Source organism: Oncorhynchus tshawytscha, linkage group LG10 (genome assembly GCF_018296145.1).
Source record: "Oncorhynchus tshawytscha isolate Ot180627B linkage group LG10, Otsh_v2.0, whole genome shotgun sequence".
NCBI classification, from domain to species: Eukaryota; Metazoa; Chordata; class Actinopteri; order Salmoniformes; family Salmonidae; genus Oncorhynchus; species Oncorhynchus tshawytscha.
This window is the reverse complement of record NC_056438.1, coordinates 13852224-14117307: the sequence shown is the minus strand read 5'-3', so window position 1 is coordinate 14117307 and position 265084 is coordinate 13852224. Positions and strand designations below refer to the sequence as shown.

Sequence of the window (265084 nt, the reverse complement as noted above, 5' to 3'; positions counted from 1 at the left end):
CAAATATTGCTAGAAACTATTTCTTGAATTCTAAATATCAGACATTTGAAAGCTCTAGTTTTGACCTTCATAATACCCATGTTGGCAGTAACTTTACAAGCACTAATTATGGTCAATTTAGACTGAGAATAATATCTAGTTATGGTAAAGGGTAAAATAAGTATAGCCAGTTATAATTGTAACGGTTCAGCTGATTATCAAAAAAATAAGATCAGTCTATACATGGCTAAAATAAATGGAATATAACACACTGTTTACAGGAAACTCACTCTACATCCTTAGATGAAGTTGGGTGGAAAAAGGAATGGGGTGGTGAAATAATTTTCTGTCATGGACAAAGGAACTCAATGGGTGTGATGATATTAATTAACAAAGATTTCGATCTGAATGTGCAAATAGTCAGGAATGATTCGCAAGGAAGGTGGATCCTTTTGAATATGAAAGTGGACAAAAAATAGATTTGTCTCATTAATCAATATGGTCCAAATCAGGATGATCCACACTTCTTGAAAAACATTTATACCAATGTATTGAACTTACAGGCAACAAATGATCTAATCATTATGGTAGGACACTATAACACGGGTGTTAAGAACCTCAATGGACCGTAAAGGTAATTACTCTACAAACTATCATCACCGTGCCCTTAAGGAAATGACAAATGTTATGGACACATTAGAAATAGTGGATATTTGGAGACTAAAAATCGCGACCTAGTGAGATATACATGAAGAAGGCTTAATCAAGCTAGTCGTCTTGACTACTTTCTTGTCTCTTTCTCTCTTGTACCAAAGATTTAAAAAGTTTTAATAGGAGACAGAATGCGATCGGATCTAATTGGCATTCACATCTCTTATAGATTTTCCACATGGATGGGGATATTGGAAATTTAATCAAAGTTTACTGGAGGTTAACTTCTTTTTAACAAAGACAAAATGTATAACTGAATTTTCCAGTATAATATAGGTTCAGCAAATCCCCTTATTGTTTGGGATACCTTTAAATGTACCTTCAGGGGTCATTCAATTCAATATTCATCAATAATAAAAAAGCAGTTTCTGGCTAAAGAAACAAGACTAACAAGGGAAATCCATGAACTAATAGTACAGGTAGATAGCAATAAAAACAATACTACAGAGATACAACATAAGTTAGAGGAAAAACAAAAAGAACTTGAGGAACCTATTCAAGAACGATCTAATGTAATCTATTTAAAAAATACAGCAAACTGGATGGAATATGGAGAAAAATGCACAAAATTCTTCCTGAATCTCCAATACAGGAACACTAACAAAACATAATTTGCAGAAACTTGTTACTGAAGACGGAGTCATCTATGATTCTCCGAATTATATTTTAAAAGAGGAAGCTAATTGTTTTAGGCAGATGTTTTCTTTTCCGTCTCATCCTTTCCCACTGAATGAAGATTATAGTAAGGAATTCTTTCCAAATAATATCAAAAATGGAAAATTAACAAGGAAGAAAGATCAGTGCGAATGCCAAGTTACAGAGGAAGAACTTCTTGAGGCTATTAAATCCTTTCAGTCTGGAAAAACCCCAGGGCTTGATGGGATACCGATAGAGGTACAGTGCCTTGCGAAAGTATTCGGCCCCCTTGAACTTTGCGACCTTTTGCCACATTTCAGGCTTCAAACAAAGATATAAAACTGTATTTTTTGTGAAGAATCAACAACAAGTGGGACACAATCATGAAGTGGAACGACATTTATTGGATATTTCAAACTTTTTTAACAAATCAAAAACTGAAAAATTGGGCGTGCAAAATTATCCAGCCCCTTTTACTTTCAGTGCAGCAAACTCTCTCCAGAAGTTCAGTGAGGATCTCTGAATGATCCAATGTTGACCTAAATGACTAATGATGATAAATACAATCCACCTGTGTGTAATCAAGACTCCGTATAAATGCACCTGCACTGTGATAGTCTCAGAGGTCCGTTAAAAGCGCAGAGAGCATCATGAAGAACAAGGAACACACCAGGCAGGTCCGAGATACTGTTGTCAAGAAGTTTAAAGCCGGATTTGGATACAAAAAGATTTCCCAAGCTTTAAACATCCCAAGGAGCACTGTGCAAGCGATAATATTGAAATGGAAGGAGTATCAGACCACTGCAAATCTACCAAGACCTGGCCATCCCTCTAAACTTTCAGCTCATACAAGGAGAAGACTGATCAGAGATGCAGCCAAGAGGCCCATGATCACTCTGGATGAACTGCAGAGATCTACAGCTGAGGTGGGAGACTCTGTCCATAGGACAACAATCAGTGTCGTTTAAAGTTTGCCACAAGCCACCTGGGAGACACACCAAACATGTGGAAGAAGGTGCTCTGGTCAGATGAAACCAAAATGGAACTTTTTGGCAACAATGCCAAACGTTATGTCTGGCGTAAAAGCAATACAGCTCATCACCCTGAACACACCATCCCCACTGTCAAACATGGTGGTGGCAGCATCATGGTTTGGGCCTGCTTTTCTTCAGCAGGGACAGGGAAGATGGTTAAAATTGATGGGAAGATGGATGGAGCCAAATACAGGACCATTCTGGAAGAAAACCTGATGGAGTCTGCAAAAGACCTGAGACTGGGACGGAGATTTGTCTTCCAACAAGACAATGATCCAAAACATAAAGCAAAATCTACAATGGAATGGTTAAAAAATAAACATATCCAGGTGTTAGAATGGCCAAGTCAAAGTCCAGACCTGAATCCAATCGAGAATCTGTGGAAAGAACTGAAAACTGCTGTTCACAAATGCTCTCCATCCAACCTCACTGAGCTCGAGCTGTTTTGCAAGGAGGAATGGGAAAAAATGTCAGTCTCTCGATGTGCAAAACTGATAGAGACATACCCCAAGCGACTTAAAGCTGTAATCGCAGCAAAAGGTTGGCGCTACAAAGTATTAACTTAAGGGGGCTGAATAATTTTGCACGCCCAATTTTTCAGTTTTTGATTTGTTAAAAAAGTTTGAAATATCCTATAAATGTCGTTCCACTTCATGATTGTGTCCCACTTGTTGTTGATTCTTCACAAAAAAAATACAGTTTTATATCTTTATGTTTGAAGCCTGAAATGTGGCAAAAGGTCGCAAAGTTCAAGGGGGCCGAATACTTTCGCAAGGCACTGTATATCAAGTATTTTTTGATATACTAAAAGCTCCATTGTTAGATTGTTTTAACTACTCCTATAGAAATGGTAGTTTGTCAGGTACTCAGCAGGAAGGTTTGATTTCTCTATTATTAATACAAGACCCAGATGGCAAACATAACGAACCAGTCTATCTAAAAAACTGGAGGCCCCTTACATGTCAATGTTGTGATGCAAAAATACTAGTAAAATGCATAGCACTCAGAATTAAAAGGGTTTAACCAGGTATCGTTCATTCTGATCAGACAGGTTTTTTACATGGACGATACATTGGAGATTATATACGACAACTACTAGAAATAATAGAACATCATGAAACATATAAGAAGCCAGGAATGGTATTTACAGTGGATTTTGATAATGTAAGACTGGATTTTATTTATAAATGCATGGATTTTTTCAATTTCGGTAATTATCTTATAAAATGGGTCAAAATAATGTATAGCAACCCCGTGTAAAATAGTAAATAACGGCTACTGGTCAGAGAGTTTTGAATTGTCAAGAGGAGTTAAACAAGGGTGTCCACTGTCACCATATCTATTAGTTATGGCCATCGAAATGCTAGCTATTGAAATCAGATCCAATAACAACATTAGAGGATTAGAAAGCCAAGGCTTAAAAACAAAGGTGTCCATGTATGCCGATAACTCAAGTTTTATATTAAGTCCTCAAGCTGCAATGTCTCATTGAAGATCTAGATAACTTTTCTGTACTCTCTGGACTCAAATCTAATTATGATAAGTGTACAATATTACATATTGGATCCTTAAAAGAAATACAACTTCTACATTACCCTGCAGTTTACCTATAAAATGGGCTGATGGTGAAGTAGACATACTCTGTATTCATATCACAAAATATATAAATAAGCTCTCCACAATGAATTTCAATAGAAAACTTGTCAAAATAGACAAGATCCTGCAACTATGGAAAGGTAAAAAAACTCTATTTATGGAAAAATTGCCCTGATTAACTCCTTAGTTATCTCAGTTTACTCACTTATGGCGCTGCCTACTCCTGATGATTCGTTTTTTTCAAATCATATGAGGAAAAAATATTTAGCTTTATCTGGGACGCTAAATCACACATTAAAACTTGCCTATCTATATAATAAATATGAATTGGGTGGGTTGAGATGATTAAATATAGAAGCACTAAACCTCTCTCTAAAAGCTTCATGCAACGGCTCTCCTCTTCGTCTGATGATGAGGAATAGGAATCATCGGACCAACACGCAGCGTGGTAAGTGTTCATAGTAAATGTAATTAAATCAACTGAACACTGAATGACAAAAAACAAAGAGCGTGAACGACACAAAACAGTGCTGTAAGGTGGAGAAAAAAAATCCCACAAAACAAGGAAACAACTACCCACAAAAACAGGTGGGAACAGGCTAACTAAGTATGGTTCTCAATCAGAGACAACGATTGACAGCTGCCTCTGATTGGGAACCATACCAGGCCAAACACATAGAAATACAACACACAGAACAAAACATAGAAATGAAAAACATAGAATGCCGACCCCAACTCACGCCCTGACCAAACCAAAATAGAGACATAAAAAAGGAACTAAGGTCAGGACGTGACACTTCACTCATTCAAAAGTTTTATTTTACCCCGAAATGGATCTCAAGTAGATTACTAAGAAAAGCTCATCCATTGTTTAAAAATTGCCCTTTTGCCTTTGTACAGATTGCCATGTCTCATTTTCGATTACTTGAAAATGATACTTTTTTCAATTTCATCCCCCTGAAAAGATAGAACAAATATTACAAACAAATATTATGGCTGAACTCAAATGTGCTGGTTGATAAAATACCTGTATTTATCGGAAAGATGTGTGAAAAGGGTATTTTGTTCTTAAATGATATTGTACATTGGAATGGTATTTATGTCCTTCATGGAGTTATCAGAATTGTACGGAAAGGTGTCTGCTCAATCCAAGAGTACAACCAATTGATTACAGTATTACCCCAAAAATGGAGGAGGCAGGTGGCAGCGGGAGGAGCTAGGGAACTGGTCTGTCTGCCCAATATAAAGGATAAAAACTGGCAGAGGAATAAAAATAGCTTAAATAGGAAAGTATACCACTTTCATTTGAGGACCAGGATGTTGACAACTGTGCCATACAGATTTCAAAATTGGAAGAGATTTTTGATGTACCGATTCCATGGTACAGGGTGTATGAGTTGATATATAAAACAACGCAAGATTCAAGACTTCGTGCTTTTCAGCTAAAATTATATAGAATTCTTGCCACCAACAAAATGTTAAATATTTGGGGCATAAAATCATCGAAGCTCTGCAGATTTTGTTGTGAGGATACAGAATCAATAGACCATTTATTTTTGGTATTGCCCTCAGGTAGCCTGTTTCTGGTCTCAGGTTCAGGAATGGCTGAAATTGCATTGATCTAAAATTGACCCTAGAAATAGTACTGTTAGGAGATCTAGAGAGACCGGGTCAGTCAATTACTAATACTCTTAGTAAATGTATTTATCTTCAATTTGCAATCTGTGGATTCTATTCGATAGATTGAAATTGTACATTAAACATCACAGTATAGTTGAAAGATGTGTTGCATAGAAACCCGAAGTGGGTAGCCAGCAGAGATAGATGGGATGGGCTGAGGGAAGCTGAGGGTTGGTATGTGGAATTGGAGACAAGTGGGAGTGGAGTTGATGTGTGTGAGATAGAATGATGGTCAATGATAAAAGTAACAGGTTTTTTTTAAGTAAAAATGTAACATAATAAAAAGTACATTTGAATGACACTAAGTGGCAGTGTTTTTACAACTAATGCCGGTTGGCCTGAGGCTGATGCCGTGCAGGTGTTTGTACACATGCATACAGTGGGGAGAACAAGTATTTGAGACACTGACGATTTTGCAGGTTTTCCTACTTACAAAGCATGTAGAGGTCTGTCATTTTTATCATAGGTACACTTCAACTGTGAGAGACGGAATCTAAAACAAAAATCCAGAAAATCTCATTGTATGATTTTTAAGTAATTAATTTGCATTTTATTGCATGACATAAGTATTTGATACATCAGAAAAGCAGAACTTAATATTTGGTACAGAAACCTTTGTTTGCAATTACAGAGATCATACGATTCCTGTAGTTCTTGACCAGGTTTGCACACACTGCAGCAGAGATTTTGGCCCACTCCATACAGACCTTCTCCAGATCCTTCAGGTTTCGGGCTGTTGCTGGGCAATACGGACTTTCAGCTCCCTCCAAAGATTTTCTATTGGATTCAGGTCTGGAGACTGGCTAGGCCCCTCCAGGACCTTGAGATGCTTCTTACGGAGCCACTCCTTAGTTGCTCTGGCTGTGTGTTTTGGGTCGTTGTCATGCTGGAAGACCCAGCCACGACCCATCTTCAATGCTCTTACTGAGGGAAGGAGGTTGTTGGCCAAGATCTCACGATACATGGCCCCATCCATACTCCCCTCAATATGGTGCAGTCGTCCTGTCCCCTTTGCAGAAAAGCATCCCCAAAGAATGATGTTTCACCTCCATGCTTCACGGTTGGGATGGTGTTCTTGGGGTTGTACTCATCCTTCTTCTTCCTCCAAACACGGCGAGTGTTTAGACCAAAAAGCTCTATTTTTGTCTCATCAGACCACATGACCTTCTCCCATTCCTCCTCTGTATCTTCCAGATGATCATTGGCAAACTTCAGACGGGCCTGGACATGCGCTGGCTTGAGCAGGGGGAACTTGCGTGCACTGCAGGATACAAATCCATGACGGCGTAGTGTGTTACTAATGGTTCTCTTTGGGACTGTGGTCCCAGCTCTCTTCAGGTCATTGACCAGGTCCTGTCGTGTAGTTCTGGGCTGATCCCTCACCTTCCTCATGATCATTGATGCCCCACGAGGTGAGATCTTGCATGGAGCCACAGACCGAAGGTGATTGACTGTCATCTTGAACTTCTTACATTTTCTAATAATTATGCCAACAGTTGTTGCCTTCTCACCAAGCTGCTTGCCTATTGTCCTGTAGCCCATCCCAGCCTTCTGCAGGTCTACAATTTTCTCCCTGATGTCCTTACACAGCTCTCTGGTCTTGGCCATTGTGGAGAGGTTGGAGTCTGTTTGATTGAGTGTGTGGACAGGTGTCTTTTATACAGGTAACGAGTTCAAACAGGTGCAGTTAATACAGGTAATCAGTGGAGAACAGGAGGGCTTCTTAAAGAAAATCTAACAGGTCTGTGAGAGCCGGAATTCTTACTGGTTGGTAGGTGATCAAATACTTATGTCATGCAATAAAATGCAAATTAATTACTTAAAAATCATACAATGTGATTTTCTGGTCTCTCACAGTTGAAGTGTACCTATGCTAAAAATGACTGACATCTACATGCTTTGTAAGTAGGAAAACCTGCAAAATCGGCAGTGTATCAAATTCTTGTTCTCCCCACTGTATACACACACTCTCATTCAAATAAACACATACAAGAACACACACATACATGTAATAGTGCCAGACATGCACACAAACATATACAGTTGGCATTGCTGTTATGATTTTAGTTGTCCTTGATGTCCTTTGTTTTAAATGTATTATTACGTTTATTTATTTTTGCATTGTTTGCTGTTTTCTTCTGTCTTTTCCTTATTTCTGTTTAGTTCATCCTCTTGGTTGTTGATGCATTGGGGGGTTCTTGGGGGTGGGGAATGGAATTAATTTTATTTTGTATTTTTCTTCCTGGGGGGGACTGTGGGAGGGGCCTCGAATGGTTGAGGGACAGCTATTGGGGAACTGTGGGTGGATCTTGGAGGGTTCGGGTTCACGTTTTTTGGCCTGGTGGTAGATCGGGCATTGACCCTGGATGCTTCTGTGTGTCGCTCTGAATCTGTTGGATGACTGGTATGATGTAGTTGTTGAGCGGCTTCACTGCAAATATATTGTATATTTTGAATATTCAATAAATAAAAAATAATAGGAAGTCTCTCACTGTTGCCACTTGTTATAGACCCCCCTCAGCCCCCAGCTGTGCCCTGGACACCATATATGAATTGATTGCCCCCAATTTATCTTCAGAGTTCGTACTGTTAGGTGACCTAAACTGGGATATGCTTAACACCCCGGACTTCCTACAATCTAAGCTAGAATCCCTCAATCTCACACAAATGATCAAGGAACCTACCAGGTACAACCCTAAATCTGTAAACAAGGGCACCCTCAAAGATATCATCCTGACCAACCTGCCCTCTAAATACACCTCTGCTGTCTTCAACCAGGATCTCAGCGATCACTGCCTCATTGCCTGCGTCCGTAATGGGTCCATGGTCAAACCACCCCTCATCACTGTCAAATGCTCTATAAAACACTTCAGCGAGCAAACCTTTCTAATCAACCTGGCTCAGGTATCCTGGAAGGATATTGACCTCAACCCGTCAGTAGAGGATGCCTGGATATTCTTTAAAAGTGCTTTCCTCACCATCTTAAATAAGCATGCCCCATTAAAAACATTTATAACTAAGAACAGATATAGCCCTTGGTTCACTCCAGACTTGACTGCCATTGACCCGCACAAAATCATCCTGTGGCACACTGCATTAGCATCAAATAGCCCCCACGATATGCAACTTCTCAGGGAAGTTAGGAACCAAAATATACAGTCAGTAAGGAAAGAAAAGGCTAGCTTTTTCAAGCAGAAATTTGCATTCTGTAGCACAAATTCCACAAAGTTTTGGGACACTCTGAAGTCCATGGAGAATAAGACCACCTCCTCCCACACTGTCACCACCGAGAATTTCAATAAGCATTTTTCTACGACTGGCCATGCCTTCCACCTGGCTACCACTACCCCGGCCAACAGCTCTGCACCCCCCACAGCAACTTGCCCAAGCCCCCCCACTTCTCCTTCACCCAAATCCAGATAGCTGATGTTCTGAAAGAGCTGCAAAATCTGGAACCCTACAAATCAGCTGGGCTAGACAATTTGGACCCTCTCTTTCTAAAATTATCTGCCGCAATTGTTGCAAGCCCTATTACTAGCCTGTTCAACCTCTCTTTCGTATCGTCTGAGATCGCTAAAGATTGGAAAGCTGCTGCGGTCATCCCCATTTTCAAAGGGGGAGACACTCTAGACCCAAACTGTTACAGACCCATATCTATCCTGCCCTGCCTTTCTAAAGTCTTTGAAAGCCAAGTTATCAAACAGATCACCGACCATTTTGAATCCCACCGTACCTTCTCCGCTATGCAATCTGGTTTCCGACCTGGTCATGGGTGCACCTCAGCCACGCTCAAGGTCCTAAACGATATCATATCCGCCATCAATAAAAGACAGTATTGTGCAGCCATCTTCATCGACCTGGCTAAGGCTTTCGACTCTGTCAATCACTGCATTCTTATCGACAGACTCAATAGTCTAGGGCTGCCGTTTCTCTTTCCTTATTTGAGCTGTTCTTGCCATAATATGGACTTGGACTTTAACCAAATAGGGCTATCTTCTGTATAGCACCCTTACTTTGAAGTCACAACACAACTGATTGGCTCAAACACATTAAGAAGGAAAGTCATTTCACAAATGAACTTTTAACAAGGCACACCTGTCAATTGAAATGCATTCCAGGTGACTACTTCATGAAGCTGGTTGAGAGAATGCCAAGAGTGTGCAAAGCTGTCATCAAGGCAAAGGGTGGCTACTTTGTTTAACACTTGTTTGGTTACTAAATCCATATGTGTTATTTTATAGTTTTGATGTCTTCACTATTATTCTACAATGTAGAAAATAGTAAAAATAAAGAAAAACCGTTGAATGAGTAGTTTCCAAACTATTGACTGATGCTGTATATATCTGCTATGGGCTATGCAGAGCATTGGTCGGGTCCATTTGGGTCTACCAGCTGGAGTTAAATAGACCGAGAACCTAAAGAATCAAACCAACCCTGACCAGAGGGAAAAGTTCGAATTTTGGTCTTGGTCCGGGTCTCGGTATTTGGGTTCGGGTGGAGCCGTGAAGACCTCTAGTTTGTAGCCTATGATGTTACTTGGGCGACAATATAGGCTTATATAAGGCTAAAGTAACCTCTCCTTTAATTATTTTAAACACACTTGAAACTCAAGTCGATACCTGCAATAGCCTACATTCAGGAAGTTTCATTCAGGAACATTCAAAAACAACACACAAGAAAAAATTACAAGACCAAAGCGGATGTATAGTATTAGTTATGTCAATAGACAAATGTAGAGGATTAGTTTGGTGTTATAATATCAAGCCTTCCTTCTTTTGTTCCTCCATGTAACAGTTTCGGGGTCATTACCTATAATTATCTTCACACCGCTTCTCTCTCTCTCTCTCAATTCATTTCGAAGGACTTTATTGGCATGGGAAACATATGTTTACATTGCCAAAGCAAGTGAAATAGATAATAAATAAAAATGAAATAAACAATAAAAAATAAACAGTAAACATTACACTCAAATGTCGCCCCGGACGTTAAGAGACGCATCTGCCATCCTCAAGGCAGGTTGATGGGCGATACCTGCCAATAATGTCGGCTGTTGCCTACTGTGTGTGGATGACGACGGTAGCAGTGGCCGCTGTGCAGCCCGAATACTGGTTGCCGCATTGGGTGCATTTGCATTGGAAACAAATTCGCAGCAGCCTTATACACGACAATGCGCCTCGCTACATGATATTTAACGGTGAATAAAATAAAGAGCGCGTTTAATAACCAGTGTGGAGTTTCGAATCTTGCACGTCATTACTAATATGTCAACCCCGAGGGAGGGATGGTGAGAAGTGTTTTCACCTCGGATAATGAGAGGGCTATCAGGAGAAATTCACTGAATTGTTGGGGAATAAAATAAATACGGGAATTACCACACTGCTATAAGTGCCTGATAATCAGGTATTAACAGCCATCACTTCTTTTGGAGTTTGTAGGAAAAAATGAAATAATGTCTTGGTTAAAACATGTTTTAAACTACACTCATGTTGTCAGCGTGACTTGCCTAGTTAAATAAAAGTAAAATAAAATAATAAATAGGCCATAAGTGAAGAAATATTTACAATTTAGCATTAACACTGGAGTGATAGATGTGCAGATGATGATGTGCAAGAAGGGATACTGGGGTGCAAAAGAGCAAAAATAAATAACAATATGGGGATGAGGTAGTTGGGTGGGCTATTTACAGATGGGCTGTATACAGGTGCAGTGATCGGTAAGCTGCTCTGACAGCTGATGCTTAAAGTTAGAGAGGGAGATATAAGTCTCCAGCTTCAGTGATTTTTGCAATTCATTCCAGTCATTGGCAGCAGAGAACTGGAAGAAAAGGTGGCCAAATGAGGAGTTGGCTTTGGGGATGACCAGTGAAATATACCTGCTGGAGCACGCGCTATGGGTGGGTGTTGCTATGGTGACCAGTGAGCTGAGATAAGGCGGGGCTTTACCTAGCAAAGACTTATAGATGACCTGGAGCCAGTGGGTTTGGCGATGAATATGTAGCGAGGGCCAGCCAACGAGAGCATACAGGTCGCAGTGTTGGGTAGTATATGGGGCTTTGGTGACAAAACAGATGGCACTGTGATAGACTACATCCAATTTGCTGAGTAGAGTGTTGGAGGCTATTTTGTAAATTACATCGCCGAAGTCAATGATTGGTAGGATAGTCAGTTTTACGAGGGTATGTTTAGCAGCATAAGTGAAGGTGGCTTTGTTGCAAAATAGGAAGCCGATTCTAGATTTCATTTTGGATTGGAGATGCTTAATGTGAGTCTGGAAGGAGAGTTTACAGTCTAACCAGACACCTAGGTATTTATAGTTGTCCACATATTCTAAGTCAGAACCATCCAGAGTAGTGATGATAGATGGGCGTGCGGGTGTGGACAGCGAACGGTTGAAGATCATGCATTTCGTTTGACTTGCATTTAAGAGCAGTTGGAGGCCACTGAAGGAGTGTTCTATGGCATTGAAGCTCATCTGGAAGTTTGTTAGCATAGTGTCCAAAGAAGGGCCACAAGTATACAGAATGGTGTCGTCTGCGTAGAGGTGGATCAGAGAATCACCAGCAGCAAGAGCGACATCATTGATTTTAACAGAGAAAAGAGTCTGCCCAATAATTGAACTTTGTGGCACCCCCATAGAGACTGCCAGAGGTCCGAACAACAGGTCCTGCGATTTGACACACTGAACTCTGTCTGAGAAGTAGTTGGTGAACCAGGTGAGGCAGTCATTTGAGAAACCAAGGCTATTGAGTCTGCCTATAAGAATGCTGTGATTGACAGAGTCAAAAGCCTTAGTCAGGTCGATGAAGATGGCTGCACAGTACTGTCTTTTATCAATGGCAGTTATGATATATTTTAGGACCTTGAGAGTGGCTGAGGTGCACCCATGACCAGCTCGGATAGATAGATATGGGTCTGTAATAGTTTGGGTCTAGAGTGTCTCCCCCTTTGAAGAGGGGGATGACCGCAGCAGCTTTCCTATCTTTAGCGATCTCAGACGATACGAAAGAAAGGTTGAACAGGCTAGTAATAGGGGTTGCAACAATTGAGGCTGATAATTTTAGATAGACAGGGTCCAAATTGTCTAGCCCAGCTGATTTGTAGTGGTTCAGATTTTGCAGCTCTTTCAGAACATCAGCTATCTGGATTTGGGTGAAGGAGAAGTGGGGAGGCTTGGGCAAGTTGCTGCGGGGTGTGCAGAGCTGTTGGCCAGGGTAGTGGTAGCCAGGTGGAAGGCATGGCCAGCCGTAGATAAATGCTTATTGAAATTCTCGATTATCGAGAATTTATTTATCAGTTGTGACAGTGTTTCCTAGCCTCAGTGCAGTGGGCAGCTGGGAGGTGGTGCTCTTATTCTCCATGGACTTTACAGTGTCCCAGAACTTGTGAGTAAGACCTTTAGACAGGTCAACATTCACAAGGCCGCAGGGCCAGATGGATTACCAGGACATGTACTGTGAGCATGCGCGGACCAACTAGCAGGTGTCTTCGCTGACATTTTCAACCTCTCCCTGGCCGAGTCTGTAATACCAACATGTTTTAAGCAGTCCACCATAGTCCCTGTGCCCAAGAACACTAAGGTAACCTGCCTAAATGACTACCACTCACGTCTGTAGCCATGAAGTGCTTTGAAAGGCTGGTCATGGCTCACATCAACACCATCATCCCAGAAACCCTATCTACCATACCCCCCAAACAGATCCAAAGATGATGCAATCTCAATCGCACTCCACACTGCCCTTTCCCACGTGGACAAAAGGAATACCTATGTAAGAATGCTGTTCATTGACTACAGCTCAGCGTTCAACACCACAGTGCCCACGAAGCTCATCACTAAGCTAAGGACCCTGGGACTAAACACCTCCCTCTGCAACTGGATCCTGGACTTCCTGACGGGCCGCCCCCAGGTGGTAATGGTAGGCAACAACTCGTCTGCCACGCTGATCCTCAACACTGGGGCCCCTCAGGGGTGTGTACTTAGTCCCTTCCTGTACTCCCTGTTCACCCACGACTGCATGGCCAAACACGACTCCAACACCATCATTAAGTTTGCTGGCGACACACCAGTGGTAGGTCTGATCACCGACAGTGATGAGACAGCCTCTAGGGAGGAGTTTAGAGAACCTGAACATTGTGGTGCCAGGGCAACAACTTCTCCCTCAATGTGAGCAAGACAAAAGAGCTAATCGTGGACTACAGGAAAAGGCTGGCCGAACAGGCCCCCATTAACATTAACGGGCTGTAGTGGAGCAGGTCGAGAGATTCAACTTCTTTGGTGTTCATATCACCAACGAACTATCATGGTCCAAACACACCAAGACAGTCGTGAAGAGGGCATGACAAAACCTTTTCCCCCTTAGGAGATTTGGCATGGGTCCCCAGATTCTCAAAAAGTTCTACAGCTGCTCCATCGAGAGCATCCTGACCAGTTGCATCACCGCCTTGTATGGCAACTGCTCGGCATCTGCCCAGTACATCACTGGGGCCAAGCTTCCTGCAATCCAGGACCTATATAATAGGCGTGTCAGAGGAAAGCCCATAAAATTGTCAGAGGCTCTAGTCACACAACTCATAGACTGTATTCTCTATTACCGCATGGCAAGCGCAACCGGAGAGCCAAGTCTAAGACCAAAACTCCTTAACAACTTCTACCCCCAAGCCATAAGACTGCTGACCCCCCCCATTTGTTTTGTACACTGCTGCTACTCGCGGTTTATTATCTATTCATAGTCACTTCGCCCCTACCTACATGTACAAATTACCCCAACTAACCTGTACCCCCGCACACTGACTCGGTACCGGTACCCCCTGTATATAGCCTCATTATTGTTATGTTATTGTGTTACTATTTTTTACTTTAGTGTATTTGGTAAATATTTTCTTATCTCTTCTTGAACTGCACTGTTGGTTAAGGGCTTGTAAGTAAGCATTTCAGGGTAAGGTCTACACTTGTTGTATTCAGTGCATGTGACAAATAAAGTTTGATTTGAATTGATCACCCGACCTCAACCCAATTGAGATGGTTTGGGATTGAGTTGGATCGCAGAGTGAAGGAAAAGCAGCCAACAAGTGCTCACCATATGTGGGAACAATTTCAAGACTGTTGAAAAAGCATTCCAGGTGAAGCTGGTTGAGAGAATGCCAAGCGTGTTCAAAGCTGTTATCGAGGCAAAGGGTGGCTACTTTGAAGAAACTAAAATATAAAATATGTTTTGATTTGTTTAACACATTTTTTGGTTACTACATGATTCCATATGAATTATTTCATAACTTTGATGTCTTCACTATTTTTCTACAATGTAAAAAACAGTAAAAATAAAGAAAAAGCCCAGAATGAGTAGGTGTGTCCAAACTTTTTACTCGTACTGTATACATATTCATTTTACGCTAAAGGGGGATTTTAATTTACTTATAGAAAGCCCAGCCAACATATAAGGGCCAATTTGTTAACCAGAAGAGCAACTTGGGTCCAATCGGTTCTGGTCTAGACACGGACTCATTAGGGTACGAGTGGGGTCTAGGTCTGGTTGTCGCCGAGTCTATTCTGGTTTGGGTCTGATTATTCTCAGGTCTGTTCGGTTCCGGGTCCAACTTTTTGGACTCGAGAAGACCTCTACTACAAACCACTAAAATCATGACAGAAATCACTCAGAAATGTGATCCTATTTATTTCAGATTCGTCTTTGATTTCCCAACAACAACGGTCACAGACAGAATATAGGCCGTGTAGTCTATACTCATATCCCAAGGCACGTGTAGAAATGTGAACGAACCCCACATTTAAGTGATTAGTAAGCTCTAATAGTAAACAGACAGTACAATAGCACAGGTGCTGCCGCATCAGTCCATTAGTATTTAAGGAAAGCCCCGGACAATGGTGTGAGTGGCTGGGCTTTTGTCAAGCAGTAGGAATGGAAAACCTTGTTGCAACTTGCTGCTGCGGATTTAAACTTTCAAGGACTTGGAAACAGGATTTTAACATTGACAAAGAGTGGCAAAGTGGTGGCTGGTATATATATGTGAATGTGTGTAGGGAGAGAGAGGGGGGAAAGAGAGAGAGAGAGAGTGTGTGTGTGTGTGTGTGTGTGTGTGTATGAGAGAAGGAGAGAGAGTGTGTGTGTGTGTGTGTGTGTGTGTGTGTGTGTGTGTGTGTGTGTGTGTGTGTGTGTGTGTTGTGTGTGTGTGTGTGTGTTTGTATGTGTGTGTGTGTGTGTGTGTGTGTGTTGTGTGTGTGCTTGTATGTGTGTGTGTGTGTGTGCTTGTATGTGTGTGTGTGTGTGTGTGTGTGTGTGTGTGTGTGTGTGTGTGTGTGTGTGTGTGTGTGTGTGTGTGTGTGTGTGTGTGTGTGTGTGTGTGTGTGTGTGTGTGTGTATGAGAGAGAGAGAGAGAGAGAGAGAGAGACTGGGGCAGAGGTCCTGAGTAAGAGAGTTGTTTTTGTAGAAGAAAAAGGGAAAAAACAAGAAAAAAAATAGACTGCAAAACTGAATGTAAAATAAGAGAGAGAGAGAGAGAGTGAAGGGAGGAGAGAGGAGAAAGGGAGGGAGTGTTGGAAAAGATTCCAAAGGGGGTTGTCTTGGAAACGGAAACGGCAGAGTGGAGCCCCACAATCCCTGGTTTGATTGGTGTCTGGGCGTTACTGTCAGTCACCAACCGAGACCAACACCTGGCCTCACCAGAAAACACACACATGCTCACACACACACACTTTCTCTCACACACACGCAAACACATACATACACACACATGCACACACTCTCTAAGGCTTTTCTCCCCCACTCAGCACACCTGCACTCTAGGAGCCTAAACAGAACATACACAAACACCACACTCTTACATGACAAACACCTGCATCTAACACCTGCATCTAACACACTTTCTCCCTCTCACACACTTACACACACCTGTGATGCAAAACACCCTTCAATGCACCTGCCCCTCAAGCACACAGAGACCCAAACACAGCGAGACAGAGAGAGAGGGGGAGAGAGAGAGATTTGAAATGTGTTTATTATTTTGGAACTTCTGTGAGTGTAATGTTTACTGTTCACTTTTGTTTATTATCTACTTCACTTGCTTTGGCAATGTTGACATATGTTTCCCATGCCAATAAAGTCCTTAAATTGAAATTGAATTGAGAGACACAAGGGCAACCAGTGAAGAACAAACACAATTGTAAATACAACCCATGTTTAAGTTGATTTATTTTCCCTTTTGTACTTCATCTATTTGTAGATAATATGACATTTGTAATGTCTTTATTCTTTTGGAACTTTTGTGAGTGTAATGTTTATTGTTAACTTTTGTTTATTATCTAGTTCACTTGCTTTGGCAATGTTAACATATGTTTCCCATGCCAATAAAGCCCTTAAATTGAAATTGAATTGACAGAGAGATTTATAATGTGTGTCAATCAGGTGTCAACCAGGTCACTTTCACAGAATCGGTTTTATCTTGTCAGTCAGATGTCTCTCTAAGAAACTGTCCCACTCAGCACACCTGCACTCTATATCCCTATACAGAACACACACACACACACACACACACACACACAGAAACACACACTCTTATGTGACAAAGATTTGCATCTAACACACTTTCTCCCTCTCACACACTTACACACACCTGCTACCCAAAACACCCTTTAACACACCTGCCCCTCAAGCACACACTGAGACCCAAACACAGCGAGACAGAGCGAGAGAGGGAGAGAGAGAGAGATTTATAATGTCTGTCAGTCAGGTGTCAAACAGGTCACTCTCACAGAAACTGGCTCACCTTTTGGGAGGGTGGGGGGCTCATTTCTAACCTGAGAGCTGGCCTGGAAACTTCCCATGGGCCAAAGCTAGTGTCACACACACACACACACACACATCTGTGTGTCACCTGCATGCTAGACACCTCAGAGAGCAACTAAAGACGTTATCGTGACCTGACCACACCATTACCTGTTTCAAAGTAGCCAAATGAAAATCACTTTAAAAGTGCCTTGAACATATTAATAAAATGAAAGAATCAATTTATTATGTATACATTGTCTGTATATATTATACAAAGATTTCCACTTGTATGATATCAAGTGATTCCAACCAGCTGGGCACACACTGTTTGAATTAACTTTGTTTCCATGTTGAAATTAAGTTGAACTAACTTGGAATATATGTTGAATTGACTTCTGTGCCCTGTGGGAAATGATTTGTCCTTATCTGACCTTTGATGGAGCTTGGAGAGGAGCAAAGCCCTATCTATCTGCTAGACATCACTTGAATGATGACTGGTCTTTTTCCTTTCAAAAAGAATAGTATGAAAGGAAGAATGAAGTTAGGTACTGGGTTGATAGAGAGCCAGAATGCCCCTGGTCGGTTTGGGAAACATTGACCTACCGGTATTCTATTGGATCTCCAGCATTAGAAAAGCGTCTATTTGGCTGAACCAACAGACCTCATTCTCATGGAACCCCACGGGAATTCTTTGCACCATTGTAATCGTATCAATACCATGTAAAGAAGCCGCAAACGTCTTTATAGGCTAACAATCGTTTGAACGAGGTCAGACGTCTAGAAAATCAGCAGACACACTCTGACACAACACCCTGTGTCGATTCGTTTGGTAAAATTATTTTGCTGTTGTTGTGGACTTTGTTGTTGTGGTTACAAGTGCAACTGAAGTAGCCTTCTATTCAATAGCCTTAAAATTGTCTTGACATTATCATGAAAGAAATCCATCGATTAAATGTGTTAAAATATATTAATGTTTTATAATACGTTTACATGTTATGTGTTTTACTCTTAATAATGGAAGCACAGCAAGTAGACCAATTTTATACACCCCGATCCATGCGCACGCTGTGTGCCAAACTACCAATGCCATCGAATGATTTTTAAACGTTTCATTATAATAATTGGAGCTAAAAACACACTTTTAAATGGGTGTATCGGGATTATTCCGTCTTCTCATTGAAAAGCACACGGTCTTTCTCACACGCTTTCTTTTGCTCATCAACAAGTGCCCGCTCTTCCAGCACATGCAGCTCGCGCCGGACCCACCTATGGTGATGCAAATGAGCGCGCGCACGGCGGAAGCCCATCGCGCCCAGGGATTGGTCCCGACTCTTGGAATACAATTATCTCGGAAAAACCCGACGAGTGAAAGGGAAGAACTTTTTGTCATCGCGCAGGTCTCTTCAGTTTGAGAGAATCGAAGCGCTACAAGTGGTTGTCTGCAACTGCTGACTGAAGGACTGTTTGTTTGTTTTTAAAACAGCGCAAACATTTCGAGTTTACTTTTCTCTCCCATGATTGAGGTAATGACCACGTTACACACCAACTCGTAATTTAATCCCTGTGGTTCGAAGCGGGTGTGTCTTCTGTGTTTTTATTAGTTAATTAGGAACACTTGGTGCGTTCGGCTTCGCCTTTAACAGGCGACAGAGGCTGTGACTGTTTAGTTATCCATTTTTAAATTTGATTCATTTTGAACTGAGACACTTTCAAAGTTCCAAACAATGTATAGCATGATGGAACACGAGCTGAAGCCTTCTGGGCAACAACAACAACAGCAGCAGCAGCACCACCACCACCAAACGGCCCAGGGCATGTCCCCGGTTACTGGAAACATTGGCAACTCTCACCTGGGGTCCAAATCCGTGTGCCCTCCGGGCGGGGACCCAATGGACAAGGTCAAAAGGCCCATGAATGCCTTCATGGTGTGGTCCAGGGGCCAGCGCCGCAAGATGGCCCAGGAGAACCCCAAGATGCACAATTCTGAGATCAGCAAGCGGCTTGGCGCGGAGTGGAAGCTGCTGACCGACGCCGAGAAGCGGCCGTTCATCGACGAAGCCAAGCGCCTCAGGGCAGTGCACATGAAGGATTATCCCGACTACAAGTACAAGCCACGGCGCAAGACCAAGCCCCTGCTCAAAAAGGACAACCAGATGGCGAAGTACCCTCTCTCCGCCGGGAACCTGCTGGCTGCAGCGGCCGCGCAGGGCCAAGGTGGGAGCGCCAGAATGGAGAGCTACGGGTGGGGCCCGGCGGGAGGTTACGCTGGGATGCAGAACGAGGCCCTCGGCTACACTCAGCAGCTGCACCGCTATGACCTGTCCGCGCTCCAGTATCCCCAGGCCATGACTGCAGCACAGACGTATATGAATGGAGCCAACACCTACAGGTAGGATATGTTCTGTTCCATTCTTCCACATGTTCTTGTAAATGACTCGAGGGGTATGTAGCGTTACATGCGCCTAGACTACACGTAATTCCTGTTTGGGTAAAAAAAAAAAAAAAGATTTTAAATTAAAAGGTTGATGCTTGTACTTGTTTTTCTATTATGCCCGTCAGCTCCACTAAATTGAGCAGTTTTCATTAGATTATTTGGTCTATTCAGTATTGTAAGCTTGAAGAGATCCCCCTCGTAAACCTTGGTCTACTTCAACACTTGCTTGAAAGTTTGTATCCTGCTTTAAATGGCCTCTAAAGTATCATCTGAATGGAAGATTTGATATCAGTAATGATAACGAGTGCATGGTTATCTGTAATGATAACCAGGCACTCACTTTCTCGAAGTCAAACAGTGGAAGGCTATTGAAGATGAAGAATCAATGTCCTAATCATTAAAACCAATTGTTTAATACAATTGTTTAAATGGTATCGGTATAGGCTACATTAGGCCTAATTACAACAACACAATAATACGTTGTGGCTGATATTCTGAAAGCCAAGATCAATTATTAAACCCTTTAACATTTCCTTTTTACTGCTTTGTCAATTGCACTAGGCCTATTTCAATATTTGTAGTCTTTACCTATCCTATTTCGTTATGGTTTTAAAATCTATTCGACAATTAGAATAATGGTCTTTAATTGTTTATCCCATCTAATTAGTTGAGTTACAATAGTCAATATTCCCATGGGCAAACACTTCAACACACTCGCACAAGTGGATCTGATCATCTGTTAGTTGCCAAACTGGATCTGCTAGCCTGTCAAAGGATGATTCATTATTACCAGTGTCATGACTCTCGACAACTGTCACCCACTCAGCACAGAGCCAAAACTTTTGTTTTCTTTTTGCAAATTATATATTTTCTCGAAGATGGCTTTTTTTTTTGTTTCAGAAATGATAAATCTACTGCACATATTTTATGATATTATAATTTAGATTATTTTGCCAAAGAACCTGTGTAGGCCTAAAACTCGTAAGTTAGAACTGTAATTGTAATAATTAGTTACAATATGCTACCTTTTGGCTTAAGAACTTTACTCAATATTTAAAAGGTTATTCGTATGAGTTTAATATAGGTTGTTTACTTGTTTTCAGGCCGTTGGAATGAACATGTGAAGAGGCCCACTATGTGAAAGCTTTGTGTGGGCCTTCACCCTCAATCCTCTAGTCCGCTTCAATGCCGCCTTCCAGGCCTCTTCTAGAGAAATTATAACACAAAAGTATATTTTAAAATGTTCTCGCCTGAAGAACAGAATTCTGATTAGCTGTAGTGAACCTAAAGGAGAATATCTATCGTTCACTTTACAGTGCGGTAGTCATGTTGGTGGCCTAACCAGTCTGGGCCTGCCCTAGCTGTCCCCAGCCCCACGCCCAAGCCCCATGCCTTTTGTAAACATGGTGAATTCCATCACGTGTATAGGGCTCTCCCTTCGGGGGACTGGCAGTTCTTTCATGTTGGTCACATCAATCAAGTCTGTTAAGCATCATAATCATATTTATTCAGATGAGTTGGTCTTTCAATCAATATGCCCTTTTATTACAAAACAACTATTTAAAATGAAACTCACTGACCTGCAAATTACACCAGTTTGAGGCTATTTCAAAAGGGTGCAATGTTACAGAACCTTCCAGCCGATGAATGCTTTCTAAATAGTTTTTGTTGTTGCTTGAAAGCGCTTTGAGATTATTTTATGTAATGAATAGTGCTATTGAAGTTTATTTGAAAATTTCAGATGCATAGAATAGTGTAATGGGTTGTTCAATATATGCTACAATTCTACCTGAATTGTGACTTCAGTTGCATGACCCAAAAATGTCACACCATAGCATTTCACACTAGCATGTCACATTTTGACATTGCATGGCTTAACATTGATATTGTCCAGTCGCTAACTGTACCCATCTCGCCTCCCCAGCCCCATGTCCTACAGCAGCAGCACCCAGCAGCCCAGCCCAGTCATGTCCATGGTGAAGGCAGAGCCAGTATCACACTCCCCGACTGGTGGACCTAACCACCACCGCGGGCCTCTCCAAGGGGACCTGAGAGATATGATCAGTATGTACATCCCCGGTGGGGACGCCAGTGACCCGGCCGCCCAGAGAGGAGGCTACAGTGTCCAGCAACACTATCTCAGTGGGACCGTTCCCCTCAGTCATATCTAGGGACCAGTGGGGGTAGTGACTGGGACTGATGTTGGGTGTGCCCGGACACAAGTTAAAACGCACCCCCGGAACTGAACACCACAGCCTTAGACACACTCATTATGGTTCCGTGTTGCATTAAAAACAGCAGTGACTTTATAGGAAAGGTTATTTTTCTACCTCTGCAATTTTAAATAGAATCCCTTCGTCCACCCCATCCCGTCCCAAGACTGGGTGGTTTGTTCATTCTCCCATCCACTGTTTGGATGGAGACCTGTCCCTTCTCTTTGAACTATGAAGGACTGCTGTATTGTACATACGATCTTTACTTCTCTCCATGATGACAATGTTTGTTTGTGTACATATTATATTTTTTTTCTCTTTGACAAAACTGACCTTGACATCCACAATCTTGGTTCAGAAACTCCAAGGCTCTATGTATGTTTCAAGACTCCATAATGTTCACAACATTCCATTGTATTCTCCTACTGGCACGGTAGCGTTTGCCCCTTGGGTTGATGGGTAATCATCACGACCTAAACCAACCGGGATGGAGACACGACTTCTCTCAAATGGCACCCTATTACCCATCATGCATAAATTAGGATCTGAGCACTGTGGGCCCTGGTCAGAAGTAGTGCACTATAAAGGGAATAGGATGCCATTTGGGATGCAAGCACAAAACCCACAATGGAGGGGCCCCACCACAGGAACACAACACACTGGGAACTGGGTTAGCCAATCAAGGTCCTCCAAAGGCCAGTGACATACAAATCACATGACCTGCCACAAGGCTTGAAAAGATTCTGATTCCAGAACTGGGGGTGTGTGTGGCCCAATGGGGCCTCTCTCAGAACGGATCATCTCAAATCAACTAGATGCCTACTAGTGACGTGAACTAGATGGAGAAATGCACATAACTTGAATGAAGTGACTTATTTTTTTATATGTATGTATGGCCTCTTTGTTATGTGCTCTTGTTTTTAAAGCCAATCCGATCCCATAGGATGACATGGTATAGTCTGTTGTCCAATCTCATGAGTTCACTGAATACAATAGAAAACAGTACATGAAATTATTTTAACTCCTGTTTAGTAGCTGCAACTGTCCAAACCACATACCAATGCATTTTAGTTTAGTTTGAGTATAAAATGTTTAACATAACAGCATGGTTTAAAGTTAACATTACGCCTTGTTCCTGCAATGAGTTTTAATGAACCATATTATTGTTTGTTAGTCAACTATTTTGACCCTTTTTTTTGTAAATGTTTGGAGTTACGCTGCTGGCAAAGTCCTAAGTTGCTATACTGCTTACTGTTCAAATACGCACTGTATTCTGCATTTAAACTTTGTTCATAGAACACTCTTAACTGTTATACAAATTCTGCATTCCATTCCGTTTACTTCAGCTCAAAGTTTTAGCTAGATGTTTTTTACCAAATACATGTTAATAATGTTCTCTAGTTTGGCAACTGTGTATGGATTTCTACTCATTAGACTTGTTCAACCAAGCACTGTTATGACACACTGCCTGGGCAACTAACAGTGGAGAATACACTTAATTTTATTTTACAATAAACTTCTGTTATCCAACTTCTCATGTTTTGTATTTGAGCTGTCAGTTGTCTGCTTGAGGTATTTTCAGATACCGTGTAACATTTTCCTATAAACTCCTTTTGTAGAATAATCTCAAGTTGCTTGAACAAGACTTAGGGGGTGATGGTTAACATTCCTTCATTTGACAGCCCCTGCTAACCCACATTTCTGATAATTTAGTCGACCAGTGCTGCTTAAAGTTTTTTTTATATATAGTAAAAATGTCTGTTTGATAGAACTTGTCATGTTTTGACAGTCTCCTAGTATTGTGCAATACAAACATGAACTTGGTTGCATTGAAATTGAAATTAGTACCTAATAACTTTTATAAGTCGAGGTAGGGTTCATTTAAATAATTAAACACTGTTTACATTGCAATCCAAGTGTGTTAAACTGAACTTTATTCTGTTTTAGTTTTTTATTTAGGTCAATCCTGTGTGTGTATAGTGAGGAAAAAGGCTTGCAACTTGATGTGTATAGATATTTTTAAGGCCCTGATACTAAGGTTTTACATTTTTTTTAAACTCATGTTCACATGTGGCAAGGATGACAAGTATTAATAAAAATTACAACTCTGGTCTACAAATATTTCTTGTTGCAGGCTTTCAGCAGTGTCTTGGAACATTCTGCCATTACTTATTTTCTAAGCTATATTACATTGTTCACTGCACTCTTGTAGGCCTATTCCGTTTTTTTCCAATTGAGTCTTTTCACAACGATAACGCACCATAGGCTATTCTATATGGGAAATGTCTGACACAGAATAGATTTAAATTGTGCCAGTTGGCATAATACACAGACTACACACGTCAGATTGAGAGGTCGATTCAAAGAAGGTTTTGATATGGGAATCTTTAGAAGCCGGATTTATATTTCGATTGAGATGTCCTATTTTGTCGGGCAAAGTTCAGAAATAAATGGCATAATACAGGCTTAAATAAATTCAAGTGCGGGATACTAACTTAATCCAATAGTTAAAGCAAGCCAATGGACCTACGTTTTTATGCTTTTGTTATAAAGGTGACTGCTAATGTTTTACAACACAGTTTTCATTTGCTCCTATTCAGCTATGGCAGCTCAGCTGTTTGAGTTCTACCTCATCTGTCCGCGGAAATCATTACACAAAATAACAATCGCAGGCCTGACATCACGCGCTCAATCAAAACGAGCTGGGTTTACGTTTAAACAGTGGCACCACAGGTGGACACAGTTATGCTTGGGGATGCTTAAAATACAACTTTCGAGGGAGTCAGACAAAAAGTTTTGGGAGATGGTAGAAGAACAGAGGCGTCCGGGGTGCAGGAGAGGCGCGAGGAGAAGGGGGAGTGGTGTAGAGTGATTTAGGGTCGATCATTTACTTCTTCTTTTAAACCCCCCTCGCTCCCCTCTCCTGAGATAAAGCGGGTGGCTGGCCCGCTCGTAATTGTCCGTTTCGGAGGCACATTGTCAGTAGCTTTTGAGCTCGCAGGTGCACATAGTAAAGCCGCGGAGTCTTCGCAGACTCCCCCAGAGAGCTTTGTTCCCTTTCTCTCGCTCCCCCGCGGAGCAGAAAATTAGCGTTGCATTCGGGGGGCTTCGTCGCCCCCTTTTCTCCGGCTCAGGCTTAACCCTTTCACCGCCTGTCGCAATTCTCATGGAAATTGAAGAGCCTGCGCAGGCTAATCGCAGAGTAGAGGGGAGGGGAGGATGGGAGAGAAGCTAGGGGAAGAGATGAGTGGAGTGCGTTGAAGGGGGGAGAGTAGGCCCTACACCCTCTTTCGCTCTGTCTCTCTCTCAATTCAATTTAAGGGGCTATATTGGCATGGGAAACATTTGTTTACATTGCCAAAGCAACTGAAATAGATCAAATTTACAGTAAACATTACACTCACAAAAGTTTCAAAATAATAGGCATTTCAAATGTCATATGTCTATATACAGTGTTGTAATGATGTGCAAATAGTTCAAGTACAAAAGGTAAAATAAATCAACATAAATATAGGCTGTATTTACTATGGTGTTTGTTCTTCACTGGTTGCCCTTTTCTTGTGGCAACAGATCACAAATATTGCAGCTGTGATTGCACACTGTGGTATTTCACCCAATGGATATGGGAGTTTATCAAAATTGGATTTGTTTTCGAATTCTTTGTGGGTCTGTGAAATATGTGTCTCTAATATGGTCATATATTTGGCAGGAGGTTAGGAAGGGCAGCTCAGTTTCCGCCTAATTTTGTGGGCAGCGGGCACATAGCCTGTCTTCTCTTCAGAGCCAGGTCTGCCTTAGGTGGCCTTTCTCAATAGCAAGGATATGCTCATTGATCTGTACATAGTCAAAGATTTCCTTAATTTTGGGTCAGTCACAGTCGTCAGGTATTCTGCCACTGTGTACTCTCTGTTTTGGGCCAAATAGCATTCTAGTTTGCTCTGTTTTTTTGTAAATTATTTCCTATGTGTCAAGTAATTATCTTTCTGTTTTCTCATGATTTGGTTGGGTCTAATTGTGTTGCTGTCCTGGGGCTCTGTGGGGTTTGTTTGTGTTTGTGAACAGAGCCCCAGGACCAGCTTGTTTAGGGGGCTCTTCTCCAGGTTAATTTCTCTGTAGGTGATGGCTTTGTTTTGGAAGGTTTGGGAATCGCCTCCTTTTAGTTGGTTGGAGAATTTAAGGTCTCTTTTCTGGATTTTGATAATTAGCGAGTTTTCATTATTTGGTGTTTTACATCTCTCTCTCTCTCTCTCTCTCTCCCTCTCTTTCCCTCTCTTTCCCTCTATGACAATCTGAAATTCAGGAACCAGCTCTACCAACATGGCCTGTCGTTTCCCTGGCAATTTAGGGCTGTGAAACTGGACATGAAGCACGTAAATTGGCCGCCACTACACTAGCCCTGGCCCATAACCACATGCACACCTCGGAATATTAATTTGCTCCAAGCATTTGGATAGTTGAAAAACATGGTTTATTCCAAAATTAGAAAGATAAAGAGAAACGTTAATAAATTGTGTGTGGAGAGAACATTTTGTTGCTCCAATTCTTTGACATGAGTGGTGGAACTGTATAGCCTAGGACTTTTTAAATGGTCAAATATGGGCCTATACGTTTGACAACATTACTTTAGTGATCTATAGCCTGTAATTGGACAACGTCCTTATAAAGGGCCCCTGTATGGCAGAAGTTAGATAAGTGCCAGCTTGTGCACCCTGTGCATTCAGATGGGGGTTGGTTCTGGTGAGGTTGTTGTAAGGGTCGTGTAGGGGTGGTATGTATTTAGGAAGGAGGATTTCTGGTAGAATCCATCCAATCTCTTAGCAAAGGGCAGTGAGGCTTCAACAAGTGGTTGCCATGGATTTGGTGAGCAGGGGCTAAACAAGTGCGTGGGAGATGCTGGTGGTGTGACTTTTAAAGAGTTACAAGAAGTTGTAGTCATCAGAAGCAAACAACAGTCTCCTCTATGACTCAGGTGGTCGGTACACATACCCTCAGTTATTTTTTTATCTGCAAGTTGACATTTTCCTTAAGCAAGTTGTTGTCTGACACATGTCCTTCTCATATAATAATTTAGCCCCAAATAGATGGTTTGTAAGATGTTTAGTATTATGTAAGATGTTCAGTAGATGTTCATGTTCAGTAACTGTCAACAACATTTCAACTAACTTTCCTCTTATCCTGGGATCCTAACCCTAAACGCTTGCTGTTAGGTAATTTATCCTTTTAGTTATCCTAATGAACGCAACTGGCCTCATTGAGTCCCTCTAGATGTGTCAATGAGCAGCACTCAAAGTAGGAGATTGAGGGGTTATCTAAAGAGAAAGAGAAACCCTATTTCTATTTCGTAAGCACTGCTATAGGAAACCTCACCACATCAAAAGTTGTCATGGAAACTTCTCGTGCGTATTATTTACCTGCATTCCTTGGGGAGCCAAGAAACCACTCCTCTCTCGCACGCAGAGCAGACCAGAGCGCACCCTTTCTGCAACCGCGCCCGCTCCGCGCGCACACACATAGTTTACCTAGGACTAGGCAAGGATTTGAGCGTCACAGAAAAGTAAATTAAAATTATCACATCCAATAGTAATAGCACAATTTCTTACGTCTTGTTTTATGTGTCTTTTTATGTGGCCTTTAATTGACCAGAAACACTATTTGAGGTTTATGCAGAAGCTTATTTGGACAATAAAAATGGCTATATGTTGGGCAACAGTATCCCAACTAGACACAACCCTTCACACATATTATGAACATAAAATTTGCCCATTTTAAATAAGATATATATTTTTAATAGATATGGGCATAACAACTGTGCTATAGAGGCCTATCAATGGTCATGGAGAGGTTAACTACAGAAATACAGGTTTAAAACCCTTAAGCCCACAGCCCATCAACGTCTGACTGTGTGACTACCAACCAACCACTCCCTTCTCCACAGGTCGTTGAAATACCTGCTCTTTGCGTTGTTTGCTCGCAGGTGAGCAAGTGGGTGGGTGTCTGCTTCTGGCGCAGCGGCTGCCACGAAGGAGAGCGCGAACGGCTGCAATGTCAGTGAACGCCGGATCCGCCGCATTTTTCACCCACCCTCACACGCTCGCAGCTGAACACCCCGACTCACAGAGTAGCTCGGGGAGGGAGAGAGGAGGGAGGCTACCGGGAAACCCTGATCAGTGATTAACTCGTAATAATATGCAGTTTTGTGACGTACATCCGTATAACTTCTATGGGTTTTTGTCTGCCCTGTCAGGTCTATAATTAGTGGAGGAGATTTTGTAGCAATGAGGACTGACTGAGTGACGTGATATCCAATAGATTTGACCATAGAAATGGGTGACATATTCATCCAAAAGTCTTGTTTTGTCAGGGCATGGGGGTCATGTGCTCAAACAAAAAAAGGGCACACACATTTAGTTTCTTCCGCAACCGCTGTCACAGACTTGTTGAGTAATTACTAACAGAGGGGAAATCAGCACAATCTGATGAGTAAAGTATTTTGCTAAACTATTTTGAACTGGAATAAATGCTGCACTTGTTAACAACGACCAGCACAATTCCAGTCATAATAGAATATTGTAAGAAATACTGTAGCCAATATCCAACCCAACTCCATTTGTTGCAACTATCATGTATCCCGGTGGTTGTCAAACCGTTTGACCTGGAAACCCCAAAAAGAAACCGTAGGCCTATAAAACTTGCGACCACCCGCGCACACCACCCGTGCACACACATGCGCACACTCGAACGTGCGCTCACAATTGCTGCATTTAGTCTGACATTACAGCCATAAAAGGTGACGCATTTTCAAAACGCAAGATAGGCTACAGAAATAAACTGCGTTCTACGCCTGCATTTGGAGCTGAAAGTAATCCATGTTAGCATCTGACATCAACTAGGGATATATCATGTCACTACTCTGGAGTCCAGAGCCAGCACGATCATTCTACCTACTTGTTGAAGTGGGGTTACAGGATCGGATGGAAACGCATGTTCAGTCTGCACCACGCCATCACTTTGTAGGGCAGGCCTACTCGCAGAGTGCTACTTGCCAGCCGGGTAGCCCTGTTCTTCCTCACAAATATCGTAATAAATTCGCCAGAATATGTTACATCTCCATCCCATAATATTAAAGACAGGGCGATGTTACAGCAGTGTGTCTTTAGACATCGCTAGTAGCCACCCAAACTAGGCCTATCTGAAATATGAACATTATCAATCAAATCGCCAGTTAGCCATATTGTTCTGGCGAAGATGAGTCAGTAGTAGATTTCTAAACGGTTTTTATATGGATAATACATTTAGGCCTACTCTGATTTTGCCTGGCAAAACTGGAAGAAATTAAACAAGTTATTTCTGGTCACTAATCTGGATATGACGAGTCAATCAAGACGAGCCAGTCTTTGGTTCTGAAGCATAGATGATCATTTAACGACGACTTGCAGGCAGGCAGTGGGTTGAGAACAATTCAAAAACAACACTCTAGGGGGGAATGATATCACCACCAAAAAGGGCACTTTGGAGACTGTAAGGGCAAAGGGGCACGTGCTCTGCACAGGTAGAGCCCTATCGGTGCACGTGCATGTCCAGGGGTTTGGGTAGAGCTATTCAGAGTCGGCAAGAAGATTAAGTGGAATTTCAGTCAAAGTTACACAGGTATCTTCACGTTTCCATGGTTACACAATACACACCATCTTGCAAAATGGAGTCTAAACAAAGGTCAGCCAATCACCAGTCATCATCATCATCAGTGGTTGTGAAAGTGAAATACTGGTCTGGATGAACCAGACCAACAAGTTAATATGTTAACACAGTGACAGATTTCTCTGTGGTAGGGAGGTATGTTTGTGTGTTCCCTTCCTCCCACATCTCTCAACAGTTGCTGTCAAAGACTCCACCCTTCCCTGCCAGCCAAAATCTCTGCTGATTTGTCATGTGTGCATGTGTGTGTGTGGAGGAGGCCTACATGCCAGGCTAGCATAGTAGTATTTAGTGCTGCTTGGTTTGCTGCATCTAGTTAATTCAAGGAACTCAGAAACGATAAGACAACACTGTCTGTGAGTCTGGCTCCAGTCTGCAGTCAAACATTACATGTCATCATCCCTCCTTGTTTCAGGTGTTTCAAACAGCTTCACACTCACAGCGAAGATGAATGAGATAGGTGATTTCTCGCCTACACATTTTTTTTGTTTCCCAGAACAGTGACGTTAACTTCTTTGCGGTAGGGGGCAGTATTGGGAATTTTGGATGAAAAGCGTGCCCAAATTAAGCTGCCTGCTACTCATCCATGAAAGCTAGAATATGCATATTATTAGTATATTTGGATAGAAAACACTCTGAAGTTTCTAAAACTGTTTGAATGATGTCTGTTAGTATAACAGATCTCATATGGCAGGCAAAAACCTGAGAAAAAAATCCAACCAGGAAGTGGGAAATCTGAGGTTTGTAGTTTTTGAACTCAGCCCCTATCGAATACAAAGTGGGATATTGGTCATTTTGCACTTCCTACGGCTTCCACTAGATGTCAACAGTCTTTAGAAACTTGTTTGATGCGTCTACTCTAAAGGAGGGGCTTGTAAGGGCTCTTTGAGTGAGTGGTCTGGCAGAGTGCCACAGGCTGAGTCTCGCGCGCTCACGTGAAAGGTAGCTACGTTCCACTTAATTTCTGAAGACAAAGGAATTGTCCAATTGGAACATTATTGAAGACTTATGTTAAAAACATCCCAAAGATTGATTCTATACATCGTTTGACGTGTTTCTACTAACTGTAACGGAGCTTTTTTGACTTTTCGTCTGAAACTAGTGAACATGCTTTATGAATGTGGATTACTGGACTGAACGCACTAACAAAAGGAGCTATTTTGGCATAAATGATGGACATTATCAAACAAAACAAACATTTATTGTGGAACTGGGATTCCTGGGAGTGCATTCTGATGAAGATCATCAAAGGTAAGTGAATATTTATAATGCAATCCTGACGAATGTTGTCTACACAACATGGCGGATATTTGTATGGGCTCTGAGCGCTCTACTCAGATTATAGCATGGTGTGCTTTTTCTGTAAAGTTTTTTTGAAATCTGACACAGACGTTGCATTAAGGAGAAGTGGATCTAAAATTCCATGCATAACACTTGTATATTTTATCAATGTTTATTACGAGTATCTCTGTAAAATTGATGTAGCTCTCTGCAAAATCACCGGATGTTTTGGAACTACTGAACATAACGCGCCAATGTAAACTCAGATTTTTAGATATAAATATGAACTTTACCGAACAAAACATCCATGTATTGTGTAACATGAAGTCCTATGAGTGTCATCTGATGAAGATCATCAAAGGTTAGTGATTCATTTTTTTTGTGACTCCTCTCTTTGCTTGGAAAATGGCTGAATGTTTTCTGTGACTAGTTGCTGACCTAACATAATGATATGTTGTGCTTTCGCCGAAAAGCGTTTTTGAAATCGGACTCTGTGGTTGGATTAACGAGAAGTTTATCTATAAAATGGTGTAAAATACTTCTATGTTTGAGGAATTTTAATTATGGGATTTCCGATGTTTTGAATTTGGCGCCCTGCAGTTTCACTGGCTGTTGAGAGGTGGGACGCTCATTTCCCGAGCGGTCCCAGAGAGGTTAAAGGTTATGAACCTTTGCTTCTACATTGATAAGTTTGCTCTTAAAGTTACTGGTCTCCCCCATGTCAAACACTTGGTATCAGGAGGCAGAATTATTAAGGGGACATCACCCTAACTCTCAAATACTATTATTTATTATTATTTTACCGACTTTTTCTCCCCAATTTCGATCTTGTCTCCTAGTCTCTGATGCTGAAAAACATCCCCACAGCATGATGCTGCCACCACTGTGCTTCACCGTAGGGATGGTGCCAGGTTTCCTCCTGATGTGACGCTTGGCATTCAAGCCAAAGAGTTCAATCTAGTTTTTTTCAGACCAGAGATTCTTGTTTCTCATGGCCTGAAAGTCCTTTAGGTGCCTGTTGGCAAACTCCAAGCGGGCTGTCATGTGCCTTTTATTGAGGAGTGGCTTCCATCTGGCCACTCTACCATAAAGGCCTGATTGGTGGAGTGCTGCATAGATGGTTGTCCTTCTGGAAGGTTCTCCCATCTCCACAGAGGAACTCTGGAGCTCTGTCAGAGTGACCATCAGGTTCTTGGTCACCTCCCTGACCAAGGCCCTTCTCCCCCAAAAGCCAGCTAGGAAGAGTCTTGGTGGTTCCAAACTTCTTTCATTTAAGAATGATGGAGGCCACTGGGTGGTTGGGGACCTTCAATGGTGCTGAATTTGTTTGGTACCCTTCCCCAGATCTGTGCCTTGACACAATCCTGTCTCGGAGCTCTACAGACAATTCCTTCAACCTCATGGCTTAGTTTTTGCTCTGACATGCACTGTCAACTCCAACAGTTGACAGTGCATGTCAGAGCAAAAACCAAGTGATTGAACCTCACTCAATCAATTGAATTTACCACATGTGGACTCCAATCAAGTTGTAGAAACATCTCAAAGATGATCAATGGAAACAGGATGCATCTGAGTTTAATTTCGAGTCTCATAGCAAAGGGTCTGAATATGTAAATAAGGTATTTCTGGGTTTTTCTCTTATTTTTTAAAAATAAATTGGCAAAAAAAATGTTTTTTGAAAACCTGTTTTTGCTTTGTCATTATGGGGTATTGTGTGTAGATTGAGGAGGGAAAAAAATAATTTAATACATTTTTGAATAAGACTAACGTAACAAAATATGGAAAAAGTCAAGGGGTCTGAATACTTTCCGAATGCACTGTATATTTGATGGGATGTATAGACTTTATGGACAGTATGTAGATATACTACATATTCTGTCTGTAGAATACGTGGATAGAATAGTATATTACAGCAATAGTTGAATAGCATGAACTTGAGTAGAATACAGTATATACACATGAAATGGGTAAAACAGTATGCAAACATTTTAAAGTGACCAGTGGTCCAATATTAAAGTGATCAGGGTTATATTATTAAAGTGACCAGAGTTCCATTATTAAAGTGACCAGTGTTCCATTATTAAAGTGACCAGTGTTCCATTATTAAAGTGACCAGGGTTCCATCATTAAAGTGACCAGTGTTCCATTATTAAAGTGACCAGTGTTCCATTATTAAAGTGACCAGTGTTCCATTATTAAAGTGACCAGTGTTCTATTATTAAAGTGACCAGTGTTCTATTATTAAAGTGACCAGTGTTCCATTATTAAAGTGACCAGTGTTCTATTATTAAAGTGACCAGTGTTCCATTATTAAAGTGACCAGTGTTCCATTATTAAAGTGACCAGGGTTCCATTATTGAAGTGACCAGTGTTCCATTATTAAAGTGACCAGTGTTCCATTATTAAAGTGACCAGGGTTCTATTATTAAAGTGACCAGTGTTCCATTATTAAAGGGACCAGTGTTCCATTATTAAAGTGACCAGTGTTCCATTATTAAAGTGACCAGTGTTCTATTATTAAAGTGTCCAGGGTTCCATGCTGATGACACTGTCATGTACTCTATCGCTTCAACTATTGGAGACAGATTTTAAGATATTACAAGGGTCTTTTATACAGCTGAAACTTGTTTTAAATGCAAAGGAAACACATTTTATGATTTTTAATAGGTTCAAAAAGTTGGTTGAAAATACACTTGAACTCACAAGCTTAGATGGTTCTCGAATGAATCAGGTCTCTGCATATAAATACTTAGGGATATGGTTGGATGATGAACTGTCTTTTAAAATGTATATTGATGAACTTTGTAAATGGCTAAAAATCAAGCTAGGCTTCCGCTATAGAAACAGGACATGTTTGTCCTCTCCAAATAGAAGACAAATTGTGCTGTTATAGATTATGGGGATATGTATATACATGCATTCTACAGTATCTGAATTTATCTTTGCGCACTTAGGTTTGTTAGGTGTTATGTCAAAATGTGGGTTGGACTTCGCTGTCCATGAGACGAGAACAACATGCTCTGTTTGTCTATAAAGCACTTCTGAATAAACTACCTTCTTACTTTTATTTAACTAGGCAAGTCAGTTAAGAACAAATTCTTATTTTCAATGACGGCCTAGGAACAGTTAACTGAATTGTTCAGTGGCAGAACGACAGATTTGTACCTTTTCAGCTTGGGGATTCGAACTTGCAACCTTTCGGTTACTACGCTCTAACCTACCAGGCTACGCTGCCGCCCCATAATAGAATTAGAATTCCTAAAGCCAGGTCTCAAAACCAGGTCTCAAGCATGGATTACACTTGAAGCCCATGTGATTTCCACAGAGTTGGGCATGGCTGCCTTTTCCTGTTACACTCCTTGCTTATGGAATAGCCTGCAGACTAAACTTAAACTTGAGACTCTTGTCCCCCTGTTGCTCATTTTAAATATTTATTGGAGGATTTTTATTTTTGTATTGCTTGTATCATTGGGTTTACTTGATAGCTACCTACACAAATAGCTAGCTAGAACAAAGTGTTAATAAGAAAAATTCATTTAAAAAGATTAAAAGCAATACAAATAAGTTCTCTAATGCAAGTTCTTGTGCTGTTAGGGGAATAACCTGTGTGTAGATGTAATCTGCTGCTGTATTTTTTTGTGTTATCTGTGATTGTTTTGTTTGTCTTGTGTAGTTTCTTAACCTGTTTGGGACAGGGGGGCAGCATGTTCACGTTTGGATGAAAAGCGTGCCCAGAGTAAACTGCCTGCTACTAAGTCCCAGTTGCTAATATATGCATATTATTAGTAGATTTGGACAGAAAACAATCTGAAGTTTCTAAAACTGTTTGAATGATGTCTGTGAGTATAAATAAAGGTATAATAATAATAATTCAAAGTGACCAGTCAGACGCAGTGGTGAAGTCAACACATCAGTCAGTGCTGCTGTGTACCGCATCACAACAGACATGCCAAACGGAAGATGGATAAAACATTTTTGATACAATTTCAAGTTTGCTTGATATGGTTTTACTGCGACACTGCTCACTGTATCCATGTTTGACATAGGTGTTTCAAAGAGCTGTCAGTCAAGGCGAGCTCATGAATATACCCTCCCCGCCCACTCAGCCAGCCTTTCAAACTTTTTCTCCAATTTTAAGCATTTCTATCCAAAACAAATATTATGGGTGATATTTTAGTCACTCAAAAGGCTATTTTACATAGAAATCAGATTGACGGTTCATGACCTATATGGATGGATATGTCGAAATATATAATCGTATGAATGTGATAAAATCTAGTAGCCAACCACTATGTAAAAAAATCACCTGTTGAGTGTGTGGTTTGAGATATTTGCTGACTAAAATACTATATTAACTACTGGTATACCATCTGTGATTTAACAAGCGTCACTAATGTTGTTTATTATTTGATAATAACCAACCAAACACCACAAGTTGGCAAACATCCTGATGTGGTGTTCTATTCTCAACTCTCTGTTAAGACCATGGGTGGTATGTACACACTGACAGACCGGTCAAAAAAAGTTTTGCTGAAGTTTCCCAGGTAGTGTAGGTCTGAGTCACACACACACACACACACACACACACACACACACACACACACACACACACACACACACACACACACACACACACACACACACACACACACACAATGACAGATGGGACACATTAGACAGGGGTATAATGCTGCTAATAGAGGAAATGTTTGTCAAGGGAGTGACAGGTAACCTTAAAGAGCTAGTAGAGACAAGCCCTGAGGTAGACAGGTCTGAGAGAGATAACCTTAAAGAGCTAGTAGAGACAAGCCCTAAGGTAGACAGGTCTGAGAGACAGGTAACCTTAAAGAGCTAGTAGAGACAAGCCCTGAGGTAGACCGATCTGAGAGAGATAACCTTAAAGAGCTAGTAAATCAAATCAAACCAAATAGTAGAGAAAAGCCCTGAGGTAGACAGATCTGCAAGATTGGTAACCTTAAAGAGCTAGTAAATCAAATCAAACCAAATATTAGAGACAAGCCCTGAGGTAGACAGGTCTGAGAGAGAGAGCTAGAGAAAGAGGGAGAAACCGAGAGAGATAGTTAACCTTAATGAGGTAGTAGAGACATGCTGGTCCTGTTCTAAAGTGGTTTAGGACGTATTTAACCGGTCGAGAGATTTTTGTCACTCTTGGTGAGCATAACTCAGCGAAAATACATATCACATGTGGCATTCCACAGGGATACATTTTGGGTCCGGTACTGTTCAGTTTATATATGTTACCTGTTGGCAGTGTTATCAGAAAGCACAGCATTGATTTTCACTGCTATGCAGACGATACACAACTTTACATTTCTGTGTCACCAGAGGATTTTAGCTCAACTGGTAAATTATTAGACAGTATTAGTGATTCCTCCAGCTAAATCAAGACAAGACCGAGGTACTCTTTGTTGGAGCCAAAGCACAGAGAGAGAATCTAGCCGCACTTTTTAATTCATGGGCAATAAATATTAAACACCAGATAAAAAAACCCTAGGTGTTATTTTAGATTCAGAACTACATTTTCAATCACACATTAGGAATGTGACCAAAATAGCTTTTTTCCACCTGAACATTGCCAAGGTGTGTCTGTTTCTCTCTCAGGCTGATACAGAGAGACTCATCCATGCTTTTATTACAAGCAGGCTTGACTAATGTAATGCTCTCCTGTCTGGTCTACCCAGAAAAGCCATTGGTCAACTGAATAACATACAGAATGCTGCAGCACGGGTACTGACCAAGACCACACGGAGAGCACACATTACACTGGCTTTAAGGTCTCTGCACTGGCTGCCTGTCAGTTTTAAAACTAATTTAAAGATTCTTCTATTGGTTTTTAAATCAATCCACGATTGTTCACCCCAAGGCATGTCAGACATGCTTTTAAGTTATGTACCCAGTAGGTCCCTCAGGTCCTCTGGCACTGACCTTTTAACTATCCCAAAGCCTAGGACCAAGAGGCATGGAGAGGCAGCCTTTATTTATTATGCCCCCAGCCTCTGGAATAGCCTGCCAGAGAATCTGAGGGGGGAACTGTGGACATATTTAAAAGAGCTCTTAAAACACATTGTTTTATCTTTGCTTTTCCACTGGGTGCTTTTTAGTTGTTCAGTTTGTCATTCTTTAGTTTTTAATCTTATGTTCGTTGTGTAGTAAATAGTTCAGCTTTTATTTTCAGAAATTGTTTAATGTAAAGCACACTGTGTTGCATTCAATGTCTGAAATGTGCTGCATAAATAAAGCTTGATTTGATGCCCTGAGGTAGACCGGTCTGTCTGTGAGTGAGTGAGTGAGACAGAGAGAGAGAGAGAGAGAGAGAGAGAGCATTGATGAGCATTGATGAGCTAGTGGAGACACGTCCTGAGGTAGACAGGTCTGAGAGAGAGAAACCTACCAAAAGTAGTGTTGAAAATGACCAAAAAACAATTAACAAATTCATTCACTTTTAGACAACTTCCTGAACATAATGTTCCACTGTAATAGTGAAGGTGTAAACTTGGCAGTAGAAAACCTAAACAGTATATTTGACCTCTCAGCTTCCCTTTCAAATCTAAAAATGTCAAACAGAAAACCAAAGAAAATTAACAACAATGACAAATGGTCTGATGAAGAATGCAAAAACCTAAGAAAGAAATTGAGAAACCTATCTAATCAAAACATTGAGACCCGGAAAACCTGAGCCTACAACTTCACTATGGTGAATCACTAAAACAATACAGAAATACATTACGGAAAAAGAAGGAACAGAACGTCAGAAGTCAGATCAATGTAATTGAAAAATCCATAGAATCTAACCACAACTGGGAAAATTGGAAAACTCGAAACAAACAACAACACGAAGAGTTATCTATCCAAAACAGAGATGTATGGGTAAACCACTTCTCCAATCTTTTTGGCCCTATAACAAAGAACAAACAGCAAAAACATATACATGATCAAATACAAACCTTAGAATAAACTATTAAAGACTACTAGAACCCACTGGATTCTCCAATTACATTGAATGAACTACAGGACAAAAAACAAAGCCTCCAACCCAGAAAGGCCTGTGGTGTTGATGGTATCCTCAATGAAATTATCAAATATACAGACCACAAATTCCAATTGCCTATACTTAAACTCTTTAACATCATCATTCTAGACCTCACAACCATAAAGAGCAATGGGTTCTATAACTGATTCAAGTATTTTTTGCCAGATCCTAATTGGTATGTCGAATTTTATGTTCCTTTTGATGGCATAGAAGGCCCTCTTGCCTTGTCTCTCAGCTCGATCACAGCTTTGTGGAAGTTACCTGTGGCGCTGATGTTTAGGCCAAGGTATCTATAGTTTTTTGTGTGCTCTAGGGCAATGGTGTCTAGACAGAATTTGTATTTGTGGTCCTGGCAACTGGACCATTTTTGGAACACCATTATTATTTTTGTCTTATTGAGATTTACTGTCAAGGCCCAGGTCTGACAGAATCTGTGCAGAAGATCTAGGTGCTGCTATACGCCCTCCTTGGTTGGGGACAGAAGCACCAGATCATCAGCAAACAGTACACATTTGACTCCAGATTCTAGTAGGGTGAGACAAGGTGCTGCAGACTGTTCTAGTGCCCTCGCCAATTCGTTGATATATATGTTGAAGAGGGTGGGGCTTAAGCTGCATCCCTGTCTCACCCCACAACCCTGAGGAAAAATTTGACCCCAATAACTACCGTGGGATACGCGTCGACAGCAACCTTGGGGAAATCCTCTGCATTATCATTAATAGCAGACTCATATGTTTCCTCGGTGAAAACAATGTACTGAGCAAATGTCAAATTGTCTTTTTACCAAATTATCGTACGGCAGACCACGTATTCACCCTGCACACCCTAATTGACAAACAAACAAACAAACCAAAACAAAGGCAAAGTCTTCTCATGCTTTGTTGATGTCAAAAAAGCTTGACTCAATTTGGCCTGAGGGTCTGCTATACAAATTGATATAAAGTGGTGTCGGTTGAAAAACATCTGATATTATATAATCCATGTACACAAACAAGTGTGCGGTTAAAAATGGAACAAACACCAAATTGACTCGGCATGCAGAATTCTGCAAAAATATATTCTGTGTTGTCAGCTCTACTCTCGCTCCTCTCTGGCACTCGTTGTCGCCAGTTTACTCATCATTACACACACCTGCCACCATTGTTACGCGCACCTGCGCTTCATGAGACTCACCTGGACTCCATCACGTTCCTGATTTCCTCCCCTATATCTGTAACTCCCTTGGGTTCTTTCCCCAGGCGTTATTGATTCTGTTCCTGTGTTATATGTCTGTACTCTACTCGTGTTGCTTGTTTTGTTCCATTTATTATTAAATTCACTCCCTGTATTTGCTTCCCGACTTCTAGCGTGCTTGTTACAGAATAATACCTCACCAAAGGGAAGTAACAGGGATTTTTTTTATTGCTTTATTACTGGTGACGTCGGGTCCAAGGGTGGCTGCCGAACCAACCCGAGGTTGCTTCAGCTGGCTCATCAGGCTCCCATGCCTCAGCTGGCTCATCAGGCTCCCATGCCTCAGCTGGCTCATCAGGCTCCCATGCCTCAGCTGGCTCATCAGGCTTCCATGCCTCAGCTGGCTCATCAGGCTTCCATGCCTCAGCTGGCTCATCAGGCTTCCATGCCTCAGCTGGCTCATCAGGCTTCCATGCCTCAGCTGGCTCATCAGGCTTCCATGCCTCAGCTGGCTCATCAGGCTTCCATGCCTCAGCTGGCTCGAGAGGTTCTTGACAGGTTCTTAAGCCTTGGTTGGCTCGTCGATATCCCATACCTCAGCTGGCTCGTCGGGATCCCATACCTCAGCTGGCTCGTCGATATCCAATACCTCAGCTGGCTCGTCGGGATCCCATACCTCAGCAGGCTCGTCGGGATTCCATATCTCAGCCGGCTCGTCGGGATCCCATAGCTCAGCCAGCTTGCCAGGCTCTCATGCCTCAGCTGGTTCGACTAGCTCCCACGCCTCAGCTGGTTTCTACAGGTTCCCGCAGCTCAGCTGGCTCTACAGGTTCCTGCGCCTTAGCAGAAGCGATTGGTCTGGTCCTCGGGACCATCCCTCTGGTCGGCGCCCTGCAGCTGGTACTGTCACGTCTACTCCCACTACTCCTCTCTGGCGATCGTCATACCTGCCACCATCATTTCGCGCACCTGCGCTTCGGGAGACTCACCTGGACTCCATCACCTTTACTGTTGTTTTATTTCTTTACCTACCTATTGTTCACCTAATACCTTTTTTGCACTATTGGTTAGAGCCTGTAAGTAAGCATTTCACTGTAAGGTCTACACCTGTTGTATTCGGCGGACGTGACAAATACATTTTTGATTTGATCACCTTCCTGATTTCCTCCCCTATAGCTGTCACTCTCTTTGGTTGTTTTAGATCGTCTGTGAGTGTAATGTTTACTGTTAACTTTTGTTTCACGTTTGTTTATCTACTTCACTTGCTTTGGCACTTTTAACATATGGTTCCCATGCCAAGAAAGCCCTTTAATTGAATTAAGAGGGGGGAGAGAGAGGAGAATGGTTCGTGGAGATAAGCTATTTTTTTTGTTTTAGTGTGTTCATACTGAAACACGGATGGTGCAAACCTACATTTTTATGATTATAGAATAAACAAGGGAGAGGAAAATTTTGCTACACTTGATCTTAATCCTGTGACTGAACAGACTAAACCATTGGAAGAGATGAATGGGCTTGACTCTTATCAGCTAGCTAAGGCATTCACCAAAACTCCCCCGCTGAGGTGGGGCAATGGTGTGTTCTGCCAGAGATAGTGTCATCCACAGATGGCCAGATAGGGGTAGATGGGAAATGCAGGCCTAGCGATCAGCAGGTAGATAAAGATAGTCTGACACAGTGTGTGTATGTGAACCATAGACGTCTCAAGCACAGTGGAATGAAACTGTCCTCTTCTGAATCTGTCAGACCCCTCAAGAGGAATCCATCTAACAGTTGGTACGGCCTAACGAAGTTGAAGCTCGGCATCTCCGCCATTCAGCTGCACAATCAGATATGCCTGCTGTGGCTCTCTCTTTCAATGAAAAGTTCCTTTTATTTTCTCATTTTCTCCAAACTCTTGTTCTTAAATGCCTGTCGATCTCCCTCCTGCTTCTGCTACTCTTTGGCATGCTACAACCAGCGTTTCTCTCTCTTTCCAAGACACCCATTTCTCTACTCTATTTCCCCTCATGTGGCTTGGCTCCTCCTTTCTCTCGCTCTCTTTCATTCTGTAATAGAAAGACAGGAATAAAGCAGGTAAGTGAGTGATACACAAAGCATGAGGGAAATGATGAGAAAAGGGATGAAGAGAGAAAGAAGTACTTTGCTGAGAGCGCAAGGGAGATAAGGAGAGAGAGGGAGTGTAAACATATGTTTCCCATGCCAATAAAGTGCTTTGAATTGAGAGATTCAGTATGAGTAATCACAACTGTTTTGGTGTGGAGTAGCTTACTGTAGAAATAGTGTATTTCACAGATAATCCTCCGTAACAACCACTCTCAAGTTGAATTCACGGTTGGAAAACGTTGATCTCAAAAAAGTGGTTTTTAAGAAACCTCTGTTGTCTTAAATTTGATCAGAATTGTGGGACTTTTTGGTTGCCGGGGTTCTTGATGATGTCAGTGTGATGGAGGACAGAGAGTCACGGGGCTGTTGGAACCACACACAGACACATGGGGTCAGTTGGAGGGTGGGTAATTTGCTGTCAGGGACTGGAAAAAAGAGAGGGAGGAAGAGAGAGGGGGGAGGTCAATTCAATGGGAGGGTAAAGTGAAAAGGCGATTGATGGACAGACAGATTCAAATGTTATGGTAAAGAGGGCGTGAGAAAAAGAGGATGGATGACATCACAAGAGAAATGGAGAAACGTAATAATAAAGTTTGTGGGAAAAAAATTGTGAGAGTATAAGTAGAGACAAATTCATCTATATAACATATTTATTACTCACCGATTAAAAGCTAAAAAGTAGTGAGTCTAGGCATCAACAGAGAACAAGATCCTCACGTCTCTACTTTGAGAGAACTAAGATTATGTATGTAATAATGGGTGAAAGTTTGTCTCCATCTACTGGTGACACTAGATCCTTTTTAAAGATGTTTAACCTTTAACTAGGCAAGTCAGTTAAGAACAAATTATTATTTACAATGACGGCCCACCCCTGCCAAACCCGGACGACGCTGGGCCAATTGTGTGCCGCCTTATGGGACTCCCAATCATGACCGGATGTGATGCAGCCTGGATTTGAGATAAATATCCTTCTAGATAAAAGAGCCACAACGACAGACACGCTGGAGCAGTCCCAACAAAAACAAAACATATTTGATTAAATGTTCACATTTAAAATCAACTTTCTTACCATCTTCAGAAGCATAGCACTGGCATGCAACCCGCAAGAGGCACCATAACACCATTAAAAGTTCAAACTCAACAGGTAAACTGAAACTATACAGAGAAGTTGGACTTCAACATCACACTACAACGCGCCCACATTTCTGCTCCCAGTTTTATTCTGAATGAAATTTGAATGATTTAACTACTGATCCTACGGACGAAGAAACAAACAGAAAACACGTAAAAGGTGCGACTGCATCTTGGACTAACAAACCGTTTGGCTCAGTACAGTTCTTCTGATTGCCTGCTGACGTCCCCCCCCGAAGGAACTGGCCTAAGATGAGCGTCCAGGGACAACTTCAGCCAAGACCTCTTTGCTCGCACTCAAGCCACAATGCGCAAACTACCTAACCTTTCTAAAGAATATCTAACACTTTTCTCAAACATACTGACAGAATTTCAGTGTACCTCTCCATTGCTTGACCCCTTGATTACAGCTATTAGCCAACTTCCTGGTTGTGTTCTAGAATGTTCTCATTCTAGAGTCTGTTCCGAGAACAACCCATGTAATATAACTGGAACAATGGAATACATTGTTGAGGAGGTATAAAGAAACAGATTGCATTGAGTGTGTCGGCACCTCCAACTAGTAGAATCAGTGTTTAAGATGGATTAACAAGAGGGTCAAGCCTTCCTTCCCTGAGCTAAAACACTGATACAAAACCTAGGAGATTTCTCTGTGAACTATTCTAACTTCTAACTGGGCAAAAGCTTGGTTTGGGTAGTGGGAATAGAAGTTGATTTGGTCCACGGCTAGGCTATAGTAGGGGCCTGCAGAGTCTTCGCATTGGGTAAATGTCACCCCATATATAGTGCACTAGTAGAGTCCAAAGTAGTGCACTATATTGGGAATGGGGTGTTACTTTCGACAAGAGCCAATAGTCCTGTCAAAAGTAGTGAACTACATAGTTATAGGGTGCCATATTAGATCCATACACACTTGTATATAATCTCTCGGTCATTGTCTGCATCTTGAATGGCACCCTAGTCTTTATATAGTGCGCTACTTCAAAACTAGGTTCCCATTATAGACTGCCTTAGTGTCCAGTCTACTCCGTCTTCTTCTTCAGTGTGGAGCTGCTGCTCCAGTAGTACAGGACCTGGGCAGCGATGAGGCCGTTACAGGAAGAGGATATGACATAGGTCAGGGCCATCAGGGAGTCACCCGTTTCCTGTTTACAGAGAGAAACCAGGAAGAAGAGTTTAAGTTGGATTAGGACAGGATCACACAGACGGAGTCCCAAACGGCACCCCTTTCCCTTTAGAGTGCACTCCTCTTGACCATGCCCCATATACATATTTGAGACACATATACACACTCTGACATACAGTGGACACATTTTATAGAGGTTGTTTTACTTGGCCCCTCACCTTGATAGAACCCAGATTGGAAATAACCCAGGTCATTTGACCACCAATGTAAAGCCTACGGCCAGAAACATTGGTGTCTTCTTTGACCCTGACCTAAACCTCGAGCTGAGTGTAAAGAAGATGACTTTTCCCTTTAGTGTGCACTGATTTTGACCAGGGACAATAGAGCTGTGGTCAAAAGGAGCGCACTATAGGGAACAGGGCTCCATTTAGGACGCATAAACACTCTCTCTCTCTCTCTCACACACACACACACACACACACACACACACACACACACACACACACACACACACACACACACACACACACACACACACACACACACAGTAAGCCGTTCAGGATAAGTACATCTTCAGAATGACTCAAATGTAAATGTAATGTAAAGCCTATTCAAATACCTGTATTGAGGTGAATATACGAGCCAGGGAGCCAGCGAACAGCATAAACACAGTGATGGCAGACAGCTGTCCGGTGTGTCCGTTCCCATAGTTAGTCACTACCTGGATCAGCTGTAATGACAGGGAGAAATGCACATTATCACATAGTAACACAATAACATTATGTTAAATGGTGATAATACCCGAGACACAGGTGTTTGGAGGATATATTGGCACGGTGCTCTTTGGCCCGAGACAAAGTCCCATACATCCTCCGAATGTTATACAACGGATTACCAACATATTCACTGTTACCAACAGTTTTAAACAATCAGCATTCAGGATTAGACACACCCGTTATATAAATGATGAGAACTTATAACAAGTTATTTTTTATAGATATTTTTGCCGTAATTTTTACAATTTAACAATTTAAAATACAAAGAAACCCTAGTAGCCTGGGTACCAGTCTGTTAACCTAGCATTCCTCTAGCCTGGGTACCAGTCTGTTAACCTAGCATTCCTCTAGCCTGGGTACCAGTCTGTTAAACTAATATTACACTCCTGTGCCAGAGAGCAAACAACTGGTACCCAGGCTAGAGGAATGCTAGCTAAAGACTGGTACCCAGGCTAGAGGAATGCTAGGTTAACAGACTGGTACCCAGGCTAGAGGAATACTAGCGGAACAAACTGGTACCCAGGCTAGAGGAATATTAGCAGAACAGACTGGTACCCAGGCTAGAGGAATGTTGGCTCAAGACTGGTACCCAGGCTAGAGGAATGTTAGGTTAACAGACTGGTACCCAGGCTAGAGGAATGCTAGGTTAACAGACTGGTACCCAGGCTAGAGGAATGCTAGGTTAACAGACTGGTACCCAGGCTAGAGGAATGCTAGGTTAACAGACTGGTACCCAGGCTAGAGGAATGCTAGGTTAACAGACTGGTACCCAGGCTAGAGGAATGTTAGGTTAACAGACTGGTACCCAGGCTAGAGGAATGTTAGAGGAACAGACTGGTACCCAGGCTATTTAGAGAACACAGAGAACACATGAAAAGGTTAAATACAAGTATTATCCAACATGGTCCTTGAACAGTGTTATAACGATGTTATTGTGTTTTAACGATGTTATTATGTTATAACACGTAAATTAGCTAAATAAGTTATAAAGCCTAATATACCCCACCTCCTCAGGCCCTATTGCTTACTTAACACTCCACGTACCCTGCCGATGATGATAGCTGGCATGTTGGAGGCCTGCATGGCCATGACCACAGACATGGGGGTGAAGGGGGAGAGCAGCAGAGCCACCAGGCCAAAATACACCCCCAGGAACAGGACACCTAGGGGTGAGGACAATAACAACAGCCACTGATTATGATGCCAGATAGTCTTATGCCAACTTCACATCCTGCATCGTAAATCTCAAGAAGCAGTGTTACTAGTGAGCATCAGTCCTCACGTCAGGGAGGTGTGTGTGTGTCTTACCTTTGACTGTGTTGCCTCCATAGTGCATGATGAGGAACCCGATGGCTACAGTCTGTAACATGAGGAACAGGGCCTCACCCCAGGCACTGAAGGAGAAAACACTAAATATGTTAACTGGTGGGTCTCTGCATGTCTGTCTGGCCGTCTGTGCACGTGTCTGTCTATGCATGTCTATGTCCATGTCTCTTGTCTGTACAACTACCACAGTACCTGAAGGGGAAGCTGTTAGCGATGCTGTAGGTCATGGTTCCTGTGATAGCCAGCAGCTCTAGCAGGACAGAGTTGAAGCTCAGACCCTCGGCACTCTTAGCCCCCATCAGCTTCAGGATCTGGGGCAGCTTCACTGTAGGAGGGGGGAGAGAAGGAGGGGGGTGGAGGGAGATATGGGTTATGTATTATCTATATCTGTCCTTAATGACTTTATTGTGAATATCTCTCCATCTATATGAGAGAGTAGCAGTTATGCTTTGTACGTGCAAAGAGAGAGAGACTGACAGACAGCGAGAATGATAGTGGGAGAGAGAGAGAGAAAAGGACAGCGAGAGACACACAGAGAGAGACACACAGAGAGAGAGAGAGAGAGAGAGAGAGAGAGAGAGAGAATCTTAGTCTTACCCATCACAGACCCCAGGATGATTCCGATGCCCAGACCTTTGCTCAGCACAATCTTCAGACATGGTACTACAGACAGAAAACAACAATCATTAAACTGGTATTACAAGAGAGATACGACACTCTCATATCTGTCGTTATTGAGAAACTGAGATGGATTGGGACAGTGGCGCTAACCAGCCATGTGATGCCCTGTGGATAGATAGCCCCACCACTGAACGCTGTCACAACAAAACGAAATACCCACTAACTAGCCCCTGTTCTATCTTTAACTATTTTAGCGGGTTAGATAGCTCCTTATGTACATTCCATCCAATATCATTTCTTGATATCCAGTACCTCTCATCGTAAAAGACACTAGTAACACATTGTGAAATGTCGAGAAAAAACAAATGTGTTTGCAAGTTAGGTAGTTAGCGTTAGCTCATTCAGTGAACGTTGAAGCCCTAGCTAGACAACTGTGCAAAACTGCTACTTATACCATCCAGAAAGTTAAAATGTATGAAAAACTCGTCGTAACACGATTCTGGCATGAAATAGGTCAGCAGGAGACCCTTCAGTGGGTCAAACACAGAGATCTTGGGAAGTTCCATCATAGGGGTCGCCATTATGGAAATATGACGTGACGTAGATGTGTGCGCATAATAACTGTTCCCCCCCACGCTAGACGGAAACATTAACAGAGAATACGGTTCCGGATCTTTGATCATGATGGTATCTAAAATGAACAAACAAGCAGTCTGTCATAGTTTTCTGTTTATTGTGTTCCAATTGTAATATCATTACAAAAAGGTGCAGTGAAAAAGGAAAATGCTTGGTGTAATTCAATATAATCTCTCTCACGAGAGAAACAGTGATTTTCCACAACAAAACAAGTCTGACATATTCTGGCTGGTGATGTAAAATGAGTTACAAAAACATTGCATAGCAAATCAATCTTAAACACATTGCAGCTTTATCTAACACCAGATGCCGATGCAGATGGCATCTTTGGCCGTGGCACAATCCTGATCTTCGTTTCGCCGTCGAGACAGCCGAACACAGGAACCACCTTCTCCTTAAACGTGTCAGTGAACGTATAGATATGGGACCTATTCTCTATATCATAGAAGGAAACCTGTCCCTCCTCAAAGTCCAGGTAGACCCCTACTAGGTGTGGCAGGGCTGAGACAGGTAGCTTGGTCAGGTGGTCATCACAACAGGCCCACAGGTTGTTCTGGGCACTCCTCCACAGGGTCCAGTAGCCCTTTGCTGGGGTCATGGGGAACCGACCTTTCCGGGGTGCAGTTAACGATGTCAATCCCAGTCTCCAGCTGCCTGTGGGGGATACCTCTACTCCCCAGTAGTGCCTTCCTGTGTTGATGGCCTTGTAGTAGAGGAGAGTAGTTCAATACAAGTTTTTCACAATGGATGAGTTGATAGTTGCTAGGGCTGATCAAATGATTTATCAACCCCCAAAATATTACTAATAAATCTGAGTGTTGTCTACAAAATAAAGTATGATGTATACTACACAAGAAAAAACACACATATATGGAATCAAAACAGAATCTTCTTTAATTCAACTCACTTCTCTGTCCAGCGACGAAAAATGTCCCTTAACTTGGTTCTTTTTGATTTCTGATTCCCTAATTGAATTGATTAATCAAATTCATCCCCCTACCTGGCATCCCAGAACGCAGGGCCAGGAGTCGAAGTGGAGGGGATGGTTTATGGTGTCCCGCCTCTGGGGGGCCTCCCACACTTCAAGGTTGTCTTCTGAGAAGGCCAGCCAGGGGTGGCTGGTGAGGGGTTCCAGACGCACTTGGGCTGCAGAGGTGGAGAAAGGTGGAGGTAAAGGGAAAGAGAAATGGAGGTGGAGGTGGAGAGAGATGGAGAGAGAAAGGGAGGTGGTGGTGGAGAGAGAGATGGAGAGAGAAAGGGAGGTGGTGGTGGAGAGAGATGGAGAGAGTTGGAGAGGGATGGAGAGAGTTGGAGAGGGATGGAGAGAGAAAGGGAGGTGGTGGTGGAGAGAGAGATGGAGAGAGAAAGGGAGGTGGTGGTGGAGAGAGATGGAGAGAGTTGGAGAGGGATGGAGAGAGTTGGAGAGGGATGGAGAGAGAAAGGGAGGTGGTGGAGAGAGATGGAGAGAGAAAGGGAGGTGGTGGTGGAGAGAGAGATGGAGAGAGGGAAGGAGAGAGGTAGAGAGGGGGATGGAGAGGTGGAGAGAGAGATGGAGAGAGTTGGAGAGGGATGGAGAGAGGTGGATAGAGGGAAGGAGAGAGGTAGAGAGAGGGATGGAGAGGGGGAGAGAGGGATGGAGAGAGTTGGAGAGGGATGGAGAGAGGTGGATAGAGGGAAGGAGAGAGGTAGAGAGAGGGATGGAGAGGTAGAGAGAGGGATGGAGAGAGTTGGAGAGGGATGGAGAGACGTGGAGAGAGGTGGATAGAGAGGTGGAGATCAAGGAAAGCATGAGAGGTTTTCAGTGACAGCCTTGTTTGTTTCCTCTCAAAATCCTTCAACATGATACTCAATGTTTCATTCATTAAGTGATTCTTAATTTATTGAAAAATGAAAATATTTATGTCAGCATGATTTCAATGTAATTTCATGTGTTACTGTGATAAATGTTAGTTATTATTTCTTCCTACTTGAAGCACTGTGAATCCATTGCCATACAGAATTAGGGATGTACTTTTGGCTTCCTATTTGCAATGAGAAGAAGAGATTAGAGCAATAATAACTGGGTGAGGAAGAGAGAGGGGGGGGTGGTGAGAGAGCGAGAGAAAGAGAGGGAGGGAGAGCGAGAGAAAACAGGATGGGGAATTCAACAGTGAGCTCTCACCAGTTCTCCATGCTCTCTGTTTGGTTGACAACCACAGCTTTGATACGTCCTCCTGACACGACAAACAGGGAGATGAATTGCCAGAGTGTTTATATTGCATGGCTACAGCAGCCTAGAAAGTCTACTAGGGTAGAATTACTCAAAACATACCTTTCTCTCTCACACACACACACACACACACACACACACACACACACACACACACACACACACACACACACACACACACACACACACACACACACACACACACACACACACACACACACACACACACACACACACACACACACACACACACACACACACTATTCTCTCACCTCAGTGTCATTTGACAGTAGAGACCAGGCAACGAACTCCAGCAATGGCAGAACGCCAGCTAGCCTAGACTCCTTGACCCCCCGCGGTCCCAACAGACGCTTCAGGTCCTCGTCTGACAGCCCACACACCTGGGAACACATTTGGGACGCATTTACACACTCTCACATACAGTGAACACGCTGTATACAAAGTAGCACATTTCTCGCCCAGGCTCTCTCAAAGACACACACACACACACACACACACACACACACACACACACACACACACACACACACACACACACACACACACACACCTCTGATACATTCTTCAGTTCTGTTGCCCATTCCAATATTCTCTGATTCTCTTTCTCCAAACTTTTGTCTTTCCCTCCTCCGCCTGGATCCCTCTTTCCTCTCACCATCTGAACCTCTGTTGTTGGTGTGGATGTCTTTTGGAGCTGAGAGAACAAAGGAACACTTGTATAATTTAAATAAGAAGGTGATTTTATCGTAAATTACCCTGGGAATGGAGCCACCATTTGTGTTCATATGACATCTGTGAGGTCAGGAAATGTAATGACAACCAAACACACTAAATCTATCACGAAAATTGATCACAGAAAACACACACAGTGCATTATAAAAGTATTCAACCCCTTATTCTGAAATTGATTTTTTTTAAAAATTCCCCTCATTAATCAACACAAAATAACACATAATGACAAAGCAAATTAAATTTGTTCAAATGTATATAAAAAACGAACAGAAATATCAAATTTTGGGGTATTGTGTGTAGATTGATGAGATTTTTTTTTAAATTTAATCAATTTTAGAATTAGGCTGAAACATAACAGAATGTGGAAAAAGGGAAGGGGTCTGAATACTTTCCAAATGTACTGTGTGACACTTCTTCTATTGTATTTTGTTATCCAGGTCACCATGTTACCTGGTCAAGCTCCTTGGCCCACAATAGAATGAGACTCCTGCTGCTCTCCAAGCTAGGTGATGCTGTGGAACCTTCTCCTCCCGTCACCCCTCTTTTCCTGGCAAGCTGCAAGCAAGGAAGTGATGTTCTATTCTTGGAAGTGATGCAGATGTGAGGTCACATATTGATCACTGAATTTAAATTTTAGGTTTGACAAACTGTGTGAGTGATTGCAAACTTTTCCATAGAGCTATGTGTTTATGTCAATGTGAGATTTATGTGAAAGTTTGAGTTACGTGTACAGATCATTTAATTGAACTTAATTTGATCCCCCTTATAGAGGAGAACTTTTCTGCAATGCAGGACATTTTAAAGTTGTACTGTATTTGAGGTTTAGAAAGCCTTCTGAAGTTGGTATATTCCACTGCAAAGGGTAATACTTGATTCGTCCTTACAAAAAATATATCAACCCCTCAAAGATGACCATTTCATTTTTTTTCGATTGCTAAACGACAGTGGACACAACTGGAGTCACATGTGCAAAACTCTAACTACAGTCTGCACAGCAGCAGTTCATGTGGACCAAACTCTAGTTTGTTTTTCATTGCTTGAACACAGTTTTCAAAACTCTACACACTTATCCCATGACTTTAACCACAACCTGCACAACACTGTGGATTTACAGCACTTTGTTCAAATGCTAACACACTGCTGTCAAAACTGTGAACCACACATTCAAAACGGAATAGATTTCAGCCTTGTGCCTTTCAAACACTGCTGATTGCAATTTCAGCTGAAAGGCTAAGCAGGTGTCTTGTTTTAGACTTGTTAGTGAACACACACACATATTACAGTATATATAGGTAGAGCTCAGAAAGACTCATTTTGGAAATGGAACAAGGAAGATGGGTTCGTGGAGGGAGAAGAGTGGCAGGGAGAGGGCGGATGCGTGGAGGAAGACAAAGAAGACAAAGAGCTGTTATTTCAGATGAAATAAGGGCTACACTTATAGACCATGTCGTGAACCATGGTCTCTCATTGAGAGAGGCAGGGTTGAGGGTGCAACCCAATCTGCAAAGATCCACAGTGGCATCTGTAATGCGAATTTTCCATCATGCAAACGGGTGAGAGTTACATCCTTACAGTAAATGAAAACATTACAGGAATCTATTTTGTATTGCAATTATAGAATATTTACACAGATATATATTACAGTAAGTTTGACTGTGAAATATACAGTGCCTTGCGAAAGTATTCGGCCCCCTTGAACTTTGCGACCTTTTGCCACATTTCAGGCTTCAAACATAAAGATATAAAACTGTATTTTTTGTGAAGAATCAACAACAAGTGGGACACAATCATGAAGTGGAACGACATTTATTGGATATTTCAAACTTTTTTAACAAATCAAAAACTGAAAAATTGGGCGTGCAAAATTATTCAGCCCCTTTACTTTCAGTGCAGCAAACTCTCTCCAGAAGTTCAGTGAGGATCTCTGAATGATCCAATGTTGACCTAAATGACTAATGATGATAAATACAATCCACCTGTGTGTAATCAAGTCTCCGTATAAATGCACCTGCACTGTGATAGTCTCAGAGGTCCGTTAAAAGCGCAGAGAGCATCATGAAGAACAAGGAACACACCAGGCAGGTCCGAGATACTGTTGTGAAGAAGTTTAAAGCCGGATTTGGATACAAAAAGATTTCCCAAGCTTTAAACATCCCAAGGAGCACTGTGCAAGCGATAATATTGAAATGGAAGGAGTATCAGACCACTGCAAATCTACCAAGACCTGGCCGTCCCTCTAAACTTTCAGCTCATACAAGGAGAAGACTGATCAGAGATGCAGCCAAGAGGCCCATGATCACTCTGGATGGACTGCAGTGATCTACAGCTGAGGTGGGAGACTCTGTCCATAGGACAACAATCAGTTATATTGCACAAATCTGGCCTTTATGGAAGAGTGGCAAGAAGAAAGCCATTTCTTAAAGATATCCATAAAAAGTGTCGTTTAAAGTTTGCCACAAGCCACCTGGGAGACACACCAAACATGTGGAAGAAGGTGCTCTGGTCAGATGAAACCAAAATTGAACTTTTTGGCAACAATGCAAAACGTTATGTTTGGCGTAAAAGCAACACAGCTCATCACCCTGAACACATCATCCCCACTGTCAAACATGGTGGTGGCAGCATCATGGTTTGGGCCTGCTTTTCTTCAGCAGGGACAGGGAAGATGGTTAAAATTGATGGGAAGATGGATAGAGCCAAATACAGGACCATTCTGGAAGAAAACCTGATGGAGTCTGCAAAAGACCTGAGAATGGGACGGAGATTTGTCTTCCAACAAGACAATGATCCAAAACATAAAGCAAAACCTACAATGGAATGGTTCAAAAATAAACATATCCAGGTGTTAGAATGGCCAAGTCAAAGTCCAGACCTGAATCCAATCGAGAATCTGTGGAAAGAACTGAAAACTGCTGTTCACAAATGCTCTCCATCCAACCTCACTGAGCTCGAGCTGTTTTGCAAGGAGGAATGGGAAAACATTTCAGTCTCTCGATGTGCAAGACTGATAGAGACATACCCCCCGACTTTGCAGCTGTAATTGCAGCAAAAGGTGGCGCTACAAAGTATTAACTTAAGGGGGCTGAATAATTTTGCACGCCCAATTTTTCAGTTTTTGATTTGTTAAAAAAGTTTGAAATATCCAATAAATGTCGTTCCACTTCATGATTGTGTCCCACTTGTTGTTGATTCGTCACAAAAAAATACAGTTTTATATCTTTATGTTTGAAGCCTGAAATGTGGCAAAAGGTTGCAAAGTTCAAGGGGGCCGAATACTTTCGCAAGGCACTGTATTTTTACAACAGGACCCAAAGGCTGCCCCCAACAGGGGGAAGAGGAAAAATATTTTCAGATGCGCAGGAAAATGCTATTGTTGACATGGTTGTTGTCAACAATGCAATAAAATTACGGGAGATTCAAGATAGAGTGCTGGCTGATAATGATATATTTGAACATTTTAATTCTGTCAACACAACAACTATTGCTCGAGTCCTAAAGAAACACCAAGTTACAATGAAACAGTTATACACTGTACCGTTCGAGAGAAACAGTGAACGGGTAAAAGAGCAAAGATACCAATATGTCCAGGTAAGACGTCTGAGGTTACGTACACAGCTATACAAAATATTTACAGTAAAAAAAAACACAAGCATTTCTACAGTAAAACTGTGCACTTACTGTTTTTCAGAGAGTAATGGAGGTGGAAGCACTGGAAAGACCACATTCATTTGTATTTATCGATGAAGCTGGAGGAAGGAATGTTATAGGTCAAAGGTCCACTGTGGAGGTTCCAGGCCAAAGGGGGGGAAATATCACCATGTGTGCTGCAATGGCCAATGATGGTTTGCTTCTCAACACACCACTCATTGGCCCATACAACACAGAAGGGCTTATAGCTTTCCTAACAGCTCTATGCTCAGCTAGTGCCAGCAGAACAGGGGGAGCCAGTAAGAAACCCCCAAGTTTTTGTCATAGTTTGCGATAACGTTGCTTTTCACCACTCTGCAGCTGTCACAGATTGGTTTGCAGCACATCACAGATTTATGGTTTTGTACCTGCCTGCATATTCACCCTTCCTCAACTCAATAGAGGAGTTTTTCTCTGCCTGGAGGTGGAAAGTGTTTGGTCACCACCCACATGACCAAATGTCTCTTTTGGAAGCCATGCGTGCCGGATGTGAGGACACAAGTCCAGAGGACTGCCAGGGATGGATAAGGCACTCCAGAAGGTTCTTCCCCAGGTGCATGGCAAGAGAAAACATTAGATGTGATGTTGAAGAAAACCTGTGGCCTGATGCTAGAGAGAGGCAGGATTAGCCCCTCATTTATTTGTTCGAATTACAGTATGTACTTTTAGTTTCTACCTTTTTTTTCTCATTACTGTAATTCCGTAAATTACTACAGACTATTGAAGCAAACTGCTAATTTTCATTTACCTTAAAGAATTGTTATGTTCTAAAAATTTTAATAAATCATGTGAAAGAATGTCACTCTTTTCTTTGAAGAAAATATTACTTTGTATGAAGTCACTGAAATTGTTCAAACTGTAAAGATAAAAAGTTTGTATTTTCTGTATTGGTGTTTGATGCTAATGTTTTTACTCTCAGTGTGTTCTGAGTGACAGTGTGTGTTATCTCAGTGAGGGTTGTGCATAGTGTTTGGCTGCACTGAGCGTGTTTTGAGCCATGTGTTAAGAGTTGTGTTGCTTGGAATGAGTTTTGCAGGTGATGTGAACTGTTTAGCTCAGGTGACTGTTGGTAGTGCAGACTGTAGTTAGAGTTTTGCACATGTGACTCCAGTTGTGCCCACTGTCGTTTAGCAATCAAAAAAAACTGTAATAATAATTCACATAATAATTCACATTTTCAGTTGCTGCAGGATTATTTTCCTGATGTAGAAAACTGGCTGAAATTAAGATCCTACATCTGTACAGGTGGAGATTGTCGTACCTTACTGACGTCCTTCACCTCCTTGGCTAGCTCCTCGATGAGCTGTAGACACTCCTGGAACGTGTGCATATGTTCTAGGCCAGGCTGTGAGCAAAACAACCCAGGTAGGTTCATATAACACATAACCCAGGAAGGTTAATATAACACACCACCCAGGTAGGTTCATATAACACACAACCCAGGTAGGTTAATATAACACACCACCCAGGTAGGTTAATATAAGACACCACCCAGGTAGGTTAATATAACACACCACCCAGGTAGGTTAATATAACACACCACCCAGGTAGGTTCATATAACACACCACCCAGGTAGGTTCATATAACACACCACCCAGGTAGGTTCATATAACACACCACCCAGGTAGGTTAATATAAGACACCACCCAGGTAGGTTAATATAAGACACCACCCAGGTAGGTTAATATAACACACCACCCAGGTAGGTTCCTATAACCCACCACCCAGGTAGGTTAATATAACACACCACCCAGGTAGGTTCATATAACACACCACCCAGGTAGGTTAATATAACACACCACCCAGGTAGGTTAATATAACATACCACCCAGGTAGGTTAATATAACACACCACCCAGGTAGGTTAGTAACACACAACACACAATATTATCCTCTCCCTGATATGTTTTTTTGTCCATAGAACCCACTTTGGTGTTGCTGAGACGAGGCTTGTTCCATGGTTCTGAATGGTGTGCATCCCATTTCTCAAAGTCCCTCCCCTGTAGAAGTGGTACAGGCAAGACCCAAATTACAGATGGATCCAAAATAGTGGAAAGTACCAAAAATAACATTTATGGGTGTGCCCAGCCCAGTCATAATCTATTTAATATGATGATGCTATAGGATTGCCCAACATCCCAGATTCTAAACCTATATGTAGAAAATATGGTATGGCTAGTTGTTTACTGGTTGGAAACCGAACCCACCTTGCTGTTGCTGAGTTGTGGTTTATTCCAGGGTGCTGAGTGGGTAGCCTCCACAGTCTCCAGGCTCTTGTCCTGTATCACCATCAGTGGGAGTACAGACAGGGTTAGAAAAGACAGAATACACCCACACACTAGTAGGCTGATTATACTGTCAAATCCTAGTGTTTACTACAAAGCCGGTCTTGTCAGAGTGGGCTCTAGTCAAAAGTAGTGCACTATATAGTGAATAGTGTGTCATGTGAGACAGCAATAGATGACATCATCATCATCAGGTGAGGGTCCTTCTCCTTCACCTTAGGAGACCGGCTGCTGTGGTTATTAGGCTGCTGCATTACGGTCTATGGAGAGGAGGGAGGGAGAGAGAAAGAGAGAAATAGAGACCGAGAGAGAGAAAGAGAGAGAGAGAGAGAGAGAGAGAGAGAAATGAGGAAGTAAGGGTGAGAGAGGGATAAAGACAAAGAGAGGGGGAGAGAGAGAGAGATGTACTATTTCACAAGAACAATAACAATTGAGCCATGCAGTAAAGTTGTCTGCCAGTGTTTATAGGATCAAGGGTCTGTTCCACAGACTGCTTTACAGTGATTACACGTTACTGGAATTCTACAATTGTTTCCTTGTAACTCATAAGAAATCTATTGAACCAACATCAGCCTCATGCAATGTGATCAATCATTTCACAGAACTCTTAGATTCAAAACCTTTTCAGGTATAATACTGCAACTGTAGGTGCACTTGCTTTGTTTTGATTGAGGTGGGGTTTTAATGTCATAGTTTTCAGTCATTTTGATTCAATGTTTCAAATGTATGAAATAGTACTTAACCAAAGTATATTCTGGAAGTTTGTGACAGTTATTTATAAGACAATTAACTATTGAGTAGCTACAAGTTTTGGTTTGAGGTTTGACACTTTTGTCAGCTTTCTTTTTGTACTGTTTAAGACATCTATATTAGCATCTCATAATATACAGCATCTATAATGATGAAATATCTGAAAATACCCCGAATTTACCTCCTAAACACAAAAAAGTGACTTACCTGTTTATCTCTCACCCGCCTCTGTTGTGTTCATGGTACTACTGTTGGTCATACACACAGTAGATACATTTGGTCTTGGATGTGGACTTTGACCGAATAAATCATATAATCATGTAATAATGTCTATACACACCATCATATACAGTACCAGTCAAAAGGACACACCTACTCATCCAGGGTTTTTCTTTATTTGTACTATTTTCTACATCGTAGAATAATAAAGAAGACATCAAAACTAGGAAATAACACATATGGAATCATGTAGTAACCACCAAAAAAGTGTTAAACCTGTTACGGCTAGGGGTTCCGCTGGCAGAACGTTTCGACAACATCCGGTGAAATTGCAGAGTGCGAAATTCAAATTTAATTATAAAAAATATAATACATCAAATTAAAGATTAACTTCTTGTTAATCCAGCCACTGTGTCCGATTTTTAAAAGGCTTTACAGCGAAAGCAAACCATGCGATTATCTGAGGACAGCACCCCATCATACATCATACAAACACATGACAATCATATTTCAACCCGCCAGGCACGACACAAAACTCAGAAATAACGATATAATTCATGCCTTACCTTTGAAGATCTTCTTCTGTTGGCACTCCAAAATGTCCCATAAACATCACAAAGGGTCCTTTTGTTCATAAGATTCCGTCGTTACATCCCCAAAATGTCAATTTATTTGGCGCGTTTGATTCAGAAAAACACCGGTTCCAACTCGGCCAACATGACTACAAATCATCTAAAAAAAGTTACCTGTAAACGTGGTCCAAACATTTCAAACAACTTTCAAATTCCAACTTTAGGTATTTTAAAACGTAAATATCGATCAAATGTAAGACGGAATATATTATGTTCAATAGCGGATAAAATGAAAGTGGAGCGAGCTCCAGGGCGCAAACCCCAAACAAAACAGTACACTTGGCTCGACTCCCAGAAAGGAAAGGGCTACTTCTTCATTACTCAAAAGAAAAACATCAACCAATTTCTAAAGACTGTTGACATCTAGTGGAAGCCAGAGGAACTGCAACCAGATGCCTCAGAAATCTAGATTCCCATAGAAACCCAATTGAAAACAGTCACCTCAAAAACCTGGATGGTTTGTCCTCGGGGTTTCACCTTCCAAATAAGTTCTGTTATATTCACAGACATAATTGTAACAGTTTTAGAAACTTTAGAGTGTTTTCTATCCAAATCTATCAATTATATGCATATCCTAGTTTCTGGGCCTAAGTAGCAGGCAGTTTACTTTGGGCATGCTTTTCATCCGGACATGAAAATGCCACCCCTATCCCAAACAGGTTTTAAACAAATCAAAATATATTTTATATTTCAGATTCTTCAACGTAGCTACCCTTTGCCTTGATGACAGCTTTGCACACCCTTGGCATTCTCTCATGAGGTAGTCACCTGGAATGCATTTTAATTAACAGGTGTGCCTTGTTAAAAGTTAATTTGTGGAATTTCTTTCCTTCTTAATGCGTTTGAGCCAATCAGTTGTGTTGTGACAATGTAGGGGGGTATGCAGAAGATTGCTCTTTTTGGTAAAAGACCATGTCCATATCATGGCAAGAACAGCTCAAATGAGCAAAGAGATACGACAGTCTATCATTACTTTAAGACATGAAGGTCAGTTAATTGGGACAATTTCAAGAACTTTGAAAGTTTCTTCAAGTGCAGTCGCAAAAACAATCAAGCGCTTTGATGAAACTGGCTCTCATGAGGACTGCCACAGGAAAGAAAGACCCAGAGTTACCTCTGATGCAGAGGATAAGTTCATTAGAGTTACGAGCCTCAGTAATTGCAGCCCAAATAAATGCTTCACAGAGTTCAAGTAACAGACACATCTCAACATCAACTTTTCAGAGGTGACTGTGTGAATCAGGCCTTCCTGGTCGAATTGCTGCAAAGAAATCACTACTAAAGGACACCAATAACAAGAAGAGGCTTGCTTGGGCCAAAAAACACGAGCAATGGACATTAGACCATTGGAAATCTGTCCTTCGGTCTGATGAGTCCAAATTTGCGATTTTTGGTTCCAACCGCCGTGTCTTTGTGAGACGCAGAGTAGGTGAACGGATGATCTCCGAATGTGTGGTTCCCACCATGAAGCATGGGAAAGGAGGTGTGATGGTGTGGGGGTGCTTTGCTTGGGACACTGTCTGTGATTTATTTAGAATTCAAGGCACACTTAACCAGCATGGCTACCACAGCATTCTGAGGAAATAAGCCATCCCATCTGGTTACTCTTAGTGGGACTATCATTTTCTCCCCAACAAGACAATGACCCAACACACTCCAGACTGTGTAAGGGCTATTTTCCCAGAAAGAGAGTGATGGAGGGGTGCATCAGATGACCTGGTCTCCATAATCACCCGACCTCAACCGGATTGAGATGGTTTGGGCTGAGTTGGACTGCAGAGTGAAGGAAAAGCAGCCAACTAGTGCTCAGCATATGTGGGAACTCCTTCAAAAGCATTCGTTGAGAGGATGCCAAGAGTGTGCAAAGATGTCATCAAGTGTGGCAACTTTGAAGAATCTCAAATATAAAATATACTGTATTTTGATTTGTTTAACACTTTTTTGGTTACTACATTATTCCATATGTGTTCTTTCATAGTTTTGATGTCTTCACTATTATTCTACAATGTTCAAGGACTGGAGACATTACAAAAATACTGGTAGACTTTTTTCTTGTTATTTTATTAACGAAAGCATAAAGATGTTGAAGAAACACTGTACTGCTGTTTTAGTTAGAAATGTAACATCAAATACATTGTAAATTGAGGGATTTTCATACCTATAGTAGCCAGGCTATAAAGAGTATGTTGTCCTGCTAATAGTTCTACACCTGCTACTGTACTACAGTACACTTGTGAAAAACAAGTTTTTGAAAACCTGTTTTCAAAATGCCTCCAGCTGTCCATCACTACTGTAAATAAAAACACAGCATCTTGTTTACATTCTTTATTGTAACCACAATGTCACAAATAATTTGTATCTACCTTCCAATTACTTTTAGAGTTTGGGATTTACAAATGTGTGCTTTTCATGTCATTTTTCGGATTTAAGTATAACTTTTGAGTGTCGCCTTTAGTGAGAGGTCTAATGCTTAAATATTTAACAATATCTGCCCTTCGACTTCATATCTAAGGGGCATTTTTTCACGGCATTATTAGTTACATTGTTTTAGGTTGAACGTGCAGACAGGCACTAAGAACAGCGGGAGCGTTTCCTTTGTCAGTCCCATTATTAGTTACATTGTTTTAGGTTGAACGTGCAGACAGGCACTAAGAACAGCGGGAGCGTTTCCTTTGTCAGTCCCATTATTAGTTACATTGTTTTAGGTTGAACGTGCAGACAGGCACTAAGAACAGCGGGAGCGTTTCCTTTGTCAGTCCCATTATTAGTTACATTGTTTTAGGTTGAACGTGCAGACAGGCACTAAGAACAGCGGGAGCGTTTCCCTAGTCAGCGCCATTATCAGTGCAATGTCCCTTAAAGTGTTTCCTTGTACTACCCAGTGGGGCGAGGTGGGGGTCCCCGCGCCCATCGCTATCTCAGTGGATAACGCTGGAGAACTGCAATCCCATTGTGTGCCACTCGGGATCCATAACCAATATGACCAATATATATTGTCCTGCTAATAGCCCATCCTAGAAACTTTGTTTGCAGATTTCACAGCCTGCTACGCTTGTGAAAAACAGGGTTAATAATATTTCTGTGAGAATATCATTTTTTTTAATGTAGTTCTAAATTAATAAATTAATAATTGTAATAATAATTGCTTTAAAAAATATATATATATATATATTTTGGAGATTATTTAGTTTTCAACTAACATAAAGTGAGCGAGAAAAAGGCCATTCTTGAACATGGGGTGAGACATTCTTACTAATTTGTAAATAAAGCCAGTTTGTCATTTTGCATGATTTATTTATGTTTTTAGAGGGAGGGAAACCAAAAGCCCACCATCACCTCACGGGTCTTCCGGTCGCGGCTGGCACAGGTATCGAATTAGCATCTGCAGTGTCTTAGACCGCCACTCGGAAACCCCATCCACAAAATGTTTAATGCTGATCAATTGCCTTGCACAAAGTATCAAAATACAGGGAGGTGTTGGCAAGAGTCTATTGCTACTTATTTATTTTGATTCAAAGCCATGATTGAGTGAGTCACTCAGCTTTATGGAGGTGTCGAGGCTATATGACTGAGTCACTCAGCTTTATGGAGGTGTCGAGGCTATATGACTGAGTCACTCAGCTTTATGGAGGTGTCGAGGCTATATGACTGAGTCACTCAGCTTTATGGAGGTGTCGAGGCTATATGACTGAGTCACTCAGCTTTATGGAGGTGTAGAGGCTATATGACTGAGTCACTCAGCCTTATGGAGGTGTCGAGGCTATATGACTGAGTCACTCAGCTTTATGGAGGTGTCGAGGCTATATGACTGAGTCACTCAGCTTTATGGAGGTGTCGAGGCTATATGACTGAGTCACTCAGCTTTATGGAGGTGTCGAGGCTATATGACTGAGTCACTCAGCTTTATGGAGGTGTCGAGGCTATATGACTGAGTCACTCAGCTTTATGGAGGTGTCGAGGCTATATGACTGAGTCACTCAGCTTTATGGAGGTGTCGAGGCTATATGACTGAGTCACTCAGCTTTATGGAGGTGTCGAGGCTATATGACTGAGTCACTCAGCTTTATGGAGGTGTCGAGGCTATATGACTGAGTCACTCAGCTTTATGGAGGTGTCGAGGCTATATGACTGAGTCACTCAGCTTTATGGAGGTTTCGAGGCTATATGACTGAGTCACTTAGCTTTATGGAAGTGTCGAGGCTATATGACTGAGTCACTCAGCTTTATGAAGGTGTCGAGGCTATATGACTGAGTCACTCAGCTTTATGGAAGTGTCGAGGCTATATGAGTGAGTCACTCAGCTTTATGGAGGTGTTGAGGCTATACGACTGAGTCACTCAGCTTTATGGAGGTGTCGAGGCTATATGACTGAGTCACTCAGCTTTATGGAGGTGTCGAGGCTATATGAGTGAGTCACTCAGCTTTATGGAGGTGTCAAGGCTATATGACTGAGTCACTCAGCTTTATGGAGGCTATATGAGTGAGTCACTCAGCTTTATGGAGGTGTCGAGGCTATATGACTGAGTCACTCAGCTTTATGGAGGCTATATGACTTAGTCACTCAGCTTTATGGAGGTGTCGAGGCTATATGACTGAGTCACTCAGCTTTATGGAGGCTATATGAGTGAGTCACTCAGCTTTATGGAGGTTTCGAGGCTATATGACTGAGTCACTCAGCTTTATGGAGGTGTCGAGGCTATATGACTGAGTCACTCAGCTTTATGGAGGTGTCGAGGCTGTATGACAGAGTCACTCAGCTTTATGGAGGTGTCGAGGCTATATGACTGAGTCACTCAGCTTGTTATAGGTGTTGAGGCTATATGACTAAATCACTCAACTTTATAGAGGTGTCGAGGCTATATGACTGAGTCACTCAGCTTTATGGAGGTGTCGAGGCTATATGACTGAGTCACTCCGCTTTATGGAGGTGTCGAGGCTATATGACTGAGTCACTCAGCTTTATGGAGGTGTCGAGGCTATATGACTGAGTCACTCAACTTTATGGAGGTGTCGAGGCTATATGACTGAGTCACTCCGCTTTATAGAGGTGTCGAGGCTATATGACTGAGTCACTCAGCTTTATGGAGGTGTCGAGGCTATATGACTGAGTCACTCAGCTTTATGGAGGTGTCGAGGCTATATGACTGAGTCACTCAGCTTTATGTAGGTGTCGAGGCTATATGACTGAGTCACTCAGCTTTATGGAGGTGTCGAGGCTATATGACTGAGTCACTCAGCTTTATGGAGGTGCCGAGGCTATATGACTGAGTCACTCAGCTTTATGGAGGTGTCGAGGCTATATGACTGAGTCACTCAGCTTTATGTAGGTGTCGAGGCTATATGACTGAGTCACTCAGCTTTATGTAGGTGTCGAGGGTATATGAATGCGCCATCAACTTGATTATTTAGCAGACACCACTTGCTTATTTTCACTAAACACATATATATTAAGAATATCATGGACTATAATTGAACATTTTCGTTTCTCTTAGAATAAAAACCTTAGTGTAACAACAGTTTTAGTAAGTAATACTGATGAGTAGAAATAAAAAAATATGTGTATTTTTCAGGGTGTGCGCGAGCAGGACAGATGAATAGCAATTCTTATACTATTGTTCTAAATTCAATCACCTTCTCCATCCCCATCATTCAGTTAATTGAAATTCGATTTTGAAGTCTTGCACAATTATCAGTTTCTTTTATGTCGCCCATTCACTGTCAGTTAGACACATTAGCAGCTTAGGCGTAATCAGTGATCTAACTCCCCCTTGTGGTGGTCTGGAGCAATGAAGCAGTGACGCAGGGTACCGTCCTAAACCACAAATGACCTCTAAGTCCCGCAGCATAATTGAGCAACCACTGTAGTCAACTGGGTGGGACTTCCGACTTACTTGGCGATACCTTCTCGTGACCCTGTTGGAGTCATGTTCAAACATGTAGAAGAAAACTGACTACTTCAAAATGGAGATTGCCTCAAAATGGGGCTGCGCGTGCGCTCACAGACGCTTTAATGGGAACTATATAGGGATGCTTTCTTTATTATTCTTTATGGGATAATGCCATAAAGATGGGCTACATAAAACCACAAGGTCAGGAGTAGCTTAGAAAAAAAAAGAGGGAACAAATAAAATATCTGAGGGAATGGGTAAAAAAAACTGAGGGAATGAATAAAAAAATTGGAAGAAAGGATAAAAACAGAGGGAACTAAGACATTTTTTGGGGGGAATTAATACAAAAACAAAAGGAACGGATTAGCCTGGCTGTTTTTTTCCTTCCACCATGACCCTAAAGGGGCTCTGTAATTTGTTTTGTTTTTGGTCACTCCTAGTATGCACTTGCTGAATGAAGAAAGGCAATTGGAGGGATTGGGCTTGTATACATGCCGTTCGTGTGTGTGTGTGTGTGTGTGTGTGTGTGTGTGTGTGTGTGTGTGTGTTTGTAAAAAAAAAAAAAGAATATTTTATGCTTGCAGCAACATAATTTAATTCAATCAATAACATCTTAGGCACTTTAGGCATTTAATAATTTCACTTTTCCTTGGATCTTTTCTGACATCTCATATTTCACACATGATCAAATTACAACAACAAAAGCATGAACACGTTAATAAAAGCAGGTAATATAATGACAATATTCACAAATTCTACAAATAATATCGGGACAAATATTTAACATTGACGTTACGGACTGTTATGAATTTGTGTGGATTTTAAAATGCATTTTAAAGTAAACTTGTCAGCCTTTTACTGGATTTACAGAGTGGTCCTCTGTAGATCAGTTGGTAGAGCATGGCTCTTACAATGCCAGGATAGTGGGTTTGATTCCTGGGGCCACCCATTTGCAAAAAAAAAAAAGTTGTATAATTGTATGCACGCATCTGCTAAATGACATGTATTATTATTGAGTATCATGCCACTGTTAGGGTCTAGCTTGTGTTTGTGTGTGACCTCTGTACATTCATCTGCCAGTAAACATGGAACTCTTGAGTTCTCTCTCTCCAGCTACATGGGAGTCACATTGTTGCTTGCGTTCTTCTCATTGTTGCCGAAGTTGTCGTATTTGACGTTGCTGTCCTTAAGATGCATGTTGTACTGGGTGCCTAGTAGAAATTCAATTGATAGAATTATGAGCGAGGGAGAAGGAAAAGGAGAAATGAGACAGGGAGAAGGAAAAGGAGAGATGAGACAGGGAGAAGGAAAAGGAGAAATGAGACAGGGAGAAGGAAAAGGAGAGATGAGACAGGGAGAAGGAAAAGGAGAAATGAGACAGGGAGAAGGAAAAGGAGAGATGAGACAGGGAGAAGGAAAAGGAGAAATGAGACAGGGAGAAGGAAAAGGAGAGATGAGACAGGGAGAAGGAAAAGGAGAGATGAGACAGGGAGAAGGAAAAGGAGAAATGAGACAGGGAGAAGGAAAAGGAGAGATGAGACAGGGAGAAGGAAAAGGAGAGATGAGACAGGGAGAAGGAAAAGGAGAAATGAGACAGGGAGAAGGAAAAGGAGAAATGAGACAGGGAGAAGGAAAAGGAGAGATGAGACAGGGAGAAGGAAAAGGAGAAATGAGACAGGGAGAAGGAAAAGGAGAGATGAGACAGGGAGAAGGAAAAGGAGAGATGAGAGAGAGAGAAGGAAAAGGAGAGATGAGAGAGAGAGAAGGAAAAGGAGAGATGAGACAGGGAGAAGGAAAAGGAGAGATGAGAGAGAGAAGGAAAAGGAGAGATGAGACAGGGAGAAGGAAAAGGAGAGATGAGAGAGAGAGGGGAAGAAGAGGTGCAACGTTTATTCATTTGTTGTTTTTATGACATTAGTTCGGTCCAGGAGTTTCTCCTAGTCAGGTCACTAAGGTGATCTGGGGATTAGTTTGGAAAGCTAGAGGGCGACCTAATTGTCATGCAATCTAGTGAAAGAATACCTTTTCAAGAGTGTAAACTGAAGCACGTCTTTTTAAAAGTAGCATTGATTTCACAATTTCCCTCCTGATCATCGATTCATTGAATTAAGAAAGTGTATATTTGACCCACAAAACAAAACTTAAAGAGGCTCTCCATAAATGTTGTATATTTGACCCACAGAACAAAACTTAAAGAGGCTCTCCATAAATGTTGTATATTTGACCCACAGAACAAAACTTAAAGAGGCTCTCCATAAATGTTGTATATTTGACCCACAGAACAAAACTTAAAGAGGCTCTCCATAAATGTTGTATATTTTTTATCCAGTAGTTCTGAAAGCACAAAGCGTTATCATGTAATTGCTCTCGAACCCCTGCAGCTGTTCAAAGACATGCACATGCTTGGGCTCACAATGCTGTGCTGATCAGCTTTAATATTGCAGATAGATTGTGGCTTCCATCAATGTATGTCTGTTAGCTGCATGTGTGACGTAACTCCACCAGTCCTATTTATGATATCATTTACAAAGATTATACTTTTTATTTATTTTTTAAGCATAATATTTGTTGTAATATTTGCTCTGTCATTTCTGGTGGATTAAAGTGAAATTGCAACCAATTTTCTGTCTTGTTTTTAAAAAAGTGATATTTTGGGGATTATTTCATTTTCAAATAACCAAAAGCAAGAGGTTGTAATCTGAATAAAGGGAAAAAGGCCATTCTTGAACATGGGGTGAGACATTCTTACTAATCTGCTAGAGAACCAGTTCAGATTTAAGTATAACCTTTGTATCAATGCACCTGTACACAGCCCATCTGTAAATATCTATCTAGTGTTAATGCTAAATTGTAATTATTTCACCACTATGGCCTATTTATTGCCTTACCTCCCTAATCTTACTACATTTACACACACTGTATATATATTTTTCTATTGTGTTATTGACTGTATGTTTGTTTATGTCATGTCTAACTCCTTGTTGTTTTTGTCGCACTGCTTTGCTTTTTCTTGGCCAGGTCGCAGTTGCAAATGAGAGCTTCTTCTCAACTGGCCTACCTGGTTAAATGAAGGTGAAAATAAATAAATAATAAATCAATAAATAAATGACTGAAGCCTTTAGTGAGACGTCTAATGGTTTAATATTTAATCATTTCTGCCCTCTGAATTCACGGTCATTATCTAAATTGGCCAGTTCAATTTCGTCTGTCTTGCCGTTCCAAATAAAATACAATATTTTATTGCTGATATCATTTTTTTTTAAACAAGATGCTAGGTGTAGGCAAGACCAGAAGAAAAAAGGTAATCTGGGATGTAACTAAGGAGTTAGTCAGGGTAAACTGGGATATGACTAAAGAGTTTACCAGGGGAAACTGGGACATGACTAAAGAGTTCAACGGGGTGATTTTTCCACAAATAGGGGGTATTTACCTTTCCACGGTAGCAAGATTTTATCTATTTTTGCTAACTTTCTATAAAAATGTATTGTAGCGATATCCTTTATTTCTTTAGGGATATGAATACCGAGTACGTCCACTTTACCATCAGACCATTTTGTTGGTAAAGTACACGGTAATGTAAAAGTTGTATTTTTTGTGTGATCCAATACGCATTACAAACTGGGATGGTTCGAGCCCCTGAATGCTGATTGGCTGACAGCTGTGGTATATCAGACCGTATACCATTGGTATGACGTAACATTTATTTTTACTGCTCGAATTACTTTGGTAACCAGTTTATAATAGCAATAAGGCACCTTGGGGGTTTGTGGTATATGGCCAACAAACCACGGCTAAGGGCTCTGCCCAGGCACTCGTGCCGAAGAACAGCCCTTTGCTATGGTATATTGGCCATATACCACACCTTCTCTGGCCTTATTGCTTAAATATAGTTATCATAATTTGGTTGTAGTTTATTATTTTGGTTGTTATTTACTATTTTACAACTAGGGTTACTAGACATAACTTTAATCAATTGTATTAAAGATTCTCCAAAATTGAAATATTCCAGGCATTTATATATAAATTCCAGTCGTACTTTATCAAAAGCCTTTTCAAAGTCAGCTATGAATACAATGCCTGGTTTCCCAGATGTTTCATAGTGTTTGTTTCCAGTGTCTTATATTATCTCCAATGTATCGTCCATGTAAAAAAAACTGTCTGATTATGCTGAATAATATCCAACAATAGCTTTTTCATTCTATTCCGGCTATGCATTTTGCTAGATTTAAAAAAATGGACTAAGTCTTTATTTACCACTTGGGTCCTGTTTCAGTAATGATGAAATCAGACCTTGTTGAGTATCTGAGTAAGTTCCTCCTCTGTAATTATGGCTTCACATGAGTCTTTCTGCACAGCTGTTCATTTCACATTATTATTAGGGGGAAAAATCCTTACAATTAGCTTTGGTTGTTGGAGGTGGAGGAGACTGATGCTGATGCTTGCTTCCTCTTTCAAAATATTGTCTAGTGAATCAAACCCTCCCCTAACACAGACAATGTTGGGCCAATTGTGCGCCGCCTCATGGGTGTCCCGGTCACACTGTGACACAGCCTGGGCTCGAACCCGGGTCTGTAATGACGCCTCAAGTGTGCCAGTTGGGAGTTTGCAGTAAATTATTTTCGATAGTATTTCTATGTTGAAGATTTAAAAAATATTTGGTGCATTTTCTCCCATATTCCATCCAGTTTGCTTTATTTGTATAATATATTACACTTGATCTTTCTTGAATAAGTTCCTCTATGTATTTGTGTTTTTCCTCTAATGTATGCTGTGCCTCTATGGTACAGTTTTTATTGCTATCTAACTGTACTGTCAGTCCCTCTACTTCCTTTGTTAATATGAATTATTTGGACCTAAATTGCTTTTGTTTTAAAGATGAGTATTGAATTGAATGGCCTTGAAAAGGAACATTTAAAAGTGTCCCATACAATAAGGGGACCTGCTGTACCTATGTTATGTCGGAAAAAGTCCGTTCTAAATTCTTCTGTCCTGGTTAAAAACAAATTATCATCCAATAGGCTTAGATTACTTTTTCAATATCCTCACCCACGTGGAAATTATGTAATGGTAATGTATATGCCAATAGTCATTTTCTGCTTGGTTTCCAGAGAAATGCAGCCGATTGAAAGAGAAATTAACCAACTACAGAGGTCTATTCTCTAATTTAAAATGTTTTGTCAAACTTACGATGCATGGTTTGATCGATGTATTCAATGTATTTTCACTGTTATAAAAATGACTAATGGTTAGCGCATGGACACAGGCAATCCCACTCGCTTCAGAGTGCCCTTGTGTATCTCCTCCACTAAATGATGCCAGGTTAGAATGTAAGGACTCTGTGCCTTTTTCCGCTGGGAGAGGACAGCAGGTGGTTTATTATCATGTATGAGCCACGTCGAGTCTGAAACGGGAGGTTTAAAAAAAAGAACTAGGTTGTTTTCATGCCTCTTTAAGTTTAGGCATAGGGGTGAAAATGAATAAAGGTTTAAATTTAGGAACAAGGGTTAGGTTAAGGTTAGTATGGTCCCGTGTGGCTCAGTTCGTAGCTTGCAACGCCAGAGATGTGGGTTCGATTCCCACGGAGGACCAGTACGAGAAAAGTAATCAAATGTTTCTCTGTAAGTTTCTCTGGATAAGAGCGTCTACTAAATGACAAAACTTGTATGTATCATTTCAGTGGGTTTAAAGTTATATAATTATAACACATCAACACAAGTTTCACTTGCCTCTGCAATAAATCAGCTGAATAGGTGGGACAGGTGTTTTTCTCCTGCTTTTCTCTTTCGCTGGCTTCCCATGTTCTGTGTCAAAATAATCGACTTGAAATAATTTACTCAGTCAAAATGGCCACCAGTTCACCCATTATAGCATCCTAGGCCTGAACAGGGAATATCTGTTCTATTTATTCTATTTTATGTTCACCTAATCCTCCCCATCTAAATCCTTGGTCTGGTTTTACTGGGATAATATGAGCTAAGAAGTATAATATTACTATAATAGTAGCTAAGCAGGTTAAAAATGAATGCAAGTGAAAGTAAAAATATATATACTTTTTAAGCAAGATAGAGACAGGCACTTACTTGAATCTGTGCTGTCACAATAATACTTATTTTCTTTGTTCCTGTAAACACAAGACGGTTTAGAGTTACCGTCCATTCACAGTGAAAAAATATACTGTACTAACAAGGCTTTTTCTGTATTATATACTGATGAATAAAATCAACTGTCAGGATTAAGATCAATTCGATCTTTGGTTATTTCATGTTGACTGTGTAGATAGGACTCAGGGCTGAGATAATCAGACCGATATTGTGTTTTAGTGGTTGTTGAACAGTACTTACTTTCTACAGCATTTGTAGCATAACACACAGATCAGTGCTATGATGATGATTCCCAGAGGCACCAGGACTGCGATGAATATGATCGTGTTCTTATCTGGGGGACAATGAAGAAGAAGACAGTTGCAACAACGCTATATGTCTCAACAAGTATTAACATAATAGAGTACAGTACAGTATAGTAGAGTATAGTAGAATACAGTATAGTATAGTACAGTACAGTAGAGCACAGTATAGTACAGTATAGCAGAGTGCAGTATAGTACAGTATAGTGCAGTATAGTAGAGTATAGTAGAATACAGCACAGTATAGTATAGTATAGTATAGTACAGTATAGTAGAGTATAGTACAGTACAGTATAGTAGAGTACAGTATAGTGCAGTATAGTAGAGTACAGTACAGTAGAGTACAGTATAGTACAGTATAGTATAGTACAGCATAGTATAGTATAGTACAGTATAGTAGAGTACAGTACAGTATCGTATAGTATAGTGCAGTATAGTATAGTATAGTATAGGAGAGTACAGTATAGTACAGTATAGTATAGCACAGTATAGTATAGTATAGTATAGTATAGTACAGTATAGTACAGTACAGTATAGTACAGTATAGTAGAGTACAGTATAGTACAGTATAGTAGAGTACAGTATAGTACAGTATAGTGCAGTATAGTAGAGTATAGTAGAATACAGTACAGTATAGTATAGTATAGTAGAGTACAGTATAGTACAGTATAGTAGGGTACAGTATAGCACAGTATAGTACAGTATAGTAGAGTACAGTATAGTAGAGTACAGTAGAGTACACTAGAGTACAGTATAGTAGAGTACAGTACAGTAGAGTACAGTATAGTAGAGTACAGTATAGTACAGTACAGTATAGTACAGTACAGTATAGTATAGTATAGTATAGTACAGTATAGTATGGTATAGTATAGTACAGTATAGTAGAGTACAGTACAGTACAGTACATTATCGTATAGTATAGTGCAGTATAGTATAGTATAGGGGAGTACAGTATAGTACAGTATAGTATAGCACAGTATGGTATAGTATAGTACAGTACAGTATAGTAGAGTACGGTATAGTACAGTATAGTAGAGTACAGTATAGTACAGTATAGTAGAGTACAGTATAGTACAGTATAGTAGAGTACAGTAGAGTACAGTATAGTACAGTATAGTAGAGTACAGTACAGTAGAGTACAGTATAGTGTAGTATAGTAGAGTACAGTATAGTACAGTACAGTACAGTATAGTACAGTATAGTATAGTATAGTAGAGTACAGTACAGTATAGTATAGTGCAGTATAGTATAGGAGAGTACAGTATAGTACAGTACAGTATAGTACAGTATAGTAGAGTGCAGTAGAGTACAGTAGAGTACAGTATAGTACAGTATAGTAGAGTCCAGTACAGTAGAGTACAGTATAGTCGAGTACAGTATAGTACAGTGCAGTACAGTACAGTATAGTATAGTACAGTATAGTATGGTATAGTACAGTATAGTAGAGTACAGTACAGTATAGTATAGTGCAGTATAGTATAGGAGAGTACAGTATAGTATAGTACAGGGGAGTACAGTATAGTACAGTATAGTATAGTACAGTATAGTAGAGTACAGTATAGTAGAGTACAGTATAGTACAGTATAGTAGAGCAAAGTACAGTAGAGTACAGTATAGTATAGTATAGTACAGTACAGTGGAGTACAGTATAGTACATTATAGTACAGTATAGTATAGTACAGTATAGTAGAGTACAGTATAGTACAGTATAGTATAGCACAGTATAGTACAGTATAGTATAGTACAGTATTGTATGGTATAGGAGAGTACAGTATAATACAGTATAGTATAGTACAGTATAGTATAGTATGGGAGAGTACAGTATAGTGCAGTATAGTATAGTACAGTATAGTACAGTATGGTGGAGTACAGTATAATATAGTACAGTACAGTATAGTACAGTATAGCATAGTACAGTATAGTACAGTATAGTAGAGTACAGTATAGTACAGTATAGTACAGTACAGTATAGTACAGTATAGTATAGTACAGTAGAGCACAGTACAGTATAGTATAGTACAGTATAGTATATTATAGTATCGTACAGTATAGTAGAATACATTATAGTACAGTATAGTATAGTACAGTATAGTGGAGTACAGTATAGTATAGTACAGTATAGTAGAATACAGTATAGTACAGTGTAGTATAGTACAGTATAGTATATGCTAGCATAGTGCAGCATAGTATAGTACAGTATAGTACAGTATAGTAGAATACAGTATAGTACAGTATAGTATAGTACAGTATAGTAGAGTACAGTGTAGTACAGTATAGTACAGTATAGTATAGTATAGTACAGTATGGCACAGTATAGTAGAATACAGTATAGTACAGTATAGTATAGTACAGTATAGTACAGTATAGTATAGTGCAGTATAGTGGAATACAGTATAGTACAGTATAGTATAGTACCGCATAGTATAGTATAGTACAGTATAGTATAGTAGAGTACAGTATAAGAGACTACAGTATAGTAGAGTACAGCATAGTACAGTATAGTAGAGTACAGTATAGTACAGTATAGGAGAGTACAGTATAGGAGGGTACAGTATAGTACAGTATAGTACAGTACAGTATAGGAGAGTACAGTATCGTAGAGTACAGTATAGTACAGTATAGTATAGTAGAGTACAGTATAAGAGACTACAGTATAGTAGAGTACAGCATAGTACAGTATAGTAGAGTACAGTATAGTACAGTATAGGAGAGTACAGTATAGGAGAGTACAGTATAGTGCAGTATAGTACAGTACAGTATAGGAGAGTACAGTACCGTAGAGTACAGTATAGTACAGTATACTATAGTACAGTATAGGGGAGTACAGTATAGTAGAGTATAGTATAGTACAGTATAGTAGAGTACAGTATAGTATAGTACAGTATAGGAGAGTACAGTATAGTACTGTATAGGAGATCACAGTATAGTAGAGTACTGCACAAGCATTTCGCTACACTCGCATTAACATCTGCTAACCATGTGTATGTGACAAATAAAATTGGATTTGATTTGATTTGATTTACTGTATAGTAGAGTACATTATAGTACTGTATAGTAGAGTGTTGTATAGTACAGTATAGTCAGTGGTGGAAAAAGTACCCATTGTCATACTTGCGTAAAAGTATAGATACCTTAATAGAAAGTATCAAAAGAAAACGTAATTGCTGAAATATATTTAAGTATCAAAGTAAAAATAAAAGTATAAATCATTTCAAATTCCTTATATTAAGCAAAACAGATGGCACCATTTTCTTGTTTTTAAAATGTATGGATGGCCAGGGACACACTCGAACACTCAGACATTATCCTCCAGATCAGAGGCAGTAGGGATGACCAGGGATGTTCTCTTGATAAGTGTGTGAATTGGACGATTTTCCTGTCATGCTAAGAATTCAAAATGTAACGAGTACTTTTAGGTGTCAGGGAAAATGTATGGAGTAGAAAGTATATTATTTTCTTTGGAAATATGGTAAAGTAAAAGTATAAATAGTAAAGTACAGATACCCCAAAAAACGACTTAAGTAGTACTTTAAAGTATTTTTTACTTAAATACTTTACACCACTGAGTATAGTACAGTATAATACAGTACAGTAAAGTACAGTAGAATATAGTATTAGCTCCAGTCAGTCACGTACCCAGGCCTCCGCTGGTATCCGTCTTCTCAATCTCACACAGGTTGCCCTCGAAACCCTCTGGACACTGACAGCTGAATAAATATACTGTAATCTCAGAGCATATACCGTTGTTCAGACAGGGGTCACTCAGACACGGGGTCTCTGAGAAGGGGGAGGGGAGATATAGAGGAGGGGACAAAGAGAGAGAGGGAGAGGGGGAGAGAGGGAGGGGATGGGGAGGGGAACAGAGAGAGGGAGAGAGAGAGAGACCGAGAGCGAGAGGGGGGAGAGAGAGAACATGGAGGGGTAAGTCTGCTATCGAAGGGATTGCAGTTCATTTTGCACACTCACGTTGTTCTTATTGTAACTACTTGGGCACGAACGCATGATCAGTAGCAACACACTTACTTTTGTAGCAGTCACGTGTGAAGTTGAAGATAGTACAGACGTGTGTGTCATAACAGCCTTTAGGTTGGCACACGGCGCCCGAGGGCGTACTCTCACAGGACAGGGCACAGTCCTCTGTCACAAACCTCTCTTTAAGCTGGGGAGGAAGGGAATGGAGGGATGGAGGCATGGAGGAATGGAGGGAAAGAGGTCAATATGGGGGGAGAGAGAGAGAGAAAAGGAGGGGAAAAGAGACAGTTATACATCATACAATCCTGTCTCAACACCAGTTCTTAAATTCACTTTAGTCATCAGATTTTGTGTCTCATCTCAACAACTGACTGCACTACAGTATTGATCTCTTATTGTATATTATAAACCGGGTGGTTTGAGGCCTGAATACTGACTGGCTGAAAGCCGAGGTATATCAGACTGTAGACCATGGCTATGACAAAACATAACTTTTAACTTTTCTAATGACGTTGGTAACCGGTTTATAATAGCAATAAGGCACCAAGGGGGGTTTGTGGTATGTGGCCATTATACCACGGCTAATGGCTGTATGCAGGCAATCCGCATTACACCATGCCTAAGAACAGCCCTTAGCTGTGGTATAATGGCCATATACCACACTTCCTCAGGCCTTATTGCTTAATGACCCCACCAGGAAGTACTGGTCCAGGTAGGTGTAACCACACTCGCTGTATCCTTCTGTACTAAGTTTTACTGCATGTTTACTATATTCTACTCTATTTGAATATATTAACTCACAGGGTAGTATCTATCCAGGTAGGTGCAGCCACACTCGCTGTAGGGAACACAGATGCCTCCGCTCATGGTGAATCCTGGGGAACACTGGCACCCCTCAACACAGGCAGTGAAGTCACACTCGGAGGGCGCGGCCAGATCAGCGCAGGAGGAAGGGCAAGGGGTCATACACTCAGAGTAGGCACTGTTGGCTACACAGCTCAGGACTGGAATGGGGAGAGAGAGGGGAGAGAAAGGGGAGAGAGAAGGAAGGGAGAGAGAGGGGAGAGAGAGGGAAGGTGAGAGAGGGGAGAGAGAGGGAGGTGAGAGAGAGGGGAGAGAGAGGGAAGGGGAGAGAGAGGGGAGAGAGAGGGAAGGTGAGAGGGAGGGGAGAGAGAGGGAAGGTGAGAGAGAGGGAGAGAGAGGGAAGGTGAGAGAGAGGGGAGAGATAGGGAAGGGAGAGAGAGGGGAGAGAGAGGGAAGGTGAGAGAGAGGGGGAGAGAGAGGGGAGAGAGAGGGAAGGGAGAGAGAGGGGAGAGAGAGGGAAGGTGAGAGAGGGGAGAGAGAGGGAAGGTGAGAGGGAAGGTGAGAGAGGGGAGAGAGAGGGAGGTGAGAGAGAGGGGAGAGAGAGGGAAGGGGAGAGAGAGGGGAGAGAGAGGGAAGGTGAGAGGGAGGGGAGAGAGAGGGAAGGTGAGAGAGAGGGGAGAGAGAGGGAAGGTGAGAGAGAGGGGAGAGATAGGGAAGGTGAGAGAGAGGGGAGAGAGAGGGAAGGTGAGAGGGAGGGGAGAGAGAGGGAAGGTGAGAGAGAGGGAAGGTGAGAGAGAGGGGAGAGAGAGGGAAGGTGAGAGAGAGGGGGAGAGAGAGGGAAGGGGAGAGAGAGGGGAGAGAGAGGGAAGGGGAGAGAGAGCGGAGAGAGAGGGAAGGTGAGAGAGAGGGAAGGTGAGAGGGAAGGTGAGAGAGAGGGGAGAGAGAGGGAAGGGAGAGAGAGGTGAGAGAGCAGGAGGGGGAAGGGAACAAGTGAGTGTGTGTCTGCATGTTTGCGTGTAAATGTGTGCATTTGTGTGTCTGTCTGTCTGTCTGTATATCTTACCACAGCCCAGCTGTTGTCTCCAGTTGCCCAGTTTGACTCCAGCCTCTTGGCAGGCCAGGGCGTACACCTCATAACTGTCACAACGCAGCGAGTCGGTTTCCTGATCCGCACACAGGTCAAACAAACAGTCCCTGGAAGAACACGCACGAGACGTTGAGTCCACAATATACTTCAGATACATCTATACACTCTTGATAAACAGGGTCAAACTTGTGACTTGTGTGTACCTGAAACCGAGCCCCCCCAACACACACACACAAACAACTTCTCTCTCCCTCTCTCTGTCTCTCTGTCTCTCTGTCTCTCTATCTCTCTGTCTCTCTGTCTCTCTGTCTCTCTGTCTCTCTGTCTCTCTATCTCTCTGTCTCTCTGTCTCTGTCTCTCTGTCTCTGTCTCTCTGTCTCTCTCTGTCTCTCTCTCCCTCTCTCTGTCTCTCCCTCTCTCTGTCTCTCCCTCTCTGTCTCTCCATCTCTCTGTCTCTCTGTGTCTCTGTCTCTCTGTCTCTACTCACTCCTGGAAGCTGTAGGGGAGTAGTGATGCATGGCAGGCAGCGAAGTGTCCTGTAGGGTCTGATACGGCTCCACACTGTTTAATACCCTTGAACTCAGCCAGCTGAGCGTCAGTACAACCTGCTGTCTCAAAGCCTGTCTCTGGGTCGGTCTCCACATCACGCCTAGGGAGGGTGAAGAGGTGGAGGAGAGGTTGAGGTATGAACTGATATTTCAGTTTAAACATTTTTATAAAATTGCAAACATTGCCAAAACCCTGTTTTTGCTTTGTCACTATGGGGTATTGTGTTTAGATTGATGAGGGGAAAAAATATTTAATCAATTTTAGAATAAGGCTGTAACTTAACAAAAAGTAGAAAAAGTTAAGGGGTCTGAATACTTTCCGAATGCACTGTATGTACACTCAATCATCTAAACACACTGTTGGCTGTGTTTATAAATACAGTAGATTATGAATGTATGAATTAATTAACCAACAAATAAGCTAATGATGGAAATGTGATTCCATTATGTTTATATATAATCCAGTGATCCCCTCTCACCTGTGCAGGTGCACCATCTTGGGGAGTTCTGATGTCACTAGCTCCGCCCCCTGCCTATCAGTCACCCTCCAGCTACTTCCAAACTCTTCAAGGTTCCGCGTCACGGTTCCATCTGGTTTCATGTACTCATTCCTGGAGACCCCATCATAGTTCCCACACAGACCCCTCACCCTGTCTCTGTACGTACTGGGTAGGATCACCTCTGTTAAAGAGGGAGGGAGGGAGGGAGGGAGGGAGGGAGGGAGGGAGGGAGGGAGGGGGAGGGAGGGAGGGAGGGAGGGAGGGAGGGGAGGGAGGGAGGGAGGGAGGAAGTGGAGGGAATGAATGAGTGAGGGAGGGAGGGAGGGAATGAATGAGTGAGGAGTGAGGGAGTGAGTGAGTGAGTGAGTGAGTGAGTGAGTGAGGGAGGGAGGGAGGGAGGGAGGGAGGGAGGGAGTGAGTGGGTGAGTGAGTGAGTGAGTGAGTGAGTGGGTGAGTGAGTGAGTGAGTGAGTGAGTGAGTGAGTGAGTGAGTGAGGGAGTGAGTGGGGGTGAGTGAGTGAGTGAGTGAGTGGGTGAGTGAGTGAGTGAGTGAGTGAGTGAGGGAGGGAGTGAGTGGGTGAGTGAGTGAGGGAGTCAGAGTGAGTGAGTGAGTGAGTGGGTGAGTGAGTGAGTGAGTGAGTGAGTGAGTGAGTGAGTGAGTGAGTGAGGGAGTGAGTGAGTGAGTGAGTGAGTGAGTGGGTGAGGGAGTGAGTGAGTGAGTGAGTGAGGGAGTGAGTGAGTGAGGGAGGGAGGAGTGACTGACTAACTGGTGCCATCCCTTTCTCGTCTCTCACCTCCGTGCTGCTTGCCGTCGAAGCGTACGGTCATGCCGAAGTCGGCGACCAGCTGGACGTTCTTCGAGTTTATCGTGATGGTCAGGCCGCCTCTAGGACTGAGAGGAAGAGCCACACGCTCACCGTTCACCTACAGAGAGAACGGACGTGATTAGATTAGAAGTGTTTTATATTGGTGTTGTGGCTCTACAGATGATCCGAACCATTTTAAACCTTCATATGCATCAGATATGATCCACTAGTGGGTCTCAAACCCCCATTTGGAAAACATCATGTCTCTATGTAATCACAACCCAGCACATGCAAATGAAAATCTCCACTCACAACACTGTGAGATTCATCTCCTCTTCCATTCACTCTAAATACAGTATGTTGTTCCATTCACTCTAAATACAGTATGTTCTTCCATTCACTCTAAATACAGTATGTTCTTCCATTCACTCTAAATACAGTATGTTCTTCCATTCACTCTAAATACAGTATGTTCTTCCATTCACTCTAAATACAGTATGTTCTTCCATTCACTCTAAATACAGTATGTTCTTCCATTCACTCTAAATACAGTATGTTGTTCCAAAATACAGTATGTTGTTGTTCCCATTCACTCTAAATACAGTATGTTGTTCCATTCAATAAATACAGTATGTTGTATGTTCCATTCACTCTAAATACAGTATGTTCTTCCATTCACTCTAAATACAGTATGTTCTTCCATTCACTCTAAATACAGTATGTTCTTCCATTCACTCTAAATACAGTATGTTGTTCCATTCACTCTAAATACAGTATGTTGTTCCATTCACTCTAAATACAGTATGTTGTTCCATTCACTCTAAATACAGTATGTTCTTCCATTCACTCTAAATACAGTATGTTGTTCCATTCACTCTAAATACAGTATGTTGTTCCATTCTAAATACAGTATGTTCTTCCATCCAAAATACAGTATGTTGTTCCATTCACTCTAAATACAGTATGTTGTTCCATTCACTCTAAATACAGTATGTTGTTCCATTCACTCTAAATACAGTATGTTCTTCCATCCACTCTAAATACAGTATGTTGTTCCATTCACTCTAAATACAGTATGTTGTTCCATCCACTCTAAATACAGTATGTTCTTCCATTCACTCTAAATACAGTATGTTCTTCCATTCACTCTAAATACAGTATGTTCTTCCATTCACTCTAAATACAGTATGTTGTTCCATCCACTCTAAATACAGTATGTTGTTCCATTCACTCTAAATACAGTATGTTGTTCCATTCACTCTAAATACAGTATGTTGTTCCATTCACTCTAAATACAGTATGTTGTTCCATTCATACAGTATGTTGTTCCATTCTCTAAATACAGTATGTTGTTCCATCCACTCTAAATACAGTATGTTGTTCCATCCACTCTAAATACAGTATGTTGTTCCATTCACTCTAAATACAGTATGTTGTTCCATTCACTCTAAATACAGTATGTTGTTCCATTCACTCTAAATACAGTATGTTGTTCCATTCAAATACAGTATGTTGTTCCATTCACTCTAAATACAGTATGTTGTTCCATTCACTCTAAATACAGTATGTTGTTCCATCCACTCTAAATACAGTATGTTGTTCCATTCACTCTAAATACAGTATGTTGTTCCATCCACTCTAAATACAGTATGTTGTTCCATCCACTCTAAATACAGTATGTTGTTCCATTCACTCTAAATACAGTATGTTGTTCCATCCACTCTAAATACAGTATGTTGTTCCATTCACTCTAAATACAGTATGTTGTTCCATCCACTCTAAATACAGTATGTTGTTCCATTCACTCTAAATACAGTATGTTGTTCCATTCACTCTAAATACAGTATGTTGTTCCATTCACTCTAAATACAGTATGTTGTTCCATTCACTCTAAATACAGTATGTTGTTCCATTCACTCTAAATACAGTATGTTGTTCCATTCACTCTAAATACAGTATGTTGTTCCATTCACTCTAAATACAGTATGTTGTTCCATTCACTAAATACAGTATGTTGTTCCATCCACTCTAAATACAGTATGTTGTTCCATTCACTCTAAATACAGTATGTTGTTCCATTCACTCTAAATACAGTATGTTGTTCCATTCACTCTAAATACAGTATGTTGTTCCATTCACTCTAAATACAGTATGTTGTTCCATCTAAATACAGTATGTTGTTCCATAAAATACAGTATGTTGTTCCATTCTAAATACAGTATGTTGTTCCATTCACTCTAAATACAGTATGTTGTTCCATTCACTCTAAATACAGTATGTTGTTCCATTCACTCTAAATACAGTATGTTGTTCCATTCACTCTAAATACAGTATGTTGTTCCATTCATCTAAATACAGTATGTTGTTCCATCCACTCTAAATACAGTATGTTGTTCCATTCACTCTAAATACAGTATGTTGTTCCATTCACTCTAAATACAGTATGTTGTTCCATTCACTCTAAATACAGTATGTTGTTCCATTCACTCTAAATACAGTATGTTGTTCCATTCCATATGTTGTTCCATTCTCTAAATACAGTATGTTGTTCCATTCACTCTAAATACAGTATGTTGTTCCATTCACTCTAAATACAGTATGTTGTTCCATTCACTCTAAATACAGTATGTTGTTCCATTCACTCTAAATACAGTATGTTGTTCCATTCACTCTAAATACAGTATGTTGTTCCATTCACTCTAAATACAGTATGTTGTTCCATTCACTCTAAATACAGTATGTTGTTCCATTCACTCTAAATACAGTATGTTGTTCCATTCACTCTAAATACAGTATGTTGTTCCATTCACTCTAAATACAGTATGTTGTTCCATTCACTCTAAATACAGTATGTTGTTCCATTCACTCTAAATACAGTATGTTGTTCCATTCACTCTAAATACAGTATGTTGTTCCATTCAAATACTCTAAATACAGTATGTTGTTCCATTCACTCTAAATACAGTATGTTGTTCCATTCACTCTAAATACAGTATGTTGTTCCATCTAAATACAGTATGTTGTTCTAAAATACAGTATGTTGTTCCATTCACTCTAAATACAGTATGTTGTTCCATTCACTCTAAATACAGTATGTTGTTCCATCCACTCTAAATACAGTATGTTGTTCCATTCACTCTAAATACAGTATGTTGTTCCATCCACTCTAAATACAGTATGTTGTTCCATTCACTCTAAATACAGTATGTTGTTCCATTCAAATACTCTAAATACAGTATGTTGTTCCATTCCACTCTAAATACAGTATGTTCTTCCATTCACTCTAAATACAGTATGTTCCCATTCACTCTAAATACAGTATGTTCTTCCATTCACTCTAAATACAGTATGTTCTTCCATTCACTCTAAATACAGTATGTTCTTCCATTCACTCTAAATACAGTATGTTCTTCCATTCACTCTAAATACAGTATGTTCTTCCATTCACTCTAAATACAGTATGTTGTTCCATCCACTCTAAATACAGTATGTTCTTCCATCCACTCTAAATACAGTATGTTGTTCCATCCACTCTAAATACAGTATGTTCTTCCATTCACTCTAAATACAGTATGTTGTTCCATCCACTCTAAATACAGTATGTTGTTCCATCCACTCTAAATACAGTATGTTGTTCCATTCACTCTAAATACAGTATGTTGTTCCATTCACTCTAAATACAGTATGTTGTTCCATTCAAATACTCTAAATACAGTATGTTGTTCCATTCACTCTAAATACAGTATGTTGTTCCATTCACTCTAAATACAGTATGTTGTTCCATTCACTCTAAATACAGTATGTTGTTCCATTAACTCTAAATACAGTATGTTGTTCCATTCACTCTAAATACAGTATGTTGTTCCATTCACTCTAAATACAGTATGTTGTTCCATTCAAATACAGTATGTTGTAAATACAGTATGTTGTTCCATTCACTCTAAATACAGTATGTTGTTCCATTCACTCTAAATACAGTATGTTGTTCCATTCACTCTAAATACAGTATGTTGTTCCATTCACTCTAAATACAGTATGTTGTTCCATCCACTCTAAATACAGTATGTTGTTCCATTCACTCTAAATACAGTATGTTGTTCCATTCACTCTAAATACAGTATGTTGTTCCATTCACTCTAAATACAGTATGTTGTTCCATTCACTCTAAATACAGTATGTTGTTCCATTCAAATACAGTATGTTGTAAATACAGTATGTTGTTCCATTCACTCTAAATACAGTATGTTGTTCCATTCACTCTAAATACAGTATGTTGTTCCATTCACTCTAAATACAGTATGTTGTTCCATTCACTCTAAATACAGTATGTTGTTCCATTCACTCTAAATACAGTATGTTGTTCCATCCACTCTAAATACAGTATGTTGTTCCATTCACTCTAAATACAGTATGTTGTTCCATTCACTCTAAATACAGTATGTTGTTCCATCCACTCTAAATACAGTATGTTGTTCCATTCACTCTAAATACAGTATGTTGTTCCATTCACTCTAAATACAGTATGTTCTTCCATTCACTCTAAATACAGTATGTTCTTCCATTCACTCTAAATACAGTATGTTCTTCCATTCACTCTAAATACAGTATGTTCTTCCATTCACTCTAAATACAGTATGTTCTTCCATTCACTCTAAATACAGTATGTTCTTCCATTCACTCTAAATACAGTATGTTCTTCCATCCAAATACAGTCCAGTATGTTCTTCCATCCACTCTAAATACAGTATGTTGTTCATCCACTCTAAATACAGTATGTTCTTCCATTCACTCTAAATACAGTATGTTGTTCCATCCACTCTAAATACAGTATGTTGTTCCATCCACTCTAAATACAGTATGTTGTTCCATTCACTCTAAATACAGTATGTTGTTCCATCCACTCTAAATACAGTATGTTGTTCCATCCACTCTAAATACAGTATGTTCTTCCATTCACTCTAAATACAGTATGTTGTTCCATCCACTCTAAATACAGTATGTTGTTCCATTCACTCTAAATACAGTATGTTGTTCCATTCACTCTAAATACAGTATGTTGTTCCATTCACTCTAAATACAGTATGTTGTTCCATTCACTCTAAATACAGTATGTTGTTCCATTCACTCTAAATACAGTATGTTGTTCCATTAACTCTAAATACAGTATGTTGTTCCATTCACTCTAAATACAGTATGTTGTTCCATTCACTCTAAATACAGTATGTTGTTCCATTCACTCTAAATACAGTATGTTGTTCCATTCACTCTAAATACAGTATGTTGTTCCATTCACTCTAAATACAGTATGTTGTTCCATTCACTCTAAATACAGTATGTTGTTCCATTCACTCTAAATACAGTATGTTCTTCCATTCACTCTAAATACAGTATGTTGTTCCATCCAACTCACCAGTACTACTTTCTTCTGCAGGAAGCGGATGCTGACTCCGTAGACATTGACATACACCTCATCCAGGTAGGAGACCTTCCTGCTGCCACCACGACGGACGTTCTTCCCCCGCACCTGCAGCTCGACCAGTGAGCTGGGGAGGTCGTGACCCTGGGTCAGCGTGTAGGTGTAGGGGCCCTGGAAGTGGTGGGTGAGCCCATCGAACGTACGGTAGTGGGGGTCACCGTGGATATTGCACCTGTTGAACTCTGGAGAGGGGGTGGGAGGGAAAAGGGGAAGAGAAAGCTGTATGAGCAGGTAGAAACATTACAATCATACAGCAAAATAATATAGGCTGTTATAAGGCCAAGGTTTGTGTGAGTATTGAGTATTAGTATCTGTAATAGTATCTACTAGTACTACTAGTGGAATTAGAGGTAATATTGCCAATATTGGGAGTAGAATTGAGAGACTTACTCTCAGGTTTGCAGTAGAGTTCTCCATATTTGTCCAGAATGCAGACAGAATTGTCAGGACATTTAACGTCTGAGCAGGTTATGGAGCCTCCCAGGTTACAGGTACACTGGCCATCACAGTGGTCAGTCAACCACGAGTCACCCACCTGGAACACACACGTCAGGATTATGACTGACTGTTGATTCTAGGAGTGTGTCAGTAACAAAAACAATGATGATAAGATCTTTTGGCACTGTCCCCCCCCGCATTTTCCCCCAAAATGAATAAATTCTATCTTAAACTTTTAGTAGGCTTACTTGATGACGTATCAGCTATAGGTGAGGTAAGGTATAGGTAATATCAGACAGAGGTAATATCAGACAGAGGTAATATCAGACAGAGGTAATATCAGACAGAGGTAATATCAGACAGAGGTAATATCAGACAGAGGTAATATCAGACAGACGTAATATCAGACAGAGGTAATATCAGACAGAGGTAATATCAGACAGAGGTAATATCAGACAGACGTAATATCAGACAGAGGTAATATCAGACAGACGTAATATCAGACAGAGGTAATATCAGACAGAGTAATATCAGACAGACGTAATATCAGACAGACGTAATATCAGACAGAGGTAATATCAGACAGAGGTAATATCAGACAGAGGTAATATCAGACAGAGGTAATATCAGACAGAGGTAATATCAGACAGAGGTAATATCAGACAGAAATATCAGACAGACGTAATATCAGACAGACGTAATATCAGACAGAGGTAATATCAGACAGAGGTAACATCAGACAGAGGTAACATCAGACAGAGGTAATATCAGACAGAGGTAATATCAGACAGAGGTAATATCAGACAGACGTAATATCAGACAGAGGTAATATCAGACAGACGTAATATCAGACAGACGTAATATCAGACAGACATAATATCAGACAGAGGTAACATCAGACAGAGGTAACATCAGACAGAGGTAACATCAGACAGAGGTAATATCAGACAGAGGTAATATCAGACAGAGGTAATATCAGACAGACGTAATATCAGACAGAGGTAATATCAGACAGAGGTAATATCAGACAGAGGTAATATCAGACAGAGGTAATATCAGACAGAGGTAATATCAGACAGAGGTAACATCAGACAGAGGTAATATCAGACAGAGGTAATATCATCTGATGAGAGGAAGCCTGTGTGTGTGAGTGTGTGTGTGTGTGTGTTTGTGAGAGTGTGTGTGTGTGTGTACCAATCAGACTCACATCATGGTACTCTCCCACTCTGTCCACACAGCCACACTTGGCCAGAGGAACACACTGCACATCACTGAGGACAAACCCTGCGTCACACTGGCACCCCTCGACGCAGGTGGTAGAGGGCAGGTGGCAGAGCGTGGGGAACAGGTCAGAGCAGGTGGGGGGCAGGGGGCGTGCAGTCAGAGTAGTGGCTATTGGGGGCACGGCAGGGCTGGGAGAGTGAGAGGAGGGGGGAGAGAGAGGTTAGAAGACAACCAGAACACAACACATGACGTTGGTTCAATATATTCTTGTTACATAATATAGTGTATGGGATGATTTCACTCATTTTCTATCACTCTCTTCACCCTCTCTTTCTTACTTTCTTCATCCCTCTCATTTCCCTCCCCCTCTCTCTCCACCTCTCCTCCCTCTTCCCCTCTCTCTCAACCTCCCCTCTGTCCTCTCCTCCCTCTTCCCCTCTTCACTTACGACAGAATGTATTGTTCCTCCAGCTGATGGTGACCCCGGCTGACTGACAGGCTTGGGCATATGCTTCCACGTTATCACACAGTGTGGCCTGCATGCCGTCGTATTCACACATGTCATACACACAGTTGTCCAGGAAAGCCTCTGGGGACAGTAAAGAGTGGCAGGGCTTGAACTTGTCTCCGAGGACAACAGAAGAACACAGGGCTTCGTACTGGTTCTCTTCTTCTGTCGTGCAGTTGGGGTGGATGCTGGGACGCTCATCTGGCGAGCATCTGGAGGGATGAAGAGAGAGAGACAAATGGGTTAGATAGATGAAAGGAGAGAGGTATGTATTTAAGCAATAAGGCACAAGGGGGTGTGGTATATGGCCAATATACCATGGCTAAGGGCTGTTGTTAGGCACAATGCTGTCAGCCAATCAGCATTCAGGGCTCAAACCACACAGCCACACTGATTGGCTGACAGCCGTGGTATATCAGACCGTATAACATGGGGATGACAAAACATTTATTTTTACTGCAGTTTATAGCAGCAATAAGGCACCTCAGAGGTTTGTGGTACACGGCCAATATACCACTGCTAAGGGCTGTATCCAGAGACTCCACGTTGTGTCGTCCTTAACAACAGCCCTTAGCCGTGGTATATAGGCCAATATACCACGGGTAAGGGCTGTATCCAGAGACTCCACGTTGTGTCGTGCTTAACAACAGCCCTTAGCCGTGGTATATTGGCCAATATACCACGGCTAAGGGCTGTATCCAGAGACTCCACATTGTGTTGGAGCCCCCCCATCCACATCGATGGAACAGTAGTGGAGAGGGTAGCAAGTTTTAAGTTCCTCGGCATACACATCACAGACAAACTGAATTGGTCCACTCACACAGACAGCATCGTGAGGAAGGCGCAGCAGCGCCTCTTCAACCTCAGGAGGCTGAAGAAATTCGGCTTGTCACCAAAAGCACTCACAAACTTCTACAGATGCACAATCGAGAGCATCCTGGCGGGCTGTATCACCGCCTGGTATGGCAACTGCACCGCCCTCAACCGTAAGGCTCTCCAGAGGGTAGTGAGGTCTGCACAACGCATCACCGGGGCAAACTACCTGCCCTCCAGGACACCTACACCACCCGATGCTACAGGAAGGCCATAAAGATCATCAAGGACATCAACCACCCGAGCCACTGCCTGTTCACCCCGCTGTCATCCAGAAGGCGAGGTCAGTACAGGTGCATCAAAGCTGGGACCGAGAGACTGAAAAACAGCTTCTATCTCAAGGCCATCAGACTGTTAAACAGCCACCACTAACATTGAGTGGCTACTGCCAACACACTGTCAATGACACTGACTCTACTCCAGCCACTTTAATCATGGGAATTGATGGGAAATGATGTAAATATATCACTAGCCACTTTAAACAATGCTACCTTATATAATGTTACTTACCCTACATTATTCATCTCATATGCATACGTAGATACTGTACTCTATATCATCGACTGCATCCTTATGTAATACATGTATCACTAGCCACTTTAACTATGCCACTTGGTTTACATACTTATCTCATATGTATATACTGTACTCGATATCATCTACTGTATCTTGCCTATGCTGCTCTGTACCATCACTCATTCATATATCCTTATGTACATATTCTTTATCCCCTTACACTGTGTATAAGACAGTAGTTTTTTTGGAATTGTTAGTTAGATTACTTGTTCGTTATTACTGCATTGTCGGAACTAGAAGCACAAGCATTTCGCTACACTCGCAATAACATCTGCTAACCATGTGTATGTGACAAATAAAATTTGATTTGATTTGATTTGGTGTTGTGCTTAACAACAGCCCTTAGCCGTGGTATATTGGCCAATATACCACGGCTAAGGGCTGTATCCAGAGACTCCACGTTGTGTCGTGCTTAACAACAGCCCTTAGCCGTGGTATATTGGCCAAGTACATTTAAAAAAAAACATTGCAATACATTCACAACACATTAAGTGTGTGTCCTCAGGCCACTACTCCACTACCACACATCTACAACCGAAAATCCATGTGCTTGTGTGTGTATAGTGTGTATGTTATCGTGTGTGTGTGTGCATGTGTTTTTGTCTATGTTTGTGTTGCTTCACAGTTCCCGCTGTTCCAATAGGTGTATATTTATCTGTTTTTTAAATTAAATTTTACTGCTTGCATCAGTTACTTGATGTGGAATAGAGTTCCATGTATGTGGTAGAGAAAGGAAGGAGAGGATATCTACAGAGATGGATATCTGCATATCAGCAATGTGTGGGAAAGTGAGTTTGTTCTTGTATATGAATCATTTTCCTTCAGGTGTAGCACATGAATAAGGTCAGAGGTTAAAGGTCTAAGGTAAGAGGTCCAAGGTGCCTGACCCTGGGTCTGAGTCTCCCTCTGACTTCCAGCTGTTGCCCAGTTCCATCACGTCCTTGGCCGGCTTTCCATCTGGTTTCAGGTTGTCATCAGACATGTTCATGTTGAAGTTACCACACATACCACACACCTGGTGAGATGTAGAGAGAGAGCGTGTGAGAGATAATGGAGAAGATTACCAGGACAGATTACCAGGACAGATTACCAGGACAGATTACCGGGACAGATTACCAGACAGATTACCAGGACAGATTACCAGGACAGATTACCAGGACAGATTCCGGGATAGATTGCTAGGACAGATTACCAGGACATGTACTCAGAGCATACGCTGACCAGCTGGCAAGTGTTTTCACCTACATTTTCAACCTCTTCCTGACCCAGACTGTAATACCTACATGTTTCAAGCAGACCACCATAGTCCCTGTGCCCAAGAACACCAAGGTAACCTGTCTAAATGACTAGCACTCACATCTGTAGCACTCATACCCCTGGTGTCCATGTCACTCCAGCTTCTACCCCCATTTGACTGCTGAACAGTTCATCACATGGCTGCCCAGACTATTAGCATTGACCCCTTTATTTTAATCTTATTTTTTTATCTTGCTCAGGCTCCATGTACAGTCATTGGACCACACACACTCACACATACTACACTGACACTCCAACACACACACACACACACACACACACACACACACACACACACACACACACACACACACACACACACACACACACACACACACACACACACACACACACACACACACACATACACACACACACACACACACGCGCATTCCTTCACACTCTTTACATATGCTGCTGCTACTCTCTGTTTATTATCTATACATAGTCACTTCACCCCTATCTACATGTACATATTACCTCGACTAAAACATACCCCTGCACATTGACTCTGTACCGCTACCCATAGCCTCGTTATTGTTATTTTATTGTGTTACTATTTTACTTTAGTTTATTTAGCACATTACTCACTTTTTAAAAACTCTGCGTTGTTGGTTAAAGGCTCGTAAGTAAGCATTTCACAGTATCATTTTGATCTGAAGATGTGCATATTTTGAGACAGCAAAGTACATGTTTGTGTGAAAGAAGCTTCTTATTTGACCATGATATTATATGTATCATCATCATACAGTAACATTATAATGTTTGGGTCCAGTTGGATGTACCTTGTTGAAGTACTCTCCAGGGACGATGATCTCCAGGTGATGGACTCCATCAAACTTCACCTTCAGGCCAAAGTTAGTGTCTAGTAGAATGTAGACACCACTACTCAAGACCCTGGCCCCGGCCACATCGATGGACAGAGGAGTACGCACCCTGTGCCCGTTCAACTGGAGAGAAGAGAGGGGGAGGGAGAAAGATAGAGAGGGGGAGGGAGACATAGAGGGGTGGGGGAGTGAAGGGAGAAGGAGGTTATTAGTGGTGATTAATAATACATTATAAGGATCTGGGTGATTGTTTATCAAACTAGACCATCACAGCTTCCATGGGCGGTTCAAGGGAGGGGCTTGCCGGTGCTGATGTCCTCACTAGAATAGGCAACCTCCATCAGCACCCCTAGAAACAATATTTTAGTACAGGCAAACCCCCTTGCCTCCCCTTTCTCCCTTGTCTCCAGTCTTCACTGTCTACCCCGTCTCCTGTCTCCCCTGCCTCCCTTGTTTCCCATCTCCACTGTCTCCTGTCTCCCCTGTCTCCTCTGTCTCCCCTAACTCCTCTGTCTCCCCTGTCTCCTCTGTCTCCCCTGTCTCCTCTCTCTCCCCTGTCTCCTCTGTCCCCCTTGTCTCCCGTCTCCCCTGTCTCCCCTGTCTCCCCTGTCTCCCCTGTCTCCTCTGCCTCCCCTGCCAGCTTCATAGAGAGGATAGTGATTGTTGACGATGAATAATGACCAATACTTACCATAACGGTGACTCTACTATCTGACTGAAACAATTTGACAAAGCAGAGAACTGCTGTACTTTCTGGGGAAATCTGATTCACAGCTAACAGTAATATATACTCCCCAAGGACTCCCTCAGTAATATATACTCCCCAAGGAGACCTATATCCATCCTGCCCTGCCTATCTAAGGTCTTCGAAAGCCAAGTCAACAAACAGGTCACTGACCATCTCGAATCCCACCGTACCTTCTCCGCTGTGCAATCTGGTTTCCGAGCCGGTCACGGGTGCACCTCAGCCACACTCAAGGTACTAAACGATATCATAACCGCCATCGATAAAAGACAGTACTGTGCAGCCGTCTTCATTGACCTTGCCAAGGCTTTGGACTCTGTCAATCACCATATTCTTATCGGCAGACTCAGTAGCCTCGGTTTTTCGGATGACTGCCTTGCCTGGTTCACCAATTACTTTGCAGACAGATTTCAGTGTGTCAAATCGGAGAGCATGCTGTCCGGTCCTCTGGCAGTCTCTATGGGGGTGCCACAGGGTTCAATTCTCGGGCCGACTCTTTTCTCTGTATATATCAATGATGTTGCTCTTGCTGCGGGCGATTCCCTGATCCACCTCTACGCAGACGACACCATTCTATATACTTTCGGCCCGTCATTGGACACTGTGCTATCTAACCTCCAAACAAGCTTCAATGCCATACAACACTCCTTCCGTGGCCTCCAACTGCTCTTAAACGCTAGTAAAACCAAATGCATGCTTTTCAACCGATCGCTGCCTGCACCCGCATGCCCGACTAGCATCACCACCCTGGATGGTTCCGACCTTGAATATGTGGACATCTATAAGTACCTAGGTGTCTGGCTAGACTGAAAACTCTCCTTCCAGACTCATATCAAACATCTCCAATCGAAAATCAAATCAAGAGTCGGCTTTCTATTCCGCAACAAAGCCTCCTTCACTCACGCCGCCAAGCTTACCCTAGTAAAACTGACTATCCTACCGATCCTCGACTTCGGCGATGTCATCTACAAAATGGCTTCCAACACTCTACTCAGCAAACTGGATGCAGTCTATCACAGTGCCATCCGTTTTGTCACTAAAGCACCTTATACCACCCACCACTGCGACCTGTATGCTCTAGTTGGCTGGCCCTCGTTACATATTCGTCGCCAGACCCACTGGCTCCAGGTCATCTACAAGTCCATGCTAGGTAAGTCCATGCTGCCTCATCTATCCATGCAGTTCACTCACTGGTCACGATGGCAACATCCATCCGTAGCACGCGCTCCAGCAGGTGTATCTCACTGATCATCCCTAAAGCCAACACCTCATTTGGCCGCCTTTCATTCCAGTACTCTGCTGCCTGTGACTGGAACGAATTGCAAAAATCGCTGAAGTTGGAGACTTTTATCTCCCTCACCAACTTCAAACATCAGCTATCTGAGCAGCTAACCGATCGCTGCTGCTGTACATAGTCTATTGGTAAATAGCCCACCCATTTTCACCTACCTCATCCCCATACTGTTTTTATTTATTTACTTTTCTGCTCTTTTGCACACCAATATCTCTACCTGTACATGACCATCTGATCATTTATCACTCCAGTGTTAATCTGCAAAATTGTAATTATTCGCCTACCTCCTCATGCCTTTTGCACACATTGTATATAGACTCCCCCCTTTGTTTTCTACTGTGTTATTGACTTGTTAATTGTTTATTCCATGTGTAACTCTGTGTTGTCTGCTCACACTGCTATGCTTTATCTTGGCCAGGTCGCAGTTGCAAATGAGAACTTGTTCTCAACTAGCCTACCTGGTTAAATAAAGGTGAAATAAAAATAAATAAAAATAAAAAGGACTCCCTCAGTAATATATACTCCCCAAGGACTCCCTCAGTACTATATACTCCCCAAGGACTCCCTCAGTAATATATACTCCCCAAGGACTCCCTCAGTAATATATACTCCCCAAGGACTCCCTCAGTAATATATACTCCCCAAGGACTCCCTCAGTAATATATCCTCCCCAAGGACTCCCTCAGTAATATATACTCCCCAAGGACTCCCTCAGTAATATATACTCCCCAAGGACTCCCTCAGTACTATATACTCCCCAAGGACTCCCTCAGTACTATATCCTCCCCAAGGACTCACTCTGTAATATATACTCCTCCCCAAGGACTCCCTCAGTAATATATACTCCCCAAGGACTCCCTCAGTAATATATACTCCCCAAGGACTCCCTCAGTACTATATACTCCCCAAGGACTCCCTCTGTAATATATACTCCCCAAGGACTCCCTCAGTAATATATCCTCCCCAAGGACCCCCTCAGTAATATATACTCCCCAAGGACTCCCTCAGTAATATATCCTCCCCAAGGACTCCCTCAGTAATATATACTCCCCAAGGACTCCCTCGGTAATATATACTCCTCCCCATGGACTCCCTCTGTAATATATACTCCCCAAGGACTCCCTCAGTAATATATCCTCCCCAAGGACTCCCTCAGTAATATATACTCCCCAAGGACTCCCTCGGTAATATATACTCCTCCCCAAGGACTCCCTCGGTAATATATACTCCCCAAGGACTCCCTCAGTACTATATACTCCCCAAGGACTCTCTCCCTCCATCTCACCAGAACTCTGCGGCTCTTCTGTAGCGTGACGTTGGCGTTGGGAAGGTAGACTGTAACAGAGTGCACGTAAGACGCCTCTGGTTGGCCGCGCTCCTCATTCTTCGCCACGATGGTGAACGGAGTTACCTTGGTGGAGTTACACACCTGACAGCGAGAGAGGGAGGGAAGGAAAGAGACAGATGGGGGGATGAATGGGGGGAGAGAGAGAGAGAGAGAGACGGGGATGGAGGGAGGGATGGAGGGAGATGTTAAAGGGAGGGAGGAGAGGATGACATTACTCACCTCTACCAGGGTGTAGGTACAGGTACCCATAAAGGTGTGCATGACAGCGTCGAAGGTGTAGTAGTGAGGATCTCCAGACACATGACACACAGCCAAACCTATAGAAAGGACAGAGATAGTGAATTCACAGCCAAACCTATAGAAAGGACAGAGATAGTGAATTCACAGCCAAACCTATAGAAAGGACAGAGATAGTGAATTCACAGCCAAACCTATAGAAAGGATAGAGATAGTGAATTCACAGCCAAACCTATGGAAAGGACAGAGATAGTGAATTCACAAAGTGTTGCTGAGTTTGATGGGCTAAAAACTATCAATTATATTTTTTTGTCCCAGTAACATTTGTGAAATATAGAACAAAGACAACTGAGCCTGATAATAGTGACATGATATTTGAAGGATGTTAAAGGTCTACAGTGGGTGTAGTATTTACCTGTTGAGAAACATCCCAGCTCTCCCTCCAACACCTTACACTCCTGGGCGGGGCTACACTGCCACGGCTCACAGGTCATGTTGTTGCCACGGTTACACCTACAACGCTCCGAACAGTCCAGCTCAGTGAACCAACTGTCTCCCACCTAGGACATGCACAGACATACACATCGCCTCAACAATATGAGCTAGCCTTAAACATAGTCTACCAAATGTAGAGTGCAAAAAACTAAGCTGTGCTTTTGAAACAGAGGCTCAAACTTAAACTATTTCAAACGGTTTATGAGATGACTTGAACTCTAGTTTATGTTATTCCAACGAGTTCCAGGCATCGTATTGACTTCTGTGTAAGCAACGATAAAACAGTGACTCTCTTGCTTACCGGTCTATAGTTGTTATCCTCGTCGGTGCAGCCACACTGGCTGGGTGGGACACACTTGTCTCCGCTGAGGAGCAGTCCGAGGTCACACACACACCCCTCTACACAGGGCTGGTTACAGGTGGAGTTGAAAGTAGGGTTCTGACAGCTGGTGGGACAGGCGCTACCACAGGGCTCGTAGTGGCTGCCTGGGAGACACTTCAGAGCTGGGGGAGAGATGGAGGACATGTTGGTTCATCTCAATAAAGGGGGAGGGGGGTACGGTAACATAGAGTTAGAGCATGTTACAGATACAGTAACATAGAGTTAGGGTATGTTACAGATACAGTAACATACAGATACGGTAACATACAGATACAGTAGCATAGAGTTAGAGCATGTTACAGATACAGTAACATACAGATATGGTAACATACAGATACAGTAACATACAGATACGGTAACATACAGATACAGTAACATAGAGTTAGAGCATGTTACAGATACAGTAACATACAGATATGGTAACATACAGATACAGTAACATACAGATACGGTAACATACAGATACAGTAGCATAGAGTTAGAGCATGTTACAGATACAGTAACATACAGATACGGTAACATACAGATACAGTAACATACAGATACAGTAACATAGAGTTAGAGTATGTTACAGATACAGTAACATACAGATACGGTAACATACAGATACAGTAACATAGAGTTAGAGTATGTTACAGATACAGTAACATACAGATACGGTAACATACAGATACGGTAACATACAGATACAGTAACATACAGATACAGTATGTTACAGATACGGTAACATACAGATACAGTAACATAGAGTTAGAGTATGTTACAGATACAGTAACATACAGATACGGTAACATACAGATACGGTAACATACAGATACGGTAACATAGAGTTAGAGTATGTTACAGATACGGTAACATACAGATACAGTAACATAGAGTTAGAGTATGTTACAGATACGGTAACATACAGATACAGTAACATAGAGTTAGAGCATGTTACAGATACAGTAACATAGAGTTAGAGTATGTTACAGATACAGTAACATACAGATACGGTAACATACAGATACAGTAACATAGAGTTAGAGTATGTTACAGATACAGTAACATACAGATACGGTAACATACAGATACGGTAACATACAGATACGGTAACATACAGATACGGTAACATACAGATACGGTAACATACAGATACAGTAACATACAGATACAGTAACATACAGATACGGTAACATACAGATACAGTAACATAGAGTTAGAGTATGTTACAGATACAGTAACATACAGATACGGTAACATACAGATACGGTAACATACAGATACGGTAACATAGAGTTAGAGTATGTTACAGATACGGTAACATACAGATACAGTAACATAGAGATAGAGTAACATACAGATACGGTAACATACAGATACAGTAACATAGAGTTAGAGCATACAGATACAGTAACATACAGATACGAACATACAGATACAGTAACATACAGATACGGTAACATACAGATACGGTAACATACAGATACGGTAACATACAGATACGGTAACATACAGATACAGTAACATACAGATACGGTAACATACAGATACAGTAACATACAGATACGGTAACATACAGATACAGTAACATAGAGTTAGAGTATGTTACAGATACGGTAACATACAGATACAGTAACATAGAGTTAGAGTATGTTACAGATACGGTAACATACAGATACAGTAACATAGAGTTAGAGTATGTTACAGATACAGTAACATACAGATACAGTAACATAGAGTTAGAGTATGTTACAGATACAGTAACATACAGATACGGTAACATACAGATACAGTAACATAGAGTTAGAGTATGTTACAGATACGGTAACATACAGATACAGTAACATAGAGTTAGAGTATGTTACAGATACAGTAACATACAGATACAGTAACATACAGATACGGTAACATACAGATACGGTAACATACAGATACAGTAACATAGAGATAGAGTAACATACAGATACGGTAACATACAGATACAGTAACATAGAGTTAGAGCATGTTACAGATACAGTAACATACAGATACGGTAACATACAGATACGTAACATACAGATACAGTAACATACAGATACGGTAACATACAGATACAGTAACATACAGATACGGTAACATACAGATACAGTAACATAGAGTACAGTAACATACAGATACAGTAACATACAGATACAGTAACATACAGATACAGTAACATACAGATACGGTAACATACAGATACAATAACATAGAGGTAGAGTATGTTACAGATACGGTAACATACAGATACAGTAACATAGAGTTAGAGTATGTTACAGATACAGTAACATACAGATACGGTAACATACAGATACAGTAACATACAGATACGGTAACATACAGATACAGTAACATACAGATACAGTAACATAGAGTTAGGGTATGTTACAGATACAGTAACATAGAGTTAGAGCATGTTACAGATACAGTAACATAGAGTTAGGGTATGTTACAGATACAGTAACATACAGATACGGTAACATACAGATACAGTAACATAGAGTTAGAGTATGTTACAGATACGGTAACATACAGATACAGTAACATAGAGTTAGAGTATGTTACAGATACAGTAACATACAGATACGGTAACATACAGATACAGTAACATAGAGTTAGAGTATGTTACAGATACGGTAACATACAGATACAGTAACATAGAGTTAGAGCATGTTACAGATACAGTAACATACAGATACAGTAACATAGAGTTAGAGTATGTTACAGATACGGTAACATACAGATACAGTAACATAGAGTTAGAGTATGTTACAGATACAGTAACATACAGATACGGTAACATACAGATACAGTAACATAGAGTTAGAGTATGTTACAGATACGGTAACATACAGATACAGTAACATAGAGTTAGAGTATGTTACAGATACAGTAACATACAGATACAGTAACATAGAGTTAGAGTATGTTACAGATACGGTAACATACAGATACAGTAACATAGAGTTAGAGTATGTTACAGATACAGTAACATACAGATACAGTAACATAGAGTTAGAGTATGTTACAGATACAGTAACATACAGATATGGTAACATACAGATACAGTAACATACAGATACGGTAACATACAGGTACAGTATGTTACAGTATATTGACAGGTTTCTTAGTAGATGCACGGCCTAGTGTTTTACATAGAGAACACGCAGGTGTGTGTGTGTGTGTGTGTGTGTGTGACTTACGACAGGTGTGTGTGTGACTTACGACAGGTGTGTATGTGTGTGACTTACGACAGAAGGTGTTGTTCCTCCATGCGATAGGTACTCCAGCCAAGGCACACAGGTCAGCGTAACTCTCTATAGCCTGGCACAGAGCCACCGTCTCTCCTCCTGTAGCACACTGGTCATACACACAGTTCTCCTGGTAGATGTTGGGGGGAACCACCGCGTGGCACGGCTTGAAGATACCTGGGACAACCATGGAGAATGATTGGTGATAAACGGTTTTAGTGAAGGGGGAGACTGAAATATACATTCCAAGTTGTGTGTAGTATATTTTATGTAACCCTTTTGGTGAAAAAAAATATGTTTGAGCATAGGATTTAGTTTAGACAGTGTGTTCATTCAGTGCATTTGGAGTATAAAGACCCCTTGACTTTTCCCACATTTTGTTACGTTACAGCCTTATTCTAAAATATATTAAATAAATACATTTCCTCATTGATCTACACAGAAAACTCCATTATGACAAAGCGAAAATAGGTTTTAAGAATTGTTGTCCATTTATTTAAAAAACTAACAGAAATACCTTATTTAAATAAGTATTCAGACCCTTTGCTATGAGACTCAAAATTGAGCTCAGGTTCATCCTTTTTCCATTGATCATGTTAGAGATGTTTCTACAACTTGATTGGAGTTCAACTGTGGTAAATTCCATTGACTGGACATGATTTGGAAAGGCACACCTGTCTATGTAAGGTCCCACAAAGTCAGAGCAAAAACCAGGCCATGAGGAATTGTCTGTAGAGCCCCGTCACAGGATTGTGTCGAGGCACAGATCTGGGGAAGGGTACCAAAAAATGTCTGCAGCATTGAAGGTCCCCAAGAACACAGTGGCCTCCTCATCTTTAAATGGAAGAAGTTTGGAACCACCAAGACTCTTCCTAGAGCTGGCCGCCCAGCCAAACTGAGCAATTGGGGGAGAAGGGCCTTGGTCAGGGAGGTGAGTAAGAACCCGATGGTCACTCTGACAGAACTCTAGAGTTCCTCTGTGGAGATAGGAGAACTTTCCAGAGGGACTTTTTCTGCAGTACTCCACCAATCAGGCCTTTATGGTAGAGTGGCCAGACGGAAGCCACTCCTCAGTAAAAGGCACATGACAGCACGCTTGGAGTTTGCCAAAAGGCACCGAAAGGACTCTCAGACCATGAGAAACAAGATTCTCTGGTCTGATGAAACCAAGATTGAACTCTTTGGCCTGATTGCCAAGCATCACATCTGGAGGAAACCTAGCACCATCCCTACGGTGAAGCATGGTGGAGGCAGCATCATGCTGTGGGGATGTTTTTCAGTGACAGGGACTAGAAGACTAGTCAGGATCGAGGGAAAGATGAACGGAGCAAAGTACAGAGAGATCCTTGATGAAAACCTGCTCCAGAGAGCTCAGGACCTCAGACTGGGGCGAAGGTTCACCTTCCAACAGAACAACGACCCTAAGCACACAGCCAAGACAATGCAGGACATGCTTCGGGACAAGTCTCTGAATGTCCTTGAGTGGCCCAGCCAGAGCCTGGACTTGAACCCGATCAAACATCTCTGGAGACACCTGAAAATAGCTGTGCAGCGACGCTCCCCATCCAACCTGACAGAGCTTGAGAGGATGCAGAGAAGAATGGGAGAAACTCCCCAAATACAGGTGTGTCAAGCTTATAGTGTCATACCCAAGAAGACTCAAGGCTGTAATCGCTGCTAATGGTGCTTGAACAAATTGCTGAGTAGGGGGTCTGAATACTTTTGTAAATGTAACATTTCCGTTTTTTATTTGTAATACATTTGTAAAAATGTCTAAAAACCTGTTTTTTCTTTATCATTATGGGTTATTGTGTGTAGATTGATGAGAGGGAAAAAACTATTTAATCCATTTTAGAATAAGGCTGTAACGCAACAAAATGTGAAAAAGTTCAAGGGGTCTGAATACTTTCCGAATGCACTGTGTGTGTGTGTGTGTGTGAGTGTGTGTGTGTATGTGTGTGTATGTGTATGTGTATGTGTGTGTGTGTGTGTGTGTGTGTGTGTGTGTGTCTCACCGATAGGGTCACTGATCATCCCACAGCTGGTAGGTTTCACAGCCTCTGCCTCCACCTTGGGATCACACTCCTCCTCTCCTCCACCGTGGGTGCAGCTGACAGGGACAGAGGGATGGAGGGATTAAAGAAAGGGACAAACGTCAAAGACGTCACTGTCGAGGAGTGAAATTAAATCTCCATGGAGACAGACCTGTAGTAGGTCACGTTTGATACAAAACACTGGAATCCAGTCTGGCTCTGGTATTCAAGGTCAGACTATAGGTACTTCCAGAAAAATACAAGATGAATAAAACCATTCAATTCATGAATGCAAAAGAAATGGAAACAGGAGACTCACTCGGGGCGGTCGTCGGGTACCTGCCAGCTCTCTCCCAGTTCGTTGGTGTTGACGGCTGGTTTACCATCTGGCTTGATGTTGTCATCACCAGGTTGGTCATTGAAGTTTCCTATTAGATAGACAATCACCAAATAATTACAGAATCCCTATCTAGTCAATTAGGATGTTTTGTATCATTATTTTCTCATCCCAAGGGCGTGTATGGTGTACTACTGCAGGTTTCCCTGTCTGTCAATATTGATTATCTGTTGATGAACCCTTCTTACCACAAAGTCCACAGAGCAGTTGGTTGTAGAAGGAGGGCAGAGTGACGTCAGCGTGGTGGTTACCATCGAACCTCACCCGCAGGCCAAAGGTCGTCTCCAACACAACGAACTTCCCGCTCAGGTAGACCTTCACCCCATTGGTCAGAGTCACGGGAGGGGTCACCAGGGTACCGTTGACCTGGGAGAGGGGCAGAGAGCAACCAGTTTGATTAAACGTCTTGACGCTAAAAGCTGACGATACAGTGCAGCGTTGAATATTATTTTTGATATATTTCGGTTTTCTTTACTGGTGAAAGGCATAACCACCTTCCATCTTCTACACGGCAAAGCCTTTTTCTGACACTTTGGCAGCATAATTCATATATAAATAAATAATATAAATAAACTAAAATGTGGGAAATGTAACATTTGTGATGAAGTCAAACTGTAGCGCTAATCTACCCATAATCCTCCTCACCTGTATTTTGCGTCCCTTTCCCAAGATGACAGTCATCCCGGAGACCTTGACCATGACGGCTCGGACGTACGACACCTTCTTGTTGCTGCCTCGGTGCTCGTTCTGCGTGTCGACGGTGAAGTATGGCAAGCCGGAGGACTCATTGCACGGCTTGGTGAGAGTGTAGGAACAGGAACCCATGAAGTTATGCACCTTTTTATCGAAAGAGGTGTAGTGAGGGTCGCCCTGTACAGTGCAGATACCTGTTTCTGTGGGTAGAGGGAGGAGAGATGGAGGGTAGAGTTTAGTTATAGTTTATCATATTGAATTAATTTATGGTTGTGATGTTGTTAAATGTGTTGTAATTCATGTGTGTTGTAATTAATGCGTGTTGTAATTCATGTGTGTTGTAATTCATGCGTGTTGTAATTCATGTGTGCTGTAATTCATGCGTGTTGTAATTCATGCGTGTTGTAATTCATGCGTGTTGTAATTCATGCGTGTTGTAATTCATGCGTGTAGTAATTCATGCGTGTTGTAATTCATGCGTGTTGTAATTCATGCGTGTTGTAATTCATGCGTGTTGTAATTCATGCGTGTTGTAATTCATGTGTGTTGTAATTCATGCGTGTTGTAATTCATGTGTGCTGTAATTCATGCGTGTTGTAATTCATGCGTGTTGTAATTCATGTAATTCATGCGTGTGTAATTCATGTAAATTCATGCGTGTTGTAATTCATGCGTGTTGTAATTCATGCGTGTTGTAATTCATGTGTGTTGTAATTCATGTGTTGTAATTCATGCGTGTTGCTAATTCATGCGTGTTGTAATTCATGCGTGTTGTAATTCATGCGTGTTGTAATTCATGCGTGTTGTAATTCATGCGTGTTGTAATTCATGCGTGTTGTAATTCATGCGTGTTGTAATTCATGCGTGTTGTAATTCATGCGTGTTGTAATTCATGCGTGTTGTAATTCATGTGTGTTGTAAATCATGTGTGTTGTAATTCATGCGTGTTGTAATTCATGCGTGTTGTAATTCATATAACTGTATAGTACCCAGTGGGTAACATCCTAACTCCCCATCCTGCAGGCCGCAGCTCTCTGCCGGGGTACAGGTGGTGTTGTGACACTGTAGCACCCCTCCACCCAGACACACACACTTCTCCTTACAGCCCTCCAGGTACCAGGCGTCCCCCACCTGAAACACACACATCATGGTGAGTCTACAGTTCAGTACTACTGTCTTTTATTTTCATTCAGATGATTTAACATGAGTGTTCAATGCAACGTAGTTCAATTTCTACTTGTATCAGGGACTGATGAAGTTATTATGAAAGCTTGATGCTCAATACGAAACATAAAACCAAGTTAAGTATATATTCATTGTTTTATCCTTTATTTAACCAGAGGTCACATTGAGATTTGACATTATTAAACCGTATTAAACATTCACTAAGGTGAAACACAGGAGTGTTACTCACAGGATGGTAGTCTCCAGAGGAGTTGACACAGCCACAGTCTTTAACAGGAACACACTTGTCGTCACTGAGGATAAAGCCACGGTTACACTCACACCCCTCCACACACACCCCGGAGCAACCAGGGGGGCCGCTGACACCCAGACATGTCTCTGGACAGGAGCTCACACACATGGAGTAAGAACTGTTGGGAGGACAGGCCAGAGCTATAGAGGTAGAGGAGAGAGAGCAGGAACAGGTCAGTACAGGAAGGTCTTCTGAATCATAAAGTACCTAACAGCTCCAAACATGATCAGGAGTGACTGTAATATTGGGATTGATTGACAAACATATTTGCACTGCAACTGTGTAACTTTGGCCTGTGTGCCAGCCTGATAAATAAAATCCTGCTTCTCCTATGGAAAAGCTGCAGCAGACTCCGAAGGTAGTTGGACGGTGTGACCTGCCAAGTCATTTCCAATCAGTGCAGCGAAGGGGAGGAGACGATGACATGATCGTTTTTAAAGACGCACTAGTTTTTTAAACTTTTGCTGTTGAAAAGAAATATCCCAAGTATAAATACAGTGATGCACACACACTTAAAGGGGCATTCTGCAGTTGCTACATACCTTTCTTTGATAAATGAATGATATTTACCCATTGATTCTTGAAGAATATAACTTAGAAATAAATGCACCATGAGCTTAGTCGTACCCCATCAGAACCCCAAATATAAACGTGTTTTACTCCAATGTTTGTAAACAAAGAAAATGTAAATAAACAACACTATATAGCCTCAAACCATGGTTAAAACTATAATTCAAGTCTTGTATCCACAACACATTTCTCCAACCCCATCCTTCAGCTATTTACCGAACCAGGCGCGGGGAAGCCGCTTCGTTATTGTTTCAACCGCTGATTGCTGCTTTAAGGGTAAAACAAGATATTCTGAGCAAAAAGTGTTTTTTTGAGACACACCTGCAAACTTCTAGAGTTGGCCATTCTGCTGGGTCTACTCTGATGTCATCCCCCCCCCCGGTTGAGGAGTGTTAGAGAACAAAAGAGGAAAGCCCCCACTTGTGATGTCATGACTTACCTGGATCACCTATTGAGATGTGCCTTTTGTTAAGTAAATCAGGTGTTAAATGAGGTGAAAAGAGACTGGAGTGCATCTTTAAGCAACTGAGACAGAGCCTCTGAGTGCATTGGATCTCAGTCTATGGTGTCTGTGGTGTCTACAGTGTGAGACAGAAATCAGCAGAAGTCTGGCTGTCTCCAGGGGTGGACCTTGACCTCTGAACCTCCCCGATTCACTCCCATTGTGACTAAATGTCTGTGATGTCTACATATGAGACTCACGGCAGAAATCTGGCTCCCTCCAGGGGTGGACCTTGATCCCTGCGCTCAGGCAGGCGTCGGTATACACCTGAAGCTGGTCACACAGCATCTGCTGTTGGCCCACGAAGCGACACATGTCATACACACAGCTCTGGAAGAACGGACTAGGGTCCACCGACGCTATGCACTCCCTGTTGGGGGCGGAGGGGGGGGGGATAAAATGCAGAGAAAGTAATGGAATGAGTGAAATGTGTGAGGAAGACAGGGGGATTTGAGAAAGAAAGAAAGACAGAAAGAAAGGAAAGAGAGTGGAGGGAGGGAGCATCAAAGAGAAAAGTCAAAACACCGATATATATAAGCTTCACTCCAAAATTCTGTATATCCATTTTCAGAGTGACTTATAGTAAGTGCCTTCATCTTAAGATAGCTATGTGAGATAACCACATATCACAGTCAAATATACAGCATACGAGCATTACATTCCAGCTTAACAATGGATATGTAGCGTTTTGCAAAAAAACACATTTTCATATACATCTAAAATCTATTTATAAAAAATCTGAGAACAGTAATACTTTACACACACATGAAGGTACCCATAAGCAATCATTTCTGATGATTGTGAAAGATTTGTGAAAATGTTTTAAAAGAAATTGTGAATATAACGATTTGGAATGAAACTCATCAAGTATATTTTCACATATATAGCCCAAAACTTGAAATTAAATTAATTAAATCTGCACTATTTTCAAATAAGCATTCATTTGTGATGAAAAAATACAAATGTGAAAAGTTGGTGGATATAGCATTTTGGACATAAACGCTTCTTATACAACTTTAAATCACTTTCTCTATACATACTATATGGGGTGAGTACTGAGTTAATATTCTGTATGAATGATTTTTCATGTCAAATCATCAGTTAATCCCTTATGGGATTAATTGACACATAAACAAACATTAGAATAATTCAGAGTTGTTAGTGTTCTTGCTCACCTGAAGGGTCCTTTGGTGTCGGTTAATTTCCCACAGTTCTCAGGTTTGGAAACCTCTGCCTCTAGTGAGGGATCACAGTGTGGATCTGGGTCGGTGTCGGGTTTGCATCTGTGGAAAACACAATGTTAGTAAACAATTAAAAAAATGGAAAGACAATAACATTTTATAATATAATGCACAATACACTTATTACTACCCCTTAAAGTGTACACTAAGTTCCCAAACTGTTGCATATTACAAGTGTACACTAAGTTCCCAAACTATTTCTACTACATACATTAATGGGCAGAAATATTCCCAAAGAAAGTTCCCTCATAATTCCCACTCACGTGACATCCTCATCTTCCTCGGTCTTCCAGCTGTTTCCAAAGTCCTTGGAGGTGGTGACCTGGGATCCGTCCGGCTTGGTGAAGTCGTTGTTAGGGTTACCGTCGTAGTCGCCGCACAGACCACACATCTTGTCAGAGTAGGAGCTGTATAGACCAAGACACACGACACAGTAGATTAGATACACAGCACAGTGGATTAGTTCAAAGGTCAAGATACAAAGACATAAAACCAGTGGATTGCTAGAGAGATCATACTACAAAGATCATAATACCAAGATACACAACAACCAGCAGATTACTACAAAGATCAGAACAGAACAGAAATGGTTCTAAATTCTATATGAATAATATTAAATCATTAAGTCATGATGATAAATAATTTGCAATAGTATTGATACATTTATCACATAGATATGGCACAAAAGTAGTACACTATAAAAATAATAGGGTGTAATTTGTTTGAGATCGGCCTTGTGGAAAAAGGAAGACACTAGATTCTAATTCCTGTGCCCACTTCTTGTGTCTGTGCGTACCTGGGCACTGAGATCTGGGCGTAGTGGTTTCCGTCCCAGCGCACCTTGAGGCCGAACGGAGTCTGCAGCGTGACGTACTGACCCGCCAGCGATAGAGAGATGAGCGAAGAGGGGGAGTGAGGGAGGGACACTCGCTTTCCATTCACCTGTCGAGAGAGAGAGAGAGAGAGAGAGAGAGAGAGAGAGAGAGAGAGAGAGAGTCACAGACAGAGGATTTTGATGTTTGAGCTCTGTTAAGGATAAGACAGACATAATTCTAGGAAAGAAAACAAAGTAGAGGTGAAGATGAGGTCTCACTGAAAGACAGATTTAAAGGGTTACTGGTAAAAGAGACGACGATGATGATGATGATGATGATGATGACGATGACGGAGGGAGGGAGGGAGAGAATAGATAAAAAGAGACAATGAAAGAGAGAGAAAGAGAGATAAAAGGTGTATTACAAAGAGGGGAAGAAAAAGGCTTTGGGTGAATCATCATGGTGTAATATTGTTGATCCTTATCTTAAGGGAGAGATGGAGAACAAGAAAGAGATAACAGAGTGATACCACCACATCTGTGACGTGGAATGTGAAGGACATAAACATGTATGAGAAAGTGTTATTACCGTTAATAACATAGAATTATGACACTTACACAGTTTTACATGCATAGGATTACATGTAAATTATGGGCTGGGTTAAATACATAAAGAGCTGTATAAATTCATTGGGTTGACTGATTGATTGACTGATAGATTAATGGATGAATTGATTCATTCATGGATGGATGGATGTATTAACATGTACCAGAGTCTTCCTGCTCTTCATTAGTGTGACAGTGATTCCATCGACAGTGACGTAGAGCTTTTTCAGGTAGGACACTCCAGCCAGACCACGCTCCTCGTTCTTACCCTCCACAGAGAACCAGGGACCTAGAACACATACAGCAGAACACAAGTAGAACCACAGGGCTTAGAACACAGCAGGACCTAGAGTTAGAACTACAGAACCAAGAACCCAGAGCCCCGAGTTAGAACTACATAATCCAGAGCCCAGAGTTAGAACTACAGAACCTAGAACTCAGTTAGAACTACAGAACCCAGAACCCAGAGTTAGAACTACAGAACCTAGAATCCAGAGCCCAGAGTTAGAACTGCACAACCCAGAGCGCAGAGTTAGAACTACACAACACAGAGCGCTGTTAGAGCTACAGAACCCAGAGCCCAGAGTTAGAACTACAGAACCTAGAACCCAGAGCCCAGAGTTAGAACTACACAACCCAGAGAGCAGAGTTAGAACTACACAACCCAGAGTACTGTTAGAACTACAGAACCTAGAACCCAGAGTTAGAACTACAGAACCTAGAACCCAGAGCCCAGAGTTAGAACTACACAACCCAGAGTGCAGAATTAGAGCTACAGAACTCAGACCCCAGAGTTAGAACTACAGAATCTAGAACCCAGAGCCCAGAGTTATAACTACAGAACCTAGAACCCAGAGTTAGAACTACAGAACCTAGAAACCAGGGTTATAACTACAGAACCTAGAACCCAGAGTTAGAACTAAAGAACCTAGAAACCAGAGTTATAACTACAGAACCTAGAACCCAGAGTTAGAACTACATAACCGAGCACCCAGAGTTTGAACTATAGAACCTACAATCCAGAGTTAGAACTACAGAACCCAGAGATAGAACTACATAACCCAGAACCCAGAGTTAGAACTGTTACCTGTGTTGTTCTTGCAGGTCCTGGCCAGGGTGTAGGTGCAGGTCCCCATGAAGCTGTAGAACCTATCATCAAATGTATTGTAGTGGGGGTCTCCAGAGATCACACAGTCCTGGGAACCTGGGGTAGAGGGGACAGAGGGAGAAATCATGGACTATAAGCAGGAGATAGAATAACAGTAGCCTGTATTAAAGATGACAGATATTCCAGTCCTGAGAGCCTGGAGAACAGATATGAGATATGATATGTTATAATAGAAGTACAGTAAGTATACAAGCAGATTATCTTGTCATGGCCTGATGCAAAGAAAGATCAAGAAATGTTGGATACCTTTAGTACAGGCCCTATGTTCCTCCAGCAACCAAGATAATAACTTTAGTACAGGCCCTATGTTCCTCCAGCAACCAAGATAATAACTTTAGTACAGGCCCTATGTTCCTCCAGCAACCAAGATAATAACTTTAGTACAGGCCCTATGTTCCTCCAGCAACCAATATAATAACTTTAGTACAGGCCCTATGTTCCTCCAGCAACCAAGATAATAACTTTAGTACAGGCCCTATGTTCCTCCAGCAACCAAGATAATAACTTTTCCTCCAGTACAGGCCCTATGTTCCTCCAGCAACCAAGATAATAACTTTAGTACAGGCCCTATGTTCCTCCAGAAACCAAGATAATAACTTTAGTACAGGCCCTATGTTCCTCCAGAAACCAAGATAATAACTTTAGTACAGGCCCTATGTTCCTCCAGAAACCAAGATAATAACTTTAGTACAGGCCCTATGTTCCTCCAGGAACCAAGAGGATAAAGAAAGTAAATATACAAGAACATCATAAACATATTTATTTTGCAAGTATATTGTTTATGTCAGGGGACTTACTTGTAGGGTAGCAGTCCATCTCTCCTCCCTGGACCTTACACTCGTGCATTGGAGGGCAATCAGAGGGATTGCAGGTGACGAAGGGAGCGTTACAATAACATTTCAGCTTACAGTCCTCCAGGTACCACTCCTCACCAGGCTGGAGGGAGGGAGGGAAGGAGGAGAGATGGAGGGAGAGACAATAGTTCATCAGTGGTTGGTTGCAGGTTGGTTACATACACGTCACACACACAAAGTCCATCACCCGACACACAACACACTCACCTCATAGTACTGTCCGTTGGTGCCTTTGCAGCCACAGGAGTTCTCTTTGACACACTTCCCAGCGCTGAGGACGTAACCAGGGTCACACACACAGCCCTCTGAACAGGGAGCATCACACCCTGTGGAGGGTCTGGAGGCACAGCTGGGCTGGCAAGGGGCGGCACAGGGCACGTACTGACTGTTGGGGGGGCATGTCAGAGCTGGAGAGAAGGAGGGAAGAGGAGACATTAGGAGATAGGTCTACTTTAAAACATGACTGTCTCTTAATAATGACGTTGTTGATTATACGGAACAGTACTGTTAGAGTGTATTGTTTGGTCTTTGATGTGCTAATAACAGCAGGGTCTTTGGTGAGTGAATGAATCATTATTATTATATTAATCACTGCAATTTCCATCTTCATCATCAATATCCGTCTCTTCCTTGTTATTATTATGTATAACATGTATCTGTAGCAGGGTTGGGGTCCATTTCAATTCCAGTCAATTCAGGAAGTACTTTAAAATACCAATTCCAATTCTCTTTAATGCTTTTCAGTGAGGGAAAACTTGGAATGAGAATTTGGTTTACTTTCTGAAATGACTGGAATGAAATGGAATTGACCCCAACACTGATCTGTACTCACGGCAGAAGGTGCTGTTCCTCCAGGTTCCGATGGTGACTCCTCGGTCCTGACAGTCGTTGACGTACGACTCGATGGACTCACACAGGATGGGTTGAGCACCATCCAGCTCGCACAGGTCAAACAGACAGTCCTTGAAGAAACTCTGAAATAGACACACATAAACATATGCGTGTCTTCGACTTGCACCAAAGCTTGGAGGTTTGGTTACTTAAGTGACAAAGTTGTTTGAATTGAATATAATTAAGAGTGTTTAAACATTTATGCACTAAATATGTCTATATATTTACAAAATGTTTTTCTTGGGTGTGAGATTTTACACATTAAACAAACTTTTGTTGAATCTTAAAGACAAAATATGATATGACCCTATATACCGTACATTACAGTAATATCTCACATTAGGTAAGACACTATACACCACACATTACGGTAGTTACTCACATTGGGGTTGACCTTGGGGTGACAGACAGCGAACGGTCCGTTCTTGTCCAGTAGCATGCCGCAGTAGCCAGAGCTCTCATACCTGTCCAGTTGATCATCAGTACAGCCTGGGATGGTGGTGTTGGGCTTCTTGTTACAACTGGAGTCAGAGACAGGGTGAATCAGTCATATGTGTGTGTGTGTGTGTGTGTGTGTGTGTGTGTGTGTGTAACTGGTGGTATGACTCACTTGGGATCTGTGACCCAGCTGTGTCCAAAGTCATTGGGGTTGGTGGTCAGAGAACCGTCGGGTTTCCTGAAGTCATCATTGGAGTTTCCGTTGTAGTCTCCACACAGTCCACACAGCTTGTCCTTATAGCTAAATACAGAGGAGCAAATAGACCGATGAGTCAAGCATTTTTTCAAGAATATTAATGACAAAATTATAAAATAAAAATATTACAATGTGAGAACTTTCTACTTGGTTTTTATTGTACGTTGTGTTTATATGGTTATTTTAATGGTATATCATGTCGGGGTCACCAAAACTGTAGGAGAGAAACCAAGCTGCATAGACCCCATTTTCGGTCTCTCTCTCTCTGTATGTGTGTGTGTGTGTGTGTGTGTGTTCTCTTCAGTGTGTGTATGAAGCAGTTTTGACTCACTCCTTGATGACCTTGATGTCCATATAGTGGTTTCCGTCATATCGTACGGTCACACCAAAGTCCATGGCTACAGTGTAGTGTTTACCAGACTTCAAAACAGACACGCCTGTAGCTGGGGTCAGTGGGATGTTCACATTGATACCATCCAACTAGGAGGAGAAGAGGACACAGACGTGTTAGTGAGGGGCACTTCATTTTTTATGTTTTTTAGCTTCCTCTTTATAAGCTGTTCTGTGTTTTGTATGAATTTGATGCATTTAATGCTGCTCGGGAATTTCCCTTCGGTGGCAAAAAAATATTTATTGAATACAATGACAAACTGTTCTTGACAGTGTATGTTACTTTATATTGAATTTGTACATGCAGGGCTCTGCATTTTATCAGTATTTCTTTCTATTGTTACGTTATTAAACATTTTCCATCGTCTTCCTCATCTCTTTTTCTCTCTACCCCAACCCTATCCCTCCATCAATCCCTCTCTCTCTCACCTGCACGGTGCCTCCCTTCAAGATGGAGATCTTCACCCCACGCACGTACACATGCACAGCCTTCAGGTAGGAGATGGTTGGTTTGTTGAAGCGGTTCTCGTTGTCAGCATGCACCTCGTAGTGAGGCACTGACGTGTGGTTACAGGGCTCTGACATCAGGTAGCTGCAGTTCCCCATGAAGTTGTACTTCTTCTTGTCGAAGGTGGTGTAGTGAGGGTCACCAGACGCGATACAGGTAGAGGTGTCTGGGGGGAATAGTGATTATAAAGTTGGGAGTGAGATTAGTAATTGGCTGGTGGAAATAATACTGACTCATTGTTCACATAGTTGGGTTATTATTTTCACCAAATGATGCCTGACAAAATGTAAATAGTGTTTTCCAAGCTGAACATAATACATGTATACTGTATATAAGGCTGTCTGTTTGCATAGCTAAGAATCAAACTCTAGGAACGATCCACTTTACTGTAGGTTGGATGTTCCCGTGGGTTTCACGATGGAACTCCTTCCCAATATAATAGATTTGATAAGACGGTGATGATAACTGAGCTAATACAAGTTATGATAACTGAGCTAATACAAGTTATGATAACTTTGGCGGCAGGTAGCCTAGTGGTTAGATCGTTGGGCCAGTAACTGAAAGGTTGCTCAATTTAATCCGCGAGCTGACAAGGTAAAAGTCTGTCGTTCTGTCCGTGAACAAGGCAGTTAACCCGCCGTCATTGCAAATAAGAAATTGTTCTTAAAAACCTCTTAAGTGTTGGACACTTTTTTTCAATTTTCGCCTAAAATGACATAGCCACATCTAACTGCCTGTAGCTCAGGCACTGATACAAGGATATGCATATTCTTGGTACCATTTGAAAGGAAACACTTTGAAGTGTGTGGAAATGTGAAAGGATTGTAGAAGGATATAACACATTAGATCAGGTAAAAGATAATACAAAGAAAAACCCACCGCTTTTTTGTATTTTTTTGTACCATCATGTTTGAAATGCAAGAGAAAAGCCATAATGTATTATTCCAGCCCAGCTTCATTTTAGATTTTGCCCACTAGGTGGCAGCAGTGTATGTGCAAAGTTCCAGACCGATCCAATGAATCATTGCATTTCTGTTCAAAATGTTGTATCAAGACTGCCCAAATGTGCCTAATTTGTTGATGAACTTTTCATGTTCAAAACTGTGCACTCTACTCAAACAATAGCATGGTATTCTTTCACTGTAATAGCTACTGTAAATTGGTCAGTGCAGTTAGATTAACAAGAATTTAAGCTTTCTGCCAATGTCAGATATGTCTATGTCCTGGGAAATGTTCTTGTTACTTACAACCTCATGCTAATCGAATTAGCCTACGTTAGCTCAACCCACCAATCCTGAAGAAGTTTTAACTGACTTGCCAAGTTAAATAAAGGTAAAATAAAAACTCAGCTAATTCAAGTTCTTATAACTTAGCTATTACAAGTTATGATAACTGAACTAATACAAGTTGTGATAACTGAGCTAATACAAGTTATGATAACTTTGCCTAACAATGTATTATAACTCAGCTAACAGTACCTTTAGGATAGCAGGCTCCGTTGCGACACTCCTCTGTGGGAGAGCAGGAGTTGTCCACACAGTCCAAGATGTAGTTTCCAGCACAACGACACAGCTTGGAGCAGCCGTCACCAAAGATGATCTCTCCTGGCTAAAAGGACAGAGACAGGTAGAGAGGAATTATTAACATGTTTTTTTTTACAATATATATTGTAATTTATTTGTGCATTCTGTAAACGTATGCGTGTGTTCCTTGTGTTGCTGGTCATTTTGAAAGTATATTTGTGATGTGCTGAGAGGAGCACTATCAATATCCATGTAAGTGGACATTCTGGACAGTAAAAGTACTGTATTGTATAATATTGTATCATATTGTGTATCACATCATATATATCGTGTATCATATATCGATTGGTATGCCGTATTGTAAATCATTCACAATATTGTACATCACATTATATTGTGTCATATTCAATCACACTGTACATTCTTAACCACAGACTAACAATCCCAGATGGTCTCGTACCTCATAGTAGTCACCTCCCTCCAGACAGCCACATGTTTCTATGGGGACACAGCGTCTGCCTTTGAACACAAAGCCTGGCTTACAGAAACACGCGCTGATACAGGAGCCAGTGCAGTTGGTGGAGGGTTCCTTACAGCTGGGGATGCAGGCAGGGCCACACTCTATATACTCAGCATTGGGAGGGCACGTCACTATTGGGGGAGAGAGAGAGAGGAGGATGGGGGGAGGCAAAGAAGAGAGGGTAAGAGGGTGAGGCAGAAGGGAGACAAGGGGTTAATATCAGGAATTATTGGTTTACCAATTAATTGATTTGCGCCGCAAATACATAAAGCGGTTTCTGATTCTGATCGTAAAAATGAGAACAGGTGATTGTCTGTTAATTTCACCTGGTGGTTTTGTGGTAGTAGGTTTGGGAGTAGTTGGTTTAGGTGTAGTTGGTATGGGAGTAGTTGGTTTGACTGTAGTTGGGGCTGAGGGATAGAGGGAGACAGCATGAGACATAAGAGAGAAAGACATTATAGCCAAGTCTCAGATCTGTTTGTGCTGTCTGGTCAACTCATATGGTCACAGCCTGGTCACCTACCCTACCATCCAAGACGTCAGACGTCAAAACACCATTTTGAGTGTGTGTGGGTGTTTGTACGGACTGTTTATGTCAGGGGACTTACTTGTAGGGTAGCAGTCCATCTCTCCTCCCTGGACCTTACACTCGTGCATTGGAGGGCAATCAGAGGGATTGCAGGTGACGAAGGGAGCGTTACAATAACATTTCAGCTTACAGTCCTCCAGGTACCACTCCTCACCAGGCTGGAGGGAGGGAGGGAAGGAGGAGAGATGGAGGGAGAGACAATAGTTCATCAGTGGTTGGTTGCAGGTTGGTTACATACACGTCACACACACAAAGTCCATCACCCGACACACAACACACTCACCTCATAGTACTGTCCGTTGGTGCCTTTGCAGCCACAGGAGTTCTCTTTGACACACTTCCCAGCGCTGAGGACGTAACCAGGGTCACACACACAGCCCTCTGAACAGGGAGCATCACACCCTGTGGAGGGTCTGGAGGCACAGCTGGGCTGGCAAGGGGCGGCACAGGGCACGTACTGACTGTTGGGGGGGCATGTCAGAGCTGGAGAGAAGGAGGGAAGAGGAGACATTAGGAGATAGGTCTACTTTAAAACATGACTGTCTCTTAATAATGACGTTGTTGATTATACGGAACAGTACTGTTAGAGTGTATTGTTTGGTCTTTGATGTGCTAATAACAGCAGGGTCTTTGGTGAGTGAATGAATCATTATTATTATATTAATCACTGCAATTTCCATCTTCATCATCAATATCCGTCTCTTCCTTGTTATTATTATGTATAACATGTATCTGTAGCAGGGTTGGGGTCCATTTCAATTCCAGTCAATTCAGGAAGTACTTTAAAATACCAATTCCAATTCTCTTTAATGCTTTTCAGTGAGGAAAACTTGGAATGAGAATTTGGTTTACTTTCTGAAATGACTGGAATTGACCCCAACACTGATCTGTACTCACGGCAGAAGGTGCTGTTCCTCCAGGTTCCGATGGTGACTCCTCGGTCCTGACAGTCGTTGACGTACGACTCGATGGACTCACACAGGATGGGTTGAGCACCATCCAGCTCGCACAGGTCAAACAGACAGTCCTTGAAGAAACTCTGAAATAGACACACATAAACATATGCGTGTCTTCGACTTGCAACAAAGCTTGGAGGTTTGGTTACTTAAGTGACAAAGTTGTTTGAATTGAATATAATTAAGAGTGTTTAAACATTTATGCACTAAATATGTCTATATATTTACAAAATGTTTTTCTTGGGTGTGAGATTTTACACATTAAACAAACTTTTGTTGAATCTTAAAGACAAAATATGATATGACCCTATATACCGTACATTACAGTAATATCTCACATTAGGTAAGACACTATACACCACACATTACGGTAGTTACTCACATTGGGGTTGACCTTGGGGTGACAGACAGCGAACGGTCCGTTCTTGTCCAGTAGCATGCCGCAGTAGCCAGAGCTCTCATACCTGTCCAGTTCATCATCAGTACAGCCTGGGATGGTGGTGTTGGGCTTCTTGTTACAACTGGAGTCAGAGACAGGGTGAATCAGTCATGTGTGTGTGTGTGTGTGTGTGTGTGTGTGTGTGTGTGTGTGTGTGTGTGTGTGTGTGTGTGTGTGTGTGTGTGTGTGTGTGTGTGTGTGTGTGTGTGTGTGTGTAACTGGTGGCATGACTCACTTGGGATCTGTGACCCAGCTGTGTCCAAAGTCATTGGGGTTGGTGGTCAGAGAACCGTCGGGTTTCCTGAAGTCATCGTTGGAGTTTCCGTTGTAGTCTCCACACAGTCCACACAGCTTGTCCTTATAGCTAAATACAGAGGAGCAAATAGACCGATGAGTCAAGCATTTTTTCAAGAATATTAATGACAAAATTATAAAATAAAAATATTACAATGTGAGAACTTTCTACTTGGTTTTTATTGTACGTTGTGTTTATATGGTTATTTTAATGGTATATCATGTCGGGGTCACCAAAACTGTAGGAGAGAAACCAAGCTGCATAGACCCCATTTTTGGTCTCTCTCTCTCTGTATGTGTGTGTGTGTGTGTTCTCTTCAGTGTGTGTATGAAGCAGTTTTGACTCACTCCTTGATGACCTTGATGTCCATATAGTGGTTTCCGTCATATCGTACGGTCACACCAAAGTCCATGGCTACAGTGTAGTGTTTACCAGACTTCAAAACAGACACGCCTGTAGCTGGGGTCAGTGGGATGTTCACATTGATACCATCCAACTAGGAGGAGAAGAGGACACAGACGTGTTAGTGAGGGGCACTTCATTTTTTATGTTTTTTAGCTTGCTCTTTATAAGCTGTTCTGTGTTTTGTATGAATTTGATGCATTTAATGCTGCTCTGGAATTTCCCTTCGGTGGCAAAAAAATATTTATTGAATACAATGACAAACTGTTCTTGACAGTGTATGTTACTTTATATTGAATTTGTACATGCAGGGCTCTGCATTTTATCAGTATTTCTTTCTATTGTTACGTTATTAAACATTTTCCATCGTCTTCCTCATCTCTTTTTCTCTCTACCCCAACCCTATCCCTCCATCAATCCCTCTCTCTCTCACCTGCACGGTGCCTCCCTTCAAGATGGAGATCTTCACCCCACGCACGTACACATGCACAGCCTTCAGGTAGGAGATGGTTGGTTTGTTGAAGCGGTTCTCGTTGTCAGCATGCACCTCGTAGTGAGGCACTGACGTGTGGTTACAGGGCTCTGACATCAGGTAGCTGCAGTTCCCCATGAAGTTGTACTTCTTCTTGTCGAAGGTGGTGTAGTGAGGGTCACCAGACGCGATACAGGTAGAGGTGTCTGGGGGGAATAGTGATTATAAAGTTGGGAGTGAGATTAGTAATTGGCTGGTGGAAATAATACTGACTCATTGTTCACATAGTTGGGTTATTATTTTCACCAAATGATGCCTGACAAAATGTAAATAGTGTTTTCCAAGCTGAACATAATACATGTATACTGTATATAAGGCTGTCTGTTTGCATAGCTAAGAATCAAACTCTAGGAACGATCCACTTTACTGTAGGTTGGATGTTCCCGTGGGTTTCACGATGGAACTCCTTCCCAATATAATAGATTTGATAAGACGGTGATGATAACTGAGCTAATACAAGTTATGATAACTGAGCTAATACAAGTTATGATAACTGAGCTAATACAAGTTATGATAACTTTGGCGGCAGGTAGCCTAGTGGTTAGATCGTTGGGCCAGTAACTGAAAGGTTGCTCAATTTAATCCGCGAGCTGACAAGGTAAAAGTCTGTCGTTCTGTCCGTGAACAAGGCAGTTAACCCGCCGTCATTGCAAATAAGAAATTGTTCTTAAAAACCTCTTAAGTGTTGGACACTTTTTTTCAATTTTCGCCTAAAATGACATAGCCACATCTAACTGCCTGTAGCTCAGGCACTGATACAAGGATATGCATATTCTTGGTACCATTTGAAAGGAAACACTTTGAAGTGTGTGGAAATGTGAAAGGATTGTAGAAGGATATAACACATTAGATCAGGTAAAAGATAATACAAAGAAAAACCCACCGCTTTTTTGTATTTTTTTGTACCATCATGTTTGAAATGCAAGAGAAAAGCCATAATGTATTATTCCAGCCCAGCTTCATTTTAGATTTTGGCCACTAGGTGGCAGCAGTGTATGTGCAAAGTTCCAGACCGATCCAATGAATCATTGCATTTCTGTTCAAAATGTTGTATCAAGACTGCCCAAATGTGCCTAATTTGTTGATGAACTTTTCATGTTCAAAACTGTGCACTCTACTCAAACAATAGCATGGTATTCTTTCACTGTAATAGCTACTGTAAATTGGTCAGTGCAGTTAGATTAACAAGAATTTAAGCTTTCTGCCAATGTCAGATATGTCTATGTCCTGGGAAATGTTCTTGTTACTTACAACCTCATGCTAATCGAATTAGCCTACGTTAGCTCAACCCACCAATCCTGAAGAAGTTTTAACTGACTTGCCAAGTTAAATAAAGGTAAAATAAAAACTCAGCTAATTCAAGTTCTTATAACTTAGCTATTACAAGTTATGATAACTGAACTAATACAAGTTGTGATAACTGAGCTAATACAAGTTATGATAACTTTGCCTAACAATGTATTATAACTCAGCTAACAGTACCTTTAGGATAGCAGGCTCCGTTGCGACACTCCTCTGTGGGAGAGCAGGAGTTGTCCACACAGTCCAAGATGTAGTTTCCAGCACAACGACACAGCTTGGAGCAGCCGTCACCAAAGATGATCTCTCCTGGCTAAAAGGACAGAGACAGGTAGAGAGGAATTATTAACATGTTTTTTTTTACAATATATATTGTAATTTATTTGTGCATTCTGTAAATGTATGCGTGTGTTCCTTGTGTTGCTGGTCATTTTGAAAGTATATTTGTGATGTGCTGAGAGGAGCACTATCAATATCCATGTAAGTGGACATTCTGGACAGTAAAAGTACTGTATTGTATAATATTGTATCATATTGTGTATCACATCGTATATATCGTGTATCATATATCGATTGGTATGCCGTATTGTAAATCATTCACAATATTGTACATCACATTATATTGTGTCATATTCAATCACACAGTACATTCTTAACCACAGACTAACAATCCCAGATGGTCTCGTACCTCATAGTAGTCACCTCCCTCCAGACAGCCACATGTTTCTATGGGGACACAGCGTCTGCCTTTGAACACAAAGCCTGGCTTACAGAAACACGCGCTGATACAGGAGCCAGTGCAGTTGGTGGAGGGTTCCTTACAGCTGGGGATGCAGGCAGGGCCACACTCTATATACTCAGCATTGGGAGGGCACGTCACTATTGGGGGGAGAGAGAGAGGAGGATGGGGGGAGGCAAAGAAGAGAGGGTAAGAGGGTGAGGCAGAAGGGAGACAAGGGGTTAATATCAGGAATTATTGGTTTACCAATTAATTGATTTGCGCCGCAAATACATAAAGCGGTTTCTGATTCTGATCGTAAAAATGAGAACAGGTGATTGTCTGTTAATTTCACCTGGTGGTTTTGTGGTAGTAGGTTTGGGAGTAGTTGGTTTAGGTGTAGTTGGTATGGGAGTAGTTGGTTTGACTGTAGTTGGGGCTGAGGGATAGAGGGAGACAGCATGAGACATAAGAGAGAAAGACATTATAGCCAAGTCTCAGATCTGTTTGTGCTGTCTGGTCAACTCATATGGTCACAGCCTGGTCACCTACCCTACCATCCAAGACGTCAGACGTCAAAACACCATTTTGAGTGTGTGTGGGTGTTTGTACGGACTGTTTATGTCAGGGGACTTACTTGTAGGATAGCAGTCCATCTCTCCTCCCTGGACCTTACACTCGTGCATTGGAGGGCAATCAGAGGGATTGCAGGTGACGAAGGGAGCGTTACAATAACATTTCAGCTTACAGTCCTCCAGGTACCACTCCTCACCAGGCTGGAGGGAGGGAGGGAAGGAGGAGAGATGGAGGGAGAGACAATAGTTCATCAGTGGTTGGTTGCAGGTTGGTTACATACACGTCACACACACAAAGTCCATCACCCGACACACAACACACTCACCTCATAGTACTGTCCGTTGGTGCCTTTGCAGCCACAGGAGTTCTCTTTGACACACTTCCCAGCGCTGAGGACGTAACCAGGGTCACACACACAGCCCTCTGAACAGGGAGCATCACACCCTGTGGAGGGTCTGGAGGCACAGCTGGGCTGGCAAGGGGCGGCACAGGGCACGTACTGACTGTTGGGGGGGCATGTCAGAGCTGGAGAGAAGGAGGGAAGAGGAGACATTAGGAGATAGGTCTACTTTAAAACATGACTGTCTCTTAATAATGACGTTGTTGATTATACGGAACAGTACTGTTAGAGTGTATTGTTTGGTCTTTGATGTGCTAATAACAGCAGGGTCTTTGGTGAGTGAATGAATCATTATTATTATATTAATCACTGCAATTTCCATCTTCATCATCAATATCCGTCTCTTCCTTGTTATTATTATGTATAACATGTATCTGTAGCAGGGTTGGGGTCCATTTCAATTCCAGTCAATTCAGGAAGTACTTTAAAATACCAATTCCAATTCTCTTTAATGCTTTTCAGTGAGGGAAAACTTGGAATGAGAATTTGGTTTACTTTCTGAAATGACTGGAATGAAATGGAATTGACCCCAACACTGATCTGTACTCACGGCAGAAGGTGCTGTTCCTCCAGGTTCCGATGGTGACTCCTCGGTCCTGACAGTCGTTGACGTACGACTCGATGGACTCACACAGGATGGGTTGAGCACCATCCAGCTCGCACAGGTCAAACAGACAGTCCTTGAAGAAACTCTGAAATAGACACACATAAACATATGCGTGTCTTCGACTTGCACCAAAGCTTGGAGGTTTGGTTACTTAAGTGACAAAGTTGTTTGAATTGAATATAATTAAGAGTGTTTAAACATTTATGCACTAAATATGTCTATATATTTACAAAATGTTTTTCTTGGGTGTGAGATTTTACACATTAAACAAACTTTTGTTGAATCTTAAAGACAAAATATGATATGACCCTATATACCGTACATTACAGTAATATCTCACATTAGGTAAGACACTATACACCACACATTACGGTAGTTACTCACATTGGGGTTGACCTTGGGGTGACAGACAGCGAACGGTCCGTTCTTGTCCAGTAGCATGCCGCAGTAGCCAGAGCTCTCATACCTGTCCAGTTCATCATCAGTACAGCCTGGGATGGTGGTGTTGGGCTTCTTGTTACAACTGGAGTCAGAGACAGGGTGAATCAGTCATGTGTTATGTGTGTGTTATGTGTGTGTAATGTGTGTGTGTGTGTGTCTGAGTGTGTCATGTGTGTGTGTGTGTGTGTGTGTGTGTGTGTGTGTGTGTGTGTGTGTGTGTGTGTGTGTGTGTGTGTGTGTGTGTAACTGGTGGCATGACTCACTTGGGATCTGTGACCCAGCTGTGTCCAAAGTCATTGGGGTTGGTGGTCAGAGAACCGTCGGGTTTCCTGAAGTCATCGTTGGAGTTTCCGTTGTAGTCTCCACACAGTCCACACAGCTTGTCCTTATAGCTAAATACAGAGGAGCAAATAGACCGATGAGTCAAGCATTTTTTCAAGAATATTAATGACAAAATTATAAAATAAAAATATTACAATGTGAGAACTTTCTACTTGGTTTTTATTGTACGTTGTGTTTATATGGTTATTTTAATGGTATATCATGTCGGGGTCACCAAAACTGTAGGAGAGAAACCAAGCTGCATAGACCCCATTTTTGGTCTCTCTCTCTGTATGTGTGTGTGTGTGTGTGTCTCTTCAGTGTGTGTATGAAGCAGTTTTGACTCACTCCTTGATGACCTTGATGTCCATATAGTGGTTTCCGTCATATCGTACGGTCACACCAAAGTCCATGGCTACAGTGTAGTGTTTACCAGACTTCAAAACAGACACGCCTGTAGCTGGGGTCAGTGGGATGTTCACATTGATACCATCCAACTAGGAGGAGAAGAGGACACAGACGTGTTAGTGAGGGGCACTTCATTTTTTATGTTTTTTAGCTTCCTCTTTATAAGCTGTTCTGTGTTTTGTATGAATTTGATGCATTTAATGCTGCTCGGGAATTTCCCTTCGGTGGCAAAAAAATATTTATTGAATACAATGACAAACTGTTCTTGACAGTGTATGTTACTTTATATTGAATTTGTACATGCAGGGCTCTGCATTTTATCAGTATTTCTTTCTATTGTTACGTTATTAAACATTTTCAAACGTCTTCCTCATCTCTTTTTCTCTCTACCCCAACCCTATCCCTCCATCAATCCCTCTCTCTCTCACCTGCACGGTGCCTCCCTTCAAGATGGAGATCTTCACCCCACGCACGTACACATGCACAGCCTTCAGGTAGGAGATGGTTGGTTTGTTGAAGCGGTTCTCGTTGTCAGCATGCACCTCGTAGTGAGGCACTGACGTGTGGTTACAGGGCTCTGACATCAGGTAGCTGCAGTTCCCCATGAAGTTGTACTTCTTCTTGTCGAAGGTGGTGTAGTGAGGGTCACCAGACGCGATACAGGTAGAGGTGTCTGGGGGGAATAGTGATTATAAAGTTGGGAGTGAGATTAGTAATTGGCTGGTGGAAATAATACTGACTCATTGTTCACATAGTTGGGTTATTATTTTCACCAAATGATGCCTGACAAAATGTAAATAGTGTTTTCCAAGCTGAACATAATACATGTATACTGTATATAAGGCTGTCTGTTTGCATAGCTAAGAATCAAACTCTAGGAACGATCCACTTTACTGTAGGTTGGATGTTCCCGTGGGTTTCACGATGGAACTCCTTCCCAATATAATAGATTTGATAAGACTTTGATGATCTTTATATAAGTGATGATAACTGAGCTAATACAAGTTATGATAACTGAGCTAATACAAGTTATGATAACTTTGGCGGCAGGTAGCCTAGTGGTTAGATCGTTGGGCCAGTAACTGAAAGGTTGCTCAATTTAATCCGCGAGCTGACAAGGTAAAAGTCTGTCGTTCTGTCCGTGAACAAGGCAGTTAACCCGCCGTCATTGCAAATAAGAAATTGTTCTTAAAAACCTCTTAAGTGTTGGACACTTTTTTCAATTTTCGCCTAAAATGACATAGCCACATCTAACTGCCTGTAGCTCAGGCACTGATACAAGGATATGCATATTCTTGGTACCATTTGAAAGGAAACACTTTGAAGTGTGTGGAAATGTGAAAGGATTGTAGAAGGATATAACACATTAGATCAGGTAAAAGATAATACAAAGAAAAACCCACCGCTTTTTTGTATTTTTTTGTACCATCATGTTTGAAATGCAAGAGAAAAGCCATAATGTATTATTCCAGCCCAGCTTCATTTTAGATTTTGGCCACTAGGTGGCAGCAGTGTATGTGCAAAGTTCCAGACCGATCCAATGAATCATTGCATTTCTGTTCAAAATGTTGTATCAAGACTGCCCAAATGTGCCTAATTTGTTGATGAACTTTTCATGTTCAAAACTGTGCACTCTACTCAAACAATAGCATGGTATTCTTTCACTGTAATAGCTACTGTAAATTGGTCAGTGCAGTTAGATTAACAAGAATTTAAGCTTTCTGCCAATGTCAGATATGTCTATGTCCTGGGAAATGTTCTTGTTACTTACAACCTCATGCTAATCGAATTAGCCTACGTTAGCTCAACCCACCAATCCTGAAGAAGTTTTAACTGACTTGCCAAGTTAAATAAAGGTAAAATAAAAACTCAGCTAATTCAAGTTCTTATAACTTAGCTATTACAAGTTATGATAACTGAACTAATACAAGTTGTGATAACTGAGCTAATACAAGTTATGATAACTTTGCCTAACAATGTATTATAACTCAGCTAACAGTACCTTTAGGATAGCAGGCTCCGTTGCGACACTCCTCTGTGGGAGAGCAGGAGTTGTCCACACAGTCCAAGATGTAGTTTCCAGCACAACGACACAGCTTGGAGCAGCCGTCACCAAAGATGATCTCTCCTGGCTAAAAGGACAGAGACAGGTAGAGAGGAATTATTAACATGTTTTTTTTTACAATATATATTGTAATTTATTTGTGCATTCTGTAAATGTATGCGTGTGTTCCTTGTGTTGCTGGTCATTTTGAAAGTATATTTGTGATGTGCTGAGAGGAGCACTATCAATATCCATGTAAGTGGACATTCTGGACAGTAAAAGTACTGTATTGTATAATATTGTATCATATTGTGTATCACATCGTATATATCGTGTATCATATATCGATTGGTATGCCGTATTGTAAATCATTCACAATATTGTACATCACATTATATTGTGTCATATTCAATCACACAGTACATTCTTAACCACAGACTAACAATCCCAGATGGTCTCGTACCTCATAGTAGTCACCTCCCTCCAGACAGCCACATGTTTCTATGGGGACACAGCGTCTGCCTTTGAACACAAAGCCTGGCTTACAGAAACACGCGCTGATACAGGAGCCAGTGCAGTTGGTGGAGGGTTCCTTACAGCTGGGGATGCAGGCAGGGCCACACTCTATATACTCAGCATTGGGAGGGCACGTCACTATTGGGGGAGAGAGAGAGAGGAGGAGGATGGGGGAGGCAAAGAAGAGAGGGTAAGAGGGTGAGGCAGAAGGGAGACAAGGGGTTAATATCAGGAATTATTGGTTTACCAATTAATTGATTTGCGCAAATACATAAAGCGGTTTCTGATTCTGATCGTAAAAATGAGAACAGGTGATTGTCTGTTAATTTCACCTGGTGGTTTTGTGGTAGTAGGTTTGGGAGTAGTTGGTTTAGGTGTAGTTGGTATGGGAGTAGTTGGTTTGACTGTAGTTGGGGCTGAGGGATAGAGGGAGACAGCATGAGACATAAGAGAGAAAGACATTATAGCCAAGTCTCAGATCTGTTTGTGCTGTCTGGTCAACTCATATGGTCACAGCCTGGTCACCTACCCTACCATCCAAGACGTCAGACGTCAAAACACCATTTTGAGTGTGTGTGGGTGTTTGTACGGACTGTTTATGTCAGGGGACTTACTTGTAGGATAGCAGTCCATCTCTCCTCCCTGGACCTTACACTCGTGCATTGGAGGGCAATCAGAGGGATTGCAGGTGACGAAGGGAGCGTTACAATAACATTTCAGCTTACAGTCCTCCAGGTACCACTCCTCACCAGGCTGGAGGGAGGGAGGGAAGGAGGAGAGATGGAGGGAGAGACAATAGTTCATCAGTGGTTGGTTGCAGGTTGGTTACATACACGTCACACACACAAAGTCCATCACCCGACACACAACACACTCACCTCATAGTACTGTCCGTTGGTGCCTTTGCAGCCACAGGAGTTCTCTTTGACACACTTCCCAGCGCTGAGGACGTAACCAGGGTCACACACACAGCCCTCTGAACAGGGAGCATCACACCCTGTGGAGGGTCTGGAGGCACAGCTGGGCTGGCAAGGGGCGGCACAGGGCACGTACTGACTGTTGGGGGGGCATGTCAGAGCTGGAGAGAAGGAGGGAAGAGGAGACATTAGGAGATAGGTCTACTTTAAAACATGACTGTCTCTTAATAATGACGTTGTTGATTATACGGAACAGTACTGTTAGAGTGTATTGTTTGGTCTTTGATGTGCTAATAACAGCAGGGTCTTTGGTGAGTGAATGAATCATTATTATTATATTAATCACTGCAATTTCCATCTTCATCATCAATATCCGTCTCTTCCTTGTTATTATTATGTATAACATGTATCTGTAGCAGGGTTGGGGTCCATTTCAATTCCAGTCAATTCAGGAAGTACTTTAAAATACCAATTCCAATTCTCTTTAATGCTTTTCAGTGAGGGAAAACTTGGAATGAGAATTTGGTTTACTTTCTGAAATGACTGGAATGAAATGGAATTGACCCCAACACTGATCTGTACTCACGGCAGAAGGTGCTGTTCCTCCAGGTTCCGATGGTGACTCCTCGGTCCTGACAGTCGTTGACGTACGACTCGATGGACTCACACAGGATGGGTTGAGCACCATCCAGCTCGCACAGGTCAAACAGACAGTCCTTGAAGAAACTCTGAAATAGACACACATAAACATATGCGTGTCTTCGACTTGCACCAAAGCTTGGAGGTTTGGTTACTTAAGTGACAAAGTTGTTTGAATTGAATATAATTAAGAGTGTTTAAACATTTATGCACTAAATATGTCTATATATTTACAAAATGTTTTTCTTGGGTGTGAGATTTTACACATTAAACAAACTTTTGTTGAATCTTAAAGACAAAATATGATATGACCCTATATACCGTACATTACAGTAATATCTCACATTAGGTAAGACACTATATACAACACATTACGGTAGTTACTCACATTGGGGTTGACCTTGGGGTGACAGACAGCGAACGGTCCGTTCTTGTCCAGTAGCATGCCGCAGTAGCCAGAGCTCTCATACCTGTCCAGTTCATCATCAGTACAGCCTGGGATGGTGGTGTTGGGCTTCTTGTTACAACTGGAGTCAGAGACAGGGTGAATCAGTCATGTGTGTGTGTGTGTGTGTGAGTGAGTGCCTGTGTGTGTGTGTGTGTGTGTGTGTGTGTGTGTGTGTGTGTGTGTGTGTGTGTGTGTGTGTGTGTGTGTGTGTGTGTGTGTGTGTGTGTGTGTGTGTGTGTGTGTGTGTGTGTGTGTGTGTGTGTGTGTGTGTGTAACTGGTGGCATGACTCACTTGGGATCTGTGACCCAGCTGTGTCCAAAGTCATTGGGGTTGGTGGTCAGAGAACCGTCGGGTTTCCTGAAGTCATCGTTGGAGTTTCCGTTGTAGTCTCCACACAGTCCACACAGCTTGTCCTTATAGCTAAATACAGAGGAGCAAATAGACCGATGAGTCAAGCATTTTTTCAAGAATATTAATGACAAAATTATAAAATAAAAATATTACAATGTGAGAACTTTCTACTTGGTTTTTATTGTACGTTGTGTTTATATGGTTATTTTAATGGTATATCATGTCGGGGTCACCAAAACTGTAGGAGAGAAACCAAGCTGCATAGACCCCATTTTTGGTCTCTCTCTCTGTATGTGTGTGTGTGTGTGTTCTCTTCAGTGTGTGTATGAAGCAGTTTTGACTCACTCCTTGATGACCTTGATGTCCATATAGTGGTTTCCGTCATATCGTACGGTCACACCAAAGTCCATGGCTACAGTGTAGTGTTTACCAGACTTCAAAACAGACACGCCTGTAGCTGGGGTCAGTGGGATGTTCACATTGATACCATCCAACTAGGAGGAGAAGAGGACACAGACGTGTTAGTGAGGGGCACTTCATTTTTTATGTTTTTTAGCTTCCTCTTTATAAGCTGTTCTGTGTTTTGTATAAATTTGATGCATTTAATGCTGCTCAGGAATTTCCCTTCGGTGGCAAAAAAATATTTATTGAATACAATGACAAACTGTTCTTGACAGTGTATGTTACTTTATATTGAATTTGTACATGCAGGGCTCTGCATTTTATCAGTATTTCTTTCTATTGTTTCGTTTTAAACATTTTCAAACGTCTTCCTCATCTCTTTTTCTCTCTACCCCAACCCTATCCCTCCATCAATCCCTCTCTCTCTCACCTGCACGGTGCCTCCCTTCAAGATGGAGATCTTCACCCCACGCACGTACACATGCACAGCCTTCAGGTAGGAGATGGTTGGTTTGTTGAAGCGGTTCTCGTTGTCAGCATGCACCTCGTAGTGAGGCACTGACGTGTGGTTACAGGGCTCTGACATCAGGTAGCTGCAGTTCCCCATGAAGTTGTACTTCTTCTTGTCGAAGGTGGTGTAGTGAGGGTCACCAGACGCGATACAGGTAGAGGTGTCTGGGGGGAATAGTGATTATAAAGTTGGGAGTGAGATTAGTAATTGGCTGGTGGAAATAATACTGACTCATTGTTCACATAGTTGAGTTATTATTTTCACCAAATGATGCCTGACAAAATGTAAATAGTGTTTTCCAAGCTGAACATAATACATGTATACTGTATATAAGGCTGTCTGTTTGCATAGCTAAGAATCAAACTCTAGGAACGATCCACTTTACTGTAGGTTGGATGTTCCCGTGGGTTTCACGATGGAACTCCTTCCCAATATAATAGATTTGATAAGACTTTCATCTTTATATAAGTGATGATAACTGAGCTAATACAAGTTATGATAACTGAGCTAATACAAGTTATGATAACTTTGGCGGCAGGTAGCCTAGTGGTTAGATCGTTGGGCCAGTAACTGAAAGGTTGCTCAATTTAATCCGCGAGCTGACAAGGTAAAAGTCTGTCGTTCTGTCCGTGAACAAGGCAGTTAACCCGCCGTCATTGCAAATAAGAAATTGTTCTTAAAAACCTCTTAAGTGTTGGACACTTTTTTTCAATTTTCGCCTAAAATGACATAGCCACATCTAACTGCCTGTAGCTCAGGCACTGATACAAGGATATGCATATTCTTGGTACCATTTGAAAGGAAACACTTTGAAGTGTGTGGAAATGTGAAAGGATTGTAGAAGGATATAACACATTAGATCAGGTAAAAGATAATACAAAGAAAAACCCACCGCTTTTTTGTATTTTTTTGTACCATCATGTTTGAAATGCAAGAGAAAAGCCATAATGTATTATTCCAGCCCAGCTTCATTTTAGATTTTGGCCACTAGGTGGCAGCAGTGTATGTGCAAAGTTCCAGACCGATCCAATGAATCATTGCATTTCTGTTCAAAATGTTGTATCAAGACTGCCCAAATGTGCCTAATTTGTTGATGAAAAACTTTTCATGTTCAAAACTGTGCACTCTACTCAAACAATAGCATGGTATTCTTTCACTGTAATAGCTACTGTAAATTGGTCAGTGCAGTTAGATTAACAAGAATTTAAGCTTTCTGCCAATGTCAGATATGTCTATGTCCTGGGAAATGTTCTTGTTACTTACAACCTCATGCTAATCGATTAGCCTACGTTAGCTCAACCCACCAATCCTGAAGAAGTTTTAACTGACTTGCCAGTTAAATAAAGGTAAAATAAAAACTCAGCTAATTCAAGTTCTTATAACTTAGCTATTACAAGTTATGATAACTGAGCTAATACAAGTTGTGATAACTGAGCTAATACAAGTTATGATAACTTTGCCTAACAATGTATTATAACTCAGCTAACAGTACCTTTAGGATAGCAGGCTCCGTTGCGACACTCCTCTGTGGGAGAGCAGGAGTTGTCCACACAGTCCAAGATGTAGTTTCCAGCACAACGACACAGCTTGGAGCAGCCGTCACCAAAGATGATCTCTCCTGGCTAAAAGGACAGAGACAGGTAGAGAGGAATTATTAACATGTTTTTTTTTACAATATATATTGTAATTTATTTGTGCATTCTGTAAACGTATGCGTGTGTTCCTTGTGTTGCTGGTCATTTTGAAAGTATATTTGTGATGTGCTGAGAGGAGCACTATCAATATCCATGTAAGTGGACATTCTGGACAGTAAAAGTACTGTATTGTATAATATTGTATCATATTGTGTATCACATCGATATATCGGTATCATATATCATTGGTATGCACAAAATCATTCACAATATTGTACATCACATTATATTGTGTCATATTCAATCACACAGTACATTCTTAACCACAGACTAACAATCCCAGATGGTCTCGTACCTCATAGTAGTCACCTCCTCCAGACAGCCACATGTTTCTATGGGGACACAGCGTCTGCCTTTGAACACAAAGCCTGGCTTACAGAAACACGCGCTGATACAGGAGCCAGTGCAGTTGGTGGAGGGTTCCTTACAGCTGGGGATGCAGGCAGGGCCACACTCTATATACTCAGCATTGGGAGGGCACGTCACTATTGGGGGAGAGAGAGAGAGGAGGATGGGGGGAGGCAAAGAAGAGAGGGTAAGAGGGTGAGGCAGAAGGGAGACAAGGGGTTAATATCAGGAATTATTGGTTTACCAATTAATTGATTTGCGCAAATACATAAAGCGGTTTCTGATTCTGATCGTAAAAATGAGAACAGGTGATTGTCTGTTAATTTCACCTGGTGGTTTTGTGGTAGTAGGTTTGGGAGTAGTTGGTTTAGGTGTAGTTGGTATGGGAGTAGTTGGTTTGACTGTAGTTGGGGCTGAGGGATAGAGGGAGACAGCATGAGACATAAGAGAGAAAGACATTATAGCCAAGTCTCAGATCTGTTTGTGCTGTCTGGTCAACTCATATGGTCACAGCCTGGTCACCTACCCTACCATCCAAGACGTCAGACGTCAAAACACCATTTTGAGTGTGTGTGGGTGTTTGTACGGACTGTTTATGTCAGGGGACTTACTTGTAGGGTAGCAGTCCATCTCTCCTCCCTGGACCTTACACTCGTGCATTGGAGGGCAATCAGAGGGATTGCAGGTGACGAAGGGAGCGTTACAATAACATTTCAGCTTACAGTCCTCCAGGTACCACTCCTCACCAGGCTGGAGGGAGGGAGGGAAGGAGGAGAGATGGAGGGAGAGACAATAGTTCATCAGTGGTTGGTTGCAGGTTGGTTACATACACGTCACACACACAAAGTCCATCACCCGACACACAACACACTCACCTCATAGTACTGTCCGTTGGTGCCTTTGCAGCCACAGGAGTTCTCTTTGACACACTTCCCAGCGCTGAGGACGTAACCAGGGTCACACACACAGCCCTCTGAACAGGGAGCATCACACCCTGTGGAGGGTCTGGAGGCACAGCTGGGCTGGCAAGGGGCGGCACAGGGCACGTACTGACTGTTGGGGGGGCATGTCAGAGCTGGAGAGAAGGAGGGAAGAGGAGACATTAGGAGATAGGTCTACTTTAAAACATGACTGTCTCTTAATAATGACGTTGTTGATTATACGGAACAGTACTGTTAGAGTGTATTGTTTGGTCTTTGATGTGCTAATAACAGCAGGGTCTTTGGTGAGTGAATGAATCATTATTATTATATTAATCACTGCAATTTCCATCTTCATCATCAATATCCGTCTCTTCCTTGTTATTATTATGTATAACATGTATCTGTAGCAGGGTTGGGGTCCATTTCAATTCCAGTCAATTCAGGAAGTACTTTAAAATACCAATTCCAATTCTCTTTAATGCTTTTCAGTGAGGGAAAACTTGGAATGAGAATTTGGTTTACTTTCTGAAATGACTGGAATGAAATGGAATTGACCCCAACACTGATCTGTACTCACGGCAGAAGGTGCTGTTCCTCCAGGTTCCGATGGTGACTCCTCGGTCCTGACAGTCGTTGACGTACGACTCGATGGACTCACACAGGATGGGTTGAGCACCATCCAGCTCGCACAGGTCAAACAGACAGTCCTTGAAGAAACTCTGAAATAGACACACATAAACATATGCGTGTCTTCGACTTGCACCAAAGCTTGGAGGTTTGGTTACTTAAGTGACAAAGTTGTTTGAATTGAATATAATTAAGAGTGTTTAAACATTTATGCACTAAATATGTCTATATATTTACAAAATGTTTTTCTTGGGTGTGAGATTTTACACATTAAACAAACTTTTGTTGAATCTTAAAGACAAAATATGATATGACCCTATATACCGTACATTACAGTAATATCTCACATTAGGTAAGACACTATATACAACACATTACGGTAGTTACTCACATTGGGGTTGACCTTGGGGTGACAGACAGCGAATGGTCCGTTCTTGTCCAGTAGCATGCCGCAGTAGCCAGAGCTCTCATACCTGTCCAGTTCATCATCAGTACAGCCTGGGATGGTGGTGTTGGGCTTCTTGTTACAACTGGAGTCAGAGACAGGGTGAATCAGTCATGTGTGTGTGTGTGTGTGTGTGTGTGTGTGTGTGTGTGTGTGTGTGTGTGTGTGTGTGTGTGTGTGTGTGTGTGTGTGTGTGTGTGTGTGTGTGTAACTGGTGGCATGACTCACTTGGGATCTGTGACCCAGCTGTGTCCAAAGTCATTGGGGTTGGTGGTCAGAGAACCGTCGGGTTTCCTGAAGTCATCGTTGGAGTTTCCGTTGTAGTCTCCACACAGTCCACACAGCTTGTCCTTATAGCTAAATACAGAGGAGCAAATAGACCGATGAGTCAAGCATTTTTCAAGAATATTAATGACAAAATTATAAAATAAAAATATTACAATGTGAGAACTTTCTACTTGGTTTTTATTGTACGTTGTGTTTATATGGTTATTTTAATGGTATATCATGTCGGGGTCACCAAAACTGTAGGAGAGAAACCAAGCTGCATAGACCCCATTTTTGGTCTCTCTCTCTCTGTATGTGTGTGTGTGTGTGTTCTCTTCAGTGTGTGTATGAAGCAGTTTTGACTCACTCCTTGATGACCTTGATGTCCATATAGTGGTTTCCGTCATATCGTACGGTCACACCAAAGTCCATGGCTACAGTGTAGTGTTTACCAGACTTCAAAACAGACACGCCTGTAGCTGGGGTCAGTGGGATGTTCACATTGATACCATCCAACTAGGAGGAGAAGAGGACACAGACGTGTTAGTGAGGGGCACTTCATTTTTTATGTTTTTTAGCTTCCTCTTTATAAGCTGTTCTGTGTTTTGTATAAATTTGATGCATTTAATGCTGCTCAGGAATTTCCCTTCGGTGGCAAAAAAATATTTATTGAATACAATGACAAACTGTTCTTGACAGTGTATGTTACTTTATATTGAATTTGTACATGCAGGGCTCTGCATTTTATCAGTATTTCTTTCTATTGTTACGTTATTAAACATTTTCAAACGTCTTCCTCATCTCTTTTTCTCTCTACCCCAACCCTATCCCTCCATCAATCCCTCTCTCTCTCACCTGCACGGTGCCTCCCTTCAAGATGGAGATCTTCACCCCACGCACGTACACATGCACAGCCTTCAGGTAGGAGATGGTTGGTTTGTTGAAGCGGTTCTCGTTGTCAGCATGCACCTCGTAGTGAGGCACTGACGTGTGGTTACAGGGCTCTGACATCAGGTAGCTGCAGTTCCCCATGAAGTTGTACTTCTTCTTGTCGAAGGTGGTGTAGTGAGGGTCACCAGACGCGATACAGGTAGAGGTGTCTGGGGGGAATAGTGATTATAAAGTTGGGAGTGAGATTAGTAATTGGCTGGTGGAAATAATACTGACTCATTGTTCACATAGTTGAGTTATTATTTTCACCAAATGATGCCTGACAAAATGTAAATAGTGTTTTCCAAGCTGAACATAATACATGTATACTGTATATAAGGCTGTCTGTTTGCATAGCTAAGAATCAAACTCTAGGAACGATCCACTTTACTGTAGGTTGGATGTTCCCGTGGGTTTCACGATGGAACTCCTTCCCAATATAATAGATTTGATAAGACTTTCATCTTTATATAAGTGATGATAACTGAGCTAATACAAGTTATGATAACTGAGCTAATACAAGTTATGATAACTTTGGCGGCAGGTAGCCTAGTGGTTAAATCGTTGGGCCAGTAACTGAAAGGTTGCTCAATTTAATCCGCGAGCTGACAAGGTAAAAGTCTGTCGTTCTGTCCGTGAACAAGGCAGTTAACCCGCCGTCATTGCAAATAAGAAATTGTTCTTAAAAACCTCTTAAGTGTTGGACACTTTTTTTCAATTTTCGCCTAAAATGACATAGCCACATCTAACTGCCTGTAGCTCAGGCACTGATACAAGGATATGCATATTCTTGGTACCATTTGAAAGGAAACACTTTGAAGTGTGTGGAAATGTGAAAGGATTGTAGAAGGATATAACACATTAGATCAGGTAAAAGATAATACAAAGAAAAACCCACCGCTTTTTTGTATTTTTTTGTACCATCATGTTTGAAATGCAAGAGAAAAGCCATAATGTATTATTCCAGCCCAGCTTCATTTTAGATTTTGGCCACTAGGTGGCAGCAGTGTATGTGCAAAGTTCCAGACCGATCCAATGAATCATTGCATTTCTGTTCAAAATGTTGTATCAAGACTGCCCAAATGTGCCTAATTTGTTGATGAAAAACTTTTCATGTTCAAAACTGTGCACTCTACTCAAACAATAGCATGGTATTCTTTCACTGTAATAGCTACTGTAAATTGGTCAGTGCAGTTAGATTAACAAGAATTTAAGCTTTCTGCCAATGTCAGATATGTCTATGTCCTGGGAAATGTTCTTGTTACTTACAACCTCAAGCTAATCGCATTAGCCTACGTTAGCTCAACCCACCAATCCTGAAGAAGTTTTAACTGACTTGCCTAGTTAAATAAAGGTAAAATAAAAACTCAGCTAATTCAAGTTCTTATAACTTAGCTATTACAAGTTATGATAACTGAACTAATACAAGTTGTGATAACTGAGCTAATACAAGTTATGATAACTTTGCCTAACAATGTATTATAACTCAGCTAACAGTACCTTTAGGATAGCAGGCTCCGTTGCGACACTCCTCTGTGGGAGAGCAGGAGTTGTCCACACAGTCCAAGATGTAGTTTCCAGCACAACGACACAGCTTGGAGCAGCCGTCACCAAAGATGATCTCTCCTGGCTAAAAGGACAGAGACAGGTAGAGAGGAATTATTAACATGTTTTTTTTTACAATATATATATTTTGTAATTTATTTGTGCATTCTGTAAATGTATGCGTGTGTTCCTTGTGTTGCTGGTCATTTTGAAAGTATATTTGTGATGTGCTGAGAGGAGCACTATCAATATCCATGTAAGTGGACATTCTGGACAGTAAAAGTACTGTATTGTATAATATTGTATCATATTGTGTATCACATCGAATATATCGTGTATCATATATCATTGGTATGCACAAATCATTCACAATATTGTACATCACATTATATTGTGTCATATTCAATCACACAGTACATTCTTAACCACAGACTAACAATCCCAGATGGTCTCGTACCTCATAGTAGTCACCTCCCTGCAGACAGCCACATGTTTCTATGGGGACACAGCGTCTGCCTTTGAACACAAAGCCTGGCTTACAGAAACACGCGCTGATACAGGAGCCAGTGCAGTTGGTGGAGGGTTCCTTACAGCTGGGGATGCAGGCAGGGCCACACTCTATATACTCAGCATTGGGAGGGCACGTCACTATTGGGGGAGAGAGAGAGAGGAGGATGGGGGAGGCAAAGAAGAGAGGGTAAGAGGGTGAGGCAGAAGGGAGACAAGGGGTTAATATCAGGAATTATTGGTTTACCAATTAATTGATTTGCGCAAATACATAAAGCGGTTTCTGATTCTGATCGTAAAAATGAGAACAGGTGATTGTCTGTTAATTTCACCTGGTGGTTTTGTGGTAGTAGGTTTGGGAGTAGTTGGTTTAGGTGTAGTTGGTATGGGAGTAGTTGGTTTGACTGTAGTTGGGGCTGAGGGATAGAGGGAGACAGCATGAGACATAAGAGAAAAGACATTATAGCCAAGTCTCAGATCTGTTTGTGCTGTCTGGTCAACTCATATGGTCACAGCCTGGTCACCTACCCTACCATCCAAGACGTCAGACGTCAAAACACCATTTTGAGTGTGTGTGGGTGTTTGTACGGACTGTTTATGTCAGGGGACTTACTTGTAGGATAGCAGTCCATCTCTCCTCCCTGGACCTTACACTCGTGCATTGGAGGGCAATCAGAGGGATTGCAGGTGACGAAGGGAGCGTTACAATAACATTTCAGCTTACAGTCCTCCAGGTACCACTCCTCACCAGGCTGGAGGGAGGGAGGGAAGGAGGAGAGATGGAGGGAGAGACAATAGTTCATCAGTGGTTGGTTGCAGGTTGGTTACATACACGTCACACACACAAAGTCCATCACCCGACACACAACACACTCACCTCATAGTACTGTCCGTTGGTGCCTTTGCAGCCACAGGAGTTCTCTTTGACACACTTCCCAGCGCTGAGGACGTAACCAGGGTCACACACACAGCCCTCTGAACAGGGAGCATCACACCCTGTGGAGGGTCTGGAGGCACAGCTGGGCTGGCAAGGGGCGGCACAGGGCACGTACTGACTGTTGGGGGGGCATGTCAGAGCTGGAGAGAAGGAGGGAAGAGGAGACATTAGGAGATAGGTCTACTTTAAAACATGACTGTCTCTTAATAATGACGTTGTTGATTATACGGAACAGTACTGTTAGAGTGTATTGTTTGGTCTTTGATGTGCTAATAACAGCAGGGTCTTTGGTGAGTGAATGAATCATTATTATTATATTAATCACTGCAATTTCCATCTTCATCATCAATATCCGTCTCTTCCTTGTTATTATTATGTATAACATGTATCTGTAGCAGGGTTGGGGTCCATTTCAATTCCAGTCAATTCAGGAAGTACTTTAAAATACCAATTCCAATTCTCTTTAATGCTTTTCAGTGAGGGAAAACTTGGAATGAGAATTTGGTTTACTTTCTGAAATGACTGGAATGAAATGGAATTGACCCAACACTGATCTGTACTCACGGCAGAAGGTGCTGTTCCTCCAGGTTCCGATGGTGACTCCTCGGTCCTGACAGTCGTTGACGTACGACTCGATGGACTCACACAGGATGGGTTGAGCACCATCCAGCTCGCACAGGTCAAACAGACAGTCCTTGAAGAAACTCTGAAATAGACACACATAAACATATGCGTGTCTTCGACTTGCACCAAAGCTTGGAGGTTTGGTTACTTAAGTGACAAAGTTGTTTGAATTGAATATAATTAAGAGTGTTTAAACATTTATGCACTAAATATGTCTATATATTTACAAAATGTTTTTCTTGGGTGTGAGATTTTACACATTAAACAAACTTTTGTTGAATCTTAAAGACAAAATATGATATGACCCTATATACCGTACATTACAGTAATATCTCACATTAGGTAAGACACTATACACCACACATTACGGTAGTTACTCACATTGGGGTTGACCTTGGGGTGACAGACAGCGAACGGTCCGTTCTTGTCCAGTAGCATGCCGCAGTAGCCAGAGCTCTCATACCTGTCCAGTTCATCATCAGTACAGCCTGGGATGGTGGTGTTGGGCTTCTTGTTACAACTGGAGTCAGAGACAGGGTGAATCAGTCATATGTGTGTGTGTGTGTGTGTGTGTGTGTGTGTGTGTGTGTGTGTGTGTGTGTGTGTGTGTGTGTGTGTGTGTGTGTGTGTGTGTGTGTGTGGTGGCATGACTCACTTGGGATCTGTGACCCAGCTGTGTCCAAAGTCATTGGGGTTGGTGGTCAGAGAACCGTCGGGTTTCCTGAAGTCATCGTTGGAGTTTCCGTTGTAGTCTCCACACAGTCCACACAGCTTGTCCTTATAGCTAAATACAGAGGAGCAAATAGACCGATGAGTCAAGCATTTTTCAAGAATATTAATGACAAAATTATAAAATAAAAATATTACAATGTGAGAACTTTCTACTTGGTTTTTATTGTACGTTGTGTTTATATGGTTATTTTAATGGTATATCATGTCGGGGTCACCAAAACTGTAGGAGAGAAACCAAGCTGCATAGACCCCATTTTTGGTCTCTCTCTCTCTGTATGTGTGTGTGTGTGTGTTCTCTTCAGTGTGTGTATGAAGCAGTTTTGACTCACTCCTTGATGACCTTGATGTCCATATAGTGGTTTCCGTCATATCGTACGGTCACACCAAAGTCCATGGCTACAGTGTAGTGTTTACCAGACTTCAAAACAGACACGCCTGTAGCTGGGGTCAGTGGGATGTTCACATTGATACCATCCAACTAGGAGGAGAAGAGGACACAGACGTGTTAGTGAGGGCACTTCATTTTTTATGTTTTTTAGCTTCCTCTTTATAAGCTGTTCTGTGTTTTGTATAATTTGATGCATTTAATGCTGCTCAGGAATTTCCCTTCGGTGGCAAAAAATATTTATTGAATACAATGACAAACTGTTCTTGACAGTGTATGTTACTTTATATTGAATTTGTACATGCAGGGCTCTGCATTTTATCAGTATTTCTTTCTATTGTTACGTTATTAAACATTTTCCATCGTCTTCCTCATCTCTTTTTCTCTCTACCCCAACCCTATCCCTCCATCAATCCCTCTCTCTCTCACCTGCACGGTGCCTCCCTTCAAGATGGAGATCTTCACCCCACGCACGTACACATGCACAGCCTTCAGGTAGGAGATGGTTGGTTTGTTGAAGCGGTTCTCGTTGTCAGCATGCACCTCGTAGTGAGGCACTGACGTGTGGTTACAGGGCTCTGACATCAGGTAGCTGCAGTTCCCCATGAAGTTGTACTTCTTCTTGTCGAAGGTGGTGTAGTGAGGGTCACCAGACGCGATACAGGTAGAGGTGTCTGGGGGGAATAGTGATTATAAAGTTGGGAGTGAGATTAGTAATTGGCTGGTGGAAATAATACTGACTCATTGTTCACATAGTTGGGTTATTATTTTCACCAAATGATGCCTGACAAAATGTAAATAGTGTTTTCCAAGCTGAACATAATACATGTATACTGTATATAAGGCTGTCTGTTTGCATAGCTAAGAATCAAACTCTAGGAACGATCCACTTTACTGTAGGTTGGATGTTCCCGTGGGTTTCACGATGGAACTCCTTCCCAATATAATAGATTTGATAAGACGGTGATGATAACTGAGCTAATACAAGTTATGATAACTGAGCTAATACAAGTTATGATAACTGAGCTAATACAAGTTATGATAACTTTGGCGGCAGGTAGCCTAGTGGTTAGATCGTTGGGCCAGTAACTGAAAGGTTGCTCAATTTAATCCGCGAGCTGACAAGGTAAAAGTCTGTCGTTCTGTCCGTGAACAAGGCAGTTAACCCGCCGTCATTGCAAATAAGAAATTGTTCTTAAAAACCTCTTAAGTGTTGGACACTTTTTTCAATTTTCGCCTAAAATGACATAGCCACATCTAACTGCCTGTAGCTCAGGCACTGATACAAGGATATGCATATTCTTGGTACCATTTGAAAGGAAACACTTTGAAGTGTGTGGAAATGTGAAAGGATTGTAGAAGGATATAACACATTAGATCAGGTAAAAGATAATACAAAGAAAAACCCACCGCTTTTTGTATTTTTGTACCATCATGTTTGAAATGCAAGAGAAAAGCCATAATGTATTATTCCAGCCCAGCTTCATTTTAGATTTTGGCCACTAGGTGGCAGCAGTGTATGTGCAAAGTTCCAGACCGATCCAATGAATCATTGCATTTCTGTTCAAAATGTTGTATCAAGACTGCCCAAATGTGCCTAATTTGTTGATTAACTTTTCATGTTCAAAACTGTGCACTCTACTCAAACAATAGCATGGTATTCTTTCACTGTAATAGCTACTGTAAATTGGTCAGTGCAGTTAGATTAACAAGAATTTAAGCTTTCTGCCAATGTCAGATATGTCTATGTCCTGGGAAATGTTCTTGTTACTTACAACCTCATGCTAATCGAATTAGCCTACGTTAGCTCAACCCACCAATCCTGAAGAAGTTTTAACTGACTTGCCAAGTTAAATAAAGGTAAAATAAAAACTCAGCTAATTCAAGTTCTATAACTAGCTATTACAAGTTATGATAACTGAGCTAATACAAGTTGTGATAACTGAGCTAATACAAGTTATGATAACTTTGCCTACAATGTATTATAACTCAGCTAACAGTACCTTTAGGATAGCAGGCTCCGTTGCGACACTCCTCTGTGGGAGAGCAGGAGTTGTCCACACAGTCCAAGATGTAGTTTCCAGCACAACGACACAGCTTGGAGCAGCCGTCACCAAAGATGATCTCTCCTGGCTAAAAGGACAGAGACAGGTAGAGAGGAATTATTAACATGTTTTTTTTTTTACAATATATATTGTAATTTATTTGTGCATTCTGTAAATGTATGCGTGTGTTCCTTGTGTTGCTGGTCATTTTGAAAGTATATTTGTGATGTGCTGAGAGGAGCACTATCAATATCCATGTAAGTGGACATTCTGGACAGTAAAAGTACTGTATTGTATAATATTGTATCATATTGTGTATCACATCGTATATATCGTGTATCATATATCGATTGGTATGCCGTATTGTAAATCATTCACAATATTGTACATCACATTATATTGTGTCATATTCAATCACACAGTACATTCTTAACCACAGACTAACAATCCCAGATGGTCTCGTACCTCATAGTAGTCACCTCCCTCCAGACAGCCACATGTTTCTATGGGGACACAGCGTCTGCCTTTGAACACAAAGCCTGGCTTACAGAAACACGCGCTGATACAGGAGCCAGTGCAGTTGGTGGAGGGTTCCTTACAGCTGGGGATGCAGGCAGGGCCACACTCTATATACTCAGCATTGGGAGGGCACGTCACTATTGGGGGAGAGAGAGAGAGGAGGATGGGGGGAGGCAAAGAAGAGAGGGTAAGAGGGTGAGGCAGAAGGGAGACAAGGGGTTAATATCAGGAATGATTGGTTTACCAATTAATTGATTTGCGCAAATACATAAAGCGGTTTCTGATTCTGATCGTAAAAATGAGAACAGGTGATTGTCTGTTAATTTCACCTGGTGGTTTTGTGGTAGTAGGTTTGGGAGTAGTTGGTTTAGGTGTAGTTGGTATGGGAGTAGTTGGTTTGACTGTAGTTGGGGCTGAGGGATAGAGGGAGACAGCATGAGACATAAGAGAGAAAGACATTATAGCCAAGTCTCAGATCTGTTTGTGCTGTCTGGTCAACTCATATGGTCACAGCCTGGTCACCTACCCTACCATCCAAGACGTCAGACGTCAAAACACCATTTTGAGTGTGTGTGGGTGTTTGTACGGACTGTTTATGTCAGGGGACTTACTTGTAGGATAGCAGTCCATCTCTCCTCCCTGGACCTTACACTCGTGCATTGGAGGGCAATCAGAGGGATTGCAGGTGACGAAGGGAGCGTTACAATAACATTTCAGCTTACAGTCCTCCAGGTACCACTCCTCACCAGGCTGGAGGGAGGGAGGGAAGGAGGAGAGATGGAGGGAGAGACAATAGTTCATCAGTGGTTGGTTGCAGGTTGGTTACATACACGTCACACACACAAAGTCCATCACCCGACACACAACACACTCACCTCATAGTACTGTCCGTTGGTGCCTTTGCAGCCACAGGAGTTCTCTTTGACACACTTCCCAGCGCTGAGGACGTAACCAGGGTCACACACACAGCCCTCTGAACAGGGAGCATCACACCCTGTGGAGGGTCTGGAGGCACAGCTGGGCTGGCAAGGGGCGGCACAGGGCACGTACTGACTGTTGGGGGGGCATGTCAGAGCTGGAGAGAAGGAGGGAAGAGGAGACATTAGGAGATAGGTCTACTTTAAAACATGACTGTCTCTTAATAATGACGTTGTTGATTATACGGAACAGTACTGTTAGAGTGTATTGTTTGGTCTTTGATGTGCTAATAACAGCAGGGTCTTTGGTGAGTGAATGAATCATTATTATTATATTAATCACTGCAATTTCCATCTTCATCATCAATATCCGTCTCTTCCTTGTTATTATTATGTATAACATGTATCTGTAGCAGGGTTGGGGTCCATTTCAATTCCAGTCAATTCAGGAAGTACTTTAAAATACCAATTCCAATTCTCTTTAATGCTTTTCAGTGAGGGAAAACTTGGAATGAGAATTTGGTTTACTTTCTGAAATGACTGGAATGAAATGGAATTGACCCCAACACTGATCTGTACTCACGGCAGAAGGTGCTGTTCCTCCAGGTTCCGATGGTGACTCCTCGGTCCTGACAGTCGTTGACGTACGACTCGATGGACTCACACAGGATGGGTTGAGCACCATCCAGCTCGCACAGGTCAAACAGACAGTCCTTGAAGAAACTCTGAAATAGACACACATAAACATATGCGTGTCTTCGACTTGCACCAAAGCTTGGAGGTTTGGTTACTTAAGTGACAAAGTTGTTTGAATTGAATATAATTAAGAGTGTTTAAACATTTATGCACTAAATATGTCTATATATTTACAAAATGTTTTTCTTGGGTGTGAGATTTTACATATTAAACAAACTTTTGTTGAATCTTAAAGACAAAATATGATATGACACTATATACCGTACATTACAGTAATATCTCACATTAGGTAAGACACTATATACAACACATTACGGTAGTTACTCACATTGGGGTTGACCTTGGGGTGACAGACAGCGAACGGTCCGTTCTTGTCCAGTAGCATGCCGCAGTAGCCAGAGCTCTCATACCTGTCCAGTTCATCATCAGTACAGCCTGGGATGGTGGTGTTGGGCTTCTTGTTACAACTGGAGTCAGAGACAGGGTAAATCAGTCATGTGTGTGTGTTGGTGTGTGTGTGATCATGTGTTATGTGTGTGTTATGTGTGTGTAATGTGTGTGTGTGTGTGTCTGAGTGTGTCTGTGTGTGTGTGTGTGTGTGTGTGTGTGTGTGTGTGTGTGTGTGTGTGTGTGTGTGTGTGTGTGTGTGTGTGTGTGTGTGTGTCTGTAACTGGTGGCATGACTCACTTGGGATCTGTGACCCAGCTGTGTCCAAAGTCATTGGGGTTGGTGGTCAGAGAACCGTCGGGTTTCCTGAAGTCATCGTTGGAGTTTCCGTTGTAGTCTCCACACAGTCCACACAGCTTGTCCTTATAGCTAAATACAGAGGAGCAAATAGACCGATGAGTCAAGCATTTTTTCAAGAATATTAATGACAAAATTATAAAATAAAAATATTACAATGTGAGAACTTTCTACTTGGTTTTTATTGTACGTTGTGTTTATATGGTTATTTTAATGGTATATCATGTCGGGGTCACCAAAACTGTAGGAGAGAAACCAAGCTGCATAGACCCCATTTTTGGTCTCTCTCTCTCTGTATGTGTGTGTGTGTGTGTTCTCTTCAGTGTGTGTATGAAGCAGTTTTGACTCACTCCTTGATGACCTTGATGTCCATATAGTGGTTTCCGTCATATCGTACGGTCACACCAAAGTCCATGGCTACAGTGTAGTGTTTACCAGACTTCAAAACAGACACGCCTGTAGCTGGGGTCAGTGGGATGTTCACATTGATACCATCCAACTAGGAGGAGAAGAGGACACAGACGTGTTAGTGAGGGGCACTTCATTTTTTATGTTTTTTAGCTTCCTCTTTATAAGCTGTTCTGTGTTTTGTATAAATTTGATGCATTTAATGCTGCTCAGGAATTTCCCTTCGGTGGCAAAAAAATATTTATTGAATACAATGACAAACTGTTCTTGACAGTGTATGTTACTTTATATTGAATTTGTACATGCAGGGCTCTGCATTTTATCAGTATTTCTTTCTATTGTTACGTTATTAAACATTTTCAAACGTCTTCCTCATCTCTTTTTCTCTCTACCCCAACCCTATCCCTCCATCAATCCCTCTCTCTCACCTGCACGGTGCCTCCCTTCAAGATGGAGATCTTCACCCCACGCACGTACACATGCACAGCCTTCAGGTAGGAGATGGTTGGTTTGTTGAAGCGGTTCTCGTTGTCAGCATGCACCTCGTAGTGAGGCACTGACGTGTGGTTACAGGGCTCTGACATCAGGTAGCTGCAGTTCCCCATGAAGTTGTACTTCTTCTTGTCGAAGGTGGTGTAGTGAGGGTCACCAGACGCGATACAGGTAGAGGTGTCTGGGGGGAATAGTGATTATAAAGTTGGGAGTGAGATTAGTAATTGGCTGGTGGAAATAATACTGACTCATTGTTCACATAGTTGAGTTATTATTTTCACCAAATGATGCCTGACAAAATGTAAATAGTGTTTTCCAAGCTGAACATAATACATGTATACTGTATATAAGGCTGTCTGTTTGCATAGCTAAGAATCAAACTCTAGGAACGATCCACTTTACTGTAGGTTGGATGTTCCCGTGGGTTTCACGATGGAACTCCTTCCCAATATAATAGATTTGATAAGACTTTATATAAGATGATAACTGAGCTAATATAAGTTATGATAACTGAGCTAATACAAGTTATGATAACTGAGCTAATACAAGTTATGATAACTTTGGCGGCAGGGTAGCCTAGTGGTTAGATCGTTGGGCCAGTAACTGAAAGGTTGCTCAATTTAATCCGCGAGCTGACAAGGTAAAAGTCTGTCGTTCTGTCCGTGAACAAGGCAGTTAACCCGCCGTCATTGCAAATAAGAAATTGTTCTTAAAAACCTCTTAAGTGTTGGACACTTTTTTTCAATTTTCGCCTAAAATGACATAGCCACATCTAACTGCCTGTAGCTCAGGCACTGATACAAGGATATGCATATTCTTGGTACCATTTGAAAGGAAACACTTTGAAGTGTGTGGAAATGTGAAAGGATTGTAGAAGGATATAACACATTAGATCAGGTAAAAGATAATACAAAGAAAAACCCACCGCTTTTTTGTATTTTTTTGTACCATCATGTTTGAAATGCAAGAGAAAAGCCATAATGTATTATTCCAGCCCAGCTTCATTTTAGATTTTGGCCACTAGGTGGCAGCAGTGTATGTGCAAAGTTCCAGACCGATCCAATGAATCATTGCATTTCTGTTCAAAATGTTGTATCAAGACTGCCCAAATGTGCCTAATTTGTTGATGAACTTTTCATGTTCAAAACTGTGCACTCTACTCAAACAATAGCATGGTATTCTTTCACTGTAATAGCTACTGTAAATTGGTCAGTGCAGTTAGATTAACAAGAATTTAAGCTTTCTGCCAATGTCAGATATGTCTATGTCCTGGGAAATGTTCTTGTTACTTACAACCTCATGCTAATCGAATTAGCCTACGTTAGCTCAACCCACCAATCCTGAAGAAGTTTTAACTGACTTGCCAAGTTAAATAAAGGTAAAATAAAAACTCAGCTAATTCAAGTTCTTATAACTTAGCTATTACAAGTTATGATAACTGAACTAATACAAGTTGTGATAACTGAGCTAATACAAGTTATGATAACTTTGCCTAACAATGTATTATAACTCAGCTAACAGTACCTTTAGGATAGCAGGCTCCGTTGCGACACTCCTCTGTGGGAGAGCAGGAGTTGTCCACACAGTCCAAGATGTAGTTTCCAGCACAACGACACAGCTTGGAGCAGCCGTCACCAAAGATGATCTCTCCTGGCTAAAAGGACAGAGACAGGTAGAGAGGAATTATTAACATGTTTTTTTTTACAATATATATTGTAATTTATTTGTGCATTCTGTAAACGTATGCGTGTGTTCCTTGTGTTGCTGGTCATTTTGAAAGTATATTTGTGATGTGCTGAGAGGAGCACTATCAATATCCATGTAAGTGGACATTCTGGACAGTAAAAGTACTGTATTGTATAATATTGTGTATCACATCGTATATATCGTGTATCATATATCGATTGGTATGCCGTATTGTAAATCATTCACAATATTGTACATCACATTATATTGTGTCATATTCAATCACACAGTACATTCTTAACCACAGACTAACAATCCCAGATGGTCTCGTACCTCATAGTAGTCACCTCCCTCCAGACAGCCACATGTTTCTATGGGGACACAGCGTCTGCCTTTGAACACAAAGCCTGGCTTACAGAAACACGCGCTGATACAGGAGCCAGTGCAGTTGGTGGAGGGTTCCTTACAGCTGGGGATGCAGGCAGGGCCACACTCTATATACTCAGCATTGGGAGGGCACGTCACTATTGGGGGAGAGAGAGAGAGGAGGATGGGGGAGGCAAAGAAGAGAGGGTAAGAGGGTGAGGCAGAAGGGAGACAAGGGGTTAATATCAGGAATTATTGGTTTACCAATTAATTGATTTGCGCAAATACATAAAGCGGTTTCTGATTCTGATCGTAAAAATGAGAACAGGTGATTGTCTGTTAATTTCACCTGGTGGTTTTGTGGTAGTAGGTTTGGGAGTAGTTGGTTTAGGTGTAGTTGGTATGGGAGTAGTTGGTTTGACTGTAGTTGGGGCTGAGGGATAGAGGGAGACAGCATGAGACATAAGAGAGAAAGACATTATAGCCAAGTCTCAGATCTGTTTGTGCTGTCTGGTCAACTCATATGGTCACAGCCTGGTCACCTACCCTACCATCCAAGACGTCAGACGTCAAAACACCATTTTGAGTGTGTGTGGGTGTTTGTACGGACTGTTTATGTCAGGGGACTTACTTGTAGGATAGCAGTCCATCTCTCCTCCCTGGACCTTACACTCGTGCATTGGAGGGCAATCAGAGGGATTGCAGGTGACGAAGGGAGCGTTACAATAACATTTCAGCTTACAGTCCTCCAGGTACCACTCCTCACCAGGCTGGAGGGAGGGAGGGAAGGAGGAGAGATGGAGGGAGAGACAATAGTTCATCAGTGGTTGGTTGCAGGTTGGTTACATACACGTCACACACACAAAGTCCATCACCCGACACACAACACACTCACCTCATAGTACTGTCCGTTGGTGCCTTTGCAGCCACAGGAGTTCTCTTTGACACACTTCCCAGCGCTGAGGACGTAACCAGGGTCACACACACAGCCCTCTGAACAGGGAGCATCACACCCTGTGGAGGGTCTGGAGGCACAGCTGGGCTGGCAAGGGGCGGCACAGGGCACGTACTGACTGTTGGGGGGGCATGTCAGAGCTGGAGAGAAGGAGGGAAGAGGAGACATTAGGAGATAGGTCTACTTTAAAACATGACTGTCTCTTAATAATGACGTTGTTGATTATACGGAACAGTACTGTTAGAGTGTATTGTTTGGTCTTTGATGTGCTAATAACAGCAGGGTCTTTGGTGAGTGAATGAATCATTATTATTATATTAATCACTGCAATTTCCATCTTCATCATCAATATCCGTCTCTTCCTTGTTATTATTATGTATAACATGTATCTGTAGCAGGGTTGGGGTCCATTTCAATTCCAGTCAATTCAGGAAGTACTTTAAAATACCAATTCCAATTCTCTTTAATGCTTTTCAGTGAGGGAAAACTTGGAATGAGAATTTGGTTTACTTTCTGAAATGACTGGAATGAAATGGAATTGACCCCAACACTGATCTGTACTCACGGCAGAAGGTGCTGTTCCTCCAGGTTCCGATGGTGACTCCTCGGTCCTGACAGTCGTTGACGTACGACTCGATGGACTCACACAGGATGGGTTGAGCACCATCCAGCTCGCACAGGTCAAACAGACAGTCCTTGAAGAAACTCTGAAATAGACACACATAAACATATGCGTGTCTTCGACTTGCACCAAAGCTTGGAGGTTTGGTTACTTAAGTGACAAAGTTGTTTGAATTGAATATAATTAAGAGTGTTTAAACATTTATGCACTAAATATGTCTATATATTTACAAAATGTTTTTCTTGGGTGTGAGATTTTACACATTAAACAAACTTTTGTTGAATCTTAAAGACAAAATATGATATGACCCTATATACCGTACATTACAGTAATATCTCACATTAGGTAAGACACTATACACAACACATTACGGTAGTTACTCACATTGGGGTTGACCTTGGGGTGACAGACAGCGAACGGTCCGTTCTTGTCCAGTAGCATGCCGCAGTAGCCAGAGCTCTCATACCTGTCCAGTTCATCATCAGTACAGCCTGGGATGGTGGTGTTGGGCTTCTTGTTACAACTGGAGTCAGAGACAGGGTGAATCAGTCATGTGTGTGTGTGTGTGTGTGTGTGTGTGTGTGTGTGTGTGTGTGTGTGTGTGTGTGTGTGTGTGTGTGTGTGTGTGTGTGTGTGTGTAACTGGTGGCATGACTCACTTGGGATCTGTGACCCAGCTGTGTCCAAAGTCATTGGGGTTGGTGGTCAGAGAACCGTCGGGTTTCCTGAAGTCATCGTTGGAGTTTCCGTTGTAGTCTCCACACAGTCCACACAGCTTGTCCTTATAGCTAAATACAGAGGAGCAAATAGACCGATGAGTCAAGCATTTTTTCAAGAATATTAATGACAAAATTATAAAATAAAAATATTACAATGTGAGAACTTTCTACTTGGTTTTTATTGTACGTTGTGTTTATATGGTTATTTTAATGGTATATCATGTCGGGGTCACCAAAACTGTAGGAGAGAAACCAAGCTGCATAGACCCCATTTTTGGTCTCTCTCTCTCTGTATGTGTGTGTGTGTGTGTTCTCTTCAGTGTGTGTATGAAGCAGTTTTGACTCACTCCTTGATGACCTTGATGTCCATATAGTGGTTTCCGTCATATCGTACGGTCACACCAAAGTCCATGGCTACAGTGTAGTGTTTACCAGACTTCAAAACAGACACGCCTGTAGCTGGGGTCAGTGGGATGTTCACATTGATACCATCCAACTAGGAGGAGAAGAGGACACAGACGTGTTAGTGAGGGGCACTTCATTTTTTATGTTTTTTAGCTTGCTCTTTATAAGCTGTTCTGTGTTTTGTATGAATTTGATGCATTTAATGCTGCTCTGGAATTTCCCTTCGGTGGCAAAAAAATATTTATTGAATACAATGACAAACTGTTCTTGACAGTGTATGTTACTTTATATTGAATTTGTACATGCAGGGCTCTGCATTTTATCAGTATTTCTTTCTATTGTTTCGTATTTAAACATTTTCAAACGTCTTCCTCATCTCTTTTTCTCTCTACCCCAACCCTATCCCTCCATCAATCCCTCTCTCTCTCACCTGCACGGTGCCTCCCTTCAAGATGGAGATCTTCACCCCACGCACGTACACATGCACAGCCTTCAGGTAGGAGATGGTTGGTTTGTTGAAGCGGTTCTCGTTGTCAGCATGCACCTCGTAGTGAGGCACTGACGTGTGGTTACAGGGCTCTGACATCAGGTAGCTGCAGTTCCCCATGAAGTTGTACTTCTTCTTGTCGAAGGTGGTGTAGTGAGGGTCACCAGACGCGATACAGGTAGAGGTGTCTGGGGGGAATAGTGATTATAAAGTTGGGAGTGAGATTAGTAATTGGCTGGTGGAAATAATACTGACTCATTGTTCACATAGTTGGGTTATTATTTTCACCAAATGATGCCTGACAAAATGTAAATAGTGTTTTCCAAGCTGAACATAATACATGTATACTGTATATAAGGCTGTCTGTTTGCATAGCTAGGAATCAAACTCTAGGAACGATCCATTTTACTGTAGGTTGGATGTTCCTGTGGGTTTCACGATGGAACTCCTTACCAATATAATAGATTTGATAAGACTTTCATCTTTATATAAGTGATGATAACTGAGCTAATACAAGTTATGATAACTGAGCTAATACAAGTTATGATAACTGAGCTAATACAAGTTATGATAACTGAGCTAATACAAGTTATGATAACTTTGGCGGCAGGTAGCCTAGTGGTTAGATCGTTGGGCCAGTAACTGAAAGGTTGCTCAATTTAATCTGCGAGCTGACAAGGTAAAAGTCTGTCGTTCTGTCCGTGAACAAGGCAGTTAACCCGCCGTCATTGCAAATAAGAAATTGTTCTTAAAAACCTCTTAAGTGTTGGACACTTTTTTTCAATTTTCGCCTAAAATGACATAGCCACATCTAACTGCCTGTAGCTCAGGCACTGATACAAGGATATGCATATTCTTGGTACCATTTGAAAGGAAACACTTTGAAGTGTGTGGAAATGTGAAAGGATTGTAGAAGGATATAACACATTAGATCAGGTAAAAGATAATACAAAGAAAAACCCACCGCTTTTTTGTATTTTTTTGTACCATCATGTTTGAAATGCAAGAGAAAAGCCATAATGTATTATTCCAGCCCAGCTTCATTTTAGATTTTGGCCACTAGGTGGCAGCAGTGTATGTGCAAAGTTCCAGACCGATCCAATGAATCATTGCATTTCTGTTCAAAATGTTGTATCAAGACTGCCCAAATGTGCCTAATTTGTTGATGAACTTTTCATGTTCAAAACTGTGCACTCTACTCAAACAATAGCATGGTATTCTTTCACTGTAATAGCTACTGTAAATTGGTCAGTGCAGTTAGATTAACAAGAATTTAAGCTTTCTGCCAATGTCAGATATGTCTATGTCCTGGGAAATGTTCTTGTTACTTACAACCTCATGCTAATCGAATTAGCCTACGTTAGCTCAACCCACCAATCCTGAAGAAGTTTTAACTGACTTGCCAAGTTAAATAAAGGTAAAATAAAAACTCAGCTAATTCAAGTTCTTATAACTTAGCTATTACAAGTTATGATAACTGAACTAATACAAGTTGTGATAACTGAGCTAATACAAGTTATGATAACTTTGCCTAACAATGTATTATAACTCAGCTAACAGTACCTTTAGGATAGCAGGCTCCGTTGCGACACTCCTCTGTGGGAGAGCAGGAGTTGTCCACACAGTCCAAGATGTAGTTTCCAGCACAACGACACAGCTTGGAGCAGCCGTCACCAAAGATGATCTCTCCTGGCTAAAAGGACAGAGACAGGTAGAGAGGAATTATTAACATGTTTTTTTTTACAATATATATTGTAATTTATTTGTGCATTCTGTAAATGTATGCGTGTGTTCCTTGTGTTGCTGGTCATTTTGAAAGTATATTTGTGATGTGCTGAGAGGAGCACTATCAATATCCATGTAAGTGGACATTCTGGACAGTAAAAGTACTGTATTGTATAATATTGTATCATATTGTGTATCACATCGTATATATCGTATCATATATCGATTGGTATGCCGTATTGTAAATCATTCACAATATTGTACATCACATTATATTGTGTCATATTCAATCACACAGTACATTCTTAACCACAGACTAACAATCCCAGATGGTCTCGTACCTCATAGTAGTCACCTCCTGCAGACATCCACATGTTTCTATGGGGACACAGCGTCTGCCTTTGAACACAAAGCCTGGCTTACAGAAACACGCGCTGATACAGGAGCCAGTGCAGTTGGTGGAGGGTTCCTTACAGCTGGGGATGCAGGCAGGGCCACACTCTATATACTCAGCATTGGGAGGGCACGTCACTATTGGGGGAGAGAGAGAGAGGAGGATGGGGGAGGCAAAGAAGAGAGGGTAAGAGGGTGAGGCAGAAGGGAGACAAGGGGTTAATATCAGGAATTATTGGTTTACCAATTAATTGATTTGCGCAAATACATAAAGCGGTTTCTGATTCTGATCGTAAAAATGAGAACAGGTGATTGTCTGTTAATTTCACCTGGTGGTTTTGTGGTAGTAGGTTTGGGAGTAGTTGGTTTAGGTGTAGTTGGTATGGGAGTAGTTGGTTTGACTGTAGTTGGGGCTGAGGGATAGAGGGAGACAGCATGAGACATAAGAGAGAAAGACATTATAGCCAAGTCTCAGATCTGTTTGTGCTGTCTGGTCAACTCATATGGTCACAGCCTGGTCACCTACCCTACCATCCAAGACGTCAGACGTCAAAACACCATTTTGAGTGTGTGTGGGTGTTTGTACGGACTGTTTATGTCAGGGGACTTACTTGTAGGATAGCAGTCCATCTCTCCTCCCTGGACCTTACACTCGTGCATTGGAGGGCAATCAGAGGGATTGCAGGTGACGAAGGGAGCGTTACAATAACATTTCAGCTTACAGTCCTCCAGGTACCACTCCTCACCAGGCTGGAGGGAGGGAGGGAAGGAGGAGAGATGGAGGGAGAGACAATAGTTCATCAGTGGTTGGTTGCAGGTTGGTTACATACACGTCACACACACAAAGTCCATCACCCGACACACAACACACTCACCTCATAGTACTGTCCGTTGGTGCCTTTGCAGCCACAGGAGTTCTCTTTGACACACTTCCCAGCGCTGAGGACGTAACCAGGGTCACACACACAGCCCTCTGAACAGGGAGCATCACACCCTGTGGAGGGTCTGGAGGCACAGCTGGGCTGGCAAGGGGCGGCACAGGGCACGTACTGACTGTTGGGGGGGCATGTCAGAGCTGGAGAGAAGGAGGGAAGAGGAGACATTAGGAGATAGGTCTACTTTAAAACATGACTGTCTCTTAATAATGACGTTGTTGATTATACGGAACAGTACTGTTAGAGTGTATTGTTTGGTCTTTGATGTGCTAATAACAGCAGGGTCTTTGGTGAGTGAATGAATCATTATTATTATATTAATCACTGCAATTTCCATCTTCATCATCAATATCCGTCTCTTCCTTGTTATTATTATGTATAACATGTATCTGTAGCAGGGTTGGGGTCCATTTCAATTCCAGTCAATTCAGGAAGTACTTTAAAATACCAATTCCAATTCTCTTTAATGCTTTTCAGTGAGGGAAAACTTGGAATGAGAATTTGGTTTACTTTCTGAAATGACTGGAATTGACCCCAACACTGATCTGTACTCACGGCAGAAGGTGCTGTTCCTCCAGGTTCCGATGGTGACTCCTCGGTCCTGACAGTCGTTGACGTACGACTCGATGGACTCACACAGGATGGGTTGAGCACCATCCAGCTCGCACAGGTCAAACAGACAGTCCTTGAAGAAACTCTGAAATAGACACACATAAACATATGCGTGTCTTCGACTTGCACCAAAGCTTGGAGGTTTGGTTACTTAAGTGACAAAGTTGTTTGAATTGAATATAATTAAGAGTGTTTAAACATTTCTGCACTAAATATGTCTATATATTTACAAAATGTTTTTCTTGGGTGTGAGATTTTACACATTAAACAAACTTGTGTTGAATCTTAAAGACAAAATATGATATGACCCTATATACCGTACATTACAGTAATATCTCACATTAGGTAAGACACTATATACAACACATTACGGTAGTTACTCACATTGGGGTTGACCTTGGGGTGACAGACAGCGAATGGTCCGTTCTTGTCCAGTAGCATGCCGCAGTAGCCAGAGCTCTCATACCTGTCCAGTTCATCATCAGTACAGCCTGGGATGGTGGTGTTGGGCTTCTTGTTACAACTGGAGTCAGAGACCGGGTGAATCAGTCATGTGTGTGTGTGTGTGTGTGTGTGTGTGTGTGTGTGTGTGTGTGTGTGTGTGTGTGTGTGTGTGTGTGTGTGTGTGTGTGTGTGTGTGTGTCTGTAACTGCTGGTATGACTCACTTGGGATCTGTGACCCAGCTGTGTCCAAAGTCATTGGGGTTGGTGGTCAGAGAACCGTCGGGTTTCCTGAAGTCATCGTTGGAGTTTCCGTTGTAGTCTCCACACAGTCCACACAGCTTGTCCTTATAGCTAAATACAGAGGAGCAAATAGACCGATGAGTCAAGCATTTTTTCTACAATATTAATTAATGACAACATTATAAAATACAAATATTACAATGTGAGAATTTTCTACTTGGTTTTTATTTTACGTTGTGTTTATATGGTTATTTTAATGGTATATCATGTCGGGGTCACCAAAACTGTAGGAGAGAAACCAAGCGGCATAGACCCCATGTTTGGTCTCTCTCTCTGTATGTGTGTGTGTGTGTGTGTTGTCTTCAGAGTGTGTATGAAGCAGTTTTGACTCACTCCTTGATGACCTTGATGTCCATATAGTGGTTTCCGTCATATCGTACGGTCACACCAAAGTCCATGGCTACAGTGTAGTGTTTACCAGACTTCAAAACAGACACGCCTGTAGCTGGGGTCAGTGGGATGTTCACATTGATACCATCCAACTAGGAGGAGAAGAGGACACAGACGTGTTAGTGAGGGGCACTTCATTTTTTATGTTTTTTAGCTTCCTCTTTATAAGCTGTTCTGTGTTTTGTATGAATTTGATGCATTTAATGCTGCTCGGGAATTTCCCTTCGGTGGCAAAAAAATATTTATTGAATACAATGACAAACTGTTCTTGACAGTGTATGTTACTTTATATTGAATTTGTACATGCAGGGCTCTGCATTTTATCAGTATTTCTTTCTATTGTTACGTTATTAAACATTTTCAAACGTCTTCCTCATCTCTTTTTCTCTCTACCCCAACCCTATCCCTCCATCAATCCCTCTCTCTCTCACCTGCACGGTGCCTCCCTTCAAGATGGAGATCTTCACCCCATGCACGTACACATGCACAGCCTTCAGGTAGGAGATGGTTGGTTTGTTGAAGCGGTTCTCGTTGTCAGCATGCACCTCGTAGTGAGGCACTGACGTGTGGTTACAGGGCTCTGACATCAGGTAGCTGCAGTTCCCCATGAAGTTGTACTTCTTCTTGTCGAAGGTGGTGTAGTGAGGGTCACCAGACGCGATACAGGTAGAGGTGTCTGGGGGGAATAGTGATTATAAAGTTGGGAGTGAGATTAGTAATTGGCTGGTGGAAATAATACTGACTCATTGTTCACATAGTTGGGTTATTATTTTCACCAAATGATGCCTGACAAAATGTAAATAGTGTTTTCCAAGCTGAACATAATACATGTATACTGTATATAAGGCTGTCTGTTTGCATAGCTAGGAATCAAACTCTAGGAACGATCCATTTTACTGTAGGTTGGATGTTCCTGTGGGTTTCACGATGGAACTCCTTACCAATATAATAGATTTGATAAGACTTTCATCTTTATATAAGTGATGATAACTGAGCTAATACAAGTTATAACTGATAACTGAGATAACTGAGCTAATACAAGATAACTGAGCTGATAACTAACTTGGCGGCAGGTAGCCTAGTGGTTAGATCGTTGGGCCAGTAACTGAAAGGTTGCTCAATTTAATCCGCGAGCTGACAAGGTAAAAGTCTGTCGTTCTGTCCGTGAACAAGGCAGTTAACCGTCATTGCAAATAAGAAATTGTTCTTAAAAACCTCTTAAGTGTTGGACACTTATTTTCAATTTTCGCCTAAAATGACATAGCCACATCTAACTGCCTGTAGCTCAGGCACTGATACAAGGACAAGGATATGCATATTCTTGGTACCATTTGAAAGGAAACACTTTGAAGTGTGTGGAAATGTGAAAGGATTGTAGAAGGATATAACACATTAGATCAGGTAAAAGATAATACAAAGAAAAACCCACCGCTTTTTTGTATTTTTTGTACCATCATGTTTGAAATGCAAGAGAAAAGCCATAATGTATTATTCCAGCCCAGCTTCATTTTAGATTTTGGCCACTAGGTGGCAGCAGTGTATGTGCAAAGTTCCAGACCGATCCAATGAATCATTGCATTTCTGTTCAAAATGTTGTATCAAGACTGCCCAAATGTGCCTAATTTGTTGATGAACTTTTCATGTTCAAAACTGTGCACTCTACTCAAACAATAGCATGGTATTCTTTCACTGTAATAGCTACTGTAAATTGGTCAGTGCAGTTAGATTAACAATAATTTAAGCTTTCTGCCAATGTCAGATATGTCTATGTCCTGGGAAATGTTCTTGTTACTTACAACCTCATGCTAATCGAATTAGCCTACGTTAGCTCAACCCACCAATCCTGAAGAAGTTTTAACTGACTTGCCAAGTTAAATAAAGGTAAAATAAAAACTCAGCTAATTCAAGTTCTTATAACTTAGCTATTACAAGTTATGATAACTGAACTAATACAAGTTGTGATAACTGAGCTAATACAAGTTATGATAACTTTGCCTAACAATGTATTATAACTCAGCTAACAGTACCTTTAGGATAGCAGGCTCCGTTGCGACACTCCTCTGTGGGAGAGCAGGAGTTGTCCACACAGTCCAAGATGTAGTTTCCAGCACAACGACACAGCTTGGAGCAGCCGTCACCAAAGATGATCTCTCCTGGCTAAAAGGACAGAGACAGGTAGAGAGGAATTATTAACATGTTTTTTTTTACAATATATATTGTAATTTATTTGTGCATTCTGTAAACGTATGCGTGTGTTCCTTGTGTTGCTGGTCATTTTGAAAGTATATTTGTGATGTGCTGAGAGGAGCACTATCAATATCCATGTAAGTGGACATTCTGGACAGTAAAAGTACTGTATTGTATAATATTGTATCATATTGTGTATCACATCGTATATATCGTGTATCATATATCGATTGGTATGCCGTATTGTAAATCATTCACAATATTGTACATCACATTATATTGTGTCATATTCAATCACACAGTACATTCTTAACCACAGACTAACAATCCCAGATGGTCTCGTACCTCATAGTAGTCACCTCCCTCCAGACAGCCACATGTTTCTATGGGGACACAGCGTCTGCCTTTGAACACAAAGCCTGGCTTACAGAAACACGCGCTGATACAGGAGCCAGTGCAGTTGGTGGAGGGTTCCTTACAGCTGGGGATGCAGGCAGGGCCACACTCTATATACTCAGCATTGGGAGGGCACGTCACTATTGGGGGAGAGAGGGAAAGGAGGAGGAGGGGGTAAGGGGGTGTATGGGTTGGGGGTAAGGGGGTGTATGGGTTGGGGGTAAGGGGGTGTATGGGTTGGGGGGTAAGGGGGTGTATGGGTTGGGGTGGAAGGGAATCAAAGGTTAACAACAGAGCTCATTTGTGACGGTTTCTGATTCTGACCATGAGAATGATAGAGGTGATTGGCTGTTAATCTCACCTGGTGGTTTTGTGGTTGGTGGTTTTGGTGTAGAAGGCTTGGGAGTTGAGGGTTTGGGAGTAGTTGTTCCTGGTGCTGATGTAGTTGGTCCCGGTGTTGGAGGTTTTGGTGTAGTTGGTGGAGGAGCTGAAATAACCAATGAAAACATTTGAGACACAAAAAAATACTTTCAGAAGACCAAATAAACTCCAGAGGCTAGCAGTTTTCAAAGATCAGAAGACATGGTTGTCTATATTTACACAAGATATTGATCATCTCAGGTCATAGATTATTCATTACCTGTGCATTCTGTGATGCATACAGCGTCTATAGCGATGTCTGTCTCAGGGGTCTCACCGTAGAAGCCAACGATCACAAACTGAAACTCAAACACCCTCCGTCAAATCAACATTCAAACAACAGGAAAACAGGTTTACCAGATAAATACACATTTGTGCTTCGATAAAGAAGGGTTGAATATAATATAATATAATATAATATAAGAGCACAAGGCTATTTAATTGTTTTTTTTATATCAAATTCGTAACAAATCACTTTTCAGCCTGTTTACCTGCATGTTATCTGAGCCAAGGTAGCGTATCTCTGCAGGCTTCCAACCCTGGCCCTGGTTCCCTGTCAAGGAGAAGATAGGGGAACCGAGGCTTCCTCCTGGAGGGGGAGAGCGAGATACAGAGAGAGTAGAGGCAGAGAGTGGGTAATCAAAGGTAAGTGAAGCTGCAAGACATCAGTTATCTTACCACCAGTCACATCTATCTTATAGGTAAGTGGAGCTGCAAGACATCAGTTCTCTTACCACCAGTCACATCTATCTTATAGGTAAGTGGAGCTGCAAGACATCAGTTATCTTACCACCAGTCACATCTATCTTATAGGTAAGTGGAGCTGCAAGACATCAGTTATCTTACCACCAGTCACATCTATCTTATAGGTAAGTGGAGCTGCAAGACATCAGTTATCTTACCACCAGTCACATCTGTCTTATAGGTAAGTGGAGCTGCAAGACATCAGTTATCTTACCACCAGTCACATCTGTCTTATAGGTAAGTGGAGCTGCAAGACATCAGTTATCTTACCACCAGTCACATCTGTCTTATAGGTAAGTGGAGCTGCAAGACATCAGTTATCTTACCACCAGTCACATCTATCTTATAGGTAAGTGGAGCTGCAAGACATCAGTTATCTTACCACCAGTCACATCTATCTTATAGGTAAGTGGAGCTGCAAGACATCAGTTATCTTACCACCAGTCACATCTGTCTTATAGGTAAGTGGAGCTGCAAGACATCAGTTATCTTACCGCTGGTCACTGCGTGGACATTGAGCTTCATGGTGGTGGCAGTGCCGTACATGTAGTAATAGAAGGTAAGGTCCAGACAGCCAGAGGAGGAGGTGGTGGGTGGGCTCCACAGCTCTACTTTCTCTCCAGCGACACGAAACAACGAGTCCATCAGCAGATATTGGCCCACTGCGGAGAGAAGAGACCACATGAAAACAAGACAATATGAGAAAGTACACGAGTGACCTTTAACATGAGCTGTTGGGTGTCACCATGTATTTTCTCCCAGTAAATAAAAGAAGATTTAGACAGCACAGTGTTCAAAGGAAGACCTACAGCCTGGTTTGGAGAAGTCATCGTCAGGACCAGATCCGTCTGTGTCAGTTTGACCAATCCACTGCTCCCAACCAAACAAGTCAGGATGTGATGGTTTACGTGCCTCCCAGCTGCACAGATCATCAGTGGTGTCGAAGTCACAACCAGTCAGACAGGCTGTGGAAATACATGAAATTGATCAGTACAGGTGTATGATATAGTCAAACTGGAAAGGGAAAGAGAGTAGGGGGGGGGGGTAATGAGAATGAGAGTAAAGAGCTACATACCTGGACAAGCTCCCTCACTAATGACAATGTTATCCAGGGCTGAGTCACATGAAGCAGACAATCCACGCTGTGCCTCAAACACAATCTGTAGACAGAGATAAACACATAAAATATGGAGAATGTGTAGTCACCCAAGTCACTGTGTGTAGTCACCCAAGTCACTGTGTGTAGTCACCCAAGTCACTGTGTGTAGTCACCCAAGTCACTGTGTGTAGTCACCCAAGTCACTGTGTGTAGTCACCCAAGTCACTGTGTGTAGTCACCCAAGTCACTGTGTGTAGTCACCCAAGTCACTGTCATTGACCAATAATTGTCCAATTATATGCCAGGTAGAGAGACAAAACCAGCTAAGCAAGGGCCACAACAAATAAAAAACTTGAGAGGTCCTGATGTCAATGTCTCCTTGTCTGTCTGTTTTTCTCTCTCTCACATTCCCTGAGCTGTGATTGTTTTACAACTACCAGTGTCTCGTTAAAGACTTTGCTGTGGAGGACAAGAGAGATGAAAAGTGCTGTAAAGAAATGTCAGAGGACTGTAAAACGTACACAGATGCTTGTGACCCGACTGATCACTCTTTCACTGAAACCAGATACATACAGCACTCAAACATGTCAGTGTCTATCCTGAATCTAATTTAAACACACACACACTCACTCACATTTAGGGTCTGTCCTGCTGGTTTGGCCACAGTGACAGCAGCTCCAAGCCAGGAGGGGCTCTGGATCCCAGTCTTCTCCCAGACTTTGTCCTCCGAGGTGGGCCTCTTGGCCAGCACGTGCAGGTGGTTCTGGTTGTCTGATCCGTACATGTAGTAGTGGAACTGGACACAAATCTGGGTGGAGGTGGAGGAGAGGGCCGGGCTGAGAAGACGAGCCTTCTGCCCGTTGGCCACATTGTCACACTCATGGTAGATGTAGAACCCATCTGGAGAAATAAAGAAAGAAAAGGAGAGAGAGAGAGAGAGAGAGAGAGAGAGAGAGAGAGAGAGCGCAAGAGAGAGAGAGAGAAAGAGAGAGAGTGAGAGAGAGAGAGAGAGAGAGAGAGAGAAAAGAGAGAGAGTGAGGGAGAGCGAGAGAGTGAGAGAGAGAGAGAGAGAGAAAGAGAGAGGGTGAGAAAGAGTGAGAGAAAGAGTGAGAGAGAGAGAGAGAGAGAGAGAGAGAGAGAGAGAGAGAGAAAGAGAGAGAGAAAGAGAGCGAGTGAGTGAGAAAGAGATAAGGAGAGAGAAAGAGAGAGAGATTGATGATGTAGATGGGTGTGGAGTGACAAAGAACCATTGAAGCAATCTTTTCTGTGATGTAAGAGTCATAGTCTAAATGTTGGATATGACTGTGAATTTCGAGGTGCACGATACTGCTATTAAAACTCCAGATCCCTCATGGTAGGAGTTGTCTAAAGCAGAAAGAAGACTGGCCCCCAAAAGCCACCACAACCTATTTACCTACATGAGTGAAAAAAACATTTACTAACGTCTCTCATATATGTGATGTATATATATATACACACAGGTGGATGTCCCTAAGAGGACAGGCTACTCACTGCCGTCAGGGTAGTCCCCGGGGGGGCCTGTTCCTGGTGTAGGGGTGGGGCCTCGGTGTCTTGTCCAATCACTGTTGTCGTTGCCGTCCTGCTGGAGCTGACAGTAGGGTGCACTTTCCTGGTTAAAGTCACAAGAGGTCAGAATGGCTGTGGGAAAGAGATGGGTGGAGAGAGAGGGATGAAGAGAGAGGGGTGGAAGGAGGGACAGAGAGAGAGGGATGGAGAGAGAGGGATGGAGAGAGGGATGGAGAGAGAGGGATGAGAGAGGGATGGAGAGAGAGGGATGGAGAGAGGGACGGAGAGAGAGGGATAGAGAGGGGATGGAGAGAGGGATGGAGAGAGAGGGATGGGAGAGGGATGAGAGAGAGGGATGAGAGAGGGATGGAGAGGGATGGAGAGAGGGATGAGCGAGAGGGATGAGAGAGGGATGGAGAGAGGGATGAGAGAGGGATGAGAGAGGGATGGAGAGAGATGGGATGAGAGAGGGATGGAGAGAGGGATGGAGAGAGAGGGATGGATGGAGAGAGAGGGATGGAGAGAGGGATGGAGAGAGAGGGATGGAGAGAGAGGGATGGAGAGAGGGATGGAGAGAGGGATAGAGGGATGGAGAGAGAGGGATGAGAGAGGGATGGAGAGAGAGGGATGAGAGAGAGAGGGATGAGAGAGAGAGGGATGAGAGAGAGGGATGAAAGAGGGATTGAGAGAGAGAGGGATGAGAGAGAGGGATAGAGAGGGATGGAGAGAGAGAGGGGTGGAGAGAGAGAGGGATGGAGAGAGAGGGATAGAGAGGGGTGGAGAGAGGGGATGGAGAGAGGGATGAGAGAGAGAGGGATGGAGAGAGGGATGGAGAGGAGGGATAGAGGGGAGGGGATGGAGAGATGGAGAGGATGGAGAGGGGATGGAGAGAGAGAGGGATAGAGAGGGATGGAGAGAGAGGGATGAGGGAGGAGAGAGAGAGAGGGGTGAGAGAGAGAGGGATGAGAGAGAGGGATGGAGAGAGAGAATAGGGGGGGAGAGAGAGGGGTGGAGAGAGAGGGATGGAGAGAGAGGAATAGAGAGGGGATGGAGAGAGAGAGAGGGGTGGAGAGAGAGGGATGAGAGGGGATGGAGAGGGATGGAGAGAGAGGGATGAGAGAGAGAGGGATGAGAGAGAGAGGGATGGAGAGAGGGATGGAGAGGAGGGATGGAGAGAGAGGGATGAGAGAGAGAGGGATGAGAGAGAGAGGGATGAGAGAGAGAGGGATGGAGAGAGAGGGATGAGAGAGAGGGATGGAGAGAGAGGGATGGAGAGAGAGGGATGGAGAGAGAGGGATGAGAGAGATGGAGAGAGAGAGGGGATGGAGAGAGAGGGATGAGAGAGAGGGGTGGAGAGAGATGGATGGAGAGAGAGGGGGTGGAGAGAGAGGATGAGAGAGAGAGGGATGGAGAGAGAGGGATGGAGAGAGAGGGATGAGAGAGAGGGATGGAGAGAGGGATGGAGAGAGAGGGATGGAGAGAGGGATGGAGAGAGAGGGATGAGAGAGATGGAGAGAGAGGGGTGGAGAGAGAGGGATGAGAGAGAGGGATGGAGAGAGATGGAGAGAGGGGTGGGGGAGGGATGGAGAGATGAGAGGATGAGAGAGAGGGATGGAGAGAGATGGAAAGAGAGGGATGGGGTGGAGAGAGAGGGATGAGAGAGAGGGATGGAGAGAGATGGAGAGAGAGAGGGGTGGAGAGAGGGATGGAGAGAGAGGGATGGAGAGAGGGATGGAGAGAGAGGGATGAGAGAGATGGAGAGAGAGAGGGGTGGAGAGAGAGGGATGAGAGAGAGGGATGGAGAGAGATGTAGAGAGAGAGGGGTGGAGAGAGAGGGATGAGAGAGAGGGATGGAGAGAGAGGGATGGAGAGAGGGATGAGAGAGAGGGATGAGAGAGATGGAGAGAGAGAGGGGTGGAGAGAGAGGGATGAGAGAGAGGGATGGAGAGAGATGTAGAGAGAGAGGGGTGGAGAGAGAGGGATGAGAGAGGGATTGTGAGTGAGGTCCTGAATGTTCTACTCTCAAAAGCACTCAGATCTCTGACGCCGTTGAACATTAAATAACAACAAATGCTTGAATGCACTGAATGTATAGAATGTGTGTCAGATCAAATCAAATCAAACTTTTTGTCACATGCGCCGAATACAATAAGTGCAGACTTTACCTTGAAATGCTGACTTACAAGCCCTTAACCAACAGTGCAGTTCAAGAAGAAGAACATTTTTACCAAGTAGACTAAAATAAAAAGCAATAATAGAAAGTATCACAATAAGAACAACAATAACGAGGCTATATAGGAAACACGGGTAACAAACAAACAGCGAGTAGCAGCAGTGTACAAAAGGGGGGGTGTCAATGTATTTTTTTAATTGTTCAGCAGCCTTATGGCTTGGGGGTAGAAGCTGTTGAGGAGCCTTTTGGTCCTAGACTTGGTGCTCCGGTACCACTTGCATGCGGTAGCAGACAAAACAGTCTATAACTTGGGTGACTAGGTCCTGGATGGCAGGAAGCTTGCCCCAGTGATCTACTGGGCCGTTCGCACTACCCTCTGTAGCGCCTTACGATCAGATGCAGAGCAGTTGCCATACCAGGTGGTGATGCAACCCGTCAGGATGCTCTCGATGGTGCAGTTGTAGAACCTTCTGAGGACCTGGGGACCCATGCCAAATCTTTTCTGTCTCCTGAGGGGGAAAAGGTTTTTTTCGTACATGCTTCACGACTGTCTTGGTATGTTTGGACCATGATAGTTTGTTGGTGATGTGGACACCAAGGAACTTGAAACTTTCGACTCGCTCCACTACAGCCCCGTCGATGTTAATGGGAGCCTGTTCGGCCCATCTTTTCCTGTAGTCCACGATCAGCTCCTTAGTCTTGCTCACATTGAGGGAGAGATTGTTGTCCTGGCACCACACTGCCAGTACTCTGACCTCCTCCCTATAGGCCGTCTCATCGTTGTCGGTGATCAGGCCTAACACTGTTGTGTCGTCAGCAAACTTAATGATGGTGTTGGAGTTGTGCTTGGTCACGCAGTCGTGGGTGAACAGGTAATACAGGAGGGGCCTAAGCACACACCCGAGGGGCCCCAGTGTTAAGAATCAGCGTGGCAGACGTGTTGTTGCCTACTCTCACCACCTGGGGGCGGCCCGTCAGGAAGTCCAGGATCCAGTTGCAGAGGGAGGAGTTTAGTCCCAGTGTCCTTAGCTTAGGGATGAGCTTCGTGGGCACTATGGTATTGAACGATGAGCTGTAGTCAATGAACAGCATTCTCACATAGGTGTTCCTTTTGTCCAGGTGGGAAAGGGCAGTGTGGAGTGCGATTGAGATTGCGTCATCTGTGGATCTGTTGGGGAGGTATGCAAATTGGACTGGGTCTAGGGTGTCAGGGAGGATGCTGTTAATGTGAGCCATGACCAGCCTTTCAAAGCACTACATGGCTACCGACGTGAGTGCCACGGGGCTGTAATAATTTAGGCAGGTTACATTCGCTTCCTTGGGCACAGGGACTATGGTGGTCTGCTTGAAGCATGTAGGTATTACAGACTCGGCCAGGGAGGGGTTGAAAATGTCAGTGAAGACACTTGACAGTTGGTCCGCACAAGCTCTGAGTACACATCCTGGTAATCCGTCTGGCCCAGCGGCTTTGTGAATGTTGACCTGTTTAAAGGTTTTCTTCACATCAGCTACCGAGAGCGTTATCACACAGTCATCCAGAACAGCTGGTGCTCTCGTGCATGCTTCAGTGTTATTTGCCTCGAAGTGAGCATAAAAGGCATTTAGCCTGGTAGGCTCGGGTCACTGGGCAGCTCACGTCTGGGTTTCCCTTTGTAGTCCGTAATAGTTTTCAAGCCCTGCCACATCCGACAAGCGCCAGAGCCGGTGTAGTAGGATTCAATCTTAATCCTGTATTGAAGCTTTGCTTGTTTGATGGTTTGTCTGAGCGGGATCATAGCGGGATTTCTTATAAGCCTTGAAAGCGGCAGCTCTAGCCTTTAGCTCGATGCGGATGATGCCTGTAATCCATGGCTTCTGGTTGGGATATGTACATGCAGTCACTGTGGGCCGACGTCATCGATGCACTTATTGATGAAGCCGATGACTGAGGTGGTGTATTTCTCAATGCCATTGGATGAATTCTGGACCATATTCCAGTCTGCTAGCAAAACAGTCCTGTAGTGTAGCATCCCCGTCATCTGGCCACTTCCGTATTGAGTGAGTCACTGGTACTTCCTGCTTTCGTTTTTGCTTGTAAGCAGGAATCAGGAGGATAGAATTATGGTCAGATTTGCCAAATGGAGGGCGGGGGAGAGCTTTGTGTGCATCTCTGTGTGTGGAGTAAAGGTGGTCTAGGATTTTTTCCCCCTGGTTGCACGTGACATGCTGTTGATGTAATAAGGCAAATATCACGGAGCAATTGGCTGCTCAAATCATCATAGGTAAATGGCATTATATCAAATGTGTTGTCATGTGTTGTCCTCCTCAAGGCTATACAGCCAAGGTGGCATTGTGCAAACACGTTGGCAAAAGACAGCTGACTACCATATCAACAGTAATGCATTTAGAATCTGTTGATTATCTCTTGCCATATCAACAGTAATGCATTTAGAATCTGTTGATTACCTCTTGCCATATCAACAGTAATGCATTTAGAATCTGTTGATATCATATCAGTAATGCATTTAGAATCTGTTGATTACCTCTATCAACAGTAATGCATTTAGAATCTGTTGATTATCAATCAGTAATGCATTTAGAATCTGTTGATTATCTCTTGCCATATCAACAGTAATGCATTTAGAATCTGTTGATTATCTCTTGCTATCAACAGTAATGCATTTATCAACAGTAATGCATTTAGAATCTGTTGATTATCTCTTGCCATATCAACAGTAATGCATTTAGAATCTGTTGATTACCTCTTGCCATATCAACAGTAATGCATTTAGAATCTGTTGATTACCTCTTGTAATGCATTTAGAATCTGTTGATTATCAATATCAACAGTAATGCATTTAGAATCTGTTGATTACCTCTTGCCATATCAACAGTAATGCATTTAGAATCTGTTGATTACCTCTTGCCATATCAACAGTAATGCATTTAGAATCTGTTGATTACCTCTTGCCATATCAACAGTAATGCATTTAGAATCTGTTGATTACCTCTTGCCATATCAACAGTAATGCATTTAGAATCTGTTGATTACCTCTTGCCATATCAACAGTAATGCATTTAGAATCTGTTGATTACCTCTTGCCATATCAACAGTAATGCATTTAGAATCTGTTGATTACCTCTTGCCATATCAACAGTAATGCATTTAGAATCTGTTGATTACCTCTTGCCATATCAACAGTAATGCATTTGGAATCTGTTGATTATGGAACACCCAGACCCTATTCTCCTAATTCTTACTTACAATGATGGCCTATCCCGGCCAAACCCAGACGACGCTGGGCCAATTGTGCGCCACCCTATGGGACTCCCAATCGCAGCCAGGATGTGATTGAGCCTGGATTTGAACCAGGGACTGTACTGTCGCCTCTTGCACTGAGATGCAGTGCCTTAGACCGCTGCCCTAGACCGCTGCCCCACTTTATGGCCCCCTCTTGCATTGTTTTGTACCATAACTGCGAGAAAGTGTTTGTGTGTTTTTGTGTGTCTGTGTGTGTCTGTGTGTGTCTGTGTGTGTCTGTGTGCGTCTGTGTGTGTCTGTGTGTGTCTGTGTGCGCGCGGGCACGTCTGACAGTGTGTAAGCAGGTTGTGTAGCGATAAGCATCTTTGTGTTGTGCAGTATAGGGGAGGAGATGGAGAAAGACCATCATGTTCCCAAGGACATTGTGATGACTGGATCATGTGACTGAACTCACCTGCCGGTTGTATCTATCAGACGCTGTACAGTAGACCCACAGAGTGGGGTTACATGATTTGTATTCAATTAGCCTAACACTAAAACAACTGATTCAACTAATCACCTAATCATCAGTTGAATCACTTGTGGTAAAGCTGGGCTGCCCATCATATTTTAATCAAGTGTTCTGCTAATATTAACAACAAGGCAAAAGATGAAAAACCAAATTGTGTTTTGATATGGCAAACTTACCAGCATCTCTCACTGATCTTGCATAGCTGTGTAAAAAAAAAAAGAGAGGTAGATTAAATGTGGTTTCCTGTTTGTATAAAATATACTGTCTGGGATCTATCCATATGCTATGTGAAGAATATGAATTCCTATAGAATCCAAAATATCAGCAGAGATTTAAGAAGTAAATTAAATTAAATTAATTATAGACCGTTTAGCTGACAACATCACAAAAACGCAGCAAAAAAATAGCAGCAGGGATTTTTGTCTATATCGTACGAGTGGATGACGTATCATTTCATTTAATTAATTAATTATAACTGACAACGTCACAAAAAACGCTGCACACGATTCAATGGGGAAGAAGTCCATGTGTTGCTATGATTCTGGATGGTCAGATAGCTAGCAACAATGACACGATGCTGCCATGGGGGGAATCGTAGGTGGGTCGTTTCTGCTACTTTTATTTTGGTCTTGATACCATATGTCTTGTTTTGAGTTACTTTGACTGATGTCATGTCTCTGCTAATATGGATTAAAAAAAGATTTGACTAGCTAGCTAGCTAAACAACAATTGTTCATGAAGTTGCTTTACAATCATTCAGAACAATTACTTGAAAGGATACCATTTCAGAGCCACATCTGTTTAACCCAGCTCCATCAGAAGAAGATTACAAATACACACATCATCCCTGATAGCGACAAATGTGAGTTCATTAACACTGTCTTTACAATAGTGTGTGTCAAGTATGGCAAATGCAACAAAACCAATTATTCTGTCAAACTTGATTGGTAAAATACTCTAAACACCTTACAATATCTGATACCTGTAATTCATACTTTACAGTAGAATATTATTATACAATTATAATCAAACATTTCAAATTGACCAAACTCATTTGATTACTCAACCAATCAAGTCCAATGAATTCAACAAGACGATCGCAGATCTTGAGTAAAATTGAAGCTCAATATTAATATCTCAGTCTCTGTAACTCACCCTTCTTCTGTGGTGGCCAGGGCACTGTACCCACATATCCACAGCAGGACACAAATGCTTTTTAATTTGCCCATGGCTAACTTAAGAGTTAGCGGGCTAGCCATTCAGTTAGCAGGGAATGAGGACAATGAGAGGGATCAGGGCAATGAGAGGGACCCATACTTTTATAGGTGGGACGAAAGTGTCGAACAAGATAGGAGGAGGGGGGGAAAGAAGGGTGAAGGGAGTGGAGTGTATTATAAATGCTATTACCCTATCACTAGCCTACGTCTCAAGATGTGTATGATCTTGCGTTGCACATTGCAAAACCACCAATTCATTGAGTGAATAAGTAACAGTGAGTGATATGGCGTGGGTGTGTTCAGTTTGTGAGTTTTTGTCTGACGCCAGTGTACAGTTAGAATGGGTGGAGATGCTTCGTAAAGTCCTGCATCTGTTTTAAAATGTGTTGCATAACAGTTTTAAGGCCTAAGTTTAATTAGGACAAAACCACACCAGTATTAGTAGTGGTGGAAAAAATACTCTAGTCATACTTGAGTAAAAGTAAAGATACCTTAATAGAAAATGACTCTATGACTGAGTAAAAGGGAAAATCACCCAGTAAAATACTACTTGAGGAAAAGTCTAAAAGTATCTGATTTTAAATATACTTAAGTACAGTGGTGGAAAAAGTACTCAAAGTCATACTTGAGTAAAAGTAAAAGCTATACATCAAATTCCTTCTATTAAGCAAACCAGACGGCACAATTCTTTCTTGTTTTTTAAATTTACAGACAGACAGGGCAACACTCTCACACTCAGACATAATTTACAAATGCAGTATTTGTGTTTAGTGAGTCCACCAGATCAGAAGCGGTAGGGATGACAATGCATTATATTGATAGGTGTGTGAATTGGACCATATTCATGTCCTGCCTGAGCATTCGAAATGTAACGAGTACTTTTAGGTGTCAGGGAGAAGTACATATCTTCTACATAAAAAGTACATATCTTCTTTAGGAATGTACCGCAAAAAAACAACTTAAATAGTACTTCAAAGTATTTTTACTTAAGTACTTTACACCACTGAGTATTGGACACAATGATTATTGGCTGGAATAGACCCAGATTTGACATCTCTGTGCTTTATAATTAGGCTGGGATTGACAGTCACACTCTGCTTTAACTTTCTCTACAGGTCATTATGGTCTCGGCCTCTTATCAAATGCGTATCAAACCAGATAGACAATCTCAATGACAGCCACCCGAAGAACCCAAATCGGATTTTGTTTCTATATATCTGATATTTTTTTCTGACTGTCCACCCTCAGTTTGACAGATTTGTGATTTTTATTATTAGTAAATAACATAGCCTTAACAGCACAAATCTGTTGTCAAGTCAACAACATCCTGCCAGTCAGTCAGATGTCAGCTGCCAGCTGCTGTGCTTTCTTTCAGACATGTGATTGGAACATTCATATTGCCTATTGGGTGGTATCCAAATCAAATAAACAAACAAACAAAGATCTAATCAATGTAACAAGATTCCAGGAGTACTGCCAGAGAGGTCCAGCCCTGTTCCCACTCTCTGACAAGTTCCCGACCACTAGTTTGGTAAACGAAGCACCAATGATAAGGGTTTTTATAGGAGGTTGTAAAGAGGTGCTGTCCATGCTGCTATCAATCTCACGCTCTCTCTCTCTCTCTCTCTCTCTCTCTCTGGAACCCCATCATGCGATCAGTCACCTATCAGTCTCTCTCTCTCAATTCAATTCAAGGGCTTTATTGGCATGGGAAACATGTGTTAACATTGCCAAAGCAAGTGAGGTAGATAATATATAAAGTGAAATAAACAATAAAAATTAACAGTAAACATTACACATACAGAAGTTCCAAAACAATAAAGACATTACAAATGTCATATTATATATATATACAGTGTTTTAACAATGTACAAATGGTTAAAGGACACAAGATAAAATAAATAAGCATAAATATAGGTTGTATGTACAATGGTGTGTGTTCTTCACTGGTTGCCCTTTTCTCGTGGCAACAGGTCACAAATCTTGCTGCTGTGATGGCACACTGTGGAATTTCACCCAGTGGATATGGGAGTTCATCAAAATTGGATTTGTTTTCAAATTCTTTGTGGATTTTTGTAATCTGAGGGAAATATGTCTCTCTAATATGGTCATACATTGGGCAGGAGGTTAGGAAGTGCAGCTCAGTTTCCACCTCATTTTGTGGGCAGTGAGCACATAGCCTGTCTTCTCTTGAGAGCCATGTCTGCCTACGGTGGCCTTTCTCAATAGCAAGGCTATGCTCACTGAGTCTGTACATAGTCAAAGCTTTCCTTAATTTTGGGTCAGTCACAGTGGTCAGGTATTCTGCAGCTGTGTACTCTCTGTGTAGGGCCAAATAGCATTCTAGTTTGCTCTGTTTTTTTGTTAATTCTTTCCAATGTGTCAAGTAATTATCTTTTTGTTTTCTCATGATTTGGTTGGGTCTAATTGTGCTGATGTCCTGGGGCTCTGTAGGGTGTGTTTGTGTTTGTGACCAGCTTGCTTAGGGGACTCTTCTCCAGGTTCATCAGAGAGATGATGATAGCTTTGTTAGGTGATAGCTTTGTTATGGAAGGTTTGGGAATCGCTTCCTTTTACGTGGTTATAGAATTTAACGGCTCTTTTCTGGATTTAGATAATTAGTGGGTATCGGCCTAATTCTGCTCTGCATGCATTATTTGGTGTTCTACGTTGTACACGGAGGATATTTTTGCAGAATTCTGCGTGCAGAGTCTCAATTTGGTGTTTGTCCCATTTTGTGAAGTCTTGGTTGGTGAGCGGACCCCAGACCTCACAACCATAAAGGGCAATGGGCTCTATGACTGATTCAAGTATTTTTTGCCAAATCCAAATTGGTATGTTGAAATTTATGTTCCTTTTGATGGCATAGAATGCCCTTCTTGCCTTGTCTCTCAGATCGTTCACAGCTTTGTGGAAGTTACCTGTGGCGCTGATGTTTAGGCCAAGGTATGTATAGTTTTTTGTGTGCTCTAGGGCAACAGTGTCTAGATGGAATTTGTATTTGTGGTCCTGGTGACTGGACCTTTTTTGGAACACCATTATTTTGGTCTTACTGAGATTTACTGTCAGGGCCCAGGTCTGACAGAATCTGTGCATGAGATCTAGGTGCTGCTGTAGGCCCTCCTTGGTTGGTGACAGAAGCACCAGATCATCAGCAAACAGCAGACATTTGACTTCAGATTCTAGTAGGGTCAGTCCGGGTGCTGCAGACTTTTCTAGTGCCCGCGCCAATTCGTTGATATATATGTTGAAGAGGGTGGGGCTTAAGCTGCATCCCTGTCTCACCCCACGACCCTGTGTGAAGAAATGTTCTTTCTCTCTCTCTCTCTCTCTATGCTATCAGTCACCTATCAGTCTCTCTCTCTCCCTCTCTCTCTCTCTCTCTCTCTCCCTCTCTCTCTCGCGCTCTCTCTCTCTCTCCTTCTCTCTCTCTCTCCTTCTCTCTCTCGCTCCCTCTCTCTCTCCTCTCTCTCTCTCTCCCTCTCTCTCTCTCCACCCACTCTCCCTCTCTCCCCCTCTCTCCCTCTCCCTCTCTCTCTCTCTCTCTCTCTCTCTCCTCTCTCTCTCCCTCTCTCTCTCTCCCTCTCTCTCTCTCCTTCCCTCTCTCTCTCGCTCTCTCTCCTTCTCTCTCTCTCTCTCTCTCTATGCTATCAGTCACCTTTCACTCGGCCCACCTTTCCATCCTATCTGCAGAACTACTGCATATTCCCTCACGGTGTACTATTTGGAACCATTCACTCAGACCTAGACCTCAACTGGCGTTGTGTATAAAGGGTGTGACTATTGAACAAGTTAAAGAAGCTGAACTAATAGGAGTTACATTGGATGGTCAGTAATCATGTTCAAGTCGTATGGACAAAATAGTTGTGTAGATGGGGAGAGGTATGTCTGTTATAAAAATATGCTGTGACAACAAACATCAACTGTACTAGTTACATGTACATGTTCGTCATTTAGCGGACGCTCTTATCCAGAACCATTAGGGTTGCACCTAGTCGGCTCGGGATGTTGTTCAGGCTTTTTTCTTGTCCCATCTTGATTACAGTAATATGGTCAGGTGCAGCAAAGACAGACCTAGAAAAGCTGCAGCTGACTCATAACAAAGCAGAACGCCTTGCCTTGAACAACAAACACAGAACTAACATCAACAACATGATAGTCTTTCATGGTTGAGGGTTGAGGAGAAATTGACTACTTCTCTTCTCGTCTTATTTCTGCGTTGAAAATGACTAACCACGTGTCTAATCTATTTGCATACACTTCAAACAGACATACATACCTCACCAGACACGCCACTATACCTCACGGATACCCAAACCAAAAACAGATTTAATGTGTCGCTCAGTTATGTATAGAGCCATGTCATTGTGGAATGCTCTGTCAACAGAGGTTACTCAGTTATGTATAGAGCCATGTCATTGTGGAATGCTCTGTCACCAGAGGTTACTCAGTTATGTATAGAGCCATGTCATCGTGGAATGCTCTGTCACCAGAGGTTACTCAGTTATGTATAGAGCCATGTCATTGTGGAATGCTCTGCCACTAGAGGTTACTCAGTTATGTATAGAGCCATGTCATTGTGGAATTCTCTGTCACCAGAGGTTACTCAGTTATGTATAGAGCCATGTCATGGTGGAATGCTCTGTCACCAGAGGTTACTCAGTTATGTATAGAGCCATGTCATGGTGGAATGCTCTGTCACCAGAGGTTACTCAGTTATGTATAGAGCCATGTCATTGTGGAATGCTCTGCCACTAGAGGTTACTCAGTTATGTATAGAGCCATGTCATTGTGGAATGCTCTGCCACTAGAGGTTACTCAGTTATGTATAGAGCCATGTCATGGTGGAATGCTCTGTCACCAGAGGTTACTCAGTTATGTATAGAGCCATGTCATTGTGGAATGCTCTGTCACCAGAGGTTACTCAGTTATGTATAGAGCCATGTCATGGTGGAATGCTCTGTCACCAGAGGTTACTCAGTTATGTATAGAGCCATGTCATTGTGGAATGCTCTGTCACCAGAGGTTACTCAGTTATGTATAGAGCCATGTCATTGTGGAATGCTCTGTCACCAGAGGTTACTCAGTTATGTATAGAGCCATGTCATGGTGGAATGCTCTGTCACCAGAGGTTACTCAGTTATGTATAGAGCCATGTCATGGTGGAATGCTCTGTCACCAGAGGTTACTCAGTTATGTATAGAGCCATGTCATGGTGGAATGCTCTGTCACCAGAGGTTACTCAGTTATGTATAGAGCCATGTCATGGTGGAATGCTCTGTCACCAGAGGTTACTCAGTTATGTATAGAGCCATGTCATGGTGGAATGCTCTGTCACCAGAGGTTACTCAGGTTTAGCTTGAAAAAACAGATTAAAAAAACAGATTGCATCACAGTGCCTCTCCTCTTTCTCAAGCTCTTATTTAACTGTACTCTATAAAATAATATGAAAACAGTATATGAATAGTGTGTAAATAGTATTTTTGTTGTCTCTTTATGTCTTTCCTAAATATAACTATTTAATTTGAATGTAATATCTTATGTTGTCTGTTACTGTTCTGTACTTTGTCATGTATTTGTACGTTTCTTGTGGACCCCAGGAAGAGTAGCTGCTGCATGTGCAGTAGCTAATGGAGAACCTAATATACTAAACAACTCTGTCTCTCTGTTAACGGTTCTGTATGGGTCTTTCTTTCCCTCTCTTTTCATCTGTCTGACCACTACTATTCCCCTCTATTGATTTCCTTCTCCCCTCTGATCCTCTTTCGGGAATGGGGAGTAAGATTGTCTGGAGTGTGTAACATTTGAGAAATGATTCAACAGTTACGGCCATATTAAATCAAATCAAATCAAATCCAATTTTATTTGTCACATACACATGGTTAGCAGATGTTAATGCGAGTGTAGCGAAATGCTTGTGCTTCTAGTTCCGACAATGCAGTAATAACGAGCAAGTAATCTAACTAACAATTCCAAAAAAAACTACTGTCATACACAGTGTAAGGGGATAAAGAATATGTACATAAGGATATATGAATGAGTGATGGTACAGAGCAGCATAGGCAAGATACAGTAGATGATATCGAGTACAGTATATACATATGAGATAAGTATGTAAACCAAGTGGCATAGTTAAAGTGGCTAGTGATACATGTATTACATAAGGATGCAGTCGATGATATAGAGTACAGTATCAACGTATGCATATGAGATGAACAATGTAGGGTAAGTAACATTATATAAGGTAGCATTGTTTAAAGTGGCTAGTGATATATTTACATCATTTCCCATCGATTCCCATGATTAAAGTGGCTGGAGTAGAGTCAGTGTCATTGACAGTGTGTTGGCAGTAGCCACTCAATGTTAGTGGTGGCTGTTTAACAGTCTGATGGCCTTGAGATAGAAGCTGTTTTTCAGTCTCTCGGTCCCAGCTTTGATGCACCTGTACTGACCTCGCCTTCTGGATGGCAGCGGGGTGAACAGGCAGTGGCTCGGGTGGTTGATGTCCTTGATGATCTTTATGGCCTTCCTGTAGCATCGGGTGGTGTAGGTGTCCTGGAGGGCAGGTAGTTTGCCCCCGGTGATGCGTTGTGCAGACCTCACTACCCTCTGGAGAGCCTTACGGTTGAGGGCGGTGCAGTTGCCATACCAGGCGGTGATACAGCCCGCCAGGATGCTCTCGATTGTGCATCTGTAGAAGTTTGTGAGTGCTTTTGGTGACAAGCCGAATTTCTTCAGCCTCCTGAGGTTGAAGAGGCGCTGCTGCGCCTTCCTCACGATGCTGTCTGTGTGAGTGGACCAATTCAGTTTGTCTGTGATGTGTATGCCGAGGAACTTAAAACTTGCTACCCTCTCCACTACTGTTCCATCGATGTGGATGGGGGTGTTCCCTCTGCTGTTTCCTGAAGTCCACAATCATCTCCTTAGTTTTGTTGACGTTGAGTGTGAGGTTATTTTCCTGACACCACACTCCGAGGGCCCTCACCTCCTCCCTGTAGGCCGTCTCGTCGTTGTTGGTAATCAAGCCTACCACTGTTGTGTCGTCCGCAAACTTGATGATTGAGTTGGAGGCGTGCATGGCCACGCAGTCGTGGGTGAACAGGGAGTACAGGAGAGGGCTCAGAACGCACCCTTGTGGGGCCCCAGTGTTGAGGATCAGCGGGGAGGAGATGTTGTTGCCTACCCTCACCACCTGGGGGTGGCCCGTCAGGAAGTCCAGTACCCAGTTGCACAGGGCGGGGTCGAGACCCAGGGTCTCGAGCTTGATGACGAGCTTGGAGGGTACTATGGTGTTGATGAACAGCATTCTCACATAGGTATTCCTCTTGTCCAGATGGGTTAGGGCAGTGTGCAGTGTGGTTGAGATTGCATCGTCTGTGGACCTATTTGGGCGGTAAGCAAATTGGAGTGGGTCAAGGGTGTCAGGTAGGGTGGAGGTGATATGGTCCTTGACTAGTCTCTCAAAGCACTTCATGATGACGGATGTGAGTGCTACGGGGCGGTAGTCGTTTAGCTCAGTTACCTTAGCTTTCTTGGGAACAGGAACAATGGTGGCCCTCTTGAAGCATGTGGGAACAGCAGACTGGTATAGGGATTGATTGAATATGTCCGTAAACACACCGGCCAGCTGGTCTGCGCATGCTCTGAGGGCGCGGCTGGGGATGCCGTCTGGGCCTGCAGCCTTGCGAGGGTTAACACGTTTAAATGTCTTACTCACTTCGGCTGCAGTGAAGGAGAGACCGCATGTTTCCGTTGCAGGCCGTGTCAGTGGCACTGTATTGTCCTCAAAGCGGGCAAAAAAGTTATTTAGTCTGCCTGGGAGCAAGACATCCTGGTCCGTGACTGGGCTGGGTTTCTTCCTGTAGTCCGTGATTGACTGTAGACGTATTAAGGTGTAAAAAAGGTACTGGAAATACTTAGATTAAAGACTTTGGTCCCCCCGCAGGTTTTCCTGTTCTATTCAGTTCTCTCTTCTTATGTTTGACTTTCGTTGGATACGGTAACTTAGGTTCATGTTGGGAGATAGACAGACACAATATCCAAGTTACACTTCCACACTATTCACCTTGTCTAGCTGCTGAACCTGGTTGATCAACACATCAGGTTCTGCCAGTTAAGGTGATCGTCAGTCAGTGTGCCAGCTTGGAGAGGCTGCTGGTTGGGTTTTTACTGTTTCTTTTGGGCATGCCTTTGGTATTTTGCCTTTTTGTACATATTTATGTTTCGTCACCAAGGTTGCTGTCTCCATGGGAACATGTACATTCAACACCTAGGCGTATAAGCTGATTTCTCACATAAATGCACATCAGAAATTCAGGTTACAGACCATGTAGCTAGGCCTGGAATGATCAAAATGTCCCTTTTGTATTTGAACAGCTATTTGAATAAATACTGTACACACAACTTCAACACTATACATTTTACAAAGCAAACAAATTCATCTTATAATAATTGAACAACATTGTTATAGCTGTCATCCGAACTGAAATTCTGACAAAGAGCTCATAGTTGGTCTTTGGTAACTTTTTTGTGACTGAAATCAAAACCTTGAAATAACCTTTGACCTTCACTCTCCTGTCAGTACAGTGATTGGACTCACACACACACAGTGAGTCATACAGTATAGAGCTATCCTGTTAATCTATAATCCAATTAGCATCCACACCCATTCCATCAGTTAGAGTATACACACACACACACACATACGTATAGAGAACTCTGTAAAGCTAGCATGTGTTTTAACACAAACTCACACTAAAGGGAAATTATGTAATCAAAACAAATTTGCAATTTAAAAAAAAGTTTTTACATTTGTATTTTCATAATTATTGGTGTAATTTACAATAATTAAGTACAGTGATCCTATATAGATAAATAAATATTTCAGAAATAAATATTACGTTTATGTTGGGTAGGTATTCAAATTGCTCAGTTGCATGGGCTCTCATGATATTGTAGCAGGTTCGTGGTGCAATGGTCCAATGCAGATGTGTAATGGGTCCTATGTGTAGCTGGTGTAGAGAGTCAGGCGCAGGACAGAAGATATGACTAATCAACGTACTTTTACTCAAAATGTCAAATATACAAAGTAACAAATACACGCACACCATGACAGACCGAAAATACAATAAACAATCACTCACAAAAAAACATGGGGGAACAGAGGGTTAAATAATGAAACAGTAATTGTGGGATTGAAATCAGGTGTGTAAAACAGAGACAAAACAAATGGACAATTAAAAGTGGATCGGCGGTGGCTAGAAGGCCGGTGACGTCGACCGCCGAACGCCGCCAGAACAAAGAGAGGGACCGACTTCGGCGGAAGTCGTGACAGTACCCTCACCTTGACGCGCGGCTCCAGCAGTGCGCCGACACCGATCTCGGGGACGACCCGGAGGACGAGGCACAGTAACGAAGGGTCCAGGACGTCCTCCACCGGCACCCAGCATCTCTCCTCCGGACCGTACCCCTCCCACTCCACGAGGTACTGAGGGCCCCTTGCCCGACGCCTCGAGTCCAGTATGGCTCGAACAGCATACGCCGGGGCCCCCTCGATGTCCAGAGAGGGCGGGGGAACCTCCCGCACCTCAGATTACTGGAGTGGACCAGCCACCACCGGCCTGAGGAGAGACACATGGAACGAGGGATTAATACGATAATCTGGGGGAAGCTGTAACCTGTAGCATACCTCGTTCAATCTCCTCAGGACTTTAAATGGCCCCACAAACCGCGGACCCAGCTTCCGGCAGGGCAGGCGGAGGGGCAGGTTGAGAGCCAGACCCGGTCCCCCGGTGCGAACACCGGGGCCTCGCTGTGGTGGTGGTCAGCGCCCTCTCTTTGCCGCCTCATAGCCCATTGTAGGTACACATGGGCGGCGTCCCAGGTCTCCTCCGAGCGATTGAACCATTCGTCCACCGCAGGAGCTTCGATCTGGCTCTGATGCCACGATGCCAGAACCTGCTGATACCCCAGTATGCACTGGAAAGGAGATAGGTTAGTGGATGAGTGGCGGAGTGAGTTTTGGGCCATCTCTGCCCAGGGGATGAACGCCGCCCACTCCCCCGGCCGGTCCTGGCAATATGACCTCAGACACCTACCCACATCTTGGTTTACTCTCTCCACCTGCCCGTTACTCTCGGGGTGAAAACCTGAGGTGAGGCTGACCGAGACCCCCAGATGTTCCATGAACACTCTCCAGACCCTGGACGTGAACTGGGGACCTCGATCAGAGACTATGTCCTCAGGCACCCGTAGTGCCGGAAGACATGAGTGAACAGGGCCTCCGCAGTCTGTAGGGCCGTAGGGAGACCGGGCAAAGGGAGGAGACGGCAGGACTTAGAAAACCAATCCACAACGACCAGTATCGTGGTGTTGCCCTGTGAGGGAGGAAGATCCGTCAGGAAGTCCACCGACAGGTGTGACCACGGCCGTTGTGGAACGGGAAGGGGTTGTAATTTCCCTCTGGGCAGGTGCCTGGGAGCCTTGCACTGGGCTCACACCGAGCAGGAGGAAACATAATCCCTCACGTCCTTGGCCAAGATGGGCCACCAGCACTTCCCACTAAGGCAACGCACCATCAGACCGATGCCAGGGTGACCAGAGGAGGATGACGTGTGGGCCCAATAGATCAAACGGTCGGGGACAGCAGACGGAACATACAGGCGCCCAGCTGGACACTGGGGAGGAGTGGGCTCTGCACGTGACGCCCGCTCAATGTCCGCGTCCAGCTCCCACACCACCGGTGCCACCAGGCAAGAGGCCGGAAGTAGGGGAGTGTGATCCATGGACCGCTCCTCTGTGTCATACATCCGGGACAGTGCGTCTGCCTTAGCGTTCTGGGAACCTGGTCTGTAGGACAGAGTGAAAACAAAACGGGTAAAGAACGTAGCCCACCTTGCCTGGTGAGGGTTCAGTCTCCTCGCCGCCAGAGATTGTGAAACATGGAAACCATGTGTTTGATGCATTTGATACCGTTCCACTTTTCCGCTTCAGCCATTACCACAAGCCCGTCCTCCCCAATTAAGGTGCCACCAATCTCCTGTGGACCACATCGGGCTCCTATCAGCTAAAAACAAGAAAAAGAGGCTCCAGGTCACCAACACTAGACCATTGAAGAGTGGAAAAACATTGGTCTGGCAAATCCTGGTTCCTGTTGCGTCATACTGAGTCAGGATTTGGCGTAAGCAGCATAAGTCCATGGACTCATCCTATCCTGCCTTCCACGCCCCAAATAATTCAGGCTGTTCTGGAGGCAAACAGGGGTCCCAGTGCTAGATGGGTGTACCTAATAAAATGGCCACTGAGTGTATATTTCTACACTATGAAGTTGGAATAATACTGTGAAGATGTGATGGTAATGCCCTAGTGTAAGAGCTATTTTGAAAGGCTGTCTGAAATGTTTGCCTGTTTTGGCCTGCCTGGTGACATCAATTAGTTAAGCTCACTACAATATGTAATAACATTGTACCATGGTAACAGACAGAAACTGTCAAATGTCACTCTTTATGGCCACTTTTAAACACCTGACATATCTGCACATTTACGTTAGTCACCAGAAGCTGAAGAACAAATGCACATCCAGGTACTTTTTTTTTGCAGGTGCTGTAGTTCTCGGTGAACTCTTGAAAAATAAAAAGGAAAACGCTGCACGCTGCCAGGTGATCTTATCGACACGTTTCCACCCTTTGGTCTTCATCAGGCATCCAGATATCACCTGGGAGCGTGAACAGCAGTGTTTAACCAACCTCTCGTCTTCGCAACACAGGAAAACACTGTTTATGGATGGAAAGCCAAATAGCACCCTATTCGCTTTATGGTGCACTACTTTTGACCAGTACTGCTACCCAAATAGCACCCTATTATCTTTGTTGAAGGTCGTTGTTGATGTGGTGCAGTGATCTTTGTACAGGTAGATACTCCAGCTCTATGAAATTGGAACTAGAGACTGGGTGTGGTTTGGTTAGGTAATGCATGTGGGACAGTAAAGGTGATGGCAGATAGGACACAAGGTATATTTATTAATAACTTGATGACCCAACTTGAATGAACCAAAAGTACATGAGGCCAGGTGTTGTGACATTTGTATCATGGCTGTGTGTGTTTATAGCCACGAGACGAAGCGAAACCAGTCTGTCAAAGTTTCTAACTCATGTTTAAATTCTCAAACTAAATACATACTGCAATTCCAACCAAAAAACATCTCAGCTTTGATTTTAAGACTTAAAATACAACGACTTGCCTAGCTAGTAGTAATAGCAGTAAACGTAGTAATAGAAGTAGTAAAAGTAGTAGTAATAGCAGTAATAGTAGTAATAGTGGTAAAAGTAGTAGTAATAGTAGTAGTAGTAAAAGTAGTAGTAGTAATAGTAGTAAAAGTAGTAATAGTAGTAAAAATAGTAGTAGTAAAAGTAGTAATAGATGTAAAAGTAGTAATAGTAGTAATAGCAGTAGTAATCGTACTAATAGTAAAAGTAGTAATAGTAAAAGTAGTAATAGTAGTAGTAGTAGTAGTAATACCAGTAGTAAAAGTAGTAGTAGTACTAATAGTAGTAATAATAGTAATAATAACAGTAGTAATAGTAGTAATAGTAAAAGTAGTAATAGTAGTAATAGTAGTAGTAATACCAGTAGTAAAAGTAGTAGTAGTAGTAATAGTAATAATAACAGTAGTAATTGTAGTAATAGTAAAAGTAGTAATAGTAGTGTCTTGTCTTTACTATCATTAACTGAAGACTTTAACTGAAGAGTTTTTATCAAAGATTCTCTGTAATTAACTAATCAGGCAAATGTAATTTACTAGGAAGTCGGGGCACCAAGGAAAATATTCAGATTACAAAGTTATAATTTTCCTAATATAACTCTTCAGATATTTTTGTATCTGATCAATTAGTCTTCGAATTAATGAATTATTATTTACCTCAAGTTAGTCTCATACCAAACGTTGTAAATTCTTGGTTATCTGAACGAACCCAGTTCACTATGAGTCATCCATACATCAATTGTCTTAAATCATTTATTTACTAACTAAGTAATTCACAGAAATGCATAAACAAACAGTAGATAGTTACAAGGAAATGACAACGGAGTTTCCCAAGTGGGATAAACCGGCATTGCGGCTTGGTGTACAAAAGGGAAGTGGGGGTCGAATGAGATAAGACACAGTTGATAATTATACAATTGAAATACTAATCCTTTGCACATGAACGCTCACTCATTCGGGAACAATTGCAACCAATATATATATTTATGCTCAGTGTGTCATCGGGGTCTCTGTTGAAAAGTTTGTTTCTATTGGACAGTTTGTCCGCCCTCTCTGTAGTGGTTAGAATGGATAGTTCAGAGTGACATTCATTCATGTTGTTATGGATAGATGTTTCAGCGGTTGTCGGTCTTCGCGTTCAATGATACCGAATTCCTAGCTGCAGACTAGTAATTAATATCAAAGACTTGTTCTTATTCTGTCAGTATCGATAGTCTAAGAGTTTAACCACGTGGTATGGTTAAAAGATTCAGCCATCTACTCAAACCTTGGCCCTCTCGTTATCAAGGTAAGCTGGTCTGCAACCTTTGTCCTCTCGTAATTGAGGGAAACATGGTTTGTTGAGAAATTCTCAACGTGGGGGTTTTATTCGGGAGAGCAGAAAAAGGCTGTCTTAATGACGCCAGGTCCGAACTGGGCTCATGGGCGGTCCTCAGATTTAGTTCAACTCAAAAGGGAATTGGAGTTTCCTTCACTAACCTGTTGAGTGTAGGGGGCAGTATTTTGATGTTTGGATGAAAAACGTACCCAAATTAAACTGCCTATTTCTCAGGCCCAGAAGCTAGAATATGCATATAACTGTCAGATTAGGATAGAAAACACTCTAAAGTTTCCAAAACTATCAAAATATTGTCTGTGTGTATAACAGAACTGATATTGTAGGCGAAAACCTGAGGAAAATCCAACTAGGAAGTGCCTCTTATTTTGAAAGCTCCCTGTTTCATTGCATGCCTTCCCTCCATTTAAAAGGATATCAACCAGATTCCTTTCTCTATGGCTTCCACATGGTGTGAACAGTCTTCAGACATAGTTTCAGCCTTTTATTCTGAAAAATGAGCGAGAACGATCACATCGCGTCAGTGGGTGGTTCGGTGCCAGCAGAGTTTTGCATGCGCAACAGCTTGGAGCAGACATTTTCTCTCTTTCTCCTATTGAAAAAGATATGGTCCGGTTGAAATATTATCGATTATTTATTGTAAAAACAACCTGAGGATTGATTATAAAAAAACGTTTGACATGTTTCTACGAACTTTACGGATACTATTTGGAATTTTCGTCTGCCCCGTCGTGAACGCTCAAGCCTGTGGATTTCTGAACAAAACGCGCCAACCAAATGGAGGTATTTTGGATATAAAAAAAATCTTTATGGAACACAAGGAACATTTATTGTGTAACTGGGAGTCTCGTGAGTGCAAACATCCGATGATCATCAAAGGTAAGCGATTCATTTTATGGCTTTTCTGACTTTCGTGACAATCTACTTTGCTGCTAGCTGTTTGTAATGTTTTGTCTGCTGAGAGAGATGTCCTTACATAAACGCTTGGTTTGCTTTAGCTGTAAAACTTTTTTGAAATCTGACACACCAGGTGGATTAACAACAAGCTAAGCTGTGTTTTGAAAAATTGCACTTGTGATTTCATGAATATTAAATATTTTTAGTAATTTAATTTGAATTTGGCGCTCTGCAATTCAACGGATGTTGACGAAAATGATCCCGCTAAATCACATTACACAATTTTACAAACAGTATCATCTTCACTCATTCATCTTATACAACAATTAGATGTAAATCTCATATCTGAGGCTATTATATAAACAGCGTTATGGTAATGTGACTGTATTGTCTCCCATGAGTGTCACAAAATTGTACCAAACAGACCAGTTCGTAGCTGGATTCTACACCGAACTTTTATACCTTCTCCAGAACATAAATGTTATTCGGACCTCAAGTTCTGTGAGGTGGAAGAAATTCCTTTGTTCTCTATGAAAATTCACTCTGTCTCTATACTGTGGCCATGAGGAGATAATCTCCTCCAGGAATTTACGACCTCTCTCTGACCACAGCAGCCTGTGTGTAGGAGACAGGGAGAGGGGGGATGAGGCTTGCTGTACCCAAAGAGGGCAACGTCATGACAGTAGTAAAAGTAGTAATAGTAGTAAAGGGAGGAGACGGTTTAACGTAATGACTAAAAAATTCTACCCTGAAACATATAATACTATAATTCTAATAATGTATGTGTGTATGTAAGAGGGAGAAAACAGAGGCTGGTAGACTACACATGATAACTCTGAAAAAGCTGACAACAGGAGGGCCTGTTGTTTATCACTTCCAAGGCCTCTCTAATCTAGGGAGGAGAGAACGGCGAGAAACTTCCAAGGCTGGTAGAAAAGTGATAAACCTGTGTGTGTGTTTGTGTGTGTGTGTGTGTGTGTGTGCATAGAGGGGGTTATAAAGACTTCAAATTTTGGTTGACTTTGGAGAGCTCTCATGAATAATCTACAGCAAACCTTTTGCAGAATCTGAGTCTTTGCCTAATTCTTATTAACCCTAGCTTTACAACCTAAGGGGAATTGGTCAAAGCTATAGTATTGAAAATTCTCGTTACAACTTGGTCCTTCGAGCCGGATCTCAATACCTGTTTCTGTTGTCCTATGGGAGTGCAGTAAACCGTACACAGGTAGACTTGGCCCCATTCTGAGGGTTCTTTACAGGCCGGTGGCGAACTGGTAGACGACAGAAATGGTGACGAGATCCAACCTACATTGAATTCTCAGCTGCAAGATAAGGTCCGTAATCTGTATTCATTAGTTTGGGGTTAAATTCTAAACGTACTAAAAATTTACTTAGAATGGACGGGATTAAATTCTTATAAAGCATTGGTCAAGATAAATGTGAGGAAGAATATGCTGCCGTGGTACTTAAAATTGGATACCACCTGGAGCTCTTCCACTGATACATAGACATTTATCTCAGGGGCATCAGTTGTTCTCTCTCTCCTTGGAATGTTTCCTGGCGATATAATCTTGGGGAGAGTGCGTGAGATAGAGGCATAAAAACAACCAAATTGAAAAAGCCTGGAAATGTTTTGTTTGTTTTTAACCTAGGGTTTGCAAATACCCACACACAACAAAAAGTGTATAACTATTTGTTGATATTTTTAAAATACTATGTTTGGATTGGTGTGTTCTATTTCCTTTGGGTTTGGTGAGATTTCCATTTGTCTTAGTGCCACAATATCTTAAAGGGGCACGCACAACACATGACATTTTATAAGTTTTATTTTCTGAGTTCTAATTTAAAAAGTTAATTATTTAGATAAAGGAATGTTCTGGGAACCTGGGATACAACATGTAGAAAATGTTAGACGGTTTTTCTTTAATTTGTCTAATATAGTAAGAAACACTTCTTTGAAGGGTTTGTATGACCTATATCACGACTTTCCATTGTGGTTTGATCAGCCTCATGGGAAAGCCATTGGGATAATGAATTGAAGGTCATTTGTAATACTGATTACTATTTTGGCTTAAGTAATGTTTAGTAACCTAGCTAAGTTTTATTTTCCCTTAGCTGTTGTTGTATGCAGATGATATTTTTGTGAGAAGAGTAACACAACAAGGCTGTGAAATTGATATCATAGTATTATTATATTTTGTTGTTGAATAAGGTTATAAAGTTAGCAAGAATAAGTTTTAATTATGGTAGACTTAGGTTAAGTATTTAACTCTAGTGACTCCCCATCCCGCATGAGGGAGCGTAATCATCGACTGACACTAAATTAGCATAACGCAACGGACATAAATATTCCTAGAAAATATTCCTATTCATGAAAATCACAAGTGAAATATAGTGAAACACAGCTTAGCCTTTTGTTAATCACCCTGTCATCTCAGATTTTCACAATATGCTTTACAGCCAAAGCTAGACAAGCATTTGTGTAAGTTTATCGATAGCCTAGCATAGCATTTTGTCCAGCTAGCAGCAGGTAACTTGGTCAAGGAAATCAGAAAAGCAATCAAATTAAATCTTAACCTTTGATGAGCTTCGGATGTTTTCACTCACGAGACTCCCAGTTAGATAGCAAATGTTCCTTTTTTCCCAAAATATTTTTTTTGTAAGCGAAATAGCTCCGTTTGTTCTTTGCGTTTGGCTGAGAAATTGTACGGAAATTGCAGTCACGAAAACGCCGAAAGATATTCCAAATTAGCTCCATAATATCGACAGAAACATGGCAAACGTTGTTTATACTCAATCCTCATGGTGTTTTTCAAATATCTATTTGATAATATATCCATCGGGACAATTCGTTTTTCAGTAGGACCGATTGGAGTAATGGCTACCTCTGTATTTTACGCAAGAATCTCTCTGGGAGCATCAGGTGACCACTTGCGCAATGTAGCCGCCTACGGGTATTCTTTAACATAAATGCGTAAAACTACATCACAATGCTGTAGACACCTTCGGGAATACGGAGAAAGAGTAATCTGGTTGATAGCCCATTCACTGCTCAATAGGGACACATTGGAACGCAGCCCTTTCAAAACATGAGGCACTTCCGGATTGGATTTTTCTCAGGCTTTCACCTGCAACATCAGTTCTGTTATACTCACAGACAATGTTTTTACAGTTTTGGAAACTTTAGAGTGTTTTCTATCCTAAGCTGTCAATTATATGCATATTCTAGCATCTTGTCCTGACAAAATATCCCGTTTACTACGGGAATTTTTTTTTTCTCCCAAAAATGAAAATACTGCCCCCTAGTCACAAAAGGTTTTAAGGAAAGAAATTCTACAAATGAACTTTTAACAAGGCACACTTATTAATTGAAATGCCTTCCAGGTGACAACCTCATGAAGCTAGTTGAGAGAATCCCAAGAGTGTGCAAAGCTGTCATCAAGCCAAAGGGTGGCTACTTCGAAGAATCTGAAATATAAAACATATTTGGATTTGTTTAACAGTTTCTGGTTACTACATGATTCCATGTGTTATTTCATAGTTTTGATGTCTTCACTATTTTTTTAAAATGTAAAAAATTGTAAAAAATAAAGAAAAACCCTTGAATGAGTAGGTGTGTCCAAACTTCTGATTTGTACTGTAAGTATTCAGACCCTTTACTCAGGTTCAAGTCTGGGTTCTGGCTCGGCCACTCAAGAACATTCAGAGACATGTCCTGCATTGTCTTGGCTGTGTGCTTAGGGTCGTTGTCCTATTGGAAGGTGAACCATCGCCCCAGTCTGAGGTCCTGAGCGGTCTGGAGCAGGTTTTCATCAAGGATCTCTATGCACTTTCATCTGTTCACCCTCAATCCTGACTAGTCTCCCAGTGCCTGAAATACATCCCCACAGCATGATTCTGCCTCCACCATGCTTCACTGTAGGAATGGTGCCAGGTTTCATCCAGACATGACGCTTGGCATTCAGGGCAAAGAGTTAAATCTTGGTTTCATCAGACCAGAGAATCTTGTTTCACATGGTCTGAGAGTCATTTAGGTGCCTTTGGGCAAATTCCAAGCGGGCTGTCATGTGACTTTTACTGAGGAGTGGCTTCTGTCTGGCCACTCTACCATAATTGCCTGATTGGTGGAGTGCTGCGGAGATGGTGGTCCTTCTGGAAGGTTCTCTCATCTACACAGAGGAACTGGAGCTCTGCCAGAGTGACAATTGGGTTCTTGGTCACCACCCTGACCAAGGCCCTTCTCCCCAGATTGCTCAGTTTGGCCAGGCGGCCAGCTCTAGGAAGTCTTGGTGGTACCAAACTTCTTCCATTTAAGAATGACGGAGGCCACTGTGTTCTTGCGGACCTTTAATGCAGCAGAAATGTTTTTGTACCCTTCCCCAGATTTGTGCCTCGACACAATCCTGTCACAGAGCTCTACAAACAATTTGCTAAAATGTCTAAAAACCTTTTTTTGCTTTGTCATTATGGGGTATCGTGATGTCATTTTGGGGTATTGCGTGTAGATTGATGAGATATATATTTTTTTAAATACATTTTATAATAAAGCTGTAACGTAACAAAATGTGGAAAAAGGGAAGGGGTCTGAATACTTTCCGAATGCACTGTACACATCAGTGGTTACATTTAACCACTGATCTAAGGTTTTGCACTTCTTCCCCCACATTGCTACGGTTAGAGAGAGGAAGGCTAAAACTGATCTGTGCCTAAGGGCCTAACAGGGCAGTTTCTACCCGGAGCGTCCATCCACCTCCTCCCTTTGGATCCTGAACGGCAACCCGTGTCCCGGGATGATGACATCAGAGGTGCGTAGCGCCTCTTGTCGGCTGGCCTCCTGAACTGCAGGATTCTCACTCAATTCTCTCCAACTGTCGTCATCAGTGCAACGCTCAAATAGGTCCCCGGCAACAAGCACCGTGCCCATTGTGGTTCCCTTCACAAGAAGGCTCACATCACGCCCTGTGTGGCCTGGAGTGGGTACTATTGACACCTGGTGGAGAAATTAAGGTATTGCAATGAGGTTCAGAGTACAGTGGTAGGCAGTACCTATTATAACATGCCGATGATGCACTGTAAAGTGCTGGTGAGTATGAATGGAAAATCATTGAATATGGCTGTTACACACACACACACACACACACACACACACACACACACACACACACACACACACACACACACACACACACACACACACACACACACACACACACACACACTATTGAATATGATTACACTGAGTTGGGTTGAAAAAAGGAAGAGTTTCAGACTCACATGTTCATCAATAGGATAGGGTTGCCCCTCAGACAGCTGGTTAGGAAGGTACCTATCCCCCTCACTGATGTCACACCCCACAACTATTGTTGCCCCTGGAAACAGCCCCAGATTACCAACATGGTCGGAGTGGCCATGTGTCCCCACCACCAAGCTGATATCACCCGGGTCTAATCGCTTATCCTTCAGCCGTTTCACTAGAAAGTCCCGGTCCCACGGTCCTCCGGTGTCTACAAGAATAGTTCTAGGTCCCGTTAGAAGAGTGATAGTCCCGTCTGCTCGAAAAGAACCGTCCTGTTCGGACAGACAATAGCCTACTTTGAGCACCGAGATGGAGTAGGGTTGTCCCACAATCTCGAGTTCTGTGTCTGATAACTCGCTTCTTCTAAACTCACTACTGTTACATGCATAATTTGTTTCAGTCGCTTCCATCTCTGCTCAATAATAGATGTTTGCTAGCTACAGAATCCGTTTTTTTTTATCGATTAACTACAAGTATCAATACATGTATCTAACAACCACACACGTTGTTGACAGCTGGTACCAGTTCTACGGTATGGCAAGAAGAACAAGTGTAATTTTGTCGTTTGGAAAAATGTTTAGCTGTCACAGCAAAGTGCTTTGTCGCCATCTTTTGGACGGCAGCGTCTATTACATTGTGTAAGGCCAGCTGGCGTAACGCAACTTTGCACCATGACTACCCTTAACACTCTTAACCTATATCTGCCTAGCCTAAATTATGGCAGGTTGTAAACATATTTGGCTTCCAGTAAAATGTTATGATTTCTTTCGGTATAAGTCCACTTTCAAGACTATAGTGCATCTACTGTGTGTATGACCAAGAATAGTACCATGAACAAAACAGAAGCAGGTGAGAGATAAACAGGTAAGTCACTTTTTTTGTGTTTAGGAGGTAAATTCAGGGTATTTTCAGATATTTCATCATTATAGATGCTGTATATTATGAGATGCTAATATAGATGTCTTAAACAGTACAAAAAGAAAGCTGACAAAAGTGTCAAACCTCAAACCAAAAGTTGTCGCTACTCATTGTTAATAACTAACTGTCTTAAACATAACTGTCACCAACGTATTGTTTAACTACTACTTCATACATCTGAGATATCTGACTTAAAATCATTTACAAATATGACATTAAAACCCACCTCAAAACAAAGCAAGTGCACCTACAGTTGCAGTATTATACATGAAAAGGTTTTGAATCTAAGAGTTCTGTGAAATGATTGATCACATTGCATGAGGCTGATGTTGGTTCAATAGATTTCTTATGAGTTACAAGGAAACAATTGTAGAATTCCAGTAACGTGTAATCACTGTAAAGCAGTCTGTGGAACTGACCCTTGATCCTATAAACACTGGCAGACAACTTTACTGCATGGCTCAATTGTTCTTGTTCTTGTGAAATAGTACATCTCTCTCTCTCTCCCCCTCTCTTTGTCTTTATCCCTCTCTCACCCTTACTTCCTCATTTCTCTCTCTCTCTCTCTCTCTCTCTCTCTCTCTCTCTCTTTCACCCTTACTACTCTCAATTCAATTTCAATTTAAGGGGCTTTATTGGCATGGGGAAAATATGTTTACATTGCCAAAGCAAGTGAAATAGATAATAAACAAAAGTGAAATAAACAATAAAAAACTAACAGTAAACATTACACTCATAAAAGTTAAAAGACATTTCAAATGTCATATTATGTCTATATACCGTGTAGTAATGATGTGCAAATAGTACAAAAGGGAAAATAAATAAACATAAATATAGGTTGTATTTACAATGGTGTTTGTTCTTCACTGGTTGCCTTGTGGCAACAGGTCACAAATCTTGCCCCTGTGATTGTGGCATCTCTAATATGGTCATACATTTGGCAGGGGGTTAGGAAGTGCATCCCAGTTTCCACCTCATTTTGTGGGCAGTGTGCACATAGCCTGTCTTCTCTTGAGAGCCAAGTCTGCCTTCAGCGGCCTTTCTCAATAGCAAGGCTATGCTCACTGAGTCTTTCCTTAATTTAGGGTCAGTCACAGTAGTCAGGTATTCTGCCACTGTGTACTCTCTGTTTAGGGTCAGTCACAGCGGTCAGGTATTCTGCCACTGTGTACTCTCTGTTTAGGGTCAGTCACAGCGGTCAGGTATTCTGCCACTGTGTACTCTCTGTTTAGGGTCAGTCACAGCGGTCAGGTATTCTGCCACTGTGTACTCTCTGTTTAGGGTCAGTCACAGCGGTCAGGTATTCTGCCACTGTGTACTCTCTGTTTAGGGTCAGTCACAGCGGTCAGGTATTCTGCCACTGTGTACTCTCTGTTTAGGGTCAGTCACAGCGGTCAGGTATTCTGCCACTGTGTACTCTCTGTTTAGGGTCAGTCACAGCGGTCAGGTATTCTGCCACTGTGTACTCTCTGTCTGGCCAAATAGCATGCTAGTTTGCTCTGTTTTTTTGTTAATTCTTTCCAATGTGTCAAGTAATTATTTTTTTCTTTTCTCATGATTTGGTTGAGTCTAATTGTGTTTCTGTCCTGGGGCTCTGTGGGGTCTGTTTGTGTTTGTGAACAGAGCCCCAGGACCAGCTTGCTTAGGGGACTCTTCTCCAGGTTCATTTCTCTGTGGGTGATGGCTTTGTTATGGAAGGTTTGGGAATCACTTCCTTTTTGGTGGTTGTAGAATTTAACAGCTCTTTTCTGGATTTTGATAATTAGCGGGTATCGGCCTAACTCTGCTCTGCAGATATTTATTGCAAAATTCTGCATGCAGAGCCTCAATGTGGTGTTTGTCCCATTTAGTGAATTCTTGGTTGGTGAGTGGACCTCAGACCTCACAACCATAAAGGTCAATGGGTTCTATAACTGATTCAAGTATTTTGAGCCAGATCCTGATTGGTATATTGAATGCTCCTTTTGATGGCAAAGAATGCCCTTCTTGCCTTGTCTCTCAGATCGTTCACAGCTTTGTGGAAGTTACCTGTGGCGCTAATGTTTAGGCCGAGGTATGTATAGTTTTTTGTGTGCTCCAGGGCAACGATGTCTAGATTGAATTTGTATTTGTGGTCCTGGCAACTGGACCTTTTTTGGAAAACCATTATTTTAGTCTTACTGATTTTTTTCTGTCTTGCTCTCCCTCCCTCCCTCCCTCCTCTCCATAGACCATAATGCAGCAGCCTAATAACCACAGCAGCCGGTCTCCTAAGGTGAAGGAGAAGGTCCCTCACCAGTGATTGGAGGACAGAAGCTCAGAACCCTGGAACAGGCCCAACCTCAGTGACAAGCTGCAGGTTGTCTTATATGACACCCTATTCCCTATATAGTACCTTATCCAGTTCCAATGTCATACATTTCCTATGAGTTACAAGGAAACAATTGGAGAATTCCAGTAACAGATAATCACACTAAGGATGCCTTTGGAACTTATCCTGATGATGATGTCGTCTATGGCTGTCTCACATGACTCACTATTCACTATATAGTGCACTACTTTGACTAGAGCCCAGTCTTTTCCATTAAGTGTACTACTTGTGACCAGAGCTACATTGTGACAAGACCGGCTTTGTAGTAAACACTAGGATTTGACAGTATAATCAGCCTACTAGTGTGTGGGTGTATTCTGTCTTTTCTAACGCTGTCTGTACTCCCACTGATGGTGATACAGGACAAGAGCCTGGAGACTGTGGAGGCTACCCACTCAGCACCCTGGAATAAACCACAACTCCTCAACAGCAAGGTGGGTTCAGTTTCCAACCAGTAAACAACTAGCCATTCCATGTTTATGCCAGGGACCTTGTCCCAAATTGTTGAATCGCCTATTTAACTTTCTGCATATAGATTTTGAATCTTGGATGCTGGGCATGATGGCTGAGCCTACCTATAACGTTGCACAACGATTTAAATCAATAATTATTTTTGTTGTTTTGCTGTGTCTTTTCCAATGGTATGACGTACAAATGACTTCAGCCTACCCCTTACAAATAAAAAACACATGAAAAAATCATGTGAGAAAAAACATACCTGGGTGGTGTGTTATATTAACCTACCTGGGTGGTGTGTTATATTAACCTACCTGGGTGGTGTGTTATATTAACCTACCTGGGTGGTGTGTTATATGAACCTACCTGGGTGGTGTGTTATATGAACCTACCTGGGTGGTGTGTTATATTAACCTACCTGGGTGGTGTGTTATATTAACCTACCTGGGTGGTGTGTTATATTAACCTACCAGGGTGGTGTGTTATATGAACCTACCTGGGTGGTGTGTTATATTAACCTACCTGGGTGGTGTGTTATATTAACCTACCAGGGTGGTGTGTTATATTAACCTACCAGGGTGGTGTGTTATATGAACCTACCTGGGTGGTGTGTTATATTAACCTACCTGGGTGGTGTGTTATATTAACCTACCAGGGTGGTGTGTTATATTAACCTACCAGGGTGGTGTGTTATATTAACCTACCTGGGTGGTGTGTTATATTAACCTACCTGGGTGGTGTGTTATATTAACCTACCTGGGTGGTGTGTTATATTAACCTACCTGGGTGGTGTGTTATATTAACCTACCAGGGTGGTGTGTTATATTAACCTACCTGGGTGGTGTGTTATATGAACCGACCTGGGTGGTGTGTTATATTAACCTACCTGGGTGGTGTGTTATATTAACCTACCTGGGTGGTGTGTTATATGAACCGACCTGGGAGGTGTGTTATATGAACCTACCTGGGTGGTGTGTTATATTAACCTACCAGGGTGGTGTGTTATATTAACCTACCAGGGTGGTGTGTTATATTAACCTACCAGGGTGGTGTGTTATATTAACCTACCTGGGTGGTGTGTTATATTAACCTACCTGGGTGGTGTGTTATATTAACCTACCTGGGTGGTGTGTTATATTAACCTACCTGGGTGGTGTGTTATATTAACCTACCTGGGTGGCATTTTTTTTTTTACACCTTTATGACTAGATATTATCTAGCGTGTCCTGTGTTGCATATTATCTGACTGAGCATACAAGCATACAAGTATCTAAGTATCTGACTGAGCGGTGGTAGGCAGAAGCAGGCGCGTAAACATTCATTCAAACAGCACTTTCGTGCGTTTTGCCCAGCAGCTCTTCGTTGCACGTCAAGAATTGCGCTGTTACATTGATTTTATTGATGTATTATATTAAGTTAAAATAAGTATGTAAATAAGTCATTATTACAAATAAAAATATATATTTTTTAAAAATCGTCAGATTAATCGGTATCGGCTTTTTTGGTCCTCCAATAATCAGTATCGGTGTTGAAAAATCATAATCAGTCGACCTCTAATATATACATATACACACACACACAAAAGGCATGTACACAAACTGCCCAATTTTTCCAATTGTCTTTATTCAGTCAGTGCAACAAACTAGGAGTGACCAAAAACACTTTTTTCCAACATGTTTGTTGCAAATTCAAAACACTTTTTGCCAACGACGTTTGCATTCAAGGCATTCCTTGTGTTTGTGTTCGAGGAACAATGAACAATACAATTAAAATGTAAATAAAGTGCTTTAAAAAAAATGACTGTTAAAAATAAGTCCAAAATATACATAAACAATGCAATTATGAGTTACTTTGGTCTGAGTGGAAATAATAAATTAATTTCAAATCACAAAGGAAAGGAATGGAAATGTTATGACAACTTTTTGTCTGATAAAGGGAACAATGGAAATGTTATGACAACTTTTTGTCTGATAAAGGGAACAATGGAAATGTTATGACAACTTTTGGAAATGTTAAGTCTGATAAAGGGAACAATGGAAATGTTATGACAACTTTTTGTCTGATAAAGGGAACAATGGAAATGTTATGACAACTTTTTGTCTGATAAAGGGAACAATGGAAATGTTAAGAAACTTTTTGTCTGATAAAGGGAACAATGGAAATGTTATGACAACTTTTTGTCTGATAAAGGGAACAATGGAAATGTTATGACAACTTTTTGTCTGATAAAGGGAACAATGGAAATGTTATGACAACTTTTTGTCTGATAAAGGGAACAATGGAAATGTTATGACAACTTTTTGTCTGATAAAGGGAACAATGGAAATGTTATGACAACTTTTTGTCTGATAAAGGGAACAATGGAAATGCAGTTGGAATGGGGCTGTTTTTCAAGGTAAATAAAAACAAACTAAATAAATCATGATAAACAAGATAACAGCAAAGCCTACATCCTCTACTCTACTATGGGTTGACAGTTACAGTGCATTCGGAAAGTATTCAGACCCCTGGACTTTTCCCCCCATTTTGTTACCTTACAGCCTTATTTTAAAAAAACCATTCCTCATCAATCTACACATAATACCCCATAAAGACAAAGTAAAAACAGGTTTTTAGATTATTTTGCAAATGTATTAAAAAAACAAAAACAGAAATACCTTATTTACATAAGTATTCAGACCCTTTGCTATGAGACGCGAAATTGAGCTCAGGTGCATATTGTTTCCATTGATCATCTTTGAGATGTTTCTACAACTTGGAGTCCACCTGTGGTAAATTCAATTGATTGGACATGATTTGGAAAGGCACACACCTGTCTATAGAAAAGGTCCCACAGTTGACAGTACATGTCAGAGCAAAAACCAAGTCATGAGGTCAAAGGAATTGTCCGTAGAGCTCCAGGCCAGGATTGTGTCGAGGCATAGATCTGGGGAAGGGTACTAAAACATTTCTGCAGCATTGAAGGTTCCTAAGAACAGTGGCCTCACTCATTCTTAAATGGATGAAGTTTGGAACCACCAAGACTCTTCCTAGAGCTGGCCGCCTGGCCAAACTGAGCAATCAGGGAGAAGGGCCTTGGTCAGGGAGGTGATAAAGAACCCGATGGTCACTCTGACAGAGCTCAAGAGTTCCTCTGTTGAGATGAGAGAACCTTCCAGAAGGATAACCATCTTTGTAGCAATCCACCATTCAGGCCTTTATGCTAGAGTGGCCAGATGGAAGCCACTCCTCAGTAAAAAGCACATGGCAGCCCGCTTGGAGTTTGCCAAAAGGCACCCAAATGACTCTCACCATGAGAAACGAGATTCCCTGGTCTGATGAGACCAAGATTGAACTCTTTGACCTGAATGCCAACCTTCACGTCTGGAGGAAACCTGGCACCATCCCTACGGTGAAGCATGGTGGTGGCAGCATCATGATGTGGGGATGTTTTTCAGTGGCAGGTACTGAGAGACTAGACAGGATCGAGGGAAAGATGAACGGAGCAAAGTATGGAGAGATCCTTGATGAAAATCTGCTCCAGATGGCTCAGGACTTCAGACTGGGGTGAAGGTTCACCTTCCAACAGGACAACAACCCTAAGCACACAGCCAAGACAACATCGGGAAAAGTCTCCAAATGTCCTTGAGTGGTCCAGCAAGAGGCCATGCTTGAACTCGATTGAACATGTTTGGAGAGACCTGAAAATAGCTATGCCGCGACACTCCCCATCCAATCTGACAGAGTTTCAGAGGATCTGCAGAGACTCTAGGTTGTAATCATTGCCAAAGGTGCTTCAACAAAGTAAAGGGTCTGAATAGGTTTTTCTCAAAAACTGTTTTTGCCTTGTCATTATTGGGTATTGTGTGTAGATTGATGAGGGGGGAAAAACGATGTAATCCATTTTAGAATAAGGCTGTAACCTAACAAAATGTGGAAAAAGTAAAAGGATCTGAATAGTTTCCGAATGCACTGTATCTATCCAATATAACACAGAGGGTCTTCTGTAATGGAAATGTGGTATTTTGCAAGGTAGCTGTCTCGGTCCTTTACTGTTCTCTATTCTTTACCAATGATCTCTCACTAGCCTTACAAAGTCTGGAATCAACAACAACAAAAAATGTCACATGCTTCGGAATAAAAACGGTGGAGACTAACAGTGAAATTAAAAAAGGTGGAGACTAACAGTGAAATTAAAAAAGGTGGAGACTAACAGTGAAATGCTTATTTACGGGTCCTTTTCCAACAATGCAATGAGTTTTTTTAATCAGAAATAAAACAAAAAAACAAACACGATAATAGCAAACTACATCCTCTACTCAAGTCTCTTATGTCCTTCTTGATAAGATATAGAAATGAACAAAGGATACACAAGAAAGTAGTTTGTGTCCAGGGAAAATGAGGCATACCACTTAGTAGATTGTTTGAAATGTCCCCACCGAATATCACATTGTCTTTTACATCGGGAATAGATACCTCTTGGCCATTCCTATTGGTTTATGAACCAGAAAATAAAATGAAAATACAATATACATCCAGTGTTTTAGGCTCATTCAGAAGCATACAACACACACACACCACGATCGTTCATAACACAAATGGAAACAGTTGAAAACATCTACAGGGACTGACTTTAAATAATGCACTATTCTGGATTACCCAAGAGGACTAAATCCCTAATAATAAGGTAAAGTGTGAATGACCTCAACGATCAACAGGCTCAACCAGTAAACCTTTTAACAGCTGTGAACCACAGTGGCAGGTTATGTCCCAATTCTCCACCCTTCTCCCAAAATGTGCACTTGCACAATTTCCCGGCTTGGATGTGAAAGTATTGGATTGGAGAGTTTCCACCATTGTTAAATCCATTAGTCTGTAGGTTGTATAGGGACGCAAAGGAAAGACAAATGACTGAAAAGGAAGCAGGATTATTCCCTATCATGGAGTGTGTACTAATATGTAGTGTACTAAGGAGATGAGATGTTAGATTTTTAAGCAGCAGCCAATGCTGACAAGATAAAATAATCAAAATCAGACAACTACACTTAGCATAAACACAAAATCAGACAACTACACTTAGCATAAACACAAAATCTCTGATAGTCAGTGTAAAGACAAAATATTAAATGTTTTAAATTCAGTGTAGAGACTGTGGCCCTTAGTCACTAAACCACAACACATTGTAACAAGAATGAAACTACAGTTTTTCCACAATGACACCGAACTCAGCCCATTCTCTGGGTCATCCTGGTGCTTTTGTTAAAGCTAAAATCCTTAGTTGCTACATCAATTTTGTTTTACTTATGAATTATATACACCCATTGATTCTTGAAGAATATTATAAATGCCTCATGAGCAGCTGCCGTACCCCATCAGAACCCAAAATATAAGTTTCCTTACAAACATTGGAGTAAAACAATGTAAACAAAACACTGTACAGCCTCAAAACATGGCTAAATTATAATGTTGATATCATAGAAGGTCAGTCCTTGCATCCATAGCTCTGTCTATGACAGTGGTTACATCACTCCAGGCCCATCCCAAAGCTTTTTTTACAAAAACAGAGGCAGGGTGGGCTTGTTATTGCTTGACTCAAGGACTCTAGCTTTAACATCCAAAGTTTTACATCAAACATGTCGCATGCAGAACAGTGTTAGTTAGACAATATATTAAAAGTTGATTAATTAACCAAACCCTGTGAATTTCACGTTAAATGGCAGCCCAAATATTACTGCAGATCTAGCTCGCCACCCAATGTTTTTTGGTGTAAAACAGTTATTTACATATTTAATTACACACCAAGACATAAAACAAGGAATAAAACAGAATGTTGAAATAATAGTAAAAAAAAAGAAAAAAGAATTGTGTCGAAAGTAACTCCTCCGGTGTCTTGAAATGATGTGGATCATGTAGAGTAAGTCATTCAGTGTGGTGACTGTGGTCTGTATTTTTGTGTGAAACAGTTTTTGCATTTTGTTTCAGGTTGGATGAAATGCTCAATGAGAAATGCCACCCCCCCTCTAAATCTCCCGTTACATCTCTTATTTCCTCTCTACCTCATTCCTCCAACCCTCCCTCCCTCTCCCAGTCTCTTCCAAGTTCCAGTACCAATACCTTACACTCTCTCTTGGCGATCTTATCCAGTGAGAGGACAGGGCGTTCGGGGGGAAGGTAGAGGGGTCGACCCACTGGAGATCCCACTGGAGGAGTGATGGCCCGGCGCTCCATAACACTGCCCGTCCTGGAACACACACACACGGACAGATACAGACAGACGCAACAGACAGGCACACACACAAGATGGGGATGATTAGGAGAGTTCAAAGAGTCTGAGAGCGGTCAGGGAGGCACTGCCAGAACGTGGGGATTACAGTATGGTTGGGTGTGCGTGTTTGACTGAATGCTAATGTGTGTGTGTCTACGTGTGTGTTCTGCCTTCAAGTTAAATCTAAAAGGGGAATATACACTTGATGTTTTTCCTCCCCGATCTATACAACCTACTGTACATTCTCAGAGTGAATGAGAACTACATACCTACGTAATCAAAACACCTTTGTTTTATTCATTTTTTAAATTCATTATTCTTTTTATTCATTTGGAAAATGTTCTATAAATGTTAATAATTTTTTGAAAATGTGGAGTAGGTTGTGTAGATCGATAGGGAAGAAAATGTAATGTATTCCTATTTAGATGACATTTTAAGGCAGCAAGACTTTCACTAGCGACTGTATATACGCGTCAGTGTCTCCTACCTCATAAGATGTGACCGTGAGGGTTGTTGGTGAGAGAAGCTCTGTGACCGTCCCAGACTCTGTCTGTCCAGCAGGTCTCTAACAGCAGGGCTGGAGGGAGAGTTGTGACGGGACAGGGACAGAGACATGGGCCTGGCCTCAGCAGGGGGGTTGGAACAGGACGCTGTGAACTGGAGCTTCAGCTTCATGTGCTGGCTTAACTGGAGAGGAAGAGGAGGGTGAGTGAGTAATGTTTGGTCAGACAAAACAAGACCAGACCAGACAGACAGACAGGAAGTGAGTGTGAGTGTGTTGGTACCTCAAACAGTCCTGCCTTGAGAATCTGGAAGGCAACTGTGAAGGAGAGGGTGGATCCTTTCCGACACTGTCCCAAGTTGTTGAGGGGGGAGTGACACACCACAGAACTCGCTGACGGGTCCTCCTGCCGACCACGTCCTGGGGGGAGGAAGGAAGAGAGGATGGTGTTTAGTTTAACCAAGGAGAGTGCAATATAATATAACCTAAAGTAATTCTGTTCCTCTGGTATGTAGTCAGTTAGTTAGGGGCTTTGTTACAAATCATGACTGGATGTTAGACAGGATTCACCCCTCATCTACCACTACACATCTCCCTCCCTCCCTCCCTCCCTCCCTCCCAACAACCTCTCCATTTTCTTTTCTCGCTTTCCTCCATCTTCCCTCTCTCTTTCCATCCCTCTTCCAATCTCTCTCTATCACTCTTTTCCCCCCTCCATAATGATTATCTCTTCTCACCTTCGGGTGTCCAGACCAGGCGTACAGCCAGGAAGTCCTGCAGGTTGTTGAGGAGGGTGTATTTGACCCGGAAGTGCTCCAGCGGCCGCACGGAACTCTGACAAGAAGCTGTCATCACCAAACGGGGGCGGTCCAGTCTCACGCTGGGTAGCTGGTAGTGGGTCGAAATGTACCTGGGGAAGGGAAGTGAAGAAGGTCAAATCAGGTAATAATGGGGTAGGTATATTTGGACAGATAATAGAGTTAATGAAGAGTACTTATTATGGGGTAGTTCCAACAAATACTGGGTGTACACTTATCTTGTGAAGGGAAGGCTTGTAGTTATGCTTGTAGTTATAATAGGATAGTTACAGTGCATTCGGAAAGTATTGGGACCCCTTCCCACATTTAGTTACGTTACAGCCTTATTCTAAAATGGATTCAAATACTTTTTTCCCCTCATCAATCTATACACAATACCCCATAATGACAAAGTGAAAACAGGTTTTTCGAGATTTTTGCAAATGTATAAAAAAATTGATTGAAAAAAATACCTTATTTACTTAAGTATTCAGACCCTTTGCTATGAGACGCAAAATTGGGCTCAGGTGCATCCTGTTTCTATTGATCATCCTTGAGATGTTTCTACAACTTGATTGGCGTCCACCTGTGGTAAATTCAATTGATTTGGAAAGACACGCACCTGTCTATATAAGGTCCCACAGTTGACAGTGCATGTCAGAGCAAAAACCAAGCCATGAGGTGAAAGGAATTGTCCGTAGAGCTCCAGGACAGGATTGTGTCGAGGCACAGATCTGGGGAAGGGTATAAAAACATTTCTGCCGCATTGAAGGTCCCCAAGAGCACAGTGGCCTCCATCATTCTTAAATGGAAGAAGTTTGGAACCACAAAGACTCTTCCAAGAGCTGGCTGCCTGGCCAAGCTAAGCAATCGGGGGAGAAAGGCTTTGGTCAGGGAGGTTATTAAGAACCCGATGGTCACTCTGACAGAGCTCCAGAGTTCCTCTGTGGAGAAGGGAGAACATTCCAGAAGGACAACCATCTCTGTAGCACCACCAATCCGTAAAAGGCACATGACAGCCAGCTTGGAGTTTGCCAAAAGGCACCTAAAGGACTCTCAGTCCATGAGAAACAAGATTCTCTGGTCTGATGAAACCAAGATTTAACTCTAGCAAGCAATGGCAATCATGTATTTTCTTACCGAGATTACTGCTCTAAAATAGGTTTCAAATAATCCATACTGAAACTTTCAGATGAAGGTTGTGTGAATTAAACATGGTCTATTGCTTTCATGAGCTTTTTCTCTTACTGCCCTGAGTTTAAGACAAAGGGTTTAGCCATCTTGAAATTAAGAACATTTCCAAGAATCTTTTTGCTAAAGGAGAAACATAAGAAATAGCACAAGAACATTTCCTAGAACCTTTTTGCTAAAGGAGAAACATAAGAAATAGCACAAGAACATTTCCTAGAACCTTTTTGCTAAAGGAGAAACATAAGAAATAGCACAAGAACATTTCCTATAACCTTTTTGAGGAATAGAAACGTTGCTTAACCCTCTTCTCGAGTCTATAGTTAAGGACAAAATGTCAGTTAAGAGGAAATTGCTTCTTAAGAAGGTTTTGTGAATCCGGCCCCTGGGCCTCCTGAGTGGCGCAGCAGTCTAAGGCACTGCATCGCAGTGCTAGAGGCATCATTACAGACCCAGGTGCGATCCCAGGCAGTATCCCAACCGGCCGTCATCGGGAGTCCCATAGGGCGGCGCACAATTGGCCCAGCATCGGGTTAGGGTTAGGGGAGGGTCCGGGTTAGGGGAGGGTCTGGCGGGGGGGCTCTACTTGGTTCATCGCGATCTCTAGCGACTCCTTATGGCAGGCTGGGCGCTTGCAAGCTGACCCCGGTCATAAGTTGAACGGTGTTTCCTCTGACACATTGGTGCGGCTGGCTCCCAGGTTAAGCGGGCGGGTTTTAAAAAGCAAGGTTGGGCAGGTCATATTTCGGAGGACGCATGACTCGACCTTCGCCTCCCGAGCCCATTGGGGGGTTGCAGCGATGAGACAAGATCAAAACTTTGGAGAGAAAGAGGGTAAAATAAAAACATTTAAAAATAGACCTACCTGGTAAATGGAAGCTTAGAGGTAGACCATTGCAGCACAGCCACCAATGGAACCTCCAGACCCTAAAGGAGAAAGAAAAACACATTCCTCAAATGATCTCATGCTGTAGACATAAGGACATTATTGGAAGATCTTTCATGCATATGTTTAATCTAAAACAGTTTAAATGATCTCACACTAAAGCCGGTTGTACACGACACAAAGAAAAAAAATATAATAATTTGCTGAGCGATGGTCTTGCCAACATAGTGGTGCGCACACTAAACAATGTGGCACAGATGGGGGTCACACGCTACAAGATTCTTCACTTGGTCGTAAGGATTGTCGATACCATGCTGTCTCGCCAAAACAACGATGTGATTAGATTTAACGTAGCTACAACGAGCTGTGGCTCAAAGCAGCCTCAAATATCTTCAGTCAGACATTAACGCTTGCCATACAATGCAATCTGAAAGTATTCAGACCCCTTGACTTTTTCCAAATGTTTTCATTTTACAGCCCCAATTGTTTTTCTCCCTCATCAATCTAAACACAATACCCCATAATGACAAAGCAAAAACTATTTATAAGAAATAAAAACTGAAATATCACATTTACATAAGTATTCAGACCCTTTACTCAGTACTTTGTTGAAGCACCTTTGGCAGCGATTACAGCCTCAAGTCTTCTTGGGTATGATGCTACAAGCTCGGCACACCTGTATTTGGGAAGTTTCTCCCATTCCTCTCTGCAGAGCCTCTAAAGCTCTGTCAGGTTGAATGGGGAGCGTCGCTGCACAGCTATTTTTAGGTCTCTCCGGAGATGTATTGGGTTCAAGTCCGGGCTCTGTCTGGGCCACTCAAGGACATTGTGGTGGTGAAATTACAATATTATGTTATAATACTGTGGTAATGGTAATTTTATGCAACAGAATAGGGTTCTTAGAACTCTATTGTGTCTGTGTGAACTAAGAGTGGGCCTCTGCGGCTTAATGCTAAGAGTAGATTTACGTTGCCTTAGGTGATAAACCTAACAAGCCACATTCCATTCATGTGAGGGTAATTGCTCTGCTCTGACTGGAAGGCACTGGGGAGAGATGGCTCGGGTTGAGAGGAACCTAGTTTTGGGGGCCAAACCCTGGTTTTCATACAATGAGAACAGTCTTCACAGCAGATACCGTCTGCTATAAATTATTCATTTATTTCATACAAATCCTAACCTTGTGACCAATTCCACACATCTGTTGTTTGTCATCTAGACTAAGGGGGTGTATCTTTGCCATATAAAAGATGTTGGTATTTCTTGTGTCGGGGCTCTCAACACAACATTCAAGAGTGTTGTGTCGACCAGCCATCGTTATTGCAGAGCACTCACATGAATCACCTGTGTGTGTGGTGTGACATGCTATTCCTATTAATACGTGAATAAAGATTTTGTTTAACTCTGACTTGTATGAAAAGTTTGTCTCCTCATTTGACAATAAAGAAATAACCAGCACAACATTCAAAGACCTGTCCCGAAACCACCCCTGCGTTGTCTTGGCTGTGTGCTTAGGGTTGTTGTCCTGTTGGACGATGAACCTTCGCCCTAGTCTGAGGTCCTGAGCGGTCTGGAGCAGGTTTTCATTAAGGATCTCTATGCACTTTGCTCCATTCACCTCTCTCATGATTCTGACTAGCCTCCCAGTCCCTCCCGCTGAAAAACATCCCCACAGCATGATGCCGCTGCCACCATGCTTCGCCGTAGGGATGGTGCCAGGTTTCCTCCGGACGGGACGCTTGGCATTCTGGCCAAAAAGTTCAATCTTGGTTTCATCAGACCAGGGATTCTTGTTTCTCATGGTCAGAGTCCTTTAGGTGCCTTTTGTCAAACTCCAAGCGAGCTGATGTCAAGTAAAGAGGCACTGAGTTTGAAGGTAGGCCTTGAAATACATCCACAGGTACACCTCCAATTGACTCAAATGATGTCAAGTAGCCAATCAGAAGCTTCTAAAGCCATTAAATAATTTTCTGGAATTTTCCAAGCTGTTTAAAGGCAGAGTCAACTTAGTGTATATAAACTTCTGACCCACTGGAATTGTGATACAGTGAATTATAAGTGAAATAATCTGTCTGTAAACAATTGTTGGAAAAATTACTTGTCATGCACAAAGTAGATGTCCTAACCGACTTGCCAAAACTATAGTTTGTTAATTAAAAAGAAATTTGTGGAGTGGTTGAAAAACAAGTTTTAATGACTCCAACCTAAGTGTATGTAAACTTCCGACTTCAACTGTATCAAGCCAACATATTGAATTGAATAACATTGGTTGTGAACTTCAGAGCTGTAGCGATTTGACACTATGGCTTTGGTTAAAGGCAAGTACAAACACATACTAGTAGTAGTCATCGCTCCTGCTCTTGTCTACACATCCTGGGTGAAGCGAAACACTCATCATCTCACTGTTTTCTTCTCTGGCGAGCTCTCATTGGCTATTGCTTGTCACCGTTTTCAAAACTTGTTGTTTCACACTACACAAGCATTGCAGATTACTGCAGATTTTATGCAGATAAAATCAAACATGTTTGAAAATATTTGGGACGTCTGGGACTGCTCAAAGACGAGATCCGTAGATTGTGTCTCTGACCCGCTCACATTAAACGAGCGTCAGTGATAGCTGCGCGTCCCGAGTAGGCAATGACATGGGAATTTTGTCTCCAATCTCAAAAACTAAATCCGGGCCAAACTCGTGTCGTGTACAATCGGGTTAAGTATGATATTATAGTCTGGAATGTATCTCACTGACAGAGATACTCCCTTCACTCCCCGTTATGTTACAAACTGGGACTATTTCAGTTGGTATTACATTCTCCTTTCTCTCCGTGAGAGAATCTCTCCTTGCCTGCTTTTGAAAAAGGTTGAAGGTAACAGAGGAGAGGAGCCGAGGAGAGGGAACATAGAAACATATGTGCTTGTATGAAATGAGACATCTGCACTCGCGCATCAACATTTTCTAGATAAAAGGATAAGTAGCATATAGATTTTAAATGTGTGCTTGCTTTTCTCATTCCAGAAAACAGCCGATTCAAAGGGGGAGTGGCCAATGTTGAAACACTTCTGCACTAGCCTCCTTTGAGGATACACCTGTGCATCCTCTGCCGAAGTAGGTTATCATGGTGGTGAGCACAATCCTCCGTTCTCCTACTAACGAATTGACACTCTCCACGACTATTACCCACTTATCGGTTTCAGGGAAGGAGTCGAGGATAGACTTTTGCCCAATTGAGAATCTCCCCCACTCTCACCTCGCTGGACTCTTCCTCTGGCTGGTCTCTGAGCTGCAGCTGAAACAGGAAGTTCTGCTCCTCCAGGGCAGAGAGCATGCTGGGAAGGTGGGAGGAGCTACTGTTCATTCTGTGGAATGATGCCATGGTAACCTCCGCTGATTGGTGGCTGCAGACAGGTAGTATAGAATGTTGTGGTTACGAAATGGTTACAAAAAGTGGCACTTTTAACATTCTGACCATGGTCTTTATTTAAACCTTTTTTTCCCCCAGCAGTTTTGCATTAAATCCTAATGGTTAAGGTTGGGACTATAATTACCAGACATTGTCCACTAGGAGTACAGAGCCATCAGGCATCATGGGGAGGTAGGACGCGTTGAAGTTAGGAAGAACCCTCACGTTCCTAACACACACCTCCTCCTGGGAACTGGAGTTTAATACTGGGGAGAGGGGGGAGAGGTGGAGCGGGGAGCGAGAGAGAGGTGGAGCGGGGAGCGAGAGAGAGGTGGAGCGAGAGAGAGGTGGAGCGAGAGAGAGGTGGAGCGGGGAGCGAGAGAGAGGTGGAGCGGGGAGCGAGAGAGAGGTGGAGAGGGGAGCGAGAGAGAGGTGGAGAGGGGAGCGAGAGAGAGGTGGAGCGAGAGAGAGGTGGAGCGGGGAGCGAGAGAGAGAGGAGAGGGGGAGCGGGGAGAGAGAGAGGGTGGAGAGAGAGAGAGATGGAGCGGGGAGCGAGAGAGGTGGAGCGGGGAGTGAGAGAGAGGTGGAGCAAGAGAGAGGTGGAGCGGGAGAGAGGTGGAGTGAGAGAGAGGTGGAGCGGGGAGCGAGAGAGAGGTGGAGCGGGGAGCGAGAGAGAGAGAGAGGTGGAGCGGGGAGCGAGAGAGAGGTGGAGCGGGGAGCGAGAGAGAGGTGGAGCGGGGAGCGAGAGAGAGGTGGAGCGGGGAGCGAGAGAGAGGTGGAGCGGGGAGCGAGAGAGAGGTGGAGCGGGGAGCGAGAGAGAGGTGGAGCGGGGAGCGAGAGAGAGGTGGAGCGGGGAGCGAGAGAGAGGTGGAGCGGGGAGCGAGAGAGAGGTGGAGCAGGGAGCGAGAGAGGTGGAGGTGGAGCGGGGAGCGAGAGAGAGGTGGAGCGGGGAGAGAGGTGGAGCGGGGAGTGAGAGAGGTGGAGCGGGGAGTGAGAGAGAGGTGGAGCGGGGAGCGAGAGAGAGGTGGAGCGGGGAGCGAGAGAGAGAGAGAGGGGCGGGGAGCGGGGAGCGAGAGAGAGGTGGAGCGGGGGAGCGAGAGAGAGAGGTGGAGCGGGGAGCGAGAGAGAGGTGGAGCGGGGAGCGAGAGAGAGGTGGAGCGGGGAGCGAGAGAGAGGTGGAGCGGGGAGCGAGAGAGAGGTGGAGCGGGGAGCGAGAGAGGTGGAGCGGGAGCGAGAGAGAGGTGGAGCGGGGGAGCGAGAGAGAGGTGGAGCGGGGAGCGAGAGAGAGGTGGAGCGGGGAGCGAGAGAGAGGTGGAGCGGGGAGCGAGAGAGAGGTGGAGCGGGGAGCGAGAGAGAGAGGAGGTGGAGCGGGGAGGTGGAGCGGGGAGCGAGAGAGAGGTGGAGCGGGGAGCGAGAGAGAGGTGGAGCGGGGCGAGAGAGAGGTGGAGCGGGGAGCGAGAGAGAGGTGGAGCAGGGAGCGAGAGAGAGGTGGAGCGGGGAGCGAGAGAGAGGTGGAGCGGGGAGCGAGAGAGAGGTGGAGCGGGGAGCGAGAGAGAGGTGGAGCGGGGAGTGAGAGAGAGGTGGAGCGGGGAGTGAGAGAGAGGTGGGAGACATTAAAAAAGAGACAGGAACAGGAAAACAGAGAGGAGATGTTTAAGTGATGTAGTATTGTCTCCTAAAAGTCATGGTATTATTGTCTCCTAAAAGTCATGGTAGTATTGTCTCCTAAAAGTCATGGTAGTATTGTCTCCTAAAAGTCATGGTAGTATTGTCTCCTAAAACAATGGCGTCACTTCCATAGGACAATATTTAAACACATACACAAACCCCACATCCCATTAAAGTAATAGTGCAACATTTTGGCAACCGAGTGCAGTTCTCTGTGTGCAGTTTGAAGGAAGTTGAAGGTAGTTTCAGGGGCCATTGCTAGCTACAGTTAGTGCAAGTGTATAGGAACTGCTAGCATACGACCTTCAACTTCCTTCAAACTGCACACAGAGAAACTGCACTCGGTTGCCAAAATGTCGCACTATTCCTTTAATGGGACGTGGATGTTGTAAGTGGGGTTTGTGTATGTATGTAGAAACATAAAAACGGTATCCATGAGTTCATCTGTGTCTGTGTATGTAGAAAAAAGGGTTTACACTGCCTTCAGGAAGTATTCACACCCCCTTGACCTTTCCACGTTGTTGTGTTACAGACAGAATTTTACATTTATTGAAATTGAGATTTGTTTTTGTCACTGGCCTACATACAATAATGATGTGAAAGTGAAATGTTTCTCAAAATGTGTACAAATGAATTAAACATGAAAAGCTTAAATGTCTTAAGTCAATAAGCATTCAACCCATTTAGTTATTGCAAGCCTAAATAAGTTCAGGAGTAAAAATGTGCTTAACAAGTCACATAATAAATTGCATGGACTCACTCTGTGTGCAATAATAGTGTTTAACATGAATGTTGAATGACTACCTCTGTATCCACACATACAATTATCTGTAAGTTCACTCGGTTGAGCAGTGAATTTCAAAACAGACCAGGGCGGTTTTCCAATACCTCGCAAAGAAGGTTACCCATTGGTAGATGGGTAAAAAAAAATCTAAAGCAGACATTGAATATCCCTTTGGTGGTAGTTGCATCATGTTATGCTTGTAATCGTTTATCTACTGGGGAGTTTTTCAGAACAAAAAAAAAACACGGAAAGGCAAAATCCTAAAGGAAACCATGGGTCAGTCTGCTTTCCACCAGACACTGGGAGATGAATTCACCTTTCAGAAGGACAATAACCTAAAACACAAGGCCAAATATACACTGGAGTTACTTACCAAGAAGACAGTGAATGTTCCCGAGTGGCCGAGTTACAGTTTGGACTTAAATCTACTGGAAAATATATGGCAATGAAAATGGTTGTCAAGCTATGATCAACAACCAATTTGACAAGAGCTTGAAGAATTATGAAAAGAATAATGGGCAAATGTTGCACAATTGAGGTGTGGAAAGCTCTTAGAGACTCACCCCAAAAGACTCACACCTGTTATCGCTGCCAAAGGTGCTTTTAAAAGTATTGACTCAGAGGTGTGAATACTTATGGAAATTAAATATTTCTGTAATTTATTTTCAATACATCTGCAAAAATGTATTCACATGTTTTTCTTTCTCACTTTGTCATTATGGGTTATTGTGTGTAGATGGGTGTTAAAATATATATATTTAATCCATTTTTAAGTCAAGATGTAACACGACAAAATGTGGAATAAGTCAAGGGATATGAATATTTTCGGAAGGCACTATAGTTGCCACACTATCCCTTTAAGACAATACAGGGTCCTCTTACTCTATAGTGTAAACACACGCACACACACGCACCACATATGAGCCATTACACTTCTGAGCTATTGCATAACATTGTAATAACACTGTGGCAGCGAGGATAAAGTACTTGATTTGTCATACTTTGCTCTCTGTTGCTGTTACTGTTAACAAACCAAGACTGTGTTAGCATAACCACTAGCTTAAGCACTTTGTTTTCAAACAGGAAGTAACATAACATAAATATGCCATTGATCAGATGCTTTTTTCCAAAGCGACTTACAACAGTGAGTGCATAAGTCTTTCATATGGGTGGCCTAAGCGGGAACTGAAATCCACAACCCTAGCATTGCAGGTGCCATGCTCTACCAATTGAGCCACACAGGACCAATCATGAATCTTCATTTGGCACTCCTCAACTAGGGCATTACCCAAGCTGCTACTGTACTTCTAGAATTAAAACAATATTCAAAAGTCGTAAAGTTGGCCCAACTCTCTATATACATGGCTCTGATTAATTCCAGTGAATGAACAGGATTTTACACACACACACACACACACACACACACACACACACACACACACACACACACACACTTGTTTCAATCTTTCCTTTATTCAGAAGTCAGGAGCTCTTAGCTCTGCTTCAGAGCAGGGTGAGCAAATCTGAGAATAGAAAACACCCAATGAGTCTAGGGTTAAGAAGAAATAGTGTGAGCCCATTCTAAATCCACAAACAGCCCCCTACCATTTCTAGGCTTTAACTAGGGTCCAGTGTTTCTTATTCAGTGTAACTAGGGTCCAGAGTGATTCTCGTTCAGTGTAACTAGGGTCCAGAGTGTTTCTCGTTCAGTGTAACTAGGGTCCAGAGTGTTTCTCGTTCAGTGTAACTAGGGTCCAGAGTGTTTCTCATTCAGTGTAACTAGGGTCCAGAGTGATTCTCGTTCAGTGTAACTAGGGTCCAGAGTGTTTCTCGTTCAGTGTAACTAGGGTCCAGAGTGTTTCTCGTTCAGTGTAACTAGGGTCCAGAGTGTTTCTCATTCAGTGTAACTAGGGTCCAGAGTGTTTCTCGTTCAGTGTAACTACGGTCCAGAGTGTTTCTCATTCAGTGTAACTAGGGTCCAGAGTGTTTCTCATTCAGTGTAACTAGGGTCCAGAGTGTTTCTCATTCAGTGTAACTAGGGTCCAGAGTGTTTCTCATTCAGTGTAACTAGGGTCCAGAGTGTTTCTCATTCAGTGTAACTAGGGTCCAGAGTGTTTCTCATTCAGTGTAACAAAGTTGAACCTCCCCAGCTACCTACCTTTGAGAAGTGTCAGGTGCTTCCCGGAGACGGTAATCTGTTGACATTTCACAGTCGGAGGAGGAAGAACACTCAGGGTGGTGCTGACTGGACAGAGAGGGGGAAGGAAGGGGAGAGAGAGATATTTGTCATAAAAAATACATTTAAAAACTATTCTGTACAATATTTAATTGAATGCAAACATGATATATTGAGTTTTTTGAATTTCAAAGGCATGTGTGTGTTTGTGTGTACCCTGGGCCTTAAAGGTGTTGAGGTCCTGTCTGAAGGTGTGTGTGGGACTCCTCAGCTGTAGGATGGTGAGGTAACCATGTTCCCTGATCTCTGCCTTCTCCTTCTCCTGCTTCCACACTGTCACCACGATCTGACATAGACAGGAATGCACAGGTTATGGCGAGGTTATGAACATGAATAGTCACTACGATCTGATCACACATACACACACTCTCACCTTGACCTTGAGCGTGTTGACGTGGAGTTTGTCCAATGAGACGGTCAGAGGGAAGATGACCTCATCGTTCAGTACCACTGGCTTGTCCATGGGTGACTAGGATAGAGAGGAGGGCACAAGTACACACACACAGAAATATTATATCATTTTCTATTGTTCATGGGTGACTAGGAGAGAGAGGATGAGACAGAAAAACTATGTTATATCAAATCAAATCAAATTTATTTATATAGCCCTTTGTACATCAGCTGATATCTCAAAGTGCTGTACAGAAACCCAGCCTAAAACTCCAAACAGCAAGCAATGCAGGTGTAGAAGCACGGTGGCTAGGAAAAACTCCCTAGAAAGGCCAAAACCTAGGAAGAAACCTAGAGAGGAACCAGGCTATGTGGGGTGGCCAGTCCTCTTCTGGCTGTGCCGGGTGGAGATTATAACAGAACATGGCCAAGATGTTCAAATGTTCATAAATGATCAGCATGTTCGAATAATAAGAAGGCAGAACAGTTGAAACTGGAGCAGCAGCACGGCCAGGTGGACTGGGGACAGCAAGGAGTCATCATGTCAGGTAATCCTGGGGCATGGTCCTAGGGCTCAGGTCCTCCTCCGAGAGAAGGAGAGAATTAGAGAATGCACACTTAGATTCACACAGGACACCGAATAGGACAGGAGAAGTACTCCAGATATAACAAACTGACCCTAGCCCCCCGACACATAAACTACTGCAGCATAAATACTGGAGGCTGAGACAGGAGGGGTCAGGAGACACTGTGGACCCATCCGAGGACACCCCGGACAGGGCCAAACAGGAAGGATATAACCCCACCCACTTTGCCAAAGCACAGCCCCCACACCACTAGAGGGATATCTTCAACCACCAACTTACCATCCTGAGACAGGGCCGAGTATAGCCCACAAAGATCTCCGCCATGGCACAACCCAAGGGGGGGCGCCAACCCAGACAGGATGACCACATCAGTGAATCAACCCACTCAGGTGACGCACCCCTTCCAGGGACGGCATGAGAGAGCCCCAGTAAGCCAGTGACTCAGCCCCTGTAATAGGGTTAGAGGCAGAGAATCCCAGTGGAAAGAGGGGAACCGACCAGGCAGAGACAGCAAGGGCGGTTCGTTGTTCCAGAGCCTTTCCGTTCACCTTCCCACTCCTGGGCCAGACTACACTCAATCATATGACCCACTGAAGAGATGAGTCTTCAGTAAAGACTTAAAGGTTGAGACCGAGTTTGCGTCTCTGACATGGGTAGGCATGTGTGTGTGTCTGTGTGTGTGCCACACAGAGAGAGATTATGTAAACAATGGGCTCTCAAAAAGAAAGGAGGAGGATTTATTTGGACTATAGATTCTTGATACGGATGTGAGTCACTACTGTTATCCACTTTCCCACACCAGCAGTGTATGATGGACAAACAGGATCTTTCACAAAAGACATGGGAAATGAAAGTGTGGTTGAGTGCCACAAATACAACAATCCATTCCCATTGTTTTGCCCACATTGACTATCATAGTGGGTGTTATCTTGCAGCGTTGCCAACACCTCAAGGTACATTTGTTTGGCTATGAGCTGCGGTGTTATGAGAGGTGGTATGACTTCTCTGAAAATATGACTGGGTTGTTTTTGTCTGTCTGCACTGGCACTGCGCGGGCTTCATAACAGGCAATGGTGAGCAAATACTCCACAAGCCCTGCTCTCTCTCTCTCTCTCTCTCAATGTCAAGTTCGGACAAATCGAAACAGTGCCGAGGCTCGCATGCTTGAGGCGTCTTTGTATGTCATCAGTAACTACTAGATAGAGCCGACATGTACAGCAGATCACAATAACAAGTTACCATAGTCAGAGTGAGACAGTGTTTTGGCTTGTTGGGTCAGTGCATGCAGGAAGTTGAAAAAGGTCTGGTTCACTGTGGTTGTGGTTTACATGTGTGATTCTGCTGCACTCTTATCAGCTCAGGAAATGTCAGCGCTTCCTATTTCACACAAGAGGTGTACACGTAGCCTATTATAAAATACAATAAACTGGCCATGTTTATAGTCCACTTACGGAACCTTCTTTCCCTTCCACTTATCACCAGACTTATTATTTATTTCATATTACCTGCATCGGTGCCCGCCGATACTGCCGCCCATCACTCCCTGTGTTATTGTGAATGAGAAGCGGCTTGCATTCTCTGAAGCCTCGGTTCCTGGACTCCCTTCTGCCTATATGGGCTGTACCCGCAGCAAAGTCGACCTCGTCGGGGTCCTCGTCTGCACCGTCGTCACTGTAGCTTCTCTGGAACTCGTGGGGGTGAAGTTGGGAGCGATGTCGGCTCTCGCCAGGGCACACACTTGCTACAGCGGAGAGGGACCCTACCAGCTCCTTCCAAGCCCGGGTACCGCAGTCACTATCCCCGTTTCTCTTTGTCCCGTCCGAACCTGACCTTTCATCTCTGGACCGCAGGACCAACAAGAACTGCACGGTCTCACCGAGATAGAGGTGACTGCGACGGGGGAGAGTTCGGTATTTTGACGGGTCGGAAAGGTCCGTGATGGGAACAGCAGGGAAATACATAAAATACTCGCATTGCGATTCCATCATTAGAACCATTGCTAACGTTAGCTAGCTTATTTACCCGGTTATTGCCACATACAAACAAGCTAATACGATTCACAACCCTCTTGGAATTATAGTCTCCGTTTATGACCAGCGTCGACAGCTGGTCTATTTTCTATAAATATATTATCAATAATAAACATTTAAAATCCAATTCATTGTGGCCATCAGTCGATGAACCTGCAACCGACTCTTCACTTTGCATTGTGCTTCAGTAGAACCAGTCGATCACAGACACAAAAAAAAGCAGAATATTTAAACTAGGCAGGAGTAATCAACTGCCTATAAATATAGTTCACAGAAGCCCACATAGCAGGCCTTTCTCTTCCCAGTCAGGTAGGCCTACTAAATACTATAGTACTATAAAAAAAATGTCTGACAATTAAATAAATAACACTTGATTTTGTCAGTTGAAAACATTGACTGAAAATCCTGTTAAACCCATTGTAAACTTGATGTGATCAATTTGCAACAATGCCTAGAGATTTGCAATTTCTATTTAAATCTTAAATAGATAAGCCACTCAAAACCACACAAGGATCACAGGCAGAAGCTTTGTAAAACCAGTGAATGAATGCATGCAGATGTACTGTATATCGAGGTTTCAAACCAAGTATAAACATCTTCAAGTAACAGGGAGATAATGACATGTTAAATATAGTTTTCTGAAGTATTACCTACAATGTCTGCAAAAAGTATGCTCTCAAGTATGGTAGAATAGTCCCAATTTGAATGAGAATAAAATTCCTATCAAACCAGTACATTATGGTTGTTAGTTAACGTTAAGCCTATCAAACCTGTACATTATGGTTGTTAGTTAACGTTAAGCCTATCAGACCTGTATATTATGGTTGTTTGTTAATATTAGGCCTATCAGACCTGTACATTATGGTTGTTTGTTAATGTTAGGCCTATCAAACCTGTACATTATGGTTGTTTGTTAATGTTAGGCCTATCAGACCTGTACATTATGGTTGTTTGTTAATGTTAGGCCTATCAGACCTGTACATTATGGTTGTTTGTTAATGTTAGGCCTATCAGACCTGTACATTATGGTTGTTTGTTAATGTTAGGCCTATCAAATAAAGTATCTATTCCCTCGATTTACCCTAGTTACTATTTCCTTGGTTTTCCCATACAAATGAATTAAATCATAATGATATCCATTCAATCTATAATACTATTTGGTGGAATGACAATGTATTTTAGTTACATTTCGTTGCTTCAACACCTTACTGTTTTTTTTAATGGCAGTGAGAAAACATGTCCCATGATTCCAGGTGAGTATTCTTCAAGTCAACATACATAGACAAGAACCCTTTATTTCAATAGTGTACAGTACCATACATTCTCACAGACATACAATATGTAACATGGTTCCCATCATGTGAGAATAGTGTATCAAGTCAATAGTAGAGAGGTCAACAGAAAAGTAGCATTATCACAGTACCACCCATGAATTTCACATATAGTGTTCCAAAACCACATGAATTTGTGTGATCGTATGAGCCGTTAATGTGAGAACACGTGACAACATGTGAAGACACGTGAAATGTTCCACATGGGAAATCATGTGGTTTTTCTGTTACGGGCATAGCAATCTGCACAAAGATGCCTTGAAAGTAGCCTGTGAGACTCTCAACCTCTGGTTAAACATCAGTCTTGGGGGTAGAGTTGCCTTACAGGCTGCTTTCAAGAAGTGTGAATCCCATCACTTTAAAAATTAACAAGTTTGGAGGAACAAAATGACAATTTCTTACAGTATTGTCAGTAGATACATTTGCCTATATCAGTCACTGGTTTGTGTGTGTGTGTGTGGTTGTATTCTTGCCATTGCTTTAATTAATTAATAATTCATAAATGTACTGGGGTCACGTACTGTACAATGTGTGTTTTCGTATATTGTTAATATTATAATAATTATGTCTCAAAGAAATGGGATAATCAACATAATTAAATTGTGTATCAATGTGTGTATGTTTCCATTAGCTCTTAAACGTAAAAATAAAATAAACAAAAACAGTGCACTCAAGTCAAATGTACCTTAAAATAATACATACAATATATAAGATATTTTAAAAAGTAATGATAAACACAGAAACAGTCATTTTTAAAGCCCTGTTCCCAAAATGTACAGTTTAAGGGGGAAAAAAACTGTTTTATTAGCGTTTATCTTTGTCATTCAACATGTTCTTTTTCTCTTAGTCAAGTCTTAGTCAAGACGATCAAAAACTACAAACATAGAGACAGTGAAATGGGCTTTTAGTTGAGAAGCCCACCATAACCATGGTTCATAACATAGACACAATGAAAGACATAGCAGTTGATGTTACCAGCTGATGTAACCAACAAATTCAATTTTTAGTTAAGTCTAACCGTTGAAATAAATGTAAAAAGATATTTCAGTTGTGGATGAATCAACTGTATTGCTGTTGAGTAAACTGCCTGAACTCAAAAAAAGGCAGTTACCCAACGGAGTGTAGTGTACTGAGATGAAATAAAATGATAAAACGTCACACCTCATAACAGAACGGCGTAACAGCTTTTCCTTAAAAGGTGAATTTAACAGTTGTAAAACTGCAGTAGGCTAGTGTGTCAATGTGATTCTGTAATAAATGTTCTAGGTTTTATGGACAATGAATTCCTTGACTGTTTGTCACACACTAACAGACGCCACTTTCACAATGCTAATACCAAGTCATTCAAGTTTTTTTTCAATCCCTTTGGTGCAATTTTCACAAGTGTGGTATATTTTCACAACTCTAAGCACAGAAATCTAAACAGAACATCAAAATGGCTCATATTTCAAAACTCTAAGCACATTTTCCATTGACTGAGCACCAAACAAATTCAGTGTCTTGTTCACTCCAGCGAATCACTCTTTCAATTCGGATGCATATTCAATATAAGTATCTGCTTTTCAAAACACAATATTCACTTTACTTTTGATATGATTTTGTCAATTGCAAACAATACAATTAACTATTAGTTAATCAAACTGCTCACTACTGAACCAACATGATGTAGTGCCTAGCTAACGCGTATAGCTTGATAACTGCTGAACACTGTCAATTTCAAATCATGTATGGATGTGGCTGTAAATACTACATCATCATTCTCCATCAGCCAGTGTGCTTCAATAGGACAAAGACTCCCATTATAGCGTAGTGTACAATGCACTGCTGAAATACCTGGGATTATACCGTATACATTGATACATTAAGCTGATGAATTTCAAGCAGAGAGACAGGTGATACTGTATCAGTTGAAAAGTCACGTAAAAAAGGTGATATTGTACATTTTTCCATGGGGCAGAAATGGCATTCAACACCGTGGTAAGTTTTTACCATAGCTGACTGGTTTACAATACCACTATATCTGATTATTTGACCACAGTACTGTGTGTACTGTAGTACTGTGTGTACTGTGTCTACTGTAGTACTGTATAAGGATAATGAAACTAAAATTGTGCATGTCAAGTTATAGTCAAATTCTGTATGGAAAATTAGATTTGACTACTAATTCTTTCTAACAGCACTTCAAAAATAACAGTTTTTACAATGTGTATCTTGTATTCTTTGCTATTGGATTTAATGTTAGTTAAAATGACTAAATGGTGAGCCTATCATTACCTGATGTATTGGTGACTTAACTAAATGTTGTATTTTATGGAAAACTTTGATTTGGCATGAATGACTCAGGGGTGAAAGACGTGTGCAACCTCAATGAATGCCCAATCAAAGGTTCTGAACATAAGACAGGAGGCATTACACGTGTTATCAGTTTAGAGTTTTGTACATAGAGTTTAGAAAATATACCACTTACATCTGAAAAATGTGCCAAAATGATTTTAAAAAATAAAACTTGAAATAGATTACACTGCACCTGGAGTGGTGAATGGAAAGGGAAATGATAGCTGTGTGTCCCCCTGTTGTTAAAGAAGCTTTAGGTAAATTCTGTTCTGTTCAAAGATGCTGTGACACACCAGAAATTATGTAATCTAGATTGCTTAATAAAAATGAACTGACTTGGTCACAGATTCTCTCCAAAAATCCCAGCTCGTTCCACCAAAGACATTAATACATGTGTGGAATTACACTAGTAAGATCGTCATCCTGGTACTCAGTGGCATTGCTATAGCCTGGTCTAAGAGTTGGTTAATACAGCACACCTAGATCTGGGACCAGGATTATAGCATTTACACCTCCACACCACCAGATGGCGTACCTTTATATATGCACCCCATGGTCACCTGACACCAATTGTGCTGGCTGGCTGACGTGTGAGAATGCATTTTAATGAGCTTCCATGATTCATTTACGCTGTCAAGCATGACAGAGTACAGTGTGTGTGTGTTAAAATGTATGTACTATGTAAGATATGACGTACATAGGTGTTCTTGTATGTAAGGTATGCATGAGATGTACTCAGGCTTCACATGTGAATATCTATGTGGGGGTGGAATCCTAGCTCGCATTGAAACTCACCATTGAGCCAGGGAAATACTGTGTATACTATATTACATACGGTATGTACAGTGTATGAAAAGCCACACTAAAAAAAGTGAATAGTCAGACTTGCTATCCATCCAAACACAGTGCTTCAGTTCAGATACAGTACATGTCGGTCTCTATCAAAGTACCATGTGTTAACATTAAAGGCCCAGTGCAGTCAACATTCTGTTATGTAATTGATACCGCTGATGAAACTAACACTGTAGAAGTTTACATTTTTTATTATCAGTGTTATTTCCTGAAAGTTGCTGGTCGAAAAATAAAAATATCTACACAGGCCCTTCTAATCAGCAGGCTTGTATAGGAGGGAGTTACGGCTTTCCATGGTGACATCACCATGCGCTAAATTGTTTAATAGATAAAAATCCTCTATAATCCCCGACAGTCCAAGCTAAATTCTAGCTTGTGAATTTTTCATAAAGAAACTATTTTTGCCCTTTTTAATAGAAGTCTATTACTTAATTGGTAGACAGAAATTATTTGACATTGATATAAAAACAGCTGCACTGGGCCTTTAAGATGTTCTCCATCTATCTCTCTAGAAGACATCACAGTAAGGCCTATTGTGAGATTCACTGCTGGCTTTGTATCAGTGGAGGCTAGTGTCACTTTAAATTATAGGACAGGCGCATTGGAATGGCATGAATAGAATGCTATCAAACACATGGAAACCATGTGATTATTGCATTCCAGCCATTATGAGCTGTCCTCCACACACCAGCCTCCACTGCTTCATGTGAACTACGTTTCCAACGCCAGGCACACTGCGTTCAGAGGGAGGAATTCCATTCCTCAGTCAGAACATGCAACTCACATCATCCCTACCCCAGCATTTACAGTAGCTATGGCTGGCTGCCTGTTTGCTGTTTTAACATTAGCATTCAAGAAAAAGGTAACAGCCAAGCTTTTTTTCTAAAAACAAACAAAAAAAGCTGACATTTTGATCGTGCAAGAGAAGTTGGACCTCCGAATCTCAAGCAGAGAAGTAAACTTTTTGAATGACAGTTGGCCCACTGAATGCGATGCAATTCCATTTCACGTCCACAGTGTTCATAAAGTCCGGAGAGCGAACTATACTGTGACATTCAGGGGAGCGTCTACTAGGAAACAGTTTTTTATTGGCCTAATAGTAAAGATATTATTATAATTTAACTGTAAAAATGTATTACATTTTAATGTGGCATGAGCACAACCAGTCATGAAGTAGTCATCTGATTGTAAAACATATCACTTCAAAAAGTCGGCTACCTGTGGCTGCGCACGTTCCTCCACTCCAAAATAATTACAGCATCCAAACAGTGCACGCGCCATTTAATGAATAGAAAGAGACATCTGCTATAGACACCATCAGTGTAATGACATTTGGTGATTGTCATTAGGCCTTCTACAGTGGGTGTATTCTTGGATGCCAAGGGAAGCCATGTTTCCCCATAAATGTGAACAATATATATTTTTTTAATATACAAAAATAAGTCAAGTCATTTTCCTTCAATTGGCAGAATGAATCTATATGTAACTGCCAAAATAAAGGAAACACTTGAGTAAATGAGGGATACAAAGTATATTGTAAGCAGGTGGTTCCACACAGGTGTGGTTCCTGAGTTAATTAAGAAATTAACATCCCATCATGCTTAGTGTCATGTACAAAAATGCCCAGTTGCCCATTATTTTGGCTACCATGACTAGAAGAGATCTCAGTGACTTTGAAAGAAGGGTCTCAAATGAGCATAAGGGGTTTAAAGGGTGTGTGTGTGTCACCAGATCTCAACCCAATTGAACACTTATGGGAGATTCTGGAGTGGTGCCTGAGACAGCATTTTCCACCGCCATCAACAAAACACCAAATTATGGAATTTGTCATGGAAGAATGGTGTCACATCACTCCAATAGAGTTCCAGACACAGAGTTCCAGAATCTATGCCACAGCGGCATGAGCATTGAAGCTGTTGTGAGCCAACGCCCTATTAAGACACTTGATGTTGGGGTTTCCTTTATTTTGGCAGTTACTTGTATCTCACCAGAGAACGGATCGGAGCGTGCGAAACGCCGCCCCTGTCATACTTGTTTGGTCCCGACAGTATCAGATATATGGGCAACACATACTGAGCGGTAAGATTGATGCGTCTTGCTGTCGGTGCGTGTCTATGTCAAATTATCAATACCCCTCCCAGAAAAAAAAAACATTTTTGGACTTTTGTTATCTTTAGAGGAGCTCATGTGTCATTCAGGGAAGCTTAGCTTCCCCATAATTCGCACGCTTACAAAGTCAATATGAACATAAGGGAGTCATAACCGTTCATAAAGGAGTCATAAGATGTGCCAAAAAAACAGGAATGTACAATAAAGTGGAGGTACAGCAGGGTTGGAGGGAGAATGGGTCGTTTGGAGTACTTGAGTAATAGAAATACTCAACAAGTGCTTGAGTACGAGTACACAGGCTCAGTCAGGGTTTAGTCTTATCCACTCCCCACCTGGAATTAATTCTGGATGGAAAACTATCTTATGTTCCTTTTCCCCTCTCTTCCACCTCTATCTCGCACCAATGTTTGGTTATTATTATTATTATTATTATTATTATTACTACGCGATAACCGACTCCCGTCCCAGTCCCTCTCCTCCTCCCCCATCCTCCCTCCCCCCTCCACTCCCAGCTCTCCTTTCCTGAGTTGGGAGGAGGGGCCTTTCCTCATGTAGGCTCCCCCAGCAGGGATAGCTGGGGGCGGAGCCTGGGCAGGCTGGGGAGCTGCCCTGGGGAACTGCCTGGCATCCAGCAGGTCTTTATACTGGATCTCCGGCCTGATCATCCTCAGACAGGCCTGACGGGTAGCGTTGTCCAGCCCAGGCTGGAGCTCATATCCTAGGATCTTCACCAAACCGCTCTGGAAGGGCCTGATGTTCTTGTCCCGGATGCGGCTTGCCTCTACCGGCCTCCCGCCTTCCCTCAGGCAAGCTTTAGCCAGCAACTCCCGGCGGGTCCGGAGTAGAACGACCTCTTGGTCCATTCTGGCTCTCCCAAAGCGATCCACTTCATCCCAGAAGGAGCGGTTGAATGCCTGATAAAGGTGCCAGTCCAGGGCGTTCCACTCCCGGAGCTTCTGCCGTTGGTTGTCTGTGAGAGCCATGGCGGGGGGCTGAGCAGCGGCCGCTTTATCCACCCAGGAGCTGCCTCCATTGGACTTTTGCTGCCGGGCGTTCAGGCTAAAGGAGACGACAGTGTCCAGAGGCCAACAGAGGGCGTGGCGGAGCAGTACCATGGATTCGTCGAAGTGCTCCGAGACCAGGATGAGTTTGAAGGCACGTCGAATGGCCACTTCACCTCGTTGCGTCAGTGTGGTGGAGAAGTTGGCGTTGTGGTCCAGGCCGAAGTCGAACCACAGCAGGTTGCGAGCGTAGTGGTTGTTACGGAGACGGGGGTCGTAGTACTTCTGGGGGTTGTCGGCGAAGTCTCCCAGGCCTGTCAGATTAAGATTAGATTAAGATTAGAAAACCTAAAATGTCCTCAATGAGACTATTCATTTGATAGCATCCAGACTCTATATACATTGGTGATGGGAGGGTCTATACAATTACATATCTCAATGTTATTTTGGACGATACTAGCATTGGGATCAATTCCAGTCAATTCAGGAAGTAAATGCTTTTCAATGAAGAAAATGTGGAATTGGAAATTGGTTAAAATTCTGAATTGACTGGAATTGTAATAGAATTGACCCAGACCAGGTAGGTAGTTCAACAAATTGTTGTATGCTGTTTTATTTTACATTGTTGTACTTTTTACCCCTTTTTCCTCCCCAATTTCATGACATCCAATTAGCAGTCTTGTCCCATCGCTGCAACTCCCGTATGGACTCGGGAGAGGCGAAGGTCGAGAGCCATGCGTCCTCCGAAAAAAGACCCTGCCAAGCCACACTACTTCTTCACACGCCACACCAATGTGTCGGTGGAAACACCAAAGTCAGCGTGCCACAAGGAGTTTCTAGAGCGCGATGAGACAAGGACAAACCCTCCCCTAACCCGGACGACGCTGGGCCAAATGGGTCTCCCGGTCGCAGACGGCTGCGACACAGCCTGGGACCGAACACGGGTCTTTAGTGACACCACTCTGGAGGCCTATGCACTATGATGTACCTTTGGCTTTCCTGAAGGCGGGGGCAACGGCTTTGTAGTAGGCGTAGGACGACTCAGTGAGCGCTACAGGGTCACGAAGGATGGAGAAATAGAAGGTGTCGGCTGGCATCACCTTCTCTACCTGGAGTAGACCGCAGAAGAGAGGTCAGAAGTGAGAGGTTAGAGGGGTCAAAGGTCATGGAGAAAGAAAATTAGTGACGAATGCCATCGTCAAACTGTTAAATAGGATGTTATTGTCATGAAATCATGACATTTTCCTTGACACCCAAAAGTACTCGTTACATTTTGAATGCTTAGCAGGACAGGAAAATATTAAAATTCACACACTTATCAAGAGAACATCCCTGGTCATCCCTACTGCCTCTGATCTGGCAGACTCACTAAACACAAATGCATCATTTGCAAATTATGTCTCAGTGTTGGAGTGTGCACCTGGCCATCCGTATATTTTCAAAACAAGAAAATGGTGATGTCTGCTTTGCTTAATATAAGGAATTTGAACTTTTACTTTAACTTTGGATTCTGACGTATATTTAATCAATTACATTGTCTTTTGATACTTAGGTATATTTAGAACCAAATACTTTTAGACTTTTACTCGAGTAGTATTTTACTGGGTAACTCTCTATTTTGCTTGAGTAACTTTCTATTAAGGTACAGTTGAAGTCGGAAGTTTACATACACTTAGGTTGGAGTCAAAAACTCCTTTTTCAACCACTCCACAAATTTATTGTTAACAAACTATAGTTTTGGCAAGTTGGTTAGGACATCTACTGTGTGCATGACACAAGTCATTTTTCCAACAATTGTTTAGACAGATTATTTCACTTATAATTCACTGTATCACAATTCCAGTGGTTCAGAAGTTTACATACACTAAGTTGACTGTGCCTTTAAACAGTTTGGAAAATTCCAGAAAATGATGTCATGGCTTTAGAAGCTTCTGATAGGCTAATTGACATTATTTGAGTCAATTGGAGGTGTACCTGTGGATGTATTTCAAGGTTACCTTCAAACTCAGTGCCTCTTTGCTTGACATGATGGGAAAATCAAAACAAATCAATCAAGACCTCAGAAGAAAATTGTAGACCTGGGGCTAGGTCTACATAAGGGTGCTAATTTTAAAAATTCACAAAAGCTCTGACAAAGCCGTGAGGACGATACGTAAGGTTACTAAAGATCAGTGATACTATCAAGAGCAGTGTGCGGTCTCCTTTTTCATTCAAATGCCTGAAGGTACCACATTAATTTATACAAACAATAGTGCGCAAGTATAAACACCATGGGACCATGCAGCCGTAATACAGCTCAGGAAGGAGACGCGGTCTGTCTTCTAGAGGTTGTGCGTACTTTGGTGCGAAAAGTGCAAATCAATCCCAGAACAACAGCAAAGGACCTTGTGAAGATGCTGGAGGAAACAAGTATAAAAGTATCTATATCCACAGTAAAACAAGTCCTATACCAACATAACCTGAAAGGCCGCTCAGCAAGGAAGAAGCCACTGCTCCAAAACCGCCATAAAAAAAGCCAGACTACGGTTTGCAACTGCACATGGGGACAAAGATCGTACCTTCTGGAGAAATGTCCTCTGGTCTGATGAAACAAAAATAGAACTGTTTGGCCATAATGACCATCGTTATGTTTGGAGGAAAAAGGGGCAGGCTTGCAAGCCGAAGAACACCATCCCAACCATGAAGCACGGGGGTGGCAGCATCATATTGTGGGGGTGCTTTGCTGAAGGAGGGACTGGTGCACTTCACAAAATAGATGGCATCATGAGGAAAGAAAATTATTTGGATATATTGAAGCAACGTATCAAGACATTAAAGCTTGGTCACAAATGGGTCTTCCAAATGGACAATGACCCCAAGCATACTTCCAAAGTTGTGGCAAAATGGCTTAAGGACAACAAAGTCAAAGTATTGGAGTGGCCATCACAAAGCCCTGACCTCAATCCCATAGAAAATTTGTGGGCAGAACTGAAAAAGCACGTGCGAACAAGGAGGCCTACAAACCTGACTCCGTTACACCAGCTCTGTCAGGAGGAATGGGCCAAAATTCCCCCAACTTATTGTGGGAAGCTTGTGGAAGGCTACCCGAAATGATTGACCTAAGTTTAAATTGTTTAAGGCAATGCTACCAAATACTAATTGAGTGTATGCAAACTTCTGACACACTGGGAATGTGATTTAAGAAATAAAAGCTGAAATAAATTATTCTCTACTATTATTCTGACATTTCACATTCTTAAAATAAAGTGGTGATCCTAACTGACCTAAGACAGGGAATTTTTACTAGGATTAAATGTCAAGAATTGTGAAAAACTGAGTTTAAATGTATTTGGCTAAGGTGCATGTAAACTTCCGACTTCAACTGTATCTATACTTTTACTCAAGTAGTATTTTACTGGGTAACTTTCACTTTTACTTGAGTAACTTTAGATTAAGGTATGTATACTTTTACTCCAGTATGACATTTGGGTATTTTTTCCACCACTGCAGATCACACAGAATGTCAGCATGTACTGTCATCTCAAACTAACAAACCCGTTTTAGCTCTGGTTTGTCCTGCTAACAAAAGTAATCTACACACACCCACACACAGTATCCCTGCTCCTTCTTCAGTTATAATACGTAGCTAACTCCTGTTGAAACATTCACCTACAGTACATACAACTTAAACATTCAGTCCTTTCTTTTCCAACAGTGACATGAGTAGTTAACGAAACACAAGGGAGCTGACAGACCTACAAAAGATATCAGCCTCAATGCAAATTACAATCTGTGTTTTGCTAACATACAACAATACTAAAACATTGGATTTTACTTAATTTAATTTCCTCAAGAAATAAAATGGCAACATGTATTTCTAGAATTTTAAAAAACAACCTTCAAATAAAATGTGGAAAATGTTATACTTATATAATTTTGGGGCGTATCTGGGGCATATTCATTGCGGAAACCGTTTAAAAACCAAATGGAAGTAAACAGTGCAAAACAAGAGTTTCTATTGGACAAATTCAGGTAGGTCCCTCCCTGTTTTGTTCCGTTTAAGAAACATTTTGCAACGGAATTGACGTAATGAATACGCCCCTGAAGTACCTATGCAGTACCTCTGGTTTGTTGAAGCGCATGTGGTTTCCCATGATGCTGAATTCTGCCACACGGGGCCCTCTGTAACCTTTGACCCTGTGGGCGTTGAAAGGGAGGGGGTAGCCGAACTGATACCCCAGAGGCAGGGCGAAGCGCAGGTCCTTCTCCTGGAAGAAGAAGAATCCAATTGCCAGATTATTATGAGGTTTACAGTATTTTTGCACAGCTTTGTTCTTTTTTTTAACATGAAAATGTTTCCCTTGAATGTGGAGATGGAGTCTGTACCTCTCCGTATCGGTAGAGAATGTTGAGGACGGTGCTGCTGGCTGTCTTGTGGGTTTTCAGGAACATGACGTGGCTGCGGGGCCGACAGAAGCCCAGAGACGGGCCCTGGCCATCGGATGAGAACAACCACCACGACCTGTCCTGCTGGAGGCTATTGGGAGACAGGGACAGAGAGAGACAAAAGACAAAGGTGTATTGCTGCTTTGGCAATATACAATGAAACCTGCCCAACCCAAGGCCCATTTGGCTAAACCATGTATCCTAATAAGCTGTTTTGTAATGTTGTTTTGTGCACAAATATTCGTTGAAGAGTGTCTTGTCTACCCCATATGGGCTGTGAACCAAATGGTGAATGAAATAATATAAAATCAACCACAGTCAACATATGCAGCCCCAGGCTGCCACCCGAGCCACTGCCTGTTCACCCCGCTATCATCCAGAACGCGAGATCAGTACAGGTGCATCAAAGCTGGGACCGAGAGACTGAAAAACAGCTTCTATCTCAAGGCCATCAGACTGTTAAACAGCCACCACTAACATTGAGTGGCTGCTGCCAACACACTGACACTGACTCAACTCCAGCCACTTTAATAATGGGAATTGATGGGAAATGTAAATATATCACTAGCCACTTTAAACAATGTTACCTTATATAATGTTACTTAACCTACATTATTCATCTCATATGCATACGTATATACTGTACTCTATATCATCTACTGCATCCTTATGTAATACATGTATCACTAGCCACTTTAACTATGCCACTTTGTTTACATACTCATCTCATATGTATATACTGTACTCGATACCATCTACTGTATCTTGCCTATGCTCCTCTGTACCATCACTCATTCATATATCCTTATGTACATATTCTTTATCCCCTTACACTGTGTATAAGACAGTAGTTTTGGAATTGTTAGTTAGATTACTTGTTGGTTATTACTGCATTGTCGGAACTAGAAGCACAAGCATTTCGCTACACTCGCATTAACATCTGCTAACCATGTGTATGTGACAAATAACATTTGATTTGATTTGATTTGATGCAATACACCTAAGTCTTCCCAAGAGCATGCCAGACTAGAGATCCAGTCAAACCAGTCCTGCCTCATCTGTCCTGTTATCTGTCTATGCACCCACCATAGGGCTCCCGAGTGGCGCGGTGGTCTAAGGCACTGCATCTCAGTGCTAGAGACTCACTACAGACCCTGGTTCGATTCCTGGCTGTATCACGACCGGCCATGATTGGGAGTCCCATAGGGCGGCGCACAATTGGCCCAGCACCGTCCGGTATAGGCCGTCATTGTAAACAAGAATTTGTTCTTAACTGACTTGCCTAGTTAAAAAAAAATGTAATGAAAAAAAAAAACAGTGGAGGCTGATGGGAGGAGCTATGGGGATGGGCTACCTTTAGGCAGTTACAGAAGACAGCTCTTAGTCTTTTCTAATCTATTTTCTATTGAAGAGCAGAATGAAATAGAAACAAATCAAATGTATTTATATAGCCCTTCGTACATCAGCTGATATCTCAAAGTGCTGTACAGAAACCCAGCCTAAAACCCCAAACAGCAAGCAATGCAGAGTAACACAGAGTAATAACAGAAGAAGAAGAAGAAGATGAATGCTCGGCTATGAAAAGCCAACTGACATTTACTCCTGAGGTGCTGACCTGTTGCACCCTTTACAACCACTGTGATTATTATTAATTGACCCTACTGGTCATCTATGAATGTTTGAACATCTTGGCCACGTACTGTTATAATCTCCATCCGGCACAGCCAGAAAAGGACTGGCCACCCCTCAGAGCCTGGTTCCTCTCTAGGTTTCTTCCTAGGTTCCTGCCTTTCTAGGGAGTTTTTCCTAGCCACCATGATTCTACATCTGCATTGCTTGCTGGGTTTCTGTATAGCACTTTGTGACATTGGCTGATGCAAAAAGGGTTTTATGAGTACATTTGATTTGATTGATGATGGTGATGAAGTAGAACAACAACAAAAGCTGCAGGACAGGTGCAGCCATAGAAGTTGGCAAGACAGCACAAACTGATCTGGGACCAGGCTAGGTGACCAGGCTAGGTGCTGAGTGGCCAGGCTAGGTGACCAGGCTAAAAGCTAGATGACCTCTGACCTTTTGTTGTAGATGACTCCCAGGAGCTGTCCTGCGAATGCAATGGCCACGAACACCAGCAGGGCCTTCCAGAGCCACGTGGGCCCCACCCGATAGCACCCCAGCCCAAGACGCATCCTCCTGGACAGAGAGAGAGAAAAATAAATATTATTATTGTTGTTATATTATTATTTAAGGGTCCAGATCCACATGGGCCCCAGTCACATCCTTCTGGGGAGAGAGAGAGACAGAGGCTGGGAGGGAGAGATTTACAAAGGGTCATCAATCAAATATGATACAACATACCAAGCTAATATAAGGGGAGGGGAGAGGGCGGAGGGGGAGACAGACTGGACAAATAAATATGGAGAACAGAAAGAGGGAGTGTGAGAGCTGGGAGAGAGATATGGGGAGAGAGGCAGAGTTGTATGGCTCACCAAACAAATATGACTTCAGGGTTGTGATGACCAGCGAGAAGCAACCGTATGTATCATTCAGCTAGTATAGTACACTGAGTCTGATGTTGTTCATACTCAGTGTACTGTACTATAAACAAAGCAGTGAATGACAATTTATCAGCGCTACAATGCTTGCAAAATCGTGAAAGTAGACAACTCAGTTGGGCTCAATTTACTGTTGCAAGTTAGAACATTAGACTGACTACACAAGGTGCAATTTCGATTTTTTTTCTCTCTCTCTCTTATGTCGGTCACTGATAGTCACTCAATTAGCCCACGTCAGCTAACAATTTTTAGATTGGTAAATTAGTCTCGAGGCCAGCTATATAAACTAAGTAATCATGGTCGAATTATCGGCCCCAATTGATTTTCTGTTTAACTCATTAAAACCTGCAAACATTTCTCTCCACCCTATGGAAAGACGTGTAGAATTGCAGGAAATTTGCTGTAAAACGGCAACAGTTTCTCAAGGCCCCATGGCAAAATGTGTACAATTGCCCGAAATAAACTAACGCCCATCCCTGGTTTAGTGGTACTGTAATTAAATCAATGGACTGTGCAAAGCCTCACTGTTCACCACTGGACGTTTTGCATGAAGAACTAAAACAAATGCCAGAACAATAGAATGCATTGTACTGTTACATAGCCTGTTACAGTTTTCACCAACTGTCCCACTGTAATGTTTGTCACAGTGTATAACCACCCACGCTTCGATAAGTGCTACAATACACGGGTTTATTACTATAATAAAATCATTATAAAACTGGAGATGTGGGGGTGGGGGGGGGTATACTTAAATGTGCCCAGATGTTCAATCAAGAACAAAGATTTCCGGGCTGAAAGATGAAGCTAGCAATTACACAAGAACAGTGTAGCGTTTATTGAAAATGAATCTTGCTTGATAGCCTACAACATAGCCGAATCATAAACAGTGTCTGCCAAAGCACGGATTTGATTTTGTCACACAAGCAAGCATGATGATTCTACTTACTACAAGCAAGGCAGCCAATGGCGAGGCGAAGTTAGGCTATATTTCGAGACGCCAACATACATTATATAACGCAATGAATGCTCAATGAAGGGTATAAGCAAGACACATTCTCGCACGAACGAAAGGGGGGGCTTTGTTTGGTAAGGCAAAGGCTTCTCTCCTTTCAGGTCCTTCTGCACGGACCACGGCTGCGGTCACTTTAACAATCTCAGCTTCAGTTTCAATCATAATTTCAGAGCCCTATCTATCGCTCTCAACCTCCGTTGTGCTCCCGCCGCCAATGCATGCCCCCGGTCCCGACCGAACATTACATTGGGGTTCTTACCTCGCTCTCCGTTTGAAAACCATGATAGAACTGGGCCCGTGGCGGTGTCCGTGTTGTGGTGCAGTGGTTGGCGGCAGCAGCAGCCACCGTGCATCTCGAAGGCTTGAGCCCTGGCCGTGCCTTGACCGAAAATCACCGAGGATAGGCTTCAAAATAATCAAGCCATCGAGAGATATAGTAGAACGGGTATTATTGTCGCCTGTAGAATCAAGCCATCGAGAGATATAGTAGAACGGGTATTATTGTCGCCTGTAGAAAATACCAGAGGTTTTTGCTTTACGACTGTAGTGTACGGTATTGGGTGTACATGTCACGGCCGCCCTCAAAGTGCTGATTGTCAAGCTTAATTCGCTTTTATTTTGCGCCCTTCTGTCCTGGTTGGCTGCTCCTTCAGGGCTCCAGGATAAAACATGTTTGGACGGGGAGAGAGTTTGGTATGCGTTATGTGTGTGTGTGATGAGAGGCGGGGGAGTAACACACAGAGAGAGAGAGAGAGATTGCTGTGCCCACTGCACTGTGAGTCGGTTGAGCTCTGACGTCATGGATCTAGCCTTCGGTTAGTTTGCTCGGATGGCGCATGACAGAACGAACCGAGGTGCAGAGCAGAGTCCTGAGGGGTATCCTATAGCAACAGGGGCAGACTGGGATCAGACATCGGCTCTGGAATTTCTAACACAATGGCCCATTTTTTTCCTTGAGTCCCTTACACTGGCCATTTTATTCCTTGAATCCCATTAATAGCCCAATAATTATAATTTTGAGCAGCAAAAAAACTATACTGAACTAAAATATAAACGCAACATGCAACAATTTTACGTATTACAGTTCATATAAGGAAATCAGTCAATTGAAATACATTCATTAGGCCCGAATTTATGGATTTCACATGACTGGGCATGGGTGGGCCTGGGAGGGCATAGGCCCACCCACTGGGGAGCCAGGATCAGCCAATCGGAATCATTTTGGGGGGACTTCCTTTAAAAAATATATATTTACTGATGGAAATACTCCTCAATTTCATGGCTGGTCTCAGACGATCCCGTAGGTGAAGAGGTTCTGGTCTGGTGTGGTTACACGTGGTCTATGGGTTGTGAGGCCAGATGGTCATACTGCCAAAATCTCTAAAACCACGTTGCAGGCTGCTTATGGTAAAGAAATGAACATCACATTCTTTGTCAACAGCTCTGGTGGACATTCCTGCAGTCAGCATGCCAATTGCACGCTACCTCAACACATAAGACATCATGGCATTGTGTTGATTGACAAAACTGCACATTTTAGAGTGGCCTTTAATTCAAATCAAATTGTATTTGTCACATGCCCCCGAATACAACAGATGTAGACATTAACGTGAAATGCTTTCTTACAAGCCCTTAACTAATAATGCAGTTCAAGAAATAGAGTTAATAAAATATTTACTAAATTAACAAAGTTAAAAAAATTGAATCAATCAAAAAGTAACGCAATACTCTACATAACAATAACGAGCCTATACCGGTACCGAGTCAATGTGCAGGGGTACAGGTTAGTCGAGGGTAATTTGCATAGATAATTAACAGCGAGTAGTAGCAGGGGTGTCAATGTAAATAGTCCGGGTGGCCATTTCCTTAGTTGTTCAGCAGTCTTATGGCTTGGGGGTAGAAGCTGTTAAGGAGCCTTATGATTCTAGACTTGGCGCTCCGGTACCGCTTACCCCGCGGTAGCAGAGAGAACAGTCTATGACTTGGGTGACTGGAGTCGAGGACAATTTTTCAGGCCTTCCTCTGACACCGCCTACTATATAGGTCCTGGATATCAGGAAGCTTGGCCGCTGTGATATACAGTGCCGTACGCACTACCCTCTGTAGCGTCTTATACCAGGCGGTGATGCATCCGGCCAGGATGCTCTCGATGGTGCAGCAGCTGTAGACATTTTTGAGGATCTGGGGACCCATGCCAAATATTTTCCGTCTCCTGAGGGGGAAAAGGTATTGTCGTGCCCTCTTCACAACTGTCTTGGTGTGTTTGGACCATGATAGTTTGTTGGTGATGCGGACACCAAGGAACTTGAAACTCTCGACCTGCTCCACTTCAGCACCGTCAATGTTAATGGGGGCCTGTTCGACCCTCCTTTACTTATAGTCCACGATCAGCTCCTTTGTCTTTCTCACATTGAAAGAGAGGTTGTTGTCCTGGCAACACACTGCCAGTTCTCTGACCACCTCCCTGTCTCACCAGGCTGTCTCATCGTTGTCGGTGATCAGGACTACCACTGTTGTGTCGTCAGCAAACTTAATGATGGTGTTGATGTTTTGCCTGGCCACACAGTCGTGGGTGAACAGAGAGTACTAAGAGGGGACTAAGCATGCACCCCTGGGGATCCCAGTGTTGAGGATCAGCGTGGCAGATGTGTTGTTGCCTACCTTATCATCTGGGGGTGGCCCGTCAGGAAGTCCAGGATCCAGTTGCAGAGGGAGGTGTTTAGTCCCAGGGTCCTTAGCTTAGTGATGAGCTTTGTGGGCACTATGATGTTGAACGCTGAGCTGTAGTCAATGAACAGCATTCTCACATAGGTGTTCCTTTTGTCCAGGTGGGAAAGGGCAGTGTGGCATGCGATTGAGTCATCTGTGGATCTGTTGGGGTGGTATGCAAATTGAAGTGGGTCTAGGGTTTCTGGCATGATGGTGTTGATATGAGCCATGACCAGCCTTTCAAAGCACTTCATGGCTACCGACGAGAGTGCTACAGGGTAGTAATCATTTAGGCAGGTTACCTTCATTTTCTTGGCCACAGGGACTATGGTGGTCTGTTTGAAACATGTAGGTATTACAGACTCGGCCAGGGAGAGTTTGAAAATGTCAGTGAAGACTTTTTCCATTTGGTCTGCGCATGCTTTGAGTACATGTCCTGGTAATGCGTCTGGCCCTGCGGCTTTCTGAATGTTGACCTGTTTAAAGGTCTTGCTCACATCGGCTAAGGAGAGAGAGATCACACAATCTTCTGGAACAGCTGGTGCTCTCATGCATGCTTCAGAGTTGCTTGCCTCGAAGCGAGCAATAAAAGGCATTTAGCTCATCTGGTGGACTCATGTCACTGGGCAGCTCGCAACTGGGTTTCCCTTTGTAGTCCGTATTAGTTTTCAAGCCCTGCCACATCCGACAAGCGTCAGAGCCGGTAACGTCCTGGTAATCCTTCTGGCCCCACAGCCTTGTGTATATTGACCTGTTTAAAGGTCATACTCACGTTGGCTATGGAGAGTGTGATCACACAGTTGGCCGGAACAGCTGATGCTCTCATGCATGCCTCAGTGTTGCTTGCCTTGAAGTGAGCATAGGAGTGATTTAGCTCATCTGGTAGGCTTGTGTCACTGGGCAGCTCGCAGCTGTGCTTCCCTTTGTAGTCTATAATAGTTTGCAAGCCCGGCCACATAAGACGAGAGCCGGTGTCGGAGCCGGTGTAGTATGATTCAATCTTAGTCCTGTATTGACACTTTGCCTTTTTGATGGTTCGTCTGAGGGCATAGCGGGATTTCTTATAAGCGTGCAGTTTAGTGTCCCGCTGCTTGAAACTGGCAGCTCTAGCCTTTAGTTCGGTGCGGATGTTGCTTGTAATCCATGGCTTCTGGTTTTGGGTATGTACGTACAGTCACTTTGGGGACGATGTCATTGATGCACTTATTGATGAAGCCGGTGACTGAGGTGGTATACTCCTCAATGCTATTGGATGAATCCCGGAACATATTCCAGTCTGTGCTAGCAAAACTGTCCTGTAGTGTAGCATCTGCGTCATCTGACCACTTCCATACTGAGCGAGTCACTGGTACTTCCTGCTCTATTTTTTGCTTGTAAGCAGGAATCAGGAAGATATAATTATGGTCAGATTTGCCAAATGGAGGGTGAGGGAAAGCTTTGCATGCTTCTCTGTGTGTGGAGTAAAGGTGGTCTAGAGTTTTCCCCTCTGGTTGCACATGTGACATCATGGTAGAAATTCAGTATAACGGATTTAAGTTTGCCTGTATTAAAGTCCCCGGTCACTAGGAGCGCCACTTCTGGATGAGCATTTTCTTGTTTGCTTTTGGCCTTAAACAGCTCATTGAGTGCGGTCTTCGTGCCAGAATCGATTTGTGGTGGTAAATAGACAGCTGCGAATAATGTAGACAAGAACTCTCTTTGTAGATAGAATAACTCATGATAAGCTGTAGATCACACTATCTCAGGCGCGCAATACCTCAAGACTTATTTTATATTAGACATCACGCACCAGCAGTTATTGACAAATAGGCACACACCCCCGCACCTCACTTTACCAGATGTAGCTGCTCTGTCCTGCCGAAACACGGAGAAACCAGCCAGCTCTATATTATCCATGTCGTCTTTCAGCCAAGTCTCGGTGAAACATAAGATATTACAGTTTTTAATGTCCCGTTGGTAGTATAGTCTTAATCGTAGATCGTCCAGTTTGTTTTCCAATGATTGCACATTGGCTCGTAATACAGAGGTTAGTGGTGGCTTACCTACTCGTCTACAAATTCTTACAAGGCACAGCGCCCTCCTCCTCCTTCTTCTCTGTCTTTTCTTCACGCTGATTATGGGGATTTGGGCCATGTCTCGGCAAAGCAGTATGTCCTTGGTGTCGGACTCGTTAAAAAAAATCTTTGTCAGGTTAGAGGTGAGTAATCACTGTTCTGATGTCCAGAAGCTCTCCTCGGTCATAAGAGACGGTAGCAGCAACATTATGTACAAAATTAGTTACAAACAATGTGAAAAAAAATAAAAATAACACAGTTGGTTAGGAGCCCGTAAAACGGCAGCCCTCCCCTCCGGCACAATTATTTACAGTACTTGTCCTCAACACAAGGTGCACTTGTGTAATGATCATGCTGTTTAATCAGCTTCTTGGTATGCCACACCTGTCAGGTGGATGGATTATCTTGGCAAAGGAGAAATGCTCACTAACATGGATGTAAACAAATTTGTGGACAAAATTTGAGAGAAGTAAGTTTTTGTGCGTGTGGATAATTCCGGGATCTTTTTATTTCAGCTCATGAAACATGGGACCAACACTTTACATGTTGTGTTTATATTTTCATTCAGTATAGTTAGACAGGCCCACTAATAACCAATAGCGGTGCGTGGGTAAAATCACTGTGGAGGCCAAGCCATAAAAAAAGCAATATTACAACTTATGTGTTCTGATAATTGCATTGTTTGGTCTATAACCTGTGTGTGGCTGTGTGTGTTTGTGCAAGTAGAACAAGCATGTTGACCCACCTTACTTGTAGAGAAACGCCAATGTCATCCTCTTGCATGTTGACAAAACGCTCTATGACTATCACTCTAACACACTTTTAGTTTTTGTTGTGCTAGGTTACTTGCCTAAAATGCTTGCTTGCTAACCTAACTTATTTTCATGGCAACGTTAGCTAGTTAACAATAGCCTTCTACATCTAGCTACATATAGAACTTTCATCCTCTCAGTCCAAGGGCACAATGTATGAATTAATGGTTGGATCAGAATCAGCATTGTAATCATTGCCCGCCATGGATAATTAAGTAAAACCTCAAGTCCAAATCCCTATCGCCATCCATGGCTTATTTAGGAAAGGGACAATTTTAGCTAGCTAGCCACCGGAGGACAACAAGATGCAACAATTCATGTTGTTTCTGTCAATTCCCTTGGTGCGTCAGGACCATTCACAGTTGAGTTCACTCAGTTTAGCTCAACGCTGATTGGCTATTATTTTTTAACAAAATATTTCAAGGGAGGCCAAAATCTCACTGGCTTCCTTTGCATTCAATGAAAACATTTTAATCATCTTAATGAGACAGCATCAGATAGATAGCCTACACATACAGAGACAGAGGGGCACTGTTTCACTCGTTCGGATGCTTTCTCTAGTGAGATGCATTCAGCCTCTTTTGCGAATTGAAGGAAAATTATGAAACACAGAGAGACGAAAGATACATTATTTTATGTTTTGTTTCTTTCTTCTTGGTACATTTTTTGGGGAAGCCTGGCTTCCCTTGTCATCCATGAATACACGCCACTTCTAGTAACTTTGACCAACTCTAAGTTCAACTCAGACTAACTGGTAGTGTACCATGAAAAGGGCTCACCTTTTAGCCAGGTACATTTCTATTGTAGTGGGGGTGGCAGGGTAGCCTAGTGGTTAGAGTGTTGGACTAGTAACCGGAATGTTGCAAGTTCAAACCCCCGAGCTGACAAGGTACAAATCTGTTGTTCTGCCCCTGAACAGGCAGTTAAACCACTGTTCCTAGGCTGTCATTGAAAATAAGAATTTGTTCTTAACTGACTTGCCTACTTAAATAATGGTAAAATAAAAACTAACCTGATCTCCAACTTCTAACTTAAAGATCCGCCCCTTTATTTCCAATTTTCGCCTAAAATGACATACCCAAATCTAACTGCCTGTAACTCAGGCCCTGAAGCAAGGATATGCATATTATTGGTACCATTTGAAAGGAAACACCTTGAATTTTGTGGAGATGTGAAAGGAATGTATGAGAACACAATAGATCTGGTAAAAGATAATACAAATATTATTTTTTTTGGACCATCATCTTTGAAATGCAAGAGAAAGGCCATAATGTATTATTCCAGCCCAACTGCAATTTAGATTTTGGCCACTAGATGGCAGCAGTGTATGTGCAAAGTTTTTGACTGATCCAATGAACCATTGCATTTCTGTTCAAAATTTTGTATCAAGACTGCCCAAATGTGCCTAATTTGTTTATTAATTACGTTCAAGACAAATGGGAACTCTGGAAAAAAAAGAGCTCCGACTGGGAAAAATAGTTTTGAACGGTCATCCAACTCAGAATTCCAAGTCAGAAACTCAGGCATCTTTCTAGAGCCCCGACTTTCTGACCTGAAGATCACTGACATCATGATTGACCTTGTTTTTTCCCCCAAGTTCCAATTTGTCTTGATAGCACCATAACTCATGACTAATTCAATGTACCATGCATGAATTAAATGACTGAGCCACAAGTTGAGGACCAATGAAATCAGCCCCCCCCCTTTTCATTTGAGGAAGAATACTGATTAAATATTTTATTATATAAATGTTTTTGTGTGTTAAAAAACTGTAATGTTAAAATATCACTACACATTTAGTAGAATCCATTTTAAACTTTAGACACAGTTTGTCACGAATCCCGTTTCCTGAGTCTGTTTTTTGCCTGTGTTCTGTCCTGGAGTGTTTTTTCCGGCGTCCTGGAACACACCCTGTCTGGTTGCCGGGCAATGTAGCCAGTTGGGAGTTCTGATTACCCGCACCTGTATCCCATCAGCTATCTGCACACCTGGTCCTGATCATCATCTCTCCTCTTCATAAGCCCGGACCTGACATCCATTCCCTGCCGGATCGTTAGCCATGAACAGTATGTTGTGCCATAGTATCAGCCTCAAGTTGGATAGAATTTGTTTTGTTGTTTTTTACGTATTGCTTGCCTTAAACTTACCTCCGTTTGTTCTGTCTTCAGTTACTCACCCGGATCATTTACCCCATTTCCCGCCTGGTCGTCGGAGGATTCCGCTTCCCCATTGGATCCACCTATTTACTCCCATCAACTCACCACCGCTGCCCGCTACGCCACCTGGATATATCTACCCATTCACATTCACTTGTAAATAAATACTAACCTTCTTCCTACTCTCCTTGTCCTGATCTGCTTCTGGGTTCGATTTTGAAGAAACTTGACACAGTTACACTTTTGTATAACTTAATACAACTATTCTATCAACAGGAGTCGTAAAAAAGGTGCTTTTGGTTATACATTGATTAGCACACCAAAGTCGGCATAAACGATAAATAATAAAATGAACACGGCACTTCTAAAAGCCCGTTTCACACCATAGCCTACTGAATTTGTAAGAAAACACTTATTTCGTATTGATTTCGGCAAAAATTAAAACCTCGCCCATGGATTGATGGTTCAGCATTGTCTCAATGAAGAGTTTGGCGATCGACAAGCCACGTGCAACATGCATATGCAGTTACAGGCCTGCTAGAGACGAGCAATATCCACTTTCGTCGTACGGATGAAGCCTGAGCTGGAATGTGAAGTTAACTGAAGCTGGTTAGCTTTAGAAAACCCTGAATAGATGAAGCTTTCTTCGTAGGATACCGCTCAGCTCAGGGTTCATCCGTACTATGGTGGATATTGCTTGTCCACCTCCCACAAACTATAGCAGGCTTGTAACTGGCTTGTAGCAGGCTTGTAATAAATATTGAATCAGTCATCCTCAAATGAAGGGGATGATGATGCAATCTTTGCAAGAGGGATGGACTCTGATTTCATTTTCCTCAACTTGCGGCTCAGTCGTTTCATTCAGGGTAAGTGTAGTTAGACTGCCCTGAGTTAGACTGCCCCGGAGCAGGTTAGTTCTGAAGGATTCATTGCCATAGAAGTTTACCTGGCTAAAAGATGAACCACTTTCAAATGACCGGTTATCCCGAGTTGAACTCAAGAGTTGAACAAAGTTACCTGCTAACTCCTCAAACCTGCTTGGAAGGAGACCCCTCAGGCAGAGCGCAAGACTGAACCCAGCTGAACTTAGCTAGAAGGGATAGGATTAACACTACCACCACCTGAATCCCCATCAGTGTTATCGCTACCCAATACTGTAGTGTTTGATTGCTGCTTGGGGTCTTCTTGGTTCAGCTGTCTCCTTGTAGTCTAACATTACCACCCACAAGAGTCAATGTATAACTGAAACACTGAAATGTATATCAACATATATAATACTATATAATATAACAATGTGTAAATGACCTGCATAATGTACAGTGCAGCATTAATTACTGAATGCATGATGACCATACGTTTCACAAAATCAAAAGGTCTCGGGTCACTCCCAACACCGAACATCCGGGATGACTTCAGCAGTGGACTAGGTGCTAATTCTCTGTGGCAGAGTTCAACGGGAGTTCAATGTGGTGTGATAAGGGGGGGGGGGGAGGCTACAGCGGGCCTTTAGCACTTGTAGTGAAGGATGCCTACTTTCCAACTGTGGCAGGCAGTGCAGGCCGGAGTAGGGCGTCCCTGGGGCAAAACATTCAGAGCAGTGCACATAGAAATACAATGAATAGAGCAAACAGTTATCACTTCTAGTGAAGGGTGTCTCCGAGTGGCTGGCCTGGGGTGAAACGTTCAGAGCACTGGTCTTGGGTGAAACGTTCAGAGCACTGCATGTAGAAATGTGACGTATAGAACATGACAGAGAAGACAGTCCTATCTAATGCTTTTCCATGTGAACAATCTGTAACACACCTTTCTGATCAGGCAGCGCGGTGAAACGTTCCCAATGCACAATTCTACATGCACGTCGAAATGTGATGTATAGAGCATGACAGACAAGACAGTCCTATCTGTATTTTCTGTAATGTTGAACCTTTCTGACAGCCTCTCAGATAGAAATGTATTGAATAGAGCTGGCATGATTACATGACAAGATATTGTCAACACAATATATTTAGATCTGAATGTTGTGTAACGTTGCCAGCCACAGGCCTAGCCTACTCAGACAGTTTAACTGAGGATACAACAGGCCTAGCCTACTCAGACAGTTTAACTGAGGATACAACAGGCCTAGCCTACTCAGACAGTTTAACTGAGGATACAACAGGCCTAGCCTACTCAGACAGTTTAACTGAGGATGCAACAGGCCTAGCCTACTCAGACAGTTTAACTGAGGATGCAACAGGCCTTTAGACAGTTTAACTGAGGATACAACAGGCCTAGCCTACTCAGACAGTTTAACTGAGGATACAACAGGCCTAGCCTACTCAGACAGTTTAACTGAGGATGCAACAGGCCTAGCCTATTCAGACAGTTTAACTGAGGATACAACAGGCCTAGCCTACTCAGACAGTTTAACTGAGGATTAAACAGGCCTAGACTACTCAGACAGTTTTACTGAGGATGCAACAGGCCTAGCCTACTCAGACAGTTTAACTGAGGATTAAACAGGCCTAGACTACTCAGACAGTTTTACTGAGGATGCAACAGGCCTAGCCTATTCAGACAGTTTTACTGAGGATGCAACAGTCCTAGCCTACTCAGACAGTTTAACTGAGGATGTAACAGGGCTATCCATAATGTTATCTTCAATAGGATCCATTTCACAGTGAATGAAATGGACAACAGGGCTATTCAAAAGATAATATTCAAAAGGATGCATTTCAATGGGGGGGTGACCCGAGCTCTGGATTCCTACTGATGCTGTTCAGTACTCTTATACTGATGCTGTTCAGTACTCTTATACTGGTGCTGTTCAGTACTCTTATACTGGTGCTGTTCAGTACTCTTATACTGGTGCTGTTCAGTACTCTTATACTGGTGCTGTTCAGTACTCTTATACTGGTGCTGTTCAGTATTCTTACACTGGTGCTGTTCAGTACTCTTATACTGATGCTGTTCAGTACTCTTATACTGATGCTGTTCAGTACTCTTATACTGGTGCTATGACAACAATGTAGCCTATTTGTTTACGTGTAACTCTGTGTTGTTGTTTGTGTTGCACTGCTTTGCTTTATCTTGACCAGGTCACAGTTGTAAATGAGAACTTGTTCTCAACTGGCCTACCTGGTTAAATAAAGGTGAAATAAATAAATAAAATAAAATACAGGCTACCCAACCCCTCAAATAGTTGCACTGGACCAGATCATTACCATCTTGCAATTTGCACATTTAGGCCTATGGGGTAAGAATCTCAGTTACTAGAGGGTAAACATCTTAGTAGATAGGATCTCAGTTACTAGAGGGTAAACATCTTAGTAGATAGGATCTCAGTTACTAGAGGGTAAACATCTTAGTAGATAGGATCTCAGTTACTAGAGGGTAAACATCTTAGTAGATAGGATCTCAGTTACTAGAGGGTAAACATCTTAGTAGATAGGATCTCAGTTACTAGAGGGTAAACATTTTAGTAGGCAAGATCTCAGTTACTAGAGGGTAAATATCTTAGTAGGCAGGTTCTCAGTTACTAGAGGGTAAACATCTTAGTAGGCAGGTTCTCAGTTACTAGAGGGTAAACATCTTAGTAGGCAAGATCTCAGTTACTAGAGGGTAAACATCTTAGTAGGCAGGTTCTCAGTTACTAGAGGGTAAACATCTTAGTAGGCAGGATGTCAGTTACTAGAGGGTAAACATCTTAGTAGATAGGATCTCAGTTACTAGAGGGTAAACATCTTAGTAGATAGGTTCTCAGTTACTAGAGGGTAAACATCTTAGTAGGCAGGTTCTCAGTTACCAGAGGGTAAACATCTTAGTAGGCAGGTTCTCAGTTACTAGAGGGTAAACATCTTAGTAGGCAGGTTCTCAGTTACTAGAGGGTAAACATCTTAGTAGGCAGGATCTCAGTTACTAGAGGGTAAACATCTTAGTAGGCAGGTTCTCAGTTACTAGAGGGTAAACATCTTAGTAGGCAGGATCTCAGTTACTAGAGGGTAAACATCTTAGTAGGCAGGTTCTCAGTTACTAGAGGGTAAACATCTTAGTAGGCAGGTTCTCAGTTACTAGAGGGTAAACATCTTAGTAGATAGGATCTCAGTTACTAGAGGGTAAACATCTTAGTAGATAGGATCTCAGTTACTAGAGGGTAAACATCTTAGTAGGCAGGATCTCAGTTACTAGAGGGTAAACATCTTAGTAGGCAGGTTTAGGAAGGAGAGAATATTAAAGTATCGCAACCCCAAAAAAACGAAGCAAATGCGTTGGTTTTGCTTGGGTTAGGCCTATTCCCAGGTTTTCCAGAAACCTAGGAAGTCAGGAGGGAATAATTAGGGAATCTGGGAATCCCCTATCCAGAAATGTATGGAAGGTTATTGATATTTTGCAACCTTATGGGGAATTGTTAAAATCGACACATTACATTAGAGTTTGGACCTCTTAAATGAAACAACCCCCCTCCATTCAGAAGCATATACGGTGACTGTTCATCATAACCTTATGACAGCATTAGCAAGTTAGACAAGAAGAATACTAGGTAGGGTTAATTTGGAGACAGGATAATACTATAGGGTTAATTTGGAGACAGGATAGTACTATAACCGAAAGGTTGCAAGATCAAATCCCCAAGCTGACAAGGTAAAAATCTGTCATTCTGCCCTGAACAAGGCTAGGCTGTTCCTAGGCCGTCATTGTAAATAAGAATTTGTTCTTAACTGACTTGCCTAGTTAAATAAAGGTACAATTTTCTTTTTTTAATGAAAGCTGCCAGAGCGCGTGGGCACATTGACAGGCTCATTGTCCACCCTCCCTCCCAGAAGCCTGGAAGGGATGAGAGAGCCAAGGCTATGGGTTCGTAGCCGCAGCACACAGACCAGTTGATTAATGGACTGCTGAATGTATCTTTTTTTCTCTTGCTTTGCCTGCTCTTTTCAATATTATGTCTATCTCTGATAAGCTACACAGGAAAGGGCTGTAAATAGCCCATATTAATATATGTAGCCTTAGAAATAAGGTTCATTAAATCAATAACTTGCTAACATCAGATAACATTCATATATTAGCCATTTGTGAGACTCACTTAGATAATTCATTTGATGAAACATCAGTAGCAGTACAAGGATATAACATGTATAGAAGAGACAGAAATGCTTATGGGGGAGGTGTTGCTGTATATATTCAGAGCCATCTCCCTGTAATGCTTAGAGAAGATCTTATGTCAAGTGTTCTTGAAGTGTTGTGGTCGCAGGTTCACTTGACACATCTAAAGCCTTTTCTTTTGGGGTGTTGCTATAGGCCATAATGTGCTAACAGTCAGTATCTAAATAATATGTGTGAAATGCTTGATAGTGTATGTGATGTAGACAGAGAGGTCTACTTTCTTGGGGACCTGAATATTGACTTGTTCATCAAGCTGTCCGCTCAAGAGGAAGCTTCTCACTGTAACCAGTGCCTGTAATCTGGTTCAGGTTATTAATCAACCTACCAGGGTGTTTACAAACACTACAGGAACAAGATCATCCACATCTATTGATCACATTTTTACTAATACTGTAGAACTTTGTTCTAAAGCTGTATCCGTACCCATTGGATGCAATGATCACAATATAGTGGCTATATCCAGGAATGCCAAAGTTCCAACAGCTGGGCCTAAAATAGTGTATAAGAGATCATATATTCGTTGAAGAGTGTCTTGTCTACCCATATGGGCTGTGAACCAAATGGTGAATGAAATAATATAAATCAACCACAGTCAACATATGCAGCCCCAGGCAATACACCTAAGTCTTACCAAGAGCATGCCAGCCTAGAGATCCAGTCAAACCAGTCCTGCTTGATTCCTGGCTGTATCACAACCGGCCATGATTGCGAGTCCCATAGGGCGGTGCACAATTGGCCCAGCACCGTCCGGTATAGGCCATCATTGTAAATAAGAATTTGTTCTTAACTGACTTGCCTAGTGACATTTTTTTTCATTAAAAAAACAGTGGAGGCTGATGGGAGGAGCTATAGGAGGATGGGCTACCTTTAGGCAGTTACAGAAGACAGCTCTATCTTAGTCTTTTCTAATCTATTTTCTATTGAAGAGCAGAATGAAATAGGAACATAACACAGAGTAATAACAGAAGAAGAAGAAGAAGATGAATGCTCGGCTATGAAAAGCCAACTGACTTTTACTCCTGAGGTGCTGACCTGTTGCACCCTTTACAACCACTGTGATTATTATTATTTGACCCTGCTAGTCATCTATGAACATCTTGGCCACGTTTTGTTATAATCTCCACCCGGCACAGCCAGAAGAGGACTGGCCACCCCTCAGAGCCTGGTTCCTCTCTAAGTTTCTTCCTAGGTTCCTGCATTTCTAGAGAGTTTTTCCTAGCCACCATGATTCTACATCTGCATTGCTTGCTGGGTTTCTGTATAGCACTTTGTGACATTGGCTGATGCGAAAAGTGATTTATAAATACATTTGATTTGATTTTTACTAATGCTGTAGAACTTTGTTTTAAAGCTGTATCCGTACCCATTGGATGCAGTGATCACAATATAGTGGCTTTATCCAGGAACGCCAAAGTTCCAACAGCTGGGCCTAAAATAGTGTATACGAGATCATACAAAAGATTTTGCTGTGACTCTTATGTGGATGATGTTAAAGATATGTGTTGGTCTCATGTGATTAATGAGGCGCATCCAGACGCTGCACTTGATGCATTTATGAAATTGCTTCTTCCAATTATTGATAAACAGGCACCTGTTAAGAAACTGACTCTTAAAACTGTTAAGGCTCCATGAATTGATGTGGAATTGAAAATCTGTATGGTTGAAAGAGATGGGGCAAAAGGAGTGGCTAATAAGTCTGGCTGTACATCTGACTGGCTGACTTACTGCAAATTGAGAAATAATGTGACTAAACTCAACAAAAAGAAGAAGAAACTGTATTATGAAGCCAAGATCAATGATATAAAAAATTGTGTTTGACCAAATACAATGCTATTTCTCTGTAAACAAATTAACAACAGACTTTCAGCATGCTTATAGAGACGGGCACTCAAAATGTACTGCACTGACACAAATGACTGATGATTGGTTGAAAGAAATTGATAATAAGAAGATTGTGGGAGCTATACTGTTAGACTTCAGAACAGCCTTTGATATTATTAACCATAACCTGTTGTTGAAAAAACTTAAGTGATTTGGCTTTTCAACCTCTGCTATATCATGGATTCAGAGCTATCTATCTAATAAACTCAGCAAAGAAAGAAACGTCCCTTTTTCAGGACCCTGTCTTTCAACGATCATTTGTAAAAATCCAAAAAACTTCACAGATCTTCATTGTAAAGGGTTTAAACACCGTTTCCCAAGCTTGTTCAATGAACCATAAACAATTAATGAACATGCACCTGTGGAACGGCCGTGAAGACACTAACAGCTTACAGACGGTAGGCAATTAAGGTCACAGTTATGAAAACTTATGACACTAAAGAGGCTTTTCTACTGACTCTGAAAAACACCAAAAGAAAGATGCCCAGGGTCCCTGCACATCTGTGTGAACGTGCCTAAGGCATGCTGCAAGGAGGCATGAGGACTGCAGATGTGGCCAGGGAAATAAATTGCAATGTCCGTACTGTGAGATGCCTAAGACAGCACTACAGGGAGACTGGACGGACAGCTGATCGTCCTCGCAGTGGCAGACCACATGTAACAACACCTGCACAGGATCGGTACATCCGAACATCACACCTGCGGGACAGGTACAGGATGACAACAACATCTGCCCGAGTTAAACCAGGAATGCACAATCCCTCTATCAGTGCTCAGACTGTCTGCAATAGGTTAAGAGAGGCTGGACTGAGGGCTTGTAGGCTTGTTGTAAGGCAAGTCCTCACTAGACATCACCGGCAACAACGTCACCTATGGGCACAAACCCACCATCACTGGACCAGACAGGACTGACAAAAAGTGCTCTTCACTGACGAGTCATGGTTTTGTCTCACCAGGGGTGATGGTCGGATTCGCATTTAACATTGAAGGAATGCGTGTTACACTGAGGCCTGTACTCTGGAGCGGGATTAATTTGGAGGTGGAGGGTCCATCATGGTCTGGGGAGGTGTGTCACAGCATCATCGGACTGAGCTTGTTGTCATTGCAGGCAATTTCAATGCTGTGCGTTACAGGGAAAACATCCTCCTCCCTCATGTGGTACCCTTCCTGCAGGCTCATCCAGACATGACCCTCCAGCATGACAATGCCACCAGCCATACTGCTCATTCTGTGCATGATTTCCTGCAATACAGGAATGTCAGTGTTCTGCCATGGCCAGCGAAGAGCCTGGATCGCAATCCCATTGAGCACGTCTGGGACCTGTTCGATCGGAGGGTGAGGGCTAGGGCCATTCCCCCCAGAAATGTCCGGAAACTTGCAGGTGCCTTGGTTGAAGAGTGGGGTAACATCTCACGGCAATAACTGGCAAATCTAGTGCAGTCCATGAGGAGGAGATGCACTGCAGTACTTAATACAGCTGGTGGCCACACCAGATACTGACTGTTACTTTTGATTTGATTTTGACCCCCCCCCCTTGTTCAGGGACACACTATTCCATTTCTGTTAGTCACATGTCTGTGGAACTTGTTCAGTTTATGTCTCAGTTGTTGAATCTTGTGGTCATACAAAAATTTACACATGTTAAGTTTGCTGAAAATAAACACAGTTGACAGTGAGAGGACGTTTCGTTTTTTGCTGTGTAGAACTCAAAGGGTTTTCTTTAATGGAAGCGTCTCTAATGTCAAACATGTAAAGTGTGGTGTACCGCAGGGCAGCTCTTTAGGCCCTCTACTCTTTTCTATTTCTAGTACTCTTATACTGATGCTGTTCAGTACTCTTATACTGGTGCTATGACAACAATGTAGCCTATTTGTTTACGTGTAACTCTGTGTTGTTGTTTGTGTTGCATTGCTTTGCTTTATCTTGACCAGGTCACAGTTGTAAATGAGAACTTGTTCTCAACTGGCCTACCAGTTGTTAACATATTTTTACCAATGACCCGCCATTGGCATTAAACAAAGCAGGTGTGTCCATCTCTGCTGATGATTCAACCAAGCAGGTGTGTCCATCTCTGCTGATGATTCAACCATATACGAATCAGCAACCACAGCTAATGAAGTCACTCAAACCCTTAACAAGAGTTGCAGTCTGTTTTGGAATGGGTGGCCAGTAATTAACTGTTTTTTATCAGCATATCGATTGCGCAACCAGGGGTGGAAAGACCCTGGATCATTGTTACTCTAACTTCCGCGACGCATATAAGGCCCTGCCCCGCCCCCCTTTCGGAAAAGGTGACCACGACTCCATTTTGTTGATCCCTGCCTACAGACAGAAACTAAAACAAGAGGCTCCCACGCTGAGGTCTGTCCAACGCTGGTCCGACCAAGCTGACTCCACACTCCAAGACTGCTTCCATCACGTGGACTGGGAGATGTTTCGTATTGCGTCAGACAACAACATTGACGAATACGCTGATTCGGTGTGCGAGTTCATTAGAACGTGCGTTGAAGATGTCGTTCCCATAGCAACGATTAAAACATTCCCTAACCAGAAACCGTGGATTGATGGCAGCATTCGTGTGAAACTGAAAGCGCGAACCACTGCTTTTAATCAGGGCAAGGTGTCTGGTAACATGACTGAATACAAACAGTGCAGCTATTCCCTCCGCAAGGCTATCAAACAAGCTAAGCGCCAGTACAGAGACAAAGTAGAATCTCAATTCAACGGCTCAGACACAAGAGGCATGTGGCAGGGTCTACAGTCAATCACGGACTACAGGAAGAAATCCAGCCCAGTCACGGACCAGGATGTCTTGCTCCCAGGCAGACTAAATAACTTTTTGCCCACTTTGAGGTCAATACAGTGCCACTGACACGGCCTGCAACGAAAACATGCGGCCTCTCCTTCACTGCAGCCGAGGTGAGTAAGACATTTAAACGTGTTAACCCTCGCAAGGCTGCAGGCCCAGACGGCATCCCCAGCCGCGCCCTCAGAGCATGCGCAGACCAGCTGGCCGGTGTGTTTACGGACATATTCAATCAATCCCTATACCAGTCTGCTGTTCCCACATGCTTCAAGAGGGCCACCATTGTTCCTGTTCCCAAGAAAGCTAAGGTAACTGAGCTAAACGACTACCGCCCCGTAGCACTCACATCCGTCATCATGAAGTGCTTTGAGAGACTAGTCAAGGACCATATCACCTCCACCCTACATGACACCCTAGACCCACTCCAATTTGCTTACCGCCCAAATAGGTCCACAGACGATGCAATCTCAACCACACTGCACACTGCCCTAACCCATCTGGACAAGAGGAATACCTATGTGAGAATGCTGTTCATCGACTACAGCTCGGCATTCAACACCATAGTACCCTCCAAGCTCGTCATCAAGCTCGAGACCCTGGGTCTCGACCCCGCCCTGTGCAACTGGGTACTGGACTTCCTGACGGGCCGCCCCCAGGTGGTGAGGGTAGGCAACAACATCTCCTCCCCGCTGATCCTCAACACTGGGGCCCCACAAGGGTGCGTTCTGAGCCCTCTCCTGTACTCCCTGTTCACCCACGACTGCGTGGCCACGCACGCCTCCAACTCAATCATCAAGTTTGCGGACGACACAACAGTGGTAGGCTTGATTACCAACAACGACGAGACGGCCTACAGGGAGGAGGTGAGGGCCCTCGGAGTGTGGTGTCAGGAAAATAACCTCACACTCAACGTCAACAAAACTAAGGAGATGATTGTGGACTTCAGGAAACAGCAGAGGGAACACCCCCCCATCCACATCGATGGAATAGTAGTGGAGAGGGTCGCAAGTTTTAAGTTCCTCGGCATACACATCACAGACAAACTGAATTGGTCCACTCACACAGACAGCATCGTGAAGAAGGCACAGCAGCGCCTCTTCAACCTCAGGAGGCTGAAGAAATTCGGCTTGTCACCAAAAGCACTCACAAACTTCTACAGATGCACAATCGAGAGCATCCTGGCGGGCTGTATCACCGCCTGGTATGGCAACTGCACCGCCCTCAACCGTAAGGCTCTCCAGAGGGTAGTGAGGTCTGCACAACGCATCACCGGGGGCAAACTACCTGCCCTCCAGGACACCTACACCACCCGATGCTACAGTAAGGCCATAAAGATCATCAAGGACATCAACCACCCGAGCCACTGCCTGTTCAGCCCGCTGTCATCCAGAAGGCGAGGTCAGTACAGGTGCATCAAAGCTGGGACCGAGAGACTGAAAAACAGCTTCTATCTCAAGGCCATCAGACTGTTAAACAGCCACCACTAACATTGAGTGGCTGCTGCCAACACACTGTCAATGACACTGACTCAACTCCAGCCACTTTAATAATGGGAATTGATGGGAAATGATGTAAATATATCACTAGCCACTTTAAACAATGCTACCTTATATAATGTTACTTGCCCTACATTATTCAACTCATATGCATACGTATATACTGTACTCTATATCATCGACTGCATCCTTATGTAATACATGTATCACTAGCCACTTTAACTATGCCACTTGGTTTACATACTCATCTCATATGTATATACTGTACTCGATATCATCTACTGTATCTTGCCTATGCTGCTCTGTACCATCACTCATTCATATATCCTTATGTACATATTATTTATCCCCTTACACTGTGTATAAGACAGTAGTTTTTTGGAATTGTTAGTTAGATTACTTGTTCGTTATTACTGCATTGTGGGAACTAGAAGCACAAGCATTTCGCTACACTCGCATTAACATCTGCTAACCATGTGTATGTGACAAATAAAATTTGATTTGATTTGATTTGGGTCGACTGAGAAGTCGCGACAGAGTTGATAATTATAACAATTGAAAAGCTAGTCCTTTGCACATGAACGCTCACTCATTCGGGAATAATTGCAATCAATATATATATTTACGCTCAGTGTGTCGTCTTGATCGCTGTTGAAAAGTTAGTTTCTGTTGGAGAGTTTCCATCCTCTCTCTCTGTAGTGGGTAGTTCAGAGTGACATTCATTCATGTTGTTGTAGAATGGATGGTGGTTGTCGTTCTTCACGTTCAATGATACCGAATTCCTAGCTGCAGACTAGTAATTAATATCAAAGACTTGTTCTTATAATGTCGGTATCGATAGTCTAAGAGTTTAACCACGTGGTATGGTTAAAAGATTCAGCAATGGTCTGCAACCTTTGTCCTCTCGTGATTGAGAAAAACATGGTCTGTTGAGAATTTCTCAAAGTTGGGGTTTTATTCAGGAGTTGCAGAAAAGGGCCTGTCCCAGGATGCCCGACCCTAACTGGGCTCATGGGCGGTCCTCTGATTTAGTTCAACTCAAAAGGGAATTGGAGTTTCCTTCATTAAACAGTCCAAAATCACATTACACAATTTTACAAACAGTATCATCCTCACTCATTCATCTTATACAACAATTAGATGTAAACCTCATATCTGAGGCTATTATATAAACAGCGTTATGGTAATGTGGCCGCACCGTCTCCCATGAGCTTCCCCAAAATGTAACAAACGGACCAGTTTGTAGCTGGATTCTTCACCGATCATTTATACCTTCTCCGGGAAAATAAATGTTGTTCGGACCTTAAGCTCTGTGAAGTGGAAGAAATTCCTTTGTTTTCTATGAAACTTCACTCTGTCTCTATACTGTGTGGCCATGAGGCAGGGTCTTCCCTAGGAATTTACGACCTCTCTGACCACAGCAGCCTGGTTGTAGGAGCAGAGAGAGGGGGATGGTGCTCGCTGTACCCAAAGAGGGCAACAACATGACACTAGATTAGACCCATCTGATTGACCAAATGCCCTGCCATAAACTGTTAAATGCCCAGAATATTTTGGCAACACAGAGGGGATAGCCACATAGCCTATTACATTAACAAATGGCTAGCTGACTGTCTGACCCAGCCACACAATGACAATCTGCTGTATATACAGTTGATGTCGGAAGTTTACATACACTTAGGTTGGAATCATTAAAACTCGTTTTTCAATCACTCCACAAATTTCTTGATAAAAAACTATAGTTTTGGCAAGTCTATTAGGACATCTACTTTGTGCATGACACAAGTCATTTTTCTAACAATTTTTTACAGACAGATTATTTCACTTATAATTCCCTGTGTCACAATTCCAGTAGGTCACATACACTAGTTTACATACACTAAGTTGACTCTGCCTTTAAACAGCTTGGAAAATTCCAGAAAATTATGTCATGGCTTTAGAAGCTTCTGATAGGCTAATTGACATCATTTGAGTCAATTGGAGGTGTACCTGTAGATGTATTTCGAGGCCTACCTTCAAACTCGGTGCCTCTTTGCTTGACATGATGGGAAAATCAAAAGAAATCAGGCAAGACATCAGAAAAAAAATTGTAGACCTCCACAAGTCTGGTTCATCCTTGGGAGCAATTTCCAAATGCCTTAAGGTACCAAGTTCATCTGTACAAACAATAGTACGCAAGTATAAACACCATGGGACCACGCAGCTGTCATACTGCTCAGGAAGGAGACGTGTTCTGTCTCCTAGAGATGAACGTACTTTGGTGTGAAAAGTGCAAATAAATCCCAGAACAACAACAAATGACCTTGTGAAGAGGCTGGAGGAAACAGGTACAAAAGTATCTATATCCACAGTAAAACGAGTCCTATATCGATATAACCAGAAAGGCCGCTCAGCAAGGAAGAAGCCACTGCTCCAAGAACGCCATGAAAAAGCCAGGCTACGGTTTGCAACTGCACGTTGGGACAAAGATCATACTTTTTGGAGAAATGTCCTCTGGTCTGGTGAAACAAAAATAGAACTGCTTGGCCATAATGACCATCGTTATGTTTGGAGGAAAAAGGGGGAGGCTTGCAAGCTGAAGAACACCATCCCAACCGTGAAGCACAGGGGAGGCAGCATCATGTTGTGGGGGTGCTTTGCTGCAGGGGGGACTGGTGCACTTCAAAAAATAGATGGCTTCACGAGGAAAGAAAATTATGTGGATGTATTGAAGCAACATCTCAAGACATCAATCAGGATGTTAAAGCTTGGTCGCAAATGTGTCTTCCAAATGGACAATATCCCCAAACATACTTCCAAAGTTGTGGCAAAATAGCTTGAGGACAACAAAGTCAAGGTATTTGAGTGGCCATCACAAAGCGCTGACCTCAGTCCTATAGAAAATCTGTGGGCAGAACGGAAAAAGCGTGTGCGAGCAAGGAGGCCTACAAACCTGACTCAGTTACACCAGCTCATTCAGGAGGAATGGGCCAAAATTCACCAACTTATTTTGGGAAGCTTGTAGAAGGCTACCTGAAACTTTTGACCCAAGTTAAACAATTTGAAGGCAATGCTACTGAAGGGTTCAAATTGATTATGGGGGTCATCTAAAGACCCCACCATTGATTATGTTGTTATTAGTTTGCTTACGTGCCATTGTACTTATGCTCACTGTATAGCTGAATATTGAGGTCTCTGTCTGTGTCTAGCTCTCTGCCAAAACCCACAGCCTGGCGTCTGTGAGAGAAGGTGAGAAAAGGGACTGAGGGTGATAGCGAGACACAGAGAGACAGTGGCTGTTTTTCTCTGAGACAAGGGCAGATTTGCATGCCACTGAGACAGGTTCTCAGAAACCTTGTGTTAAAAATACCTTGTTCTTTGAGCTGCACATGCAGGGTTTGACATAGAATCAAATCAAAGTTTATTTCTCACTTGCGCCGAATACAGCAGGTGTAGACCTTACAGTGAAATGCTTACTTACAGGCTCTAACCAATGGTGAGAAAAAAAAGGTTTGTGTGTGTGTGTGTGTGTAGGTAAGTAAAGAAATAAATCAACAGTAAAAAGACATTTGAAAAAAGAGTAGCAAGGCTATATACAGACACCTAGTCTGTATATAGTCAGGCTTATTGAGGTAGTATGTACATGTAGGTATCGTTAAAGTGACTATGCATATATGATGAACAGAGAGTAGCAGTAGCGTAAAAGAGAGGTTGGCAGGTGGTGGGTGGGACACAATGCAGATAGCCCGGTTAGCCAATGTGCGGGAGCACTGGTTGGTCGGCCCAATTGAGGTAGTATGTAAATGAATGTATAGTTAAAGGGACTATGTATATGTGATAAACAGAGAGTAGCAGCAGCGTAAAAAGAGGGGTGGGGTGGGGGGCACACAATGCAAATAGTCCGGGTAGCCATTTGATTACCTGTTCAGGAGTCTTATGACTTGGGGGTAAAAACTGTTGAGAAGCCTTTTTGTCCTAGACTTGGCACTCCGGTACCGCTTGCCATACGGTAGTAGAGAGGACAATCTATGACCGGGGTGGCTGGGGTCTTTGACCATTTTTAGGGCCTTCCTCTGACACTGCCTGGTGTAGAGGTCCTGGCTGGCAGGCAGCTTAGCCCCAGTGATGTACTGGGCTGTGCGCACTACCCGCTGTATCAAATCAAAACAAATCAAATCAAATCAAATTTTATTTGTCACATACACATGGTTAGCAGATGTTAATGCGAGTGTAGCGAAATGCTTGTGCTTCTAGTTCCGACAGTGCAGTAATAACCAACAAGTAATCTAACTAACAATTCCAAAACTACTGTCTTATACACAGTGTAAGGGGATAAAGAATATGTACATAAGGATATATGAATGAGTGATGGTACAGAGCAGCATAGGCAAGATACAGTAGATGGTATCGAGTACAGTATATACATATGAGATGAGTATGTAAACAAAGTGGCATAGTTAAAGTGGCTAGTGATACATGTATTACATAAGGATGCAGTCGATGATATAGAGTACAGTATATACGTATGCATATGAGATGAATAATGTAGGGTAAGTAGCATTATATAAGGTAGCATTGTTTAAAGTGGCTAGTGATATATTTACATCATTTCCCATCAATTCCCATTATTAAAGTGGCTGGAGTTGAGTCAGTGTCAGTGTCAGTGTGTTGCCAGCAGCCACTCGATGTTAGTGGTGGCTGTTTAACAGTCTGATGGCCTTGAGATAGAAGCTGTTTTTCAGTCTCTCGGTCCCAGCTTTGATGCACCTGTACTGACCTCGCCTTCTGGATGATAGCGGGGTGAACAGGCAGTGGCTCGGGTGGTTGATGTCCTTGATGATCTTTATGGCCTTCCTGTAACATCAGGTGGTGTAGGTGTCCTGGAGGGCAGGTAGTTTGCCCCCGGTGATGCGTTGTGCAGACCTCACTACCCTCTGGAGAGCCTTACGGTTGAGGGTGGAGCAGTTGCCGTACCAGGCGGTGATACAGCCCGCCAGGATGCTCTCGATTGTGCATCTGTAGAAGTTTGTGAGTGCTTTTGGTGACAAGCCGAATTTCTTCAGCCTCCTCATTTCTTTTGGCGCCATTTTATTCCTGTCACCATCGTTACACGCACATTTGCATCATCGCTCACCTGAACTCCATCTCTTCCTTGATTACCTGCCCTATATATGTCACGCTCTTTGGTTCCTTCCCCAGGCGTCATTTTTTCTGTTCCAGTGTCATGTCTGTGCGTTGTTCGTGGTTTCTTGTCTTGTATTACATTACGTTTATTTATTGAAACACTCACTCCCTGAACTTTTCTTTCCGACTCTCAGCGCACACGTTAGTCTTTTGTCTTCTGGACTGACAGAAGATAAAAACATATTTGATGAAATATTAATTCAATCAAGGAAATGTTAATACCTTACTTATGATAACAGTTTCCGTCAGAGTCTATCCATGAAGGTATCTTCTGGACAGGGGAGTTTTGTTAAGAGACCCGATGCACTTTCTGAACATTAACACGCATTGTTTACAGTACGGTTTTGGAAACATAAAGAAACCATCTTTCATATCAGTGAGAAATTATTTTCAAGAAAGAGAAGGTTAAATTAGTACATACAGTGGGGTAAAAAAGTATTTAGTCAGCCACCAATTGTGCAAGTTCTCCCACTTAAAATTATGAGAGAGGCCTGTAATTTTCATCATAGGTACACTTCAACTATGACAGACAAAATGAGACAAAAAATCCATTGTAGGATTTTTAATGAATTTATTTTTAATGAATTTATTTGCAAATTATGGTGGAAAATAAGTATTCTGTCCCCGTTCTGTCCACTTCTCTATTGGATTTTCAGATGCTAAGCTACACATTTACCAAACATTAGGACCACATTTGCAGTCTTTTTTTGCAGAGAGTTTGGAAGTGCAAGGTTCGAACTCGCTAGACTAGATGAGTTAGCTAGTGGTTGAGTAAACTAACCGCTAGCTTCTTCAATCTGATTTATTTTGTGGAAACGGTTAGCAATATCGAAGAAAACCCTCATCCACTCTGTCAAGAAAATTCCACGTAAGCCTAAGTACATTTGTCTGCATAAAATCGGTACCTACTTTCTAAGTTATAGCTTCTTTTTAATTGTTGAAAAGCAATATCTCAAGTATAAATACAGAAAAGTACACACACTAAAGACACAGGTAAACAAATACGTTTTGAACAAAACAAATAAATAGTGTTTTGAGACGCAACTATAAACTTCAAGGAGTTGGTCTGATGGGAATCTGTGATGTCATCGGCCTCCCCCTTGTTTGAGGAACAATAGAGGAGCGTTGGAGAACAAAAGAGGAAAGCCCCCCCCACTTGTGATGTCATGACTTACCTGGATCACCTATTGAGATGTGCCTTTTATTAAGTAAATAAGGTGTCAAATTAGGTGAAAGGAGACTGGAGGGCCACTTTAAAGGTAAAATATGTAAGATTGTTCATTCAGATAGCTCTAAATGGCCATATCAAAGTGGCAAGGCTCTCCCAAGACCCCAGAGCACCTGATTAGACTACAGTCACCCAATTAGAAGGTTGCCCAGACGGTTGCCCAGTGGTGATTTAAAAATCTCAACCATGTGCTTCTTGTCAGTAACAACCACATCATCAACATTAAGGGACATGGGCAGCTGTGAAGAGGAGGGTTTATTCTTCAGGTATTTAACTGTTTCCAGAACTTCTTGGGTTTAGACACACAGAGCGAGAACTTCTCCTTAAAGTAACTAACTTTGGCCTTCCAGCTAGCCTGAGTGCATTTATTTCTCATTTGCCTGAACGAGAGCCAGTCAGCCTGAGTATGCGTGTACCGAACCCAAATGCAATTCCTGAAGTGGAGTAACTCTGCAAGATCACTGTTGAACCAGGGGCTGAACCTGTTTTTAATTCTCATTTTCTTTATGGGGGCGTGTTTGTTAACAATACCACTGAGAATATCAAAAAAGAAGGTCCAAGCGTCTTAGATAGAGGCGATCAAGCTGATTCTATACCATTTTACAGAGGCCAGTTCATGAAGGAAGACTTTCTCATTAAAATTTTCTAGCAAGCGCCTATGACAAATCAGGACAGGTAGTGTCACTGAGCAGCCATTACGAACACAGGCTGCAAAACAGTTAACCCTAAGGTCATTACAGAAAACACCAGACTAATACCTATCAGGATTATTTGTGAGGATAACATTGAGGAGAGTAGCCTTTTCTTGGTGTTTGGAGTCATACCTTGTGCGATTGGGAATAATCTGAGAAAGATTTAGGGAATCCCATTGCTTTAGGACTTGGTCAGGTGGTTTAAGCATATCCCAGTTTAGGTCACCTAGCAGGACAAATTCAGACTTTGTGCAAGGGGCCAGGAGAGAGCTTAGGGCAGGTAGGGTACAGGCCAGTGCTGATGGAGGACGATAACACCCAGCAACAGTCAACAAAGAGCTATTTGAAAGTTGAATGCTTAAAACCAGCAAATAAAATTGTTTGGGGACAGACTTGGTGGAGACAACAGAGCACTGAAGGTGATCCTTGGTAAAGATTGCCACTTCCCCACCTTTGGAAGATCTGTCTTGCCAAAAAAGGTTATAACCAGAAAGGTTAACATCAGTATTCAAAACACTCTTCCTTAGACTTTTATCTCCCTCACCAACTTCAAACATCTGCTATCTGAGCAGCTAACCGATTGCTGCAGCTGTACAGAGTCCATCGGTAAATAGCCCACCCAATTTACCTACCTCATCCCCATACTGTTTATATTTATTTACTTTTCTGCTATTTTGCACACCAGTATCTCTACCTGTACATGACCATCTGATCATTTATCACTCCAGTGTTAATCTGCAAAATTGTAATTATTCGCCTACCTCCTCATGCCTTTTGCACACAATGTATATAGACTCTCTTTAAAAATAAAAAAAATGATACTGTGTTAACAGTAGACTTGTTAATTGTTTACTCCATGTGTAACTCTGTGTTGTCTGTTCACACTGCTATGCTTTATCTTGGCCAGGTCGCAGTTGTAAATGAGAACTTGTTCTCAACTAGCCTAGCTGGTTAAATAAAGGTGAAATAAAAATAAATAAAATAAATATTTTAGGTAATAAGCTTCTAGTGTTAACGTGCAGAAAACCCAGGCTTTTACGAGAGCAGAAATCAGTGAAGCAAATATGAGAGCACAAGTCAGATTTGGGGCTAACAACAGTAGATGGGCCAAGGTGTACATGCACATTTCCAGATATCATCAGCAGTAGATAGGCCAGGGTGTACACGCACATTTCCAGATATCATCAGCAGTAGATAGGCCAGGGTGTACACGCACATTTCCAGATATCATCAGCAGTAACACAATCAAGGCACGGCAGAAAAGGAGAGCTCTGCAGTGCTGATTTATGACATATGAATGTGCATTAGATGGCAACAAGATCACATTGTACAACAATTTCATCAGGTAACATGAATGCAAAGCCGGCGAGCTGCAACTGCCCAACTACGTATATGTGATAGATTTTCACTCTGAGGCCCACATCCGACCATAACCCGCAAATTTAGAAAATGCACTGTACATTCAGAGATGCGTGATTTTTTTTGTTTTGTTAAGCCTAATTTAGATAGGTCTATGTTTCTGCTTATAATTTCCGACATTTTGGTAGTGTTAGTCAATTTATCTATACGCCTAATTAGATACAGGCAGGTTCTCTTCTGTCATTACTTGTTGCCCTAGAAGACTAAATAAATCCTTGCTCAACAGGAAATATGTCGTGTGGAATTAATCTTTCCAGCTACTTGACATCGGTAAAGCTTTCTCTTTCATCTCTGCCTCTCCTGCAGCAGACATTTAGGGACCGGGGAGAAAATGCAACAACAACAAAAAACAATCGGGAACAGTTTTCTGTGAAAATTGTCTAAATGACATCAGTAGGACCGGTTTTAAATTAATTAAAAGCTATGAGAATGACCCAACATGTTTCTGATAAGATTTTGGTTTGTCTTGGATGCATATTTTTTGTGGTTGAAATTCTATCAGCTTTTTTGATGCTGATAAAAATAGCACCTCTACAGATGGTCCCTAACAAAGCATTAATTCTCTCAAGATGCTGAAATAAATAAATCACTTTTATCCACTCCTCTTCCCAAGTCACAATTTATATTTGGTGTTTCATTTTACTGCAACAACTGCTTGCTTCTGCATGAGTTAATATTATATTAGGCTATTTGAACCCACAGAGAGAAGCACAAGATTGAACTTCACTCAACTTCCTAGATCAGTGGTCACCAACCGGACGATCGCGATTCACTGGTCGAGATTGCTACTCGACCAGTCAAGTGGCACTAGAGATATCCCTCTAGTGGTGTGGGGGCTGTGCTTTGGCAAAGTGGGTGGGGTTATATCCTTCCTGTTTGGCCCTGTCCGGGGGTGTCCTCAGATGGGGCCACAGTGTCTCCTGACCCCCCCTGTCTCAGCCTCCAGTATTTATGCTGCAGTAGTTTATGTGTCGGGGGGCTAGGGTCAGTTTGTTATATCTGGAGTACTTCTCCTGTCCTATCCGGTGTCCTGTGTGAATTTAAGTATGCTCTCTCTAATTCTCTTTCTCTCTTTATTTCTCTCTCTCAGAGGACCTGAGCCCTAGGACCATGCTTCAGGACTACCTGACATGATGACTCCTTGCTGTTCCCAGTCCACCTGGCCGTGCTGCTGCTCCAGTTTCAACTGTTCTGCCTGTGATTATTATTATTTGACCATGCTGGTCAATTATGAACATTTGAACATCTTGGCCATGTTCTGTTATAATCTCCACCCGGCACAGCCAGAAGAGGACTGGCCACCCCACATAGCCTGGTTCCTCTCTAGGTTTCTTCCTAGGTTTTGGCCTTTCTAGGGAGTTTTTCCTAGCCACCGTGCTTCTACACCTGCATTGCTTGCTGTTTGGGGTTTTAGGCTGGGTTTCTGTACAGCACTTTGAGATATCAGCTGATGTACGAAGGGCTATATAAATACATTTGATTTGATTTTGATTTGATCTCCAAGGCATTCCTAGTCGATCGCCAAACATTTCTGTTAAAAACCCAACGATAAAGCCTTGTATTCCTATTTTCTTGGTTTGTCAAGGAACTTTGTATCCAGTGATAGAAAAAGTACCCAATTATCATACTTGAGTAAAAGTAAAGATACCTTAACTGGAAATACAAATAGCAGATACATTCCATTACAGCTGCGCCATCGTAGGTTTGAACAGCAAGTTTGTCCGGGAAGTTAAACACAGAGTTGGCATCACGCCCACTTGACACATCAAAGTAGCCCAAGAAACATTCTTGAATAACACCCTGATCATCTACATACCTGACGATATCGGACAACTACAAGCAGACTGGTGGTACCATAGGTCCCAGAGCAGGGGGCAATTTTTATCCCCTGGGGCCCGGAGTTTTTCCTCATCTGTTAACCTAACAAGGAAAACTCTGGACCATATAAGGTATGGCAGTGATTAATCAGTTGTAAAAAGGTTTTATAAGGGCTATGATGGGACCAGTGTTTCGTAATCAGGTCACACAGTTTTAAAAAACTGAGAAAAAAACTCCTGGCCCCGGGGTAGATGAAAACCCTTTCAAACTGCAGCAACCTTTTACTTGCTCTTATTCATTATATTTAGATTAGATTAGGAGGGGGATTTCCTCTACCCAGACACAGAGACAACAACTGATAGACAATATTACTCACAGGGCTGAGCTTGCTTTATGAATGTTTCCATCATGCAGTTATATGCAACTGTAGGCCTTATAAACCAATTAACTCACATCTGTCATCACTATTATGTTGATTGATTCATTCCAGTCAATAATTTTGGATTGAAAACGTTTTGGCAGCCTAGGCAGACCAATTTTGAATATATTACCAAATTTGATCACGTTCACATTTTGTCCTGACACACAAATGGACTATAAATACATAACGTTACCAATTAGTTTACCCTGACCAACTGGACAGCTCACATAGGCTTTATGCATATACTCTTATTAGTAGCCTACAGTTGATCAGACTGAAAAATGGTCTAGTTTTCATTCCATACAGCATGTCAGATCTCTAATGTTTAGGTGTAGCCTAGGCTGCTGCAACATTTATATCATGAAATTTGTTTGTCTGTAAATAAATACCGGAGGAAAGTGGGGCCTACTTGAGCGCCTAAACCTCTCACTTTAATCTTTTGCTGGGTGATGCGATGGAAGTTATCAAATCATTCGGAACTGATTTCAACATCCCAGAAAAGACTGTTGAAATTTCGATCCTTGTCGGCAAGATTTACCCGCTTGTAGTGTCCTCGAAAAGCAAATTCTTGCATGCCCAAAAACGTAGTGGTGTTGACAAGCCGCTTGAGAACATCCCTGTTTCTTCTTTCTCGTTGTGTTGCGCAGTTTGAATACGCAGACCTTTGTCATGATCGATGCAGCTTTTTCCCTGAAGCTTGAATCTGATGTGGGCATTTATATGCTGCCTGTGGAACGATTGGTGTTCTTCGGGTCCCTGTACCCACCTTTCGACCAGGTCTCAGACCTTCCAAAAAGCAGGCAAGGCAAGCAATACAGGCGGCTTGATTAAAGGCTCCATGTTAACCAGCTAACGTTATACTTTTGATACCAGTTGGTATTGAAAGCCTTCACCTTTTCATCCTTCTTCATGAAACTGATCTAAGGCAGAGGTCGACCCTCACTTTTAATTCGCACCGTGTACCCAAGAGAATGAAAGGGGTTCTTCAACAAAAAGTCCACAACATTTTCGGCAACATTGGTTATTCTACTGTACCATTCTGGCGGAGAAAACTGAACACTCGCACTGGTAGCTAGCTAGCTACTGAAGTTAGCAAGGCAAATTTAAATAAATTGCACTAACTACACACAAAAATGAAGCTAAAAAAACTAGAAAACAATGTATAATATACTTCCTCCGTCTCCTGTAAATTGATTTGAATAATGTTTTAAAAAATGCTCAACTATCACTTTTCACTCTTAATCTCTATCCAACAATGTCACCAAGCTTCTCAACATATAGAACCCCCATAATGAACAATCCCAATACAACTCACTAGGTTCGTTCTCTGATCCTAATTCTATGATTGGATGGACAACATGTCAGTACATACTGCAAAAGTTTTGATTGGTTGGAGGATGTCCTCCGGAAGTGGTCATAATTACCATGTATGTCTATGTAAGGCCTACGGGCCTCCTAGGTTTTGTATTGAAGTCAATGTAGCCAGACACCTACACCATGGTGCTACCCCACAGTGCTGTTGAAGTTACTGTAGACGTTCATTGCAAAACAGTGTATTTTAATAAATGATTTGGTGACATATGAATATATTAAATAAAGTTTTATCAAAAAAGGATAACTTTTTTAATGTTGAACTATTTTTATTTTTATGAAATTTCACTGAGGACGATGGTCCTCCCCTTCCTCCTATGAGGAGCCTCCACTGGATGAAACCAAGATTGAACTCTTTGGCCTGATTGCCAAGCGTCACGTCTGGACGAAACCTGGCACCGTCCCTACGGTGAAACATGGTGCTGGCAGCATCATGCTGTGGGGATGTTTTTCAGCGGCAGGGACTGGGAGACCAATTGAGATTGAGGGAAAGATGAACGGAGCAAAGTACAGAGAGATCCTTAATGAAAACCTGCTCCAGAGTGCTCAGGACTTCAGACTGGGGCGAAGGTTCACCTTCCAACAGGACAACGTCCCTAAGCACACAGCCAAGACAACGCAGGAGTGGCTTCAGGACAAGTCTCTGTGTGTCCTTGAGTGGCCCAGCCAGAGCCCGGACTTGAACTCGATCAAACATCTCTGGAGAGACCTGAAAATAGCTGTGCAGCGATGCTCCCCATCCAACCTGGTGGAGCTTGAGAGGATCTGCAGAGAATAATGGGAGAAACTCTCCAAATACAGGTGTGCCAAGCTTGTTGCGTCATACCCAAGAAGACTCGAGGCTGTAATTGCAAAAGATGCTTCAACAAAGTACTGAGTAAAGGGTCTGAATACTTACGTAAATGTGATATTTCAGTTTATTTTTTTATAAATAGTTTTTGCTTTGTCATTATGGTGTATTGTGTGTAGATTGATGAGGGAAAATAACAATTGAACCTGTAACGTAACAAAATGTGGAAAAAGTCAACGGTCTGAATACTTTCTGAATGAACTGCAGCTCTCAACCCATCTTGTTTATCATGATTTATTGTTTGTTTTTATTGAACTTTTGACAAATGAACTTTTAACGAGGCACACTTGTTCATTTTAAGGCATTCCACCTCATGAAGCTGTTTGAGAGAATGCCAAGAGTGTGGAAAGCTGTCAACAAGTCAAAGGGTGGCTACTTTCAAGAATCTAAAATATGAAATATATTTTGATTTGTTTGAACACTTTTTAGGTTACTACATGATTCCATGTGTTATTTCATAGTTCTGATGTCTTCACTATTATTCAACAATGTAGTAAATGGTCAAAATAAAGAAAAACCCTTGAATCAGTAGGTGTCCAAACTTGACTGGTACTATATATATATATATATATATATATATATATATATATATAGTATAGCCAGGGATTCCTAAAAAAATAATTATGCAACAGTGACACCTAGTGGTGAAATATTTTTAGCTTACGAATGTACAATGCGGACATCACGGATATATATTTATTGATTTTATGCGACAAGTGACAACTGTTTCCGGTAAGGATTAAAAGATACATGTTTTATAGCATATTTAAACTACGAACTGGTATTTGCAGTTGGCAATGGGGCGTTCGGTAAAAGGTTATTCCTACGGTCAGGCCAAATTAAGTTCGGTCAAAAGTTTACCTGACAGCGGTGGGATTCGAACCCACGCCCCCGAAGAGACTGGAGCCTTAATCCAGCGCCTTAGACCGCTCGGCCACGCTATCCTGCGCTATCTTTTGTGTTCATGGAACTAGCGTATTTCTTTAGACCGATTTTCATATATTGTTTTAAAACCCATACAATATAATGTTTTTTATATAATTTGCTATTTATAACTTCAGCATACAAAAGATGGTTCACATTTACTATTGTTTTAATGCAGTTTTATTCAATTCTGAAAAAACGAAGATCCAGCACACACTTTATTTTAGCGGTTTCAATATGAAACATACTATCTTCTTGTAATATACAAGGATGAAAACATTTCCAAAGTAAGCAATTCATTGTAATTACAAACATTAGATCTGAATCAAATAATGAAATCTGTTTAATAAATGAATCAATCAATTTATCATCAGTGTGTGACAAAACAAATTCCACATTCTGTGACCATTTTCTACACATTGAAAACATAAAATGAACACCAGCGAAATACTTGGAAAACACAAAATTGTAAAAACAATGCTTACTTCTGGCCAATCTCATAAAAAAATACAAATATTTGTATGTCTAAAATGTGAAGCATTTAAACGAAAAATGAGACCATAGAACCGCTGGCAATGCAGTTAATATAGCAGAACACTACAGACATGTTCCTAGAGGGCTGATGCATCTGTCAATCACACCACAAAATATTGGATTCAATTTGACAGGAAGTGAAACTTGTAGATCCACCCAGATCTTTATCTCCTGACTTCGGCACTCAATCCAGGAACAGAGTTGAGCGATTCCATGAGATGGAATTAGATCAAAAACAAAGAGTCCCTGAGTTTTTCCTGATCACAGCATGAGGTGACTGGGAAAAACCCCAGGCCCTAGATGGTCTGCTGCCAATAGGGCATTTTTTCACTCAGATCACAGGGTAAGGAAAAACTCAGGGGTCCTAAAGTGATGAAATGTGTGTGTGTGTGTGTGTGTGTGTGTGTGTGTGTGTGTGTCCTCTTTCACCAAGGCCTCCACATAGAGGGGTCTCCCACAGGGCCGAAGAAAGGGGGCAGGGGGGCGGGGTGAGACACCCCTGGCTGGGGGAGGTTGGGTGAGTTAGAAGGGGAGGAGGCAGGCAGCTGCTCCCTCCCATCTCTCCCAGAATGCACCTGCCTGTGGGGGGCATGGAGTGGGGAACATCTTGTGGGCAGGGTCAACGGCGGCGAGGCATGATGCATCTGTAAACGGCGAGGTCGGAATAGACCTACTCCTCCAGAAGGCAGTGAAAGCGGAGACTGGGGAGGGGATCCAGGTCCAGAATTGGGACTAGCACCACTACTACTACCACCAATTCTACCATTACAATTACCAATGGCCCTTATCAGAGTCTCATTGACCGCACCACTGATAGGCCTTGTTGGGGTCCGATTAGGCCCATTGCCAACAGTGTTTCCAGGCCCAGTCTCTGAGCTGATGTGGGGCAGAGACTTAAGGAGGTGATTGAGGAGCTGGGCCCCTAGAGGCTTGTCCATGTCTGGACAGCCCAGGAGCAGGTTATGGACCTCCTGCATACACTGGATGTATCCACTGCTGTAGCGCTGCCGGGACTGGAACCCGACGCTGGGACCAGCAGGGATGCCAGTACCTAAATACAGAAGAACCACAGGGGAGTAGCAGTGAGTCAGGGGTGAGAACAACTCAGTCAGGTTTAGTACGTCCTACAATGCATCAGAGGAGGCTGGTCGGATGAGCTATAGGAGGACGGGCTCATTGTAACGACTGGAATGGAATTAATGGAACGGTATAAAACATACATATCAAATTTTATTGGTCACATACACATGGTTAGCAGAGGTTAATGCGACTGTAGCGAAATGCTTGGACACCACATGATTGACTCCGGTCCATCAATCCCATTTCAGCCATTACAAATGAGCATGCTTCCTATAGCTCCTCCCTCCAGCCACCACTGCAATGCATAGTTGCAATATCGCCGGGAATGATGGTGTTATGCACTAATGTATATGCAGTGAGCTGAGTGAACACATTTATATCCGTCAATTAAATGTATTACTTTATATAACAAATACAATAAATCAGTTATCAACTGGTGAATGTGATCAGGGTAGTGAAGGTGGTTCTCTCTCATTCCCTGGCTTGCTTTGAATTCCAGTTTGTCAGGAGCTGTCAAACAGGTTCTGAATTTACCCAATAGGAGCTCATTGATATGTGGAGTGAAGGACCCCTATCGGGAGACATTAGTCAATGATTGACAACACATGATAATCCCACCCACTATAAGGGTTCCAATCAATTATATGTAATAACCCTAGATTACCAACAGGGGTGCTGTTTAGAATCCACCGCACATCCATTTTGGAGCTATATATATATATATATTTTTTTTAAATATATAAAAGCATTTTTAGACTATCAAATTCTGTCCCCACTACAACAAAGACATGCTTAATTAAATACATTTTTTTTATTTAAATAGGCAAGTAATTTAAGAACAAATTCTTATTTACAATGACAGCCTACTCAGGCCAAATCTGGATGATGCTGGGCTAATTGTGTACCGCCCTATGGGACTCCTAATCACGGCCGGATGTGATACAGCCTGGATTTAAAACAGGTACTATAGTGACACCTCTTGCACTGAGATGCAGTGCTTTAGACCACTGTGCCACTCAGGAGTAGCTTTGTCCCTTCTTATATATACACACTGGAGAATTCCAGTATAGACTGCTCCTTCGGAGGAGTACCAATATGGCGGCCGGTGGCTTCAAAGCCTCTCATTGGCAATTACCTAGCATCAGCAATCTAGGGTTTATACATATTATTGTTTCCAATGCTTACCTTAGCCCATGCATCACTGGAATATAATTTACAACCAGCTCTGTATGTTCCATTAGAACTTGGAACAATGGAAGAATATTGCATTAAAAGTGGGCTACGATATTCTGTCGTTGATTAAAGTGATGGTGTGTGTCTGTATGTGCTTACCATGACCCTTTTGTAGACCCTCCATATGTTGGACAGTAACCTCCAGTACATCAGCCTTCTCCAGTTTAGATTGCTAACAGAAGTCAGAGTTAAATAGGGAAGAAGATAATGCAAAAAGTATGAAAGTTTTGTGGTTTATCAAAAATATTCTCATTGTGCGTCTATGCATATGTGTGGGCGTACTCACATCTAGATTATAGGCGTCCACCATGATCCCCTTCAGCTGCTCAAGACTGCAGTTGATTCGCTCCCGCCTCTTCTTCTCTATCAGAGGCTTCCGCAGCTGTCAATCAAATCAACACTACAACTAATACCTCTGTTTAAGTATTAATAATTTGAGCTGGGGTAATGTGGGTTTGGTACTTTAAAGCCAATTATCTCAGAATCATCTTTTTGTAGGTAAAACCTTATGGTCCCAAGCTCTCAATTTTAGTTTTGGAATGAAATATGAGAAATGTTACTCCGTTTGATACTACGATAAAGTGATGAGTCTGCATCTAGACCCTGTTGAAGAGAATTCAACAAACTGCAGCCAAACCTTTTGCAAAGTCTACCAACTGTCTCTGCACATTGCATAAATGCATGCATCTTATTAAATGTAGCAGTGGGATATGCATGCATTCATCATTTGCATCAGGCAATTAAGGATTTTAATGGGGGATACTTCGAACAATTCCTGCACAACCCTTCCCTTGATGTATTACCCAGTTTTACCAAAGGCCACGATAATTGCAAGCCTACCTTTCGTTCATCTTTGGCGTTAAAATTCTTCTCGGGAGCATTTCCTCCATGTTCCATGTTGGAGGCCGTCATCCTCGCGCTGCAGAGCGCACACCAAACCAGCCGACCAACTGATAGCTCACTTTCACAGTCCACACTATCGGTGTCCAAATCTCCCGTGGGCAGTTTGCACGCAATTAACCAAATGACGCTATATTTGACTTCTGGCAGTTGAAGGCTACCCACACACAGTACTCCGTTTGTACTGTTTTAATGGCTAGGTAACGAATGGAGAAACACTGAGTGAAATAAATTAGAATAGAAGCAGGAGTAAAAGTACTCTCCCCGTGTGGGTGTTAAGCACCACAGCCTCCCGCCCCCAACACCTCGACCCACCGACATTACCATGACAATGTGTGGGTTCTCTCTTCCCCGAACTTTCCCACAGCCCCGCCGTGGGCACGTTTCATGGCACATGGTCCAATTCTCCCCGCTGTTGTCAAGCGGGAGAATGGGGAAGATAGGAGGGGGGCGCGGGCGCGGACGGCACTGGAGTTTGAAAAGGTGACGTTTTGGATGGATTGATGGATGGTGCCAGCTAGAAAACTGGGCACACACTAGTTGAATCAACGTTGTTTCAATGAAATTACGTTGAACCAACCGGGAATAGTAATGGATCGTTGACGAAGGAATGGCTATTTTTGAATTGATTTTTTTTGCTGAACGTCGGGAACCGAATCGCATCAGCGATAGAGCCGTTCATTTGCATACTGCTACCACAGATAGAACAATGAGCCAGATATTTCACTAAATGCATCAATGTGAAGCATCCGGTTGGCGTTTCCACAGTGTTGATGACAGCTGAAAATGACATTTGACATGGTGATAAAGTGTATCACTTATTCAGGCTTTATGCCGCTCAATTGAAATAAAACCAATAGGCCTGGCCTATACCTCAAGCGTCAATAAACAACACTTCAATAACAGTGGATAGGCTACTTAATCTGTAATAAAATGAATCAGACTGTTTAGAAAATGTATTAATTCATACAAACATGAATCTACAGCAATTAAACTCCCCATGCCCCTCCTCCCTTCAGACTTTTCAGCACTCAAACACAAAATAGATCTCCCCACAACCAAAAAAAGTAAGTTAGACAGGGTGGAAAAAGTCACACAACAATAGCAGCTAAAGAGATCTCCCCCACAACCTTTATTTTCAAACTCCAAAATCCTCAAACTATTAGCTTTGTCCCTTCTCCCTGTCCCGCCCCGATTTCCTGCACTTCTTTTAGCTACCAACCCCTCCTCACTCCAGCTTATTATTCTCCCCCTTTTTATCTGGTGGATGGACACACTCCAGTGGAGCATGTTGTCTCTTTAGCTCTTTCCTTTCTGCCCTATAGTCCAGCTGTAATGACCCCCAGTTAGCAGAATAATGGTCCAGGTGCTAAAGCCTTCACGCCTATCTTAAGACCATAAAATCCAAAGTTGTTTTTTTCCCTTCGCTCTAGCTCACTCCTGCACCTGATCAATGTCCAAGGCGGTTGGGGGAAGGGTTTTATGTCTTAGTTTGTTTGACAGGCTATAGTCTCTTGATTTTGATTGATAGATTGACAACGATTTGGTTCAGAAATTATGTCACTTTACTCAAGTATTTGTTTCTTGGCCTAGATGTCACAATAAGAATAGTTGTGGTAGTCTGTCCTAGTTTCAATGTTCCGGGTATCCCTCTGTGTCTGTTGTTTGCAGAGTGTGTTGGTGACTTCTTCAACTTTTCTCAGCAGTGGAGAGATGGGGGTGGGAGCAACAGTTAAATAGTGAAGGCCAGATTCAACCCCACAGACATATTGAGATGCCTAATACACACATGCACGCACACACACACATGCGCACGCTCAAGCGCACGCACACACACACTTCTCTATTTTTTTGTACAGCTACCCCTTTTCTGTCCTCAGTTCACACAAAACACATTTTCACGCACTGCAGTCCTTTTTTTAGCCCCATGTCTTGACCTCAATAGCGCTGTCATGCAACTGATAAACTACTCTAACGGACTGCCCTGGATATGACTGCCTTGTGATTGTGTGTGATTAACTACAACTCTCTTGAGAGAAAAGTTGAAGATTTAGATTTGTAGACAAAACACATGGGAAAAGTCCTAAAGATCCAATGAAGTGTTTTCTCACACAAAATGATTAAGATGAGCTGCTACAGGTGGTGCAGTCGTCTTAGCTCTGGTCTCTTATCAGTTTGTGCTTTAGCTAGGTCCTCTGATGTATAGTCAAAGGAGCTGGCTATAAAGCATACACATCTGAGACCAGGCTATGCTCTGCTTGTAAGAATCCCAAAATAATCAACCACTCATAGTGGTCAAAAACAGGAACATTTTGTCACAGTGCAGAGTTATTATTGACATGGGACTGATATGTATGTTATGGTAATTTGCACAACATCTGTAATTATCTTGCAGTGTTTCATTTCACAAAGGCAACGGTTGACTGTGGTTATAACTTGAAGAAGAAACTACTGTTCTGCAATCTCACACCCACACACTGTCACACAGGCCTAGGCCTGTTTCTTAAACGCTAACAACCTCAATCTGTAAATACACGCACATGCGCACACACACACACACACACACACACACACACACACACAATATGGACTTGGTCTTTTGCCAAATATGGCTGTCTTCTGTATACCACCCCTACCTTGTCAAAACACAACTCAAACGCATTAAGAAGGAAAGAAATTCCACAAATTAACTTTTAACAAGGCACACATGTTAATTGAAATGCATACCAGGTGACTACCTCATGAAGCTGGTTGAGAGAATGCCAAGAGTGAGCAAAGCCATAATCCAGGCAAAGAGTGGCTACTTTGAAGAATCTCAAATAGAAAATATATTTTGATTTGTTTATAATTTTTTGGGTTACTACATGATTCCATATAGTTCTGATGTCTTCACTATTATTCTACAATGTAGAAAATAGTACAAATAAAGAAAAACCCTGGAATGAGTAGGTGTGTCCAAACTTTTGACTGGTACTGTACGCAAGCACTCACACTCACACACGCGTGCACACACAAAGTATCTTAAACTCAGTGAAATGGCATTGCCACAAACAGATAATGAGATGAGCGAGGTGCAAGACTTCAGCTCTCACACAGTCACACACAGTATGTGTGCATGGCTTTGCGTCACGTAAATTAACCCACTAATATGATTACTTTCTACGCCATATCGCTGTCTACCTTTAAGTTATTATTGATTTATTTGTGGTATTCATTTTGATAATATTAATGAATATACTATAATTAATTTATGTAATAATAATATACACAATGATGACTCAAAATTTGCATCTGTCTATTTACCACTGAGGGCAGGAGCCCACAGGAAGTGGTATTGCTCAGAGGCAACAGTGATACCAGAGAGAGGAAGTAGTGGGTTGGTGTGGGGGATGGAATGGGGGGGTAGGGAGTGTCAGAAACACTTTATGCCGCATTATAAAAATCCTATTTTGACATTGAAACCACAGATTGTGTAGACATTCTGCTTCGAGATTGTTGTGACTGTGTATGGTCAGCTTTGAGATATTTTAGTAAAAGAATGTGAAAAATAACCAGGAACAGAAACATTTGAAGCTTGATAAAGATGTACTGTATCTACACCAAGCAAACTTTTAGAAAACACATTTGATACAACTTTGAACTAGTCACTTACAAACGAGCTTACTCAGTGTAAAATGTATAATTCAAGAGAATGGCAATATAGTGTTCATTGCATTCATGGGGTTTGTTTTTGACATCGTTGATGTCTTGTCGCTGAATTATGATTTCTTAACTTTAACACCATCTTAAGTTAACACTCTATCATCTTGTACATCCTGTCCCTTTGAGTTGCCTTGTCAATTCCACATACAGTGGGGAGAACAAGTATTTGATACACTGCCGATTTTGCAGGTTTTCGTACTTACAAAGCATGTAGAGGTCTGTCATTTTTATCATAGGTACACTTCAACTGTGAGAGACTGAATCTAAAACAAAAATCCAGAAAATCACATTGTATGATTAAGTAATTCATTTGCATTTTATTGAATGACATAAGTAT

The 265084-nt window shown here is 42.2% G+C and overlaps 7 protein-coding genes, 1 long non-coding RNA gene, 1 other non-coding gene and 1 pseudogene across 10 annotated transcripts; 2 read left to right on the top strand and 8 right to left on the bottom strand.

The window, feature by feature from the left end:
• Positions 1 to 18778: 18778 nt before the first annotated feature.
• LOC112259750 (transcription factor Sox-19b) lies at positions 18779 to 24166 on the top strand. The gene is made up of 2 exons (XM_024434377.2): positions 18779 to 19798; positions 21768 to 24166. The coding sequence occupies exons 1-2, from the start codon at positions 19134 to 19136 to the stop codon at positions 22012 to 22014; spliced, it is 912 nt and encodes a 303-aa protein (XP_024290145.1). The 5' UTR covers positions 18779 to 19133; the 3' UTR covers positions 22015 to 24166.
• A 17825-nt stretch (positions 24167 to 41991) lies between these two features.
• On the bottom strand, positions 41992 to 46941 carry LOC112260964 (mannose-P-dolichol utilization defect 1 protein). The gene is made up of 7 exons (XM_042328174.1): positions 46794 to 46941; positions 46316 to 46381; positions 45911 to 46043; positions 45701 to 45786; positions 45437 to 45555; positions 44236 to 44346; positions 41992 to 43635 (listed from the first exon to the last, which is right to left on the bottom strand). The coding sequence occupies exons 1-7, from the start codon at positions 46918 to 46920 to the stop codon at positions 43513 to 43515; spliced, it is 765 nt and encodes a 254-aa protein (XP_042184108.1). The 5' UTR covers positions 46921 to 46941; the 3' UTR covers positions 41992 to 43512.
• A 110-nt stretch (positions 46942 to 47051) lies between these two features.
• Positions 47052 to 56955, bottom strand: LOC112259784 (butyrophilin subfamily 3 member A3-like). Of its 2 annotated transcripts, XM_042328172.1 has the most exons (12): positions 56867 to 56955; positions 56125 to 56169; positions 55832 to 55903; positions 55553 to 55624; positions 54886 to 54969; positions 50388 to 50492; positions 49756 to 49899; positions 49457 to 49585; positions 49137 to 49188; positions 48943 to 48996; positions 47976 to 48121; positions 47052 to 47678 (listed from the first exon to the last, which is right to left on the bottom strand). In XM_042328172.1, the coding sequence occupies exons 2-12, from the start codon at positions 56161 to 56163 to the stop codon at positions 47268 to 47270; spliced, it is 1308 nt and encodes a 435-aa protein (XP_042184106.1). In that variant the 5' UTR covers positions 56164 to 56169; positions 56867 to 56955; the 3' UTR covers positions 47052 to 47267. The 2 variants fall into 2 exon arrangements, with proteins under 2 accessions (XP_042184106.1, XP_042184107.1); XM_042328173.1 differs by lacking the exon at positions 48943 to 48996 and having other exon boundaries at positions 56867 to 56950.
• A 7013-nt stretch (positions 56956 to 63968) lies between these two features.
• On the bottom strand, positions 63969 to 174621 carry LOC112259760 (annotated as a pseudogene).
• An 8910-nt stretch (positions 174622 to 183531) lies between these two features.
• mblac1 (metallo-beta-lactamase domain containing 1) lies at positions 183532 to 184830 on the bottom strand. The gene is made up of 2 exons (XM_024434382.2): positions 184285 to 184830; positions 183532 to 184000 (listed from the first exon to the last, which is right to left on the bottom strand). The coding sequence occupies exons 1-2, from the start codon at positions 184714 to 184716 to the stop codon at positions 183740 to 183742; spliced, it is 693 nt and encodes a 230-aa protein (XP_024290150.1). The 5' UTR covers positions 184717 to 184830; the 3' UTR covers positions 183532 to 183739.
• A 199-nt stretch (positions 184831 to 185029) lies between these two features.
• On the top strand, positions 185030 to 188149 carry LOC112259795. Its single transcript, XR_002954925.1, has 3 exons — positions 185030 to 185170; positions 187434 to 187478; positions 187937 to 188149. It is a non-coding gene; the product is annotated as an uncharacterized LOC112259795 (long non-coding RNA).
• Positions 188150 to 191871: 3722 nt separating this feature from the next.
• On the bottom strand, positions 191872 to 209062 carry LOC112260960 (trafficking protein particle complex subunit 14). The gene is made up of 11 exons (XM_042328171.1): positions 208213 to 209062; positions 206104 to 206199; positions 205887 to 206016; positions 205653 to 205739; positions 201188 to 201308; positions 200890 to 201037; positions 197627 to 197688; positions 195514 to 195686; positions 195060 to 195196; positions 194762 to 194961; positions 191872 to 194250 (listed from the first exon to the last, which is right to left on the bottom strand). The coding sequence occupies exons 1-11, from the start codon at positions 208702 to 208704 to the stop codon at positions 194067 to 194069; spliced, it is 1830 nt and encodes a 609-aa protein (XP_042184105.1). The 5' UTR covers positions 208705 to 209062; the 3' UTR covers positions 191872 to 194066.
• Positions 209063 to 210012: 950 nt separating this feature from the next.
• Positions 210013 to 225147, bottom strand: LOC112259742 (galactose-3-O-sulfotransferase 2). The gene is made up of 6 exons (XM_024434368.2): positions 224616 to 225147; positions 222863 to 222982; positions 220730 to 220880; positions 220465 to 220611; positions 217353 to 217473; positions 210013 to 216678 (listed from the first exon to the last, which is right to left on the bottom strand). Exons 1-6 carry the CDS (start codon positions 224636 to 224638, stop codon positions 215720 to 215722), a joined length of 1521 nt encoding a protein of 506 aa, XP_024290136.1. The 5' UTR covers positions 224639 to 225147; the 3' UTR covers positions 210013 to 215719.
• Positions 225148 to 257236: 32089 nt separating this feature from the next.
• Positions 257237 to 257318, bottom strand: trnal-aag. Its single transcript has one exon. It is a non-coding gene; the product is annotated as a tRNA-Leu (tRNA).
• A 305-nt stretch (positions 257319 to 257623) lies between these two features.
• Positions 257624 to 263661, bottom strand: LOC112259751 (transcription cofactor HES-6). The gene is made up of 4 exons (XM_024434378.2): positions 260986 to 263661; positions 260432 to 260527; positions 260245 to 260317; positions 257624 to 258883 (listed from the first exon to the last, which is right to left on the bottom strand). The coding sequence occupies exons 1-4, from the start codon at positions 261055 to 261057 to the stop codon at positions 258258 to 258260; spliced, it is 867 nt and encodes a 288-aa protein (XP_024290146.1). The 5' UTR covers positions 261058 to 263661; the 3' UTR covers positions 257624 to 258257.
• Positions 263662 to 265084: the final 1423 nt, after the last annotated feature.

Excerpts from the sequence above, each read along its gene's own strand:
- LOC112259750 (XM_024434377.2), top strand. The coding sequence starts at position 19,134 with ATGTATAGCATGATGGAACACGAGCTGAAGCCTTCTGGGCAACAACAA. Across the intron at positions 19,799-21,767 it reads AATGGAGCCAACACCTACAG|CCCCATGTCCTACAGCAGCA; the intron begins GTAGGATATGTT and ends TCGCCTCCCCAG.
- LOC112260964 (XM_042328174.1), bottom strand. The coding sequence starts at position 46,920 with ATGGCGACCCCTATGATGGAACTTCCCAAGATCTCTGTGTTTGACCCA. Across the intron at positions 46,044-46,315 it reads CATCCTGGGGTCTGTGATGG|TGAAGCTGCCCCAGATCCTG; the intron begins GTAAGACTAAGA and ends CCCCTCCTACAG. Across the intron at positions 43,636-44,235 it reads GTATATTCACCTCAATACAG|GAAACGGGTGACTCCCTGAT; the intron begins GTATTTGAATAG and ends CTCTGTAAACAG.
- LOC112259784 (XM_042328172.1), bottom strand. The coding sequence starts at position 56,163 with ATGCAGCAGCCTAATAACCACAGCAGCCGGTCTCCTAAG. Across the intron at positions 48,122-48,942 it reads ATGGATTCACAGTGCTTCAA|CCCAAGTGCGTCTGGAACCC; the intron begins GTAGGAAGAAAT and ends CCACCTCTGCAG. Across the intron at positions 47,679-47,975 it reads CCTGCGTTCTGGGATGCCAG|GCCATCAACACAGGAAGGCA; the intron begins GTAGGGGGATGA and ends CTCTACTACAAG.
- mblac1 (XM_024434382.2), bottom strand. The coding sequence starts at position 184,716 with ATGGAAGCGACTGAAACAAATTATGCATGTAACAGTAGTGAGTTTAGA. Across the intron at positions 184,001-184,284 it reads CCTATCCTATTGATGAACAT|GTGTCAATAGTACCCACTCC; the intron begins GTGAGTCTGAAA and ends TTTCTCCACCAG.
- LOC112260960 (XM_042328171.1), bottom strand. The coding sequence starts at position 208,704 with ATGGTTCTAATGATGGAATCGCAATGCGAGTATTTTATGTATTTCCCT. Across the intron at positions 205,740-205,886 it reads CAACACCTTTAAGGCCCAGG|TCAGCACCACCCTGAGTGTT; the intron begins GTACACACAAAC and ends CTCTCTGTCCAG. Across the intron at positions 201,309-205,652 it reads GCACCTGACACTTCTCAAAG|TATTAAACTCCAGTTCCCAG; the intron begins GTAGGTAGCTGG and ends CCCTCTCCCCAG.
- LOC112259742 (XM_024434368.2), bottom strand. The coding sequence starts at position 224,638 with ATGGTTTTCAAACGGAGAGCGAG. Across the intron at positions 222,983-224,615 it reads GTTTTCAAACGGAGAGCGAG|GAGGATGCGTCTTGGGCTGG; the intron begins GTAAGAACCCCA and ends CTCTCTGTCCAG. Across the intron at positions 216,679-217,352 it reads CGCCTTCAGGAAAGCCAAAG|GCCTGGGAGACTTCGCCGAC; the intron begins GTACATCATAGT and ends TTAATCTGACAG.
- LOC112259751 (XM_024434378.2), bottom strand. The coding sequence starts at position 261,057 with ATGACGGCCTCCAACATGGAACATGGAGGAAATGCTCCCGAGAAGAAT. Across the intron at positions 260,528-260,985 it reads ACGCCAAAGATGAACGAAAG|CTGCGGAAGCCTCTGATAGA; the intron begins GTAGGCTTGCAA and ends TTTGATTGACAG. Across the intron at positions 260,318-260,431 it reads TGGACGCCTATAATCTAGAT|CAATCTAAACTGGAGAAGGC; the intron begins GTGAGTACGCCC and ends GACTTCTGTTAG.